The sequence below is a fragment of the Eschrichtius robustus genome, chromosome 11 (assembly GCF_028021215.1).
Source record: "Eschrichtius robustus isolate mEscRob2 chromosome 11, mEscRob2.pri, whole genome shotgun sequence".
In the NCBI taxonomy this organism is placed as follows: domain Eukaryota; kingdom Metazoa; phylum Chordata; class Mammalia; order Artiodactyla; family Eschrichtiidae; genus Eschrichtius; species Eschrichtius robustus.
The window spans coordinates 68,250,021-68,512,880 of NC_090834.1; the positions used below are offsets into that span (position 1 = coordinate 68,250,021).

At 43.3% G+C, this 262,860-nt stretch overlaps 4 protein-coding genes and 1 non-coding gene across 13 annotated transcripts; 2 read left to right on the forward strand and 3 right to left on the reverse strand.

The window, feature by feature from the left end:
• Positions 1-299: 299 nt before the first annotated feature.
• On the reverse strand, positions 300-48,588 carry RNF141 (ring finger protein 141). 3 transcript variants are annotated; one of them, XM_068556643.1, is made up of 6 exons: positions 48,514-48,588; positions 30,346-30,539; positions 27,315-27,423; positions 13,121-13,302; positions 8,115-8,222; positions 300-3,391 (listed from the first exon to the last, which is right to left on the reverse strand). In XM_068556643.1, the coding sequence occupies exons 2-6, from the start codon at positions 30,486-30,488 to the stop codon at positions 3,241-3,243; spliced, it is 693 nt and encodes a 230-aa protein (XP_068412744.1). In that variant the 5' UTR covers positions 30,489-30,539; positions 48,514-48,588; the 3' UTR covers positions 300-3,240. The 3 variants fall into 3 exon arrangements, with proteins under 3 accessions (XP_068412744.1, XP_068412742.1, XP_068412743.1); XM_068556641.1 differs by lacking the exon at positions 48,514-48,588 and adding an exon at positions 48,333-48,437; XM_068556642.1 differs by lacking the exon at positions 48,514-48,588 and adding an exon at positions 47,953-48,311.
• Positions 19,488-19,594, forward strand: LOC137772760 (U6 spliceosomal RNA). The gene has a single exon (XR_011075563.1). It is a non-coding gene; the product is annotated as a U6 spliceosomal RNA (small nuclear RNA).
• A 17,963-nt stretch (positions 48,589-66,551) lies between the features above and the next one.
• LYVE1 (lymphatic vessel endothelial hyaluronan receptor 1) lies at positions 66,552-80,265 on the reverse strand. Of its 2 annotated transcripts, XM_068556339.1 has the most exons (7): positions 80,249-80,265; positions 79,795-79,966; positions 75,828-75,999; positions 75,579-75,718; positions 68,917-69,222; positions 68,175-68,253; positions 66,552-67,634 (listed from the first exon to the last, which is right to left on the reverse strand). In XM_068556339.1, the coding sequence occupies exons 2-7, from the start codon at positions 79,877-79,879 to the stop codon at positions 67,448-67,450; spliced, it is 969 nt and encodes a 322-aa protein (XP_068412440.1). In that variant the 5' UTR covers positions 79,880-79,966; positions 80,249-80,265; the 3' UTR covers positions 66,552-67,447. The 2 variants fall into 2 exon arrangements, with proteins under 2 accessions (XP_068412440.1, XP_068412439.1); XM_068556338.1 differs by lacking the exon at positions 80,249-80,265 and having other exon boundaries at positions 79,795-80,025.
• A 3,179-nt stretch (positions 80,266-83,444) lies between these two features.
• On the reverse strand, positions 83,445-204,065 carry IRAG1 (inositol 1,4,5-triphosphate receptor associated 1). 6 transcript variants are annotated; one of them, XM_068555468.1, is made up of 21 exons: positions 203,680-204,065; positions 161,609-161,766; positions 145,999-146,099; positions 144,461-144,531; positions 142,591-142,764; positions 141,433-141,510; positions 140,629-140,681; positions 140,377-140,421; positions 138,483-139,100; positions 136,230-136,308; positions 121,554-121,677; positions 118,031-118,061; positions 115,513-115,653; positions 114,890-115,021; positions 112,729-112,870; positions 104,915-104,961; positions 104,272-104,379; positions 102,300-102,364; positions 93,161-93,280; positions 91,691-91,822; positions 83,445-86,742 (listed from the first exon to the last, which is right to left on the reverse strand). In XM_068555468.1, exons 1-21 carry the CDS (start codon positions 203,744-203,746, stop codon positions 86,499-86,501), a joined length of 2,730 nt encoding a protein of 909 aa, XP_068411569.1. In that variant the 5' UTR covers positions 203,747-204,065; the 3' UTR covers positions 83,445-86,498. The 6 variants fall into 6 exon arrangements, with proteins under 6 accessions (XP_068411569.1, XP_068411568.1, XP_068411572.1 ...); XM_068555467.1 differs by having other exon boundaries at positions 104,915-104,964; XM_068555471.1 differs by lacking the exon at positions 203,680-204,065 and adding an exon at positions 203,607-203,676 and having other exon boundaries at positions 104,915-104,964.
• On the forward strand, positions 133,576-134,658 carry LOC137771605 (ras-related protein Rap-1b-like). Its single transcript, XM_068555138.1, has one exon. The coding sequence runs from the start codon at positions 133,659-133,661 to the stop codon at positions 134,247-134,249; it is 591 nt and encodes a 196-aa protein (XP_068411239.1). The 5' UTR covers positions 133,576-133,658; the 3' UTR covers positions 134,250-134,658.
• Positions 204,066-262,860: the final 58,795 nt, after the last annotated feature.

Genomic DNA, 262,860 nt, shown 5'->3' on the forward strand with positions numbered 1-262,860 from the left:
CTCTTATCTTAGAAATGATCTTATAAGGTAAACATCAAAACCACCATAGGGTATTTTATCAATTATTTTTACTATTCAGTAGGGTAACAAAAGACCATGAAAACAAATGAAAGTCTGTTGCTAACTGTTTATATTATATTTTCATTGTGTTGCCCATTTTAAATGTGGGTGAATAGCTGATTTCCCTAATCTCCAAGTAGTTTTCTTATTCCTAGACAGACAAAGCAAGCTGGACTTAATGAAGAAAAAAAACCAGTGAAAAGTGCAAAAATTCTTTGGACTACCTTTTAATGAATCCAACTTTCCAGTGATAAAAATCACTGAACCAAAATATATTTTCAAGCAGCCTTATTACCCATACATATATTAGGTATAAGGAAATTGAGTCTAATTTGAAATGAGTTTTAAAACAGCACAAAAACATTACAATCCCCCAGAGCACAATACAAAATAGTCCTCTAAGGAATATAAACACAGTATATAAGAATGTGAAACTACATGATAAGAAAAAAAAAAATCTCTTCAATTAGCTAAAATTTACTTGCTAAAGATTATTTATTGCACAATATGTCAGTTTGCCCTAAGAATAAAACAGATACTATTATTTTCAACTTCTAAATTCAGTACATAGTCAAATCCACTTTCTCAAACTAAAGTTCTACAGTATTATGAGTAAACCCTTTGTTATTGGGTTAAGATAAGGAAACTTTATAACTTATAAAACAAATTTCTTAAGAGTTCATGAAACCACTTCATAAATCCTAGAAGGCACACATATTTCCTATCATAGTAAGTGCATTTAAGTACTTCATATTTAAAAAAGACAAGCTGTACAGAATACAAAAAGTATACATTTCATCCATTAAACAAATTTATAACTTCTACGATTAGCTATTACAGTAGAACCTACCTAACATTCACATCTAAAGAATTATCACCCAGTTTAATGGAGTGAGCAAAAAACTGTGCTCATTTATTTGATAAGGCTAGTAAAAACATTTAATTTCACAGTAGATCAGTTAGTATCTTGGAGCTCATATTGGAAAATAAAAGGTTTGGGCAATATCAAGTCACTGGGCTCACTGTTAAATAATTCCTTGAAAGGTGAAGGATTCTGGGGGATAAAAACATTGGCTATACCTGGACAGATCCAAAAATCAGTAAAGCCACTTTGTTCATTTTCAGAAACATTCTTAAATTGGGCAATCTGAATGAGACTCAGAAGATCTAATCCATAAAGACAATTTAAAATCTTAGAGCTGGAAAACACCTCAGAGGATTCTCTGTCTCGAGGTTTTCAAAATAGGTTCCATGGAGTACTAAGAATCCATGGAGGGGATTCAGAGTTCTGGAATTTGACTTGAATTTAATTCTTTTGAAAAAAAATTTTAAAAACAAGTCCCATCATACAACTGTATTACTCATCAAATTCCAATATACTGGTAATCACCAGTGCATTAATACATGTTTTCATTGGTTGACTTCATAAATATTTAGTTATTATGGTATATAAAGTTTATATAAGGAAATTTATAATGATAAAATGACATTTAGTGGGGTAGGGCGTGTGTGTGCATGCATGTGTAGCACGTGTGTGTAAGGGTTCTGAGTAAGATTTTTACTTGAAAAAAAAAGTTCTATTGCTGAAATAAAGTGTGAAAACCACAGATAAAGTCTGTTTCTAAAGTAAGAACCTACAAACCAGAGGAAGGGGCTTTCTCTAGGTCACACAGCCATCAGGTGCACTGCCAGGTTGATAGGCTACAGCCCCCAGTACTCTACTTGCATAAGCATCCATAGCAAGTGTTTAGCTATTTGGTACTGAGCTGCCCCCATCATGAATGTCAACCAATTAGTTATCAGTATTTTTGGGGTAAAATCAAGCTACCTTTTGTCAGACATTTTTCCTAAAAATGAATTACTTAATTTGCATGCCTATTAAAGTCCCTAGTATCCAAAAACTCTGCTGTCAATAAGCAGCAACTTAAATTGTATACTTTGGTACTTCAGAAAATAGTAACATTTGCAATTTACCAATAATAAATCAGAAAAGTTACATGGAATGTTAAAATACTTTTTAAAGACATCAGGCCCTAGTTTATTATATGCTGAAATGTTAGTGTTTGCATAAAATAAAAAATTTTACTTTATAAGCAAAATTTTTTAAAAATGGTTCAAATGCCACTGAACATTATACTCTTTCAGGGTATTTCAAATAAAATGCAGTGAAACAGTAAGAAAGTCAAATTAATCTCCTAACTTTCAGAGGTGTTTTAGGTACATTTGGTTAAAAGGCTACGCCCTATTTTCTTCTCTCTTAATCTAAGAAATTTGAAGACTTTGGGACCTCAGAAAGATGCCTTCAAATTAAGAAAATAAAAGCACCATAAACCAATATTGAATGATTTATCATAATTTGAACATAAAATTTAGGGTCTGTGATGAAGAAATATTTCCATCTGAAACGGCAAGATGCATACGTATTATCAAAAGCTATTTAGAACAGTTTCCCAGCTGTGGGAAAGCATTTCCAGAATAGCCAAGAAGATTCTCCAGCAGAAATCCATTACAAGGCAAAGTCCTGCCCAAATTTATAGTCCTCATCTAAATTATACAGCATGCGGGGGTGGGGGGGGGGGAGAAGACTTTTAAGTGAAAAACATGTAGTTCCAAAACACTTAAAGTTACGAAATAATTGTGGATTATTTCAAGTAAAAACTATAAAAGGAGCAATAGTTAACCACAAGGGGGCATACATACTCCTTAGATTCCAGCAGTAAGACTAATTTAAGTAGTAACATGCACTTTGATGTATTCTACATTTTCAGTCATTTAAGATTTTCTCTCAGATGGCTACAGCTTTTTAACATTCAAGGTTTATTTTAAACCTAACTAAATAGATTCCAGAATACTCTTGCCCTGAAAAATAATAGTATTTCAGAAGCCCCTGGAAATGTTGCTGTTACCTCAGCAAAGGATTCAAGAGCAATTAGTCCTAATATATATTAGAACAGATAAACAATAGGAAAATATGGTCTAAAACAGTAGCAAATTTTAGTTTACCATAAATGGAAGACATGGAAAGTTTATCAAAAGAAATGGACAAATTGTCAGAATAGCGAAAATAAGAGGGTGGGGAAAATTGATTTCTCTGTGTCTGTCCTACAACATCCCCACATTCTTCCGCCATGACCAAAGTGTTTGTAAGCCACATTAGCAACAGAACACTTCACCCCAAGGTCATGGCCTATGGGGCTGGCCTGCCTCATCAGCCATGTTAAGAATATAGTTAGCCATATCATCTTCAGTGGGTGCATCTGACACCACCCAAGATTCATTTGCTCCAGTCATCTGTAGGCGGCAAATTGGGCAATTCCTGTGTCGATCACTCCTATTAGAGAAGTCAAATAAAGAACAGTTTTTCTTTTTCTGTTTAAAAAATGGATCTGAAACAATACATGTACATGTTGTTTTTTTAAAAAGTAAACAGCATAAAAGTATATAGTGAAAAATACATCTCTTCCTCCTCTCCCAGTCTTTAATTATTATCCCCAGAGGCAACCACTGTTACCAGTTTCTTATACATTCTTCTAGAGATAGACCAGGCATGACCAAGCTTGTGTGTATCTATACATCACTGCTCTTTTTACAAGTATCAGCACATGTTAGAGCTGTCTATTCAAAATAAACATACACTGTTTGGATAGGCCATACTTCATTTAACTTATCTCCCATAGAAGGACATTTAGGTTTTTTTCCTATCTTTTGCTGCTATAAACAATGGAATGGAAGCATTCAAGGTTTAAAATAATAAATGAACTTTACATGCAGAATAATTTTGGGGGGAGGAAAGAGTTTATATATAATCACTTAAATAAGATTATGTTTTCCAAAGGGATTTTTTTGTCTTGTCAAACATTATTTTGGAAATTTCAAAAATAACATATTTGAGCCAGAAACATGTCATAGAGGGAAAATATTTTTCACTTCATCTCTAAGTGAAGTCTGAGACCAAAGTAATTAAATTATATCAATTGCTCCTTGGCTTTTGTGCAAAAATTTAGAAATCTGCTCCAAAAACTCAATGTGAAAGTAGAGCTGGCATATATAATTCAGATTCATTTCTGGTTCCTCAGAGGTATTTTTCAAGATAATTGTGTGCTTTTCTGTGCACAAAAGTCACAATTTTAAAACAGTCAATTTCTGTTTCTGGCCAATAGGGAGCAGATTTATCTTCCCACTTGAAACAACTAAAACACTGGACAAAATACATGAAATAATGGTTTTCAACACTAAGCATAAGATGACAAAAGATTATAACCCTGGAGAGATAGGAAGCAACAGAAGGTGAGCCCTATAATTGCCCAGCTTACTGCCCTTGAGAGTTTCCAGGCTACAGAGCAAGCAGGGGAGACTGAGATGGAGCCCGGTAGACTCCCTGAGTTGACAAGTCAGAGCTGAGGAGCTCGGGAAGCCAAGGCAGCTAGAGTTCATAGGGTGGAGTACTGCAAAGGAGAAAACTACACAAAGGGAGAATCCCAGTGTCTACTGAAGGTCCCTGTAGATATATTCAGTAGAGTAATGATCAGTGTGTGCATGTGAGGAAACTACTCGAGGCTGAGGAATCACCCAAAAGGATTTGAAGGAACAGTAACCAAAGCTCACACAGGGCCTGGGACATTGCCTGTTCCCACCAGCCAGAGTGGAAAACCTCATAATTCATGGAGCATTGGGTAGAGTACTCTGAAGTCTTGCCTCATTAGTGGGGCATAATTAGCTTCTAAACTAAACATCGTTCTGGTCCTGCCTAACAAACCATAAAAGCAAGACTCAAAAGGATCAAACTGTTTCCAAGTAACTATATTCCAGAACAAAGCTCAAGAATATTTATACGTATACAAAAATATCCAGTACCCCAAAAGGTAAAAAAATCACAATGTCTGGCACCCAGTTAAGAACTACCAGTCATACAAAGAAGTATAAAAATACAACCGAAAATGAAGAGGAAAAATCCATCAAAAGTAATCCAGAACTCACAACAGATATTAGAATTAGCAGCAAGAAAATGAAAGGTTATGATAACTATATTCCATATATTAAAAAAGTAGAGGAAAGACAAACATATTAAGCAGAGATTGGAAGATATTAAAAATTTAAACTTCTGGATGAAAACTAAGATATCTGAAGAAAAAAATACACTGGGTGGGATTAATGGCAAGTTAGACATTGCAGGAAAAAAAGATTAGTGAATTTGAAAAGATATAGCAATATTAACTATCCAAAATGAAATACAGAGAAAATGACTCAAAAAAGAAAGAAAATAGCATCAGTGAACTGTGGGACAACCTAAAGTGGTCTAGTACATGAGTAACTGGGGTCTCAAAAGGAGAGGGGACAAAAGAAAACAGAAAAAAATATTTGAGAAAATACTGGCTGAAAAATTTCCAAAACTGATGATACTATAAACCTACAAATCCAAGGAGCTCAATGAACCCTAAGTGCAAGGAACATGAGGAAAACTAACACACATCAATCAAATTGCTCAAAATCACTGATAAAGGGAAAAAACCTTAAAAGCAGCCAGAGAAAAAAAGGCACATTACCTACAGAGGAAAAAAGATGAGGATGAGAGCAGATTTCTCATAGGAAATGATGTAAGCAAGAAAGGGGGAAGCAACGTCATTAAAGTACTGAGAGAAAAAATATTATCAGTCTAGAATTCTATATCCAGAAAAAATATCTTTCAAAAGTGTTTTTCAGACACTTGATAAAATCCTATGGAACCTACAAAAAAGCTATCAGAGCTAATAAATAAATCAGTGAGGTTGCAGGATAGATTGATACACAAAATCTGTTTATTGCTAGTACACAGAAATACAATAATCAGAAACTGAAATTTAAAAATACCATTTAAAGTAGCATAAAAATTATAAAATACTTAGGGATCAATCTGTCAAGGATATGCAACACTGGAAACTACAAATATTGATGACAGAAATTAAAGAAGACCTAAATAAATGGAGAAATATACTGTGATGTGGGTTGGAAGACAATATTGTTTAGAAGTTAACACTCTCAAAATTATTTAATGCAATCCCAATCAAAATTCTTACAGCGTTTTTGTAGAAATTGACAAGTTGATTATAAAATTCACACTGAAATGCAAAAGATCTAGAAAAGCCAAAACAACTTTGAAAAAGAACAAAGTTGGAGGATTAACACTCCCTGATTTTAAGACTTACAAAGCTACACTAACCTATGTAGTGTGGTATTGGTGTGAAATAGACAATAGGTCAATGGAACAGAATAGAGTCCAGAAATAGACTCACCTGTGCTTTAACAACTGATTTTTAACAAAGGTGAAGAGGCAACTTAGTGAAGAAAAGGCAGTCTTTTCAACAAATTGTGCTGGAGCAACTGGAAAGCCATGTAAGCATAAAATAAAATTTTTTTGATCCACACGTCACAGCGTATACAAAAATTAACTCAAAATAGATCATAGACCAAAATGTAAAACCTAAAAACTATAAATCTTTTGGAAGAAAAAATGGAAGAAAACCTTTGTGACCTTGGGTTACACAAAGATTTCTTAGATATGACAGTAAAAAATCATTATCCATTAATCACAAACTGAGAAATTGGACTTCAACAAAATTAAAAACATCTACTCTTTGAAAGACATTCTTAAGAGAATGAAAAGATAAATCACAGAGTGGGAGAAAATATTTGAAAATCATATATCTGATAAAGGACATGTATCCATAATACATAAAGAACACTCAAAACTTAATACAAAACAACCCAATAAAGAAATGGGCAAAAGATCTGAATGAATACTTCACCAAAGATGAAATACATACGATGGAAAATTAGCACAAGAAAAGATGCACAGCATCATCAGTCAGGAGGGAAAGGCAAACTAAAACCACAGTGAGATACCACTACACATCTATTAGAATGGCTACAATTAAAAGGACTGACAAATACCAAGTACTGGCAAGGTTGTGTGGCAAGTGGAGCTCTCAGACACTGCTGGTGGGAGTGTAAAATGGCACAGCCACTTCTGAAAACAGTGGGCAGTTTCTTAAAAAGTTAAACATATACCTACCGTATGATCTAGCCATTCCACTTCTAGTTATTTATCCAAGAAAAAACCAAAATGTATGTCCATAAAAGCAGTTGTCCACAAATGTATATTTAAAGTATATAGAAAGGCAGCTTTATTTGTAATAGCCAAAAATTGAAAACAACCTAATGTCCATCAACGGGTGAATGGATAATAAATAAGCTGTGGTATATCCATACAATGAATACTACTCAGTAATAAAAAGGAAGGAGCTACTGATACATAATACAACATAAGTAAATCTTGAAATAATTATAATGAATGAAAAAAGCCAGACAAAAAAAGAGTACATACTGTATGACTCCATTTATAAAAATTATAGAAAACCCAAATGATTTTATAGTGATTGAAAGCATATTAGTGGTTGTCTGGGGACTAGGAGAAGGGGTGGGGGGAAGGAGACCTTACAGTGGGCCTGAGGTAACTTCTGGGAGTGACAGATTTGTTCATTACCTAGATTGTGATGATGATTTTTATGGGTATATACATATATCAAAATATATCAAATTGTACTTTAAATATATGTAGTTATAATTGACATATTGTATGTCAATTATAAATTCTCCTAAACGCTTGATTCTTATTTTGTAAAATAATGAGCTTGACTAGCTGTTCTCTAAAGTTCTCTCCAGGTCCAATATTCAATATTCAAGGATTCATATTATTCTTTCTAATCATATATGGAGGAAAAAAGTAGAAATGAGGAGGAAAATAGAAGAAAAGGGGGAATGTTTGATTCTAGACTCCAGTCAGGCACAAATCTCCTTACAGCAAAAGTAAATTGTCAAAACTAAGATACATCCCCACATTTTATAAACTTTAGGTATAAAAATATTTTAACCAGTAGGAAGCATGTCATAAAATCCAAAGTACTAAAGAACAAAATCTCTTATACTTAACTATAATATTTTTGCATTTTTTGAAGTTTATTCATATACACTCTCCCTCGTGATCTTGGCCTAACCCATGAAGGCAGCAGATTACTTACCACTTGTCAATGCACTTCTGACAAAAGCTGTGAGCACAAGGCAGGATGAGGTCAGCTCGACCATCCATACAGATACAGCACTCCTCCTCGTCAGTCAGCTGCTTTACCCTGCAATGTGAAAACTGAGCTGGAGCAATGATATTCTCTATTGTCACTGTGCAGTAAACTTTGTTTCCATTGCCTTAAAAAGCAGTATCAAGCATCTATGTGCCCTCAACATAAAGCACAATATGACTCATGCAGTATCAGAGTAAATTAACTTATCTTTTAGGGATAGCAAATGTATTAGGGAAGAAGTACTAGAGGGGCAAATTCCATAGAGAAACGACTGGATAAAAGATAAATCCTGAGATGGTTAAAAGGAAAATATGGACCAAAACTGGAAAATAACTTAGCCCATTTTAATCATATTGAAATTTTATAAATGAATTCAACCAATATATGATTTATTCACCATGCAGGATACAAAGCTTTCTAAAATAGGGACCCTGCCATCAGGGTCTTGTTATGCTACTGCTGATAATGGGCATGTAAGTGAAAGAATAGCTTAGTCTTAAGGATCAGGTGCTTGCTATATGAAATACAAAAGAGTTAGAAAGCAAAGTTATTTGTCCTCAAAGAGCTCTTTCATCTTGGGAAGAAAAGAGATGTTGAACCTTCTACTCCAGCCACAATTTAGAATGCCCCTGAATGAGCCAAGGACCTTTGTATGTGGTGTTTTCCTTTCCTGGCATACCCTTGTGAGTTTGGTAAACTCTAACCTCAGTTACTCAGCTCAAGATATCATCTTCTCTATGCTCTCAAAACCAACATTTTCCTCAATTAAAGGACTTAAATACTGTATTTTAATTGGTTATTTATTGGTTGGTCTATCCATAAACTGTAAGCTCTTTGAATACAAGGAGTTTGTCTTAGGTTCTCAATACATGTTTCTTGAAATGATTTTAATTTGCTTTTAATCTTTGTGCTATTCTGTAATTTTTAGGTTTACTTCATCAAGCATGTACTACTTTTATAATTATACAAAAATTAAATGTTTCAAAGTATAGCCACTAGACTATAAGCTTCTTGAGGGCAGGAACTATCTCTAACATGTTTTTATTCCCTTCTGTGCTTATACCACTGTATATAAGACATTATATAGTACTTTAAAATCTGTCAATTTGTATACAGAAGATAAGCAAATGTCAAATGTGCATTACATGTAGTAAGTGCTAAGTAAAGAATGAAGAAATGAGTACATTTCAAACTTGTTGGAAAGATGAGGTAGAAAAAATGATAGGATTTCGACAGACAGAGGACATTCTATGTGAATAAACAAAGCTATAGAGGTAGGAAAAAAAACCCTCAAAACTCTGTATATGTGTGTAACAAGGAGGCTAGCATCATGCTCCGGGGAGAAAAATAAGAGAAAAGATTGCTTAAGTATAGCAGAGATAATCTGATCCTCGTATGTCAAAATAATAAGTTTAAACTTGTTCTGACAGAGTTTAATCAAGGGGAAAGTGAACCCCCATTGGAAATAATGCTGTAGGAGATTAATTGGGAGAGCAGTATGAAGGACAGTCTAGAGGGAGGAACACCAATCAGATCCTTATTTCAGCAATTCACCTGGGAGATAATTAGGGTCTAAGTGGCATTAAAAAAGACAAATCATCAGGATGTGGTAATAGATTAAATGCTATGCTTTAGTAATGCATAAAAGAGGGCAGCCCCTGAATTGAAATGGGGAAACTGAATGAAACCCTAGATGGATGTGGATCTAATGTATTTGAATTTTTCTGTATCTATTCATTTAAATGTTTAAGTGCCTTTTAGGTGCCACGTATTGTGCCAGACCCAGAAGAACTAGGGTCTCTGCTCTTGAGGAGTTTACAATTTATGCCTAAGGATATGGACTTGGGTGTCAGTAACAGAGAATGTAATTGACTCCATAAAGAGTGACAGAGTCCTGAAGGTTAGAGTTTAAAACTGAGGAGTAGAGGGTTACAAAGAACAGCATTCTGGATGTAGGTAAAAGAAAGAACAGGAGACACAGAAGCAGCCAGTGGAAGCTGTACTATGTTCACTTGATTTTCTTGCTACCTTCCTAGCAATACAGTGACCAGAAGAAGGAAGGAGGAAGAGTCTTGCTCTGTTTGTCCTTATTAGACCACTTGTAAAGTGGAGAATTCAGTTCCCTGCCCCCTACCCTGAAAGACAAATTGACAAATAAAAGATCATCCAGGAAAGCCTCTGGGATATAGAAGAGGCCTATACAAACAAAGGCCGAAGGAACTGGGGAGGCTTATCCTGGAGAACAGAGGCTCAGTGAGAATTTGATTACTGTTTTCAAGTATTTGAAGGGCTGAAAGAGAGAACAGACTTGTTTGGTGGATTTCCAGAGGGCACTGCCACTGAAATAAGTAGAATACAGTAATAATTTAAGAATAATGATAGTTAACTTTTACAGACTTTTTTTTTTTATGGGCCAGGCACTGTTCCAAGCATTTTATTTATTTTACTTATTTATTTTTGGCTGCGTTGGGTCTTCATTGCTGTGCGCGGGCTTTCTCTAGTTGAGGCGAGCGGGGGCTACTCTTAGTTGTGGTGCGCGGGCTTCTCATTGCAGTGGCTTCCCTTGTTGTGGAGCACGGGCTCAAGGCGCGCGGGCTTCAGTTGTGGCTCATGGGCTCTAGAGCGCAGGCTCAGTAGTTGTGGCACATGGGCTTAGTTGCTCCGTGGCATGTGGGATCTTCCTGGACCAGGGCTCCAACCGTGTCCCCTGCATTGGCAGGTGGAATCTTAACCACCGTGCCACCAGGGAAGCCCCCAAGCATTTTACATATATTAACTCACTTAACTCTCCCAAGAGTCCTATGAAGTAGATCTTATCATTGTCATCCTCTTTTAAAAGATGAGGAAACTGAGGAAAGAGAGTTTAATAACTTGTCCAGAGTGACATAGTAAGGAGTAGAGCCAGGATTTGAACACAGGCAATTTGGTTCTAGAATCTGTGCTGTGCTGCCTCAGGAGAGCCAGATTTTGGCTCTGAGGAAAATAATGCAAAAGGGAAAATTATATTGTGATTAAAGCTATTTGTGAATCAAAAGGCTTGCCTTTCTGAGGCAGTGAGTCCCTTACAGCTGCAGGTGTTCATGTACAAGCTGGACCACCACTTGGCTAAATGTGGTAAGTCTCACTATGCAAAGTGCTATCCATGGATGAGCAGTAGTGACAACACCTGGGAACCTGATAGAATCTCAAGCTCCTTCTCAAAACCAGTGAATATTAAAGTTTAAGAAGCACTCTAGTACAGGATCTTCCTGCACCAGAGAGTACTAATGCAGAGGTTGCAAGCATGGCTGTATTGCCAGACAGGTCAGAATGTGAATCTCAGCTAGGCCAATTTCTAGCCGTGTCATTTATTTGTGTAAACCTCAGTTTCTGCATCTGTAATGAACCAATAATTGTATTCCTATGGGGTTGTTGTGATTTAATGAGTTTATACATGTAAAGCACTCATCACGATGCCTAATAGCCTAATACCCTACAAGTATTTAATAAATATAAACCACTAATAGAAATAGGCACCAGATGTAAGCCTGACCAAATAAATACCTCTTAAGATCCCTCTCAACTTGAAAAGTCTGTTTTTCTATGAACTAAGTATATCAAGGTGTAACAAAAAAACCCCCAAAACATACAAAGGCAAGAAGCAGCCCTAACCTACCAATCAGGCATTGAGTTTCCCAGTCTCAAGGGCACATGAAAAGGAATAACACTCTTACCTCCTTCATTACAATGACGGCAATAAGAAAAAAGTATTACTTTCAATTAATTTGCTACCATCGAGCTTAGTAAATACCATTTACTAGTAAATACTATTCTCAACTTTCAAAATACTCAAAAAAAAAAAAAATCACCATTCTGAAGAGGGAGAGGGAAAAAAGCAGAAAATCAGATGCCTGTCTTTGAAAGATTAACTTTACAAAATACAGGAAAGATAAGCCAGAATCCTGCCTATAATACTCTAAAACTCATTTGGCATTTCATCAGCATCACCTGTATAGCCCAAACGTAGAAAACCAAGCAATCCTATTAAAGATAAAAACGAAATGATAAGTTAAAATACAATCTTACTACAACATAGTATTTGGAAACCAGTTGGTTAAGAATGGATCGGAAAATGCAACTGTAAATGGAGCAATAAAAAAGAAGTTCCTGTTAACCATATTCTTAACTTCAAGTTAAAAGACACTGTCAATTCAGATTTGTGCTGTCTGCCCTGTATGACAATAAGACAGGATGTCAACATGTCTGGACCCACATAAACCTTTTTCCAATGAGGGATTTATAAAGTTAAATTATGGTCATGGTTGTCAAATGGCAACAGGTGGGAGCTTTCACATGCCAAAAGCATTATAGAGAAGGAAAAGAAAGTTTAGATAGAACAATAATATATTAGGCCTGAGTAAACAAGCACCATTACAGAAAACGCTGTCTGACTTCATTTCCTTCTGGTAACTCAGTACATGCAATATGTGCACCAACTACTTGTTCATTCCTGAATGGACTGCCAAGTCCTGGAGACAGTATTTACAATGTTAATGCTCCAATTAGTCAGATACCTTTAAGAAAAACTGGAATGGTTTTGCCAGATTCTTGGACCTAATTCCCTGAAGAGCTTTGATTGTCTAAGAACCTAAATGCCTATTATAAGAGGGGTATTAACTATATCCTTTGTCACTAAATGCAAGCAGGTAGAGCAGAGAGTGGATTCATGGAAACTAGATTGACAGAAACATTACCTCGTGTGAGCCACTTTAGTTTTCCTTTAATTTGGCACTCTAACAATGTCCTGAAACACAGAATAATCCAAAAGCAGATCTGGGATATAATATCAACTGAGACAAAAAGTAATGTGATTTAAGATGTCACGGAGAACACCGGCAAAAACATTAATGCGATTTCAGTAGTTTGCATGTTGGAAAATAAGAGAAACATGGTATTTATGCACTGTATACCTTCCCATCCAAAGACTAGCCTGACAAGATGTTACAGATGATGAGTTTTCATCAGGGTCTTCAGAGGTGGAGCTCTGTGCCAATACTCCTGCTGCTTGACTTGTAATGTCTTTATAAAGCTGAATAAACTGGTACAAATTCATGATCCGTGATGCTTCCACAATGCCACTGCTTTTGTTAATCTAAAAATACAAAGAAAATGAAAAACAAAGTTGATAATTTTTCTGATCGATTTTTCCCAAAAAAGGGGAACAAATATTTAGTCAAACATCCTAGGAAACAGAAGTTTTCAAAGTTTGCAAATTACCTAACAAGAGAGCAAGAGTCTGAGCAAATGAATAATATCATGTCCCCTACATCTGTGGGGTTCAAAATACACAATATTATCTCATGTGATACTCAAAATAACCTGTAGGGTTGATTAGCCATCATCCTGTTTAGTTGTTGAGGTCAGGCAACTTTCCCAGAATTAAGAAATTAATTTTAGAGATCAGTATTGACAATCCTTTTCATTTTAATTTATTTAAAGAATTTCTTTTCTTTTAAATTAAGGTTCAGTTTTAAAAAATATTTATTTATTTATTCATTTATCATTTATTTTGGCTGTGCCGGGTCTTAGTTGCGGTATGCAGGATCTTCGTTGTGGCACATGGGATCTTTAGTTGCAGCATGCATGTGGGATATAGTTCCCCGACCAGGGATCGAACCCAGGCCCCCTGCATTGGGAGTGCGGAGTCTTACCCACTGGACCACCAGGGAAGCCCCTCAAGAATTTTTTATTTAAAGGTTTATTTGAATCCAACAACCACATGCCATTCTACTATAACTGAAACAACAGATTTCCTTGAATATCTTAAGTTGTATTATATACCAAAACTTACAATCTGGAGACATGAGAAAGTGAAGTACAATAGTTAGGTTATATTAAAAAAACATGATTATAGCAACATTTCAATATTTTGAATAAAATAATAATATTTGTAACTAGCATTTATTTTTTTAAATTTTTTAATTTTTTAAAATGCAACAATGAAGCTTTCTTTTTTTTTTTTTTTAAATGAGATTCTTGTCTGCTTACATTCTTTTTATTTTATGTATGTATGTATGTATGTATGGCTGTGTTGGGTCTTCATTTCTGTGCGAGGGCTTTCTCTAGTTGCGGCAAGCGGGGGCCACTCTTCATCGCGGTGGTGCACGGGCCTCTCACTATCGCGGCCTCTCGTTGCGGAGCACAGGCTCCAGACGCGCAGGCTCAGCAATTGTGGCTCACGGGCTGAGTTGCCCTGCGGCATGTGGGATCCTCCCAGACCAGGGCTCGAACCCACGTCCCCTGCATTGGCAGGCAGATTCTCAACCACTGTGCCACCAGGGAAGCCCTAGCATTTATTATTACTTGAGAAGGCAGTAAGAGAAAAAACAGAATCAAGTATGAATCAGATTCCATACTGTGAAAATGGTAGAACCATCTCTAATAATCAGAAAATTGATTAAATTTGGGGAAGGTAAGGTCTCTATGGAGACGCAAATATGTAAGATTCTTTGTAATAAAAGACTATACATGGGGTAGAGAACAAATAAATAGAATTAAAGGTGACAGGAATTTATACAGGCTTACAAAATAAGACTTTCAGGGCTGAGGAAACTGGGCCAGTCTTCCTTTGGAACTGCACAGTTCAGAAGAAATTAGGGAATAATTCATATAAACTTAGTATTTAATAGCAAAGCTTATCAAACTGCAATTTTTAAAATTGAAGTATAGTTGAAGTACAATATAAGTTACAGGTATACAATATAGTGATTCACAATTTTTAAAGGTTATACTCCATTTATAGTTATTATATTAGCTATATTCCCTGTGTTGTACAATATATTCTTGTAGCTTATTTTATACCTCATAGTTTGTACCTCTTAATCCCCTCCCCTTATATTGCCCCTACCCACCCACCTCTGCCACTGGTAACCACTAGTTTGTTCTCTATATCCGTTGAGTCTTCTTTTTTGTTATATTCGCTACAAACTGTAATTATTATAATCATACGATTCACACAACAAATATTTATCGAGTACCCATTATGTGGGTGTTACAGGTACTATGTGCATTGCTCTAGGCACTGGTGACATAGTGTGTAAAAACCAGACAAAAATCCCTGTCTTCATGGAGGTTACACTATAGGTAGGAGAGACAGACAAATAAAATACAGATTAATAAGATGGAAGTAAGTGCTATGGAGAATATTAAACAGAGGAGAGAAAATGCTGAAAGGCTACAGGGAAGGCCTCACAGAGTAGGTGACATTTAGGAACTAAAGAGGTGCACGAATCAGTCTTATGGATATCTGGGGGAAAGAGCATTCCAGGATGACAGTCAAGTGCAAAGGCAGAAGTGAACCTGAAGGAGCCAAGGGTGGCTGGAACAGAATGAGAGAGAGAGGAGTGGTTGAAGATAGGGTTAGGGAGTGAGGTGGGGACAGAATGTATAGAACTTTGCTGTTCATAGTAATGACTTTGGTTTTTACTCCAAGGGCATGGCAAGTCACTGGAGGGTTTTGAGCCAAGGAGTAATAAGATCTAACTTCATTTCAGATTATGAGTGGAATAGACTGGTTATTGTGCTGAGACTAGACAGAATGGGGACAAGGGCAGAAGCAGGGAGACAAGTTAGAAGGCTATTGGAATAATCCCAGTGAGAGATGACGGTTGCTAGGAATAAAGTGATAGTAGTGACAATGGTAAGAGCTGGTCACATTCTGAATATATTTTGAAGAGAAACCTGACAGGATTCACTCATATACTGACTGTGGGGTGGGTATAAGAGAAAAAGAGAAGTCAATGATGACTCCAAGGTGTTGGTCTAAGTAAAAAGATGGATGAAAATAATATAATTCATGAAGCTTCTTAACAGCCACCTTAGTCCATAATTTTAATTAACCCATTAATTTTTCTAATATTATTCTCACAAAATATTCCATTTAAACATTATTTAGGGGCTTCCCTGGTGGCACAGTGGTTGAGAATCTGCCTGCTAATGCAGGGGACACGGGTTCAAGCCCTGGTCTGGGAAGATCCCGCATGCCGCGGAGCAACTAGGCCCGTGAGCCACAACTACTGAGCCTGCGCATCTGGAGCCTGTGCTCTGCAACAAGAGAGGCCACGATACTGAGAGGCCCGCGCATCGCGATGAAGAGTGGCCCCCGCTTGCCACAACTAGAGAAAGCCCTCGCACAGAAACGAAGACCCAACACAGCCAAATAAATAAATAAATAAATAAATAAAAATGCTATTTAAAAAAAAAAAGAGCAAAGCTCATGATTTAAACATTATTTAGATTATTTTTTATAATGTTTGAGTATAACCGCCACAGCAGATAGCAGATACTCAAGATAAGGTCTTACTGTAAATTGGCTTTTAGTTGCTTAAGATTAAGAAATATAAAATTTCAGTCTACTATCAGCTTTTTTTTTTTTTAAAGAAATTCACGTTATTTATTTATTTATTTATGACTGTGTTGGGTCTTCGTTTCTGTGCGAGGACTTTCTCTAGTTGTGGCAAGTGGGGACCACTCTTCATCGCGGTGCGCGGGCCTCTCACCATTGTGGCCTCTCTTGCTGCGGAGCACAGGCTCCAGACGCGCAGGCTCAGTAATTGTGGCTCACGGGCCCAGCCGCTCCGCGGCATGTGGGATCCTCCCAGACCAGGGCCCGAACCCGTGTCCCCTGCATTGGCAGGCAGATTCTCAACCACTGCGCCACCAGGGAAGCCCTACTATCAGCTTTTTATACTGGACTTTAATTCTTTTTTGCTAATGTTAACACTAACTTCTCATAGAGCCTTTCAAAAAGAAACTAAGAAATGCAAATAAAACAATTCTTTAGATCTAAAATCAAGAAAAATTATACAAATGAAAGGTCTGATTGCCTATGTTTTTAATACTTTTGTTTTTCTAACTTAGAATCTTATTTTAAGGATGATGTTTAATCACCATAAAGATATAATGGTTAGAGATACTGAGGCAAAAAAAAATTTTTTGACTAATAGTAAAATCAAACATTAATTCTGTGTTTGCCAAAGAAGAGCAACAGAAAACTAAGGGATCAGAAATCTGCTACATTCATATTCCTACAGTTTTCTACAATTTCTGCTGGCCCCTTCGACGTGAGCTGAGTAATTTATAAAACAAAGATGGAGAATGTAATTTAGGTACTATACTATATCAATACACAAGGAAAGCTTCAACCTATCCCAGTCATTTAAAATGAGAATATTTCTTCAACAGATTTTTGTTCACTCAACATATATTGAGTTCTTACCAGGTACTAAGCATTACAGGCTATAAGAGATACAAGGATGAATCTAGACAGAGTTCCTGCTCTCAGGAGCTTACTATCTACTAGGGAAACTGAGAACCTAAATAAATAATTTTATTCATAATGTAAAACTTAATCATGAAGTATAAATAAAGTGCTTTTGGAGTTTAGAAGAGCCAAAAGAATTTCTTTAGGTTAACTTTATGGATGAGATGGTATTGGAGGTGGACATTTAAGGAGACCTCAAATTTAGACATGCAGAAATAAAAGATGTGGCAGAAACTACTGGCTGATTATCCAAATGCTATTCCTACTTTTTACTATGCCAGTAGTGCCCTAATTTTGTTTTGGTGGCTACCACTCCCTGAAATGACTCAGGAGTCAATCCTGGTTAGTCTCATCTAAACCAATCACAGTAATCACATCCCCTCTGCCAGTGTAGGTGTAAGAAGGGGAATGTGAGCTAATATTGACCCAATGAGTTTGAAAGAGGGATCTGCTAGGTCTTTGAATTAACCAATCCAGGAGCTACTTTATATTAGGGTTTCTTGATAAGTGAGAAAATAAATACTGTTTTTGTTTAAACTGGTGGAATAGGGTTTTTTTGTGACTTGTATCTGATGGCAATTTAAATGACAGAGGAATGGACATTCTAGATGAGGGAACTCAATGAGCAGAGGCATCAAGATGGGAAAGTAACAGCTATACAGCCTTAAATTAGTTAAGCCTGGTGAGACTGTAGATTGCAAAAGGGGATAGTGGTAAAACAGAAAAGATAGCTTGGAGCCATATTGTAGAGAGCCTCAAATGCCAGGTTAAAGAGTTGGGACTATTTTGAAGCCAAGGAAGAACTGTTGAGGAATTTTGAACAGAAAAGTGATCTGATGAGAGCTGTGCTTTAGAAAAGTTATTCTCACAGCATCATAAATTAGAACTGAGGTGGAGTCAAGATGCCAGTGTGGGAAGACGTGGGGTTAGCATCTCCCCACAACTAGGGTGACTGCCGGCCACTGGTGGGAGACTCTGACACCCAAGGAGATGGGAGGAACCCCAGAGTGAATTGGTAGGATGTAGTGGGGACTGAGGCGGGAGGAGAAGTGGAGGCCAGACAGGATCGGTGCCCCTGAGGCCAGGGAGATCAGGAGAGGCAGGCGGGAGGGACTCTCTGGGAAGAGTGGGAGAGGAGTGGAGGGCAATTGCCCTGCCCATTCGGACCTGGGGAGCCTGATGGGCTCCCAGGCCAATGCCCTGCCCTCAAAATCCCCTCCAGGCCACGTGGGTCCTTGGAGGTATAGGAGGGAGGCCGAGGAGATCAGGAGAGGCAGGTGGGAGGGGCCCTCCCAGACCGGAGGAGAGGAGAGGAGGGCGTTTGCCCCACCCATTTGAGCCCAGGAAGCCTGCTGGGCTCCCAGGTGAGGTCTGCTGCCCTCTGAGACCAGGGGTGGGGGGCACGCCTGGGCCCCTTCTGTTCCTTGAGCCTAAGCTCCACCCCCCCAAAGCCCACAGGGCCTTTTCCAGCCCTGTGGGTCCGGAGCATTGTCCCTGCCCACCAACCAAACCTCACCAATGCTTAGGCCCCACCCTCCACAGCCAAGGCCTTCCCCCCACCCTTTTTTTTTCTTTTCCTTCCTCCTCTTTTTTACTATTGTGGTACTGATGTACCTTCTGGTTGCTGATTCATCTATATTTTCATTTTTATATTCTTCCTAACATATCTGTTAGTTTCCTAGTCTAATTTTATTTTTTACTTTGTTATTGTTCTTTTTTTATTTTGCCACCCTAGGCGGCTTGTGGGATCTTGGTTCACAAGCCTGGGGTCAGGCCGAAGCTCCTGTGGTGGGAACTCTGAGTCCGAACCACTGGCTAACAGAGAACCTCAGACCCCAGGGAATATTCATCAGAGCGAGGTCTCATGGAGTTCCTCATCTCAGCACCAAGACCCAGCTCTACCCAATAGCCTACAAACCCCAGTGTTGGAAGACTCAGGCCAAACAACCAGTAAGACAGGAACACAATCCCATTAAATAAAAAAAAAAAAAATGAGATGGCAAAAAAATGTCACAGTGCTCATTTTGGCAGCACGTATACTAAAATTGGAATGATACAGAGAAGATTAGCATGGCCCCTGCGCAAGGATGACATGCAAATTCGTAAAGCATTCCATATTTTTATATATGTATATGTATAGCTGATTCACGTTGTTATAAAGCAGAAACTAACACACCATTGTAAAGCAATTATACTCCAATAAAGATGTTAAAAAAAAAGTATGTCACAGATGAAGGAGCAAGGTAAAAAGCTACAAGACCAAATAAATGAACAGGAAATAGGTAATTTACCTGAAAAAGAATTCAGAGTAATGATAGTAAAGATGATCCAGAATCTCAGATATAGAATGGAGGCACGATTGAGAAAATACAAGAAATGTTTAACAAATATCTAGAAGAATTAAAGAACAAACAAACACAGATGAACAACACAATAACTGAAATGAAAAATACACTAGAAGGAATCAATAACAGAATAACTGAGGGAGAAGAACGAATAAGTGAGCTGGAAGACAAAATGGTGGAAATAACTACCAAGGAGCAAAATAAAGAAAAAAGAATGAAAAGAATTGAAGGCAATCTCAGAGACCTCTGGGACAACACTAAATGCACCAACATTCGAATTATAGGGGTCCCGGAAGAAGAATAGAAAAAGAAAGGGTCTGAGAAAATATTTGAAGAGATTATAGTTGAAAACTTCCCTAACATGGGAAAGGAAATAGTCATCCAAGTCCAGGAAGCACAAAGAGTCCCATACAGGATAAACCCTAGGAAAAACACACCAAGACACATATTAATCAAACTAACAAAAATTAAATTCAAAGAAAAAATATTAAGAGCAGTGAGGGAAAAACAAAAAATAACATACAAAGGAGTCCCCATAAGGTTATCAGCTGATTTTTCAGCAGAAACTCAGCAGGCCAGAAGGAAGTGGAAGGATATACTTAAAGTGATGAAAGAGAAACACCTACAACTAAGATTACTCTACCCAGAAGGATCTGATTCAGATTCGATGGAGAAATCAAAAGCTTTTTCAGACAAGCAAAAGCTAAAGAGAATTCAGCATCACCAAACCAGCTTTACAACAAATGCTAAAGAAACTTCTCCTGGAGGGAAACACAAGAGAAGAAAAAGACTCACAAAAACAAACCCAAAACAATTAAGAAAATGGTAATAGGAACATGCGTATTGATAATAATCTTTAATGTAAATGGATTAAATGCCCCAACCAAAAGACACAGACTGGCTGAATGGATACAAACACAAGACCCATATATATGCTGTCTACAAGAGACCCACTTTAGACCTAGGGATACATACAGACTGAAAGTGAAGGGATAGAAAAAGATATTCCATACAAATGGAAATCAAAAGAAAGCTGGAGTAGCAATACTCGTATCAGGTAAAAGAGACTTTAAAATAAAGACTGTTACAAGAGATAAGGACACTACATAATGATCAAGGGATCAATCCAAGGAAAATATATAACAATTATAAATATTTATGCACCCAACACAGGAGTACCTCAATACATAAGGCAAATGCTAAAACAACCATAAAAGGGGAAATCGACAGTAACACAATAACAGTAGGGGACTTTAACACCCCACTTACACCAATGGACAGATCATCTAAACAGAAAATAAATAAGGAAACACAAGCTTTAAATGACACAATAGACCAGATAGATTTAATTGATATTTATAGGACATTCCACCTGCAAGTGGCAGAATACACTTTCTACTCAAGTGCACATGGAACATTCTCCAGGGTAGATCACATCTTGGGCCACAAATCAAGCCTCAGAAAATTTAAGAAAACTGAAATCGTATCAAGCATCTTTTCTGACCACAACACTATGAGGCTGGAAATCAATTACAGGAAAAAAACTGTAAAAAACACAAATACATGGAGGCTAAACAGTGAGATACTAAATAACCAAGAGATTACTGAAGAAATCCAAGAAGAAATAAAAAAATACATAGAAACAAATGACAATGAAAACACTACGACCCAAAACCTATGGGATGCAGCAAAAGCAGGTCTAAGAAATTGCTAAGTTTATAGCAATTCAATCTCACCTCAAGAAACAAGAAAAATCTCAAATAAACGATCTAACCCTACACTTAAAACAACTAGAGAAAGAAGAACAAAGAAAAGCCAAAGTCAGTAGAAGGAAAGAAATCATAAAGATCAAAGCAGAAATAAATGAAATAAAAACGAAGAAAACAATAGCAAAGATCAACAAAACTAAAAGCTGGTTCTTTGAGAAGATAAACAAAATTGATAAACCCTTAGCCAGACTCATCAAGAAAAAAAGGGAGAGGACGCAAATCAATAAAATTAGAAATGAAAAAGGAGAAATCACAACTGACACTGCAGAAATACAAAGGATTATAAGAGTCTACTACAAACAACTATGTGCCAATAAAATGGACAACCATGAAGAAATGGACAAATTCTTGGAAAGGTACAATTTTCCAAGACTGAAGCAGGAAGAAATAGAAACTATAAACAGACCAATCACAAGCACTGAAATTGAAACTGTGATTAAAAATCTTCCAATAAACAAAAGCCCAGGACCAGATGGATTCACAGGTGAATTCTATCAGACACTTAGAGAAGAGCTAACACCTATCCTTTTCAAACTCTTCCAAAATACAGCAGAGGGAGGAACACTCCCAAACTCATTCTATGAGGCCACAATCACCCTAATACCAAAACTAGACAAAGATGTCACAAAAAAAGAAAACTACAGACCAATATCACTGATGAACATAGATGCAAAAATCCTCAACAAAATACTAGGAAACAGAATCCAACAACACATTAAAAGGATCCTACGCCATGATAAAGTGGTATTTATCCCAGGGATGCAAGGATTCTTCAATATATGCAAATCAATCAATGTGATACACCACATTAACAAATTAAGTAACAAAAACCATATGATAATCTCAATAGATGCAGGAAAAGCTTTCAACAAAATTCAACACCCATTTACGATAAAAACTCTCCAGAAAATGAGCATAGAGGGAACTTACCTCAACATAATAAAGGCCATATATGACAAACCCACAGCCAACATCGTTCCCAATAGTGAAAAACTGAGACCATTTCCTCGAAGATCAGGAACAAGACAAGGTTGCCCACTCTCACTGCTACTATTCAACATAATTTTGGAAGTCCTAGCCACAGCAATCAGAGAAGAGAAAGAAATAAAAAGAATACAAATTGGAAAAGAAGAAGTAAAACTGTCACTGTTTGCAGATGACATGATACTATACATAGAAAATCCTAAAGATGCCACCAGAAAACTACTAGAATTAATCAATGAATTTGGTAAGGTTGCAGGATACAAAATTAATGCACAGAAATCTCTGGCATTCTTATACACTGACAATGAAAAATCAGAAAGAGAAATTAAGGAGACACTCCCATTTACCATTGCAACAAAAATAAAATACCTAGGAATAAACCTGCCTAAGGAGGTGAAAGACTTGTACTCAGAAAACTATAAAACACTGATGAAAGACATCAAAGATAACATAAACAGATGGAGGAATACACCATGTTTTGGATTGGAAGAATCAATATTGTGAAAATGGCTATACTACCCAAAGCAATCTACAGATTCAATGCAATCCCTAACAAACTACCAATGGCATTCTTCACAGAATTAGAACAAAAAATTTTACAATTCGTATGGAAACACAAAAGACCCCAAATAGCCAAAGCAATCTTGAGAAAGAAAAACGGAGTTGGAGGAATCAGGCTTCCCGATTTCAAACTATACCACAAAGCTACGGTAACCAAGACAGTACGGTAGTGGCACAAAAACAGAAATATAGATCAATGGTACAAGATAGAATGCCCAGAGATAAACCCACACACATATGGGCACCTAATTTACAACAAGGAAGCAAGAACATACAGTGGAGAAAAGACAGCCTCTTCAATAAGTGGTGCTGGGAAAACTGGACAGCTACATGTAAAAGAATGAAATTAGAACACTCCCTAACACCATACACAAAAATAAACTCCAAATGGATTAAAGCCTTAAATGTAAGACCAGACACTATAAACCTCTTAGAGGAAAACATAGGAAAAACACTCTTTGACATAAGCCACAGCAAGGTCTTTTTTGACCCACCTCCTAGAGTAATGGAAATAAAAACAAAAATAAACAAATGGGACTTAATTAACCTTAAAGCTTTTGCACAGCAAAGGAAACCATAAACAAGACAAAAAGACAACCCTCAGAATGGGAGAAAATATTTGCCAATGAAACAACAGACAAAGGATTAATCTCCAAAATATACAAATAGCTCATGGAGCTCAATATCAAAAAAACGAACAATCCAGTTAAAAAATGGGTGGAAGACCTAAATAGACATTTCACCAAGGTAGACATACAGATAGCCAAGAGGCACATGAAAAGATGCTCAACATCACTAATTATTAGAGAAATGCAAATCAAAACTACAATGAGGTATCACCTCACGCCGGTCAGAATGGCCATTATCAAAAAATCTAGAAACAATAAATGCTGGAAAGGGTGTGGTGAAAAGGGAACCTTCCTGCACTGTTGGTGGGAATGTAAATTGATACAACCACTATGGAAAATGGTATGGAGGTTCCTTAAAAAGCTAAAAATAGAACTACCATATGACCCAGCAATAGCACTACTGAGCATGTACCCTGAGGAAACCATAATTCAAAAAGAGACATGTACCATAATGTTCATTGCAGCTCTATTTACAATAGCCAGGACATGGAATCAACCTAAATGTCCATTGATAGATGAATGGATAAAGAAGATGTGGCATATATATACAATGGAATATTACTCAGCAATAAAAGGAAATGAAATTGAGTTATTTGTAGTGAGGTGGATGGACCTAGAGTCTGTCATACAGAATGAAATAAGTCAGAAAGAGAAAAACAAATACCATATGCTAACGAATATATATGGAATCTAAAAAAAAAAAAGGTACTGAGGAACCTAGTTGCAGGGCAGGAATAAAGAGGTAGACACAGAAAATGGACTTGAGGAAATGGGGTGGGAGGGCGAAGCTGGGGTGAAGTGAGAGTAGCATCAACATATATACACTACTGAATGTAAAACAGTTGGCTGGTGAGAAGCAGCAGCATAGCACAGGGAGATCGGCTCGGTGCTTTGCAATGACCTACGGGGGTGGGATAGGGAGGATGGGAGGGAGGCTCAAGAGGAAGGCGATATGGAGACATGTGTATGCATATGGCTGATTCGCTTTGTTGTGCAACAGCAACTAACACAGTGTTGTGAAGCAATTATACTCCAATAAAGATCTATTAAAAAAATAATAATAAATAAATAAATTGGAAATAGGAGAAGAGTCTGAAGGCGTGGAGATCAATCACAGAATCTAAAGTAATCTGGATGAGAAGAAAGAGGGCCCTGAGCATTAGTTACAGTCTCCTTGAGAGTGTGAACTTTGTGTTACAAATAAACTCAAGTGAAACTTGGTAGAGGTAAAACTGAAAAGATCAGCTGGATGGTTACTGTGGAAGAGAGAGCAAGAAAAGGAGAAAGAATGCACAGTTTTCAGAAATGACCTTTGTCACTAGAGTTCTTATAAATTCACCCATGTGTCCTCTGAAGTTGACTTTCAAATAGTCCTGAAAGATTATGTGCAGTGTAAACTCGAAGATGATGGGAGTACTGTATGGGATTTACTTAGTCTATTTGAATGGTTTTGCATGTTTTAAGCACAGTTCTTCATTTCTTCTTTACCTTATTCCTTTGCAAATTCAAAAGTTGCAGATTCCCAAAGTTCTTTCGGGAGTATGCATATTTATAACACTGTAAAAAACTGCTAATGAACTTAATATGAATACAATATAAACCCCAAAACAAACAGAAAATGGAAAAATATGTGTTTGGTATACAGTTTTTAAAAAAAAATAAATTTATTTATTTGTTTGTTTTTTATTTTTGGCTGTGTTGGGTCTTCGTTGCTGCATGCGGGCTTTCTCTAGTTGCGGTGAGCAGGGGCTACTCTTCATTGTGGTGCGTGCGCTTCTCTTTGTTGTGGCTTCTCTTGTTGTGGAGCACAGGCTCTAGGTGTGCGGGCTTCAGCAGTTGTGGTGTACGGGCTGTAGAGCACAGGCTCAGTAGTTGTGGTGCACAGGCTTAGTTGCTCCGTGGCATGTGGGATCTTCCCAGACCAGGGCTCAAACCCATGTCCCCTGCACTGGCAGGTGGGTTCTTAAGCACTGCGCCACCAGGGAAGCCCTGGTATACAGTTTTTGAGCCCAGTAATCTAAGTATAAATAACAAAATGTGATCTTGGATCAAGCTGAATACAAGTGTGTATTCTGTTACTATGATTTGTGACATATTATACACTATATAAAGTTACACTGCTACCCACACCACACTAGTATCACATTAACTACCTCTGTGATGAATAATGCAAAAAGTTTTTGAATGATGGTTCTCTGGCAGCTATTAAGTGCTTTTTAACATCTGGACTTAAAAAAAATCAATAAGCAAATGTTCAATGTTGCTAGAGCCAGCTGAGTGGTATTAAACTATACTATATATTTTCTCTAAATCAACTGTAAACTTTAACAGGCGCCATTCAACTTCAGGCACTTAGCTAAGTCTGGAATTAAGATCTCTCTGTCTTTGTTCCTCGAATCCTTTTTAAAGTTCTTTTATTACTTAAATAATTAGATCTTCAAATTCGATCAACTAAACACAATCAATCCTACTCCACTTATAGCATAGTAGTGGCAATCAACCCACTGGGGAAATGTGGCATATTATTTGGGTAACATCCAGGGTCCATGATACAAAAGAAAAATATCTCCTTACCCAGGAGTTCTTCATGGATTGATCAGGAGTTGAAATAAAGGCATTCATGAATGCCCAACTTATTGTTTATATGCATATGGATGATTTTATTGTGTTTTAGAGCAGGGGTTGGGATAGGAGGAAGCTTAATAAAATTCATGCCTTCAATTTCACCAAAAGTTCTATGGCCTCAAAAAGGTTAAGAACCACATATTCTAATCCACCCATTAGTGGATGAGGCTTCCTAATACTCTATGACAGCTGCCATCATATTTTTTAGCACAGCTGATATACTCTATCATCTAAAATTTAAAGATGAACTAAGAGACACTTAATTTTTAAGAAGTCATCTTAGAGCTAAGTAGGGTGTTACTTTAGGATTCCACAGTCAGTTAAAATCCAAAAAGAGAGGTACAAGATAAGGATGAGCGTTTACTACCACTTTCCTTGATTATAAAAACCTCTGCTGGGACTTCCCTGGTGGCGCAATGGTTAAGAATACGCCTGCCAATGCAGGGGACACGGGTTCAATACCTGGTCCAGGAAGATCCCACATGCCGCGAAGCAACTGAGCCTGTGTGCCACAACTACTGAGCCCGCATGCTGCAACTGCTGAAGCCCGAGTGCCTAGAGCCGGTGCTCCACAACAGGAGAGGCCACTGCAGTTAGAAGCCCTTGCACTGCAACAAAGAGTGGCCCCTGCTCGCCACAACTAGAGAAAGCCCGCACGCAGCAACGAAGACCCAACACAGCCAAAAATAAATAAATTAAATTAAAAAATAAACCTCTGCTCTATGGCAATTATACAACCAACGAAATTCAAACAGTTAACCTGGAAGGCAAAAATAGTATCAAAACTGTTTTATATGGTTTTACAAATAAATGTTAATCACAACCAAATTATAAACATTTATTTCCACTATATTATATTATACTATTAAATGTGGTTCTAACCACCAAAATAGTTTAAGCTCAGAGTTGGAAATCTCTATCACTCTCACCTTGGTACAGACTACTCGTACAACCACTTTCCAAAAGGCAGAGGAATCAGACCCAGGTTGTACCTCAAAGAGAAGATGTTTTTCCTGGCCAGAAGCCACTTTAGCAGTTCTGAAAAGAGGTAAACACATTCGTTAATTTTATGAAAAGTCATGTAAAATAATGGAGCTACGAAACCAGATTCAAGAAAGTTTAAGACAGAGGAGGAAATGTGAAGAAAACACACAAAGACAAATAACAATAATGGTGATTGTAATAATTAGATTTTTAAAATATAGTGATAGAGAATGCTTTGACTATAAACATACAATTTAATTTTCAAGGTGGAAAGCATAGTGGAATGATATTTATAAATCTATTTTTTTCATATCTATATCTCAATGATCTTTAAATTTCTAACAAAGACAGCTAGGAAAAACATGTGCAAGGAATCAGGTACTTAAAGAAAAAATTTAGCTGGTTTCATTTATCCATATTTTGACTAGTACCTCAGATGTATATAAAGTGTGAAAAAATCTTGATCTTGGTTGAGTCCTTCCTTAAGCAACAACACTTATATACCTCTTTGAAGACAATTTTTACAGATAATTTGAAACTGGATGAAGCAAATGATTTTGAGACGCTTATGTAACTTTACTGTCCTCCCCTAGCAGAGTAATTCTGATTCAGAAAGCAACAGGATACTAACATAAAAATATAACACTTTTTAGGATAACTCAATATCGTGCATCAATGCCAATTTAAATCAGTTCAAAGACATAAGTATTGCAGCTCCCTTTTATCATTACTCACATTTCTCTCTGAGCACCAGTGGGGATATCACACTCAGAACTACGAAACTTACAGCTAAATAAATTGAGGCCATTGAAAATTAAGTAACTAGCCCTAGGTAACAGTCTGCCAGTGAAAGTAGTACTGCCAGTTCCCAGTTCTTTTTTCTAGCTATCAAGCCATGTGTCTTTTGCGTAGGTTTAACTTTATAGTTCTCAGACAGCACTGAACTTGTGAAATGCCCAACTCTGACCCAGGGGAATTGGTTTTAAGAAGCAAATCCAGTCAGAAACATTCTGTGCTAATAAATAAAAGGGAGATACTCTTTTACCATCACCTCTATATTACACAGTAAGCTTAGCTTGAGGATGTTTTCATAGGACACATTTTATCCAGTATCTTTAGGCCAAAAATCAAAATTTCATATAATAGACTAGGGTTTTTTGTATATAAGTTCTAAGACTCTAAAGGGATGGCAAATGTCATTGATTACTCTTCAAAAAAATTGACACAATAAACATAAAAATTCCACTCTTATGATACTATTAAATTCTCAATCCAATTTTATTCCTTAAGAATATGGTCTCAGAAGTAATGCCTCAAATGCTACCATTTGGATGATCTTTAAAAAAAAAAAAAAAAGAACAAAGTAAAATGCTAGAGTTTTAAAAACCCATGACTACATTTTTATTATAAAAGATCAGACAATACACAAATATACACAGTAAAATGTAAAATCTCCCTTCTCTGCTCCCCTTTTCCATCAGCTCCCCAGAGACCCAGTGTATATCCTTCCAGTTCATTTTCTATGCATTTATATATATATCTACACAGGATCCATCCATATATCCATACAGGGCTTTTTTTTTTTTTTTTTTTTTGGTCTGTTTTTAATGAGTGAAATCCAGTGTTCTTAAAAGAAATGATCTTCTAAAATAACTTTTAAGAGTTAAGAACGCTTTATTCTTCATGACTGGCTAATAACAGGACACTCCAGCCATGTCCATAAAAAGACTGCATTTCCTTCTCTTTATCTAATGTGTTCTAAATGGCCAAGTATAATATGTCTCTTATCCAATGTAGTTATCGCAAAGCTTAAGGAGTACATTCATGTATTTTACCCTAAACTATTAATAGTGACTATAATATAAATTTATATATACTAAGTGGTTCCAAACTGCTTGGTGATTTTGTTTGGCCTTTTGGGGGTTTAAGGAGAGGTAATATGGGATAGTGGAAAGATCTTCAGACTTGGCGAAAGCTGGATCTGCCATCGATACTTGGGTAATCACTTTAGGCCTCAGTTAAAATGTCTGACTGTCAGCAGAGTGCCTTGCACATACTATGTGTTCAGTGAACGTTAGCTAAGTTGAATAGACTAAAGAAAGAACCTTTAAGATCTCATTTAAAAGGCAATGCCAGTAAGTTATAACTATACTCCCAGGGAGACAGAAGATATATATACAAAGAGAGTCGGATATGGGTGCCGCTAGAGGAAGACTTAATAGAAAGAAGTGACATCTGCTCTCCTGTCACTAAGGGAGAACACACAAACAAAAATGGAATATTTTAAAAGTATAACAATCTGGGGTCATTCAGGTACAAAAAGCTCGGTATATTTTAATAGCTTCTATACAGATCAGTATAAAAATTGATTTAATAAAGAATAATTCACAAAGAGAAGGCTGTTCCATTGGATGTGCTAAGTAGGCAGAGAAGTTTATACCCCATCTTAGAAATCTATTCAAGAGTTAAGTAAAGATGTAAACATGATAGCTAATTAGAAAATATTTATATACAAAATATCTTATTCTTCAGTGATGACAAATGAATTATTACCATATATATATTTCTCTGGCAAAATAATGGTTCAATGAACAAACACAGAAGATTTATTTATTAACTAGATGAACTGGTTCATATTCAGAAACCTGAAGTGCCCTTTGACTATCCTAGGCGCCTTTCTCTAGATGACTAACTGGTATATTCTCTTCTGTTATGCACCTCCTTTAGTGCTTTCAAACAAGGGTCAATTTATATGCCTGTGCTCAAAATTCAGTTTTAAGTTCCTTCTATTCTTTTAGTCCTATGACATATTTTTAGATAGCTACATAGAAAGTCTTATAGTACTCAATAAATATTTGCTAACTGCTGCTGAAAACATTCTCTTACCAACCAATACGTGTGCTTATCTCTCAGACAGTCACAATACTGTGGCATATGTCAGGGGGAGAAAATAAAATGAAAAAGAGCAAGTCTTACACATCATTAAGTTCTGCTACTCTTCCAAGAAATTCTTCATAAGTTAAGGAGCCACTTTCTCGAACCAATGTGACATGTTTTGCTACTTTTTCTGGTAACTTGTTAAGAACCAGCTGCGTCTGATCCGAAATTTGCTGTCCCATGATGAAATGATGTCTTATGAAATCCAAAAAGAGTGTTGCTTCACATCGTTTCTGTCAAATATACATAGAAGTTACTTTTACATGTAATATAAAAATGGCAACATACTCATCCCTTCAAGAAAATAAAGAAAAACAGGAATACTTTTAAGTGAGATCTCAACAGACTTATGTGAGCCTAAGGTGGAATTTATTTAAAAAACTATATTTGAAAGTGAAGATTTACAGTTCGATTTTTTAAAGATCATACAGGTAAGTGAGAATACAGGATTCATTTATCTTATTGGGAGGGTGAATTCCTATAATTTTGCCAAGTTAAAAACCATTACACACACACACACACACACACACACACACACACACACACACACACACACAGAGGCATTTAAGTGACTGTATTTAATAGGAAGTTTGTTTACCTCATATAATTTTCCTAAGAACATTTCCTGACTGCTTACCATGTCAGGCTCCAAACTAAGGGCTTTCATATATTATCTCATTTATTTCTTCCAATAACCCTAAGAGGTAGGCATTATTATATTCCTAGTTGACAGATAAGGAAATAGAGTTGAGTGACTTATCTAAAGTTAAACAGCTGGGGACTTCCCTGGTGGTGCAGTGGTTAAGAATCCGCCTGCCAATGCAGGGGACATGGGTTCGATCCCTGGTCCAGGAAGATCCCACATGCCAAGGAGCAACTAAGCCTGTGCGCCACAACTACTGAGCCTGCACGCCAGAACTACTGGGCCCATGCACCGCAACTACTGAAGCTTGCGCACTCTAGGGGCCCGTGTGCTGCAACTACTGAAGTCTGCACGCCTAGAGCCCATACTGTGCAACAAGAGAAGCCACTGCGATGAGAAGCCCGCGCATCGCAACGAAGAGTAACCTCTGCTCGCCACAACTAGAGAAAGCCCACGCGCAGCAACGAAGACCCAACGCAGCCCAAAAAAAAAAGTTAAACAGTTGGTAGCACTTCCCTGGTGGCGCAGTGGTTAAGAATCCACTTGCCAATGCAGGGAGCCCTGGTCTGGGAAGATCCCATGTGCTGTGGAGCAACTAAGCCTGTGTGCCACAACTACTGAGCCTGTGCTCTAGAGCCTGCAAGCCACAACTACTGAGACCTGCGTGCCACAACTACTGAAGTCCGTGCACCTAGAGCCCGTGCTCCGCAACAAGAGAAGCCACCTCAGTGAGAAGCCTGTGCACCGCAACAAAGAGTAGCCCCCGCTCGCCGCAACTAGAAGGAAAGCCCATGCACAGCAATGAAGACCCAACATGGCCAAAAATAAATCATATATTTATATGAAAAAAAAACAGTTGGTAAATGGTTGAAGTGAAATTTGAACTCATGTTTTTTAGATTCTAGTGCTTATATTCTTTAACGCTATGATATACTGTGATGTATAATCATGATATAATAGATCAGCTAAAAAACTTATCGCAGAATTACTTTATTTATAAATGTACAACTTAATTTTAATTGTAAAATACATGTAAATTAAACAGACTTTTTAGCTAATTCAACTATGTTACATTTTCTGCTTAGAAAAAAAAAGTGCTTTTGCTTTTTAACTCCTCTAGGTATTTATTTTTTAATTAATTAATTAATTATTTATTTATTTTTGGCTGCATTGGGTCTTTGTTGCTGCATGCGGGCTTTCTCTAGTTGTGGCGAGCGGGGGCTACTCTTCATTGCAGTGCATGGATTTCTCATTGCGGTGGCTTCTCTTGTTGTGGAGCACAGGCTCTAGGCACACGGGCTTCAGTAGTTGTGGCACACAGGCTCAGTAGTTGTGGCTCATGGGCTCTAGAGCGCAGGTTCAAGAGCTGTGGCACATGGGCTTAGGTGCTCCAGGGCATGTGGGATCTTCCCGGGCGAGGGCTTGAACCCATGTCCCCTGCACTGGCAGGCGGATTCTTAACCACTGCGCCACCAGGGAAGTCCCTCCTCTAGGTATTTTTAATTTAGAATTTATGTAACTCGTTTTCTAAATATGAAGGTGATATTTTAGTTAAAAGGCTGGATCACTACTTTAATAATCTACTATCAATGTAGATCAATAAGTTACTGAATTGACTTAAAATTTAATCACAAAACATTTATTTAATAATCACTCTAAAGTCTTGAAGGATATAATTCTATGTATTGTGGCTAGAGAAGAGTTGGATGTGTTTATTCTAGGCAGTTTTTTCTCCTTTGGTAAATAATGATTTATCAAAATATTAAGCACTGAGATATGGTTAAAATAGAAAACAAGATAAATTTTTAGTATTTATCTATCCTGATATATTCTACAGCTGAATAAGGAAATCCCATTTCAATACGAATACCACTACTAATAATAGTAAAATCAACTAATATTCGTTCACCACTTCTACTGTGTAACACAATCTTCTAAGTACTTTATATGTATTCATGAATTTAGTCATTTAAATCCTCATGATAACCATTTCACAGATTAAGAAACAAGATAGTTAAGGAAACAAGCACAGAGAGGTTAAATTAACAAAGCCACAAAGCTAATATTAGAGTTTTTAAAAAAAAAATAAAGTTAGAAAAAGAGAAGAGCATTAAAATTAAAAAGAATCGGTGCTTCCCTGGTGGCGCAGTGGTTGAGAATCTGCCTGCTAATGCAGGGGACACGGGTTCGAGCCCTGGTCTGGGAAGATCCCACATGCCGCGGAGCAACTAGGCCCGTGAGCCACAATTACTGAGCCTGCGAGTCTGCAGCCTGTGCTCCGCAACAAGAGAGGCCGCGATAATGAGAGGCCTGCGCACCGCGATGAAGAGTGGCCCCCACTTGCCGCAACTAGAGAAAGCCCTCGCACAGAAACGAAGACCCAACACAGCCATAAATAAATAAATAAATAAATAAATAAATAAACCCAAAGTTAAAAAAGAAAAAATTAAAAAGAATCTGATCCCCCCCTCCAAGAAATTCCATTTTATTTACACGTCAAAGACTATCATTTTACCTCACCTGAATTAACACTCATATCATATAAAGCAGGTGAAATAGTAACAATTTATAGTCAAAATTTTGTCAGGAAACCTGCTTTATCATTTAATCAAAAAAATTAAAAGTTATAACTCTAAAATATAAAATATATAACTTTAAAATATAAAATCATTTACAATAAGATTTCTCAGTAACCATAAATATGCAAATTTTGCTTTGTATTCAAATTTAATGTGTTATATTTGAGGTTTATTCTTTTAGTCATATTAAATATAGGAAAAGTACAACTGTTCTAAAGAGAAAAACTCAACAATTACTGTTTTGAATCTGAGCCTACTTGGCAATGATAAATATGTATTACAGAGATAAATGAAAGGAAGTTGTTGAGGAAGATCCAGGCCACTAAAAAACCATCTCTGAAGGCAAAATTATGTACTTTAAATATAGCCAAGTGGATTCATAGCAATCGTATTCAAAGAAAAACAAAGCTTTTAGCTTAGAGGAGGTCTCTAGAGTACTCAACACTAGTAATTTCTGGATTTCATAGTCTAGTAAAGTCTCAAAGCACCATGGTGTTGCACATTTATTTCTATTCTAAGTAAGGATAGTTTCCAAAAATAAATGAAAAAATCCCTAAAGCGTAACAAGAATTTAAAGAATAACTTATAACCTAGGAAACAGAAGGATATAATACTAGAATAAAAGTCCTTCCCAAGAAGGCAGTAATTTCACACTGACGTATACTACATACAGTAACACTATGGTCCTTATTTTTCTTGTTCTAATCCAGATGTGTGAAAACATCATCAGGAGCCAAAGGCTGTACACTGGTGTTAGGGAGCCACTGTTACATGGCCTTTTAAAAAATTAAATTCAACAAGCACCATATGCCCGGCACTGTGCTGTGTTCTGGGGATACAATAGTGAGTGTAAGAAACAGGGTTCTTGCCACCATGGAGCATCTGATTCAGTGGGGAAGAGACAACAATCACACCAATAAATACATAATTTCAAAATAATAAGCGCTAAGCCAAACAAGTATAGGGTACTGAAAGCCTATAAAAGGGGGACTTGACCTAGTCTTGTGACAGGGAAGACGTCCTTGGGCAAACATTTGATTTGCTACCAGTCAGAGTTAGCCAGTGAAGAGAGGGATAGAGGCATGGCAAGGGGAGGACATTCCAGGCAGAGGTTATAGAAAGTGCCTAACATAGGAAGGAGTATGGTGACTTTGAGGTTAAAAAAAAAAAAAGCCAGAGTGACTAAAGCCTAGGCAGAAGGAGAGGGAGATTAGCACCAAGAGATGGGATGTTTACCATTTTTGTTTATGACACAAAGACAAGACTGCATGCCTGCCCAATCTGTGGATGACTGAAACTGGAATGAACAAATAATGTCCACAGAATACCAGAATCAAGACTGAAAATGGATACTTATTTTCTGAAATCGAATAAATTATGTCAAATATGACTAAAAGTTAAATCCTGAATATGTTTTGAAAGGCACATAAAGCACATAGGTAAGTTATGTTTAAAAGCAAATAAAATACAAAAGGTCTGAGGGTTCCAGTCAAAATAAGTAAACCGTAAATAGCGATAAGAAAGATGCTAAAATAATCCTAAACTCTTGCTAGAAGCAGATGTCCAGAGCAAGAGCCTAGTTCCACTGTGCTCTATAATGGTTCCAACACACCAAAGTTCTCTAATCAGCTCTAAGCAGTGACACTTTTAAAGGGCACTAATCATTTGAATATATTTGGGAAAGCACACAAGATGTTATGGATCTAGAAGAGGAAGCAAAGCAATTTATTCTAGATAATCATAGTTCCGTAACAACATGGAGCATGATGATAGGTTTGTTCAAACACCTGAAGAGCTTTCATGTGGAAGAGGAAGTAATATTTACTTTATATAATTACAGAGACCAGAATGGTCAGTATAAATTAGGCTGATTTCAGGTCAATATAAGAATTTCCTATCATCCATAATTATCCAGAAGGGTTAAGGGCTGTCTTGCAAAGCATGTGAGCTTGCATTCATTGGAAAGGTGGAGGTGTTTAAGCAAAAATAAGAAGTTCATCTAATTAGTGTTTTAGAGAAAATTTTTGCTTGAATGAGAAGTGGAGAAGGTGACCTCTAACCTAATATTTCACTCCCAAAGTGAAACTTAAATTCCCTCTAGCATTCCTGTACTGATTTAATAAAAATGCAATAAAATATTCTAATCAACCAGACTGAAAACTTTAAATTATACCTACAATTCTTAACAAAGAAAAAATTAAACTTTTGAAATATATGGTTTTAAGATTTCATGTAAAATATTAATGATAACTTAATCAATATGCCCACCAAACAGATATTAAAGAGATTTAGGTGTTTGTTTATTGAGTTACAAAATGGTCCCTTTTAAGAGTAAAATTGTAATTATATGCAGATGACATGATAATATATATAGAAAACCCTAACGACTCCACACAAAAACTACTAGTACTGGTAAATAAATTCAGCAAGGTATCAGGATACAAGATTAACATACAGAAATCTGTTGCATTTCTTTACACTAAAAATGAAATACCAGAAAGGGAAAGTAAAAAAAAAATCCCTTTTAAAATTGCACACCCCCCCACCCTGAAAAAATACTTAGGAATAAACCCGACCAAGGAGGTGAAAAACTTATATGCTGAGAACTATAAAGCATTGATAAAGGAAACTGAAGATGATTTAAAGAAATGTTAAAATATTCTATGCTCTTGGATTGGAAGAATTAATATTGTTAAAATGACCATACTACCCAAAGCAATCTACAGATTTAATGCAATCCCTATCAAATTACCCATGACATTTTTCACAAAACTAGAACAAATAATCCTAAAATTTATATGGAACCATAAAAGACCCAGAATTGCCAAAGCAATTCTGAGGAGAAAGAACAAAGATGGAGGCATAACCCTCCCAGACTCAGGCAATACTACAAAGCTACAGTAATCAAAACAGTGTGGTATTGTTACAAAAACAGACATATGGATCAATGGAACAGAATAGAGAGCCTAGAAATAAATCCACACACCTACAGTAAATTAACCTTTGAAAAAAGAGGCAAGAACATACAATGGAGAAAAGACAGTCTCTTCAGCAAGTGGTGGTGGGAAAGCAGGACAGCCACATGTAAATCAATGAAGTTAGAACACTCCTTCACACCATATACAAAAATAAACTCAAGGGGGCTTCCCTGGTGGCACAGTGGTTGAGAATCTGCCTGCCAATGCAGGGGACACAGGTTCGAGCCCTGGTCTGGGAAGATCCCACATCCGCAGAGCGACTAGGCCCGTGAGCCACAATTGCTGAGCCTGTGTGTCTGGAGCCTGTGCTCCGCAACAAGAGAGGCCACGATAGTGAGAGGCCCGCGCACCGCGATGAAGAGTGGCCCCCACTTGCCGCAACTAGAGAAAGCCCTCGCACAGAAACAAAGACCCAACACAGCCATAAATAAATAAATAAATAAATAAATAAATAAATAAAATTTAAAAAGAAAACAAAAAACTCAAGATGGCTTAAAGACTTAAATATAAGATATGACAACATAAAACTCCTAGAAGAGACCATAGGCAAAACATTCTCTGACAGAAACTGTAGTAATGTTTTCTTAGGTCAGTCTCCCAAGGCAATATAAATAAAGGCAAAAATAAACAAATGGGACCTAATCAAAATTATAAGCTTTTGCAAGGCAAAGGAAACCATAAACAAAACAAAAAGACAACCTACGGACTGGGAGAAAATATTTGCAAACGATGCAACTGACAAGGGCTTAATTTCCAAAATATACAAACAACTCATACAACTCAATAATAAAAAAAAAAAAAAAACCCAATAAAAAAATGGTCAGAAGACCTAAATAGACACTTCTCCAAAGAAGACATACAAATGGCCAATAGGCACATGAAAAAATGCTCAACATCACTAATTATTAGAGAAACGCAAATCAAAACTACAATGAGGGAGAGGAATCAAGATGGCGGATGAGTAAGACATGGAGCTCACCTCTTCCTACAAATACGTCAAAAACACATCTACAAGTGGAACGATTTGCACAAAACATCTACCGAACACTGGCAGAAGACCTCAGACTTCCTAAAGGGCAAGAAAACCTCCATGTAACCAGGAAGGACAAAAGAAAAAGAAAAAAAGAAAAGAGAAAGAGAAAAGAATTGGGATGGGACCTACACCCTAGGGAGGGAGCTGTGAAGGAGGTAAGGTTCCCGTACCCTGGGAAGTCCCCTCACTGGCGGGGAGATCAGCCTGGATGGAAGGGGAGCCTTGAAGCCTTGAACAGAGTGCAGAAACCGGATTGCAGAAGGCAAAATGGAGAGTGACCTGCACAGACGTTGGTACCATCACCTTGTACTCCCCAGGCTGAGATGCTTGTCCACCGGTGTGGGCGGAGGCTGGGTGCTGAAGCTCAGGTTTCGGAGGTCAGACCCAGGGAGAGGACCAGGGTTGGCTGTGTGGAGACAGCCTGAAGAGGCTAGAGTGTGGCAACTGAGGGTGTGCTCAGAAGAAGCCTGGGCCAACCAGAGAGGCAAGGCGCCACTGCTGGGGGGCGCGCAAGGAGAGGGGTGGGACTGCTATAGGAGCTTCTTTCCCTGCACGCATGGTCTCAGGCAACAGGACACCACCTACACAAGCTCTGGGGGCAGGTGTGAGCTGCCACTGCCACTGTGGGCTCCAGAGACAGGCACAGGCCACCACCACTGTCATTATGGGCTCCAGAGGTGGGCACAGGTAGCCGCCACCACTAAGAGACCTGCAAGCAGGATCCAGTTGCTGCCCCTGCTGTCCTGGGAGTGCGAGGGCCGCCGCTGCAAGACCTGTGAATGGGCGCCAAGTGTTGCCCCCACTGTTCCAGGGGGGCGTGGGCCACCGCTACTGTTGGAAAACCTGTGAGCAGGCAGCAATCGCTGCCCCCACCATCTGGGGAGTGTGCACAGGCAGCGAGCAGGTGTCAAGCACTGCCCCTGCTGTCCAGGGAGTATGTGGGCTGTGGTTGCCACTGGGATCCACGGGAGGAGGAGCCAGTTACTGTCCCTGCTGTATCAGGTGTGCGCATGGCCTGCTGCACCTACACACTCATATCAAAGGAATAACAGCCAACACACGCTGAGGAAAGAGGGAGCAAGCATCCAAACCAAAAGCAACCTCTCGATTCCCGACAAGACGGCAGAGTAAAAGGACTAGAGCTCACCTCCTCACATGAAAACACCAAAATCACAACTAACTGCTGAACAACCATGGACAAGAAAGACTGGAACCTACAAAAAAAGATATTTTACATCCAAAGACAAAGAAAAGCCACAACTAGATGGTAGGAGGGGCGCTTTTGCAATATAATCAAATCCGTACCAGTAGGATGGGTGACCCACAAACTGGAAAATAATTGTATTACAGAGATTCTCCCACAAGAGTGAGAGTTCTGGGCCCCATGTCAGGCTCCCCAGCCTGAGCTGGAATTGGAGCCCCCCGAGCATTTGGCTTAGAAAGCCAGTGGGCCTTGAGTGCAGGAGCTCCACAGGACTGAGGGAAACAGAGACTCCACTCTTGAGGGCATACACAAGATTTCATGTGTACTGGGACCCAGCACAAAGAAGTGACTTCACAGGAGCCTGGGCTAGACCTACCTGTGGGTTTGGAGGGTCTCCTATGGAGGCAGGGGTTGTCTGTGGCTCACTGTGGGGGCAAGGTCACTGGTGGCAGAGGCCCCAGGGAATACTGATCATCATGAGCTCTCCTGGAGGCCCCCATTTTGGCACAAAGACCTGGCCCTACACAACAGCCTACAGGCTCCAGTGCTGGACGCCTCAGGCTAAACAACCAGCAAGACAGGAACACAGCGCCACCCATCAGCAGACAGGCTGCCTAAAGCTGTACTGAGCTCACAGCCACCCCTAAACACACCCCTTGACACGGCCCTGCCCACCAGAGGGACAAAACCCAGCTCCACCCACCAGTGGGCAGGCACCAGTCCCTCCCACCAGGAAGCCTGAACAAGTCTCAGGACCAACCTCACACACCAGGGGCCAGACACCAGAAGCAAGAGGAGCTATGATCCTGCAGCCTGTGGAAAGGAGTCCATCCACACAGAAAGTTTCATAAAATGAGACGACAGAGAAATATGCTCCAGATGAAGGAACAAGATGAAAACCCAAAAGAATAACTAAGTGAAGTGGAGATAGGCAATCTACCTGAAAAATAATTTAGAGTAATGATAGTAAAGATGATCCAAGATCTGAGAAAAAGAATGGAGGCACTGATCGAGAAGATACAAGAAATGTTTAACAAAGATTTAAAGAACAAACAAACAAAGATGAACAATACAATAACTGAAGTGAAAAATACACTAGAAGGAATCAACAGCAGAATAAATGAGGCAGAAGAACAAATAAGTAAGCTGGAAGACAGAGTGGTGGAGATCACTGCTGCAGAACAGAATAAAGAAAAAACAATGAAAAGAAATGAGGACAGTCTCAGAGACCTCTGGGACGACATTAAACGCACCAACATTTGCATTATAGGGGTCCCAGAAGAAGAAGAGAGACAGAAAGGGCCTGAGAAAATATTTGAAGAGATTATAGCCGGAAACTTCCCTAACATGAGAAGGGAAACACTCACTCAAGTCCAGGAAGTGCAGAAAGTCCCATATAAGATAAACTCAAGGAGGAACACACCAAGACTTATATTAATCAAACTGACAAAAATTAAAGACAAAGAAGAAATATTAAAAGCAACAAGGGAAAAGCAACAAATAACATACAAGGGAATCCCAGAAACTCAGAGTTTCAGCAGAAACTCTGAGGCCAGAAGGGAGTGGCATGATATATTTAAAATGATGAAAAGAAAAAACCTACAACCAAGAATACTCTACCCAGCAAGCGCCTCATTCAGATTTGACAGATAAATCAAAAGCTTTACAGACAAGCAAAACCTAAAAGAATTCAGCACCACCAAACCAGCTTTACAACAATCCTAAAGGAACTTCTCTAGGCAGAAAAGAAAAGGCCACAACTAGAAACAAGAAAATTACAAATGGGAAAGCTCACTGGTAAAGGCAAATATAAAGTAAAGGTAGGAAATCATCCACACACAAATATGATATCAAAGCCAGCAACAGTGAGGAGAGTACAAATGCAGGATATTGGAAATGCATTAGAAATTAAGAGACCAGAAACTTAAACAATCATATATATATAGACTGCTATATCAAAACCTCATGGGAACTGCAAACCAATAATCTACAGTAGATACATACACAAAAAAGAGAAAGCTATCCAGACACAACACTAAAGATAGTTACCAAATCACAAGACAAGAGAACAAAAGAGAAGGAAGAAAAAAGACCTACAAAAACAAATCCAAAACAATTAACAAAATGGCATTAAGAACATACATATCAATAATTACCTTAAATGTAAATGGATTAAATACTCCAACCAAAAGACATAGACTAGCTGCATGGATACAAAACCAAGACCCGTATGTATGCTGTCTACAAGAGACCCACTTCAGATCTAGGGACACATACAGACTGAAAGTGAGGGGATGGAAAAAGGTATCCTATGCAAATGGAAATCAAAAGAAAGCTGGAGTAGCAATACTCATATCAGACAAAATAGACTTCAAAATAAAGACTGTTACAAGAGACAAAGAAAGACATTACATAATGATCAAGGGATCAATCCAAGAAGAAGATATAACAATCGTAAATATATATGCACCCAGCACAGGAGCACCTCACTATATAAGGCAAATGCTAAGAACCATAAAAGGAGAAACTGACAGTAACACAATAATAGTGGGGGACTTTAACAACCCACTTTCATCGATGGAGAGGTGATCCAGACAGAAAATCAATAAGGAAACACAGGCCTTAAATGACGTATTATATCAGATGGACTTAATTTATATTTATAGAACATTCCATCTGAAAGCAGCAGAATACAGTTTCTTCTCAAGTGCCCATGAAACATTCTCCAGGATAGATCACCTCTTGGGCCACACATCAAGCCTCAGCAAATTTAAGAAAATTGAAATCATATCAAGCATCTTTTCTGACCACAACGTTATGAGACTAGAAGTCAATTACAGGAAAAAACTGTAAAAAACACAAATATATGGAGGCTAAACAATATGTTCCTAAACAACCAATGGATCACTGAAGAAATCGAAGAGGAAATCAAAAAAATACCTAGAGACAACTGCAATGAAAGACAAAGATCCAAAACCCATGGGACACAGCAAAAGCAGTTCTAAGAGGGACGTTTATAGCAATATAATCTTACCTCAGGAAACAAGAAAAATCTCAAATAAACAACCTAACCTTACACCTAAAGCAACCAGAGAAAGAAGAACAAACAAAACCCAAAGTTAGTAGACGGAAAGAAATCATAAAAATCAGAGCAGAAATATATGAAATAGATGAAGAAAATAGAAAAAAATCAATGAGCCTAAAAGCTGCTTCTTTGAAAGGATAAACAAAATTGATAAACCTTTAGCCAGACTCATCAAGAAAAAAAGGGAGAGGGTTCAAAACAATAAAATTAGAAATGAAATAGAAGTTACAAATGACACAACAGAAATACAAAGGATCATAAGAGACTATTACAAACAACTACATGCCAATAAAATGGACAACCTAGAAGAAATGGACAAATTCTTAGAAAGGTACAAACTTCTAAGACTGAACCAGAAAGAAACAGAAAATATGAACAAACCAATCACAAGTACTGAAAATGAAACAGTAATTTAAAAACTTCCAACAAAGAAAAGTCCAGGACCAGATGGCTTCACAGGCAAATTCTATTAAACATTAGAGAAGAGTTAACACCTATCCTTCTGAAACTCCTCCTAAAAATTGCAGAGGAAGGAACACTCCCAAGCTCATTCTATGAGGCCACAATCATCCTGATACCAAAATCAGACAAGGATGCCACAAAAAAAGAAAATTACAGGCCAATATCATTGATGAACATGGACACAAAAATCCTCAACAAAATACTAGCAATTCGAATCCAACAATACATTAAAAGGATAATACACCATGATCAAGTGGGATTTATCCCAGGGATGCAAGGATTCTTCAATATCCACAAATCAGTCAGTGTGATACACCACACTAACAAACTGAAGAATAAAACCCATATGATCATCTCAATAGATGCAGAAAAAACTTTTGACAAAATTCAACACCCATTTATGATAAAAACTCTCCAACAAGTGGGCATAGAGGGAACTTACCTCAACATAATAAAGGCCATATATGACAAACCCACAGCTAACATCTTTCTCAATGGTGAAAGGCTTAAAGCATTCCCTCTAAGATCAGGAACAAGACAAGGATGTCCACTGTCACCACTTTCACTCAACGTAGTTTTGGAAGTCCTAGCCATGGCAATCAGAGAAGAAAAAGAAATAAAAGGAATCCAAACTGGAAAAGAAGAAGTAAAACTGTCACTGAAGATGACAAGATACTATACATAGAAAATCCTACAGATGCTACTAGAAAACTACTAGAGCTCATCAATGAATTTGGTAAAGTTTCAGGATAAAAAATCAATACACAGAAATCTCTTGCATTCCTATACACTAACAACAAAAGATCAGAAAGAGAAATTAAGGGAACAATTCCATTTACCACTGCATCAAAAAGAATAAAATACATAGAAATAAACCTACCTAAGGAGGCAAAAGACCTGTACTCTGAAAACTATAAAATGCTGATGAAAGAAACTGAAGATGACACAGATGGAAAGATATACCATGTTCTTGGATTGGAAGAATCAATATTGTCAAAATGACTATACTACCAAAGGCAATCTATAGAGTCAATGCAATTCCTATCAAATTATCAATGGCATTTTTCACAAAACTAGAACAAAACAATTTTTAAATTTGTACGGAAACACAAAGACCCCGAATAGTGAAAACAATCTTGAGAAAGAAAAACGGAGTTGGACGAATCAGGCTCCCTGACTTCAGACTAAACTACAAAGCTACAGTAATCAACACAGTATGGTATTGGTGCAAAAACAGAAATATAGATCAATGGAACAGGATAGAAAACCCAGAGATAAACCCATGCACCTATGGTCAATTAATCTATGACAAAGGAGACAAGAATACATAATGGAGAAAAGACAGTCTCTTCAATAAATGGTGCTGGGAAAACTGGACAGCTACATGTAAAAGAATGAAATTAGAACATTCTCTAACACCATGCACAAAAATAAACTCAAAATGGATTAAAGACCTAAATGTAAGGTCAGACACTATAAAACTCTTAGAGGAAAACACAGGCAAAACACTCTTTGATGTAAATTGCAGCAAGATCTTTTTTGATCCACCTCCTAGAGTAATGAAAAGAAAAACAAAAATAAACAAATGGGACCTAATTAAACTTAAAAGGTTTTGCACAGCAAAGGAAACCATAAACACAAAAAGACAACCCACAGAATGGGATAAAATATTTGCAAAGGAAGCAACTGTCAAGGGATTAATCTCCAAAATATACAAACAGTTCATGCAGCTCTATTTCAAAAAAACAAACAACCCAATCAAAAAATGTGCAGACCTAAACAGACATTTCTCCAAAGAAGACATACAGATGGCCAAACAAGCACAAGAAAAGATGCTCAACGTCACTAATTATTAGAGAAATGCAAATCAAACCTCCACCTCACACCGGTCAGAATGGCCATGATCAAAAAATCTACAACAATAAATGCAGGAGAGGGTGTGGAGAAAAGGGAACCCTCCTACACTCTTGGCGGGAATGTAAATTGGTATAGCCACTGTGGAGAACAAAATGAAGGTTCCTTAAAAAACTAAAAATAGAGCTACCATATGATCCAACAATCCCACTCCTGGGCATATATGCAGAGAAAACCATAATCTGAAAACATACATGCACCCCAATATCCATTGCAGTGCTATTTACAATAGCCAGGACATGGAAGCAACCTAAATCTCCATCAATGGATGAATGGATAAAGAAAATGTGGTACATATATATACAATGGAATATTGCTCAGCCATAAAAAAGAACGAAATATAATGCCATTTGCAGCAACATGGATGGACCTAGAGTTTGTCATACTGACTGAATTAAGTCAGAGAAAGACAAATATCATATGATATTGCTTATATGTGAAATCTAAAAAAATGGTACAAATGAACTTATTTACAAAATAGAAATAGAGTCACAGATGTAGGAAACAAACTTATGGTTACCAAGGGGGAAAGCGGGAGAGGGATAAATTGGGAGATTGGGATTGACATATACACACTACTATATATAAAATAGTTAACTAATATTGACCTACTGTATAGCACAGGGAACACTACTCAGTACACTGTAATGGCCTATATGGGAAAATAATCTAAAAAAGAGTGGATATATGTATATGTATAACTGATTCACTTTGCTGTACACCTCAAATTGAAGTAATGAAGTAAGTCAGACAGAGAAAAACAAACACCATATGCATCACTAATATATGGAATCTAAAAAAATAAACTAGTGAATATAACAAAAAAGAAACAGACTCACAGATATAACAGAGAACAAACTGGTGGTTACCAGTGGGGAGGGGGAAAAGGGGAGGGGAAAGATAGGGATAGGGGATTAAGATATACAAACTATTGTGTATAAAATAGGTAAGCTACGAGGATATATTGTACAACAAAGGGAATATAGCCAATATTTTATAGTAACTATAAATGGAGTATAACCTTTAAAAATTATAATTCACTATGTTGTACACCTGAAACTTATATAATATTGTACATCAATTATACCTCAATGAAAAGTAGTCCCCCCAGAAAAAAAGAAAATGGTCCCTTTTGTTTCTGCATTGTTTTGAACTGGTGTCCTAACTTTGAATAAAATCTATAATTTGAGGCAGCATATTAACTTGTTATCTTGTAATTCCACTTGGTATCAGGTATCTGGGAAACCTAATTATTAACTCCTTAGATTAAAAGGGAACACTATCTAGAGACTACTGAAAGAGCATGGAAAAGTGGTTCTCAACCTGGTTCAGTGGAGAGAGCCCGGGATTTACAGTTCATTTTGAATACCATAAAATGATAAATGTCAACATCCATCATGGGCATAAAAATATGACTCTGTGATCTAGATGCAATAAAACCACAATCAAGGGTGCATGCATGTTCATGAAACAATCTGCTGAGGCCACCCTCTAGTCACCCGCCACAGGTTTTTCAATGTTCCTCTTTGGTGACTCGGCACATTCTTCTATCATAGCACATATCATCAGTTAGGTCACTTGACCATCCCCCTCTGTGAGCTTCTTGAGGGTAGTAGCTGTGTTCTCTCTTCTGGCAGATACATAAGCACACAATAAATGTTTATGAATGGATACAGTAAATATTACTGACAGTTTCTGGTTTTTTATTATTAACTTAGTATTCTTTTGAGTTTTGTTAACTTGTTCAGTCATCTACTAGTTGCAGAGAAGCTGAAGTTAAAAAAAAATACATGGAAGAAAAAATATAAAATTGTAAAAATGTATCATTAATGTTTATGTAAATTGAGAAATTTTCATTATTTGGTATGAGCAAAATACTTCCCTCTAGATTATGAAACAGCAGTATTGAACAGGAACTTAATTTGCAAACCACTGGCATAGAATTCAGCAAAAGATAAATCTCTGGTCAAGACTTCTCAAAGAACTGGCAGCTCTCATACTATTGTGCCCCTATAATTTAGTCCTTTCAAGCAGGATAACAATGTGCTTTCAAAAAAACATTTGAAGGATTTTCTAAATAAAGAATAATTGTTATTTTGAAACTCATAAGAATATCAAGGATTCCAAAAATGCCACATTCCCTAGTGGGTGGTAACATACACTTGATCACTGCTTTTTCTAACAAAATGAATTGCTGTAGTTCAAATATGCTTTGTAAAGCTATAAAAATCACATCATGGGTAACTGGAAAAAAAAAAACCTTCAGGAAAATTTAAACCATATCCATTCATAAAAGGATTAAAGCAAAGATGAAAAGCCTGGAAATACAAGATGACTAGCTCACAAATACTGTAGTATTTAGAAAACCTCTCTGAGACCTCCATGAAATTTTGTATCAACTTCTTTACTTACAGAAGAGATATTTATAGTTGAAATAATCATCAACTATTTTCACTGTTAAGTCCGTTTTAGCATCAGTAAAAAAACTAAGTACTAAAAACTAGGTCCCTATTTTATTACTCATTGTTTACTCAAACTCTAGATCTGTAAACAGATTATCAGCTGTCCTGCAAGACAAGAAAGTAACAGCAGTTATTACAGACCATATTGAAACTATCAGACTAGTCAGAGCCACTTATAGAGTCTAGAATGCCTGTTCTGGGCTCAAAGACCTTAATCAGACAAAAATTTTATGCAAAGAAAAACTACAAAAGGATAGTACTTGGAGACTGAAAACATGGGTTTCTGATATCACCAGGGTGTTTACTAAATACATTTCATATCTGGAAAAATGCACTAACTAGATTTGTAAGAATTCTCTCTGGACATTCTCTGCCTTTTGGGGAAGAGAAAGGGAAAGGAAGTGTGCCAAGTGCTTAAATGTGAACTAAGAAGGATCAGACAACACACACCAAATATAAAACTCACTTTTATCAAATGACAAAGAACACATTTTGGAAACACACAACCATATCCTGGAGGGAAATATTTAGAAACTGCAGCCAGGCAGCATCAGAGGAAAGGAGAAATATTCATACTATTTTTGAGTTCTGAATTCAGAAAGCATCACTTCTTAGAGGGCTTTCCAATATAGAGGCGACTAATTTAGGATCGTTGGTCCGGGGCACCTCACGTTCCAGATGAAATTCAGAACGGATGGAGCTCATATTATAGCAGGAAGAATGGGCGCGCGGGGTGGGGGGAGGTGGAAAAGAATCACTTCATGCATAAGATCTAAGAGTTGTAAGCCATAGGAAGTGTCACGGCCGCTTTAGAAATACGCCAGAGATGAGAACTGCATCACCTGGCACGGTGAAATAGGACAGGGTCAGAACACGGACGTACACTGCAATTTTAAAGGGGCTGGGGATAAATTTGAACAATAATAGTAAACTCACATTCTGTAACACGATAAAAATAACAAAAAAATCATTTCAAAAGCGACACAGAAAGTTTCCTTTCCAAGAATGAATACTACAATTAGTAGCCAGAAAACTTCTGGTCTCTGCCGGGTCTCACGGTGGCTGGTTCGACAAGGCCAGGCCTTTGGCAAGGGGAGCAGCCTAAGCTAATTTAGAACGGGAGGACGGGTTAAGTAGACGGACTTGGCCATTTCTGAGCCATCACCCAGGCAAGGGTTTCTAACTGGGGTGTCCCGGGCGGCGGGCGCGCACAGGTTTCTAGCCTCACTCGCGCGTTAACTCAACACACCCACCACCCTTCCGCCACCGCCCCGCCTCAAGCGCACCTGCACTCGGAACCAACAGCTACGTCCGCTGGCCGACTGACTGCGCCGGCGGCAACATTCAAAAGCGGATCCGCGCTCGAGGAGGAAAAGCTGTCTCCTGATCCCCCAGAACCACTCCCCCCCGCAAAACGGGACAAGCCACTTCCACGCTCTGTCACTGGAAACCACTGGCTTAGAGACAGTGCGACCACGGAAGGGCCTCCCAAGCCAGCTCCACACCCTAAGCCGAGGCCTAGAAACGGCGGCGGCGGGTCGGGGCTTGTCTCCCCACGGAAGCCCGGCGCGGCAGTCGAGGCCTGGCCGGCGTTTCTCCTCCCTGTCCGAGGGCTGTGGAGCAGCGGGCAGGGGAAGCGGCGACAGACCAGCGCTACGGAGCTCACCCCAGGTTCAAGGCATCGCGCTTCCGGCAGCAGCGGCGCCGCCTCAGCCAGCCTCCCAGACCCGCAGGCGGCGGCGGCGGCAGCGGCGGCGGCTCTAACCGCCGCCTGGTCGCACCTCAGTGACGTACAGGGCGTGCCCCCTCCCCCCGCCCCAGCGCGTTGCTTAGAGACGGTGCCCAACCTTCCTCCCCAGGGCTTCGGCTAGCTGGCTCAGCTTCTCCTGAGGACCTGCGAGGCCCCGACCCCGGAGGCCATCCGATAGGGAAGTGTGGCGGCGGAGGCCAAGGAGGGGGCCGTGCCCTAGTGGCGGCGGAAGAGGCCTCGCCTGGCAGGCTCCTCGAGGCTAAGGCTGCGTGGGGCCGCAGTGGGTGCGGCCTGGCGGGTGCCGGCTCTCCTGGCCCCATCCCCTGATCGAGAGCCCAGCGGGTGGCAAAGGCACTGCGAGCCCCGGTTTGGTCAAGGGTTGGATTCCAAGCCACTACTTATTAGGCCTTCAACCTCCCACTGGTTATAGCTACACAAAGATCATCTCGTTTCTTTATCATGAAGGGGGCCCATTACGCTCACCTAGCTAGATTAAGAAGCATAAAAGGGAATATATAGAAAGTAACCAGCACAGGGTCCAAAATGGTAAGCCCTAGTAAATGGCAACTATTATTATTATGAGCACATGTTGGCGAGATCATGGCTTTTCAGAACGTCCGTAGTGGATAATTGCTGTGTATTAAGCATCTGTTGTGTGCCAAATACTATACTAGGCACTTTATAGGCATTGCTCTTGTTTAAATAGTTGGCTTCAAGTTGCGCAGCCAATAAACAGCAGAGCAAGGGTTTAGACCCAGGTATGACTCTCACTATCGCCTTTAGGCTTAGCAGCTAAATTAAACTATTTCTTATGCTTGGGCATGTTGCCACACTCATCCTTCCCCAGTCATTTGTAGATTTACCTTGCAAGAACTAATCTTGCCCTCTAATAATAGATAATATTTGTTGACAATTTACTATGTGCCAAGCCCTGTTCTGAGTACTTTGAAGGTATTAATTCATTTAATCCGCACAGCAGTCCTATGAGGTAGGTATTATTAATAGTCTCATTTTACAGTTGAAGAAACAGGCTTAAGAAAGTCAAGTTTTCCAAGGTCAACCAATCAGTAAGGAGCAGAGGCAGATTCAAACCCAAGCTGACTGAACCCTGAGCCTGTGCTTTTTTTAAAAAAATATATTTTTAAATTTATTTATTTAATTTATTTATTTTTGGCTGCATTGGGTCTTCGTTGCTGCGCATGGGCTTTCTCTAGTTGCAGTGAGCGGGGGCTACTCTTCGTTGCAGCATGCGAGCTTCTCATTGCCATGGCTTCGTTTGTTGTGGAGCACGGGCTCTAGGCGTGTGGGCTTCAGTAGTTGTGGCATGCAGGCTCAGTAGTTGTGGCTCGTGGGCTCTAGAGCGCAGGCTCAGTAGTTGTGGCACACAGGTTTAGTTGCTCTGCAGCATGTGGGATCTTCCCAGACCAGGGCTCGAACCCATGTCTGCTGAATTGGCAGGGGGATTCTTAACCGCTGTGCCACCAGGGAAGCCCTGAGCCTGTGCTTTTTAACTCTTGTTCTAAACTGCCTCAGTAAGGTGGTGAGACTTCATTAGGGCCAGATCCATGTGTCTGTGTATCCCTTAAAAAAATTTTTTTATTGAAGTATAGTTGATTTACAGTGTTGTATTATGTGTACTCCTTTTATATACCTTATGGAGAGTGTACTGAGGATTGTCTCCCTGACAACCAGCACAAAGCCTGGCATGCAGTAATTGTTCAACATTTGAACATTTGATGAATATTTGAATGTGGTAAAAACTAACAGCCTAATAATGAACCATACATAATGATTTTTAAAAATCTAATTAAATTCAACAAAGTCCTATAGTTGAGCCTAATCTGGGCCAGGAGTCAGGACTATTTCTTTGAAAAAATTGCTTTCAGTTAAATGTAGTGTTGGAGGTTCTAGTCAGTGCAATAAAACCAGACAAAGAGGGCTTCCCTGGTGGCGCAGTGGTTGAGAATCTGCCTGCCAATGCAGGGGACACCGGTTCGAGCCCTGGTCTGGGAAGATCCCGCATGCCGCGGAGCGACTAGGCCCGTGAGCCACAACTACTGAGCCTGCGCGTCTGGAGCCTGTGCTCCGCAACAAGAGAGGCCGCAATAGTGAGAGGCCCGCGCACCGCGATGAAGAGGGGCCCCCACTCGCTGCAACTAGAGAAAGCCCTTGCTCAGAAACGAAGACCCAACACAGCCATAAATAAATAAATAAATAAAATTTAAAAAAAAAAAAAAAAAACCAGATAAAGAAGTTTTTTAAAAGGCATTACATTGGAAAGAAAGAAAGAACACTGTATTTGCAGACAAAAATACTTTAGAATACTACAAAAAAAATCTACTAGAACTAGAAGTGAGTTCCGAAGGATACCAAGTCAGTATATAAAAATCAGTTTAGGGCTTCCCTGGTGGTGCAGTGGTTGAGAATCTGCCTGCCAATGCGGGGGACACAGGTTCGAGCCCTGGTGTGGGAAGATCCCACGTGCCGCGGAGCAACTGGGCCCGTGAGCCACAACTGCTGAGCCTGTGCGTCTGGAGCCTGTGCTCTGCAACGGGAGAGGCCGTAACAGTGAGAGGCCCCCGCACCGCGATGAAGAGTGGCCCCCGCTCGCCACAACGAGAAAGCCCTCGCACAGAAACGAAGACCCAACACAGCCAAAAATAAATAAATTAATTAATTAAAAAAAAAATCCGTTTATTTCTCTATAGTAACAATGAAAAATTAGACTTTGGAATGTTTTAAATACCATTTAGCAGCAAAAAAACCCCAAAACAAACACACACATACACAAACTTAGGGATACATTGGACCAAAATGTGAAAGACATATAAATTGAAAACTCTGAAATATTGTGAGAGAAATTAATGATCTAAATACAGAGATATATCATGTTCATGGATCAGAAGATTCAATCGTTTTAAAATGTCATTTTTCTCTGAATTGATCTATAGACTTAGGGCAAGTCCAATAAAAATCATAGCAGGTTCATTTTGTGGGAATTACAAAGCTGATTCTAAAATTTCTATGAAAATGCTACCTAGAGTAGCCAAAACTTTGATCAAGAAAAACAAAGTTGAGGGACTTAGACTACCTGACTTCAAGACTTTATAAGAGACACAGTAATTAACACAGTGTGTTACTGGTGTAAAGACAGGCAAATAGAGCAATGTAACAGAATAGAGTGCAGAGACAGACCTACACAAATATGGTCAATTGATTTTCAAGAAATATGCCAAAGCAGTTCAATGGGGGAAGGATAATCTTTTCAACAAATGATGCTGGAACAACTGGATAGCATATGCTAAAAATAAAAATAAAGAAAAGAATCTTGATCCTGTCCTCATATCATATGCAAAAATTAACTAAAAATGGATCATAAATCTAAATTTAAGTGCTAAAATTATAAACCTTATAGAAGAGAACATAGGAGAAAAATCTTAGTCACCTTGGATTTGGCAAAGATTAAGAAAACGGCACAAAAAGCACAATCCATAAAAGGAAAAAAATTACATGTGATAAATTTCACTTCCTCAAAATTAAAACTTCTGCTTTTCAAAACACACTTTAGAAAACAAAAAGGTGAGGCCCAGACTGGGAGAAAGTACTTGCAAAACGTATATTTGACAAAGGACTTCTAACTAGAATATATAAAGAAATGTTACAATTCAATAAGAAGACAACCAATTTTTTTAAGTGGACAAAAAATTTAAATAAGCACTTCACCAAAGAAAATATATGGATGACAAGATAAGCACACGAAAAGATGCTCAACATCATTATCATTAGGGAAATGCAAATTAGAAGTACAATGAGGTATCACTGCACACCCTAGTTATTAGAATGGCTAAAATTAAAAAGACTGATCATATAACGTGTTGACAAGGATGTGGAACAACTGGAATTCTTATATACTGCATGTTGGGAATGTAAAATGATACAACTTTTTTGGGAAAAAGTTTGACCATTTTTAAAAGAGCTACATACATACACCTACCATATGATCCAGCCATTCCACTCCTAGGTATTTACCCACAAAGACTTATACATGAATTCATAGCAGCATTATTTGTAATAGGCCCAAACTGGAAACAACCCAAATGTCCATCAACAGGTGAATGGAAAACACACTGTGGTTTATCCACACAATGGCATACTCGTCAGGAATAACAAGCAATGAGCAGCTGACATACTCAACAACATGGATGAATCTCAAAGTAATTATTCTGAGTGAAAGAAACCAGACTAAAAAACAATTCATGCTGTGTGATTCCATTGATATAAAATTCTAGATAATCCAAACTATAGTGACACAAAGGTCAGTGGTTACTTGGGCTGGGGGATGAAAAGGTGCCAGGGTAGAGATGAGTGGGAGGGTGGTATTACTTAGGGGCAGGAGGAAATTTTTGGGGTGATAGATATGTTCATTTTCTTAATTATAGTGATAGTTTCATAGGTGTATACCTGTGTCAAAACTTCTCAAATTGTACACTTCTATCATGTGCAGTTTATTAGATGCCAATTATACCTTAATGATATTGGGGAAAAAGATATATCTATTAAAATTTTAAGAGGCTTTATATTTCAGCCTGATCTGAGCCTGGGAATCAGGAAAATCACTCTGCAAATTGCCTTCAATTTTATAAACTGGGGGGACTTCCCTTGGTGGTGCAGTGGTTAAGAATCCACTTCCCAATGCAGGCGACATGGGTTTGATCCCTGGTCAGGGAACTAGATCCCACACTCATGCCACAACTAAGTAGCCCCCGAGCCGCAACTAAGGAGCCCATCAGCCTCAACTAAGGAGCACGTGTGCCACCACTAAGGAGCCCACAAGCCACAACTAAGGAGCCCGTGAGCCGCAACTAAGGAGCCTGCCTGCTGCAACTGAGACCTGGTGCAACTGAAAATAAAATTTTTTGTTTATTTAATTTTATTAAAAAATTTTTTTTTTCTTTTTGGCTGCGTTGGGTCTTCATTGCTGTGTGTGGGCTTTCTCTAGTTGCGGCAAGTGGGGGCTACTCTTCATTGTGGTGCACAGGCTTCTCATTGCAGTGGCTTCTCTTGTTGTGGAGCACGGGCTCTAGGAGCGTGGCCTTCAGTAGTTGGAGCACACGGGCTCAGTAGTTGCGGCACGTGGACCCTAGAGCTCGTGGGCTTCAGTAGTTGTGGTGCGCAGGCTCAGTTGTTGTGGCTTGCAGGCTCTAGAGTGCAAACTCAGTAGTTGTTGCGCACGGGCTTAGTTGCTCTGTGGCATGTGGGACCTTCCCACACCAGGGATCAAACCCGGATCAGGGATCGTCCCTGCACTGGCAGGTGGATTCTTAACCACTGTGCCACCAGGGAAGTCCAAAAAGAGAAAAATGTTGTAAAACAGAGTACTCTTATATACCTCATGGAGAGTATAGTGAGGATTAGACTATAGGCAAGACTACAAGACTAAAATATTTAAAAATTAGTGTTAAATTAGTGTTATTATTGACATCTCTAGATAGTTCTTTCTTATCACTACAGCTTTTTTCTTAACTTTGCACAAGCATAATGAATTAGCTAGAATGTAAAACAATAGGACAGTAATAAGGATTATCTTAAAAACCATAATAGAAGAGGTTAGAATTCTCTCTGGAATAGGACTTATGAAGTTGTTTTGTAGCAAGATAAGGAAGCCTTTATTTTTCTTTCATATATAGAAAAAGTGTAGGAAAAATGTTTGTAGGAAACCATAAATATAAATATTAACACTTATGGGGGGAGGGATAAATTAGGAGTTTGGGATTAACAGATACTACTATTTATAAAATAGATAAACAACAATGTCCAACTGTATTCAATATCTTGTCATAACCTATAGTGGAAAAGAATCTGAATATATATATCACTGAATCACTATGCTGTACACCTGAAACTAACACAACCTTGTAAATCAACTATAATTTTAAGAAAAACTTTAAAGAAGAGTTATGGGAGAAGAAACCTCTAAGAGAATCCTTTTATAAGAAGGATCCTTTTATAATGAATCTTGCAATTTGTAATGTGTATTCAGATTGTCATAGTTTATATAGGTATTTTCCAGTTAAAACACAGAGGCTTCAATAAAATTGTAGTAAACACAGTCCTGTAGTGAAGACCAGGAAGATTTGAGAGACTTTTGAAATGCTTTTCTAGGAAAGTATGTCCAATGTCTCCTGCTTTTTGTAAGGTCACTAAACATCTGTGACAGGACTGTGGGAATATATGAGGAAGGCTTTCAGTGGCTATGGATTGTAAACATTTTTAACTTCCTGTATGTAATTCATAAAATCATAAAGTCAAGAGAACTGTCTAATAAATCATCTGGTCCAACATTTTTCTTTTATAGATGAGGAAACTGAGATCCAAAGGTGGGAAATGATTCAACTAAGGACTACAGAGCAAGTTAACTAAGCTGGGTTAGAATCCAGATTTTCTGGCCACTAGTCTAGTGCTTTTCCCTCACAATGTACTGCTTTCGCTCTAATTACTGCTTTTAATTATATCAGTGTAGAATACGGAGGAACAACAAGTCACCTACAGTTGAGATGAAAGCATCATCTTCCAGGATGCTGCACTTTGAGGTTTTTACATCTGATTGATCCCTCCTCTCAGGCTGCTGTTTCTCAAGCTCTGGCCTCAGCCCTCTGCCTTTATTTTTTAAACATTTGGAGAGCTCATGCACTCCTAGCTTCAATTATCACCTGTATACAGATGATTCCCAAATCAACATTGCCAATTGTTAACTTTCATTGGTGTATCAATCCTGTACTTCCCTAATTACATAGGGTATCTCCCATAGGAATGAATACCACAGTAATGGCACCTGAACCCAACAATTTCTATATCAAAGTGGTCTCAATATTCCTTCTGGTCTCCGAGGCTCAATCATAAAAAGAGATTTCTTTCTGTCTCCTAAAGCATTCTGTCATGGTATCCTGTATATTCTTTAAAATTTCTTCTCATTTTTTTAATCCTTTTTTTTTTTTGAGTTCTTAGTGTTCTATATATATTATCTCCTGTAAGCCTCACAATGGTCCTAAAAGACAGATTTTAAAGCTACTAAGATCATCTCAATTTTACAGAAGAGAAAAGAGTCCTAGAGAGGTGAAATAACTTGCCCAATTTCATGTAGTGCATACATGGCAGAGCAGGGATTCAAACCCACTGTCTGATTTCAGAACCTCATGTTTTAGCTACTGTATTTTACTATTGGGTTTAACCCATTCTTGTTTATTCCTATCATCTCAGTCTAAGTTCCATGTTAGATCTACATCCACAGATAGATTAGTATACCTTAGCCAATCAACCTATCCTGAAACATATTTATTCAGTCTATCTTGTATCTTGCTGCCAGACCAACCAACTTAAAGTATTATCTTTTAAGTCTACACCATTAAGGTGCTGGTACTCAATATTAAGCCAGAGCAGGTCAACAAAATGGGCCTTAGTGTTTGGGAACTGTTTTAAATGGATGAATTTACCACCCCATTGCCCCAAAGATCTATCTGGATCTTGGGGAGAGTCAGCTCTGTATACTATCTACCCCCAGCGTTACCCTGTCTATCCAAGCCACCTCCGAGCACCCTCCGCAACAATCCTTCATCACGATGTTCTGTGATCACTGATCTTAACACAACTCTTCACGGCCCACCTACTTTTGTCATAACTCATCCCTCACCTTAAGCAAGCTTCTTCTCTGCCTCAGCCATCTCAGTTTGACCCTAGGAATTCCCGTTTTCCTGCCAACAACTCCTCTGCCATTTTCTGCTTTTTCTGTGAACACTTTCTACCTTACTGAAGCCAGAGGAATCCACTTCCCTGACAACCTTTTTTGGCTAAGGGACAAGTTAACATTCTCTCCCCTAGCTGTCAGATCCTTTCACAGCAATGTTTTACTTCCAGCAATTAGCCGTCTCTGTTCCTTTAAGCTCTTCCCTCTTGAAGTCTGTTTTTTCCTAAACCAGCTGGGCCTAATGATGCTACAGATGAAAGAAGTCATGTTTCTCCTTGTGCAAATATGAGCCTCAAACCTTACCATTATCACGTATAGTCCAAGGAAGGATCAATCCAATGCATACAGACCTGGTGGGGGGAAATGAAGGGAGGAAGTTTAAGAACAACATAGAGATTACTTACTCCAATCCTGGAAGCTCTTCACCTTGGGTTTTTTGGGTCCTTGTTGTCAGAGAGACAGACTAATGGGAAATGACAAAGTCTATCCCAGGAGAGCAAAACCCAGGTCAGTTTATCACTCTGCTATGTGGAAAAACAAGGACCAGAAGCAGCTCGTCCATAATTACATTTCCCAGATTATGTAAAAAAAGTCTTTTTACAGATAGTAAATTTGTACTGATTTGTTTTGGATTAGGATCCAAACAATCCTTCCTCACTACGTCCTGTGATCACTGATCTCAGCGTAGCCCTTTATGGCCTCTCATTGCATTTGATCGTTAAATTTTAAGGTTTTTAAAATTTAGAACAGTCTGTCTCTCCTGCTTTTTTCATACTATCAACTTGTTACAAAAACTGGGTGTGTTAGGGTTCAACTGGAGAAACAGAGCAAGTAGAAAGTATAAACTAAGAAGTTTATTGCAAGGAATTGATTTAGTGGTCGGGGCTATTGGGCTTAGCTGGAAATCCATAGAGCAAGCTGTCAGAAAGGGCAGGCTGGAGCTCTTGGGCGTGAGTGGAAACCACCACACTCAGAATTTCTTCTTCTGGGAAGCCTCAGTTTTGCCCTTAAATTCTTTCAGCTGATTGAATCAGACCTACCCAGATTATCTAGGATAATCTCCCTTACCTAAAGTCAACTGATTACAGACTTTAATTATATTTACAAAATACCTTCACAGCAACACTTAGGTGAGTGTTTGATTGAATAACTAGGGATCAAGGTTTAGCTACCTAAACGCATAAGGACTATCACTCTGGGTCAGTGGTTGTATAGACTCTCCCTACATTCTGGATTTATCTGTTTTCTTCCATTTACCTTGTTCCCTTTTCTTGCCGTATTTCCCATATAAGCAGTTTGGCTTTAGAGGCTTGATTTGTTTCATGTTCAACTGTTTTGGCAGGAATACTTCATAGGTTGTGCTGTGTGCTTCATGCTGCATCACATCAGGAGGCCCACGGTATCTGCTTTATTAAGACTGATCACTGGGGTTCCCATCAACATTTCATCTAATGCCTTTATCCATTATGGTGGTAGTCTGAATCCATTTTATTAGGGATTACAAAACTAGGGTGATTTTCTAATTATCAGAACTTAGCAACATCACTTCTGTAAAAAACGTTTCCTTACGAACCAAGGCTATTTGGTTACACTGAAATACTTCCATACAGGAAAGACAGGAGAAATACCAAATTCTTTCCTCTTAAGGAGTTGGTACCTAGTTACTTGCAATTCTGTCCAATGTGTGGAATTTTAACTTTTTTAGTATAATTATGAATTCATGGGTTTTATATATTTGATCAATTGCATTTATTATTACTTTTGGTATTTATATTGTCCCATATTTAGCCATATGTAGTCACAGTATATGGTCTTTTTGACAAGACTTTTATAGCTTGCTTGCATTCTGGTCCCTGGCTTATCTTCTATATTTCCTGCTCCAGATCTGGAACTACCATTCCTCCAAGGAATTCTGGATCCTTTTACTGGGGAATGGTATGTAGAGGTCCAATCTGGTCGCTAGATAGATCCATAGCTATTGGATTGTCATTACTTCTAGTCCTTTTCAGTAGACAGAACTAGGGAAATTGAAAAGAAAATAACAATCTAGAGTTCATACTGATATTCCTAATTTAAATTTAATATTACAAGATTTTAAATCTTGATCAGTCTTTTCATGTACTAGTACTGCATTGTTTTAATTATAGGGGCTTTATAATATGTTTTAATATCTGGTTGGGATAACCTCCTCCTCTGTTGCTCTTTTTTTCCTCTATGGAGAGAACTCATCTGAAGGGAAAAGGAAGCCAGGCCATTATGAATGATTGCCTAATAAAGTCTTTGTCATGGGATGGAGAGTAGGCTGGAATGAGGTGATTTTAAGTAGATTTTATCCATGAACCAATTCCCATGGAATCAAGTCCATGTCATAGATTTATAGAGGGATGTTAATAAAAACTGCAACAGCTGTCTGCACTAAAAAGTCAGTATATTAGGTTATGGTAAGTACTGCTTTGGTCCATTTCAAATGGAGTTAATCACAAATGGAGAGAGAAGCACTAATCATCCACTTGTTTCACACTAGGGTTACTAGATAAAACACAGGATGCCCAGTTAAATTTGAATTTCAGGTATACAACAGATTTTTTTTGTGTGTAAGTATGTCCCAAATGTTACTTCACACAAATAACTGGGACTAAAATATTATTTATTGTTTACCAGAAATTCAAATTTAACTGGGCATCCTGGTGTTTGTTTTGCTAAATCCAGCAAGCCTATCCAGCACATTCCTTAGCTTTGGTACATCAGGGATTCCAGTGCATCAGCATTGGTGTCAGGCAACTGCAATAATAGCTGGTAGAGATGGCAGTGCCTGCAGAATTTTGTGGTGACTAGAGGAAAAAGCAGCAGTCTCTAGTAGACAAGGTGTCATCAAGAGAAGTAGCATTGCTGGTAGATGCCACGGAGGATATTACCAGGGAAGCAGCAGCAGAGTCTGGCAAAGTCAGCAGTGTCTTGTTGGTGTGGCAGTTCCCCGAGGAAATAGAAGCAGTACTCAGTAGAGACTGTAGTGCCTGGTAGATTTATTGATACCTAGAGGAAATAGTCATGGGGCTTGGTGGGAAAAGGAAGAAACAAGCAGAAGTGGCCAGAGTGCCTAATGGAAGATGTGATAGCACTTACTGGAGTGGAATTAGACCAAGAGCAGTGGGAAAAAACTTAGTGCCAGGTGGAAGGTGACCATACTTGCTCGTGAACACATCTGAGTTGCCTGCTTCTGGATAAACATGGAGGGTTACTTTTTTTTTTTTTTCAAGGAGTAGGATTCTGCTTCAACAGAGCCAGATAAATGCAGATTACATTGGTGCTTCCCAAGCCATCATTCTAGAAAAGGAGAATAAAGGAAGTATAGATAGTGTAACAAGGATAATGATCTCTGCCTCTACCCACACTTTATTTATATCAGCCAATAAACCCCAATGCAGGGCTCTCTGTGGAAGCTGCTTTGGGCATAGGGCTTAAAGCTAGAGGCCTAAATACTATCCAAAAAAGGATGCAACGGGAGCCACAAGTCCACTTATCTAACCACATATATAGTGTGGAAGGGGTGGATGAGGATGGCTACCGTGCCTCTAGAGACCAGGCCGTGCCAGGATCTGAAGCAGAAAGCCAACAGTTGAGTGCCATGAATAAGTCCTGAGCTTAAATGCAGAATAACTCCACTCACCAGTAAAATAAGGCCTACTAGAGGTCCTGGCCTTTATCAATCAGGTTAGCAGTGACTCTTCCCATGAGGGGTATTAAAAAGGGGACATACAGAGGTGGGAGCAAGGATGGGAATATTCTCTTGCTCCCGGTAAAGTTTGAAGTGTTCCCCAGCTCTGGTTGGCACCACATGACATTTCTCCCCATGCAGATGCAGGCTACCCAGCTTACTCACTGAAGTATCATTGTGTCATTTTCACTGAGCATCTTAGTGCTTTGATCTACCTGCACTGGGATTTCAGACAGAGGTCAAGATCTCCCACAGACAAAGCCATATTTCTGTCCACACTGGCATCAGGTTTGCCTCTTGCCTCTGCCTAGACACTAGTCAATACCCATGGTGAGTTCACATCATCTCTGATGTCTAACAGTGGCATATGCCTCATCCCACCCCCCTTTCCAGATTTGTAACCCAAGCATAGTTTCCATGCTGGATCTTCAGATTTAGACATCTCCTCCCCATACCTCTACTAAATAGAAGTTCCTCTTGATAGTACACCTTTAATAGAATCTTTTAAGAAATCTACTAGTGGAGAAAACATGATGTGATTTTAAGATATTTTGCTATGATACTGTAGCTTTATGCAGTTTTGTAACATCCAAGTCTTTGTTATTACTATTATTTAAAATTTTAGCTTTTGATGAAATGATAATCTTCATAGGTAAAAGAATATGCACAACATAGTATTCTATTAGGTCTTTTGATATTCATAGAGATTTTACTTTTAACTGATTTTGTCTTTTTTTTTTTTTTTTTTTGATCACAGAAGAATGTCTTCAACTTACCTGAAGACAAAAACCCAAACAAAATAACAATAATGATTGGAGTAGTTAAAAAAAAAGTCTGGAAACGCCCCCAAATGGTCCTAATTTCTAGAAAATCTTAGAATTTAGTATGCAGAATTTCAGGTTGCCAAGAAAGCACCCTAGACTTCAAAGACTAAAGTAAAAGTCTAGAGACCGAGGAGCCAAATTTTGCCTATATTTATTGGTTTTGTGGTTGCTGAGGGAGCTCAACTTTCTTTAACTTGACCACAGTCCAAAACACTGCAGTTTCCTTGTTAAAATAAATATTAATATGAGATTACTCATAGAGGTGAGTCAATGGCCAACTCATAGAGTAAAGTTCAAGTACAATAGCCTTTATGTATTCTTCTGGCTTGTTCACAACTGCATTCTAAACCAAGAAAAAAGTCATCAGGAAGAACAATATTTGGATGGTCAGGAACAATTGGCCCTGTATTGAATGATCTTAACACTCAATACAGAGAGCTGGATAAAGGTATTGACTTGGAGCTCATGAAATCCGAACAAGTGTATGCATTCATTCATTCAGCATTTACTGAGAGCCAGCTATGTGTGTGCTAATACATACATATAGTACCCTCAGGTCCAGGCACAGAATGCCTAAAACCCTTGTAATTTCCTAAGTGATAAAAGCACTAGGAACATCTTTTGATCTGATATTTTGTTTTTGACTGTGGTTCCTGACACAGAGTTCCTAAATCCCTTGGAATTTTCTCCTGGGTGATAGCCGTGTCTTTTGTTCTAATGAGGTGACTTTTGGTAGGCTTCTAGATGGTGGCTGGTCATCAGAAAGACTAAGTCATGATCAGAAGTTTGGAAATTTCAGCCACACCCTCATTCTCCAGAGAGGGACTGGAAATGGACCTAATGAGTGATCATGCCTATGTGATGAAGCCTCTATAAAAATCCCCAAAGTGCAGAGTTCAGAGAGCTTCTAGGTTGGTGACACCTGTAGGTGCTGGTAGCGTGGTGCATCTGGGGATGGCATAGAAGCTCTGTACCCCTTCCCACATACCTTGTCCTGTGCATCCCTTCCATCTGGATGTGCATCTGTATCCTTTATCACATCCCTTTAGATAAACTGGTAAACAGCAAACTGTTTTCCTGAGTTCCGTGAGCCATCCTAGTAAATTGATCACCTGAGCAAGGGGTCGTGGGAACCTCTGCTTTATAGCCAGTGGTTTAGAAGCATGGGTAACAACTTGGAATTTGATTGGTGTCTGAAGTAGGAGGGAGGGGCAGGCTCATAGAACTGAACCCTTAACCTGTGGCCTCTGACGCTATCTCCAGGTGGACTGCGTCAGAATTCTGTTAACTTGTAGGATACCCAGCTGGTGTCCCAGAGAAATGCTTGTTGTGGAGAAAACCCCACACATATCTGGTGTCAGAAGTGCTGTGAGTGTGGCAATAGTGTGAGAGTAAAGGAAAGACACACAGGAAGAAGACTGAGTTTTTCTAACACAAGTAACAGTAATACCATGTGGCATATGCTAACATAGATATACAAGTTGCAAGAGAAGGAGAGAAGAATCATTAACGTCGTGGGGGGCAGCCTTCTAAAATGACTCCCAGTGATCCCCCACCTCCTGGTATTTATTCATTCCCTCGTATAATCCCCTCCTCTTAAGTGTGAGCTGGGCATAGTAGTTTGCTTATAATGAATAGAATATGGCAAAAGTCATAGGGTATAACTTCCAAGATTAGGTGTAAAAGATGATTTCCATCTTACTAGCACACTCTCTGACTCTTCAGCCTTGCTGGCTCTGATGAAGCAAGTTGCCATTCTGTGAGCTGCCCCAATAGCGAGTTCCACATGGGAAAGTACTGAGGGCAGCCTTTGGCCAATAGCAAACAGGGAACTAAACCCTGCCAACAACCATGTGAATGAACTCGAAAGTAATTCCTCCCGTAGAAGAGCCTTGAGAATACAGCCCTGGCTGACACTTTGACTGCAGCTCTGTGAGAGCCCTGAAGCAGAGGGCCTGGTTGGCCACGCCCAGATTCCTGACCCACAACAACTCCAGATAATAAGTGTTATTATAAGCCATTAAGGTTAGGGGTAATTTGTTATGCAGCAACAGATAACGAATACAATAAGGAAGAAAAGCAAAGGTCATTGAAACAGAAGGAACAGCACTTGCAAAGATGAGAGGGCATAACATTACATTCTGATTACATTCTGGAATGGCAAATATTCTTGTGTAGTTGCACCATGAAGTATCTTTGCAGGAATGACTGGAGATAAGATTTGAGATAAGGATTTGAGGCCAAATTGTAAAATGTGTTCAAGAATCATTTGTATTTGTCAGTGTTCCCTCGCAGCAAACAGAAACCTCTCCAACTATTTTAAACAGAAAAACCTTAACAAGGGGAATTAGGTATTTACAATATTGTTGGAAGGGCTTAGAAACTAAGTCTGAAAGCTACTATGACTGTAGTTGCCTCTCACCACCCATGAAGCTAGGCCAGCTTCTGGAACTTTGCCACAGAAAAGCCCAGTATCTCCATGATCATGCTTGCCTGTAGCAATAGCTGAAGTAGTGTAAAGCTGGTCTCTCCTTCCTTCTGCCGTCTAACTCCTGGATCATTGCATAGTACCAGAAAGTAAGGAAGTGCCCAATAAAAACACAATGATAGGGGTAGGTCAAAGGGACAAAGGAGCAAATGGAAAGAGCTCCCAATGGTCAAAGCTGGAGCAATTTGAGCAAAAAAAAAAAAAGAAAAACTTACATAATGTTAGATTATACTAAAGTAGAAAATAAATATTTATGAGTCCACACTGATAGAAATAAGTGATTGAATATATTAATGGAGATTAATAAATCAATATCTTGTGCAAGAGAATGCCAAATAACTTATGTAGACATTCCACTTTCAAGGAGGCAGAACGTAACTCCCCTACTTAAGTATGGGCTATGCATTGTGACTTCTTTCCAAAGAGTACAGTGTGGAAAGAGGGAAAAAAGAGTGCTCCCAGCTGACTTCAGTATTATTAAAATGCTCTGAGCTCAAACCTGACCTTGCATGTAGACTATTATAGGGTAAACAACAAAATTTTATTTATATTTAACTAGGAGATTGAACTGACAAATAATTGCTTTTCTTCCTGTTTGGAGACTTAAATGTTTTCTTTTTTAGTGTGTGAGTGACCCTCCTGTTCCTTAGGAAGAATTTATTTACTTGCATATTATTATTATTGTCTTTAGAAACCTGTTCTTCCCCAGAGCAACTGATTTTGCTTTGGACACTAGCTAAAGGTCTAGAGAAGGGCAATAAAATGTAAAATTCTTTGGCTTGAAAGTCAATATGATTCAATTCTGTTCGAGCCAATGGACATTTAGAAACTCCCACTATATGCAAGCATGTGCTGGGTCTCAAGCCATCTGCTTTAATCCTGCTTTCTACCCTTGGAAATCAGCTTGTCTTTACTGGACCTGCATTGGCATGCTAATATCTGACAGTTGGCCTGGACTTTATAAAAAGCATGCAATTTTACAAGGGACTCCTTCCCAACACAGAGTACCTTTGTCCAAAGGAGTGGATCTGTAATGTTTGAGCCAGAGAGACAGGCATAGAGAAGAGTAATTTCTGGGCAGGGAAATCCTTTGCACCACCTGCAAATATAATCACATGGCTGTCTACCTGCCTTGTTTGAAGACTGGCTTTGGTAGGCTGCACTGTAGGTCTGACCTGGGATGGCCCCCCATATTCTTCCAATTTCTCTTTGTTCAATGGAGAGTAAAGAGAATCTGACTAGGAAGAAGGAAACTTCTAGAACAGGCTCTACTTCTAGCTGTCTGTGACACTGGGCTCCATTTTTTTTAGCTAAGAAAAGAGAGTTTAGAGGAGCTTATCTTGGGTCCTTCTGAGCCTTACATTTTCTGATCATATGAGCTGGATCAGGTAAGTCTTTGCTGAGGTTGGTGTCTGCCTCAGGGAGGGAGTAGTTCTCAAAGTTTTTTAGTGGTTCTCTTTTTCCCTTGTTATTGCAATGGATTTGAAGAAAAATTCCCTGAAGTTGGGACAAGAGTCCTGAGTTGTCTTTCTTATTTTGCCTCTGTGGTTTTTGGCAAGTGACTGATTTCAAGCTTGCATATTGGAATGGTTTACATCCCTACATTGTCATTTGCAAGGAAAGCCTGGTGTTGTAGGGAAAGGAGTGTGGGCTCTGCGGTCATTCTGACCTGGGATTGAATCCTACCTTTATCACTTAACTAGACATGTGGCCTCAGAAAAGTGACTTAACTCCTCTAAAAATCCAACTTTCTAATTAATAAAAAATGACAGTAATAATCCTTCTCAAGGAAGATGTGGCAGTTAAACAGAACAACATGTGAAAATGACTGTCACTTAGTAGGTGCTCAATAAGTGATAGTTTCCTCCCTCCCTCCCCCCCTTCCTTCCTTCCTTCCTTTCTTATTTCCTTTTTTCCATAATGATGGAAGTTTTACATTTTTATCAGTATTTTTGCAATTGACATTTGGTCTATCTAGAGATTATATGTGGCTAGGTAGGGTTTTTCTCTTTCCTCCTTTCTCCTCCTGAGTAGGGTATATTCTTGTCTAAATTAACAGAAGTTGATAGTATCCTAATATACGGTAGATGCTCACGGATGGGAGACCTAGTGTGGAAGATCTGATTATTTTCCAGTTAGCAAACACAGAAGACCACCATTTAGGCTCTTTCCCTTTCTTTCTTCTTCACTCCCTGAGAACTGGTTGAGGCTGATAAAGCTTAAGGACTGACAAATCAGAGTTTTAAACTCATAGACCTCAGAGCCAGGTAGGTTGTAAATGAGTGAAATGGGCTTGGTGTGGAAAAAAAAGGCAATAGTACTATAAAATCCATAGGAAATGACACCTTTACTTTGGTGTGAGGTTGCAATAGAGAGTGGTGAGGACTGTGGTGAGGTGGAGAAAGCATCTCCCATTTAAAGGGGCAGCCACTGCTCAGTATTAGTAATTATGGCTATGAGGGAATATGGGTTCTTTAGTTCCAGATCTTGCCAGTTTTCAAGGGAACAGAAATACAAATACGTGAAATCTCTTGATGTTTAATTCTTGGCAATTAAACCAAATTTTAATATTTGTGGGACAACCATAAAAGACTATGCCAACAGGTTATGGCCTCTGAGCTGAAAGGATCATGGAATTGTGGGGTTACTGGTGAGGGGAAGAAGATATTAGCAGTCTCAGAGAGAAAGACTAGAGAGAGGGGGAGAGAAAGTTAGAGAAACAGAACAAAGGAGCTATCTGAATCTCCAGCTTCCTGTGAACTCTGGAACAGATTGGAATGTAGGACCTGAATCCAAAGTAAAGGACGAATTTATGTGTGTATACTTGACCTACTTAAAATAAGACCATCTGAAGCAAGATGATATATGTACTATTGGGTTTACAAATGTATTTCAGCTACCAAAATTGTCTCTCTTACTTTTGCAAACAACAGATTACTTCAGTTTTGCATGAAAGGTATAATGCATCTATGTAAATAAGAGAGCAAAGAAATTTTCTAAATGCTTTTATTTTTTCAGCACAAATATTTCTGCACCTCTCAGACTCCTTTTGCTGGAAAAAGGAAAGCTAGTGATACATTTGGTAATGACATCTAAAAAATGTACTTTGGTGTATAGAGGTAATGATGTACTTTTTAGGTATGTTAATAATAAATTAAGGCTATAATTGTTGCCATATTCATGAGAAAATAATGAGTAGATTAGTCTCAGCAAAAAAAAAAAAAATTGGTTTTGGAAGTGGATAAGCTGGGGATATCAACACTGAAAAAAATTAGCTTCATACATTCTACTATATGCGATTTTTTATTAATAATATTCAATTATAGAATGTAATAACTTGCACAGCACCTGACATATAGTAGGCATTCAGCAAATGTTTATTAAATTTTACTGCTTTTTAACACAGTAATTTTATTCAGTAATAATTTCTATAACTTGGATAAAAATAGAAATTTTTAAGAGATTTTTTTGGGGGGGGAGAAAAGAATATACTTTCTTTTCCCTAGAAAGTATATTCTTCTAGAGAAAATAGCAGCAGCAGGAGAGAGAAAAGTAAGTATGTATAAGTTCTAAAAAGTGATTCCAACTAGAATTATTCAGAGATGAACACTTTGACCATGTCTGTATTTACAGTCCCTACTGACAAATGCTGTCAATATCCTCAGCCTTATTCTTTTTCTCTATTCTGGTCTTACAGAGATTAGGTCTCAAGTCACGGGAATCTCCATGTCCTTAAGTTGCTAAACTTTTCCTTCCTTCTTTTGCTCTTGCCTGGCTCAGAAGGACATGCCAGATGGTATAAGTGTTTCCTTTCCAGAGCTGAAGACAGGATCTGGGCTGTAGAGTCAATCAACAGACAAAGCCTTGATCTCAATGGTTTCTTGGCTCTCAGCTCACCTATTCTCAGGCAGCCTAAAGGCCTCTTGACAAACATGTTCTGATTAGCTGTTTGAGGTCCAGGTGCTTTGCACAAGCTCCTTTCTCCCACTGGGATATTATTAGGACATAACCAGGCTAGAAAGGTTGTGGGAAGCTTTGGAGGTAGGAGGGTAGGATCCAGAAAGGATTGCAATAAGGAAAAGGGAATTCCCTTTGGTGAACTCCAGAGTCCAAAGGTAGCCCTGAGCTGACTCTAGTTAGGAACCAAGGGTAGACTTGCTTGTTTGGTTCTTTGGCCCTTTTAGGCTCCCCATCTGGGACCAGGATGTGTATCAGGAAGGAAAACAACCTCAGGTGTGTCCTCTTATTTCTTTCAGCTTCCATCTAAACTTCAGCTTCCAGGCATCGCACTGTGGTTTTGGGTTGACTCTTGGGCTCCTCGGGTTTTTTATCCGTATTCTTTGATTCCTCATTAGGGTTGCTATCGTCGGCCTTCTCCTCCTTCACTACTTTAGTTTCTATCATTTCCTTCTGCTGGTTCTTGTTTGTAAAAGGGAAGGCCTTCACATACCTGTAGGCATAAACACAAAATTAAAGTGAGAGACTTCTATGTAACACATAGAACAACAGATAATGTTTTGTGACGGCCCATATTGGCATAGTACACTGGGTACTTTTATTTCAGAGAGATGCTAACACATGCACCCTCAAATACTTCAACCCATCCCCACCTGGATGGTTTCATTTAGATGGGACAGTAAGTTTACAGGCAAAACTTTAGGCTGGCTTAACACCCTCTCATCAAAATCAAAGAATTGAAAATCAAATAAAGCATATCCATTTTTCCCTAGATGTCAATCTTTTCTTTTTATTTCTTGATATTCAAAGGGACAGCCATTGACCTATATCTAAAGGCCGGATAACATACAAGGGCTGAAATAATAGGAAAGGTTGTGTGGTAGGGAGGACAGGTGCGGTGAGGGAGAACATTTACAGTATAAGAGGATTGCCATCTCCATTTGGACGAAGGAAATGTCGATAAAACCTTGGATAAACCCAAGATGTGGATGTGACAAAGATGACGAGACTAACCATGCGCCAACAACCCCACCTTTTGACGTAGCAAACGGCGAGGCCAGCTGCAGCAGCAAAGAAGAGGAGCGCAAGCACCAGCAGGGTCGTGGGAACACCTGGGGGAGACAGAGACCGCGCCTTGTTCCTCCATGTAGACATGACTGTGCACCGCTCTTCTAACGACCCATCCTTACACGTGATGGAGACCTCAGACAGAGCAGAAGAGCTTCTCTGTGACCACACAGGGGCCACTTAGGGCGTTGGGCCCACATGAGCTTCTTTGCTTCCTGCCTATAGAATCCTTGGCCTTGCCTCACGCTCTCTCTACTCTATAAGTTGCAATATGGCAGAGTCCATTTCCTCTCTGTGGCCTTGAGATGACAAGTTTGGAGCAAATCAAGTGTAAGACCCTTTAAATAGGAAAACCAACTTGCTAATCATAGGCATTTAAGGTGTGTATATGTACTTTAAAAACTTCTGCATATGAATAGATAGTAGTTTATTCTGAAAGGTCTTTGCGTTTTAAAAGTGAACCTATTTTAGACTCATGATTTTTAGTTTAATCATTAAGGTTCTTTAGAGACCTCAAGTTCTAGGACTTTATGAAATTTGAATTTGCATTAAGCTTTTATTTGTATTTGTCAGGTCCTGAGTGCCCAATCTGGATACAGGCTAGTTTCTATGTATTGTCTGCTACACACACACACACACACACACACTCTCTCTCTCTCTCTCTCTCTCTCAAACACACACACATAATGCAGACAGAAAGTTTTTACCTCCAAACCCAACAGGTTCATTCTTGAATGCCGTTTTATTTTCAATATACGATTCAGTTTCTGTAGATATGGTGCTCGTTTCCATAAAAGCTTCCGTTATGCAAATTAATTTTCTTTTCCGTGGAATAGAAGTGGAAGCCAGAGCAGGAGCCACAGTGGGTGTAGTAGAGTCAGGTCCCTCAGTAGACAACGCTGAGTGTGTACTCTCACTGGCAATCATTTCTGTTGTGTATGTTGCAGTTTCCGTGTCGAATATGGGATCATCGGTGGTGATAATTTCTGGAAAGCATGAGTTAACCCAGGTATCTGTCCGGGGAGGGAAAAGTGAAATAAGAAGGAAGAATTGCAATAGCCTCCTAATGGGTCTGCCTGTCTCTAGTCTTACTCTCCTCCAATCCCTTTATACAGCAGCTGGAATGGTCTTACAAAAATGTAAATATAATCATATCACTTCTTCCTTTAGAATCCTTCCCTGACTGCCTGTACTGCACAGCCGATAAGGCCTTCCATGATCTGGTCCCTGCTGACATGGCCAGCCTCACCTGATCGGTCTTTCTCTCGTTCCCCCTGCCATGCTAGAATTCCTTCAGCTCTTTGATATGCTTTCTCTAACATCCAAACCTTTGACCTGGATGCTTTCTTCACCTGTAAGACTCTTTGCCCCTCTTTATTTAGCTCTTCCTTGTCCCTCAGGTCTCAGACTGAATATCTCTTTCTTAGGCAGACTTGAAGACCAGATTGGATCCCTAGACATACATTCTTGTACCTCCTTGTACTTCCCTTGTCATGATTCTCGCTACACTGCTCCCCACTGGACTGTGAGCTCCCTGGAAGTAGGATTCCTGTCTGTCTTGGTCATCATGGTATGTGCAATGTGGCTGGCACATAATACATGCTCAATATTTGATGTCTAAAGGAAGGAAGGAGGGGACTTTCCTGGTGGCACAGTGGTTGGGAATCCACCTGCCAATGCAGGGGACACGGGTTCCATCCCCGGTCCGGGAAGATCCCACACGCCATGGAGCAACTAAGCCCGTGCGCCACAACTACTGAGCCTGTGCTATAGAGCCCGTGAGCCACAACTGCTGAGCCCGTGTGCCACAACTACTGAAGCCGGCGTGCCTGGAGTCTGTGCTCCGCAATAAGAGAAGCCACTGCAATGAGAAACCCGTTCATGGCAATGAGGAGTGGCCCCCGCTTGCCGCATCTAGGGAAAGCCAGTGCACAGCAACGAAGACCCGAAGCAGCCAAATATAAATAAATAAAATAAATAAATTTATAAAAAAAAAAAAGAAAAAAATAAACGAAGGAAGGAAAAGTGAAATGAAGAAAGGAGTAGATGGGGAGACCAAATATACACACATGACACCACTTGAGGACAAAGATCTACTAAAACCAGATTTCTCTGTGCTCATCAAAAAAAAAATTTTTTTTTAAAGGAGGTGGGAGACAGGGGAGGGATGTAGGTTTGCTCTCCAATCTGTTGAATGTGGTAGAGAGGAAACTAGTATTTGTTGAACATCTTGCTCTGAGCCAACCATGGCACTTCATTAAACAATTTTATGAAACTCTCATTTATACAGGAAGAAACTGAAATTCAGAGAAATTGAATAACTTGCCTAAAATCACGTAGCCAGTAAATGGCAGAGCCATGCAATATATTACAATATGCATTTGCATCTCTTTTAAATCTCTAGTTATTTGTGATGGGGGTAGCAGCAGCTGGAATGTTAGCCATGAAGAAAAAGTTATTCTATTATTTTTGAAAATTAAGTAAAAGTTACCAACCAAGGTCATGGTAAACATGATAAAACATTTTGACCCCACATGCATTCAGTCAATATTTTACACTATTCATTTCATTTTGAAAAGACCTCTATTCAAATAGGCATCATCCTTGACCTCTGCCCTGGACTTTGGAAGGCAGCTATGCTCACCACTATACCACAAATGCCGCCCTGGATTCTTACCTACATTTCCCGTTCTAAAGCATGTGCTATATACTTCCTTCAAAAAAATGAACATTTTTTAATATCAGGGGCAAAGTATACTGAACACGATATACTGCGCTGGGAACTGAGAATACAGAGACAAATAAGGGATGATTCCTGTTTCCAAGAGGACAGAAGTATTTTGATGAGGCTAGGGGGCGATAACTGGGGATTCACAGAGCAGACGGCATGAGCAGGATGTGGAGGGTTAATGCGCTCATTCAACAAATATTTATTGAGCTCCAACTCTGTGCCAGGTGCTGTGCTAGATGCTAGGGATGTGATGCAAATAAGACCAAGTCCTTGCTCATAAGGGTTTATATGTTATTGGAAAGAAGGATAGAGATAATAAAATAAAAAAAAATAAGCCAGAAATTTCAGAGGATGATAAATGTTAAGAAGATAATTAAACAGGATAAGGATCAAACTGGAAGGGGCAGGAATGGGGACAGATACTTTGGATAAGGTGGTAAGAGTAAGTCTCTTTGGGGAGGTGATACTTAAGCTGAAACCTGAATGATGAAAAGTCAAGTCATTGAAGATCTAGGGCAAAAGCATTCCAAGTAAAGAGAACAGGAAGTTCAAGAGCCTGAAGTTGAATAATCTCAGCATGTTTGATGACTAGAAGGCTGGTACGGCTGGAATAGAGCTCCAGGTCATCTAGTATGGAAGAGGGAATAGGATACCCCAGTCAATAAGAACAGCGTGACCCAAGAATCCAGAAGTTTGAAAGTGTAGGTATGTCAGAAAATGACAAGGAGCACAATGTGGCTGGCGTGTAGGGTGTGTGTATGACGGGGAGCATGAAAAACTGCAAGTAGGAGATGAGACTGGGAAGATAGGTTGGAGCCAGTATATCAAGAGTCATAATTGCCATGGTAAAGAATTTGGAATTTATTCTGTAGGAGAAGGAATTTTCAACTGGGGGCAGCAAACCTTCCAACTGATATACAGAAGTTCTCATATGTGCCCAGTTTTACGTGCAAAAGTCTTCAGAGTTCACATCAGATTCTCTCATAGGAAGCCACCCAAGGCTGTGGAGAAGAGGAGGGACGTAATCATCAGAGGAGGTGTGTGGAGGATGAAATAGAGATGGGAGAAAGGGCAACCAGGAGCCAAGAAGGAGATTATTGCAATTGCACAAAAATAGGAGAACATGAAAGTATCTGGAATTCTAAAACTTATATCTTAGAGATCTTCTAGAGAAAAGTGGTTCTCAACTCTGGCTGCGGGTTAGAATCATCTGGGGAACTTTTAAAAAATACTCATGCGAAGGACCCACCCTGGGCCTGGTATATTACTGACGTGTGGTCATCACCAGGGAAGGTGACGTGGAAGTGGCAGGGCTCAAGGTTTAAATCCTGGCTCTGTCCCTTATTGACTGTTGCCACAGCAAATCACACTCTAAGCATCAGCTACTTCTCCTGGAAAGTAGAAGTGGTACACTTGTATCATTTCACTGAGGATCAGTGAGACAGTAAATGTGTAGGGCTTAGCAGAATCTGTGGCATAATCTATCTGTAAGAATTAGTTTCCTTTGCCTCTCTGTTCATTAAGTGTAGCCAGGAAGGCCACCACGTGAGGGAGCAACAGCAATCTGATCCTGTGGTCCCTTACTGGTCGGGGGCACAATGTGTCTCACCTGGAAGTGTTAGGACCTGGCTCTCCTTCCCTCCAAACTACAAATATAATTTCTCTAGGATGTGCCAAATGCTTTGATGGATATTAAACACAGTGTGGTTGGTGTCCAAGAGGAAAGATAGGAGGCAGGGGTATAGAAAGGATGCCTGAAGAAGACGGTACTTGAGACTTGAATAAAGAATACAAGTTAGCCAGGTGATGAAGAGGACGGGCATTGTGGCAGAGGGAACAGCATGAAACAGGTGGTGCACGCCGAGCACAAGAAGCACTTTGGTCTGATTCCCAAAGCTCACAAAGACAGCAGTTAAGAAAGACAATTAGGATAAGGTTTGGGGTCAGGTTTAGGGTTACTGTGATCCTCAGAGCTCACAAGATAGCAATAAAAAAGAAAGTTACAAAAACAAAGAAGCATATGGTAAGTTTAGGTTAGTGTGAAGATGAGGGCTAGGGTAACTCTGTTCCTCACAAAGATGGCAAACAGAAGCAGGTGAACCTGATTTATTCCAAAATGATAACATAACCACACAGGGTAGCAAATTTTCTCAGGTCACTTTTGTACACAATTCTCTGACAGTACATCCTTAGAGGGATGTCTTCTGAGGATTAAAAGAAATGCAAAGGAATTGCAAATTCCATTCAGTAGGTTTATTATTCCTAATAATGCTGTTTTTATAATTTTGAAATTATTGTAGGATAAGAAAATATATTATTTATTGGGAACAAGAATTTTCCATATAAGAGAAAAAACATGCAAGTATAGAACAAAGTAAACAAAGAAAAAACTTGAATTGTTAAATTTGAGTTGGAAATATCAATGCAAATGCAATATATATATGTATATTTTTTCCTAGCTGCCCACTAAAAAGGACTGAGAAGCAATGAAAATGAGAGCAGTAATGGTAACAACTTGCATGCAGATCTTGGTTTCGAATCAACATTCTCTATTAAAAAGAACCAAGGCCCCTTGGAGAAATAAATGGCTGATTCCATGTGTGGGATAAAGAAAGTACAAAGTGAGCCTGGGACATGTTATCAAGCCAGAAAGCAATGACTTGCTCAAATACTAATGGGATGAAAACAAAAGTCAACTAGAAGGGGCTCCCACTCGCCAAATTTGGGACAATTTGAGCATCAAAAAGAATAATAATTGTAAAATTGATGATAACATATTGAACACAGAGTAAGTAAAATGCTACCATGTCCATAGTAGTATAAAGGGGAGGGAGGAGATATGTGTGTGTGTGTGTGTGTGTGTGTGTGTGTGTGTGTGTGTGTGTGTGTGAGAGAGAGAGAGAGAGACAGAGAGGGAGAAAGAGAGAGAGAGATTCTTCTTTATCAAAGAATGCCAGCTAACAAATGTAGAAGGAAGAATAGATTTAGAAAATTATCATTTTGCAGTCCTGCATATAATAATTGATTCCAGCTAGGATCATCAATGTCTGCTTGAACTATTAGGTAAAAGATGATTGGGGGGGTCAGACTATTAGCGTGGTGCCAAAATATCACACTATAGGTTACCTCCTCATTGCAAAGGGAAAACATACCTGAGTTCATTAGAGGTCTGGCAGTCACCGTCTTATTCAAATGATCAAAGTTAGCATGTAATAGTGGGACATACTTACATTAAGGGCCTTTTGTTGGGATATGATCTAAAGTACACAATATCATCTATCAAGTATTTTTGCCAAACCTAGTGAACATGAATCTAATCAAGCCTCTACACCTAACTTTAAGTATATAGGAAGCGCAGGGAATGGAAACACAAGTTAAATGAAACCACGAGGAAACATGTAAATTCAAGTCATCTCCCCTGACTCCTTTTCATTTAGTCCATAGGGCTGGGTGTCCTATCATTGCACTGACAGCTGGCAGGAAGGCCAGGAAGTTAAAAGCAGGCCATTTGACCGTCAGGGACTGGCCGTCAGATGAGCAAGCATGCAAACCACCAATTCCGCAGCCAAAAGTGATAGGCGGCAGAGGTGAGGGGAGGAGGATGGTGAAAAAAATATGGGAAGAAGCTTATGGTCCAGTCTTGACTCGGCCTCTAGCTGACTATAAGACTTTGAATAAGGCAAACCTCCATTCTGAGCTACAGTCGTTTCATCCATGAAGTGAGGGAAGTGGACAAAGTCTCTTTCACGGCCCTTCCTGGGCCAAGGCTCCCTGGTTCACAGAACCGCTTGGACCTTATGCTGCTTTTGGGCAACAGAACACTGCTGGTGCACTTTTATCTCTTGGATCTTAGAGAATGACCACTGAGCCATCTGACCTTTAGAAGGTCAGATTTATGAGTATGTGTGAAGAGTAATAAATCAGACAGAGGTTCTTATGATAAAGTGAGAACAAGTGTTTAGTCAAAGAAAAACTTTCTGAGAAGTTACTTAGGTAAAGCACTTGGGCTAAGGCCGCCAAGGTCTCCCAACAAGGTTAAAGGGATGACCGTGAGCAAATCAGTTCTATTTTCTAGCTTTAATTCCTTCCTTCATAAAATGAAAATTGGGTCTTGTTCTTAAAAACATCTAATGTAGCATCTGAATTTCCACTCCTGTAAAGGAATGTGGGATAAAGGAAAGAGTTAGATCTGTGTGTGAATCTTCATAGTAAGGAGACCTTAGATGAATGTACTTATGTCCTCTGAAGCTAAGCTTTTTCATCTGCAAAATATGGATGATAAAGCATACCTCCTATGGAGATTGTCAAGGTTCAGCGAGATAACTTAGTACCTTGCTTTGTCCATAGTGGATGTTTCCTTCCCTTCGTCCTGTTTATCTTGTAGGATGAAGGCGGGGTGGGTAATGGAGCCTCCAGGGATGCCCTCTCCCTATGTTGCCGATCTGTCATATTTTCTCTAACTTTTTGCTCTGAGAGGGACACCTCTACCCTGGTCAAAGAGGCAGTCTTGGGAGGATTCAGTGGCCATCACCATGATTGCTTCTGCTGCTGCTGAGGGTTACTCTTCTCAGAATGGTTATAGAGCTATTGAAATCCAGACAAAACATGACACATGGAGAGGCTGCAGATCTGACTCACCAGATGAGTTGTGACAATACGCCCTGTGCTGTTGGTTGAGTGAACTTCTCCAAATCAGGACGCCCACCCCATTCTTCCCACACTTGGGGTTCTGGATAATCCGAGGGATGACCACGAACTGATTTTTAACCCATCCATAGCTGTAACAGAATACACATGAACTGAGTGGATGCATTGATCTCTGTTGCTGAACAAGAACACAGGGCCAAAAGAGCTCCCACAGTGTTTGTGAATCCAGCTGTTTCTCACCTGCAAGTCTCAAAGCCAAATTTCCATGCTGCTTCAACCTGTTCCTTGCTGGCCAGAGTTAGTCCTACGAGCCTACAGGCCTCCTGGGCTTCTGTGAAATTCAGCTGCCGGTGTGTCCTTTTGTTCACAAGAGTGACCCCCATGATTCTGCATGGTCCTGAGATGGAAAGCTCTGCAAAGGAATCACATAGGCCCTCAGTGTGCTGCTGTCCTTGCCCCTAGCCCTCAGGCTCTCCTTCCTAGTAGAGCATCATTGTCTCAAAGCAGCAGCTGGGATTGAAGTTTAGAAATAATAGGACACAGACCAGACATTTTCCACAAGGACACCCTGCTGGGTTAGGTAGGTGCTTGCCCGGATCCAGGCTGTACCTCTCACCAGGTCCGAGTCCATCGTCCCTCACTGCACTCAGGTTCCTTGTTCATTACATGGAGGCTTTGGCTACCAGTTCCTGGGGTGCGGTCTAGGGGATGCAGCTTCTGCAAACATTTTTGGAGTCTATAAAATGAAGGGTCTGAGACTTTGAGAAAGATAGAATCCAGGGCTCTGGTTAACAGAATAGTGAACAAGACTCCAATGTCTGTTGGGGACAGCACTATTTCTGAGATGGGCTGAAAAATGTTGCACTTGGTATAATAGAAAGTGAACCTTCTCTGACCATTGGGGGGCAGGCTTACTCAGAAGTTCCTAGAGGAGTCAGATAGTAAAGCTTGCGTGGCAGAGAAACTAAATAAAGGAAGTAGACTTTTAAAGTCAGACCTGGATTTGAATCTAGTCTGTGTCGCTTGCTGGCTCTGTGAATTTAGGCTGGTTACTTCATCTCTTCGAGCCTCAGTTTCCATATTTAGAAAATTGAAAGAATAACAGTATCTATTGTATAGGGTGGTGAAAGTTAAATGAGTTAATTCAAATAAAAATGCGGGCTTCCCTGGTGGCGCAGTGGGCTTCCCTGGTAGCGCAGTGGTTGAGAGTCTGCCCGCCAATGCAGGGGACACCGGTTCGAGCCCTGGTCTGGGAAGATCCCACGTGCTGCGGAGCAACTAGGCCCGTGAGCCACAATTACTGGGCCTGCGCGTCTGGAGCCTGTGCTCCCCAACAAGAGAGGCCGTGATGGTGAGAGGCCCGCGCACCGCGATGAAGGGTGGCCCCCACACCGCGATGAAGAGTGGCCCCCGCTTGCCACAACTAGAGAAAGCCCTCGCACAGAAACGAAGACCCAACACAGCCATAAAAAAAAAAAAAAAAAAAATTGCTTAGCATAGTGCCGGCTACATAGTAGGCACTCAATAAATCATAACATAGTATCATTATGTTACCTTCAAAGCACTTTGGTTTTAGTCTGCTAATGACTGATCTCCCTAGGGAAGCTGAGGCAGTTGAACAGTTAAGATGTGAATAATATCTTACTCAAAATCTAACAAATCTGAGAGTTCTTTTGATCCCTTCTCTCTGGGTTCTGGGATTTATAGACCTGTACGAAATTGCAAAGTTGCATTGCATTTTGGTACTTTGTTCCAACTGGGCTTCATCCACAAAAGTCCATAAAAGGGCATTTCAATCTCCCAAGTAATTGCTTGAACACAGATCTGTGCACTGGATTCCTAGTCAAATGCTTTGACCACTGTCTAAGGTGGTATTTAAATTTAAAGGAAGTTTCTTCTTGCAAACATGGAAGGAGCATTTCTAAGTCCCCCATGTGACCTTGCTGTGGAGCAGGGGGCTGGGGGAAGGGAAATGAATATGATGTATGGTATTTGTGGATAGCCTTGTTTGCTTCCAGACCCTGCTCTCACCAAAAGAGAGACCAGAGAGCCAACACCCAATATGAGTGTTTGTGACAGAACAGCCTCTTATGACTGTGTGCACTAATACCTACACCAACACTGATATTAATACTAATGTCAATGTTAATTCCAACTTCTATCACCTGTAGATGCCACTCTGTGCCAAACCCTGTCTCTTTTGACAGAAAATTGAGGTTCAGGGAGATTAAGTAACTTTCCCGAGCCCAAGGATATACAGCAACTAAGTGGCAGTCTGGGGGCACAAACCCAATTATGATTGATACTAAAACCTCAGTTCTTAACTAGGACACTGTTCTGCTTCCCACTGTGCAATGGTGGGGGGTGGGGGAGATGAACACACACACAAACAAACATATACACACACACACCACTAGAGCTGAACTCTCGGAACACAGCATTTGTCCTGGAATTTGGCCCATTTCACTCATAAGCTTGCTTATGGCTGCTTCTTTGGGAATACCTGTAGAGAAGGTGTATTAATTACACTGTAATGTGGTCTTGATACTCTCATCATGCATCATTTTTACTCTAAATATTATTGTTATGAGTAATGATAGACCTATTCTTGGCAATAGACCTATTCTTGGCAATAGACCTAGCTTTGAATATTTCTTCTACTGTTAATTGGCTGTGGGACCTTGGGCAAGTTAGCATTCTCAGCTGTAAAAGGGGGATGGTTATATCTTCTTTACAGAATTTTTGTCAGAATTTTAAGATTATATAACTTGTACCTAGTGGAGCCTGGGTCCACAGTAGGCAGTCAACAAATATTCATAGATTTTATGCTTTCCTATTTAAGGACAAAAACAGGGAGCTGGAATCCAAGTGATATTCGAGTAACCCCTTCCTCAAGCTTTCTTAGGAAACAACAAGCATAGCAGAAACAGTGTATACCTAGGAATCAGAGCTGAATTCAAACCCAAGCTTTATTATTTACTGCCTTCATGACATTAGGCAAGTTGCTTGGCCTCACTGAGCCTGTTCCTTCATCTATATAGTGTCTTCTTAAGAAATATATATATATATTTCTTATATATATTTTATATACTATATATAGTACATAAAAATAGGCCCTCAAAAATACTAGGGCCCATCCTCATCCACTCACCTTCATCAACCACCTTTTCCCTAATTATGGCTCTGTATAACTTTCAGTTGTTTCCAAAATTTCAATTCCCTTAGGAAAATTTTGCCATTATTGAGGATGGTCCAAAGACTGTGCTGAGTCAATGTCAAAGAACAATTTCCATAATAGTTTGAGGATTAATGGCAGTATTTGGGGGAAAAGTGAATAGTCTCCCCAGGGAGATGTCAAAGAGGGCCAAACTTATCTGAAAGTAACAGTTCTGGTATTTGAAAAAAAAATCAACCATATTAACTCTAACCTCCCTCATAAAATGGAATATGACAATATCGGAATCAACTCTGGATGCCTGTTCCCGACATATTTTATACCTCAGGGCATCTTCCAACAGAGGAACACATAATTTTCCTTTTAAAGTGCTCATATTTTCATTTGCCCAGAGCGGCCATGAGTGATTTGTGGTTACAATTTTGTATTGCCTACAGTGCAGAATGAGGTTACCATTTAGGCAGCTCAAAAGCCCAGGAATCATTTCAAGTCATTCCTTTGGTAGGGAGCTGATGACTAATTTTCAAACCTACATTTTCACAGATTTTTTTCAGTTAATTTGCTATTTACTGCATATTAAAAACGTAAGCATTCCATGATAGTATAGTAAAACTAAAAATAATGATACTGACACTTCCAAAAATATAAAACAGGCCAATATTCTGTGAAAGTTAACCATTTTCCCCAGGCTAGGTGATTGCTTAAAATTTTTCACAATCATGCCTTTGCTTCTTCAATGAAACATTTTTTAAAACAAGTGATTTCTCCTCAATGTTTTGTTTCAAAATATTCTCATAAAAATATCCCATAACCAAAAATAAAAGTCAAGATGACATAAAGGTAAATGAGAATCATTTTGGTAAGGTTGACAACATGGTGAAAACATTTCTGGCAGAGCAGTACTACCAATGAGATCTTCTGTCAACACTGAGCGCCATCCCACCCCAGAAATTCAGTCAAGAACTTAGTAGTCTTAGGACAATTTGCAAGATCTTGCCTTGCCTCAGGTTGGCAATCTGGTAAGAAACCTACCTTCTGTGCGGAGAGAGCCTTGGACCAGGAGGCTTGTGGTCCAGATGGAGGCAAGAAGCAACACCAGGCTGAAGTACTTGGCCATTGTGCCAGCCCCTTCAGAGCAGAGGAGCACCTCGGATGGGCACCAGCAGTATCAGAGGCAGACGATCACCAGTCTGGATGGAGACTTCTGGAAGTAAGTAGGGGCCCACACGGCTCCACTTCATAACTGAGACATCCGGATTTCCCTGCTTTCAAGCTTCTGACTTGTCAAGGTCACTAGGGGAAATGAGTGACGTCCCTTGAATGCCCAGGCTGTACTTTGTGGATGGCTTTCTGGAAAATTTAGCTAATGCTGACTCAGAAAACACACAAACGAGGAAGGCAGATAGCACAGGGTGAACTGCTGAAGGTTTCCCCAATTCCCATATTCCCTGCCACCACCTACCTCCCCCGCCAGCTCGGTTCTTACCCGGTTCATTGTTGACTGTGGAGCCCGCTCATTTATATACTCTTAGGAATGCCTCTGTCTCTAAAGGAGACTGAGCATGGATTGTGCTGCTTTTCCTCCCACTATCAGTGGGTTTTTTTTTTCCCAACTGCATATCCTTGTGATCTGTGGGGGAATGAGGCTGAGGCTCATGAAAATGAATGATTATTTAAATACCAAGGACAGAGTCCTCATGCTTCCCTTCAGGATTTCTTTATATGTTTGCAATTTCTACCCCGCTACAGGTGATTCCTGCTTCAAAGAAACCAGACACATTAAAATTCATGCAAAACATGACTAGGGGGGCAATTTACAAAATCAGTCATTTAATACTTTACAATAGTGGTCACCACAGGGGTCCTTTATATAATAACTCTCTCTTTGATAACTTCTCATATTCTGGTAGGTGAAAATTCAATTTAGACTTCCTCTTTTTTGTTTGATGAATGTGAGATTTATCTGCACTGTGTACAAGCTGTCTGCACTCTCTGTTTCCCCTGCTAGAGTTTCAGTGGTTTATCTTCCATGGCAATTATGGAAATCTGGCTTGAGAGTAATGCCTTGGGCAAAGGGTTATTAGTTTTCTCCAAAAGGAATGTCATTTATAGGAATAGTGTATGGATAACTAGTTCTTTCCCGTACAAAAGTTATTGGTTATAAAGTTAGATGTTGGTGTGGAAGATACCAATAATGAAAGGAGAATCTGCTCTGCACAAACATAGAGAGCTTCTAAGGGACCAGGGGAATATCCCTGAAATAGCTGTAGTTTAGGGCTTCCCTGGTGGCGCAGTGGTTGAGAATCTGCCTGCCAATGCAGGGCACACGGGTTCGAACCCTGGTCTGGGAAGATCCCACATGCCACGGAGCAGCTAGGCCCGTGAGCCACAACTACTGAGCCTGCGCGTCTGGAGCCCGTGCTCTGCAACAAGAGAGGCCGCGATAGTGAGAGGCCCACGCACCGCGATGAAGAATGGCCCCCGCTTGCCGCAACTGGAGAAAGCCCTCGCACAGAAACGAAGACCCAACACAGCTAAAAATAAATAAATAAATTTATAAAAAAAAAACCAAATAGCTGTAGTTTAGACCTCATTACTTGGGTGAGCACAAGACCTAGGCTACAGGGACCTCAGAAATATACATGACTCCTCTATCACCATGGAGCCAGACAGACAGGAAAGCAGAAATTGTGTTCTCTTCATCATTATCCTTAAAGCTAGCATCACACCTGAAAGACAGTTAGCCTTCAAGCATTTGCTAAAGTATTACAAAAAGGAAGAAGGAAGGAAGACAGGAAGGGAAAAAAAGAACCAGAAAGGGTCTCCCTACTGAAAGTCAACCGCACCATGTAACATAACAGGAGTGATGTCTCACGTTCAAAAGTTCCAGGGATTGGGGTAGTGGGTACATCTTGAGGGGAGGCATTTTAGAAATTTTGCCAACCACAGTTACCTACCTTTGATTAGATCCCGATTCTGCTTTCTAGGAGAAACTCCCACGTCCCATGTCCACCTTCATTGGATAGAATCTTCCTTGGCCACATTTGTAGTGGGAATTAGGGAGTACGGGCTCCTTGGGGGTAGCACAGCTTGTACAATCTGCTTTCTGCTGATATAAGCTTAGGATCCCAGAAGTTGTTTTCTAACTTAACAGTCAAAGGAGTTTTTAGTCCTGGCTTGTATCTCTGTACAATAAATACAATTCCCTCACAAACTTAGGTTTCTGATCTATTTGCTTCCATTTGATTCCATGTGCAATGATCACACCCCAAATCCTTTGACAGTCACGATTCTCAAGATGTATTTCTTTTTCTCAGCCCTATGCTCCCCCCTCTCTAATTCAGTGGTGGCTACCCTGAGTTCATTAGAAACCACAGATGGAAGGGCCATATTCTTAACCTGGCCTTTACCACAGGGCTGCTCTGATCTGAATTCAGCTGAAAAGTTTTATTGCTTCTTTTTCACTCAAGCGCTTTTCAGTCTGTTTGGGGTTTAGAAGCAGTCAGGTTTTCTAAGCCTCAATCTAAGAACTCTATATCCTTTTTCCTTTCTGTTTCCAAATAGCCATTTCTTTCCCAAGTACTTCTTTTTCTTGCAATACCTCTCAAAAGGCAGCCAATAAAGGTTCACACACTCCAACGCTCTGATTCTTTCCAGCTACTTCTCCTAGAGCTATAGGCTGCCCATGGACTGTCTTTCAAGTTACCATGGGTACGATTTTACCAAATATTTTTGTTTTCTTCACAACATAGGTCACCATATTTCTAGTCCCTGATATCAGTGTTCTGGTTTCCTGCCACTTGACTGCTAAGCCAGGGTCTCATATTTTGAAAATTTGTTGTTGAAGTACCCTGTTTCTGGTTCTGTATGCATTAGTTGGGGTAGGCTAATGGCTATAACAAACATTCCTGAATTTCAGTGGCTTAATATACTACAATTTTATTTCTTGCTCATGTCACAGTTGAATTCTGTGAGCACCCATTCAAAGACTTAGCTTCCACCTGGTGGTCCCACCAACTTCTCGGGCCTCAGGTCCTCAACTGAATGCTCTGAATTTGGCAGGCAGAAGGGGGAATATAGAGGATATAAAGTACTGGGCAGGAGAGTCTATGTAGGAAATTGGATCTGGAAGGTCCGCATTCCCTTGCTCCTAGCTGCAAGAAAAGACTAAAACATATAACTAGGGACTTCCCTGGTGGTCCAGTGGTTAAGACTTCGCCTTCCAATGCAGAGGGTGCAGGTTCGATCCCTGGTCGGGGAGCTAGGATCCCACGTGCCTCGTGGCCAAAAAACCAAATCATGAAACAGAAGCAATATTGTAACAAATTCAACAAAGACTTTAAAAATGGTCCACACTGAAAAAAAATCTTAAAAAAAAATAGATATGGAAATCAGACTGGTGAAAACTTAACACTCTCTATCACAGCAAAATGTATGAATTAAAACAAAAAACAAGAAACAACAACAACAAAAAAAACGTAGGCCAGGAAGATACAGGAAACTAGGATCAGGAATGAGGACGAGGAGAGGAACTGACCCAGCCCCTGGGAGGGAGCCCATAGTGACCCGAGGGCTGAGGACTTCTGGGAGGCACTGTTATCCGAAAGTAGATTCTAATTCAGGGTTGGGCAAGGTTGTGGCCCAGCTCCACAAAATGAGGAGGCATTCAGCTGCTGCCAAAGGTTTGGAAATGTGCTTTTATTTTCAAACTCAGGTATGTGACACTCTATATTTCAAGGCTAGCACACCTGTGTGAGGTTTAACAACATTAGGAGGCTGACAGCCAGTGATACACAAATCCAGCATCTCCCTCTCCACTTACTCGGCCAGGCTGTACACAGGGAGCAATACAGAGAGTCCTAGGGCCAAGCAGAAATGTCAGACCTCAGAGGCATTTTGGAGGGAACTTTTATTTCAGATCAATATCACTGTTGGAAATACAGGGCCTGTTTCTGTCCATTTCACTGCTGCTTTGGCAACAGTTCCAATTGCCTCAGGTCATCTTTGCTTTTCTTGAAGAAATACCTAGGAGTCTGTTTTCAGGAATACCTGTGGTTACTCTTTTGCTCCTTCTCCTTCTCAACCTCCCTTTACTCACAGAGTCGTTTGGCTGAGGGCCTGGTCTGGAAGCATTCTTGCAGGCCTTTCTGTGGAGCAGCTGGAGGGTCAAGAGGTCACCGCAGCTCCTCTCCTGGCCTTTGTCTCAACAGGAAACAAAGGTGGGAACCCTGTGACCAAGTGGGCGATGGGCCAGCTCAGCCTGGTCCTTCTTCACGGGAGGCTGAGACTGGATGTTGCCAGCCTAGAGTCCTGCCCCACAGCCAGCCTCTCTGGAGCTTCATTTGTATCCTGTCTTTGGCTTTGAGGGCCTAAACATCCTCCAGTGTATCCAGTCCCCCTGGAAGAGGCAGGGCAAACCACCCATCCATGCAGCCAAAGTCCATCTGCTGTGATCTGCACCTCTTTACCTTAATGGCACATCCTTGGTCAACCCTGGCTTGGGCTTCTCTCACAGTGGTTTTCTAGCCACTGGAAAGGATGCCCCCCCTTAAAACAACAGGTGGTTTTTACAGTGGGGCCTAACCTAGGTGGGTCTTTCTGAAAGGAGTGGGTGCATCAAGCCTGGCCCTTGAGCTTGGAAATGTTGTTGCTAATCAGGTCACAGAGTAGACTGAAAAATACTGGAATAAGTCGAGGCTAATAAAGATGTTATTTTTTTCATTGAGTTGGTGGTGGTGATGATGCTGGTGTCGGGAAGTATGCAGAACGTCAGCTGTTCCCAGACTGCTCTCCACCCCCCTGAATGCTCACTTGTTCGTTTGACCAGCATTTAATGATACCCTCCCAAGCATCAGCCACCATGCTAGGCGCTTACCCAGAGAATGGGTAAGACATGGTTCTTGTCTTTGAGGAAAAATGCTAGGAAAGGCAGACCCATAAATAAGTTATTCTGATACACTATAGTCATGGTCATTAGTAGAAGTAATGAAAATGTTTAAAAAGTGCCAGAAAGCACAGAGAAGGGTGTGACCTATTATGTAGGGTATGGTGGGGAGTTGGAGGGAGGCCATTAAAGGTGTATGGAGGGGATGATTTTTGCACTTGGTCCTGAGGAGTGATCAGAAGAAAAGAGGAGAGCAGCAGAAGAAAAACTAGTGAGAGAAAACAATTTAGTCTGGGAACCAGAAATGGCTTGGAGTGGCTGAAGGGCCACTCAGGGGAGTGGGACTGGAATGTAAGATGTCCAGTTAGGAGACTTCTGGAAGATGCAATTTAGTGCAGGGGTTGAGAGCACAGCCCCTGGGGCCAGCCTGGCTGGGTTTGACTTCCAGCCCCATGATTTACTAACTGGGTATCCTCGGCAAGTTACTTTGCGTTTTTTGTGCTTCAGTTTCCTTATCTGAAAATGGGAAGAGTCATAGGTTTTTCTTTTTCTTGAGGACTCAATGAATGAATCCCTATATAATATACCTAAGACAGTGTTTGGCTCATAGTAAGTTCTATATGAGTGTCAGAAACAAAAACAAATGTCAACAGCAAAACAAAAACAACAGCAAAGCCACCACCATAAAACCCACACAGAAACCAGCACCCCCCCAGAACTGATGAGGCAAGAAGGCAGGCAGCGGCTGTCAAGGTGGAGCGAGAAGTCCAGCTGGAGGTGGGATGCACTCTCAGTTTTCTGCTAAACAATGGGAATGCTCTGAGACCTACACTTTGGTTGGAAATCCCATCGAAACTGGGACACTGCAGTGGAGATGCACACTTGCATGTGGGCACAGCAAAGCTGAGAGTGCATCGTGTCTCCTCTTTCCTCCTGAGAGGCGGGTTAACTGCTCTCAACCAGAGACAACAAAGAGGGGATAGACTGTGCTCTACAGCAGCTCAGAATTAGCCCTGGAAATGGAGACCAGCAAGTTTGCCATGGAAGCCATGAGTTTTCAGTGTTTCTCAAACATCTTAAGTCCACGTGGAAAGCTCACTGAACAGGTGCCTAGTGGCTGCCCCACACCTAGGGAAAATCTGTGGGTTGGCTTTCACCCGAACACACACCCAGAGCACATGTTTGGAGGGTAGTTGGCTTCGTGCATGCGTGTGCTGTGTGTGTGTGCGCTCTGTGTATGTGTACAGAGGAATATATGTTAATTTACATCTTCCCATTTCATTTCAAGCACTGAGCTAAAAATCAGCCTAAATGTTTTTCTGAGAAACCTTTCTGACTTCTGTAAAGAGAAACTCTGATTGCAAAGGGGAGAAGGGAAGGCTGAAGGATAGTCAGTAAGAATGAGATGGGAAATGGGAAGGTATTCACGTGCGACTCCAAATTCCAGGTCTGATCCTTGGGGGCAGAGTTAGCCTTTAGACACAATCCTTCCTGATTTCCGATCGATGGCAGAGAGGAAAATGGGGAGAGGGAGTGGGCTTCGCACTGTCGCCTATAAGGAAGGTGTTTTGTTTCTCCCCAGCCATCTGAGCTGGTGCAGGCAACTGTCCCTTCCGTTGGAGTTCCCTGGTGAAGGCCACTTCTTTGTCCACTGATGCTTTTTGTTGATCATCCAAGAACATCAGTTACTGTGTGTGAATAGCTCCCATAGGGGTGCCGAGTGTGAAAGAGCCCCTGCTTGTTCCCCTGATGGCAGCAGTGGTGTGCCCACGCCCGGGCCTGACACATCATGCTTGGGGAAAGGGCAGCAGGCTGTGTGCTGGAGCAGGGCACTGGCTGGGTGTCGGGTTTCCTACTGCTCTGTAGGCTGCTCATGCTGGAGTCCTGAGCTCCACCATGAGTCCCTTTGGGCTGCCGAGCAAGTGGATTTCCCAAGGGGCCCGTCGGCCTGCTCCACACAAGAGTTATAGGAACCGTAGAGCCCCAGCACAACAGTCAAGACCAGCATTGCTGCGGCCATCATCCAGACGACTTGCCAGTGCCGACAGAGTTTGGGATACATGACTTGTAGGAAATGAACCAATTCTTCAAGTTTGCTGTCAAATGGAAAACAGAGGTGGAGGGTTTAGTATACTGGGCACATATACGATGCCCAGAACTTCCATCTGGAATACTCTCCGTGTTGTCTTGAGCCGTGGTTCTCAAACTCAGCTGTGCATAGAGTTATTTGGCAGCAATTATTCAAAATACCCCAGGTCTACTGAATAAGAATCTCCAAAGGTATGGTCTAAGAATCTATAGTTTAAAATTTTTCCCCAGGTGATTTTGATGCCACCAGTCTATAGCCTTTATATTGGGAGAGTCTAGGCTAGAACACTCTACTTATCTGTGTGATCATTTATCCATTCGCACATGCCCTCATCTACTCATGAGATGGTCATTGATATCTGAACTCTCCCAAGCCCCAAGATACCAGGTTGGCTGACCCATTCTCCCATGCATCCAGACAGGACCAACAGCTTTTCTGCACTTAGTGGTATCAGTGATCAGTTCCGAGTTCTAACCTGTCCCCCGCCTCTGTGTTCAGATGCATAATTTGTTGTCCTCAGTTCCACATCTGACTGTATCTAGAGTGGAAGGACTGTGATAAACTCCTAGAAGACTCTCAATGTCGAGTAATAAATTACTCGACAAGTAATTCAAGGAACCAGATCAACCTCAAGAGCTCACTTCAAACTGTCCCAGGGGCCTCCAGAGGACCCGTAGCCTCCAGCAACCTCTGGGTGACTTATTCAAGATGTTTTCTCAGCCCTATTAATCTTCATTCCCAAATAACCCCTCCTCCACTTTCTCTGCCCTCTCCACACTTTTCTCTTCCCTCTCAACTCTCTCTTTTCTCTCTTCCCTCCTTCCCTTTCATCCATCTCTCTCTGTTTTTTGCCTGCTTCACTCCACTTTTCCCTCTTCCTCTTTTCCCAACTGCCTTTCAATTTTTCCACTCTTTTTTGTGGCCCCTTGAAAAGACATTTGGTCAGATGGTCTGCTTTGAAGAGTCCATTCTTAGAGCTCTCTGGAGAAGCCTTGGACACATTCATTAAGCTAGAATTTCTTCCTGTTTCTAATCCCGGATCTGTTTTAAAAAATAACAATGAGAATACTGAGGATCACCAAATGGAAGAGGTGAGAAAAGGGACATGAGGGCTTTCTGAAGATCCTGAGGCTCACACAGACACTGAAATATGCAGACCATTTGCTGAGAAGCAGAGAGCGCTAATTCAGAGCTAGCTGCCTGACAGTGGTACAGAGACTCAACACATAGAGTGCCTGCCTTGGATGCTAAAGCACTGGTTGGTTTCTCTTCCATGTGGGACCCACTGATGATTGTTTCAGGAACAATTAAGCAAAGCAAAATAGTGAATACATGAGCTGAGGTGAAAATCATTGGCTACTTTCACTACTGTTGGGGAGAGAGAATTTGGAAATGGAAGCTTAGTTTCTTTCAGCCCCATTTAGTTTCTTTAATTTCTATTCAGATACAACTGGATGCTAAGACACAGTCTTTCTTTTGGGCTGTATTTCTGTGCTCCAAAACAAGCTGCTGGAGCAGGGAGAATCCCACTCTCACCCCATCCTTAAGTGGGCTGGCAAAGGAGGAGGGCAAGATCTGGCTTCATGACCCTTAGCTGGTTACCCATTTCCAGACTACAAAAGCTGTTATAAATGGAATTAGATTAGAAATAGAATTCCTTTGGAAATCAATTTTTGGTTGCTCTGAGTTCTACCTACTCCTCCATTGGGAAGGGTGAGGTTGCTGCCCCCTCACCTGGGCCTGGAGAGAGGGGCTTTGGAGATGCTGCTTGGCGAGCTCGATATGTTGCAATTTGGGGGCACAGTGAGTAGATTGTGCGCAACTCCCACCTGAGAGATGTGAAGAGTGAGAATCTTGCTGGACTGCTTGGTGGCATCAGAGCAGGGGGCCACGATACGGAAAACCATCCTCCCACCACTAGTGGGTCAAAGGTGCATATTTCACCTTAACTGGATGTAGTCAGGAGAAGGAGGGCTGGCATGGGATGTCATAGACCCTGCCCGGAAATGTTACCTAGAAGCTGAGCATGGAAGGTGTACTTCCAGCTGCCCAAGGACTGAGAGAGGGATTTTAAGTAGCTGGCCAGAAGAGCTGCATTCGACCTCATAAAGGGACCTGCAGTTGAGAGATCCTCAGAAATGGTGTGAACATGTGTGCGCTGGGGGGTAGGAGGGGTGGTTTTCTCTGAAGGTCCCATAAAACACCACACTGAACAAAATCAGAAGGTCAACCTTAAATCCCTGCTAAGGCCTGGAACCCGCTCACAATAAGACCAGTCAGGTAATACCTTTCCTGCCCTTAATCTCCACCCCATTTCCCAACGTTAGCTCTGGAGAGGTCAGGCGCTGCATTAGCAAAGCTGGGGTGGAGGGCAGGAGTGACAGAGAGCAAGAAGTCAGCTCTGTCTCCACTATAGGCTTCCTTCCTGAAGCAGAGTGGAGTTGGAGGCGAGGGGGTATGGGGAGAAGTTCAGGCTTTTGACTCTTTCAGGGAACTGGCCATTTTCATTACTGAAATGAGGTTATTCTTGGGACTTAAACTTGACCAGAGGACTTCTATTTTCCGAGAGTTATTGGAATAGGAGTCTGCCTAATATCATCTTAACCCCAAAAAGCCAGTGTGAACAGACAGTGGGAGAAAAGACAACAGTTCCCTGTTGCATCTTATGACTCTCACTTGTTCCATGCATTACCTAAATGTCAGAAGACTGTGTTCTGTGTTTTAATATGGTTAAGATATTGGGTTGATTCACCCAAAATTCATTTAAGCTGATCCTCCAGAAAGTAATATTGACAACAGATTATATTATTACATATTATTATAATAGAGGAGAGACTCAGATAAAAAGACTCTAGTGTTTGTTGTTGAATCTCTTAAATAAGGGGTCAGCTGCTGGCGTTAGCCCAGTGCTTTTAAAATGCACTAAGTAGGACATGGAACTTTTAATAACCTTAGACCTTGCTTGTTAGTGAGATGTCAAAATTTCATGGGGGGAATCATGCTTGAGTACAGGTGCCTATAGGCAACTGTGTATGTAAGGGATTTGAGAATGTATGGATTGCCTGGCACTGAACGCAACAGCTCTCGGGGCTAGTCTGGCTTTGGTGACAGGTGAGGAAGGGACCCTGTAACTGTGGGTGGGCGGTTTCTATGATAGCAGTGTCTGTCGTTATGGAGAAGATGATGCCACACTGCTGGGCCTGAACAGGTGAAGCTACACGATGTGCTGAAGGCTGAGGACCCATCTCAGGACTCTGCTGATGCCTGGTATCCACCACCTGAGGTACAGGCATGTTCATAAGACCAAGAAGTGAATCTGAGAGGGAGCAGAAGTTGGGAAAGAGAACAAGGCCTTTCCGGATCAGCAGGACCAAGAGGATACTCTTGGACGATGGATGCAAAGGGCGGCCATTGCCATGTGCTGCTGACCAGGAGCTGGACAGAGGGGAAGCCAGGCACAGGCTCACTTCCTCTGGGATTTCATGAAATGGGAGGGACAATCTCCCAAGATCAAATTAGCTAGATAAGGATTCCAGCCCTGTGCTTTGTAAACCAGACTGTTTATGTTCCATGTACTCTCTCTGTTGAGTTCTCTTTTGTTCTTTCTCAGTGTTTGGAAGGGTTAGAAGTCCCAGCCTGTGTTTCTGTTTTGAAGGGAGCCAAAGAAAGGGCTGAAGTCCAGGCCTGGGCTTGACTGCATGAAAGGAGAGAAGACAGTCTGGTGGCCTGGAAAACAAGAGCAGAGGACACCCAGGAGGGACAGAAGTCCAAGAAGGATAGGAACCAGCTGCTTGGAGTAGGGACTGTGCTTTCATTGTGATAACTGGGCTTCTCTCCTTGGGGGAGGTGGTGTGCCCTTGCACAGGTTTGTTTCCAGCAGTGAAGCCCTTTCTCCAGCTCTCCCCTTGAACACTGGGTTTGACTCATGCAGGCTGACACCTCTCACTCTGGTTGAATCTTCCACCAACTAGGCTCTACTGGTCATTCCTATGTGTTTTGAAGCACATCCATCTCACTTCTAATCCGCATTTTATTACCTTATTCATTGGGTGCATGTGATTTCCAGAGTCTGCCAGCAATGAGGCACAGACACATACCCTGTCCCAAAGGTAGCAGCTGATTAGATTAATTGATCATTGTTGGCTGAAGCCATCCTGTACCCCAAGGTAACCTGGGAGTCTAAAAACAATGATTTTGGTGAAGTGTTCCAAGTTTGCGGTAACTACATTTTAAAAAATCAAAATTCAAGACTTCTGGTTTGAATGTACTAACAGAGATAATAGGGCCAGATATAAGAAATTGGGGCCTTCCGTTAAAACCCAGGACGTCGCTATGTCGCTAAATCCATAGGGCACAGGTAGGGCAAGATGCAGGATCTACATTACCTTTATCTACTGTTACATATATCTTTCATGATTTAGTGGAAAATGCACTTGAAATATAAAGTATATTAAAAAGGAAAAATCCAAGTTTTCCAAACCAAAGTGAAAACAACGTCCAGACGACCAAACTTGTTTGATCACCATGGAAGGAACCTGTTGGACACTACCTTTGGCACAAAGTTGAGTTCATCCCCTACCTCCCTGTGTTCTCTCTGTCCCAGCTCCCCTCTAGGGCTTCAGGCCAACTTCCTTGACCTTGGCTCTTTCATGGGAATGGTTGGGCAATGAGCTAACTGTGGTCCCTTGCATTTTCTCAGCTCCTGAGAGCTGCTGGTTGCTGCCGGCCCAGCCCTTGACAACCCCTGACCCCTCAGCTCTTGCAAACGTCCTCTTATTAACTATTTGGGCTCTTTGGGATTTCCTTTGCCTCCTCCTCCAACATGAGTGCCCTCTTGGTTTCTGTTGGCTGTTCACTTGGGCCCTAGACCCACAACTGCCCTAGACTGGCGCCTCCAGGGATGTTGTGCAATGAAATGAATTGGGACCCATTTCAGCAATGGCGAGGGCTCCAACCTGCTTCTCTGCTCCTTTTCCTCTTCCTCAGTTTCTTCTGCCTCTTCAGCTTCCTCAGGGCTCTCGGTCTTCTGTTCTTCTTCCTCCTTCAGGTCTTGAAGCTCCTTGGTCTTCTTTAGACCTTCCTGGTATCTGGGAGGCAACAACGAACAATTGAGTCTGGAAAGGCCAGGGGCGGAGCATCCTTTCCTGAGTTGCTAGAGGAGGCACTGAGCACCTCTGATGATTACGCACTCACTTCCTGTGGTTCCACACAATAGGAAAAAGCTGGGAAGCTCCACCGCATCCCACGGTGGCTCCTGTCAGGATGATTTCCCCTCACCCCTCGGCCATTCTTCCTGTTTATGTGAAAGTGTGACAAAAGAGACAGGGAAAAAACATGGGTGCAGAGTCTCCTGGCTGGATTCTTCTACAAACCATTTGGGAGGGCTAAGGACTGCATGCTAAGGACCGTGTGGCCTTGGAGCCTCAGCTCCTCCCCTGTAAAAAGGAGAGGCTGGCACCCATTGCACGGATGTTGGAACATTTTGAGGAAGTGCCAGGCATATGGCTTGACCTAGGGAAGGTGACACCTGTCACACAGGCTTGTTGGGAAGCTTTGTGAAAGTGAGAGGCACACAGGTTCACAGTAAATGTTCACAAAGCTGCTGGAAGCATTCACTCCCCTGCATTCTAAGTACAGAGGACAGGTGTGGGTGAAAAGACAGGCTTTCCAAGAGAAACCCTCTGACTTCCTTCTCCCAGGTTTAATATTACCCTGAACATACTTTTTGCTTGTCCTACAGCTGAGTGTTTAAGGCTAGCACAGTTGGGTTGGGGCAACCCCACCACGGTGCAGGTGGCCACCACACCGAAGCCCACAGGTCCCATGTCAGAGGGAAGCTGTATCTCCCTCAGGAGCTACCGGGAAAGAAGCTCAGGATGTGGTACCTGGTCAGAGGTACTTCTCTACCTGGCTCAGCTGGGGCCTTGCTCAGTATTCTGCCTGATCAGTGACTGACAACGAGCCAAAAGTGCTACTGAAGCTCAATTAGAGAAGGGGGCAGTTGGAAGTTGAGGGAACTCCTTTGACAGGAAGAAGGGATGGCTGAGGCAGGTCCAGGATGTGGGGCTGCAGCTGCTCCTGGGCACTGCTGGCAGTGGCGTGACTGCTCTGGGCATGTGTCAGGAAGCCTCAGGCACCACCAAGAGGAACCCACCCAGGGCCCCTGATTTCCAGATCATTCTGGTGGCTTTCTGCCTAAAAAAGAAGGCAGCCTAGTCATTATCTAACCACACCCTCTTGCCTCGTTTCCTCCTGTCTTTCCTGTGGAACAGTACTGCTCTTTCCTATGTAGTTCCTTACTCAGGCAAGGAGGTCCCAGGGCCACGGGTTGCTTCCCTAAATCCTCTAAGAGACAGGAAAGGCCCGTGGGAAGGTATCTTTAGAGCAATGCCAGGTGACCTCAGGGCTGCTGAAGGCTGACTCACCCTTTCTTGTATGCTTCTTCCTCCATCCTGGCCTTGGTCTCCTGGCTAATCCCCTCCAGGCAGCTTGGAGTCAGCACGGAAGCAGAGGCCTCACAATCCAGGTCCCCGTTCGTCTTCCCACTAGCAAGAAGAAGGAAGTACAGGGCGTCCTTTCAGGGACAGATGGGACTTCTGAAAACCAAACCATGTCTTTGGCCTGTTCCTGGCCGGAAGTGAGGAAACTCATTCTGGATTGAATTTATTTCAATCTTGCTACCTTAAGATTTTATAAAGGCCTTAGTCCATGAATCCTCCTTAGGCCCCCAGACATCAAGTACTGCACCAGCTTGCCTTTTTCCTCCTGCTCTCAAATCCACTTTTATTCTTATTCCAGGAGATGCTCTGAGTGGACAGACAGATATTGGGAGCTCCAGGGCACTAGGAGGAGGAAGATGGAGGTGGACCAAACGTTCAGAGTCATCCCATCTCTGTAGTCCATCTTCTGCTTCATTCATGTAAATATCTACCCAGTGCTAAGTCACAGGCACCTTGTAATGTGCTGGGGATACATTAGAAAACAAAAGAAAAGGTCTTTGCCAACATGGAGCACAGCAGGAGAGAATGCCCAAAAAAGGAAAGAAAAAAATATGAAATTAATTACTAATTGTGATAACTTTTATGAGAGAAACAAACTCTGTGCAATGACAGAAAATAATGAGGAGAGAATCTGCTTAGATTGAGTGGCCAGAAAAGGCCTCTCAGAGATGGAGTAACTGAAGCACAGACCTGAAAGATGAGAAGTCAGCCACATCTATAGCAGAGGGAAGATCCTCCCAGGTAGAGGATGCAGGATGTGTGAAGACCTCGGGATACAAAAGATGTGGAGATGTTTGAGGAACTGAAGAGGAACGATGAGGTAAGGGTTAACTTCTGGACAAGATTTTTGATGCCTGTGAGGTATCCAGGTGGAGATGTCAAGTTGGTAGTTGGATATACCAAAGTGAGTGAGAGAAGAGCCCTAGGCTGCAGATATTCAGAATATAGATGGTATTTAAAGCCAGGGGAATGGATAAGACTGTCTGGGGACATCGTATGAGGAAAGATGGGAAGAGGACCCAGGACCAAGCCACAGACATCTCTGTCCTTAGCTCAGGTGGAGAAGGAGGAGCCTGTGCAGGAGCTGAGAAGTAGCAGCCACAGAGGTAAGAGGAGAACCCGGAGCGCATGGAGTCCTGGGAGCTGAGAGAGTGTAAGCAGCTCTTTGCAGGAAACCGCCCTCAGCAGGAAGCCCATTTTCTTGTCACTTTAGCAAAGCTATATTTTAACTAACTTTTTTTTTCCCTTGTGACGATTTTTTTTTTTTGAATAACATTTTTTACAATGTTGTGTTCGTTTCCGCTGTAGAGCAAAGTGAATCAGCTATATGTATACATATATCCCCTCTTTTATGGATTTCCTTCCCATTTAGGTCACCACAGAGCACTGAGTAGAGTTCCTTGTGCTATACAGTAGGTTCTCATTACTTATCTATTTTATACATAGTAGCGTATATATGTCAATCCCAATCTCCCAGTTCATCCCACACCCCCCCCCCTTTCCCCCCTTGGCGTCCATACATTTGTTCTCTCAAATAGGTTCATCTGTACCATTTTTCTAGATTCCACATATGTGCATTAATATATGATATTTGTTTTTCTCTTTCGGACTTACTTCACTCTGTATGACAGTCTCTAGGTCCATCCACGTCTCTGCAAATGGCACAGTTTCATTCCTTCTTATGGCTCAGTAATATTCCATCGTATATATGTACCACATCTTCTTTATCCATTCCTCTGTTGATGGACATTTAGGTTGTTTCCATGTCCTGTCTATTGCAAATAGCGCTGCAATGAACACTGGGGTGCATGTATCTTTTGGAATTATGGTTTTCTCTGGGTATATGCCCAGGAGTGGGATTCCTGGGTAATATGGTAGTTCTATTTTCAGTTTTTTAAGGCACCTCCATACTGTTCTCCATAGTGGCTGTATCAATTTACATGCTCACCTAGAATGTAGGAGGGTTCCCTTTTCTTCACATCCTCTCCAGCATTTATTGTTTGTACACTTTTTGATGATGGCCATCCTGACTGGTCTGAGGTGATACCTCATTGTAGTTTTGATTTGCATTTCTCTAATAATTAGTGATGTTGAGCATCTTTTCATGTGCCTCTTGGCCATCTGTGTGTCTTCTTTGGGGAAATGTCTATTTAGGTCTTCTGCACATTTTTTGGTTGGGTTGTTTGTTCTTTGATATTGAGCTGCATGAGCTGCTGGTATATTTTGGAGATTAATCCCTTGCCAGTTGCTTCCTTTGCAAATATTTTCTCCCATTCTGAGGATTGCCTTTTCATCTTGTTTGTGGTTTCCTTTGCTGTGCAAAAGCTTTTAAGTTTCATTAGGTCCCATTTGTTTATTTTTATTTTCATTACTCTAGGAGGTGGGTCAAAAAAGATCTTGCTGCGATTTATGTCAAAGAGTGTTTTGCCTATGTTTTCCTCTAAGAGTTTTATAGTGTCCAGCCTTACATTTAGGTCTTTAATCCATTTTGAGTTTATTTTTGTGTATGGTGTTAGGGAGTGTTCTAATTTCATTCTTTTACATGTAGCTGTCCAGTTTTCCCAGCGCCACTTATTGAAGAGACTGTCTTTTCTCCATTGTTTATTGTTGCCTCCTTTGTCATTGATTAGGTGACCATAGGTGCATGGGTTTATCTCTGGACTTTCTATCCTGTTCCATTGATCTATATTTCTGTTTTTGTGCCAGTACCATATTGTCTTGATTACTGTAGCTTTGTAGTATAGTCTGAAGTCAGGGAACCTGATTCCTCCAGCTTCGTTTTTCTTTCTCAAGATTGTTTTCACTATTCGGGGTCTTTTGTGTTTCCATACAAAAGGTAAAATTTTTTGTTCTAATTCTGTGAAAAATATCCTTGGTAATTTGATAGGGATTGCATTGAATCTGTAGATTGCTTTGGGTAGTATAGTCATTTTCACAATATTGATTCTTCCGATCCAAGGACATGGTATATCTCTCCATCTGTTTGTGTCGTCTTTGATTTCTTTCATCAGTAACTTATAGTTTTCTGAGTACAGGTCTCTTACCCCTTTTAAGCCAGGCACCCCCATGCTCTACTCATCTCCAGCTCAAGCACACCTTTCAAATCTTTTAATTACACGATACCTTGCCTAACTTGTTGGTTCTTTCCGTAGATCAAAGAGGTAGAAATGAAGAATAAGTACTTAACAGATGACCAGATCTCTTCCCTAGCTTCCCCTTCAGTAATCTCCCAAACAAACCGTGTGACCAAACTGTGTGAACAAGATAACATCTAGAGTGAACGAGCCTGCATACGGTGGGGGGATGGTGACCACTCTGACCCCCATCCCAATGATTAACTGAGATTACTTCCCTCCTTCCCTTTAAAAGTTTCATGGCTGAGCAGAATCTTTGGAGGTGGTTTTGGGGACACTGAGTCCACCATCTCCCCAGATTGCCAGCATTCTGATTAAAGGCACCTTTCCTTTCTACCATTTGTGAGTAGTGATTTTGTAAGCAGCGCGCAGTGGGACCCCCATTTGATAACAAAAGGAGAGCGTGTCAAGGAGGGAGCATTAAGTGTGTCACACACACTTTTGAGAGCCCAAGTCAGGTGAGTACAGAAAAGGCAACTACTGGATTGGATAACATGGAGGTCAAGAGGAACTTTGGTTACACGGTAGGAGTAAAGACAGATTGGAATGGGGTGAGGGAAGAATGGGAGGTGAGGAGGGGGAAGACGTAGACAGGAATTTGACAAGGACAGGGAATAGAAGACTGTGTCAGGGGAACACGTAGCTGAAAAAGTGGGTCAAGGGATGAAAGCACATTTGAATGTGGATAGAAATGATCCAGTAGAGGGGATGAGAGAAAAGGGAGGACCAAAGGAATAAATTCTTTGAAAAAAGAGAGTAGGGACATACCTTAGAAAGGTGGAGAAACTTCTCCTTGGTCATAACAAAGGGAGGAAGGAAATGAAGATGGTGGGCTGGGAGTTTGGCAAAGGAAGATGAGAGGGATCCTCCTATCTGATAGCTTAAATTTTCTCTATAAAATGGAAGACAAGGTCATCTGCTAAAAGTGAGAGGTAGGGAGGTCTAGGAAGGCTTGAGGAGGGAAGAGAAGGTGTAAGAATCATGGGGTGGAGGTGGGGGGACAAACGTGCTAGAAGATCATAGTAGTATGGCTGATGGAGCTGGGAGCCCATTTGAGGTATGAAATCATGAGTTTAAAGGAAATATCCTGATGGCCATGCCTTCTCTATAAATCCTGCAGCTCACCTAGGTGTCTGGAATCCCAGTGGGAGTCTTGTCATGGAGGAGCCCTTGAACAAGACAGAACAGCGAGCGGAGCTTTTCAGCCAGGACTCTGAAAGATCACAGCTGCCACCCTCCCCGACCTCTCAGACAGGCTTTATGAGTGAGTCTCCTCATTCTTGGCATCAGTTTCACATGTCTTAGTTTCCCTCAGACCTTGTAAAATTTACATTTCATCAGGCTGGAAACCAAAACCCATTGTGAACAAGAAAGATAACGCTCTAAAAATATCAGCTATTCATAACATTTCTCCTTCTTAAAATTACATTATCCACTCCCTTCCATGCGATCTTTGCCTAATGTGCAGTTTCCTATTAGTCCTAACGACTGGAACAAGAGCAGAAAAACACAGCTACAGCCAAGGGTAGGGAAAGCAATTATTTTATGAAATATGGTAGAGTGTAAAATGTTTACTATTATTTCCTGACCCTTAGACTGAGCTTATAGTTCCTTAAATATCTTCTCCAACTATCTGGAATTTTCTCCCTATGCATTTTAAAGACTCTCCATATGACTGTGATTGCAGGGAGACAGACTGTGTTTCAGTTTGAATGGTGCTTGGCACATAATAAGTGACTTTAATTGTTTGCTGAGTTGTATTGACTTCACCATGGCTCATCTCATCCCTGCCCGTTAATCTTACAAAATGGGCAGGTCCTCTATGTAAATGACTATTTCCTGAGAACTCAGTGCTTGGGTTGAGCTGAAGGAATCCCTATGCATGCCTATAAACATGGAGCTGAGTACAGCTTGTGCCCACCTAAGGACTTCTGGGCCAGACACTCATGGATCTTGGCATCGATTCCTAGCCCATAATCTTGCATGCTTTCTTTTGGGGATGATTAATTAGGATGAGGCTTGTTGTTCTCTCATGTCCACTGGGTCAAAAACGTTTGTCATTGTGCTCAGCTCTCAGTAACATGAGGGGCTGTTTAATCAAAATGTGTTGTGTGACCTGCAGATATAGTAGAGTCTATTTTTTCCACATCTTTAACAATATTTGAAAGTGACTCCAGTCCTTTCCAATGGACAGATCTTACCTTGTCGGGCTCATCTAGGTCTCTAAGCCACCCCCACTGCCAAGGCTCCCTCAGACAAGCCCAGCCCTGGGGGACCTGAACTACAATAGCTTCCTTAATCTCTGTTACTCAATCCCAGGTTTCTGGGGTCCACTACTAGTTGATTGAGGGCTAATCCATTCCAGAATACTATCAGCAAAGGGGAGTTGTTTACTGTATATATTTAATGTCATATAAAACCTTTAAGCAATTTATCTTGAGAGCTCCAAAAGTGTACAGAATGGTTATTTTACAGATTATAGTGAAAAGTTGCTCTGTGATATAGCAGTATAATGGCCCCCCTTATGAAACCAGCCCTGTGCACCGTCCACATCTACGATGGTGCTGATCCCTCAGTGAATGGCTCTGTGTACACCCTCTGCTCCCACCCACTCTGCCCTCCACTCCACACCCAGGCAGTCACCAGGTTCTTTCACAATAGTTCACAGGAGCTTTTGCAAAAATTGCTCTTAAATCCACTCTCTTCTCACCAGTCACACTGAACTTCTTTCTGTTCTTCCAATTGAGGGTCTATTAAGAGGTTAAGCACAAGAATTCTGCTATCTACTAGCTGTGTAACTTCAGGCAAGTGATGATTTCACTGAGTTTCAGTTTCCTCATCTATAAAATAAAGATATTAGTAATATACCTGCCTCATGGTATTATTGTAAGGATTAAATGAGATCATTAATGTAAAGCAATTAGAACATCATTTGGCAAAAAGTAAGCATGTAATAAATAATAAGTATTGTAAGTATGTGATAAATCATCAGTAGTGTTCCTTGACTACTCCATACTTTCTTGCCTTAGAGCATGGAATGTTGTTAACCTCCTATTCACCTGGTTAACTATATAACCTTCATGTTTCACTTTTAAAGTAAATTCCTAGAGGAAACATTTTCTAAGCCTCCGTCCCCTCACCCCCCATACCAAAACTGGGTTGAGTGCTCATTTTCTTGTGTCTTATTCCCTTGGTAACCTGTACTTCCTTCTGATATCACCCATCACATTGTATTACAATAGGCTGTTCCCCATCTATCTTTCCCATTATACCATGAGCTCCTTGAGTGCATTCTAGGTGCCTGGCTCTTGGTTATTAATTGTTGAAGGAATGAAAAATGAAAGACCATGAATAAATAGCTTTTTCTACTTATGAAACTGTTCTTGAAACTTGTTCTATTTTAATCTTTAATACTAATTTTAAATATCACTCTCTATATTTTTCTCTAAATCTACAGGTTCCTAGACCCTTGTTGAGGTGAAGAACAGGTTATTATGAAGTGACCTGCAAGAACAAGGTTCAGAATTCTCTCAAGTTATGTTGGGAGTGCAGTCTGCAGTTAGGTATTTGCTTGTGAAGTATCCACAGGCAGTATGATCTTCTCATCATCTTTCATGTGCTTAGCCAATTCCCTACGTGCTTAGTCACTGTATGCTTAGGGAAATGTGAGATCATTTAAATACAGCAATTTAGAAAGCAATGCATATTAACACATAATGCATTATTTCTCTTTAACGGTATGGTAAATGTGGCTAGGATCAACTGTATTTCTGTTAGAATGGAAGATACGAATTCATTTTCACGCACAGATTGTCTCATTGTCAGCCTCTTGGCAATCGATATTTCCAGTTCCATAAATTTAGATGAAAATTACTTAGCATCTTTTAGAAATCCAGAGGGGGAAGCTGTTGTTAGTCTGAATCCCTCCTCCTTTGAACATCCCCTCCCCTTTTTGTAGCCATCTTTATAGGCTGGGTGTATTCCCAACAGGAAAGTCAACTACAGCATGGGTAATGTATCATGGTGGTCTCTCTGAATAGCCCATAAGAATGAGCAGCAGACAGCTTCTTGCTTGACTTGCCTCAATCCTCACTCTGTCCCTATCTCTCCTGGTTCTAAACCCCTGGAATGGTGCTGCCACCATTGATCCTCATTCGTTGCCACTCCTGATTCAGGGCTGCTGTCAGCTGTCCCCAGTTTTGCACCTCGCTTGCTCCTACCAAGGATAGTTCAGGTTCTTGATGACCTCCACTGCCTCAGATGGAAGCTCTCAGCAGGCCTGAGCATTCGTTCTACAGAGTCCAGGTCCTGCCCCATCATGAGAGTCTGCTGGGGAGAGAGGGGACATAGATTTTCTGCCTTGACTTGCTCTGCAGGTCGACAGTTAGGAATGGAGCCTTGTTGGGAAGAAGGGGTTGGTGCGTCCAAAGGCAGGACTGGAAGGGAGAATTTCAGTGTGCTTCTCTCTCAGGGCATCAGATGACCATTTCTGGAGAAACTCAGAGACCATGGACTAGACACTATGACTTTAGGGACTTGGTAAGATTCTGTAGCCTCAGTTACTTCCACGTGGTTATTAGTTTGTCACCCTTTTACAATGTCCCTGTAGTGATCAAGAAAACAAGGAAACAAAGAAACAAACAAAAGCACCCTACACAACATGAAGAACTTGTTAGCTTTCTCGGGGTGAGGTGGCAAAGTGAGGAATTGCCTCGCAAACGTCAAGATTAATGGGGGGAGAGTCACTGAACGATAGGTTGGTGGTTGCATCTTCTGAGAGGTGAGGAAAACAGGCTGAGTCTGGGGGTGGGGAGCTGGGAGTTTGTCTGTACTAAAAAAGGGGCCCAACACAGACATTCCTTTCCAGGTCAAGCAAAACTATTCTAACATCAATGAAAAATGAAGGACTAAAGCTGTCTCAAGGCAAGGAAGAAGGAAGAATAGAGGTGTACGTTTTGCCAAATGAGGAAAGACACACGGGGAAAGTTCTGAGAGGTGGCAGCTGTGATCCAGATGTTTTCCAGCAAGCAAATGAAAGAACTGGAAAAGCAAGCTGTAAATTCCTCTGAGTACGTAGAAATAGCCTGCTTTGCTTTGGCTGAGGTTAAAAAGACCTGCAAATTGTATAGGTGCCTAGAAAAGTTAGGCGTAGCAGACACTGTTTGTTGCGAATCCAATACTCACTCTCCCTCTTACTTCCTAAAAGCAACGTGATTTTGCTCATGAATTTACTCTTCTTCATGGAGCCATTTTGGTCAATGGGGAGCTGACGCGCTCTTCCCATCTCTAGGGCATAGTTTAAGCCCATGATGACAATCTCATTCCTAAAGCCTGTGATTGGTTTAGAAAGGGAGCGTGTTCCAAATTTGCTAACAAGATAAGAAGAGAGACTGAAAAAAGATTTCTGAGTTCATTCCTAAGAAAGAAACATGGAAAGAGACGGTCCCTTTCTTCCTCTAGATGTTGTCATGTCTGGATGAAATACCTGGAACTAGTAGCCATTTGCCACAAACCTGCTGATGAAGTCAACATACAAAGTGGGCAGAGAAAAGGAAATTGTAGAGGTTGAGCTGGGACCTTGCTGTACCACATCTGGAAAAGCCTCATCTGTGGACCTACTATTTAAACCCCTTTGAGTTGGGGCTTCCTTGTATCTGTAGCCCAAAGGATCCCATTGAATAAAGAAGGCTTCTGTCCCCTCTGGGCACTTCTGGGATTGAGGCACACTTGGACTCAGCTGCAGCATCTACCTGGTCCAGGAATTTTGCAAACTGGGTCTGAAACCTTTGTGGGTCTCAGAGTCCCATTCATTTCCCCTAGAACCTAATTTGCTTTCCATCGCATTTTGGGAGTGAGGTCGGGGGGAAAGGTGAGTTGGGGAAATTTTCCTCAGAGATCCCCAAAGTTAGGAGGAAAAGGGACATACTTACTTTTCCAAAAGTGCAGGCAGTGCTGAGGTGACAGGTGGGTTGCCTTTCCCATTGGGTGATTCTGACTGAATGGAAAACAGGAGACAGAGAATCGAGGATCAGCTAGGAAGGAAGAAGCCAGGGCCGACAGGTCTCCGATGATGCCGGGGAGGGGTTGCCGCTGCTCCTCTTTCCCCTTCCCCCTCCCCAAGCTTTCCAATCTGCATCTGAGCCCAGGCACTGGCCCTTCCTCAGGCCTTCTCTGCCCTCCTTTCCTGGGTGTTCTTTCCCTCTGGGGCACAGGCAATGTGCACATTTTCCTTCTCCTCTTCCAAGTGTCCTTGAGTGAGGAAAAGAGTTTACATCTTGAGCCTCCATTCTGGAGCGGAGCCATCGGTTTCTCTCTATTCCCTGTTTACTGACTTGGACTAAATACCAGGGAGGCTCCTACCAAATGCAAGTCCCAAGGCCCCTGGGATGGATTCACACAAGCCCATCACTGCCCTTGAGATACAGTTCCAAGCACAACTCTCAGGAGATACCTGCCATTACTAAAAGCTCAAGGCATCAGAAATTTCTTTATAATAAATTCCCCAGGAACACCACGTTGTTTCGCTGCAATGGGTTTGGTTTAAGCAATGGCTTTCAACTCTGCCTGCATGTTAAAATCGCCTGGGGGATATTTTCTTAAAGTACCGATCCAATCCACAATCTTGGGTTGGGGCCTAGGCACTGAATGCTTTAGAAGTACCCTATGTGATTTTAATGGATAGCCCTGATTGCTAACCCCTAGTCTAAAGGAATATATATATTTGGAAGCCACATTATACATTTAGTATAGAATGGGAAATAGTCCCTGTTAAAACCACTAACTAGCTCTCCTGAAGCTCCTTTTCAAAAAAAATTTTTTCAGATTGCTTTATTTTAGTGAGTCACTTGGGAGTTTATGTTGATTTCATAGATGATTGAAATGCTCAAGGCAGGAAGAGGTGAAAGAAGTTTAAGAGTTATTGCTACCTATTAGTACTATGGTAGAGCTTGAATCCACTTTATTGCTTACACAGTCAGATTGGTTCCTTATAGAATAGTGCTGGTCAGGGACAGGGCATATAGAAACAATTGGAGAAATAATTAAAGAGTTTTAGGTAGGATTAACCAGATTCACAAAGTTCTGGGATCTAGAAAATATTTTGTTTATAGGAATAGTCTTTGTTTTAAAAAAAATTGAAGTGGATCTTTTTTTCTGATTATAAGTAATACATTCTTACTCTAGAAATATAAAGAGGCATCAAGAAAATTAAAATCACCTGTGATTTTGCCATTGCCCAGAGATAACCATTATTAGTAGTTTTACTTACATTCTTTCAGAATTTTCTGTTTACACATAGAAAAACTCTTTCTTAAACTACAAAACAGAGTTACGCTGTATATACTGGGGTTTTGCTTTTTGTTAATAATAAATTATGGACTTTTTTCATGTCGATAAATAAAATTTTATATTTTAATCATATATTTAGCAGCTGCATAGAAACCCCTTATTGGGCTTTACATAATTTATTAAACCAATCTCTTATTAATGGGAATTCTGGTTATTTCCAGCTTTTCAATGTTGTAAACAATGCTGTAATGAATCAAAGCAGGGTAACATTGGGTTTAAGAACTCAGGCTCTGGAATCAGAGGGCCTAGGGTTAAAAGCTCAGCTTACCAAGTACTCCATAATGCAATCTTCAGCTGCTTAAACCCACTGCAGAGTGAAGCATGAAAAGAGATACGCTTTGCAAGGAACACTCTCTGAGCTGCCAGCACTTTGCTCAAGGACACTGAGTCTTCTCAGGGCAGTAAAAGACCTGGGGCCTGGTCTATACTGAGGCTTCTGAACCCATAGCCCAGAATCTGTGCTGGGAATTTCCTCTCCTTGTTGACCCTACCCCATCCAGGTCACCCCCATAGTTGTGAGCCTGGGGCCCAGGAGGCAAGCATTATCATACTCACCAGGGCTGGTAAGGAGGGGATGGGGGATGAGCTGGGTGACTGGCCAGGCAGGTTCAGGATATTAAACTTGGGCACCACGGCAACACTGACCCTCCGGCGGGGCATGTTCTGTGGGAAGAGAAGGGATCAGGCCCAGTGTCATGGAGGGGGCAGCACCCAAAGTTCAGAAAGGCCTGGGAAATGCCTACTAATTCCTAATGCTGTGTTCACTGGCTATCCTGGTTTTAGGGTAGTGATGGTGCTGGGGGTTGGTGTAGAGAGAGTGGCCAAAATTAACAAATTTTTTTTATTAGTGATGAGTGATTTCTCAACATGTTCTGATTTTAATTTATCAGATCCTGAAGAGATGGATCAGAAATGACGCCCAGTCATTGGCCAGTGTATGAAACCCTGGATAGTGTATGAAAATGATCTATGGCAATACCAAAGTTTGTGCATCATTTCATGTTCATTAAAGAGATGGTGCAGTCCTGGAAGCCACGAGCAAGGGAAGGTTGGAGGACGAGCTAGCAAGGTTCGGAAGCTGAATAAGAGACTCTGCCCAGAGGTTCTTTTGCACCTGTGGATCCAAGAATGACTGATTTCCTGGCTGACTGTGGAAACTTCTGTCTTTCTTTCCCCAGTATTCCTTGAACATGCATACCTTTCCCAGCGAGAGGGACATGGACCGCGCTGTGCGAGGGACCCCATCTTCTGCGGCAGGAGGGAACAGAGAAGAACCCAGGTTAGTTTTCAGAGTAGGCTCCAGCAGGAAGCAGATGGCAGAAACTAAGCCAAGGTATCTATGGGCCAGAACTGACCCTCAAGGGATGTCCCAAGGGCCTAGGTGCAGAGGTCACTGAATTTGACACTTGACCTTTTGAGACAATCATCTGCAAGGTGGGGTTTTTTTGGGACAGAGGCTTCATCCTAACTCCTCTGGGCACTATGAGAATCCCTAGTCTTGCACCTCCGGTCTCCACCTCACACCACCACACGGTCTCTGGGTTATGCCGTGGAGAGTATGTGAAGATTCCTCGTAGCAATACTAGGGCTTATTGGGTCATTTCTTGCTCATTCAAGGAATGTACAGTCACGGAAATTATGAGTAAGGAAGCTGTGGTGTCAATAAAAAATGGAAACTTGTTGACAACAGTAATTTCAATATGTCATCTGCAAAATAATTCAGAACAAAAGAAACTAACACCCCTGGATTTTCTTCTCCTTAGTACATATATTAAGTGATAAGATTCATGTAAAATATTTAGCACCACACCTGGATAATACTACCACTAGAAAACACCAGTATGTGTAGAGAAAGGTTTTTGACAGCTCAGTTCAGTTTGATTCAGTTTGACCAATACCATCTAGTCTGTATAGCTGTCTATTCCTCATATTCATGTATTTTAGGTGTTCCTCTTGAAAAGCACATAACTAACACTTTTTCTTAATCTAATCTGAGGTTTTCTATTAACCAACAAGTCTAAGTTGTTTATATTTCTTGTGATTGATATACTTCTACCATCTCATTTTGTAGTTTATATTTGCTTCATTAATTGGATTTTTTCTAACCTTCCCTCCCTGCAGATTGGTTTGGAATTTATATATTTTAGTTGTAATCTTTAGTGTGCCCCCTTAAACTTTTAACATGTTACATGACTTTAGATTTTAAATGAATCAGATCTCTATCCTTTTCCTGAATCAACCTTAAAACAATGATTACCCCTTTGAACTTAAATTATATTGTTTTTCAGTATTTTTTAAATTAATTAAATTTTATTTTTGGCTGCCTTGGGTCTTCGTTGCTGCGCACGGGCTTTCTCTAGTTGGGGCGAGCGGGGGCTTCTCTTCGTTGTGGTGCGCGGGCTTCTCATCGCAGTGGCTTCCCTTGTTGCAGAGCACGGGTTCTAGGTGCGCGGGCTTCAGTAGCTGTGGCACACGGGCTCAGTAGTTGTGACTCATGGGCTCTAGAGCGCAGGCTCAGTAGTTGTGGCGCACAGGCTTAGTTGCTCCGTGGCATGGGGGATCTTCCCGGACCAGAGTTTGAACCTGTGTCCCCTGCATTGGCAGGTGGATTCTTTTTTTTTTTTAAATAGAGCTTTTTTAACATTTATTTATTTATTTTTTGGCTGTGCTGGGTCTTCATTGCTGCACCAGGCTTTGTCTAGTTGCGGTGAGCCAGGGCTACTCTTTGTCGTGGTGCGCGGGCTTCTCATTGCGGTGGCTTCTCTTGTTGCGGAGCACGGGCTCTAGGCATGGGGGCTTCAGTAGTTGTGGCTCGTGGGATCTAGAGCGCAGGCTCAGTAGTTGTGGCGCACGGGCTTAGTTGCTCCGCGGCATGTAGGATCTTCCCAGACCAGGGATCGAATCCGTGTCCCCTGCATTGGCAGGCGGATTCTTAACCACTGTGCCACCAGGGAAGCCCCGGCAGGTGGATTCTTAACCACTGTGCCACGAGGAAAGTCCCTGTTTTTCAGTATTTTTATTTCATTTTGTTTTTGAAATCCCAAATTATGATGACCGTTGTTTTACACAGTGAATGCTTATGTAGACTTACCCACATGTTTACAAATGTCTTTGATCACCATCCCTTCTTGCATCCGACTTTCTTTTGATCTCAATTTTATTTTTCCCTAAGTACATCCTTTAGTTGTTCTTTTGGCAAGGATCTGTGAGAGGTAACCTTTCTCAGTTGTTGCCATAAAATGTCTTTACAAAGCCCTCAAGCTTGCATGATAGTTTAGTTGGTAGTATTATCTCCAGGTTGACAGTTATTTTCTCTCAGCTCTTTGGACACTACTTCATTGTCTCCTGGTACTATTACTGGTCTTGGAAATTGCCATTCCTTTGTGAATAATCTGTCTTCTCTCTCTGGTTATTTTTAAGAACTTCACTTTGTCCTTGGGGTTCTAAAGTTTCTCTCTGATGTGTTTTTATTTCTTTTGCTTGGGAGTCTCTGTACTTTCTAAATGCAAGGATTCATGTCTTTCTTTAGTTCTGGAAAATTCTCAGATCCTGGGAAATTCCTTTGAATATTTTCTCTCCCTTATTCTCTCATTATGGATCTCCTAATAAAAGTATTTAGAAGTTTCTCATTCTATATCCCGTGTCACATTTCTTTCATATTTAAATTAATTTATCTCTCTGATCTGCATTTTGGGTGACTTCTTCAAATCTGTCTTCTGGTTGACAAATTTTTTCCTCAACTGTTCCTAATCTGATGTAAATGTTGTACCAATCAGGATAAGCTAGGCTATGCTACAATAATAAACAACCCTAAAGCCTTAGTGGGTTATAACAACTAAGATTTATTTCTTGCTTTTGCTACATGTCCATTTGCTTATGAGTTGGCAGCAGGCTCTGCTCTGCATCCCCTCACTCAAGACTCAGGCTGATGGAGCTTCTACTATTTTGGAGCAGTGATGGTTGTCATGTCTGGAGAAAGAAACATACGGCAAATGGCACACTAGCTCTTATGGGCCTCAGCTCAAATGCGACACATGTCCCTCCACTGACATTTAATGCCAAATCACATGGCCTCACCTAACTTCGAGGGGATGGAGAAGTGTGCCCATCTGAATGGGCACATTCAGGAGGAGGAGATCTGAATATTGAGGAACAGCTTCAACTCTAATAACTACCACTCCTAAACAACTGAGTTTTTAATTTCCACGCCTCTATTCCTCATTTCTAGGATTCTATTTTATTCTTTTTTTGATGGTTGTATTCTTCTATTCTCATATTTCTGATTTGTTCTTTTATGCCTCTAATAATTTTACACATATCTTTAAAAAATGTATCAGATTGTTTTATTATCTGCTATCTTTAGCATATCATCCTGTTGTTTGGGTGTCTGATGATTCTTGCTTGTGGTAGATTGTTTTCCTATTTTATAATTCTATATTGTAAACTCATCTTCTGTGAAGCTTTACTTAGAGGATCCTGTGTCTCCTGGGCGCAGGGTGTGTCTCTCCAGAGTGATTTATGTTTGTTTCCGGCAGTGTTCCTAGCAGCACCATTGTGATGTTCTTTTCGGAATCTCTGCATATTGCATCAACACTTTTGTTATGGCATGTACTTTGTGGGTATGCACTTTTCCTATGAGGAAGGAGAAAGTGTTTTTTTCTTACTAGAGCTCAGGGTAAAACAGACAAACTTCCTTGATTTGTTCCATTGTGAATTGGTGAGTTCCACAAACGCAGTCCTTGGAAAGTCTTAACTTTCTGTGGGAGGCTCAGAGTCAACTCTCTGCCTTGGGTGTCCGAGGCCTCATCTCAGATTGCATGCGAGTGCAAAAGCCCAGAGCCCAGATAGCTGAGGCTGACTCTTATCCTCAAGGAAGCTGCAGGGTCAGCTTGGTTTCAGTTCTCTTTTCTTTTCTTGTATCTGAGTATTTCAATTTCTTTTCTTGTGGATTCAGCTATTCTTTTAGACGAATGTTTGCTTCACTTTATCCAGCAGAAATTTCTAAGTATTTGTAGTCAAAGGATTTTCAAGTTTTCCAGTCAGCCAAAACAGCAGAACCGGAAAATATTCTATGTATATGAAGAGTTCATACAGTTAATAAAATACCAATCTCACAAGTGGGCAAAAAATTAGAGAATTTACACAAGTAGAAATACAAATGCCCAATAAACATTTGAAAAGGTCAAGAAATACAAATTAAAACTATGGGAAGAGATAAGATATTGGCCCATCAAAGTCAAAAATATCTTCAAAAAGAAAAGCCAAGAATGTCCATGGCACAATGAATTGAGCATCACTGTTACCCATTAAATGGAAATATCAATGGGTTATTTGGAAATAATTTGCTTTAAGAGCCTTATATGACATATATGCACTAATATGTATAAAATAGATAACTAATAAGAACCTGCTGTATAAAGAAAAAAAAAAAGATTAGTGACATAAACTCTGAATCTCTCTGTCATCAGAATTCCCTGTTAAAATGCAAATCCATCTGATAGAGGGAATGACTGTTCTTTATTAATCACAGAAAACTGAGCATATATTAGTTTGTCACCATTAAATATAGAGAGCAAATATACAAGGAATTGAACACAAAACTGGGGCATTTTTTACAGTAGAATGGACAAAGGTAAGATTTCAGGGATATATTTCAGTCAAGGGACAGCATGAAGGTCTCAAAGTGGGAAAAGATGCCTTGAGAACAAACCTCACTTGTTTCCCATTTTTTAAAGGTAAACCTGGAGTGCTATGACTAGAGAGAATCTATGAGATATTTATATTGACTCTTGATTAATTTCTTCTAAAAGCTAGGCATTGCAGTGACACTACTTTATTGATGATTCTGGTCACAACTCCTGTCAACTGAAGTTTGTGTTTTTTTCCCTCTCTGGATATTTGGTAAAAGTGACTTTTCCCCTGAAGCTCCCTAGTGACTATTCAATTCTCTGTTTCGATTTGTTTAATAAAGATTTTATTTATACAGAAAAAAAGAGCCTTATAAATATTCCTTTCCCCTGAGTTAGTATTTACACTTCTGGAAATCTACCTTAAGGAAATAATCCAAAATGCAGGCAATCAGCATGTTTCATATTCAGAAAAAAAAATAGATGTTTTTTTTTTTCTTCTGAATGTGTATCACCTTTCTTGAAATCAGAGATATTTTCTTTCACTGTAGTCTTCAGGCACAGACAAAGATTGCATATATGACAAAGAAGTCATATAAAAGCTTAAAGAACAACCACCATCAGGGAATGGTCACAGAGTATCTGATGGGCACATCTGGCCCCTCTGCACCAGCCCAAGCTGAGGTGTAGCTTGGAAAAACAGTGGAGTGGGAACAGATGTGTGAAAACTACCCATTCACCGTTCAACACTCAACTACCGGCTCCCGTCTGATTGTAAGCACTTTCTCATGCCCCCAGACGGAATGTGGGACTCTGCCATGTGCGCCCATAAAGTCTGCTTACATCTGTCACAGCACTGCTTACACTGCCCTGCCCTCACCACAGGTTGAGAACTCCTTTGGGTCAGGGGCTGGGTACACTTCACCTCTGTATTCCAGTATCACGTGGGCACACCAGAGATGCTCAATAAATGTCTGTAGAATGAATGGATGAGACTCACGGGCAACTGTGCTCATTCCATAAATCGAGGGTAAGGTGGTTCACAGGAGACCCTGCACCTTGCAGGACAATACTGTAAGAGCACACATGTTAGGATTTCTTTGGTGGCAGCTTCTCCAACTTCCAACACTGACAGAGAGAGGTTTCTTAGAGGCCCAGCTGCATGTGGGTCAGGAGCCTTGCTGCCAAGACCAAAGCAGACGGTCTGGAGCACGTGTACACCGCCTTCGGACCCTGGGAAGCGTCACTGATATTCCCCAGGAAACTTGTGAAACCTCCTGTTTATAAAGGTTCCTCCATCTGTTATACTTGCTGTACTTTCCCTCCCTCTGCTCTTGGTAACACGGATGTTTGCATTCCACAGGGATTCCTGTTGCTAAAAGGTCTGTTTTCTCCTGCTAACACCACACCTCATCAGCCAGCGCCCAAACCCTGGCAAGCTCCCAAGGAGAGATACTGGTCCACAGCACCGTCCTCCTTCTCCTGGACTGTGGCAAAGCCTCCTAACTCGTCTCTCCATCCCTCAATGTCCACACTCTCCTAATGCATCGCCCACTCTGAAGTCAGCAATCTTCTAAAAATAAAATCTGACTATGTCGGCTGGTGTACACCCACCTGTGTCTCCTCACTGCCTGGAGGACAAAGACCCAGATTGTTCGCAGGGCCTGGCATGTGGCCCTGGTCTAACAAGTCTTACCTTCAACGTGTCATTGTCACACTCCAACACCCCAAACCACATCAGACTGTTTGTTTCGTAGTCTTCTCAGCCCAACCTCCACGCCTTTGCACAAGCTGTTTCCTCCACTTGAGGTGTATTTCCCCCTTTAGCCTGGAGAACTCCTACTTTTACTTTAAAACACTGCAACTCTCCTACTGTATAGCACAGGGAACTATATTCAATAGTCTGTGATACAGTGTTCACTGCAGCACTATTTACAATAGCCAGGACATGAAAGCAACCTAAGTGTCCATCGACAGATGAATGGATAAAGAAGATGTGGCACATATATACAATGGAATATTACTCGGCCATAAAAAGGAATGAAATTGAGTTATTTGTAGTGAGGTGGATGGACCTAGAGTCTGTCATACAGAGTGAAGTGAGTCAGAAAGAGAAAAACAAATACTGTATGCTAACACATATATATGGAATCTAAAAAAAAAAAAATGGTCATGAAGAACCTAGGGGCAGGACAGGAATAAAGACACAGACGTAGAGAATGGACTTGAGGACACAGGTAGGGGGAAGGGTAAGCTGGGATGAAGTGAGAGAGTGGCATGGACATATATACACTACCAAATGTAAAATAGATAGCTAGTGGGAAGCAGCCGCATAGCACAGGGAGATCAGCTCGGTGCTTTCTGACCACCTAGAGGGGTGGGATAGGGAAGGTGGGAGGGAGACACAAGAGGGAAGAGATATGGGGATATATGTATATGTATAGCTGATTCACTTTGTTATAAAGCAGAAACTAACACACCATTGTAAAGCAATTATACTCCAATAAAGATGTTAATAAATAAATAAATAAATAAATAAATAACAATGATATTCTCCTGAAAAAAAAAAAGTCTGTGATAGACCATAACAGAAAAGAATATGAAAAAGAATGTATATATATGTATAACTGAGTCACTTTGCTGTACAGCAGTAATTAACACAACATTGTAAATCAACTATACTTCAATAAAAAACAAAAAACAAAACAAAACAAAACAAAAACCACAGCAACTCAATATCAAGTGGAATCAGATGGCCCTTCCTCTGTGCTTCTATAGCAACCTGTATAGAACTTCTTTAAAAGAGAGTATTTCTTTAAAGCATTTGTCTTGCCCACGAGTCTAATAGTTATCTCAGCAGTATCTCCTTTACCCAGGCTCTCACTCCACCCCTCTGCCCAGACTCCATCTCTCACCTGGATTACTGTAATGGTCGCTTTGTGGGTTTCCCTGTCTCTGGCTTTACCCCAGTAATGTAATTGCCACATCATTGCCAGAGGGAATCTTCTAACTATATATTTCCTTAGCATGTGCTGCCCAAAGGGGGGACCCCAAAGCACAAAGGTTGAAAGGTTTGGGGTGTGCCACTCTCACAAAGGAGGTTGAATTCTTGCAGCCTATGGGCTTTGCATCAGTGATCAGCTTCTCTGGTTACTTTTATCAGGAGTTGCTTGGGGGCCATTCATGCTTTCTGGTTCCAGGCCCCCAAGCTCACAGGAACAGTGACTGTGAGGCCCCTGTGGGCGGCATTGGGCCAGGCAGCAAGCTTTGCTCACCCTAACACAGGCCCTGGGGCTGTCCCATAGGCATGATCCTAGCCTGGATCCATCAGGGACCCAATATCACAGGGCCAAGGTCGGGGGTGGGCAGGAACCCAGTTCCTTACCAGAGGGGCCACAGCTGCGGCTTGAATTCTGATTTGCAAGTTTTTTAAACTCCATGAGCTCTGCATGGTCCTTCTCATACGTCCTCTTCAGGTTCTCCACATACTGCATCATCACTTCTGTTGCTTTCGACATGCGCTTTTCCTGCAGGGAAGAAGAGTGTGAACACACAGGGCATTTGGATGAAAAGCTCATCAGCACTGTTTGCTCTGAGCCAAGCTCTGGGCTGGGGGACTCGAAAGGATACAAGGACCAATCAGACGTGACTCTGCCCTCTAAGAGTTTGCTGTCTGGGATGTGAGTTGAGACGGGGGCTCAGGCACCTGCACTCAAGGATAACAAGGACGAGCCCAGCCACAAAGCCTCAGGAGATGAGAGGGTGCAGAGTCATCTCCGCTTGCAGAGAATGGGTCAGGGGAGGCTTCTTGAGACGGAGTGAAGTGCTGTAGGGTCTGGGCACATAGCTATGGGCAGGAGAGACAAAGAGCATTAGCCAGGGAACTCCAAGAGCCAAGGTCCAGAGGCAGGACATCACAAGGCTTGTATCGAGGTGAGGATTTCCCCTCCAGACAGGATCCTTTGGAGAGTGAAAGGGGGTGCCATCAAGAATTATGCTGGGACAATAAGCATATACCAGAATTGTCTGGAAAGCCAGGAAAGTACAGGTCAGCCTACTCATGTAGGAATCAGCAAATGGTTGGGTTTGTTCACAAGAAGAAAAGGTGAGTTAGGGCCGGGTTGTGAAGGACCTTGAATGCTATACTAAGGAATTGGGACTTACTCTGAAGGAAGGGGGGAGCCATCGAATGTCTTAAAGTAAGGGAGTGTCATAATCAGGTCACCAGTGGAGACTGGACTGAAGGGTGTGAGACTGGTGGCAGCAAGGGCAACAGGAGAAGAGAGGATGAGTGCCTGAACCAGTCCAGTGGAACCAGAGAAGACGGTGAGGACAGAGACACGGAAGCCACTTGCAGAAGGGTGAAGGCTGGAGTGAGCCGTGCGTGGGCTGAGAAACGCTTTCACGAGGGCTGTGCAAAATGAGGAGGAGTCTTCTCTACTGACACCCCGTGGATCCCTCAGAGATCCTTGCCCGCAGCCTGCCTGTCCCCAGAGGGACACGCTCAGTGACTGTCCCCTGGACAAAGTCCCCACAGCCCTGAGCTGAGACCAGCCACTTCCCTAAAGCCCTCCCTTTGTTGCTGCTCCCAGCTGGAGTGGCTTCCTGGGTGCTGCTGCTGAGTTGGGTGCCCTTTCCCCGGAAGCACACGGGTGGGACAGCCCCGTGGCTTGTCCTTCCTTTATTCTATGAGAACTGCCCAGGGCTGGGCCCCAGGAACACCCCTGTCATGCAAACCATGCAGCAGGACACGGGTCCACAGTAACAGCAACAGTGATAACGACATCCAGGTGCTTTACAAGTGTCACAGTGCCCTGTATGGCAGATACTGTCAGCATCCGCATTTTATGGTTGGAGAAGCTGGAGCACAGAGGCCCGAGGCCACACAGTGAATCCTTGTGGAGCCAGGATGAGAAATCAGGCAGTCTGACCCCACAACACCATGCTGGATCAGGGTGGCACCCTGAGTGCCTCACGACTTCAAAGTGGCTGCGAGGGAGCCAGACTTGGGCCTGCACCCCAGCTTTGCCCCACGCTAGTGCTATTACCTTTCCGAGACTTCATGTCTTCATCAGGGGATAAGATTATTTACTTTACAGAGTTGCTGGGAGGATTAATGAAACAAAGCAGTTTTTCCTAAAGCACATTTTGCCAAATACTAGTTCCCTGGGAGTTGAATAGGTATTTTGTGGGAACAAGAAGTGGCGGGGTGGGTGATTCTTTACTCAAATACATTTGAGAAATACGTCGGTAATGTTAAACAGACTTTTTCATTACAGGACTTCTCAAAGCCTTGCTTATGCCAACATGCCTCAGAAATCTCCAAGAAAGGAAGGTAGTATGCAGCAGTTCTCTAATGTAGGTATCCATAGAAAGCTTTTTCTGGGGAGCGCCTCAAGAATTTAGTGGTCCATCAAAAATACACTGAGACGACCACAATTACGGACGTAGGATGTCTGGCACAGAGGAAGCCATCAACAAGCAGTATCTGTAGTTGCCACTGCTTACATCGCTGCTCCAGTTACTGCAGACAGAGCAGAGCTCACCTGGCGGACGGCCCCCACCATCTCGGCTCGGCTGGAGAGGCGGGCAGCCAGGCGGTGCAGGACCGCGATGTCCTCCAGCAGCTTCTGGTAGGTCTCCCGGTGCTCACAGTGGTGCCAGAGTGAAGCTGAGGACTGAGCAGGGAGAAGGAACGTCACGTGGGGCCCTCACAGACCAAGACTTGACCAGGGCTGTCACAAGACGAGCCCTGGCCCCATCCTGGCCGAGAGGAGGCACCTCTGCAGGGCCCAGGCGATGGCTACTTCTGGGATTGGAGAAGCCCAGTGTGGACACTCTATAGCTGGCTGGCCTGAAGGAAGGGAATCACAGCCGGGTCTCTGGTCCCCAGGGGGCTCCCTTTGCCATCCCAGGTCATCCAGCCCCCCCCCGCCCCGAGAAGCTGCCAAGGGCTCAGAGGCCTTAACTACAGCCCTGAGGTAACCAAGCCTTCGGGATCTCTGCCTCAGCTCCTCTCAGCTCTGAGGAAGGCTGCCTGGCTCAGGGCCTTGGCCCCATTTCTCACTTCAGGAGACTCTACTTGGTGACTGAGAAAAGCAGGAGACCCGGCACAGCCCTTGGGGACAGTGTCTCCTGCAAGGATTCCCCAATCAGGCTCCACAATTACCGTAATGGAAGCTTTGAAGTGTTCCAGTTCCTTCTCTGTGTTCTCCTCTGTCAGGTTGCGTTCCCTTTCCGCCTGGTTAATTCTAGATTCTAGGGTGTAGCTGTCATTTCTAAAGGCCAAGGACAGTTGTACAAACACGTTCTGTTGGGAACAAGAGTGTTGGAGAGGTGCTAGGAGGAGTTACTGCAGGGAGCAAGGCTGCCGGTGTATTGTTTTGCTCAAGGATTTTATATCAGCTCCTGGAACCAGCCCCCACAGCAGCCAAGAACAAGTGAAACTCTCCCTTAATGAAGTAAACTGCACAAAAGATGGCGAAATAGTAACCTGAGGTCCATGCTAGGTCCTTCCCAGAACCAGAAGACCAAACACATTTTACTGAAAAAGAATAAGAGAATAACACTTTGCTTTTTCCTGAATGTCAAGAAGATAACATCCTGTATTTGGGTTTAGATAAACTCAGGCCAACACAGCTGATTGTGTAAGCAGTTTGGATTCACGCTAGGATTTATGGCATGCGGGTTTTGGAGATTTCACATGAAACTACTGTATTTAAAGAAACCCCACTTGAGATGTAAGCCTGTTGACTCAAAGCAAACTTCAACCAGCATCTTATCTGAATATTCCAAATCCTATGCTGAAAGCAGCTTTTACAAGCTGACAGGAGATTAAATAAAGCCAGGTATGATTCTGTTAGGAGAAGCTTTCTGGAACAAATATTCCATGCCAAAAATGCAGCCTGCATGATTGAACTTTGAAAGGTGGTGTTAATCAGACATGGAATTCCTGGTCTAATAGGAAACTACCGGGGAGGAGAAATACACAGATGGACTCTACACAGGAAGGAAGCAATGGCCTTCATTTTTACAGCCTTCATTTGCCTTGCCTGTGTCAAGTGGTAGAAGATTTACACCCTTAGGGTGAGTTGATTCTGCCTGAGCATCTGAAGTTCATGTAACATGGCCCACGGTGGGCAGACATCTCCAGACGGAGAACTGAAGACCCTGAACTGCTCGATGACGATGATGATGAGGGCCACATTGAAAGCTACTCCCTATTGAGCATCTGCTATACACCAGAACTGCCAGGAGTTTTACGCACCTTAGCTTGTTTAATCCCTCAACAATCCTCTGCCATAGGAACTGTTATGTCCACTTTATGGGTAAAGAGACCGAGAGCAGAGAGGTCATTAACTTGTTCAAGGTGTCACAAGGGAGTAGCAGAGCCAGAATTCAGCCTCAGACCATCTGATTCCAAAGCCTGTGCTCCTCTCACCATGCTGAGCACAGATTGTGTCAGCACACACCTGAGGACAGGAGCGCACCCTTAACCAAAGTGCCCACGGCCATCACCACCAGCGGCAGTGGGTGGGGATTCTCTGTCTTGCCCAAGCCTCAGTCAAATTTATCAACAATGCTCAATATTTAGTTCTCTATAACTGGGTTATCCCCTTAATGGCAGTGTGATATAAAGAGCCCTGAAGTCAGTCAGAACACTTGGCTCCAGATGCTGATTCTGCTAAGCACGGGGTCTGGGATCTCAGATAACTTATTTAATCCCTCAGTTTCCTCCTTTGTTCTGCTTCCTGCTCTACCTGTTTCTCAGAGCTGATGGGGGGGTCAGCTGAAAGGATGGATATGTGTGTGCCAGGTAACTGTTACTATCTGTGCCAGATATTTTACACAGCCCATCTCCCTTTGCTTATGTGGTCCACTGGGTCTCAGTAAGTGTATGTTCGTTTTCTTGTTATCAAGCGTAAACCATGTTTTAAGACTGTAAAATCTTCCATCCTCCCAACCTGGAGTGAAGTATTCTGGAATCATCCATGTTCTTGCTCCTTTCCTTCTATCAATTCCAATGTAATCGTCATGGAAACAAACTACTGCTGGTGTCGGAGGTCCTCACTGTCTCACCTCCGATGCATTCTCTTTGTCCATCTACCCCTTCGCCAGAATGAAATGCAAATTCCTCTCAGCGCACTCACCAGCCCCATTGGGACAGCTTCTCTACAGAGACAAGGAGGCCCCGAGGAGAATCATGGGAGAATCAGGGAAGGTGGGAGACCTGACAGCATAGCCACCCGCCTTGGCTGAGCTGGCTTCCTTATGTCTGAAACCCTCAGAAAGAAAGCACCTTTTTCCTCCAGACCAAAGTTTGAAACGTGAAATCTGATCGTCTTTTAATAATTTTGAAATAAATCTGATTCAGTTCTGCAGCCTCCCAGCTGCTTTGTGTATCTAAGTCATACTTTTAAAGAAAACAAATAATCGTTGATGAAATGTGGAACTTCCAGCTACCTTCTCATCCCTGACGAAATTTGTCAAAATCTTCCATTAACTGGAGTGGTGGTCGGGGGCTTGGTGGCTCAATAGGGCTGATCACGATGCCCATATTCCCCCCATGGCCACTCATCCTCATGTTTGTGTAAAAATGTCAGGAGCAGAGGCTGGAGAAGGAAATGTTTTGAATGAACCCACTCAAGCTCAAGTACTCAATTTCATAGAACACTGGAGTTACTTACCTCAACTTCCTTTTCAGTGAGTGGAGGGGCACTGTGAAAAAGAAAAGACATGCAAATGAACTTTATCCAACCTTTGAAATAAACCAAAAGGTGTCTCTGAACAGTAGGCAGACCAGGTGTTTCCAGGAATTAGAGTAAGCAGGGCTGGCGAGATGGAAAAGATGCAGGGTACCCTTTGTGTGAGTTCTGTAACCCGTGACGTATTCGCCAAGATAGTGACTCCTGCAGAGGAAGTATGGTGGAAACTATTAGATCCTGGGGTCAGTGCTCCACCAGTGCCTCCACTAAGTGTGACTTTGGATGAGTTATTTAATCTAAGTTTGCTCATCTGTAAAATGGGAATAATATCTACCTTGCAGGAGTCTTATAAGGAATATATATATGTATGTATCAATGTGTATATATATATGTGTCTATATTCACCTATATATGACATCCACACATGTATGTATGTGTATATATATGTATATACATGTATATGTACATATGTGTATATTCATATGACATCCACAATCAGCGGGCACTCAGGAGATGTTTATTATTATGACTAACTCACAGGCATGCTGTGAGGACTTAATAAAAGACTATACAAGCTATACACTTTATAAGTAGTATACATCTGAACAGTCATTATAATTTTTCTGGGGCTGCCCAGGTCTGCAAAGCCTGACCCTCCTCCTGCCTCCAAGGGGTGTGACAAGTGTGCACGTGAGCCAGAGAATAAATGGTAGGAAAGAGTGGCCAGAGCTCTTCTCCACAGCAAGAGCCTCTTCTGATGGCTGGAATCAGAGATTGGGCAAGAGAGCCCCAGCTGGTGCAGAGGGTGCGGTTCCCACAGCAAGCATCCTCCACTCTGCACCCTTACTCGGCTGCTGCTCTGGCTGGTGACTAAAGCTAGCCCTGCTCTGAAACCCGGACGACGTAAATAATGCACGGGCCCTTTCCTGTGCTGGGGTGGGAGAACGGGGAGGAGTCCTACTGGTGTCACAGGACTTGGCAACACAGCATGCCATCGATAAGGTTCTCAGGAAACACAGCTTCCTCCCTTTGACGGGTGTGGAGGGACCCCGAGAGCAAAGGTAGGGGTCAGCAATCTCTGCAAGGGGCTGGTTCTCACCCCTGACGAGGGACTATGGAACCTTCCTGTCAGGATGAGGTAACAAGACCCCACGGCCATCAAGTCAGCAGAGTACAGAGCACGAGATAAACAAGTGCAAAGCTGTTTGAGCCTTGCAGTTCTGGCCACAGGCCCACCCGTCAGGCCCTTTCCTCTGGGGGCCAGCCAACACAATCTCAGCTGTCATATAGGACATGCACATCTTGCTTAAATGGGTTATCAAACTCACTGAGCTTGCGTTTGATTCCTGGCTTTGTTTGGGTATTATGTGAAAATTACGTTTTCATCAATTATTTACCAAACTTACTTTACTACCTTGATTACTCACGTTCTGCTTTTTTGCTATAGAACACATTTTTGAAAAATGTACAAGGCCCTGAGGACCCAGGGAGGTGTGGTTTACGTAAAGAAGCCACATGACAAGGTCAGCTCCTGAAGCAGAGAGCTATGCCTCATGAACTGGCACAGGCAGGGAGGGGCAGAGCCATTACCCTCCAAAAAGGCGGAGGCCTAGCAGGTGACGTACAAGGAGACCACTCTGGATGTGCCTCAGAATTCAAACTGCCTTAATAGGCCTTAGAATGAAATCAAAGGCCTCTGTGAACTGGCCCCTACCGGACTCTTCCCACTCTTCAGCCACATTCGCCATTCTGCTCTTCAAACACACTTACGTCCTTGTGGCCCCAGGGCCTTTGCATTTACTGTTCTTTCCTTTTTTTTCATGCTCTTACATTTGCAATTCAGTAGTTTTTAGTATATTCATAGAATTGTACAACCATCATTACAGTCAATCTTAGAACTTTTTAATCCTCCCAAAAAGGAACACTATACCAATTAGTGGTCACTCCCCCAATCCCCAGCCCTATACAACAACTAATCTACTTTGTCTCTGTGGATTTCCCTATTCTGGGTATTTCATATAAATGGAATCATACAACACATGACTGATTTCTTTCACTTAGCATAATGTTTTTGAGGTTCATCCATCTGGTAGCATATATAAGTATTTCATTTTTATGGCTGAATAGTGTTCCATTCTATGGATATGTCAGATTTTATTTATCTATTTATTAGCTGATGGACATTTGGTTTGTCTCCATTTTTAGCTATCATGAAAAATGCTTGTTATTGAACATTCACGTACAAGTTTTTGTGTGGACATATATTTTCATTTCTCTTTGTTATATACCTAGGAGTGGAATTGCTGGGCCATACAATAACTGTATGTTTAACTTTTTGATGAACTGTTGTTCCAAAGTGGCTGCACCATTTTCCTGAGAATTTCATTTCCTCCACATCCTCACCAACATTTGTTATTGCCCATCTTTTTTATTAAAACCATTCTAGGGATATAAAATTATATCTCATTTTAATCATTTATGATAAATGATAAATCATTCATTTAATGAATTTATCATTTATTATTCATGATACATCATTCATTTAATGAATTTATCATTTATTATTCATGATAAACCATTTGAATTTGCATTTCCCTAATTACTACTGATGCTGAGCATCCTTTCACGTGCTCATTGACCCCTCATATATACTCTTTGAAGAAATGTCTATTTAAATCTTTTGCCCACTTAAAAAAATTAGTTGTCAACACTACTCAGCCATAAAGAAGAATTGAAATTTTGCCATTTGCAGCATCATGGGTGGACGTGGAGGGTATTATGCTAAGTGAAATAAGTCAGACAGAGAAAGAAAAATACTGTATGATACCACTTATGTGGAATCTAAAAAAATACAACAAACTAGTAAATATAACAAAAGAAGAAGCAGTCTCACAGATATGGAGAAGAAACTAGTGGTTACCAGTGGGGAGAGGGAAGGGGGGGAGGGGCAAGATAGGAGTAGGGGATTAAGAGGTACAAACTATTATGTATAAAATAATCTATAAGGATATATTGTACAACACAGGGAATATAGCCAATATTTTATGATAACTATAAATGGAGTATAATCTTTAAAAATTGTGAATCACTCTATTGTATACCTGTAACATATAATACTGTACATCAACTACACTTCAGTTAAAAAATTTAAAAATTAGTTGTTTTTTTTATTGAGTTATAAGAGTTCTTCAAAGATATATTATAGAAACAAGTCCCTTATCATATACATGCTTTGCAAATATTTCCTCCCATTCTGTGGGTTGTCTTTTCACTTTCTTGGTGGTCTTGTTCACCTATGAGCCCCACCTGCTCCTCTTTGAGTTGGAACCACCTCACCTGGCCCTTTATTATTCTTTTTGTTCTGGGTACATTAGTCCTGTCTGAACTATTGGACTTTGACCCTTCTGGCGTCAAAAATCAAGTCTGGTGCTCCTGTGTCCTATCTACAATTGAATACAGGGGCCACCCAATGTGGGGTCTTGTGCAACCCATGCCCCAATTTTACCTTCCAGGGAGAGACTTGTGGACCCGCAGTTTGCGAAGCAGCACATCAGAAATATTGGGCATGACATCCAGGCCACTCTTTGACTCTTCTTCCTCAATAGCTGGGGAGAGTTCAGAAGGGGGCCCTGAAAAAAAAAAGTGTTTAATTTATAAAATGTAATACTCTTGGCAATTTGCTTCAGGGGATAAGGAATAGCTTTAACATTTATTGGAACCTGGTTATATGCCAGGGGCTTTATAATTGTTATTTTATCCTCACAACGACCCAATGAGCTAGACCTTAATCATCCCATTTTTCAGGTGGGTAAACTAAGACTCAGCAAGATTAATAACTTGCTTAAGGTCACAGAACTGGTAAATGGCATAGGCTTCAAATAATTCTATCTGCTCTAAGTTCTATGTTCTTCCCATTGCTCTCCATAGTACCAAGCAGGCTCTTGTGTCTGGGGTCCAGGTTGGTTTTTGTCAACTGGAAAATTGTTGGCTCTTTGGCTATAAAGTTTGGAAAAGTCCCCTCTCTTTGGCAGGCTTCTCAAGAGGCCTGCTGCCCAACTATTCTTCCTCAGATGAATTCAGCAGTTCTATCATCTGTGTCCTAATTAGAAATCAGCATCTGGTTCCATATCCCCATAGATAGGAGTAGAAACAGGGTTTTTCCAGAGTAAAGCTAAGGTCATTAGATCTTTTACAGATCTCAGAAATAGATGTCTCCTCGTCAACAGAACCAATAAATAGCCTTTTTTTTAAATCTCCTAAACCTGTCCTGGGTTTGTGCTCTGAAGGCAGAAAGAACAAACCAAGTATTCTCTTTCCCACAAATTTTTCTCCTGCTTGAAGACAGCTCTTGTACCTCTCCAAAGCTTCCCTTCTCCAGGTTGTAGCCCGATTTTCCCAGCTGTTCACTGTGGCCTCTAGATACCATCCCCTGACTGCACACATTCTGGTTGTTGCTGTCCCAGAAGCCCAGATGTGCTCTAACAAGCTCTTAGCTCAGGAGCACAGTGGCAAATGGCCTTGGCATTGACATGAGTTATTCATTTAGCACAGACTTGCTGTGCCCTACACTATGGGCTCACAGCACATTTAGGATTAAAAGCCTTGAATCTCTTTTACTTGAACCAAATCAGGTATCTTCGTCCCATACAGTGGTTATTTTCCATTTGCACGCAGGACTTTTAGTTATCCACGTTTTGCCGTCTTTCATGGGTTTGACCCAACAGATTTCCAGAACTGTAGTCTAGGCCAGAGATCAGGACTACGTAACCATCTAAATGGAGCTAAGATTGGGAGTCATGTGAATTAGAAGCCTCACCAAGGGAGACCATGCAGAGAAAAGAGGAGGTATAGTTTGGCCCCAGGTAAACAATGTTTAAATACTTTGAGCTTCCCGATAACTGAACAGTGTTCACGAGTTTCCTGGTACTCAAGGAATCCAGCAAAGTCCGGAGGACCATCTGTCAGAGTCAGGGCAGTCAGTGATCCTTCTTTGGATATGAGATTCGGCTCATATCAGGTAGCTAGTTCTCTTAGTTACCTGTCACCTCTTGGGTTCTGTCTTGGCACTTACTGCTGTCTGACATTTCCATGTGACAGATGGCAAACCTTGTGGTGCCTCTGGTCACACTCTACCTTTATGTATTCCCTGCTGCACCCAGCAGAGAGATAATGAAGCAGTGGGCTCCTGAGAAGTCTGTATGATTGACAGAACTGTATGAGGTCTAATAATCACAGGGAAGTCATATGAGGAGCTTTTGCCTAGAAAAGTCCCCTAGGTAGAACCCCACTCCCCAAAAAGGGATGGGTTTCTAGCCCTGCTAAAATGGCTGTCTTAAGCGTGATCCCAGAATTTCCCTGGTGGTGCAGTGGTTAAGAGTCCACCTGCCAATGCAGGGGACATTGGTTCGATCCCTGGTCTGGGAAGATCCCACATGTCGCAGAGCAACTAACCCCATGTGCCACAACTACTGAGCCTGCGCTCTACAGCCGGCAAGCCACAACTACTGAGCCCTCATGCCACAACTACTGAAGCCCACACGCCTACAGCCCATGCTCTGCAACAAGAGAAGCCACGGCAATGAGAAGCCCACACACCGCAACGAAGAGGAGCCCCTGCTCGCCGCAACCAGAGAGAGCCCGCGCACAGCAACAAAGACCCAACGCAGCCAAAAATAAATAAGTAAATAAAAATTATAAATAAATAAATAAATAAATAAATAAATAAATAGAGTGATCCCAGAACCTGCCACCCTCCTGATCTCAACCAAATTAACAACAACAAAAAATTTATTATAGTCAACTAAAAATAGATCAGCAACTCTCAAGTACAGGAAAAGGCAATAATCTTTAAAAATAATGGCCAGAGAAAAACAGAACTTACTAGAAATAAATGTAGAACTCCCACCCTTGATAACCCTTTCTTCCTCCCTCAAAGAATCAGTACTGAGAGGAAGATATGAGAGGAAAAGTTGTGACAAACTTTTGTAGTCACTTTTGTGACTACAGAGCCGGAAGAGAAGTGGACCAAGGGGTGGGCAGGCAGCTGCAGAGGCGGTTCAGAAAGTTTCTCTAGAGTAGAAGGATATCCATCCCACCATAAGAACACTCCAACAAGACAAAAAACTGCCTGTGCTGCTATTTGCTTTTCGTACTGAGGAGGAGGGGAGAGGAAAAGCAGAATGACAGCATAGTATTCTACCAGAGCTGATGATCTCAAACAACATAGAGGGACTTACCAGAAAGGAAAGTAAGAGAAAATAAATAAAACAATCCCTTCTGATAGAGTTAGTGGCAGGAGACACATAGAAAGCCCCAACTGAAGCTGTCACAACCCCTACCCCCATCCTGCACTTCTGAGAAATAGCAGAGTGGCCAAACTCTTTGGATTTTGTCTATCTTTTCCTTCCTTTATCTGGCAGGGGAGTGAGAGTGCTTGCTGGGAATAGTTGGGTTAAGTGTGGAAAATAAACAGCTGGGCAGATTGTCCCTATAATTCTACCCTGAACTGGTGAAATAATCCATGCCCCACTACTGCCCACCCAAGGGAATAGGATATGCCCCCACTTCAGTGGAATAAATTCAAGTGTTAGACTATTAACAAAGTTATAGAAAAAGAGCAGAAACCAACCCACAACCACCACTACCCACAGCTCCAGCTGAACTTCCTCTTTTCCCCACCACCCAAGTAGTGACAAAGCAGACACAAAATACCCAGTCCTCAACTAAGCGCTGCCAGGAGGACAGAGATCTCAGAAAAGGTAGGAAAAAGTCAGTGAAAATTGACTTACACAATATATCTAGGTCAAGAGAAAATCCAGGTAGAAATGTCCATATCAAAAAAAAAATTAAATGAAAACAAATGGCGTGGCAACTACACAAAAATAGTATAGTCAAAAGAGGAAGGAAAGAGGAGAGGAAGGTATAAAGGAAAGAAGAAAAGAAACATGCTGGAGACAGATGTCAGAATAGAAACATAGATGCAAGAAACACATAAAATGCATTTTTGTGCAAAATGTATACCGCAAATGTTTTGACTCAAGGAGAAATTAGAACCTGAAAAAATGAAAATAGGAATCAGAGGTGAGATGAGAGGACTGCACAAAATGGAAGAAGATTACAATTTAAGGAAATAAACTGAAGACCAAAATGACAAAATGAAGCAAAAAATTCTAAAAATATAGAACTAACCAATATGTTGGAAATATGAAGGAATAAAACAGGTAGAGCCTCAAGCTGAATTAGTGGGGGAGATTGAGATGAGCACAAGGAAGTAAAGAAGGAAAGAAAGATTAAAGTATTGAGAGGTAGAGTAATGGACCTACAGTGGAGACACTGATGAGAAATTTACAGATTATGGTGTCTCTGAAGTAGTGAAAAAACAAAAGGAACAAAGAACACATTCAAAGACATAAGAGAAGAAAAAATTTCCTCCACTGAGAGAAAAGCTGAACTCGCAGACTGAAAAACCACACCAAGAAAAAAATATATATATATATAACCTTACTCTTTTCTATGTATGTATATATATCTTATATAGATCCATAGCTATATATGAACATAAAAATGCTTCTCCAACTACTCTCATAGAAAGAGTAAGTAACCTACAGGGAAAGGTGAGGGTTGAAAGGTGCTGGAAATAAGTTGGTCTCAGACTTCTCTACAACACTGAATACAGTGTAGCATCTACAAAGCTCTGGGGAAAAGAGTGATCCAGAATTTATAACCATCTAAGCTGTCCTTCAAGAAGAAGAACAACATTTTCAAACATGCTAGAACTCAAGGAACATACACCTCTAAGCCCTTCTAGAAAAACTATTGGATGATGAAATCCAGCTAAACAAGACATAAATCAAAATCATAAGCTTGGGAATTGTGAGCCACAGTAAAGGGACTGGTGGTGAACATTAAATTCGTTTACATATAAGTTTAAAGCTAAACAACTATGGAAATTATGGTTACAGAATGGAATGCAAATGTTACAACCTTGAGAGTATAAAAAGAATAACTTATCATTTGTATAGGTGGAGATGGAAAGGTTAGGAAGAAATATGAAAGAGGGAAGAAATACTGCCCTTCTCATCTTTCCCTGCAATAATCCAAACTTCAAATATGTAATATAAAAACGAACCTCAATGACTCCAAACCCTTAATGCATTTCATAATATATATTTTAAAACTTTTAAAAACTAACCTCTTTTTTTTTTTTTTTGGAGGAAGCAATTACCAAAATTCAGCAAGCCCTACAGTTTCACTTCACTTTAATTCAAGTTCAATTAAATTTTCATACTTTTTATTAAAAAAAAGTATATGGAGCAATCTATAATCTCCCTCACTCCTTCTGTATTTGTGGGAAAGTGGATGTTTGATGTAAGCGATTTTTACTTTCTTCTTTGTATTTTTCACTGTTAGTTGAATTTTTTGATAATCAATGAGCTATTTTTAATAAAAACAGTAAAATTATTTTAAAAATATCTGCCTATACCACCTCATTCCAATGAAAGCTTTTGTTTCTGGCAAACTCCAGGACTTGGAAAAGTAACTTTGAGGGCTTCTGGTTAAAGATGTGCTGGGGCCCAGGATGATCCCCCAAAAGGTCAAAGATACTTGACCTGGGGATCAACTTTCTTCTGATCTGTTTTCTCAGGGAGGCCTTCTCCTTGACTGAGACCTGAGGGCCCTGAGCCCAGACTGGGGTGTCTGGAAGGACTGCCTCAGCCCACACCTCTCCCAGCGTCCAGGTCCAGATATCCAACCACCTCCTAGACATTACCCCCTGGATCAGGATAATAAAAACCACTTCAACAGCCACCATTTATCAAACATAAGCTTGCATTAGATGCACTTTCTCATTTACTCCTTAGAATAGCCTTGCAGAGCAAATATTGCTAAGCTCATTTTCTGGGGACACTGCAAACTAGGAAACTGAAGCTCAGCAAAGTTAAGTAGATTCCCCAGGATCCCAGCTAGTTACTGGTAGTGCCAGGATGCAAAGCCAGTTCTGTCAGACTGCGACATCCAGGCTTCTTCCCACAGGCATTCAGATGTCCAAACCCAAACTCGTTGTCTTTCTCCTTAAGGGAGCTCCTTCTCCTGTGCTCCCCACCCTGATTAATAGCACCATCACCCCCTTGGCCATGCAGATGCACGCCTGTTGGTCTTTCTGGTCTCCCCCTCCACCCCATTCCCTCATCAAGTCCTGCCAAGCTGACCTCCAAATGTCTCTCAAACCTATCCTCCCCACGTTCCCTCCTATCCATCTCAGTCTACAGTCCCATCACCTCTCACCAGGCTGCTTCCATACCCTCTTACCTAGTCTCCCCACCTCTAGCCTCAGCTTTCATAAACTGTCCAGAAGAATTATTCTCAAACTCAGCTTTGATCCTCATGCTTCCTTACCTACAGGCTTCTCTGGCTTTGCAAGGGGTGCTAAAGGAAGTTCAAACTCATTAATTAGACCTCAAAGACTTTAGCTTCTCTGATTCCCACCTCCATTCCACCCTTGCTGCCCATCTCTTTGGGACACATGGCTCACACTTGGTTCACATGGGATTCCTTATGTTCCTGGAACACGCCAAGTGCTAGAAGATGCCTGAGTGCCTTTGCTCCTGCTATTCCCTCTGCCTGGGATGCCCTTCTCTTCCTCAGCTCAAAGCTGCTCCTCTAAGGATCCTGCCCTGACTCATTCACCCCTACTGAGCTGGCTGCTTCTTCCTCTGTGTTCCTAGGTACTTTATGGTCTTAAAGTCTTAACAGAATGTATTGTAATGACATTGTCTACCCTTGTATTTCCTCTCCTACAAGGTGAGAGTGAGCTCATTAATTTATTCAATATTTATTTAGTGCTTAACTATGCTCCAGGCAATGAGCATGGAGCTAGGCATATAATGCTGAGCAAAACAGATGTGTCACTGTCCTCTGGGAGCTTGTTACCTGGCAGGACAGATTAATTAGAGAAATACCCAAATGTTACTTTTCATGCTGTGATAGATTTTATAAGGGAGAAGCATCTGGAGCGTGCTGGAAAAGTCTTCCCTGGGAAGGTGACATTTGAGCAGATATCTAGAGACTGAATGGGAGTTCGTTAGGCAAAGAGGAAGAGAGGAGGAACATTGCAGGTAGAGGGAACAGCATGTGCCAAGCCTAAGAAGGAGGAGGAATGAGTTGCTGAAGGAAGGCCAAGACGTTGAGAGGGAGGAGGAGAGTGGTCCTAGAAGATGCTGGGGGGGTGAGCAGGGTTAATCGCACAGGGCCTCTTAAGCTCTACTAAGGATTCTAGTGCTCATTTTGAGAGCAGAATGAAGCCTCTGAAGAGGCTGAACCAGATTTGCATTTCAGAGATTCCTCTCGCTGCCTGTGGACGGTGGATTGAACTGGGTGAGGAGGTCAGGAGTGCAAGCAGAGGGATGGGATAGGAGGTTGCTGAGGGAGCCAAGGGACTGGTAATGACGGCAGGGCCTGAGCCTCCTTCACCTCTGCACCCCCAACATGCAGCCCAGGAACGGGTCCACAGTCAGCCTCATGTCTTTGGCTTGAAATGACCTGCAAATGATCAAGACCCAAACATCCTTCAAATGGTCCCTGTGAAGAGAACTGGTTGGCTTGTTGGAAAGACCAGATGCAACAGGGAAGAGAGTCTCTAAGTCCTCAGAAACCAAAGGAGAGCCAAAGTTCTTAAGACTCCAAAATGCTCTAGATTTTCCCCATCTCCCAAAGGAACAGCCAACAATCATCAGGAGATTTGAGTTTTTCCCAATGAGCTCATATGCACTGTTGTATTTAGAACCTGTTAAGGGGGCCAGACTCTCCAGCTCCCGGGGGGAGTTTACAATACCTTTGGTCCCAGGTACAGGCGGGGATGAGGCTCTTTGATGGGGCTTTCAGAATGTAGGAATAGGAAGTCACAACTCTGCTGATCAAGCACATGTGGTTGCCCGCCACATCTCCAGACTGCCCTATATACTGTGGAGCACAGAGTACAATGTCCCACTTAGCTGGCAAGAAAGAATTCTACAACCTTGATGACAGGAATTAAAATGTATGACAGGTTCCTGCTGTCCAGTATCACATAAAAACATTACATCAGCTCAGTGAAGTAGGTACTATTCTTACCCCCATTTTATAGATGAGCAAACAAGGCATCTAGAGCATAAGAAACTTGCCTGAGGCTATGCAGCTGGTAAGTGGGGAAGCTTGAGCTTTTAACCACTCCGATTCTAGAAATGAGAGAAAAGTGGGAGGGAGGGTACCTTTACTGAACACCTTCCATTGTTAATTTTTTAAAATTTAGTGTTTTTAGGAATCCAACTCATTTACCTGGTAATTTAATTTCTAAGATCCATCTTGTTCCCTGTTGGTATTAGATAGTGAGGTGTTGCTGTAGTAGTGGATGTCTACATTGTTATAATTTTTTGTAAGTTAACTTGGCAGTATGCATATATATTTAAATATAAATACCTTTTGATCAAGCAATTCTACTTCTAAGATACTATCCCATGGAAAACCTCATGCATTTCTATAAAGATACATCATGGAGAATGTTCATTATAACATCGTTTATAGTAGAGAAAGAATACAAACAACCTAAATAGTAATCAATAAGAAAAAGGTCAAACAATTTATATAGTTCCTCATACCACAGGATGCTACAAAGCAGTATTAAATTTTATTAAAAAACTAAAAGCTCCATATGCACTAAATGAGAAACTTTCTAATATTGTTATGTAAAAAAGACAATGTGACAGAGACAACTGGTCATCCACCAAAATCTGCCCTCCTCTGCTTCCATGTGAAAGGAGTTTAATATGGGCATATGGCCAGCAGCCCAGCTAGTGACAACATTCCCCAGTATCCCTTGCTGCTAGGTATTGCCATGCCACATCATCACCAATGAACTGGGAGCTAAAAAGAGATATGCAACTCCCAGTTTACTTTAAAAAAAAAAAAAAAGCCTGCTCTGAACTTCCATTCTTTCCCCTTCCTACAAACTGGAACACAGATTTACCCATGATCCTGCTTCAACAATGTAGACAAGTGTAATACCTCAGGGGATGATGGCAAAATGACAACAGAGAAGAAACCAGGGTCTCCGAATGATCACATGGAGCAGAGCCACCTGTAACCCGACAGCTCACCTTAGAATTGTTACTTGAGTATGAAACAATCTTCTCTCTCCTATAGGTTAGCATACTTTGGGGCCTCATGTCAAAGCAACTTAGATTTTATCTTAATTAAAGCAGGAAGGTTGCAGAATACCTTAAAAGAGTTACTTACATAGAAAATTTGGTAGTAAATATAAAAGAAAGTACACCATGACCACATGCATTTTATTGCAGGGCCATAAGCGTTTATTTCTATATATGGAAAATTATTAATTAATATATTAAATGATATAATTTGTATGATTCTTTCAATAGATATGCAAAACAAATTGACAAAATTCAACATGAATCTTAAAACTCGGAAGAGAAGAATCTATTTCCTTAAAATAATGAAAAATAAAAATATAAAGTAATACATGAAATAATATATTTTTATATTTTATATATTTTATCTTTCTACATATTATATTTTTCTATTTAGTGATAATATAAATATGAAATAATAATAAAAAGTTAAAATAGTGCATCTATTTAATAATTAGGTACAACATGGTCCTTGAAAGAAAAACACACAAAAAATTCAATTAAAAACAGAAAAAAGGCAAGAGTTCTCCTTATCACCATTGTCATATTAGAGAATGTTGCCAAAATAATAAAACATATACAGATATACAAGAGAAAGACACATACACATGCACAAGCACACAACTAAGACAAATAGTGAATCTGATAAAACAAAATAACAGATTGTGAATGTGAAAAAATGAGGTATTTTGCAAAGTGGTCAAGAGCCTTTGGATTTAGACACATCTGGGTTCCAATCTTGGCTTTAGCAATTAATTACCATGTGAACTTAATCTCCCTGAATCAATTTCCTCATCTGCAAAATGGGTATAATAAGACCCACCCCTCAGGGTTGTTGTAAGCATTAAGCGAAATACTGTCAAATGCTTAGCATGGGTCCTGGTACATGGTAATCACCATAGTTATAATAATAATGCTAGTTAACCACTATTGTAATCACTCTACCATTTGTTAACAGTAATATTTGTTATATAAGAAACATGTATAATACCAAGCAGCATTCATCTATGACACTAATTATCAGTTAGGGAAATCTAATGAAAAAAGTCTTCTTCATAAATAAGCAAGAATATAAATCATGTAGAATTTGTCTCAATAAGAGATATGGAAGACCTGTACAAAGATCCTTAAATCTAATAGAGGAAAAAGAAAGGAATACTTAAATTAATAGAGGGACAAACCACGTGCCTGAATGAGAACTAAATGTTTGCAAACTAAATAACTGAAAAATCTATGAACTGCAAAACAAACAAAACTAGGACAGTTCTGAATCCAGTGTGTAGCCCTAAAGCAATCACAATTAAAATGTTGTATAAGATGACATAAATTTCACTTAGAGAATAGGTAGGTGAGAGGCAAAACTGGAAAAGACCCAGAATCCATAAATCTTAGGTTAGAGTTAAGAGCTTTCTGAAGTGTCCTAGTCCAATAGGGAACAGAGGCCCACAGAGGCTGAGGAACATATTTAAAGATACCAGACACCGTTAAGTGGTGTCTGGCCATGAGCTCCAATCTCCTGAATTCTTGTCCAGTTGCTCTATTAATTTGCACTGAATCTTTGTATCTAGAATACAATGAATACTCTGAAAAAGAAGAGCAATGGGGGAGAAGTAACCCACTGTACACTAGAACATATTATAAGGCAGCAGTAATTAAAATGGTACAGTACTGATCAGAATAAAACAGAATCAAGGGCCCAGAACCAGTCTTTGCTATACATTAAAAAAAGATGCAGTGTATGATTATCTAAGCCACAATGTAATAAGAAATATAAACACTATTAAAATATTATTGAGGTAACAGAATCTTAAGTCTTCAAATACCTATATCTTAAAACAAATTTCAGAGGTATTAGCAAAATAAATATAAATAAATCAAACTGTAGATAAACTACCAGAAAATAGATTTGCTATCCCAATTAAGGAGAAGTAATATTTTTATAATGATTTAAATAATAGAAGACTTTCAAAGGAAAAGATAGGCTAAAATTACTGTATAAAAACTTTATGATCTCTCTAAAATAATACAAAATTTGTTCAAAGGCAAAAAAAAAAAAAAGAAAAATGAAAAAGTATTGACAAAAAATACAGCCAAAGAACGGTTACTATCTATAACATCTACATGTATGACCAACAAAAAACCCAAGACCCAAACGAACACATGAGTAAAGAAATGAATAGTTAATTCACCCATTAAGAAAAAAATATTTTAAAATTTTAAGTTTGGGAAAATTAATTGAACTAATAATGGAATGGTATTTCACAATACTACTACTAATAGTAGTAATTGTTGTTATTTTGGATCATCTTGTTCTCATTACATTCTGGCCAATAAGGAGCAAAAGCAAAGCAAAGCAAAGTCTAGTGCAGGTAGTGTTTAGTGAGAAGACCCTTCACTCAGTCTACAGGGAGCATCACCCATTGGAGGCAATTTGGTAAATGCAAATATTCCTACAAATATTCCTACACTTTGACCCCGTGACTCTCAAGCCTGAGAATTTATCCCAAGGGAGTAACTTAAAGGAAAAAAGAAAAAAAACCTACAAGTACAAAGTTGTTTATAGTAGTGTTGTTAATCATAGTTAAAAGAACTGTAAACATCTGAAATACCCAACAATAGATACATCAATACAAAAGGAAACTATGAACCCATTAAATGATAAGTATGAGGACAAGTCAGACTATAATGGAATTAGTCGTGAAATAAGTATTTTAAAAGTAGAAACAGGGGACTTCCCTGGTGGCACAGTGGATAAGAATCCGCCTGCCAATGCAAGGGACACGGGTTCGATTCTTGGACTGGGAAGACCCCACACGTCACAGAGCAACTAAGCCTGTGCGCCACAACTACCGAGCCTGCGAGCCACAACTACTGAAGCCTGCGCGCCCAGAGCCTGTGCTCCGCAGCCACCGCACTGAGAAGCCCGCGCACCGCAACAAAGAGTAGCCCCTGCTCGCCACAACTAGAAAAAGCCCACACGCAGCAAACAAAAACCCAACATAGCCAAAAATTAAATCTTAAAAAAAAAAAAAGGCAGAAACAGGAAGTTACATCTACACCACCAAATCAATTGTGAAAAAATTATAAATAAGGGTAAATACTGGAAAGAATAGAAACTGTTGCTTTTTCAGAATTTATGGGGCTGCGGGTGAAATTTTAAGATAAATCTTTCCCTAGGGTTTTAAATCTGCTTTAATAAACAAGTTCGAAATTAAAAGTAGAGAAGTATATCATATTTTTCCAAAGATTTCATCTAAAGATGATTAATTTTTTTTAATTAGTACTTTAAAAAATTGTTGGAGAGTCAGGCATGTAAGCCAGCCGGAGTGGCGGCGCTGGTAGCAGCGACCCGGAGGGAGCGCGAGGCGACGCTGGCTGCGGGGACCCGGTGACAGCGCGAGAAGTACTAGATTTTACGAGTTTGCACCATGCGTGAGTATAAGCTAGTCGTTCTTGGCTCAGGAGGAGCTGGAAAATCTGCTCTGACTGTACAACTTGTTCAAGGAATTTTTGTTGAAAAATATGATCCTACGATAGAAGATTCTTATAGAAAGCAAGCTGAAGTAGATGCACAACAGTGTATGCTTGAAATCTTGGATACTGCAGGAACGGAACAATTTACAGCAATGAGGGATTTGTACATGAAAAACGGACAAGGCTTTGCATTAGTTTATCCCATCACAGCGCAGTCCACATTTAATGATTTGCAAGGTCTGAGAGAACAGATTCTTCGAGTTAAAGACACTGATGATACTCCAATGATTCCGGTTGGTAATAAGTGTGACTTGGAGGATGAAAGAGTTGTAGGAAAGGAACAAGGTCAAAATTTAGCAAGACAATGGAACAACTGTGCATTCTTAGAATCCTCTGTAAAATCAAAAACAAATGTTAATGAGATCTTTTATGACCTAGTGTGGCAAATTAACAGAAAAACTCCAGCGCCTGGGAAGGCCCGCAAAAAGTCGTCATGTCAGCTGCTTTCATATACTAAATGCATTGTAGCTCTGAGCCAGGTCTGAAGAACTGTTGCCCAATTCAACAGTGCCAGCATTCCAACTTTGTTAAACCTACCAACATCTTAAATGGACTTCCTGTGGTGGTACCCTTTAAAAGGCGGACGAAAGCTACTACATCAGTTTGCACATTCTAATCACTTTCCAGTATCACAAGAGAGATTTTTACTTCTATAATCGTCCTAGAGTATGCAGCTGGTAAAACCAGAGGCTACAATCCAGTATTACTGCTAAGAGACATTTTTCATCCACCAATGTTGTACATGTATGAAAATGGTGTACTGTATACCTTAACACGCCCCATACTTTGTATTGGAGAGTACAATAATGTAAATCCTAAAAGCACCACTATTTTAGCATAATAGAAGAAAGTCCAAAGAGCTCCTATATAGACTACTCCAGATAACTTCACTTCTTTGATACTTGTAGCTTACTGTAATTTTTTAAAAATAAATTCAAGGTCATTATCATTGTATTGTACAAATAAGCGCTTTAACACAGCTATATAGTTTTTTAATTTTTAAAAATCTGTGGAGACAGTGATCTTGTCTTTAAAATATGATAGTCCTTTCAGTATAGTGTCTTAAAGACGTTGCCTTTAATATCTGTTGGGAAGGAAATATCCAGACTTTTCAAATCTTGTATTATACGTTTCCTTTTTTGTTTACATAGGGAACAATGTTTATAGTTGTGTGTACAGTGGGGGTCTACAACAAGAAGTGTATATTTTCAAACAATCTTTTAATGATTTAACAATTTTTGTAAATCATTTTCAGGCTTCTGCAGCTGTAGATTCTCACTGTGAATCCCCTGCTTGCTCATGCATAAGTGTATTTGCAATACCAAATATACAGGTTTAGAATTTTTACCTGTTAGTGATTGTTTCACATGTGTAACGTTTTGGTTGAGACGTTAAATGGTGGACGAGTACTGTGGATGTGAATGTGGGAAGTAATTTTAATCATGCGTAATTGGTCACAAGGCCTAAGTTGCAGTAAAACGGAATTGCTGTTTTATTTAACAATGCCTTGTTGCTTTGTATGCATTAACATTTGGGTGTAAACATTGTGTGTCTATCCAACAGGGAGCCACAGTATTTAAATTGACCAACCTAATGTTACAACTCCTTTTGAGGTGGCCAAACGTAAACTAAAAGCCTTAATTAAAGTAGTGCAATTTTGCATAACTTAGCATCAGTAGTTCAATAAAATTGGATTGCCAAAAAAAAAAAAAATTGTTGGATGTTTTACTTCTGGGAATCTTCTTGTCAATGTTGAATAGGTAGGTGTTAGTTCATGTATTTCAGACTAGGGGCTTCCAACATGGTTGGTGGCACCCTGGACACAGCCACAGAACAATCCTTAAGCAGAAGGTTTCTATGCTGAGAACGACCAGGAGTAGCGTGAGCCATCAGGAGAAGTGAGTCAGGAGATGGGAGTTGGGGTGGAGGTGAGGCAAGAGACCCCAAGTCTTACTTTCTGAAGGTGAGTCTGGCAAGTGGGTGGGTGGGGCCTTGCAGCCACCAGGAGGGAAGGGCTGGGGTCTGGACTTTGTAGTGACAGCAGATTAGAAAGCAAGAGATGACTCTGATGTCTCAAAAAGAGGAACTGTTCTATCTGGGTGGCTTCCTGGGTGTGAGAGGAAAAGGAAAAGGAAAAGGAAGCATCAGAAGTTCAGGCCTGGGTCACCCTTCCAGACCCACTAGGTGCTAACAAGGCTCAGGGAGGGCTGGAGGGGTCCAGAAGGGGGGCTGGTTGGAAGAAGACAAGTTTAGAGGTTTTCTGAGTGGGCAGGAAATGCCATCTGATTCACTTATTCATCCATCTGCAAATATTTACTGAGGGCCTGCTCTGCGTCCGGCCCACACTCGCCACTGGGATGGACAAAGGCCCTGACAGGATGTGCAGTGTTTACACGTTCACCTTTGATCTGGAGAAAATGAATCTAGCCCCAGCCTGAGGAGAGCATCTCCCCGATCCCACCTACCTTTTTCCTGCTCAGCCGCTTCACTAAGGTCTGGAAGCTTGAGCCCCACTAAGTTCTGATTTCTTAGCAGGATGTGCTCCTTTTTAGGAAAAGAAAGACAACATTTCAGATGGTGACCTCAGGCTGGACTCTTCCCTCGGTTCTACGGCTGTGACCCCTCAGTCTCACGGGGCAGCACTCGGGGCGGGGAAAGTCACAACATCTGAGGGCCACCAGGAAGACTGCTCCTCTCCCAGCCTGTAAAGGTGCTGGAAACCCCACCATCAGCGCCCCATTCCTTGGGTCAGGAATGGTCCTTCGCATGGCTGGCTTTTTGAACAAGCCTGTGAGCCCCAGGGCAAGGGAGCTGCCAGCCACATGGTGGCTGAAGGCTGGAGGACAAACAGAAGCAGAGCCCAGGGCTCTGGGGATAGGAGGGTCCCCTGGGTGTGTATGGAGCCGCCAAAGATGGAAACAATCTTTGTGATCTCATGGCTGTGCTCTGAGCAGCCTGGAGCTTCCTGCCTTGTTATTTTGGGCAGTGAGTGCCCACTTTCAGGACTTGTGACCTCCCCTGCCCCTAGTTCCTCAGTGGCCTGTGATGGCACCTCTTGAGCTGTTAAACTCTCCAGACGAACGAGGCCTGCAGATTGCTGTCCCAAGGCAGCAGGCCAATAGCCACTGCTGCCTGGGGCTTCGGCCAGCAGAGCCGAGGAGAGATGGGGATGCTGACGGCAGGTACGTGGCACAGGTAGGCTCACACCTGTTCCAAGTCCAAGACCAGTGCTCCCAAGGGGAAATGCCACACAGAGCTCCTTGGGCCTGTGACTGGTGCTTCTAAGGGGATTTTCAGTGTCCCGGTAGCAAAGGCCACTTGGACGGTTTTCCTCCTGGGTGAAGGAGAGGAAGGGGCCAGCAGAGGGAGCTCTGGCCCAGATGGAAGTCATGGGCCAGGGCCCTTGACCTGTTTCCTTAACCAGAGGCCCACAACCAAGCAGCTCTCGGCACCCTGGCTTGGGCTGGAGGTGCGGTCAGACGCAGGGCAGTGGTTAGTGGCATGGGGCCTCCAGGTTCTCTGTGGTTTTCTTTGCTGCAGAGAGGAACTGGCAGGGGTCTGGGGGTGGCCTGTCGCCTGGGCCTGGCCTCTGCTGCCAGAGGCACGTGAAGGCAAATACCTGTCTGGCCTCCTTGGCGTCACCTTCCCCAGGGGTCTGGGGCTGCGGCCCACCAGGGGCGGCCCTTGCAGGCCTGTGCTGACCCACTAGTTAGTGATGTCTTCCTGGCTGGGTGGGCTTTTCCGTATATAATGTTTTTAACCTCAGCAGCCAGGCCCCAGCTCCCCCGGAGCCTCCAACACAGAAGGCTTCTGTGCAGGACAGTGGCCACGGTTGGAACGCGTTCCTGCTAGTACAGACCCCCAACCCCGCACTTGCTCTTGACTGCTGTCAAGTGCCTCTTTTCCTTCCCTGTCCCACGCCCCCTTGGTAGGGGAGCCAGGAGGGCCTCGTCCAACTCCAGCTCCACCCCATGGAGTCCCGGCTGCCTTGGCCTGTGGCCTGGGTTGGCCCTCTGGGGAAGTGGGCCTTGGGTAAGGATTTCTTTGTCCTGTTAAACTCTTCTTTTCTTCACACCCTGGGCTCTCTCCCCCTACATCTCTGGATGCCCCCCAGTCATTCCATGAATAGGGCAGTAGCCCCATGAGAGACAGCTGTGCCTGGTTTGACGGCCAATGACAGTTAGGGACATCAGGGGTGTTAGAAGAAATTCACCACAGAGGGAGCAGCCCCTCACGGCCATGTTTGGATGGATTTGAGGCCCTTTGTTAACAGGCATCAGGAAGGAAAGCTTGGGGGGCAAGACGGAGGGAAAAGCCATTCCATCCCTGCCCCATCCTAGGCATGACAAGGCGCTCCATCAAAGGCTTCTTGTACATGAGCCACCAGCTCCAGTTAGAGAGGAAAACACAGCCCAGGACTCAGGGCCCATGTGTCCTTCCATATACCCACCTTCCCCTTGAAATGTGGCTTTGTGTGGCAGCTCTACACCAGCTGACCTCACCCAAGTGAGCAGGATAAAAGCACGAAAGGTGATATTTATGAAGGACATGCTGCCCAGTGGGCTGGTTATCGGGGTGGGGAAGTTCAGGGCTCCACAAGGCCCACGTCTGGGCCACAGCTGCCCCACCCCAGGCCCAGGTCAGCCCGGCCCAGAGACCCTCAGCCCAGGTTGGGGATCTGGACACACACCCTGCCCAGCAGGCCCCCAGGAACCCACCTCACGGAGTTTGGTCAGTTTCTGCATCCGCACTGGCTGCACTTGTATCTGAAAGTCTTTAAGTCCAGGAGCCTTGGCCAGCTTGCTGCCAGCTTTGCCTGAAAGACGCTTCTCTTCCTCTGCCAGCGGCACCTTGGCAAGCACTTTCTGCAGCCGGGGGCCGGGTTCTTCGGGACTGCTGTCCCAGGAGACATCCCGCAGCAGGGGTGGCCGGGACGCAGGGGGCCACAGCTCAGCTTTGGAGCCAACCTTGGACCCTGTGGGCTCTCCAACTGTACTTTTCCCCTGGGGGGACTGGGAAGCCGCCCCTCCAGAGCCCTGGGTTGGGCTTCTGGGCAGAGGGTTGCCCTCCTTGGCTGTCTTCAGAAGCGGCTTCCCTAGCTCGCTCTCAACAGGGCCAGGCTGGGGGCTGTTCAGGGCCATTCTCCCACCACTGCCTGTGCCAGAAGCTGGGCCCTTGGGTATGGCCTCTGGGCGATGGAGGGGATCAAAGTTCTCCTTTTGTTCTATTGCAATTTCTTTGGACTTCTCAACTGTGGGAGAGCGAGGAGTCAGCCTGCCCTGAGACACTTTCCTCTGGTCATTCTGCTTCCGGTCAGCTAGCCCTTTGAGGACATTCTGAAAGAGACAAGGTAGAGCTGGGACCCCGGGGGCAGGTTGGAGGGGAGAAGGGTGGATTCACCTCTGCTGTGGGGTCTCTATCCCCATGGACCCTGCTAAGGGACCCGCATGTGTGTGTGTGCGGGCGCATGTGTATGCGTGTATGCATGCGTGCGTGCGTGCGTGTGTGTGTAGGGGTGGGGAGGTTTGGGGAGGTTTGGAGAGGTGTGGGCTAGGTAGAAAGGGAGGACTTCTCAGTCACATCTGAGCCGGTAAAGGGGACCTACAAACAAGCCTGAGGTTTGTAAAACAGACAGGATAAGGGGACCTGCCATTCAAAACCTGCCAAGAACTTCCCAAGGGCTAGGCGCTGCAGAGGACAGTGGAATGGAGGGCAGCCACAAGTTTTGGCTTTGACTCTGTTGCCCCAGATTCTAGTCCTGGCTCTGCCTGGCAAGGCCCTTAACTCTTAGGGATTCAGATTTCCCATCAGGTTTGTGAACTCCCTGAAATTATATACAAATGTATATGTGTGTTTGTGTGTTGTATGTATTTTTCTGGGAAGTGAGTCCATAGCTTTCAACAATCTCTCAGAGCGTTCTATGATCCAGAAGAGGTTACAGATCCCTGAATAAGGGGATTCTTGCAAAGCTGATAGCTTGCTGTTCAGAAGTTCTCAGATTCTGTACTCTTCTTTCATTTCCCAAGGGAAACCTGCTTTGTGAGGTGCAGGTTTGTGGGTCTGTCTGGGTATTTGTGTGGCTGTCTTGTGTGTGTGCTGAAACTCTACCAGAGGACTCTAGCCCAGACCCAGTTCTAGATGAGATTATACTCTATGCTGCCCTTGACACCACCTTGAGCAGGTGGTTCTAAGCAGGTGTGGGGCTCTTCTTCTGCTCATCAGTAAAGACGAGGCTTTCCAGGCTGCCCCCAGGAAGAGTCTCAGCCAGGGGCTGGAGCTTTCCTGCAATTTTCACTAGAGCTGACGGGCACAGCAGTTTCGCATGGCTGTTGCTGGGCCCGGTGGTCCCCCTGGTCTCTGGCAGCAGCCTGACTGGGAATGTAGGACTATGGGCAGGACCACCATGGAGGTCATCCCCACTGAATCCCACCACCTCACCCCCTCCACCACAGACTTCCAGTCACCATAGGGCAGAGGAACCTTCTAGCTTCCTCAGCCTTGACCTTTCACTCACGCACACCCACTGGCAGGCTGCCCAGGGCCAGCCTAGGCTTCTGGGACACCGTGTCTCCCACACTCAAATCATCCAAACTGGGCAGACCTCAAACTCACAGGCTCGCCAAGGGGAGGTGAAGAGACTTCGGCCTCATCCCCCTTCTGCGGGAGAAAGTAAACACGAGTCAGTCAGCAACGTGAAGAGACCGAATCTCCTCTTGAAACGCCCTCAAGGAGACCCCTACAGTGGTGTCGATGTCTCCCCCACCCAGCACCCTCGCCTCCAGCGGGTCATGGAGGGCCGCTCAGGTGTTAAGGGGTAAGAGGAGAGACTAGTTGACATAGGAACCCCAAACGGTGCCCCGTTACCTGTGGTGGTGTTCCGGGCAGAGGGGACACTGGGCCACTGCACGCATCCAAACCTAAAATGGTCCAGACACTGGCGAGTGATGTCCAGCACCCCAGACCCTCAGCTGTCCCTTTAGCAAAAACGCATCTACCTCCCCAGAATGTCCTCCCTTGGGTCCCTCGGGCCCAGGAGCCAGTAATGCCCGTGCTTGTTGAGTACCTCTCACAATGCCAGGCTCTGTGGGGAGCCCCCATCTAATCATCACAGAAACCACATGAGGAGGCCGGGGCAGAGGGAAATCAAGGCCACACAGCCGGAGTGTCAGCGCTGGGATCTGAACCCGGGCTGCCTGGCCCGAGCCTGAGCTTGCCCCGCAGCTCTGACAAGGGTAGGCTGCTCTCCCTGGCACCCCACCCCTACCCTGGCTGAGCTGAGGGTGTGGCCCTGAACGCAGCCTAATGAAAGGGAAGCAGTCAAAACACAAAGAGTGGCCCAAATAGAGGCCTTTGCAAATAAGCTCTGAGGTGACCTCTCTCCAGGTCTTCTCTGGGCAGAGGGCCCAAGCCATAGCCCCCTTCCCTCCATCCTCTTCCTGGGCTAGGCCTACCTCCCCACGCTAGCTTGAAACCCCAAAAGAAAGCACATCTTCCTCCTCTGAGGTAGCCCAGCCAGGCCCCTGGGGAGGGGGCCAAACGGGGGTCCTGACTGGGAAGGCTGCAGGACAGGAGTCCTGGGGCCCAGGGGAGGGACTGAGCTGCCACCCAAGGCGGGAAGCCAGAGTGGGCAATGCTGTGGGGTTTGGCGGGGGGGGAGGTGGACCTCACCAGGCCGCTTGGGGACGGTGAGAGAGTTGCTCTGAGAGGACCCAGGAGAAGCTCCGGGGCTGAGGTTTGGGGAAACAGCTGTGGAGACAGACACAAATTGGCCAGCATTCATGAAGGCTCAGGACTTCAGCCTAACAAAGACATCCTTTCAGGTATTTCTCGCCTCTGGGGACTGGGTGTGCCTCGTCAGGTTCAGGGGCTGATTCTGGACTCCATATAAGGCTGCTACCACAGCCCAATGCCTCCCTGCTGCCAGCCCAACGCGGGGGGGGGGGGGTGGTGGTGTGCTGGAGTCATTTGGGGGAGAGGGAGGGTGATTGGGGTCACACTCCTCAGTCTGCCTGGCCTCACCCCAAAGCACCTTCTAGAAACAGAGGACCTGGCGTTGCTTGGCAGGTACAGCTTCAAAGGCTATACCTCCTAGACTTGCCAGGATGGCTCTGATTTCAAATGTGCCCCTTCCCTCCTAAGTACATTCTGACTTGTTTAACTGCCCCAAATTTTTGCTCAAGAAAAAGAGTGACTTTAGCCAAAGGGATAGCAGGAGAATTTCAGAAAACCTTTCTTCTAATCCAGAAATTCCAGAGAGACACCAAAGACCACACTTCCCTTCCCTAGGGTCCTTCCCGGGGCACAGCTGGAGATCAGGGAGAGGGAGCCCAGGGCCGGCCTCTCCTGACCTTTGCAGAGGAGGTGCCCACAGAGCAGGGCCTCCTGGGGATGGTGGGAGACCACACAGACTCCAACCCTGCAGGGTGGCCCGGGAGTCTGTGCACTCGGGCATCACACAGAGGGTTTCTCTCCAGGCAGGGTTCAGGGACTGGGGAGCCCAGGTCAAGTTCACGGGTGTCATATGGGCTAGCACTTCTTGGCAAAGCAAGAAGACACAATGGTCACACATAGGCCCCCAAAAAATGGAAGGCAGAGTTTTCTGGGCTAGAGTTGGGTCAGTATTTCGGAGCTTCTGATACGGGGCGAGATGCCCTCTCCGCACAGGATCCTCTCCACAAGGCTCAGTCCTCCTGGGCCCAAGAGGCCTGGGGGCAGGCGCGTCGAGGGCCGCCCCTCGGAAGCAGGGCTCCTGCTGCAGCTGGGGCTGGGCCCTCCCCAACGCCCGCCCCCGTCGGAGGGGCTCAGGGCGGCCACCTGTCGTCCTACCTGACGGGCAGTCGCCGGGGCTGCTCCTGGACTTCCTCCCGCGGCGGGTCAGGAAGCGCTCACTCACCGACTTGGCTTCCTCCAGCAGCGCCAGGTTTTTCTTCTTGTCCTCCTCGGAGATGCTGATGTCCGGCAGCTGGCCGTTTACCAGGTCAATGATGTGCCCCGCAGGGTCTGCAGAGGGAGGGTGAGCACGGCGTGAGAGCCACGGAATCCTTGGTCCCCAACCTCAGCCCTGCCCCCAGCCCCTACCCCTCAGCCCAGGGACACTGCCCACAGGGGACTCGGCCAGCCAAACCTCAGCCCGATGCCGGGTCCTGGAGAGGGCTGCGTGGGGACAGACAGGGCTCCCCCAGCAGGCCTGGCCCCTTCAGCTTGTAGCCAGTGGATGTGGCAGGTCCTCTGTCACAAATGGCCATGAAGCCACCTAGGTTCCCAGTACTGTCCTCAACTCTGCCATGAGGGAAGGCCATCAGGAACCCCACCTGTTCTATCTGCTCCCCTAGTGTTCTTCCTTCGGGTCTCTGTTTCTTTAACAAGATAGTGAGCTTAACATATGTGGATAAAGAAAGCACTCCAAAGATCATGGGCCAAAGACACAATCCCATGGCCACCTTCCCCCCTTTTTCCCTCTACTCACATGGTTTACCCCCATCCTTCTCCATAACTGCCCCTTCTCCAGGACGCATTCCCTGGGTGAGTGACACCACCTCTCACCCAGCTGCTCGGAAACATAGGAGTCACTCCACACTCCTCCCTCTTCCTCAGCTCCCCCCAGGTCCAACCAACTCAGCATCAAGTAAGTATCTCTGGAACCTGTGCCTCATCGCCACTCTTGCTCATCAGCTGTAACTTACCTGCACAATTACATCAGCCACCTCATAGGTCCTCCACCTCCAGGCTATCTGCTCCATCCCATCCTCCACTGCCTATCAGAGTGACCTTCCTCAGGGCCATATCTGACCATGTAATTCTCCTGCCTCAGCTCATCAGGATTCCTCCTGGTCCCCAGTGTGACGTCCAGATGCCAAACTGCGCCCAGCCACTTTTCCTGATCCCACATACTCCTCTCCTCCGGCGCCTTGGTAGTGAATGGCTCCCGTTGTGCCTCTCCAGCCTCCTTTCCTCCTCCTTCTGGTCATAGCTCCCCGGTTTGCACTGGGTGAAACTCGTCTGAGTCTCAATCATGTTAGGAAGGAGCTAAACCATACTGCCCGTCTCATCCCAAGTGCCAGCAACGGAACCATGTTCCATCCTCAGCCAGCCAATGAGTTCAATCCCCCTGGGTGACTGGTTCAGGGATGGCCATGGAGGCCAGTGAGAGGCAACTCTGAGAAGGGTGGTGGGTATATGGGGAAGAGGAGCTCTCTTTTCACTGAAGGGATGTAAGTTGCTGGTAGCCATTTGCCCAGAAGGAAGCCAACACACAAGAGAGGAAACTTGGGAGATGGGATGGGATGATTACTAATGACCCAACATGAGCATCTGGGTTCAGCACTCCCTGAAAACACAGACCCTGGCTTTTATTTATTTTTATGTGTTTTGGCATAAGCTGGTTTAAATGGAGTTTCTATCATTTGAAAGAGTCCTGACACACAGCCAAGCATTCATTTGTTCTGTTATGGCTCCTGCTCATCTACAAAATTGCTTCCTCCACCCAAATGACGTTTCCTCCCTCTTGTCTATCTGTCCGACTCTCTAAGGCACAACTCAGATACTCTCCCCTCTGGACTACTAATCTGAGAAGCAGAAGAGGGGAAGGGGCCAAGCCCGGCCAAGCTGCCAGACCTCAGTCTTCCTACTCAAACACACCTTCAGTTGGACCCCTATCTCCGGTGGCAGAAATAAGACAAACCGGCCTAGCCCTTACCCACAGAAGTCAGGGGAGCAGTGGAAACCTTCAGGTGTCGGTGAGAAAGCCTCCTGTGGGGACTGTGAGCTCTGAAAGACCAAACAGAGTCATCTCGTTAGGACAATTTGTCCACAGCTGGTAAATAGGTGACCAGATGCTTGCATATTCTTTCAAAGTCATCCTAGAGCATCATCTTACAAGCCTGTTATTTTTTCAAGGGCAAAAAAATATGGGAATTTGTTAGAAATGCAAATTCTCAGGCTTCGCCCACCGACAGGATCAGAAACTCTGGGGATGGGGCCCAACTCTCTGTGACTGAACAAGCCCCGGCCCCAACCCCAGGTGATCCTGATGCTCTCGAAAGTTTTCGAACCACTGCCCTTTGTGACTTTGACGATTTAGTATTTATTAGGGCTCAGGCTCTGAGTGAATATCTAACTTGCAGAAAACTCATAAACTGTGAATAATTGCCTGGTAGAGATGCAGATGATTTCTGTTGGGGAGAAAAGATAAAAATAAGGTTTCATTGCCCTGTGAAACATTAACCTATCTTGTATCTAACTTAGCAATCTTTTTTTTTTCTTTTTTTAAAGATGTATTTATTTATTTATTTTTTGGGGCTGCATTGGGTCTTTGTTGCTGCGTGCGGGCTTTCTCTAGTTACAGCGAGCGGGGGCTACTCTTCGTTGCCTTGCGCGGGCTTCTCGTTGCGGTGGCTTCTCTTGTTGCAGAGCACGGGCTCTAGGCGCGTGGGCTTCAGTAGTTGCAGCACGCAAGCTCAGTAGTTGTGGCGCACGGTGCTCCGCGGCATGTGGGATCTTCTCGGACCAGGGATTGAACCCATGTCCCCTGCATTGACAGGCGGATTCTTAACCACTGCACCACCAGGGAAGTCTCTAACTTAGCAATCTTATTCCAGCTTTCTTTTCCTCCTCACTGATTATACTACGTATATCCATTTCTCGTATCCTCCTTTGAACTGGCTTTGTTATCCTGATGGTCCCCTCGTTAATGAGTTAAGTAAATCTTTGACACATGCTCACTATATATCTGTATTAGAATTATCTTTGTAACTTTTTGGAAATTAAACTTAGAAAATCTCATTCCAGCTAGACCAATGCATGGGCTAGGGCTGTGTAAAACCGAGGCAGGGACATCCCTATGCATGTGAGCCAGTGTCCCTTCCAAGAGATCACCTTCCACACAGGACCCACTTTGGCCAGAAGCAGGATTCTAGTAAAAAATTCACATCTTTTAGGTCTGTTTGAAAATATCTGGGCAGTTATTGTAGAAAACTCCCCTGCTATGAGCTGTGCTTTTCTTAAAGGTTAACAAAGTGCAAAGAGCCAAATCTAGGAGAGAAGAAATAATTTGTGGGGAAAAGATAATGGAAGAATCCCAAGCTCTCGCTCCCATTTTGAAAAACTGCTTGATTGTATTTCATCAATAAAATGATCAAGAACGAAGAAAAGATTTGTAAAAAATAGAGCTGTCTAATCCGCACACGCTAAGAAATATTGCTCTTTACAGCACAGATTAGGCAAATAGGATGTTACCTGGTGACCAGGTTTTTGTCAGTTTCTTCTTCCGGTGAACTGGCATCCCCAGTCAGGATGATGGTGGGCGGACTGCAAGATATTCCTGCGGTGGGAGGGCCCTGGGGGTTTAGAACAGAAACACAAATGGAGTTAAGCTCCCAGGAGCTGGAGCCTTTATTCAAGTATCATGACACTCAGAGACTTCCTGACAAGGGTCAACTGCTGTTTATTTGGATCATTCAGGGGGAAAAAAAAAACAGGCAGTTTCTCCTTCATTTACCGAGCTTAACTTGGTCTATTTTCATGCACTAAGATTAGGGAAATCCTAAGTCATCCCTGGTTAATTCTCACTAACAAAGTAGGAAAAGAATGGTGCAGGGTCCTCAGGCTGCAACCAGCCTGGCTGGGGAAGGATGGAGGCCAGCAGAAAAGGCAGTGACACCACACATTCCCAATACTCAGTGACGCCCTACATTTGGCTAATTGTGACCTTTCAATAAAGGTGATTTGTTCCATGGATAATGGAACACGCTTTAACTTTTGTAACTTTGTAAAAATGTTTATCTACATAAATACACGTTTCTGAAATGAGAACAAAAGTTAGGAGCCAATCCTTAGATTTTTGAGATAGTTTGCAACCACTAAAGAAAATAGAACAAAATTACTAACCATCAAAATGAAAGAGTTATTACATCCTAGGATGGAGAAGTCGTAGTGAAATTTGTATACTGTTATGCTGCTAATGGCTGTGTGAGTTGTAAAACCCTGTCTGGAGTAGAAAAAATACTTGTTGAGTGAGTAAATGAAAGAATGAAATAAAAGCAATACTGTGTAGGATATACAATAAGATCCGTGAAGATGCATATCAACCTGTGTTTTCCTACACCTAAGGGTACTGGGGGTAAAAATAGGACCAGTTAACAGTAACACACAGTAACTCTCTGGTTCTTCTGCCACGTGCTATTGCGGTATTTCCATCTCAGAGTTGTTCCCAGCTATGTCTGGGAGACTCTCCAGAGGTCCTGTCATATGACCCTTCATCATTTGCCTTCTCCTCTGCCCTGCCCGCTTACTGGTGGGTATAGCCCGGGCCCTCTGTGAATGCCCTACTCTCCCTGCCAAAGTCCTGTCTCCCTGGGCTCCCGAGCATGTCACACCACCTGCACTATTGGTGTGGCCTCCTGAAGCTTCAGAGCAGCAGGTGCCCATGGCCACTGTCTCTGGAGGTCGTGTCCTTCTGGAGTCCCTGGGCATTAAGTGCTCTTACCTCTGCTGGCCCCACTGAAGCCATGGCCTGGGGGCTGCCCTCGCAGAGCCAGGCTGAGCTGTGTTCTTGAGCCCTTGGTATGCAGGTGTTGGTTCCTTGCAAGGTGAGGAGGAGGCTCTCTCTCCTTTTCACATCATTCTTTGTTGCCAGGTGGGTACTGTACAGTACTATCTGGACTTCTCAAATCCCACAACTTTTACTGAAACCAGCTCTTCCCACTTTCATTTGCATCTCTTCCCTCCCTTGGCCTCAAACATGAGGCCGGGTGAGCTGGAGAAGAGTCTCTGAGTCTAGCCAGGGAACGCTGGACCCCTGTGTTCCAGGACCTTTCAGCAGGAGGGAGCTGCAGCGATGGGAGGAGGGGGAAGCCCTCAGAATCCCCGAGCACATGGAAGGGAAGTTTGGGCAGGGACTTCGGCTGGGTAGGAGGAGCAGGAAGCAGCACTGCCTTTTGGAAGAATCACACTGCACTCAAATTTCTGCTCATTATCTACTAGCTGTGTGTCCTTGGGCAAGTTATCTAACCACTCTGTGCCCCATGATCATAAAATCTAACTCACAAGGTTGATGTGAGGATTAAAAATAATGTTGACACAGCACTTAGCACATGACTGATGTTTTCAATAAATGGTAATATTACTGTCAGATTACTTTTCTCTCTTATTCCACAAATACAGTTTAGTTATCCATCATGTGCCAGGGGCAGTTTGAGATACAAAGACCCTCAAGAGCTCACAGCTAAGCAAGGGATACAGAGAAGTAATTAATACTTATAATAAGTATAAGATGATAAGGGATGAAGCACATTCTGTGAAAGCTCAAAGAAAAGGAAAGAAAACTCTCTCATGAGGGGAGCTGGAGAAGACTCTCAAGAGGAGGGGACATTTGAGCTAGGTCTTGAGGGATGAATAGGAGCTTGCAAGACAAAGATATTAGGGGAGAGGTTTTTGGGCAAAGGGAACAGCATAAGTAAAAGGCATAACTGGGCATTTGGGATTCATAATGTAGCTAGAGCATAGACTATAGAGTATGTGAAATAGGAGGGCCCAGGGATGCAATATTGTGATTTATAAGAAATGTATATATTTGGTCATTCAGATGACAAAAATATATTCCTCATATATATTTGGTCTTCATCCACAGTTCCTGGCTTACAGCTCCCCAAACACTTGGAACTTCCTGAGTGATAAAAGCTTGGGGCAACATCTTTTGTTATAGTATTTGGTCTCTTTTTCTCAGTTCCTGAAAATGCTTCAGAGAATTGCTTGACATGTTATAATGAGGTCCAAGAAGCTAATTTTAGGGCAAAATATGGAATCAGAATAAGAGGTTGAGCCAGCTTCTGAAGGACCTTGGGTGCTACTCCAGTGAGTTTGGTCTTTGTGGTTTTGGAGCTGGGGAACACTGAGGATTACGCCTGGGAATAACTTGACTGCCCAAAGGAAAAACAGAAATGTTGACAGCAGATCCATCCATGGATCCCTGTGATTCCCGTTGGTTGAGTTGCTGGAAGAGGCCCTATTACTGAAGCATCCTTCTGCCCCATAGGAATTTTGAGGAGCTCCCTAGTAAATTGGAGCCGTGTCACTCTCCAGTTGGATATGCACGGTTGGCCAAGGTAGAGTGACAGGGAGTCAGCATGATGCTTGTGGCTGAAGCCAGGACTGGCCAACCTCTCCTCATGACCCCAGAGCTCCAGTGCCTCCAAGAACGCAGATATACATCCTTCTGTCAAAGACTCCTCCTGGAAGAGACACTCAGGAAGGTTCCCCAAAAGCAACAACTCCTTCTGTGGATCGTTTCACCCTGATGGGCTGGTGATAAGCTGGTCACCTGCTTTGTCCTCTTGTTGCACTGTCCCTCAGTTCCCAGAACTATAAAGTAGTCAAAGGCCTGCGGTCTCAGAAGACGTTTGTGTGAATAAAATGAAGTGATGAATGTGTATGCCCTTTTATAACTGTCATCTGATCTACAAATACCCATTAATCATGGTTATCACTCAGATGAACAGCAGCTCCACTCAGTTCTCCCCGCCTTTTGTCCACCAGGCTTCACTGGTGTGAGACCAGCAAGCAGCAGAGGGGCTGGCGCCTTCCAAGGGGCCAGGAGGGAAGCAGAGGATCCTGGGTCATGGTGTGGGGCCTGAGGACACACAGTGGAACAGCACCCACGGGAGCTGCTGAGGTCAAGAAGGGGAAGCAGAGTGTCAAAATGGCAGGTGATGATGGAGTTGGGGCAGGCAGGGCCCAGGCAGTGCCAAGCTCAAAGGGAGAGCCAGTGAAGTGGAAGGAATGTGGGGCAGAGGGAAGGTGTTTCTCCTGGGTAGATTCTCTGGGGAGCAGAAAGGGCTGAAGTTTTCCCAGGGGCTTCTCTTCACATCACTAAAAGGGTTTCCTGCTAACATGGCCTCTTGGATCTCAGTTAGAGAATTAGCCTCCTCTGAATCCTATCCTCTGAGCTCAGAGGTGCAAATTGGAGACCTGGGAGCCTGTTTGCCGTGAGTAGCGTTTACAAGTTTTTATATTAGTTACCAACATTTCATAATTAGAAGAATTCCCATAAAGGTCTGGATTTCCTGCTTTTCCTAAAAAACCAGGAGATCAAGCCATCTTGATTCCACGGTTCTGCCGAGTAACCCTTGGTTGGAGTCAGCTCACGCTGGCTTGTTTCAGTCATTCACACTCCCCGCCTGGCCCCAAAAGCATCTGAGTTACTGCTCCTGTGACCCATGATTCTTAGCCTGTCTTGGTTTTCTGGAGCGCAGGAGGTTTGTGCTTAAAGCCTCCTCCACCCACGTCATCTTTTTTTATTCAAACCACTTCGTTAAGGTGTGATTGACATATGAAAAGCTATACATATTTCATGTACACAACTTGATGAGTTTAGAGATAAGTATATACTGTGAAACCCTCACCACAATCCCTATCCATCACTTCCAAAAGTTTCCTCCTGCCTTCTTTTTTTATAATGATGATGATGAAGATAAGAACACTTATAAGATCTACCCTCTTAGCAAATTTTTGGGTACACAATACAGTAGCGTTAATTCTGGGCACTCTGCTGTACAATAGATCTCTAGAAGTTATTCGTGGCCGTGTAACTTCCACAACATCCTAATGGAGCTTCTTTCCATAGGGCCTCATGGGTGACTGTTACCATGGCAATGCCAATCAAAACACTGACTATGCCTATAGTATGTGTGAGGTTCCTTCCCTGGGTGGAATTTATTTCTACAGTGAAAATTTGGCCTCTGAAAATCACCTTTTTCATGTTTATCACATTTAGAGAATTTCTTTCTTGTATGAATCCTCTGGTAAACAGGAAGAAATGCACTTTGGCTAAAATACCATTTTCACATTTGGCTTCTGACATCCCTTGGAGGGGCTTTTACAAAGTCCCGGCATGCACTGGTGAGGATGGGCTAGGTCTACATAAGGGGGCAGAAGGGGCCAAACATTAATTTCTGCATGTTGTATTCTAGAAATAAAATTGTGGTGGTGGTGCTCGGGTTATACTATATACCCGTTTCCAAGAGTCTCATATAGTCCAGCTGCTAAGTAAGTAGAACGCAGTTTATTTATTTAATTTTGTTGACACACTACCTATTTCCCAAAGCAATCTGAAGTCACCAACAATAAACTATAAGATATAAAAAGATGAAACTATAAAAAGGAGGGAACAATTTGACAAATACAGACATCCCTAGCAGATAAAGAGAAATATATGCTTCTTCTAGCATCCATGGTTTGACCCAGAAGTTAAACTATTTGATCTGAAAGCCAATGAAGCTGTGATCCATGTGGGCGAGTCTCTGAGACAGTCTGCCTTAGAGAATCGTTCAGCAGATAAAAAGCAAATGTTTCTGGGGAGAAATTGGGAGATTGGGATAAACTGGGAGATTGAGATTGATATATACACACTACTAAATATAAAAGTTAACGAATAAGGACCTACTGTATAGCACAGGGAAGTCTACTCAGTACTCTGTAATGGCCTATATGGGAAAAGAATCTAAAAAAGAGTGGATATATATGTATATGTACAACTGAGTCACTTTGCTGTACACCAGAAACTAACACAACATTGTAAGTCAACTATATTCCAATAAAAATTATTTTTAAAAAAAGAGAGAGAGAGAGAGAAGTCCACTCTTCATTCTCACCTCAAAGGAGAACAAGTCTTAACTCCCACCCTCACCTCTCCTCTCCCCTTTGACTCTTCACTTGCTTACCCCCCGGCCCAGTCTCCTCTCTCTCTCTCTTTCTTCCTCCCTCTCTCCCTCTCTCCTTCCCTTCCCACCTTCTTCCTTCCCTCCCCCCTCGGCTTATTCCTCCAGCTCCATTGAATTCTTTCTTGTGCACATTGTCTTACCCTTGCTTTTTATGATTGACACAAAGGTTTTCAAAAGTCTTAGAGTCTAAGAGAGGGGGCCAGCCTGTAAACATCTGCACATTATTATGCTTTGTTCTGTCCATTCATACAGCGAACGTTTCTTGAATGCCTAGTGCTTGCTGTGGTCTACGCTAGGGCCTGGAGGCAAAGGTGAACTAGGCAGCCTCTGAAATGCGTCCCAGTTAGCACAATGGGATGGGGAGTCGGGTGGAAGTACCCTCTTCCTCACCCCTACCCCATCCCAGGTGGCGCCCAGGCCTGATGCCCTTAATGCTGACACTGTGAGGTAATGGTCTGCAAGGCACTGCTTTCTGGTAGGCGTTTTCTGTGCCTCCTGGTGAAAGGCCACTTGCAGCAAAGCTCTCCTGAGGTGACTGTCACGCATGGGGCTGCAGGCACCCTCACTCAGAGGAAGGTCAGGGGCAGAGGTCCCCACACAGAAAGGCAGACACAAGCCATGGTGGCAAGCGCCAAGCATGTAACCATGGACGCACACAATCTGAAGCTGCTTAAAAATCAGGAGACACAAAGCAATCAGGGAGAAATCCTCTAATACACTGATGGAATGTCCTGGAATGTCCTCACTCTCTCCTTCCAATGTGTGCAAAATACATGATAATAAAATCAAATTGTTCTCTCCCTAATCAGCTCACAGAAAGCTCTGGGCAACTTCTAATTTTCTGCAAAACTGATTTTGTGGGGAACATTCAGTCTTGTGCTGGCTGGGTTTCACTTTAGCAGGTATTGGAGAGACAGTGATCAGGAGAGAGTGTGGGAAGATTCCAGCGGCCCTCTGGGTGAATTCTGCCAGGTTTTAATGCAGTGTAAATACCCATCCCTGCTCCCACTCTGAACTGCCGAGAAACAGAAAGCAGGGCCTCAAGAAAGCTTGTGGGTCAGCGGGTTCAAACAGAGTTCGCCAGGCAAGTTCCTGGCTTCCGGACTTCAGTGGCCTCAGGCTCCGGAGCAACACTAGTTCATCATACAGCTTTTCGCATTAGCTGTGTGACCTTGGGCAAGTGACCTCGCCTCTCTGTGCCTCAGTTACCTCATCTGTAAAATAACTATCTCACAGGGTAGTTACAAGAATTCCACAGATTAATGTAGAAATAGGATTGCCAGACAAAATACAGGCTATCCAGTTATATTTGAGCTTCAAATAAACAACAAATAATTTTTTTAGTGTAAGTATATCCCAAATAGTGCATCGACATAACTGTATTTTCATTTGCTAAATCTGGCAGCTCCAGATGGAAAGCTCGCAGAAGGGTACCTGGCAGCTAGTAAATGCTCAATGAGGGTCAGATGTTGTATTCTGTTATTGGTAACTTTGGGGCTAAATTAATGACTTTGGAATTTGGTTTTGAGGAGACTGTTGTTCTTCGTTTTGTGTCTGAACAACCTTTTGGAGTTAAATTAGGAGGGTCTCACCCTTCTGGTCACAGAGCCACAGAGCATCTTCGCTGGGGCATCTGGCCACACAAGCCCAAGTAATCAATGACCCAGGGAAGCCCACCTCCAAGGCCACCTTCACCTGGCTCCACTCACTCTCTCACCATCTGCATCTCAAACAAAGTGGAGATGCCTTTTACATATAGCAGAGGCAAAGACACAAACGTGGACAGAGGGAAGTGACATTTACTCAGACCTACTGCATGTGGGGCTCTGTCCCAGACACTTCCCGTGTGTTTTCTCATAATCCTCCCAGCAACTCTGCGAATGAACCTCAGGACACCCATGAACAACTTGGGGTGATAACACCTCCTGACCTCACAGAATTGTGCAGAGGAAACGAGAAGATGAAAGCAAAAGCCCTGAGCACGGAATTAGGGAATTAATACATTTCTTTTCTCTCCCCTCTTTTCCCACTTCAATCCCCACTTTACCAACAAAAAAACAGACATGTTATGTCCAGGGCCGCACAGCTGGTAAATAGGGGAAGAGACCAACACCAGGCCTTTTGGCCTTCCCGTTACACATACTGCCCTTACAAGTCGTCTCCAGGTCTTGGGTCTCACTTCCCCTGGTTCCTGGTGCTCTGCAGGCCTCTGACACGCCTCTCTTATTCTTCCCAGCTGCACCCTCCTTCATGAGCCACTTCCTCCAGGAAGCCCTCCAGGCTGAACACACAGCTACAGGAAAGACAGCAGGGGCACCCCTCTCACCTTCCAGGGGCCCAGCCTTCCCAGGGATCCATTCTCCTTCCCTGGAGTCAGCCGAGCACTGCGGGAGCTGGGCCATCTCCCGGAAAGCTCACCCTTTAATAACCCAGCAGGTCACATTTTGTTCTCCTTAAATAAACCTTATAGAAACATTTAAATGTTTATTTCGCTCATAAATTCCCAGGAATGCACAACAGTTTCCTAACTGCCTGGGTGCAGGGATAAATATAGGCCAGTGGCACAGACGGGAATATGAGCTTCCTTTCCCCAATGTCATGTGACTAGGCCTGGCTCAGAAGCTCTGGGCAACAGACCAGCCCCAGTCCAGGCAGGAGTGGGGAGTTTAGCTCCTGCGCTTGGACGCTGGCAGACAGCCTGGAAGAGGACTGTGCAGGAAGGCAGTGTGGGGTGCTGAAGTCGGGAGGTCTACACTGGAATCTCACCTGGGTGACCTCAGGCAAGTCACTTAACTTCTGTGAGTTTCAAGTTCTCAAACATTATGTGGAGCTAATAATCCCCCCTTTCCAGGCTTGTTTTAAGGGTGACAGTGACAGTGAGGATGGTGATAGAGGGTAGGCACTGTTGCAGCTGTATCCCCAGGTCCCTCTCTCACAGCCTGGAGGGCAAACAGGGACTGCCTCTGGATAGGGGGCCCTGGCCGCAAAGAGGACTTAGCACTCTCGTGACAGGATAAAAGGACCCTCTGCGGACTTGCGAAAAAAATGATTATTCCAGCGGCGAGTGCGAAGAGCATGGGAGAGAGCAGAAGTGCCTCTGTCGAGCTCGGCTGGACCTGGGGCTCCTCCCTGCCAAGCACTGAGGACCAGAACGCAGTCTCCTGAAGGCTCCCAACGCCCACTGTGTGGATCCCCCCATGCACCCATGGCCTGCCCTGCCTCCGTGGACCCTCTTTCCTGCCACTGTCCAGTCGATTCCTAGCAGTCAGGGGTCAACCCCCCCCAGATTATCCTGCCTTCTTCATCACTGTTTTTACTCTCATGTCACAGACTTCAGAGTGTAACAGTGCGCACAGTGTCTATTATAGCCTTACGCTGCGGGTTGGGGCGGTATCACTCAGCCAGCCAGCCATTCATCCGTCATCGTCTATCCTCTCCTCCTCCCTCCTGTCCATCTCCTCCTCCTTTAAGTCTAGGCATTTAATCATCCATACAGCCAGTTATCTACACAACCATCCATCCCTCCATCCCTCCCTCCCTCCCTCCCTCCCTCCCTCCATCCATCCCTCCCTCCCTCGCTAAGCTCCTACCACATGCTAGAGCTTATGCTGAGGGATGGAGACACACACATAGCCCCTGACCCTAAGTAGCTGGCATGCAATCTGACAGGGGACTCAGAGAGACAAAAAATGACAAGCTACTCCATTGCTCACAATAGGAACAAAGGACAAATAATTGTAATGTACATTCCTGACCATCTGTAATAACCAACATTTCTAAAGCACTTTCTGCTCTGTCCTAGGCACTTCCACAGCTACAATCTCATAGCTCTTACTCCCTGACCAGAACCGCTAGAAGCCATCCTGGTGGAACAGTCCTCTTGACCCTTTCCAAGCTTCTTTTCCATAGAGGATGGGGCATCAAGCACCTGCCTCCCATACCTGGGGCTTCTGGTGTCCAGGACACTGGCTTTACTGCTGGGTGGAGCCAGGGAAGGAGACAAAGGCGGCGGGAACAACTCAGCAGAAATGGGTTTGGATCTCCACTCAACCACAACACAACCATATGACCTTCAACAATAATACAACCTCCCAAAGACTCAGGTTCTTCTTCTATAAAATAGAGATAATAATAATATCTACCTTGGGAGATGAGACCACATAGCAGGTGCCCAATAGATGTCTCCAATATCTTGTACATCAGACTCTAATGCTTTACTGATAATTTACTTGAATATATTTCACTGAAGATCTGAATGGAGGCTGTTTTTGCAAAGGGTGGGATGAGATAAGTATGAATTCAAAATCCTCAAGTGGAGTATTCAAGGTACTGCCCAGTTTCTAGGGATTAGAGTGTACTTCCTTGCCTCAGTTTTCTCACCTGGAAAATGGGATAATAATCATACCAACCTCTTAGTGTTGTCGTATGTAAAGCGCTTAGAGCAGTGCCTGTCACACAGGAAACACAGTATGAGGGTTCTCACTGGGTTAGTCGGGAGGGTGCGGGCTATTACTGTAACACAGGGGTGTGAAGCCTAGGTCATTTCCACTCTGCCACATAGCTTATATCTCATGTTCCTATGGAACGGAAGCATTTGCTGCACCTTCCGGAACCCCCTGGCTGCTTGGGGAACACTGCTTGGAAATCTCCTTAAAGGACAGCCATGCAGGATGATGGTGGTAAGCCTGAATGGGTCTCTCTTACTACGCTAAGCAGGAAGAGAGTTCCAGGTTTGTTATGGTGGCAGCTACCATGCTCTCCAGTTCTGGGCCAAAAGAAGGGGAGACCCCGCAGCTTCGTGGTCGGAGCTTCTAGGAGCTCCACAAACAGATCCCTTCCTGTTAGGGCCGCATGCAGAGGGCTGCTTCTCCCCAAAACACTCCAACCTCATTTTTAGTTAACTAACATTTAGGGATAGGGGTTGGGTTGAGAGCAGGGATGCCACTGGTTAGTTGAGCGCTGCAGTGATCTTGTCAACCAGACACTGCTGTACATGAGGGTTAAGCATCAACTTCTGTCTAGAGGATCAGAAAGTGCAGTACCAAGTAGGTGCTCAGGGAGGCCTGGGGTGAGAGTAACGGGTGTTTGTGGCCTGAAGCAGGAACAGCACAGTGGCCTGGGTTTCTAGGGGTCAATACCCATCCAACTGGGCTGTTTCATCAATCGACTGAAGGAGAATGAGGAAGGGGGTTGCACAGGATGGGGCAAGGGCAGCTTGGGTTTTGGGCAAGATGTGTGACATGGAACTTCGTCCCCTAGCTGCACGGGCTCACACACCTGAGAGGACGGCAGGCAGAAGGCATTTGGTGAGACCCAGTGCCACAAGCTGCGGTGCTTCGGGGTTTACGTGGTGGTGAGTTCTGCAGGGCCCAGGTCGGCCCTCTCAGACAAGTGGTTTTGGGAGCAGAGGACAGTATTGCCTTGGTCCAGGCACCTCTCACAGAGGCCCCAGAGCAGGGCAGAGACTAAGAGTGTGGGCTCTAGGGTTCAAATCCTGGGCCTGTCACTTACGAGCTGTGTGACATTGGAGGAAGGTACTTAACTTCTCTGTGCGTCAGTCTCCTCAGCTATGAAATGGGGCTGATGATACCTACCTCATAAGGTGGCTTGGAAGTTAAATGAGTTAATAGTGTAGTACCTGTTGGCACGGGGTTAGCTGTTATTAGCGGTTTTGCGGATAATGGAGAACAGGGTGAGGGGATGGTCAGGGAGTGGTGGGCAGAGGGATGCTGGAGCAGATGATGTGAAAGATGTGAGGTCAGCTTATGAGCTCGCACTGACCTGTCCCTGGGGGCTTCCTGAAACCCTTGGAGGAGGGTGGGGGGTTTTCCAGGTGGAAGTGAGAGCCAGTGAAAATTGGGCTCTTACAGCTAATATGAACTTCCCCTCACCTTCAGGTTTGTAAGGCCCCTCTGAGGAGGCCATGTGGTCCCAGTGAGTGGCGTTTCTGACATGGCTGCTGGCCACAGGCCTGGAAAGAGCTGGTGTCCTGGTCACACTGCCTCTGGGGCCTGGGGCCAAGTTTGGTGCCCCACGGTGAGGCAGAGGCAGGCTGGTACGGGTGCAGGGGAGGGGCGGGAGGAGCCTCTGAAGGCGGTCATGGCAGCAAAGTCTGGAGGAACCGGAGGCTGAGAGGCTCTGGGAAGATGCAAAAACTGCCGTCCTGCATCTGTGGGTCTTCACCCCACGACAGGCCATTGTGAGGGCAGAACTGAGGGAGAGTCGGGCTCCAGCTTGACCAGGAAACAGAGCTGCCAACCACGGCACAGACCCACCCCAGGGGACTCTGGCTCAGCCAGTCTAGGTCGGCAGAGGAATCTGGGGTTAAAAAGCTCCCAGGTGACTTACACTCTGCAGAATTTTGCCTGCCTTTGGAGAAAGGGACTTCCTGTGACCTGAGATCCCTTCTAGCTCTGATGGCCTGTCATTCTGGGGTCCCCTAAGGTCCTAGGCTCCTGTCCTGACAGCTTCTATTCCTGCAAGAACCTCTTGGCTACAAGCTCACGCCGTTAAGCTCCTCCCTGTTCAAGGGCCAACCCAGGAAACACTGCTCAGGATGCAGTCTCACACAGTGCATGGTCAGGAGGCTTTATTTCTTTGTGGGTTTTGATTACAGCTTCTGATTAGGGTCCTAAAGGGTCTGCCTTTCTGTCTGCGTCTGTCTGTGTGAGTCTGTGTGTGTGTGAAAGTGCGTTTAGCATCCATGTGTGTGTGCGTGTGTGTGTATGCATGTGTATGTGCAGAAAGAAAAACAGGATCTAGGCCTACAGCTTTTGTGTTTTTGTGTGAGAAGGCCTCAGCTAGTGCTCGTGTCAGTGATGGGAAATGAGGGCTGGGGCCTGAGGAACCAGAAGTAGGGCTGGACCCCGGGGAGCTGTAAAGTCAGAAGGATGCTCTGTTCTTTGCCTGCTTCACAGAGTGGGAATTCACACAGTACTGGGAGTTCCAGCCCAGCCCTCCTGGCCAACCCTGCTTGCATGGCCTCTGCTGCTCCCAGGGACTCAGGCTTCAGCCCCCGGAGGCTCTGGCCCAACTCACAAGGCCTGACCCTCCTGTGAGGCTGTGGCTGCCTGAGAAGCCCAACGTGGGTTGTCTGATAGGTGCAGTAGAGGGAGATCCTCTTCACTGATGATGCCCATGGGCTTCTGGAGAACTCAGGGAGGCCCAGTGCCTGTCAGTCAGGGCAGAGAATAAAATAATACTGAATCTGATGTGGCCTTCAGTCTGGGGTCTAACCTGTCCCAGCTCCATGGTCCCTCAGGCCAAAGAAGGCCCTCAAGGGCTGGGCTGAACAGACAAGAGTCCAGGAGGCAGCCGCTAACACCTGCCCGGGGAAGAGACGAGGAACCAGAGGCACAGGAACGTTAACAGACTCAGCATCACGTCTCTTGACCAGGATGTGGAGGAGCTGTGACTTGAGCCCAGTCTGGGCTCACTCCAGAGTCCACATTCTTAAATCCTGTGCTAATGGTCCTCTCTTATAGGATCTGGGCATGCTGGCTCCAGCTCACCTGAGTTCCTCATGGGTCCTCCTCCAGCTGGATGCTGGCAATGCAGAGGCTATCGGGACCTGCAAACAGTCTCTTTATTGTCTTGTCTTCCTTGAGCATTTGATGGACCTTCAGAGACCACGAGGGCCCATGGTCTGTAGTATAGAAGTCTGGTTCTGGTTCAAGGTCACATGGAAAGTGAGCTTGTGGGGGCCCAGAATCTGGACTTTCTGCTACTCAACTAGGGGTCTCTAACCCTCAGCTGTGTGGTGAGCTCATGGGGCCCTCCCCCTGCTTGGCCACCCCTAGAAACTCACCCTCACCTCTGACCCAGTGAAGCTACATCTACGTGTGGCTTGAAGCCATGATGGTCAGAAAGGCCAGCGGGCTTATTGTGCTGTCTGGTTTTGTGTCTGTTGAGGAGAAGGTTTGAAGTGTCTTTTATTTTTTTATTTTTTTATTTTTTAATTAATTTATTTATTTATTTATGGCTGTGTTGGGTCTTCGTTTCTGTGCGAGGGCTTTCTCTAGTTGCGGCAAGTGGGGGCCACTCTTCATCGCGGTGCGCGGGCCTCTCACTGTCGCGGCCTCTCTTGTTGCAGAGCACAGGCTCCAGACGCGCAGGCTCAGTAATTGTGGCTCACGGGCCTAGTTGCTCCGCGGCATGCGGGATCTTCCCAGACCAGGGCTCGACCCGGGGTCTCCTGCATTGGCAGGCAGACTCTCAACCACTGCGCCACCAGGGAAGCCCTTGAAGTATCTTTTAATTAGAGAGGTTTGGAACCAAGAGGAACTGAACTCATTGTGAAAGGATCTCTTCACTGAGGGTGGAGTTGCATCTTTGCCCATCTTTCATTTATTTATTTTTTAGGAACACTTATATTCTTGGGGAGCAGGGCATGGCAGCTGTTTGGGGGAGTTGCCCAGGATTCGGGAGCTAGATCTTGCATCAGAGTCCGGCTTAAGGGCACTATCCTTGTGAGTAAGGTGGAAGGGGCCAGGGATGACCACAGCAAGAAGTGGTCCCGGGCTGGGAGGTGGGGATGCTAAGGGGACAGAACCTGGGAAAGTTGTGACCTGAGGATAGGGAGCCGTGACATTTGAATCCAGATGTATTTTACTCTGTGCTGTCCTTCCCTTCTTTAAACTCCAAGCTTTCAGTAGACTAGGACATCTTTTGTTGGTTAAACCTTACGGTCCACTATTAGCAACTCTTTGGGGGAATTGTCCACACGTGGTAAGCAGCAGCAGCAGGAAGGGGGCAATAGCAGAGCACACAGTTTGGGGAAGACTAGATGTCACCCGTGGAGGAGCAGAGGAACAGCTCAGAGCCACTGAAAGCAACTGGCGAGCAGCACCTACCGCAGCCCAGGACATTTCTGGGAGCCGGGGCTCAATAAAGACCTGAGCTGCTGCCTGCAGCCAAAGGCACGGGGGCTTGGCTCACTGTCGTTTAGAAATTCAAGGGCTCTCCAAGGCTGCCAAGTTCTGCAACATCTCAATCCCATGAGCTTGGGATGTGGGGATACAAGAGGCCATTCTTTTCTAAGTGTTTATTATCTTAGTTCCCACAGTTATGATGTGTAAGGAAAACAAATGTCATCATAACATGAAACTATTCACTAAGAATCTGCCCACTTGTCAAATTAATGCTCACTCATACAATCTTCCCTCACTTAACAAGTGTCTATCCCTCTAGCTCAGGGCAGTTTGGAGAAGTGTCAGATATAACAGGATGATATAAGTTCAGTGCAAACCAACTGCAAAGTTCACGAAGTTCACAAAACCATGTCTGAGAACTTCACGTACAAGGTCTTAGACCAATGAGAAGCAGATGGAGTTGGACCAGTTAACAAATGAAGTCAAAATTATGAGGATGATGGCAAGATAGGTTCTTCATGAGAGAACGATTTGAATATTGAGGGATTGAAAGAGGTCCTTAGGAAAATGAATGAACCCCTTAAATATTAAACAAACAGAATCTCTTAATGAAGGTGCTATAAAGTAAAATGTGAAGGTTGTGATAACACATGAAAAGCTCATTTTGTTGGCATAAAAAATATACCAATACCAAAGTCAACGCACTTGATTAAAATTCTTTGTTCATTCTAAAAATTAGCGTGCAAGCTATGTTTTGTAATATGTACGGCTAAAAATAACTTGTCTTCACCATTTCATTTGTACAATATAACCTCAATGAGCCCCTTTAATTGACTTTCATCATTTCCTTTTTTATAATAAAACCTCACTGAAACCCTTTTTCACTATTTACTGAGCAATTTTGACCTTCATTTCAAGTGGATTCACTTTAAGTGACCTTGTGCTTGTGCCCACGACCCTGATATACGAGGCCTTCCGTGCTGACGGTCCTCCTCCGAGTCTCTCTCCATCCTAGGAGGGTGGTGTGACTTCCCAGGGGGCCTCAGTCAGACACAGCCTAGAAGGTACCACTCTCAGGATGTGTGGGGACCTTGGTCAATTCAAACGACCTTTGGGTATTTATTCCTCGGCGTGGAAGCCTCACACCTTCCCCAGGTCCACTGCAGCCTGCACAGGCTGTCAGCAAACCATGTGGCCTCAGCCCAGGGCGCTTGGCGTGGCCCGGGCCGGGAGGGCTGCAGGCAGGGGGGAGGCACTTACTTGGCCGGCCGGGCTCTGGGCTGCCTGCGGCTCTCCGGGGGGCTCCTCGTCCTCGGGAATGTGGGGCATGGCAGCCTCCTGGTGGGAGTGGCTGCGCGTGCCCGGAACCTCCGCTGCGTCAGCCCCAAAGATGCTCCAGGAGGCCTGGGCTCCACAGGCTGAGGAGACGCCAAAAGGACAAGTCAAATCCACTCCCATCCCTGACCCGTGCTGGGTCCCGTTTCCAGGTGCCACAAGCCGCGGAGAGAGCCTGCTTGAGTTTGCATCAACAAGGCCTAAAATAGGCGAGCAGAGGGCATTCGGAATTGCATTTCCTCCTGTTCTCTGGCTCTGTTTACAAAGTCAGAGGTGACCCAGAGATTTTGCATCTAATTTGGGCCATAGAGTAAACACAGCCATCTCAGAGGGGAGAAGAGTGCTTCGAGCTCCTCAAAGCCATAGCCGATGGAGGACACTCCATTGGGAGCCAGACCTGTATTTGTCAAAGATGTGTTGAGCAGCTACTGGGTGCCAGGCACTATCCTAGGAGCATTGCCAACATCACCTAAATTAATCCTCACGATGACCTTTGATGCAGGCATTACTATTCACATTTTATAGATGAGAGAACTGCTTCAGAGAGTAGAAGTCACTTGCCCAAATCACACAAAGAACGAAGCATTTGAATCCGGATCTTCCTGATTTGGAGGCCACTATACCACACAGCCTTGCTTGGCCAGGTGGGGGAAGAGGAAAGGATGGTGTCTCCCAACTTCCTGCCCCATGGCTCACCTCATGCCCTTCAGCAGCTCTTCTAACCCTCAGTACGGGGCTCTCTCACTTGAGGACAGCTCTCATTGGACCTGTCAGGCCTGCTAAATTCATGAGTCTAGAGGCTCAGCCAGGGTGGATCTCCTGTGCCTTGTGCAGTGCTCGCCCTCAGCAACCTGGGGTTGCTTCCCCAAAGCTACACTTAACCCTCCCCATGGGGTAAGGCCTGGCTGGGGTTGACTCCAGTCAGCATAATCTCACCCATCTTGCCACAGTGATTGGCTCAGGGATAGACAATGGATCCAGCCTAAGCCAATGAACATGTGGCAATGCTCTGGGACCCAGATGCTTTCTCTTGCTCCGGGTGGTGGAGTGTGCAGATGTGAGACCTGGTGCTGCAGGTGCCATTTTGCTTTCATGATGAAGGTCAGACTGAGGAGAAATCTGACACACCCAGAGGAGAGCAGACCCAGGAGACCTGCAGAGAAACGGAGCTGGAGCCCTGATCAAAGCTCACCTGCAGCTGGAACTCTTTCTGAACTAGCCAGTTACAGAAACAATTAAGTCTCTTAGTGTTTAAGTCAGTTTGAACTGGGTTTACTTGTAACTACTAACTTGTAATTATTTGTACTAACTTGTAACTACTAACGACTGTTACTTGTAAGTACTAACTGCGCTTTCACACTTTCATGTTTCTTGCCAGTCAAGAGGTGTAAGACAAAAACCTCTCCAATAAACCTGAGCCAATGGGTCTGGCTCCTCTGCTTCCTCTTAGAAAAGGGGACCAGTCATGCCAGGTCTCCATCTGGAGAGGCAGGAGAGCAGAAATAGTAGATAGAGCACAGGCTTTGGAACCAGATACCTAGATCTGAGTCTTCACTCTGCCACTCACTGGCTGTGTAGCCTTGAACCTTTGCTTCACCTCTGAGCCTTGGTTTCCTCGTCAGGGGAACAGAGATAAGAATGCCTCCCATGTGGGACTGTCCCTAGGACGAAAAGAGACAGAGCACCCAGCATGGAGTAGGTGCTCACAGAGGCTACCTGCGTGCTGTTTGGCAGCCCAGAAGCTTGGCCAGAGTCCAGAGGGCTCTGCCTGGGCTCTTCCCACCCCTAAACTCCTTTAGTTCCCCTGCCCTAGGGGGATGGATGACACCTCCAGGGACCTGAAAAAGCAACAACCGGCCTGGTTCTGCAACTTCAGAGGTTCCTTGGAGGAGCTGCTCTGGGAGACAGCAGATGAAAGGCACCAGAGGCAGATGTCATCCTCAGACCCTGCTCTCAGCTGCAGTCAGGGGGCTGCTGGGACACACACAGGGCAAACGGAGGACATTGCCATTTACTGAGTATCCACTATACCCTGGGTCCTATGCAAGATGCTGTCTGCTGGAGGCTGCAGGAGGAGAAGCCAGGAAGCCCTGCCATCGCCCAGGACACCAGGTAGGTGTTCTTCCTGGACCACAGAAAGGGCTTGCGAAGGCCCTAGAGCCAGAGTGCTGTGGTGCAGCTCAGATGTGGCATCAGTCACAGCTCTGACAGACGCCCCCAGCTAACACACACCTCTTGACTGAGCTCCCTGAGGCAGGCAAGGGGTCTGACTGATCACGGATACCCAGAAGGTTCATCCAGAAATGCTTGTTGACTTGTATTTAAAGAACTGGAGAACTTTAGCCCCGGGGTTTTAGTCATTGTGACCACCATCTTGACTTTTGTCATTCTCTGCGGTGGACAGGGAGCCCTATTCAGCTCTGAAACAGTTGGGGTGACCCCTGCTGGTCGGCTCAAGAAATCTCATCTCAAGAAGATAATCCGTGAGCAGAGTCATTCATTCCTTCACCACCAACACTCACACCTACTCTACCATAAAGATGATGAAAATGTGGTCTTGGCCCTCAAGGAACACGGAGTCCAGTGGTGGGAGGAAGTTGGAAAACAAGATAAGGAGGTAAACACTTTGGAAGTGAGAAGCTGCAGGATCCCAGAAAAAGGTCCCTAACTCCAGAAATTGAGACGAGTGGAATACAGTTTTAGGGAAGAGTCCACGCTAGAATGGTATTTAGACTGAATCATGAACACTGAAATGCTGACTGAATTTCTCTGAACAGCATAGCTGGAGGCCTGGTGGAGGAGGTGAGATAGGAAGGTGGGTCATGGTCAAGAGGACAGATTTAACCTGGCTCTTGGGAATGAGAGCTCTGGGGCCAGGGCATGCTGTGCCTCCCAGCTCAGATTGTTTCTGTATGAGTAAACTCAGCATCAGGTTTGCCCAAAGGTGAGAGCTCTGTAATTGATTACTATCACCTTGACTTGGATTTCAGCAGCAGTGACAACAGTGGTGCTGGGCAAAGTATATGGTAACAGGGTTTGAGGGTAGCAAAAGAATACCCACAAACCCCAATTCTACCAGAAAAGTGCACTACACATCCCAAGAAAACTCTTAAAATGATGTGTAATGTGTGTGCAGGTCTCCAGGCTGTCTTTTTTTTTGAATACTGTTTTATTTTATTTTAATTTATTTATTTTATTTATTTACTTTTGGCTTCATTGGGTTTTCGTTGCTGCACGTGGGCTTTCTCCAGTTGCGGCAAGCGGGGGCTACTCTTCATTGCGGTGTGCGTGCTTCTCATTGCGGTGGCTTCTCCTGTTGCGGAGCACGGGCTTTAGGTGCGCAGGCTTCAGTTGTTGTAGCACGAGGGCTCAGTAGTTGTGGCTTGCGGGCTCTAGAGCGCAGGCTCAGTAGTTGTGGCGCACGGGCTTAGTTGCTCCACGGCATATGGGATCTTCCCGGACCAGGGCTTGAACCCGTGTCCCCTGCATTGGCAGGTGGATTCTTAACCTCCGCACCACCAGGGAAGTCCATCCAGGCTGTCTTAATAGGAGTATGGTTTCCAAAACAGGGAAGCTGACAGTTCTACTTTTCTTTTATATCTTAATCTACATGAAGTGTATTGTGCCCTGCAAGCTAAGAGGGATTCAGACAATCTGGGGCATGTTGAAAAAAGGGGAAGCAGGACAAGAATTTGTGTTTAAAGAACTAAAGACCTTTAGCCTGGAAAAGAGAAGGTACAGGAAGAAATAAAATCTCTTTGCAGATATTTGAAAGCCATTCATGTAATTCTATTGTCCCCAAAGGGTAGATGCATGGCCAATGACGGAAAGGTGAGATCAAGGCAAGGGAAAGCTTTCTAGTGGTTGGAACAGTCGGAAAATGAAATGGGCTGCTCTTTAAGGTAATGAGCTCCCCATTCCTGGGAGAGTTTCATCCAAGGCTGGGGCAAGGGTCATAGGATTCCTAACCCACCTCAGGGGGCTTTTCCAACCCTGGAAGTCCCTGAAATCCTGAACTCCTCCTAATCACAACAAGCCACAGATTTGAGGGCCCCATCCCATAGGATTCTAGGACCACGGAATTCCAAAGTTGCATCAGAAATACCTCCACTTCCTTTCCTTCACCTCCTGCTCCTCAAGAAAGACCTGAAGTCAGTCCCTGGGTCAGAAAGCAAAGTAAAACAGAAACGAATGAAGTCAGACAAGCACTAAGAGGTGTCAGCTGCTGCAGGATAAAGCAGAGTGGAGGCTGGCTGAGGTCCCACCCTTGACAGGATGGAACCCCAAGATCCTCAGTGGGGGTCCCAGCAGCCCCACCCTCCCAGGCCATTCCCACGCTGCTCCTGCCCCGTCGCTTTCTCTCCCATCCATTATTGTAAACTCGTTGCTTAAAATAGCAAGGTAAAAGCAGAGTCCCTCCCCCAGGGTGACACCTGGCTTCCTCTGGAGCTCGTGGGCATGTGGACCTTGCGGGCATGTGGACCTTGCATCCATCACAGCAAAGTTTAGAATATAGTCTCCAGGAAGTGGCGATCTAGAGCAACGACCCAAAAAAGGAGAAAATATTTAGTGATGTTTGGTCTCTGAGCCGCTCCTTCTTTAACCCATTTTCAGGGCCCTTCTTGCTGCCTCTCCAGCTTGGTCAGCAAAGGGTTAGGTGGGTCATTGCCAAGAGCCATCAGCCCTTTGGACTCTACTCTTTCTGTCCCCAGCCAGTGCTTAACGATACAGCTCGGCCTATTTTACAGGAAGGAAAACTGAGGTGCAGAGAAGTGAAGCAACTTGACTGGTCCAGCTACCTTTGTTCCTGGCACAAATTATCTAAGCCTCTGCTGGAATAACTATCCAATGATTTGTGTCACCGAAAAGGCCAAAAGCCTCTAAACCACATTTAAATATTTTTATCTGCCCCTGGCTATTCATTAAAGAAAGTAAACTAATATACTTTTATTCCTTTTTATTCATCAGATATTTCTAGGTCACCTACTGAATATCGGACACTATGCGAGGTGCATTTCAGATGCTATCTTGTTTATTATTTCCATTTTATATATTAAGGAACTAAGGATCAGAGAGCTGCAACAACTTGCTCAAGATCACACAGCTAATAAGTGGCAGGCCAAGGATTATAACCCAGGCTAGTTTGATTCCAAGGCCCCTCATCTTTCCCCTCTTCTACTCCGTCTCCTGCACCAGGAGTTCTGCTAGTGTGTAGCAGCTGAACGCCGCATGGGTTCTCCCTGTCCTGCAGGGGAGAGTTGGAGTGTGCATTCCCAGAGGGGATAAGATAGTGGTGGGACAAGGGAGAGGAAGCAGCAGGTTGTGAGGCTAGGGGTTTTACAGGGACAAAAGAGTGGGCCCACTGTCAGAGGCTGCATGATCCCCACTATGTAGGGTGGCAAGCGCACCCGTTCATCCATCCATCGGTCTGTGGGTCCATGTGTTCAACCACTCAACTTCTTAATCTTCTATTTATACAACTGTCCATTAGTTTGTCCATCCAACCTTTCACCCCAGAAAGGCCCACACTTGTTAGGTGAGTAGCAGAGACTCTGCCCCTGGGAATAGCTGCTGTAGGACCCTGTGGGCCGTGGGGAGAGGGCAGGAGGGGGCTGCTCTGACAGAGCAGCCGTAAAGCACAGGCATGCCCATCCACAACTGGCAGAACACCTCCATCCTGCACATCTCAGTCATGGGATGGGGGTGGCTTCCTGTGGGGCTGCCTATGTGCCAGCAGGCACAGGGGCCAACATTAAGAGTCATGATTTCTCAAGGGCCTTTACATCCCCTTCGGTGCTCTCAGCAACCCTTGAGGTGGATAGTGTAAGTACTATTATTATTAACATTATGATTAGTCTCATTTTACAGATGAGGAAACAGAGGCTCAAAGACTTGCCCTAAGTCGCATCACCCGTGAGTGGCAATGCTGGAAGTCAACCACAGGTCAGTCTGACTCCCCAGCTCCCTGCAGGGCCAAGTCCGCTAGCTCATGGGTGGCATTCTTGGTAAGCAGTGGCCTCTTACAATGGCCCCTGGGATGCCTCTCCCAGAGCCTTGTGACCAGTCCAGAAGAGACCAAACCCCGCTCTGAAACCACAGTGTCCCAGGAGCACAGCCTGCAAACTGAGTGGCTCTCATATTCCCTCTGTTAAGCTTTGGGTGTCGGGAAGAGCCAGAGGCCCTTCTGGGAAATAATGAGTTAACCTAGACTCCACTGACCTTTCTGGAGTGACTCAGAATTCTCAGAAGGGAGTTTTTTTTTTTGTTCTTCCAGCTTTGAATTTTTGCTTTCATTTTAGCAGCACAAAGAATTTGAAAGAGATTAAGTTGCTATTAATACCACTGGTCTATCTCTAGATGAAGAATTCGATGGAGGGAATTGTTTGGGGTGACTGCACACACATCCCTCTCAGTCCCTCTGCAAACTCAGAGGATGACAAGGAGGCCACTGGAGAAGGGCCAGTCCTACCCCTGCTCCCATCCGACAAGCCCAGACAGGGGCAGGGACTTGACCAAAGCCACACCTGTGAGTGAGGAGCAGCCAGAGAAGGTCCCAGAACCCTGCCCCCCAGCCCCACTACACATGTCAGCCTTCTGGCCTCTTATTTTGAAAGGTTTGCTTTTAGTAAATAATAAGCTGATGTGTCCATGCTGTGAAAGCAGGCATCCCTTGGCAGTGCCTCTGATCTTGGGTGAGTGAAGATGTTCCCAACTCCCTGTGTTCGCCCCAGGCAGCACTGGATACACTTGGAAAATCTCCTTGGGCATCAGAGATCAGCTCAAAGTGCTAAGAGGTGCCTCTGTGGGTTCCTAGACCTGGCCACCTGTGGAGCTGAGTCCTGTACCCCACAAGTGAGCCCAAGTTGGGGTCTCCCTCACAATAGCCCTATCTTGCTTCCTAACCTTGAGATGCTGTGAGAGGGCTCTGGACCTTGGCAGACTGAGTTCTAATTCTCCCTCTGCCTCTTTCTTGCTGGATTAGTCTCCTCTTGGCCTCAGTTTCCTCATCTGTAAAATGGAGGCAATAGTACCTACATTTTAAAGTCGTTGTAAGGATTAAATTAGGAAATACACACAGGGTGCCGCACAGACTATACCCTCAATGAGTTCCTTTCCCATTCTCTGAATCGGGCAGCTGAGTTCTCTGAGCCACGGCATCACCAAAGCCCAACCAAGGCCCAGGGAGTTTGGTGTTCATCCTGGGTGGCAGAGTTCTTGGCTTTGTTTCTGGCACGTTAAGGAGACAGATTCCTGGCCTGGCCAGGGCTTCTCCTCTCTACCGACAATCAGATAAAAGACCATCAGACATAATTGGAATTAAACCCGCCAGGGGCCATTCACTCTGCTGTTGGGCAACCAGTGGCTGCAGTGGTGGGTTTACAGAGACAGCATGCAGTACTGTGGTCAGCCCCAGGTCTGCACTGTGGTCATCCAAGCTCTGTGCGGTGGTCAGCCCCGGGTCTACGCTCAGCTCTATGATGCGGCCTGTCCCAGATCTGTGCTGTGGTCCGTCCTGAGTCTATCTGGTTCCAAAGACCCTGACCTTTCTGCCACCCCTGTGCTGACTCCCAAAGCACAGAGGCTGTCATTCTGCAAGGGAGAGATGAAACCTAGCTTGAGACCTGGTGCAAGTGCTCAGGCTGCACAGGATAAATGAGAGAATGGATGACTGAAGGGGGCACAGTCCTCGGCATGTCAGTGGGAGCCCCAAGTTTCCATCCTGAAAGCAGATTTGGGTTGAAAGGAGGAGTGGAGAGCAAGGGTGGGGTGTAGAACGGTAGAAGGAAGAGGCCTCGGGGGCAACAGAGAGGGGAGGATGAGGGACCGGAAGGGACCCCCTCAATGACCTCTCACTGTCACCACAATCCTTCTGGCCCAGCGGCTGGGAGTACAGGGGCTGCGGCCCAGCGGTGCTTCGGCGAGGAGTCCCTGAGCACTCCCGACGCTCCCTGGGGTCTGCACACTCTGGCCGTGCTCTCCAGTCCCAAGGATCTCTCATGGGCTCTTTTGGCTGGGGGTGCCTTTCTCCCCTGATCCAGAACCCATTCGAGCCCTGAGGGTGAGCCAGCATCTGCTGAGACCTGTACCAGGGCCACATCCAAGAGGGGAGGCCGGGTCAGCCCCCAGAGGAAGAGTACAGGAGTGTGCACGACGCTCGGCGGGTGGGGGACGTGCAGGGGCTGCTCAAGATAGGTGGCACGTCTGGAGTCCTAACAGGCTCCTTGCTTCCCCTCGCATCTCCTTTCCCCCATTGCCCTTCCCCTCGGGCAAACAGGGAGGCCATTCTGTGCTCACTTCCCCGGGAGGGGCGCTGGGGGCAGTTGTAGCAGCAGGAGATAGAGGAAAGGGAGTCTATCTCTGCCGTATATGTCACAAAGAGCTAGCCCTTAGGGAAACAGGAAGGGCTCAGGGCACAGCAAAAAGGATTTGGGCAAAAACACCCTAAGTAATGGTAAATCTCCCCCCAACCCAAGACTAGTAAAGATTATGGGACAAAGGAAAGACAGGAAAAGTGGAGTGGAAGCAGTGAGAGGGTAGACTCTGGTGAGTCCCTGAGAACGGGGCCTGTGCCCTGCTTCCCTGGGGAAGTGGGAAAAGATCCCCAAATCTGAGAGCAGACAGGTCTTGGGCCCCATTTCCCAGACAGAACCCAGAGGAGAAGACCCCAGAGAGAGGAAACGGCTATTCGATATGACTTGATAGATGAGGCCTTTAGACATCCTCACAGGGGGTAGGGTGGGGAGCACGGGGCGGAGAACACAATCATTTCTGTGCACCTAGGAGCAGACAGTTGCTAGACCTGAAGGTGCCTTGAAAAGGTAGGTTCAGAAGTTATCTACTAAGCAAGGACTGACAGAAACAGGAGAATCACCTTGTCAAATGATGGGCGCCCTCCTCACCCCGACTCTCTGCACTCAGGAAGCCCCTTGGTCCTTAGATGCCACTCTGGAAGAAGGGGAGGGTTGGAGAAACCCTGAAATGCCTGGGATCCATGTTCTACACCCCCTGAAAAGTGGTCACGTCACAGCGAGACCTCTATCCACCCCCAGCCCCGGCCTCGGCCAGGACAGGAGGTAAGCCAGAACATCTCCCCAGCTTTCCTCTCCAGCTTGTTCACTTTAGCAATTCTTTTTTTAAAAACTAGGTCCACTTGAAAAAATTTTTCTTTCTTCTTGGAAATATGTGCAATTGCTTAATCGGAGGCAGTTCAAAGGCACAGGGAACAGCAGAAAAGTATCTAAGTCCCCCTTTGAGCTCCCAGGAGAAATAAACCTCTCCCAGTTCTCTTTGTTCCAGGTCGCCCAGCAGCCTCTTCCCTGAGTCACTCACTCCAGAGTGACATGAGTCATTGTCCTGGGGTCAAGGACCACACAGTATTCCCGGGTCTGCAAAACTGACCAGGGCACCAAGGGGCCATCAGCAGGGCTTGATGCTGCCTCTAATCAATGGAGGACCAGAAGCTGCCTCCTAGATCCTGGGCCTGGTTCTACCTTCCCCAGGTGTGTGGCCTCAGTGAGTCACTGAGCCTGTCTTGGGAAGGAGGTGGATTTTTAGGCCCTTCCTTCTTGTACTTTGTGGGAACTTCTCCAGTGGTATGCTGGTGCCTGACTGTGTACTTCTTCCTAACTCCACATTTAGTGATGTTGAGTTAGTAACTTAAAATTGGTCATGATGGAAGTATTTATACCGCAGGAGTCAGCAAATGCTATATATCAAAGTCTTTTTCTTCCCAGAGAGCCGGCTGTTGAACATTTACCAGCACACTACTGAGCCCCTCAGTCGCAGGTCCCCTGCTCCTCACCTCTGCCAGGGAAGAGAAGGAATGCAGATGACTTGAACATCACCCCAGAGAGCAGGGTTATGGAGATGTGATTACCAACTGCCTTTGGGCAACTCTTCCCGTGTGCACTATGGTCCCCTCACACTCACCATGTCCCAAACAGAACCCATCATTTCTCCCTGCCCCCAGCCCTGCTCTCCCACAAGCCCACTCCTGTGTGCTAGTGAACGCACTCAAGCTAAAAACCCAGCAGTCATCACTCCTCCCTCTCCATCACTCCCCACATTCAGTTAGATTCCGAATCTTGTCAATCCTAGTTCAGGTGTCTTTGATCACTTCCCTTTTTCTCGTAGCCACCATCCCAGCCATGGCTCTGTGTGACCTGGGTCACTGCAACAGTCTCATTGGTCTCCTTACCTCTGGTCTGGTCTCTTCCAACCACCATCCACAAGATGCCAGGGCAGTCTCTCTAAAACATAAATTGGATCACCCTTCCCTTTTTTATAATCTTTGAGATTATAAGAAATTCTGACTTAGAACTGGTCCCTTTTCCCATGCAACCAGTTCTAAGTCAAGATTCCAGCCCCTCTCCCTGGCCTCATCTCTTATCTCAGCCATGGTACACCTTATGGTCCAGCCACAATGAACCAATAGCCAACCTTCAAACATGCCCTGCTTTTTTATACCTTTTGCATAATCCTCTTCCTTATGCCTGGGATGCCTTCCATCCCCTTTCTATACCTGATGAACTCCTATTCATCCAACTCAAATATTCTTTCCTTCATTCACCCCAGAAAAAATTTCTCCCTTCCTGTTTTAGTTTCCTATGGCTGCTGTGACAAATTACCACAAACTTGGTCTCTGAAAACGACACAGATTTATTATCTTACTGTTCTGGGGGTCAGAAGTCCAAAATCAGTGTCAGTGAGCTAAAATCAGTATCAGCAGGCTGTGTTCCTTCTGCAGGGTCTAGGGGAGAATCCATCTCCTTGCTTTTCCAGTTTCTAGAGGCTGCCTACACTCCTTGGCTGGTGGCCCTTTCTCCATCTTCAAAGCCAGCAGTGTAGCATCTTTTCTCTTCTCTGACCTCTGCTTCCATCCTCACATTTCCTTTTTGTCTGACTTTGTTGTGCCTCCTTCTTATAAGGACCCTTGGAGTTACACTGGGCCCACACAGCTAATGCAGGATGATCTCCAAATCTAAGGAACCTTAATCTAATCATATCTGCAAAGGTCCTTTTTCCATTTAAGGTAACATATTCACAGGTTCCAGGGATTAGGACACAGACATCTTGGCGGGGAGCAGGGGAGGATTATTCGGTTTACCACACTTCTCTGTTCTCCCAGAGCAATTTGCACAGATCTCATCTCAGCTAGAATTTGAGCACCTCAACAGCGGGGACTATACCTTATTCACATTTTTATGACTGTTTTAATAAATATTCATATTTTTATGACCCACATCCAGTACAGGGTGAAACACATAATGGCCACTCACTAGATGTTGGTTGAATTAATGAATGAATGAAACCATATCACTAATAAACAGATTAAGAAGGCTTTGCTTTAATTGGCAACTAGCTTCTGTAAAAATAGGATTCGTGTAAAGGCGACAAATTCAGATCCTTCATGGGCCAGGCAGGTGAGACGAATGACAGCCATTATGGGGTGCGGCTGACCACAGAGCAAAGGTGCCATCTAACTGGGGCAGTTACTGTTCAACTGGGAGGGGGTGGTGGGGGGCGGGTCATGAAAAATATACCCATCTTTGTTGGCTAGATCTCCCAATTTTTCAAGAAAAGCCCAAATCCCAGATGTTTAAATATGAAATCTCCCAATTTATAAATGCTAAATGTAATTCAAAAAGTCAGAGAAATACCATGCGGGCCAGACAAACACATCCCTGGTCAAGATTCGGTCTGCAGCCACCAATTGCCACCCCTGATTTATACCGTGAGAAAAATGTTCCTCTGGGCTTTTCCTGCTAATTAATCTAATTCAAATCAAGTCCAATAAGCAGTGCCAACTATGAGCACTAGCTGAGAAGGCCAGTCAGCTAAGCAGAGACTGGCCCTCTCTACAGACTGATGAGGCCCCCTCCCATGGGTTCTCTGGGTGATGTGTGATTCTACAGGCCTCTCCTTGCTGTCCAGGCCCCGGAGCTGCTGCCTGAGGAGACGGATCTTTGCCTGGCCTCAGACCTTCGTGGGAGCCAAGCCCTGCTCCATGCAGAAGCGTCTCCCCAGTCCAGTGGCCCTGCCCCTGGCAATGATATCAAACCAAACCCAGCCCAGAATTGGCGGCAAGCATGAGTCGTGGTGCAAGGAGGAAAGCAGGGATTTGGGAGTGAAACGGACCAGGTCCCATCACAGCTCCGGCACTTACAGCTCAGTGGCCCTTGACAAAGCAATGAACTTCTATGGGACCAGTCTGCTGTTTGTAAGACGGGGTTAAGCTACTTCTCTCAAAGTGTTGTTACGAGATTTAAATAAAATAGGCATGGAAAGTATCCAGAACATAGTACATACTTAAGAAGTGTTCCTTTACTCACATCTGAGAAAGAAAATACTGATAACACAAATCACCTGTGCCTCATGCAACAGAGGACTTGACTTAAAACCTAGATATGCTCCTCTCTGGGCTTGGTTTTCTGGTTTTCCAGCCCACAGCAGATTAAAAACAGTGAGAAGACACAACTGACCACAAGGAAGGAAGCAGCCACACTCCGAAGAGCAGACACAAGCACTCTGTGTGGCCCAGACCCTGGGGCCATTGGGTCCGGGCCATTCTTAGACAGGCTCCCAGGCCCTGCATTCATCCCTGCTATACAGCCAGCATGTCCACGGTGAGCATGGATGAAGCAGAGTTCCCATGCTGGCTCCTTGGGAAAGACTGGAGAGCGAGTTCCATTTTAGAACATTTCCATCCAAAATGCTTCAAAGGCGTAAAGGTTTGATGCTTTAGACATAGTCATTTTTGTTTGCAATATATTGGTTGAGGGGGAAGAAAAACAGCTGGCATGATTCTACTTTCATTTAAAAATCATCTATATTTATATATATATATATATATATATATACACCTCATGTGAAATATATGTAGATTGATATATGGCTCTATCTATTCATGAGGGTGGGGGACAGAAGTCAAGATGGTTAAAACCCAAATGTTAAAAATGGTTATCTTCAAATGGAATTATGAATAAATTCAGTCTAATATCTTTTGAATATTTATGTCTAGATTTTCCCATTTTTTTCTACAATGAGCCTGACTTACTTGCATAATAAATAATGGAATTGTTAAAAGAAAAAAAAAAAAAGATAGTCTCTTTGGTGTCCTGAGAAATTAAAGGGAACGACCAGAAGCAGCCAATCTGAAAAGCCAGGAACAGCGCGCTACCACCTTGGGAAATTTGTTCCAAGCAAAAAGAAAATTTCTTGGGAATTCCCTGGCGGTCCAGTGGTTAGGACTCTGCGCTTTCACTACCGAGGGCCCAGGTTCGATCCCTGGTGGGGGAACTAAGATCCCACAAGTCACGTAGCACAGCCAAAAAAATGGTAATAATAAAGTAAAATAAAATAAAATTTCTTCCTTGATTCGGTAACACCCCATCCCCAAACAAACAAACAAACAAAAATAACAAATGAATGTCCAATTCCCAGCGTGCCTTTCTTTGCCATTCTTCCCTCCATGACCCCTCCTTCTCCCTCTCCCTTCCCAGCTTTGTTCTGGGGAGTAATCATCAGGGTCTACATGCAGGAACTGGTTTGGGAAAGTCAGAAGGAAAAGATGGTCTGCACAGTGCCTGCCTAAATCATTCATTCAAGAAACACATGTGAGTGGCTGCTCAGTGTCAGTGTCGTGCTGGGCACTGGGGCTCCAAGTGTGTCCTTTAAGGCTGCCTCCCCAGGAAGCCTTCCCTGACCTCTCCGGGATGCTGTGTGCTCTCTGGTCCATGATAGCACCTTGCAGCTGGCCCCATCTGCCACGCAGTGGTTTCCTGTACAAAATCACATCTGCCAAGCCTGAAGGCGGAGAGCTTTCATCTGTGCCCCGGCTGTGGAAACGTAGCGCGGGTCCAGGGCTCAATCCCTGGTGGATCCTCCTTTTGAAGGAAAGGACTCTAGGAATCAAACCACACCTTTCATCTGGCCTACTCCACACACAGCACAGTATGCATGATACTATTTATTAGCTTTTGAACCCTCTCAGCTCTGTGAGGGAGGTATTATACTTCCATTCCACGGATGAGGAAATTGAGTCTCAGAGGGGTAAAGTGACTTGTGCCGGGTCACACAGTCAGCTAACAGAGTCAGGACTAAGATCTGGGTCTTCTGTGCCTAAAATGGGATCTTTGTTCTTTCTCAAGAGCAGAGTCACTCCTGTTCCTATCTAACCTCCGCAGAGACAGAACAAGAGTCATCGGCAGAGGTTTCCGGACAGGGGTTCTGGATTGTTCCACAACACAGTCCTACCTCAGGGCCAGCAAGGGCAACCCTAGCTGAGGTACAGACCTGCAAGTCCTTCTCACAGCATCCCCCGGGGGCAGATAGGAAGCAGCTGCTCTATCTAAGGCAAACAGAGTAGATGGCTCTTCCCTGCTGGGACGGAGCACCCAGCTCAAGTCTCACCCCCTACTTATCTCCACGCTGGGAATCCTAGTTCTCAGAAGCTGTGGAAATAGGCCCGATAACCTGGGCGGGGCTGCAGGGCAGAGTCAGGCCCAATATGTGCTTCAGGAGGCCAAAGGATGGATTATAACGGGTTGGTGACAGGAGCCTTCTGGGGGAGTGAAGAGCAGACCGTGACATCAGCGGCCTGTGTGGGGATGGGTTCCTTCACCACTCTGCCCCCAGTCTCCCCATCTCAGTACCGGGTTGGCTAAGTTGCCAGACTGTGCCCCACTTCCTGCCCCATGAGTTTGAGGTCCATGGAGCCTATTGAGAGCAGTCATATAATCAGTGGCGAGGGGTCTAACTGGCAACCCCAGGGCTGGAGGCAGTCTGAGGCCATCTTTGTATCACTTTCCCCACTACAGTGATTGGTTCAAGGGTGAGCATGTGACCAGCCAGAGCCAATGAGATACAGTAAGACTTTGCTGGGCATCCTGGGAATGAGATTCTTCTTCTTCTTCTTCTTCTTTCTTTATATATTTATTTATTTATTTGGTTGCACCGGGTCTTTAGTTGTGGCATGCGGGATCTAGTTTCCTGACCAGAGATCAAACCCAGGCCCCCTGCAGTGGGACCACCAGGGAAGTCCCTGGGAATGAGATTCTTACTCTTAACTGCAGACCTTGAATCTAAGAAGGTGAAAACAGAATCCTTGTTGTGATGATAAAGAATTTGTCTAAGAATGGAATCAATGTGAAAGAGAATACAGCAAAGAGCCAAAAGAAACTAGGTTCTGAGGCTATCATCTAAGGCCCTGATCAAGCCGTGCCTGATATCCCTGGCCTTTTATGTTTCAAGAACCAATGAATACCCCTTTCTGCTTAACCTGGCTTATGTTGGCTTTTTTGGCTCTTGCAATAAAGATTTCCAGCTGGGACAAACAGCTTATCCTTTGTAAAACTGGCTTTACAGGGTCTTTCTCAACACCAAAGGCTTCGCTTCCCTCATCGCTCTGCTGCCTACATGAGAGTTTGATCTGAAAAACTCAGATCTGGAGCAAATGCTCTTGCCCTAAGTTATTCCCTGACTAAACTTATCACCACGCCCCTGTCCTCAGAACCTTCTCCTCATTCTGCATTCCCTGCCCCTGTTGATGGGCTCAGCATCCTCCCAGAAGCCCCGCCCAAACCCACCCCCCACAACGATGCCTGTCTCTCACCCCTCCCCCTACTACACACACACTCTTTTAAACTCAGTCTCCAGAGGCGGAACTAGGTTTGAGCAGCCTGCATGTTCCTGCCTAAAAGATAGCACGGTGAACACAAAGACGTGTTTGTTGAGTCAAATTTCAACCTTTAAATGATTTTCAAATGTCGTTGCCTCCTGAAGATGACCACCAGGAACTCATGCCATCTACTGCTCAGCTCAGAGTCAGATGGCGTCTGTTAACCCTCCCCAGGAGAGCAGACCCTGAGACCCCGGCAACGGGAGGCTGTGTGAACATGACCGCCGCCCTCTGCCCTGGACCCCAGCCCCACAGTTTGGGGTGAGGACCTCAGTTTGCAGGACAAGGAGGAAGCTCACACCTCACCCACCGAGGCCTGTGGAGGGGACAGGAGCAGTTGTGGATCTCGGTCGGGGTCTTTTCTTCACCAGGAGAATCTGAATTGAACTGCATTTGCAGTTTGGTCAACTCAAAAGATGCTCCTTGGACGGAGGCTGTGGCCACAAGAAACCATGTGCTTAAGTAACACGGAGCAATTCCCTTGGTGTCCAGATTCATGCAAATAGCTGCAGGATTTGAGTCTTCAAGCACAGCTTGAGAGCAGGCTATGGTAAACAGTGATGTGCAGTGGCCTGGGAGGCTGGGGGCAGGGAGGGCAAAGGCAGGAGCCTGGGAATGACTGTCCCAACAGCAAATTTTGGTGGCCTGAGGCACGTGAATTTCAGTATGCTGCTACTTGAACAGGCATGAGCAATTTCGGCTGCTTAATGATCTGAGACAGGAAGGAACCACAGAGGATTTCTCTCCGGGGGAGCTGTCATCTTCCCACAATGAAAGATGGTGAGTGCATGGAAACAATTCCGAGGCATCAGCAGAAGAAAACCCATATTTATTGCACTAGGTGCTCTACCTGGCTCTTTACATCCTTTTTATCATATTCAGTCCTTACAACAGCCCTGCATGATATTATTATTCCCATTTTACAGATGAGACGCTCAGAAAGGCTAAGTAATTTGCTCCAGGCGTTACAGTTACCAAGCACTGTAAACAGGGTTTGAGCTCAGGGTATAGTCTGTCTCCAAGCCCAGGGTTCGGTCCAGCACACCACGATGAGGGCAATACAGAACCCGGCAGCAGAGGTGGTACAACAGAAACACCAGCACAGGACCAGAAGAGGTTTTTCTGGCTAAGGATTCACCAATTCATCATGGAGAAGTTATTATCCTTAACATCAGATTCCTGTATATTCTGTCTGTTAAATTGCAGTTTGTTATATGTATAATACCTCTCCTTAAGTTAACTGTTTGGTAAACAGCAGAGTTCAATCCAGGGTTTAAGCTGAGTCATTCTTAAGAAGCTTCTGGAAATGCTGAAGCTTCTGGAAATTTCTCACTTGCACTTCCAGGTGAGAGAGGCTGATAACAAACCAGAAAATGGACCCTCGGAAGGGTTGGTTCCCATATTATGATGACATTCCTCAGACAAAGGGTTCAGCAAATTATTTGGCCTGTGGGCCAAATATGACCCACTGACTCTATTTGTAAATAAAATTTGATTGAAACACAGCCACAACCATTCATGTATGTATTGTTTATGGCTGTTTTTACACTCCGAGGGCAGAGTAGAGTAGGTGAGACATACACTATCTGACTTACGAAGCCTAAAATATTTACTATTTGGCTTTTTACATAAAAAGTTGGCCAAACCTGCTCTAACACAATTCCAATTATTTGTTTTCAGGTTGGTCTCCCCCACTTGGCTGACAGCAACTCAGTGGGCTTCACGGCAGACTCCTATTCATCCTTCAAAACCCAGTCTTTTAATCTTTGTATCCCCAGCACCAGATACATAATTAGGGTTTGGCAAATGTTGAACTGAATCAAATAATTCTTTAACCCAGATTACATGCATACGTCTTCTGAAAACACCTAAGGGGAGAGGGGACAAGACTTCCTGGAGGGTCAGAGATGTTCAACTTGAGGAAACCAGGGCCACCTGGGGAGTAAAATCAGGCATTCTGAGTGTTACCTTGCAGTCCTGCTTGTGAGCCTGATTCTCCCTCCTGGGGCAGGGGAGGCCCTGCTCTCAGGGCACCACAGAGGATCTCACTGACTCCCACCAACTCCAGCACCTTGGGCCTTGCAGTTAGAATATTCTCGTGGGGTGGGATAGGAAGAGTGGGAGGGAGATGCAAGAGGGAGGGGATATGGGGATATATGTATACATATAGCTGATTCACTTTGTTATACAGCAGAAACTAACACAACATTGTAAAGCAATTATACTCCAGTAAAGATGCTTTAAAAAAAAAAAAATAGAATATTCTCCTTGACGGAGAAGAGAGGAAAACCCCCTTCTAGGAAATTCTCTTTTCAAAGATTAGTATGCTCCCCTTACCCAAGAGGGCATAAATGGTTGGTCCAAACTGTTAGGTGCCCCTTACAGTAGGCAATTTGATGTACTCCTCTTTAATAAATGAACTAGCTGATTGATGTTTTTTCTCTGGAGCCTTACTTTTTTTTAGTTCTGACTACCCATGAATTTGCACTTCCTGAGCAAAGTTCCTTTTGGGAAGAAAACTAGGATTTCAAAGCAGTGAGGCCATTTCTTTGTGACCTCATTATGAAACCACTCTGTGACTTTGGGCCAGTCATGCCTTTCTCTGGGCCTAGCTTTCACCTTCTGTACAGTAAAGTTCTGACATTTGACCCCTGGAGGGGACAGAAAGCAGTGGCCTGACAACAGACAGCTTGACAGAGCTTCTCTCCTCTTCCACGCCTCTGTGCTACAGTAACTTACTCTGCTACCTTCCCCCTCCCCAGCAAATCCAGCAGTTCATTCCTGCTGCCCCGTCTAGAGGCTTAAAGAAGATACTTTAGCTCTGAAGCAGATTCTTGGAAGATAAGAAAATGCCACTGATGTGGTTGGAAAAATCTGAGCTGGATGAAATGGAAACACAGAGCTTTCCCTAGAGGCCAGATGAGAAAAGCATGGACATAGGCCAAAGTCCACCCCTTCCTTGAGCTTCTGGGAGCTGGCTGCCCACCTCCTGTTTCAGAACACAATGCCCCCCTTACCCTTCACCCTCCTTGCAGATCTCCCCATGGGCATAACTTCTGAGGCTGCAGGATCCTGGTTATCTGGGAGCAAATCAGTATTAACTATGAATTGAACTGGTTTTTATTGATTTCCCTATGGGTGATTTACAACGCCTGCTAAAAGGGTTTGTGGCCAGATGTCAATAAAAACACTCAGAAGGCAAGAGAGTTAAAAACAAAAGACTGAAAAAGGGAGCAGAGACTGTGCAGAGGAAAGAGGGAGATAATTTCACCAGCTGAAGTGAGATGTATCCTCAGCTCAGAATACCTGGAGAGAAAGCTTGATTTTTGGTTTCTATAGACGTAACTAATTTTGCTTTTGGCTATTGTAAGAATTAAAGAGCAAAGAATAGTTAGCATCTTGAACGTCCACAACTGACTCTTTGCTCAAAAAAGAACAAAATTAGAGTGAGCTTTTGCATTTCAGAACTCTAAAGTTCATTTCACGGGAATCTTTCCATTTAGGAACTTCACATTTCACTTCACAGAAGGACTCCTCGTGCAAGTATGTCACCATACTGTTTACCCAGCAGAATCTGGAATTACTTTCTCTCAAGCAGGCAGTATAAATAGAGGTTCTAGGTGTTACATGCATGTCTGAGTCTGATGGCTGGACCCTCTTTGATGTGGCTCTAGGGTAGGTTGACAAAAATGAGCTCAAGGAACATGCAAGACCGCAAGCGAGGATCCTTTAGCTCAGGACTAGAGGCAGTGCCTTTTAATTCTGGCTGCAGGTCACTGTCATTTGGTGGTCTTGTGAATGGGTTATTTAAATAAATTCTGGCTTCACTAGTTGCAACTAACCAGAGACCAGATCTCTCAGAGGAAAACCAATAAGGCTATTGCTATGGGCTGAACTGTGTTCTCCAAGAATTCACATATTGAAGCCCTAGCCCCCAGCACCTCAGAATGTGACTGTATCTGGAGATGGGGTCTTAAAAGAGGTGATTACACTAAAATGAAGCCACTAGGCCTTAATTCAACCTGACACATGTCCTTATAAGAAGAGGAAATTTGGACACACAGAAAGACACCAGGGATGTGTGTGCACAGGGAAAGACCATGTAAGGACACAGCAAGAAAGTGGCCATCTGCAAGCCAAGGAGAGAGACCACAGGAGAAAACAAACTTACTGACACTTTGATCTTGGACTTTCCCAGAAATGTAAGAAAATAAATTTCTCTTATTTAAGCCACCCAGTCTGTGGTAGTTTGTTATGGGAACCCTAGCAAATGAGTACAGCTACTGACAGAATTTCTTAGCCATATCGGGTTTAAATTCAATTCTTTTTCAAACAGCTAATCTTTGGAATTGGGATCAATGAATTTGGGGGAATAACCGCTTTAGTATTTCTCTAGGCCAGCCACAAAGCTCCTTTCAGGACCCTCTAATGAAATAAAAATGCTCTGGAGTAGGCCCCAAGAATTCTGGTTTTGAAGAAGTAAAACTATCACTATTTGCAGATGACATAATCTTATACAGAGAAAATCCTGAGGAATCCACTGAAAATCTATTAGAACTAATACACAAAGTTGTATCTTGCAACCTTGTGTAAGGTTGCAGGATACAAGATTTTGTATACAAGGTTGTATACAAGATACAAGGTTGCAGGATACAAGATTGATATACAAAAATCAACTATATTTCTATACACTATCAGTGAAAAATCCAAAAATGAAATTAAGAAAACAGTTCCAGGGACTTCCCTTGTGGTCCAGTGGGTAAGACTCTGCACTCCCAATGCAGGGGGCCCGGGTTCGATCCCCGGTCGGGGAACTAGACCCCGCATGCATGCTGCAACCAAAAGTTCGCATGCCACAACTAAGAGTCTGCATGCTGCAACTAAGAAGTCTGCATGCTACAACTAAATATCCCGCATGCTGCAACGAAGATCCCGTGTGAAGCAACTAAGGCCTGGCGCAGCCTAAATCAATAAATAAATATTAAAAAAATAAAAGAAAACAGTTCCATTCATAATAGCATCAAAAAGCATAAAATAATTAGGAATACACTTAATAAAAGAAACGAAAAACTTATACTCTCAAAATAACAAAACATTGTTGAAGGAAATTAAAGAAGACCTAAATAGATAGAATGCCATCCCATGTTCATAGATCAGAAGACTTAATATTAAGATGATATATTCCCCAAATTGATCTATATATCCAACACAATCCCTATCAAAATTCTAGTAGCCTTTTTTCAAAAGTTGACAAGCAGATCCTAAATTTTATATGGAAATGCAAGGGACCAAGAATAACCAAAACAAATCTGGAGAAAGAAGGGGAAAAAAGGGTAATTCACAAGTCTCAATTTCAAAACTTAACAGATAAAACTACAGTAAGATAGCATGATACTGGGTAGTATATGAGGATAGACATATAGATCAATGGAACAGAACTGAGAGTCCATAAATAAACCCTTACATTTATAGTCAATTGATTTCAACAAGGGTGCCAAGATAATTCAATGGAGGAAAGAACAGTCTTTTCAACAAATAGTTCTGAAACAACTGGATATCCACATTCAAAAGAATAAAGTAGGACCCCTTCCTTATACCATATACAAAAATTAACTCCAAATAGATCAAATACCTAAATGGAAGAGCTAAAACTATAAAACTCTTAGAGGAAAACACTGGAGTAAACCTTTGTGCCCTTGGGTTAGGCAGCGCCTTCTTAGATACAATACCAAAAGCACAGGCAACAAAAGAAAAAATAAATAAATTGGACAGCATCAAAATTAAAAACTTTTGAACTGCAAATGATACAATTGAGAAAGTGAAAATACAACCAATAGGAGGGGAAAAATATTTGCCAATAATATTTCTAATAAGGCACTTGTATCCAGAATGTATAAAAACTCTAACAAATCAGTAATAAAAAGACAAAAAACAATTTTAAAATGGACAAAAGATTTGAAAAGACCTTTCCCCAAAGAAGATATACAAATGGCCAATAAACATGTGAAAAGATGTTCAACATCATTAGCCATCAGGGAGTACAAATCAAAATGAGATACCACTTCACACCCATTAGGATGGCTAAAAGAAAAACGACAGATAAGAACAAGAATTGGCAAGGATGTGGAGAAATTGGAACCCTTATACATTGCTGGTGGAAATGTAAAATGATACAGCCACTTTGGAAAACACATTAGCAGTTCCTCAGAAGAGTAAACACAGATTTGCCATATGATCTGCCAAGTCCAATCCTAGGTATATACCCAAGAGAAATGAAAACATATGTCCACACAAACACATGTACACAATGTTCATAGCAGCATTATTAATAATAGCCAAAAAGTGGACACAAGTCATATGTCCAACTAATTAATAGATTAATAAAATATGGTATATCCATACAATGGAATATTATTCAGCTATAAAGAGGAATGAAGTGCTGACACATGCTGAAATATGGTTGAACCCTGAAAACTTTATGCTCAGTGAAAGAAGCCAGTCACAAATGACCATGTATTGTATAACTGCACTCATACAAAACGTCAAGAATAGAGAGATCTATAGAGACAGAAAGTAGATTAGTGGTTGCCTAGGGCTAGAGGAATGCGGGGGAATGGGGAGTAACTATTAATAGATACAGGTTTCTTTTTGGGTGATGAAAATGTTCTGGAATTAAATAGTGGTGATGGCTGCACAGTTCTCTGTACTAAAAACCACTGAATTGTATATTTTTAAATTGTATATTTTAATTGGGTGAATTATATGGTATATGAATCATATCTTAATAAAGCTGTTAAAAAATGAAACTTTTGCCCCAAAAAAAGAGAAAAGAAAACCAAGAAAACAACAAGAAATTTAGGGAAACAGGTTGAGGAAAAGAGATGGAGTATATGTGTGTGTATGGGGTTATGAGAGGAGAAATGAAGGAGAAAGAGACAACAAAAAGAAGAAAAGAAATAGGAAGAGATGAAGGGACCAGGGACATGAGCTCAGAGAGACAGACACATAGAGACGTGGAGACAAGACTACGCCCAAAAGAAAGAGAAACTTGCCAAGATGCACGTGCAGATCGCTCGTCTGTTCTTCCATTTAGCAGACATTTACTGGGTATTTTCAAAGCCAAGCTCTGTGTACAGCAGTAAACCAGGTAGAGCGAGCCACTGAGCTCCACAGGAAGAGACAGAGCTCTCATCAGGCACTCAAGGCACGGATGGTGAGAGCTGGGATGCAGTACGCGTGCCCACGTATGCACACCGCACATCCACATCCACACACTCACTCCAGACCACACTCAACACATGCAACATTCCCAAAAGTCAAATCATCTTTGCAGGGTACATCATTTCTCACCTGAGGCATTTAGAATTCTGCTAGCAAAGACCTTCAAATATATATTGTGCTTTTACAGGTATGGGCACAAATGGGAATGACGTCTTTTATTCTCACCCTGAAGTCTCTATGAAACGAGGCTCAAGGACAGGATTCATCGCAGTCTGGAGATCCCCTGTACTCTTCCCCTTCATCAGTAGGGACTAGCTTTGGAAACAGAAAGGAATGTGACCTGTGACAAGCACACCAGCACTGCTCCTCTGGGCTTTCAGCTGGAAAGTTCCCAGAACACATTCTTATATATTCCTTTCGTCCATTCAGAGCTAGCCCAATAAAGGCATCCTGTGTTGCCTGTTCCCCTGTCTTGTGGCCCCTCTACCACTGAAAAGCACGTGAGAGGAAATCTCAGCTCAACAGGAAAAGTGACTCTGTTCCCTGCACAGAATCTGCTCCCTGCCCGATTCAGCCAACTCTGAGAAGGGAAGTTTCTGGATGTCTCTGGCTCTGATCCCTTTTCTCCTAAGTTAGCCAGAGTCCAAGCTGCACAGTATCCCTGACATAGTCTTGAGTCATATCCTAAGATGGTGGTTGATCCCTTTGTATTAGTGTGTGATGAATTCTCTTTGCAGGAGTTAGTATTGGGTGCTGTTTACCAGCATATAACTAGGAAATGCACAAAACCCAGAGCATGGGGGGAGTGGGCACTGGTCTGCAGACTCTGGGCAGGCTGAATCAGAGCTGTGCTGGGAAACAGTGCTCGGGTTCCCTGAAGGCCTCCGCGGCTGCCCACCATTTGGAGAAGTAGTGAATCCGAAAATAGTAGTCGAGCATCTAAAATTGCCTTCCACCCTGGGCCAGGCCAGTCCCCTGGGGATGTCAGTATTTCTAGAACGTCCCCATTCACCCAGAGTGCCTTGTGTCAGACCCCAGTGGGGATCTGGGCAACCGTTAAGCTCTGCTGGTTGTGTTCACTCTTGCCCAGACCCTCTTGACACTGCATCACTTGCCCTGCTTCCCAAACAGGAAATGCTCTAGATTTATGCTGCTTGCTGTTACCAAGTCAAAGGCCTTTAACCTGGCACATGGCTTGGAAGGGCAGAGAGTGACCTGGGTGACTCTCTGTCATTAGTTGTAAATTAATTCCTAAAAATGAAGACCAGGGAAGCAGAATCACCTGGGGAAGCCTGAGCTTCTAGCTTGGTGCTGATGCCACAGGAAGCCATTTCCATGGCAGCCTGTCTCTCCCTGATAAAATTATTCTGGGTTCCCAGGGAATTTTATCATCATGAACACTTGTCACGCCAAGCATGCCTCAGTGCCTTTGTACATCCTGTGCTCTATGCGTGAATGCCCTTTACTCCCTCTTCCCTGACAAATGCCCCATCACCCTCTTCTGCGATGTCTTGCTAAGGGCAGGGAAGCTATGGTGTTCGTGAAGTTGTCTGCAGTGAATGCTTTTGCATCACCACTGGGCTGTACTCCATGTCTAGAGATGCACACACCCCCACTCTCCCACCTCCGGATCAACAGTGATTCCCAGCTGCCTTGCTAACGGGACAGGAGTGACGCAGAGAAGGAGCGTCTCCAACAACCAGACTGACCTCCAATCTTCCAACAGCTAAGTGGTCAGGATCTCCAACCCCTGCATGAGCTGTCTGACTGAATGCAGCTTGAGTGTCTCTCAGCTTAAAGATCATGCACTTTAGTTCTCATTTCCTTAGCTGTCACCCTCCTTAGTGGCTGTACTTGGCCTCCCTAAGAGATGCCATGCAGCACAGAACAGAGAAAGCGCTGGGGGTGGGGCTGGGGTGGGGAGGGAGGACAAGTTAGCTTACGTGTCAGTTTCCTCCTCTGTAAAAGGGAGGTAACCAATTCCACCTCAGGATGGCTGAGAGGATGAAGTGAGATGTGTAAATGGCTTGGCACAGGGTTGATGCTTTGGGGAGACAGCTGCAATTTATGCCCCTTTGGCAGCAAGTCCCCCCTCTTCTGGTAACAGCAGCATCTCCTCATCCCCGTGCTTGGGGTGGGTGGGGTCAGGCCTGGCCAATCAGAACACCCCTGGCCCTGGTGATTCACCAAGGGATGAACACGAGACTAAGAATGGGCCAATAAATTCAATTTGGCGACTTTCGTTGGAATGACTGGGGGAGTTCTTGCTGCTGGGGGTTCTGAGAGGAGGCTGTAAGCCGGGACCTGTGTGTGCCACAGTGCCGCCGAGAGGCAAAGGCTGCCTAAGGAGAGATCTGAAACCAAGGACAGTTGAGAGATAGAGGGAACAAGCCCCATGGATCCAGCTATTTCTGGAAATTCCCTAGACCTCTCAGTTATGAGACCCAGAAAATTCTGGTTCTTGCCTAATCTAATTTGAATGAGTTTCCGTTCCATGCAAACAAGAATCTTGGCTAATGCAAAGCTCACCAGGTTTGGTTTACCCTTCCCGCTGTCATTGCTTGGGGCGGGGGTGGGGGGGAGGGGGGAGGAAGGGGGCCTCCTTGAGCCCTGCAGAGATGAGGCCACAGCCCACCTTCCCGTCCTCAGCCTCCTTGTCTTCAGGCCATCTTCCTCCACACTGATCATTCTCGAACACGGGCTTAGTCATGTCACTCCTCACTTAGAGGACTCCTTGGCTCCCCCCGGCCTGGAGAGCAAGTCCCCACTTCCCCAGCTCCACCTTCAAAGCCCTCCACAAGCTGACCTAATTGCCTTTGGAGCGTATCTCTCTCGGGACCCTCTCTCCCACCCGCCAACTCCGCAGATACTGTGCCTGATTCACAGCAACGCGTTCCCCACTCAGAAACATCCCACCACCCCGTACCCACCATGTGCCTTTCCCTGGAAACCCTTCCCCTCCTTACCAACCTGCCAAAACTCCACCTCCTCAACTATCTTCTCTTCCGAGAAGCCTGCACAGATGGCCAAGGCAGAATGAATGTCCCACTGCCCTGAACTTAATCCCTTGTCATATATAGTACTTGTCAAGTCTGTCCTTAAGTGAGAATAATGTATGTACATTTTGAGAGCAGGAAGCATGTCGTCCTCGATTCTGGAGCCCCCTGGGGCCCTCACACAAGGATTGCCTGCCACAGGCCCTTGGTAAATTTGTTGACACGAGACCTCAGCTTCCAGCCGACAAGCTCTGAAGCCCCTACCCCTCCCCTCAACTGAACTCTAGGAGAGGGGAATCTAGCCTTGGGGTCACATTTCCTCTTCACCAGGAACTTTTTTTAAATTGTGGTAAAATACACATAGCATAAATTGTACAGTTTAAACCATTTTAAAGTGTACAGTTCAGTGGCATTAAGTGCCTTCACAATGCTGTGTGCCTATCATCACGACATAGTTCCAGAACTTTTTCACCACCCCAAATGGAAACATACCCGTTAGGCACTCACTTCCCATTCCTTCCCTCCCCCCAGGCCCTGTCAAGCACTAATCTGCTTTCTGTCTGTACGGATTTGCCTATTCTTGGTATCTTATATAAATGGAGTCATACAGTATGTGGCCTTTGTGTCTGGCTTCTTTCACTTAGCCTCATGTCTTCAAGATTCATCCAGGTTGTAGCATGTATTAGTACTTCATTCTTTCTAATGACTGAATAATACTCCATTGCATGGATATATCACATTTTCTTTACCTATTCATCAGTTGATGGATATTAGGTTGTTTCCACCTTTTGGCTATTGTGAACAGTACTGCTATAAACATTATTGCACAAGTTTTTGTTTGAACACCTGTTTTCAAGTCTCTTAGGTATATACCTCGGAGTGAAACTGCTGGGTCATATAGTAATTCTGCATCTACTGGGAAGCCTCTTACATTTGTCATCTTTAACCTTCACCAGCATCCTAAGCCTAGGTCCACTGATGGACTTCACCTTGGAAGAGTCCATCAGCTTTTTAGAAGGAAGCTATTTCATCTTGATGGTTGTCTGCTGATGGCAATCCTTAAAGGGTGTTCCTTGTTTTTAATATTAACCTCTTGCTATTTAGAGCTTTCTATCATCTAAGCTACTTAAGATCTACTATTTAATTTGTCCCTCACAGAAATACTACAGGGTAGATACTATTATGTCTGTTTTTCAGATGAAGAGGCTGAGTTCCCGTGGGGTGGCGTGACTTGACAAGGTCACAGCCATCAGGGGCCCAGCTGAGGTTGACTCCCAGCCCAGCGCCCTTTCCTCACAACCACAGTGGCCCTCTCTGTCCAAGGTCTTTTTAAAAATAATCACCTTCTGAAATGTATTCTCAGGTCCCTCATTGTCTAGAAATGCGCCTTGCTAGGTGACTTGTCAGTGCTGGCGCCGACTTCACACGCTCTGCCAGTTGGCACCTCATTTAGAATCAGAACGTTTTTCCTGGGGCGGATTCTGCCTATAGCAGGGAGATCAACTTTTGCCTTTTCTGGATCTTCTGGGACCTGCTGGAGTCCTGGGTTAATGCTCCCTTTTGATGTTGATCTGAAGCTAAATCTGAGTGTGTCCCACAGCGCAGCCTCAGCTCTTGACATTTCCTCCTTATTCTTTCGTCCAACCCGAGAGCATCCCCTTCCCCTTCTCAGGAGGAAACTCTCTCTTGGACGGGGGAGTCCCCTGACCTCTTTGGAGCAGAAAAGGGGCACCACGACCTCCAGCCTTACAGGGTGGAATTGGCCCAGCCTGCTCCTTGGAAGCTTCCAACCCTCATATCCTAGTTCCACATGGAACCACCTAGAAGACTGTAAAGAATAAGGCAAGCAAAATAGACAACAGAATGACAACATTCACCATTCATCAGAGCATACCATTGTCCCTGACGCTTTAGGTACATCTGCTCACTCAATCCCCCGACTGCACTAGAAGGAAGGTGTTATTTTGCAGATGAGGAGACTGAGACTCAGTGCCCTGTGGCGACTCCTCCAGAGCAACAGAGCTGAGGGTGACCAGGCAGGACTGGGAACCAGCAGAGCCCGTGCTGTCCCCACTCTGGCCACCGTCTGCCTCCCAGCTTTTGGAGCTGACCTGGCCCCCTTAGAGCCTGCCTTGGCAGTCCTGCAAGTGGTGAGGGCTTTCTAGATGCCGCATCCACTCAAGCACAAATGTCCCTAGCCAGCTTCTCTCAAAGTATGTCCTCTGCAACCCTCATTCTGGGTGCTGCTATGAGCTCTGAAAATAAGGTTCCACATTTTGATACACTTGCGGATGACAGCATGAGGCAGGTTTCTGTCCTGCAGGCCTTCTCAGCCCTTAAGAAGCAGAGATGCAGGATAAATCTCCGAGAGGGAGAGAAAGTATAGATAGTTTCCCAGACTTATTTGACTATGGAAGGTCAAATGGAATGACTATGGAATGACTCCTTTTTCAAGGAGTAGCTCAATGTGTCCTCCTTAAAGTACTGGTCAGAGATGCCCTCAAGCCCTCTAATTAGTGGGTATCCAGAGCTCAGGGAGCATGGTGGTTGTGACGTGGGCTCTGGAGCCAAGCTGCCTGGGATCACATCTCAGCCCTGCCGTGTGGTAGCTGCGTGACCTCGGGCAAGTTATTTTATCTATCTGTGCCTCAGTTTCCTCATTTGTAAAACATGGATGATGATATCAATGTAAATCATATTCTACACATAAGCTTCTTAGAACAATGTTCAGCACATAGTCAGCGTTCATTAGATGTTAGCTGGCATTTTCAATCCTTCTCGAGCCTCAGCCCCAGGCCAACAGTGGCCTCTGATATTATAAAACCTCTTAATGAAGATGGTGCAAAGCCAATTAAAAGACAGCCGTGGCTCCCTAGGAGCAACCCTTCCTATCCTTGATGCCTGTGAAAGCCTCCTTTTATTTCTACTTCATTTTTTCTCCCTCACAGACAGGCACGTAATAGTCAGAAGACCAAGATTCTGCACTCTCCTTACTTATTTTCCAGTGGGATCTCAAGTTTCCTTCCCTATAACATAGAATGTAGTAAGCCTCTAATCCAGGGGCAAGGCACAGAGCAGGTGGGGTTAGAGCACTAAGCAGGCAGAGGCTGGATGGCCAAGCCACAAGGAGAGGACAGCACGAGTGACAGGTTGTCACTTTCCTTTTGGGGAAGTGGGAGAGGGGTCTATGACAAGGGTGCTTGGGTAGTGAATTAGGGTAATTTACAGTAGCTGCTGCAACCGACCTAAAATCTTAGCGGCTTTAAGTGTGCATCTTGGGGACTAAGTCTCCATCTTGTAGCAACAAGTTCTAGGAGAGACCATCCTATATGGAATATATAGCCAGCAGTAAGTGGGTATATGGATGCCAAGAACTCCTGGATGACCTTGGCTGCCAAAACCATTCTCTGTTGCCCAGTTGATTCTCCCCTCCCCCTTACTGGAAGAGTAAGTCCTTGGGGGAGGGCAGGCATTTGTCTCTGTGTTAATTCTCTCAGCTTTTAAAAGACTTCTCTGCAAGCTCTGAGTCTCTAGTTGTCCACATCCCAGTTTCTTAATGTCTTGCCTCTGGGAGGCCTCAGGCCCTGCAGTAGCTGTTACTTGTCTCACTGATTCTCCACTTGGGGCAGAGATGGTTAGTGCTCCCTGAATACTCCTGTGTTCCCCTGCATTTCCCAGCCTCCCTTGCAGTTGGCTGGGGCCGTATAACTAGCTCTGCCCAAGAGACTTGGTGTCACCTCTGAGTAGAGGAACTTAGGGCTGTGCCTCCTGCATCTGCCTCTGCCTCTGTTGAGATGGCTCTGGAGGCCAGGTGCTTCATAGAAAAACTGGAAGAACCAACTCAGAAGCAAAAGAGGTCAGACCCCTCCGCCTGGGACTGACTTCTCCACTGAGTGTGTGTGTGTGTGTGTGTGTGTGTGTGTGTGTGTGTGTGTGTATGGGGGCGGGGGAGGGGGAAGAGGAGGGAGAACGTCAGTTGGGTAACAGAGGAGAACACTTTTGGCACACAGGGCCGTCCAGGAATTCTTGGCATTTACACAGCCATTTAACACTGGATGTTATCTTCCACATAGGATTTTCTGTTACTGAACTTCTTGCTGTAATTTGGGGTAACGGTGTGACCTATGATTCAGATATCCCCAGCGGTGCCATGGGACAGTGTGGTAGACGTCATGTCTCAGGCTATAATATACACACAAATTACCTGCGGGTCTTGTTAAGCTGCAGACTCTGGTTCCGCAGTTCTGAGGCGGCACTTGAGAGTCTGCATTTCTAACAAGCTCCCAGCAGATGCTGATGCCCTTCGTCCCTAGACCAGGCTCTGAACAGGAAGGTGAGGGGGCAGGGCTGACTCAGCCATTACAGCCGGTAGGAACAGCGCCTAGTGCCCATTAAAATGTTTTAATTGCTTTTAAAAGTCAGAAGGAAAAAAAATGAACTTTTAGGTAAAAAAATGTTTTAATAGATAACATTAATATATTTATCTTTACACCAACAGAGTTATAAATTTCATAAGCAAGAAGGGGCTCATGAAGGCAAAAATGCCTAGGGGCCAGGGACTTCCCTGGCAGTCCAGCGGTTGAGACTCCGCGCTTCCACTGCAGGGGGTGTGGGTTCGATCCCTAGTCAGGGAACTAAGATCCCGCATGCCGTGTGGCACAGCCAAAAAGTAAAAAAAAAAAAAAAAAAATGCCTAGAGCCCACCAAAATCCTACTGTGGCCCTGGGGGCAGGGGTGGGGGCAATGGAAGGAGCTATGCCATCTATAGTGCATAAGACTGTGAAATCTGAAGAATTCATGAAAGGTGACACAGATCACGTGGCTCCACGGTCCTCTGGGAGGATCACATGAGATACAGAATGAGAATGTGCTACTGGGCAACAGAGAACGGCTTTGGCAGCCAAGGCCATCCAGGAGTTCTTGGCATTCATATACTCACTTAGTGCTGGCTATATATTCCATATAGGATGGTCTCTTCTAGAATTTCTGGCTATAGGATGGAGGTGGGCATTTCAACTTGCATTAGACTTAGTCCCCAAGATGTAGTTAGCTGCTTATACCATTTTTCTGAGTCTCCTCAGTTCTCCAGATCTCCACTTAGGGAGCTCTGAGGGGTACCCAATGCCTCTTGGAGGCCCCCAAATTCTGGTGCCCCAAATCCCTTCCAAAGGACTTCCAGTCTTTTTGTCCCCACTCCCCACCCCATAGGACACACTCATGTGCTTCTAGAGCTGGAGGGCTGGAAGCAGCTGGCCCTGCAGTGTAAGGGAAGAGGGACTAGGCTCCAGAGGCTGCTTTTGTTAGTGACGAACACAAGACCATCATCTCTGATCGGAGCAGCAACTGTCCAAAGCATGAGTCAAATGCCTTGTTAACAAAAACAGAATGAATAAGCAGTCCCTTCAGCAGTAAATGTTTTCTTAAAAACACAGCCGTCCATTTACTTTGGACCTGATGCCAGTTCTGACTTTCCCCAAAAGCACTGCATGGGCTTTTAGAGAACGCTAAAACAGCTGACCCTTTTAACACATCTGAGATCCTCCTTTGTCACAGATGCAGTGTCTGACACAATTATTGCTCTGGGTTGGCCTCAATCATGCAATCACTGGGGTAAACCATTGGGCCTTGGAGGGTGAACTGTTCACAGATGAGGAAACCAAGGTCTCAGAAGGGAGAAGTGATCTGCTCAAGGGCACAAAATGAGTTGGAAGCAGAGCCAAGCCTAGGACCTGGGACCACTGCTTATATGCTGTCTTCATTTCAGCACCAGGGGTGGATATCGGAAAGCTTTTACTGTTTTCAGACCTGGGAGGGTTCATTCTTTTATTCACTCACTATCTACCAAGAACCACCTTAAACCTGCCACGGTTCTAGCTTCCCTTAATACGTCTCAATAAACCCGTAATGATCTAACCTTTTGAAAAATCTTACTGGCCCAGCGTCTATCTCCTCCTGGCCTGATAGTTCCAAGTGTGAGATTCTATCTGTTGATGGGCTGTGTGTGTTTTGCATCAAGGGCAACCTAGCCTTGACCTTGCCACTTTCCACTGTGTAAACCCGAGTGAACTAGTGAACCTCAGAAAGCCTCGATTTCTCATCAGTAAAATGTAGATATTATTATTACCGATCTTACAAGGCATTGCAAAAATATGCGATAATGTATGTAAAGCATTTAACAGACTATGTAGCTGGTGCTCAGTAAATGATAGCTGTGATAGAAATAACTACATTATTATTACTCTTGTCACTGTCAAGTGAAACAAGCTCCTGGGGATTTCAGCAAGTTGAACCTCCCCGTCCAGGACTCTGAAAAGTCAGGCTTTCTTTGTTCCCGTGCCTACACAACTTCTGTGGTTTACAGACTGTAGGAGTCACGATAGAGGGACAACTTGCAAGTGTTTCTGGATCTAAATGTGCCAGATCCTTGAGGTAATCCCCACACCCATCTTTCTCTGCTGAACCCAGCTAACCAGAGAAACAGTCTGCCCCAACCAGTGTAAGGTCCTGTGAACCCCAGAATTGTTGGGAATGTTGGCCGTACATGGGGACAACAGCAGGGAAACAAGGCTGCCGTCTGATGTACAACCATGTGAAAAACCACATGCAAGGGATATGATTAGTCATCTATGGAAGTAACCCAAGAAATTGTCCGTAAATGTGGCTGAAGAGATGGGAGGCTTGACCAGGATCTCCAGAAGGCAGGACAGGAAGACAATTATAAGCATGTGATGAGATCTTTTGGAGAGACTTTTGCTTTCAGCAATTTCCCCTTCTCTAAGAGGAACCCCTATATACAAGGGATGGCTCCCCATGGCCACATCGATACCCCATGTTCCTGTCACCTGACCATGGCTGATTGGTACTGACCCAACCAAGCTGGGCCCATCGGGGTCTCTCCCCCGAGACCTTGGACAGAAACTAGGAACCACTGGAACCTGGTCAAGATAGGAGCTGAGCCCTAGTGCAGTGGTCTTCAGGGTGGCGTATGCATGCCCAGGGAATATGCAAGATGATCCAGTGGAATATGGGAAGACAGTTGGAAACTGTTATTTATTTTCACTTCCTTAGTATTAAATAAGCAGACTGGCAATGGTGCCTTCATTCAACGTTGAAAGGTCACTGTCACAGCCAGTTTGTGAGATGTCCTGAGCGAACAGGGGAAATTCTCCAACGCTAAGGGACTGACATCGCACTCATGTAGTCATTTGCTTTCAGCAAAGTATGATACATCTTGAATGTGCCCAAGTGGATTCATGAAATATATTTATCTAGTTTTAACCAAGCCAACTACCATACAATGTGCAAGTGCCTTAAAAGCCTCCTGCAAAAAATGTGGAGTGAAGATATTACTACCACTAACACCACAAGCAACTCTCAAAAAAGTTTTTACAAACTGGTGGATCAAATTGAAAATTTCACTTAGAATTCAGTAAGTAAGGATACCCTTCTTCCACATCAGCTATCTGAGCTGGCTATCCTCTGCCTGCCTTCCCTCTCCCTGCCCTGCCCCAGGATCCATTCTCTGCTCTGTGCTCCCAGATGACAACTATAGGATGCATCACTTGGGTTTCCATGCTTGCTGGCTGAGTTTGGCCAATGGGCCAGCAGGAGGTGGGGGGAGAGAGAGGTTGGGCATTTCCTTCCCTGCCCCCTCCTTTCTTCCATGCTACATCTGTGGCAGTGGCTGTATCCCTCCCTAATTACGGCTCATCCTGGATGGTCCCTCTTCCCCAGCTCTTCACTGGCTTCCAATCACACTATTTTCTTCTCTCGCCCCTGCTGGCTAGGGCAGCTAACGGCTCCCTGCTGCTGCTAGTTTTGGGGCGTACCTGGGCCTCATCCCTTGTGGTTTCCAAACCTCTATAAATAGTCTTTTTGTTAAAGTCTCTTGAGCCAATTGAGTTGGATTTGGTTCCTTACTGGGAGACTGATTGGTACAGTGGCTGGTTTAACCATGACAGTCATTAAAGCCAGGGTTCATCCAAAGTGCTGAGATCTTAAAATATAATGAGGCATAAATAATCACATTTCTTTTACTAAAGAATACTCTTTTAAGGAAAGCAAAAAAAAAAAACATAGCTGCTGGCACTGTTAAAAACATAAAGCAAGATTTTCAAATAGTATTTTCTCTTTTTCAGCCTTTAAAATTTCTAATTTTACATGTTTTATAAAATAACATTAATATGGTAGCTCATGAATATAATTTAAAATAAATACACATAAATTAGAGATGCATACTAAAAATTTTTTTTTAATTGATGAGATGAACCGTCAAAAACCCTTTGCCTTAGAGAACCCCTCAGCTCTAGAGAAAACACTGGCAAGTTCCTACTGCCAGGTCCCTAGCACTGCCCTGGGGGCTGTCTTCCTGGAGCCTAACGGTCTACTCCTTCCTTTTGATTCTCTGAACTACCTTCCAACAAATCCCATCTTTCTACAGAAGACAAAGCGAACTCCAAAGAGAAATGCTTATCTAAAGTTCCCAGGGGAGAGACCCCTCTGTTGTAGGCAGAGATGGCTATCAGGCCACTTTATGGCCTACATGAAATACCCCTCAGAACTCTCCACCTTCTGAGCAAAATCTCCGTCTCCCAGGCATTGTGGTCACTGGAAAGGGTAATTCCTCCCCATACATTAGCACACAGACATTCAGAATTACATACTTCAGTCTCTTGTGAGTTTGATTATCATGAGTCAGTCTCCATGTACATAATCAACTCCAGACCAATGACCAGGCTTAGAGATGGGTCCAGGACCCTGAATATCCCCAAGATCATGCTCCGCAGGGAGTCCTCTTGGCATCCACCATCTAGATTCCTCCTAACAATACTCAGCCTCATCAGCGTCGCCTTCCATCAGGGACCAGTTTCCTGTTTCAGCTGGGAAACAGGAAATATGTCTTAGCTAAGAAGTCCAGAAGGACATTACAGTCTTTCTACCAGGGAACTAATCCCCAAACAAGTTGAAAATATCATGGCAAGACAGCCCGTAGGGAAACCTGACCATTTGGAGCCACAAAATAGAGGAGTTACCTGTGCTTGATGTTAATCTGAGCTTAAATATGGTTATTATTTATTGAGTACTTATACACATACAAGTACTGTAGATACATCAATCCATTCATCTTCACAACAACTAGTTGATCAAGTTATATCATTATCACCATCAGCCTCATTTTACGGTTAAGAAAAGTAAGACAGAAGTTAGATCATTTCCCCCAAAGTCACACGGTAAGTTGCAGAGCTGGGACTTGAATTCAGGTCATTTGATTTGAGAACCTGAGGTCCCAACCACTACTCCATGCTGCCTCTGTGGCAGATTGGGTGACCATGGCCATATCTATGAACTTTTCCAACACAAGCCTTGGTGAGTCAGAGAGAGAGACTCAAGACTCACAATGTAGGACATGGCATTTCCTGCCAATAAAAAGCTCATGGTTCTAGACTTGTTTTTTCCAACTAAACAGAAGAAGGGCCTTGTTCATGGACAAGGTTATGAGACCTGATAAAGACAGTCACAGGCTAAAAGGAGACAAAAGAGAGATGCAAAGTAGAGCCGGCCTAGTGGAACAGCTGCCCCAGACTCCTGCCCCCAAAGCTCAGGGCCTCTGCTCTAAGCAGCAGTGTGGGGGCCTCCTGGGCTCAAACTATAGGAGCAGGGACAAGGGCTGGACATTCTCACTCTGCACTGTGGCCTGGTGTATAAGCCACAGAGTGATGGAAATTGCTACAGATTGGGGGTCTGATAGTTTTGGATTTGACATCCCATTCTTCACTTACTGGTTACTAGTTAATGGTCTTCGATAAGTGGCCTAACCTCCTTGAATCAGTTGCTCATAAATATCTCCCTTATATGGCCAAAGTATGGATTTAATGAGCTATCATACACAAGATGCCTGGCATGTACAGCATGTTCAAACAAAGGTAGTTTCCTTCCCTCTCTTCTCTTGTCTATATGAAGTATCCCAGAGGAGAGAACGGTCATTTGCTCCCTCGCTAGAGCTGCCTAAATGGAACTTCCATTAAAAAAAAGAAAAAAATCACACCAGATACTTCTAGTTGGATGCTTATCTTGTCCAGGGAAGCACTTGTCCTCAAACAGGTGCCTCCCAGGCATCTCAGGAGGAGAAAGGGTGACGTTCCATCAGGCAGAAAGCAGAGGAGCTGGGGTGCCTGCCCTCCTGGGACCACATGGCAGCCCTGCAGCTTAGCAACATGACTTGGGCCAGACCATCACTGCAGTTCTGTTAGAAGCATAATGCTTCTTCTCCGTACGTGAGTGTTCCCTCCGTGTGGAAGGAGCCTCAAAAATGTAAGACTCCTGGCTCTGCCCCAGGGGAATGGCTGTCTGACGGTGAGTTCAAGAAGTGTTAACATCAATAGTCAGCCCTTTCCTCTTCCCTTCCTCCTGGGACACACGTTCTGCTCTGCTCCTCCAGGCTCTAAGATTTAAAGGGGCCTGCCTCCCCTGGAGGGCACTACATAGGGCTGGGGGGTAAGTCTGCTCAATTCAATATTAGAAAGCCTGCTTGCCTGCCATGGAAACCACATTCTCCTGTTAACTTTATCAGTCATAAGGGTGCTATTAGGCTGACTTCTCAACGAGCCTTAGAACTTAAGTGGAGGAAGGAGATGTTTATACTGAGCCTCCTTAAAGACCCCACCAGGTACCAATGGCCAGTCATCTAGAGCGTAAGTCTGCCACTGCCCTTGGCGCATTAATGGAGGTGAGACTGGGACCCAGAATTATGGCCAGTCAGAGCCTCACAACCAGTCCAGAAGTGTCCTTGATGGAATCTCTGAGGGGGGATGGACAGAGGCTAGAAATAATAATACCTGATGTTTACTGGGTGCTAAGAGCAGACACCAGGCTGAGAGATTTAATCCTACAAAGTGGACACCATCATTATCTCTGTTTTACAGGAGAGGAAACTGAGGCTTGGAGAGGTTAGATATGGCTCAAGGTATATAGCTGGTCAGTAGTGGAGTCACATGGTCACTCCAGGGCCTGCGCTCTCCAGCAGGGCAAGATGCTGCCTCAAGCTCCAGGCACCAGCTCCCACTGTGATCACAAGGGAAGAGTTGGTCAAGGCCAAGCCCTCCTCCCAACTTGGAGCCAGCGCTCTTTTGACCACACCTGTATGAGCAAAGGCAAGGGTATCTTCAAACTTTCTTCTCCTGATGAACTGGGAACCTTGGGCTCTCTGGAAACACCCTCCAGAGAGGGTGTCTGTCTGGCAGAATGTCCTGTAGCCTCTGTGTGTCCCTTCACGGGGTGACCACCATGCCCTCTGCACCACGTCCCAGCCATGCAGCCCTGCTGTGATCATTGGATGGCCCCATCCCTTTCGGCCTCTCCCACAGGCCCACAGGTTCCTAACTTTCCCTTGGTTTTGCTGGGGTGGCTCAGTTTCCCCCCACCCCATCCTGTACCCACTGATACCCCTGCTCACAGAACCCCAGTTTCCTCCAAGCCAATGTTTCCTAAACTTGAGTCATCTGCACACCACCCTCACATTTTCTCCCATGTCTGTGCCACCTATATATTTATTGGTTTAATCTTCTTTCATTTGACTGGCAATGAGCCAGAAAGCCAGGGTTGCAGTCCTGCCTGGGCCATTTACCAGCTCTCTGTTGTTGGCCAAGTTCTTTACGTTCTCTGTGCCTCAGTTTCCTCATCTGTACAATAGGGATAACAGTAGTAACTACTTCAGAGGCTGCTGTGAGGATGAAATGAGGAACTGCAGGGAAAGCATTAGAACAGCACCTAGCACACAATAAGCGCTCAGCAGGTGTTAGCTTCCCCTGTCATCACATTTATTTTAAAGGGAAACTTTATACCCCTACCATCCGTGGAAAAGTCAGTACCACTTATACCACAAATTTGTAAAAACAAATTTAGTGAAAACAGTTATTAAATTCTAGCTATTCCTGACGAAGCCTCCAAGCCCACGACTTGCTCTCATTTTGTCAAGAAGAGAGACAAGCAAGCATGTGAAAGATGTTGAAGGCACACTAGGTTCAAACCCGGGAGAACAACTTGCCCTGATTTGCCTGGTTTTGCCTGACGTCTGGTTTTAGTACTGAAAGTCCTGCAGCACCCGTACTGCTGGGCTAACTCAGATGGACAGGAAAGAACTTAAAAGGCAATTCCGACGTGAGTCCATGTGTTTTGAGTTGAGTCAGTATCCCACTTACTATCGTCTTGCAGAACAAGCCCACACCCTAGGGCGTACTGCACAAGCCCACCTGGGAGCGCAGAGTTTCCAAACTCCACAAAAGGGATGGAAAAGCCATCATGTGTGTGCCACTGAGACAGGCCCCAAAGAAAAACCACATTTGTAAATGCCCAACGAGAGGAATCATGATTAAATTTTGCACAGCTAAAATTATTTGGTAGTATACAACCCCTTAAAAATCATGTTTTGGGCTTCCCTGGTGGCGCAGTGGTTGAGAATCTGCCTGCCGGTGCAGGGGACGCGTGTTCGAGCCCTGGTCTGGGAAGATCCCACATGCCGCGGAGCAACTAGGCCCGTGAGCCACAATTACTGAGCCTGCGCGTCTGGAGCCTGTGCTCCGCAACAAGAGAGGCCGCGATAGTGAGAGGCCCGCGCACCGCGATGAAGAGTGGCCCCCCGCTTGCCACAATTAGAGAAAGCCCTCGCACAGAAACGAAGACCCAACACAGCCATAAATAAATAAATTAATTAATTTTAAAAAAATCCCACTCTTTAAAAAAAAAAAAATCATGTTTTGAAGTATCTTTGATGACATGAGAAAATAATCATGATAGAATGTTCAGTTAAAAAAAAGCAGACTACTGCTCAGCCATAAAGAAGAACAAAATTTTGCCATTTGCCGCAACATGGATGGACTTGGAGAGCATTATGCTAAGTGAAATAAGTCAGACAGAGAAAGACAAATACTGCATGATATCACATATATGTGAAATCTAAAAAATAAAACAAACTAGTGAATATAACAAAAAAGAAACAGACTCACAGATATAGAAAACAAACTAGTGGTTACCAGCGGAGAGAGGGAAGTAGGAGGGGCAAGATAAGAGTAGGAGATTAAGAGGTACAAACTATTATGTATAAAATAAATACGCTGCGAGGATATAATGTACAACATAGGGAATACAGCAATATTTTATAACTATACATGGAGTACAACCTTTAAAAATTGTGAATCACTATGTTGTATACCTGTAACTTACATAATATTGCACATCAACTATACTTCGGTGTTTAAAAAATTGAAAAAAAAGACTAACTAAGATGTCCTTCAGTGGGTGAATGATTAAATAAACTGTGGTGCATCTAGATAATGGAATATTATTCAGCACTAAAAAGAAATGAGCTATCAACCCATGAAAAGACATGGAAGAATCTTAAATGCATATTACTAAGTGAAAGAAGCCAGTCTGAAAAGGCTACATAGTGTTTGATTGCAACTGTATGACATTCCGGAAAAGGCAAAACTACGGAGACAGTAAAAAGAACTGTGATTGTTAGGGGTTGGTGGGGAAGGATGAATAGATGGAGCACAGAAGATTTTTTAAGGAAGTGAAAATACTCTGTATGATACTATAATGGTGGATACATGTCACTATACAATTTGTCCAAACCCATGGAATGTACAACACCAAGAGTGAACCCTAAGGTAAACCACGGACTTTGGGTGATTATGATGTGTCAGTGTAGGTTCATCAGTTGTAACAAATGTGCCACCCCGGTCGGGCTGTTATGTTGGGGGAGGCTCTGCATGTGTGGGAGCCAGGGGGATCTGGGAAATCTCTATGCAGACCTTCCTCTCAACTTTGCTGTGACTTAAAACTGCTCTAAAAAAACAGTCTTTAAAAAAAAAATTTTTTTTTTTTTTGGCTGCACCTCGTGGCTTGCAGGATCTTAGTTCCCCTACCAGGGATTGAACCCAGGCCACCACAGTGAGAGTGTCGAGTCCTAACCACTGGACTGCCAGGGAATTCCCTTTAAAAAAATTTTTTTTAAATCAGACTACAAAACCACACATGGTGAGGCCCTAGTTTTATAAAATATAGAGACATATAAAGAAAGAAACACACCATAATATTAACAATATTTATCTCTGAGTGATAGGATTCCAGAGGGAACTTTTATTTCTTTATGTTTATTTCTGAATTTCTTACTTATACTTATTTCTATATTTTCCAAGAAAGTTTAGCAAAGAATACACATTACTTTTATTACCAGGGAAAAACTCTGAATAAGAATTATAAATTTAAAAGTACTGGGAAGAAAGTAATGAGAGGTGATTAAGCCCAGCTTTCTCTAACTCTGTTTTACATCTGTAGCCGATTAGCAGAGAGGTTTTCTGTCTGTCTGGCTGACCTGTTTTCCTTCTCCCATGGGGAAGGCCCTCGCAGAGAAGGCAGGGTGTGTCCAAGGTCACGGACTTGTGTCGCCTCTGCATCTCAACCAGTGAGGCTGCCCTGGGCTGTCACCTGAATTCAGGGTCTGGCCTCCAAGGTTCATGGGGCAAATGCGATCCCCCTGATTCTCCCATCATTTGGACTGCGATGCTCAATAACTGCCCGAGACCCTGGTTACTACCTAGAGGCAGGGTGGCACCTAACCCTGGAAGTGCCCACTTTGGACCAAGCTGGCCTGAGCTGGAATCCCTGCTCACCACCTACAGACTGTGCTCCCTTAAGCATATTGCTTTACCTCTTTCAACCACGATGTCCTCATCTCTACCACCAGGATTAAATTCAATAACAGTTCTAGCACAGACCCTGGCACGAAGTCAATTCATATCCATTTTCTCTCCTGCTTCCTTTTGCTTTTACTACAAGAGAACTGAGTTCTCTATCTCCGTCCCCCTGCCTCGGAGAGCTCAAAGAGCAGAGTCTGGGGACTCCTAAATCTCTCCTCCCCACCCACCTGGGCCTCTGTTCCTCCTCGTCAAACTGTCCCTCTGCTGACTGCCAAGCCACAGAGAGGACGGCTGAGGGGCAGTCCAGAGTCCACCTGTCTCACCAGCACGTCACTGCCCCCTGGTGGGGCCAACAGAACCCTTGGCACGTCTGGCTCCCTAGTGCTCCCAGCCTAACAGCCCTGGGAAGCGGCTTCCTTTTTCCTGTAGGAGACGCATGGGCTGCTTTACTTCCCCCGAGACCCTCAAAGAGCAGCCTGAAGCGTGAGTGTTAAAAAAGCAGCAGCTGCCAAGCTCTGGGAGGTGGGAGCGCCAGCCAGGGGTCCCAGATCCCGCACTGTATTTATTCAATCTGCAGAGCATCTCCAGGCTTTTACAGCCGTTTACTGGGCAGGAGGCAGCGGACAACTGGGCCCCTCTCTGGCCTCTGGCTTCCACTGGCCTTTCCTTTGGAGAAAGGCAGCCCGGGTGCCGCTCACTCTAGGAATAGCTCTGACTCCGAGCTCCTGGAGGTGTGCAGGCTAGGGGCCACAGACAAGGCACAGGCAACCCCTTGAGGGTGCAGGGAAGGAGCACGGGGGCAAAGCTGGAGACAGGAGAGATGGGGACAGGGATAAAAACAGGGGCTGTGACCAGAACACAGGATGGGAAGTGCAGGGACAGAAGCAGGGGCAGGTCAGGGAGGGAGACAGGGCTGGGCCAGCACAAGGTCCCAGGTGGACACGGGGCGGGTGGCACAGGGTGGGAGTGGGGGGCAGAGAGAGGCATAAGGAAGCACAGAGCAGGGCTGGGGAAGGGGTAGCAGGCGGTGTGGGGAAAGCCCTGACCAGCCGGCTTATGTAATCTGGGGACCCTCTATTGCTCCAAAGGGGCCCACAGGAAACCTGGGGTTGTGGATCCCCACTCAGAACCCACATTTTCACCCTAACCTGTGCATGCTTTCCAACAGCAAGCAAAAGGAGCACAATTTAGTTAAGTTAGGACGGGCAAGATTCACTTCTTATTTGAAAATTATGACAGCAACAATAAAAATACTCAGCTGAAACGCCATCCGACCAAGCCAACTCCCCTGGAAAGTTAAAGTCAGGCGCCCCCATCCCAGCACCCTGTACCTTTAAGGAGGAGAAGTGTTCCCTTGCTCCCAGCTGAAGAGGCAGGTTATTCTTGGAGAGAGCAACGACTTACCTAAAACTGAGTTATTCCCCTTTCCTCCTCCGGCCAGCCTCTCTTCACTCTGGGGAGCTTTTACCATTTAAGGTCAATGTTACATCTGGCTCCAGAGCTCAGAGCTGAGAAGCCTCTGGCTGCCGAGCCCCGCTGCCCGCCTCCTCGGAGAGGGGCTGGGACTTAGAGCCCAGAGCTCCTCAGGGACCCCTCTGGCCTGGCTCAGGGGGCTAACGGTAGGGAAGCTGGCCAGGCCACCCGGGGCTCAGCGCAGGCTGGGCCTGAGAGGCAGCAGCTGGCCCTGGGGCCCTCCCACGGGCACCGGCACAGCGGAGGGCAGGGCCCACGGGCAGCTCATGCCTCTGGGCATGTTCCGGCCAGACGGGGACCAGGGGAACTCGGCAGATCTGTCTCCCAGCCTGGAGTCTCCAGCAAGCATGTGAGCCTGGACAAGACCCTGGCCCAGTGCCAGGGAAACTGGGAACATTTCCTGTCCCAGGGATTCGGAGGTGGAGGCCGCTCCCCACCTTAAACCCTTGGGATTAACAGAGAGAAGGGCCTGGAAGATGAGCTAATCCCAGACCTGGCTCCAGCCCCGGGGCTCCAATTCCTGCTCTTCCACTTGACAGTCCTGTGCTCTTGACCTCGTGGAGACTCAGCAGTCTCCTCATCTCTAAAGTGGGAATCATAGTGATCACACGTGCTAACTCCTAGGGTTGCAGGAGGATTCAATGAGATAATATTGAAGGGCTTAGCAGAGTGCCAGCACCTCACACTTGCTGATCAACAGAAATTAGTTTCCTGCCTGGACACAGGTGAGGAAGTGCTGCCTCTCTCCTGGAAGTCCACACCCTGCCCTGACTCACTCCTCATCACCTTGGGTGCAGTACACTCTCGAGAAAGATCGTGGCGCTGCGGGCCCTGAGCCAGTCACATATGGGCTCCAGCCCTCTTCTGCAGTTAGAGGCAGCTCAGAGAAGCCCTGAGTAGGGTTGTCAGATAAAATACAGGACACCTACACAAATCTGAATTTCAGATAAACAACACTTATCTTTTAGTATAAGTATGTCCCAAATATTGCACAAGACATAGTTATTTTTATTTATTTATTTATTTTTGGCTGCGTTGGGTCTTCATTGCTGCGTGTGGGCTTTCTCTAGTCGTGGCAAGCAGGGGCTACTCTTCATTGCAGGGCACGGGCTTCTTATTCCGGTGGCTTCCCTTGTTGCGGAGCACGGGCTCTAGGCATGCGGGCTTCAGTAGTTGTGGCTCACGGGCTCTAGAGCACAGGCTCAGTAGTTGTGGCACACAGGCTCAAATGCTCCGTGGCATGTGGGATCTTCCCGGACCAGGGCTTGAACCCTTGTCCCCTGCATTGGCAGGCGGATTCCCAACCACTGTGCCACCAGGGAAGTCCACGAGACATACTTATATTAAAAAATATGTTTTTTATTTTTATTATTTTTTTAACATCTTTATTGGAGTATAATTGCTTTACAATGGTGTGTTAGTTTCTGCTTTATAACAAAGTGAATCAGCTATACGTATACATATATCCCCATATCCTCTCCCTCTTGCGTCTCCCTCCCACCCTCCCTATCCCACCCCTCTAGGTGGACACAAAGCACCGAACTGATCTCCCTGTGCTGTGCAGCTGCTTCCCACTAGCTATCTATTTTACATTTGGTAGTGTATATATGTCAATGTCACTCTCTAATTTTGTCCCAGCTTACCCTTCCCTCTCCCCGTGTCCTCAAGTCCATTCTCTACGCCTGCGTCTTTATTCCTGTCCTGACCTAGTTTCTTCAGAACCTTTTTTTTTTTTTCTTTTTAGATTCCATATATATGTGTTAGCCTACGGTATTTGTTTTTCTCTTTCTGACTTACTTCACTCTGTATGACAGTCTCTAGGTCCATCCGCCTCACTACAAATAACTCAATTTCATTTCTTTTTATGGCTGAGTAATATGCCATTGTATATATGTGCCACATCGTCTTTATCCATTCATCTGTCGATGGACACTTAGGTTGCTTCCACGTCCTGGCTATTGTAAATAGAGCTGCAATGAACATTGTGGTACATGACTCTTTTTGAATTATAGTTTTCTCAGGGTATATGCCCAGTAGTAGGATTGCTGGGTCATATGGTAGTTCTATTTTTAGTTTTTTAAGGAACCTCCATACTGTTCTCCATAGTGGCTGTACCAACTTACATTCCCACCAACAGTGCAAGAGGGTTCTCTTTTCTCCACACCCTCTCCAGCATTTATTGTTCGTAGATTTTTTGATGATGGCCATTCTGACCGGTGTGAGGTGATACCTCATTGTAGTTTTGACTTGCATTTCTCTAAGATTACTGATGTTGAGCATCTTGTCATGTGTTTGTGGGCAATCTGTGTATCTAAAAGAAAATATGTTTTTTAATCTGAAATTCTAATTTAACTGCTCATCCTGTAGTTTTATTTGCTAAATCTGGCAATTCTAGCCATAGGCCATCACTTGCCACTTCAGAAAGCATTCACCTGTCATGCTGAGAGCTCTAGGGGTTGGTGCTTCAAGGCTTGTGGCCTCAAGGCCTCCCGGTGACAGCTGGCTGTACACAGTCCTTATCCCCAGCTCCTGCCCATGGGTCAGTCACCCCAGCCATGGCAGGCTTTCTCCGCCAAACCTGGCCCACTGGGCTTCCATCCCAGCCCCTTCCATGGGCATCCAGTCCTGGACTGTCTCTCCTCCCTACTTGTTATGAGAGAGGTTCCTGATGAGACTGCAGTGCATGCCGTCTGTCACACCCATAAATAACTGTATTTTTGCAGATGGAACCAGAGGCGACTCTCCTGGTTACTAGTCATGCTTTCTCTCAGGCGTCTACCCTATACACCTGCGGGGAACAGGCCCCCCTGGTAAAGCCACATGGTGGTAACTACTAGAATTGCAGGTATAGGGAATAGAAGGAATTTACCAAACTCTTTAGTGCTGTGTCTCCAACTTCATTGTGCAATAGAACCCCCAAGTGTGAAGTTCTCTGGACCCCTCTTCCAGAAATTCTAATCCTGTGAACCTAAAGTGGGACCCAGGAGTCTATATTTTAATTAAGGCCCTCAGGTGATTCTTATGTAATTAGTCCAAAGACCTCACTTTAGGGAATGACGCTCCAAAAGTTGATTTTGTGAATCTAGCAGCAAATACTACAAAGACAACTAGAAGCAGGTTGAAATGGAACTGAAGGGACTTCCCTGGTGGTGCAGTGCTTAAGAATCTGCCTGACAATGCAGGGGACACAGGTTCGATCCCTGGCCTGGGAAGATCCCACATGCCGCGGAGCAACTAAGCCCGTGCACCACAGCTACTGAAGCCCGCGTGCCTAAAGCCCGTGCTCCACAACAAGAGAAGCCACTGCAATGAGAAGCCCGCACACCGCAAGGAAGAGTAGCCCCTGCTCGCTGCAACTGGAGAAAGCCCATGCGCAGCAATGAGGACCCAACACAGCCAAAAAACCCCCAAAAAACAAAGAAATGGAACTGAAGGCTTCGTGTGCGTGTGAGGGAGGGTGTGTGTGTGTCTGTGTCTGTGTGTGTGTTTCTATGTGTCTGTATGTGTGTATACAGACTGTATGTTGAGCACCTACTATATTCCAACCACTATATTAGATGCTCTACATAAAAGCGTGTACCCTCATAAATGCCCTATGAAATAGGATTATTATACCATTCTTTTGGAGAGGAAACTGAGACTTGAAGAGGCAAAATGACTTCTCTGATGTTCCACAGCCAGTAAGTGGTAGAGCTAAGAGGTGAACTTACATGGTTTGGCCCTAAAGCTCTCCCCTCCGTACCATACTTCCTCCTTTTCAGCCAGGGCTTCTTAAATTAGGGTTTATGGGTAGCCTTCAGGGGTTTCTGAGCCAACTGAAATTGTATGCAAAACACTGTGTGGGGACTTCCCTGGTGGCACAGTGGTTAAGAATCCGCCTGCCAATGCAAGGGACATGAGTTCGATCCCTGGTCCAGGAAGATCCCACATGCCGCGGTGCAACTAAGTCCGTGCGCCACAACTACTGAGCCTGCGCTCTAGAGCCTGCGAGCCACAACCACGGGAGCCCACGTGCCTAGAGCCCGTGCTCCGCAGCAAGAGAAGCCACCACAATGAGAAGCCTGTGCACCACAATGAAGAGTAGCCCCTGCTCGCCTCAACCAGAGGAAGCTCGCGTACAGCGACGAAGATCCAACGCAGCCAAACAATTTTAAAAAAACAAAACAAACCCCACACTGTGTGATTTCTGTTTTTCTTGGGTACAGGCCCATAGCTTTCACAAAGGGGTCACCAAATAACTTTTAAAATCATTGCATTAACACAAGCATTTCATAAAACACATTACTGATGGGCGTGTGAAATGGAGCACGCTCTATAGGAGACAATTTAGCATGATCAAAATGATAAGGCTCGTATCCTTTGACCCAATTCCACATCTAGGAATTTATTCCACAGACACACTCTCACACTTGGGAAATGACAAACGAACACGATTATTCATTGCAGCTTCGTCTATAGAAGCAAAAGGACTGGAAACAACAGAAATGTCCACCAACTGGGGGCCATAAAAGGTGACGGGCATAGCCACAACAAAGGATGAGAAAGCTCTTTGTGTAGTGACACGGAAAGCCCCCAAGATCACATGGTTAAGTGGAAAAAGTAAGATAACGGGACAGTATAGATATATATACATGCACGCAAATATGCTCAGGTTCACACATACTCACAAGTACATATGTGTGTGTGTGCACACAATCTTGCTAAAATTAGCACAAGAAACAAATAACATTAACATTAGTTGCCCATGGGGAGGGAATCTAAGTGGCTGGGGCAAAGAGTATCCACTGTACCTCTTCTTTATACATTTAAAGTTTCGAATCATACGAATAAGTCATGTGTTTCCATTCAGAAATAGTAATGAAAAACAAGCATTGCTGGAAACAGGGATTTAATCAATTCATCTTCCAGCACTGCTTCCCCCAAATGTCAGAGTATTGGCATGAGCCTGATTAAAGGTTATTTTTGGTTTTTTACTTTCTATTTTGGAATACTTACAGACACACAGGAAGTTGCAAGAATAGTACAAAGAGTCTCATGTACCTTCACCCAGCTTCCCCCAGTGGTGAGATTGTATATGGCTGTTGTTTGATACGAAAACCAGGAAGTGAGCATTGGTACGTTATTGTTAACTGGACTACAGATCTTATTCTAAAGCTTATTTTAAAAATATAGCCTTCTCATAGCTCATATATTCATTTAAAATGTTTATTGAGTGTGCCACACTAGGGTTGGCTGATGGGATGTGGTAGGGACACTTCAGAGCCATCCCTGCCCTCATGGGGTGTAGACCAGTGGAGGTGACCCCTTACTTATATGGAAACAGCGTTTGGAGGCCTGCGACCCAGCAGTGCACAAGGAGTGCTGACCACAGCTCTAAAAAAGGCACTGAGTCCCTTGCTGTCCTGGTCATGGAACTTCACAGCTTGCCTGAAAGCTGACGTTTAATCCTTGAAAGAGCACGAGCAATTACTCGGGCTATATTTATCCTCGTTCCTGGAGCCACACAGGGATTTGGCCTCACTCTACCAAAATCTCCAGCTCATCACTCCGTCCCATCAGAGACAATCGTGTGTCCTCAGCATCAAAGAGGTGGGCCAGCTGAGGCGCCCTGGCGCACAGCTGGGGGAAGCTCTCCCCACAGGCCCTCTGACTCAAGGCCAGGGAAAAAGTTTAAAAATCCCAGGCCAAAAGCACGTCCTGGGGCTGAGGGAGACCAAGCCAGGAGAAGCAGCAGCTTGCCAAGAACACTGGCAGCTCAGGGACTGGCTGTTGGGATAACCGCCCTGGCAGTGTTGGCCTCCTCACCCCTTTTATACTCAGGGACTCTGCGCAATACTCAGCACTTAGGAGGCCCCAGATGAGGAAGCGAACAGATGAGTGGCCGAATCGGCAGGAATGGCATCCAGGTGTCAATGAAGGTGACAATGACAGGGGTTGTTTACTGAACATGGTGCCGGGCACTGTGTTGGCTACTTTACATATAAGGTCTAGTCAGTCCTCACCAAATCCAAGTGATGTAGGGCTTCTCGTCCCCGAGTCCTAGATGAGGGATCTGGGACATGGAGAGGTCAAGTAGCCTGTTAGTGCCTCACAATCTGTGAACCCAGATCTTTGTGACTCTAGAGTCCCTGGATGTCAAGTTCAAGAGTGCAGACTGGGAACATAAGGCGTCTCCTCTCCCTCCCAGGATCCCATTAAAATAATAACAAAGGAAGCCTTCAAAAGGAACAAATCCTTAGCCATAAAGGAGATGGGGCGGGGCATGAGTGCACACACTTCCGGCACTGGCAAGAGGATGGAGGAGGGCTGCCTAATGAAGCTGGGACCCTGGACAACCCCCAGGGAAGGGGGCTCAGCCGCTCTGGTGCCCCTGAGAGGCTCTGGACTTCAAAAGCCAAGTGTGACAAGGACAGAAATGAGATATGGAGTCAAGGGGGTGATTAAAATCTGTGGGCAGAAAGGGCTGGCAAGGAACTACCTCATGTAACTTTTGTACACAGCATTTGGACTAAATGCCTTCTTCCGGCTAAAGGGAAAAAAGAGCTGTAAACAAATACTGAGTAGACTTCTTTTTCATAGACATATGGATTAGCAATTCTTGAAATGCTTTCTGTGCCTTCTAGGATTAACTAAATTAGTAAATACATTGTAAATAATGAGAGTCAAGTTTCTCACTGTCAAAGGAGGGAATGACAAATATGGAAAGGCGAGAAAATAGAATAAACCATGCAGTGCTGTGTTGGAATTATAGTATTGGAATAAACTGGACGGATGGATGGATGGATGAATGGATGGGTAGATATGTATATGGGCATGTACATGTAAACATATTTATTTACATTTATATACATATATACAGATGTGTGTGTTCATGACATATATCTATTTTCTAGCTCTGTCCACTGAGAGGCCTGGAAATAACGATGCTCCAGTAGCAATGAACACACTTTGCACACAAATTTTGGTTTATAAATACCATTCGCCAGTAAAAGGATCCAGGGCTCCTTGGAGAAGTGGGTAATTCTAGGGCTGGGATGGGAAAGTTCAAGATGAGCCTGGAACATCTTACTGTGCCCAAAAGTAAGGAACTGCTTCAAGAATGATGGTGACATGTCAAAAGTACAGAGGACCACTTGAAGGGGCTCTCACTGGCGAAATCTGATGCAATATGAGCATCAAGGTAACTAATGATAATAAAGCTTTATAACCCATGAATAAAGTAAGCATTCACAAGTGGTCCCAGGGTGCGCTGGGGAGAGAAAAGATCTCGGCATCCTGACTGCATTAGGCCAGCCCTGGAGGGAACAACCACTGGAAAAATTGTCCTCCACTTTCTCCACTCTGCCTCCAGAGCATGACTTACCCATTTGCTTCAAGGACATGCACTGTGCACATACCCTGTGCGTGGGCCTCTGCTAGGCAGTGGAGGTTGCAGAGGTGAGCAAAACGGAGCTTATGGTATAAGAGTCAAGAAAGTAAGTAACATCTATGACTAAAGGGTGTGTAAAAGTGGTTTGCAAACTGTCTGTCGGTATGCTTACAGGAGGCGTTAGAGTAAAACTCTTCTCTAAGGAAGAACGTGGTGAGTACCATGGATGGGCTGGGCTGGGCTCACTGAACTTGAACCAAGGGCTGCAGGCATCCCAAGGAAGAAGACGTGGCGGCATTAAGGAAGGTTCGATTCTAGAGGAGTGGGCATTTGAGGCAGTCATGCACCCACACAGGTCAAGGTTTCAAGATGTGGAGAGTGGGTCTGGGATGGTATCCCTAGAGAAGTAAGTGGTGTGGGCCTAAGAGTGGCAGCGGGAAAGTGCTCAGGGCTGCCGTGGCAGGGGTTCTGTCATGGGGCTGGGCTGAGACAGTCAGACTACAAGGGAACCTTGAACCCTAGGCTTGAGTTTGGACTTAACTCCAAACTGGGGTTGGGAGCCCCAGGAGGTTTCTAAGCTGGACCAGTGCATGATGAGAGCTAGGCTTTGGGAAGATTATTCTAGGACAGGGGGACCAGTCAGGAGATTAGTGATAAAAGTCCTTTGGAGCCAGATGGATTCCAAGGAACTGTGGGGAAATAAATTAATCTCTCCAGTGTCAGTTTCCTCTTCTTCAAAACGGGTAACACTGGGGATTATCTTCAAAAGACCTGTCATGGCCCACAGGCTGGCCAATTAAAATAGGTACCAATGGCTGTCTTGCTGGAGTTGCTGGGTCCTAGAGGTCCCCTGCAGTTCCAGGCATGAACTCTTCTTTTGCCAGATCATGGGGAGATCCAGGGAATTCTGCGGGGGAGTCCAGGGCAACTGGGGTGGTGGGGGAGCAGTCAGGGGTCTCGGGGCAGGAGCTGTTTACCAACTGACAGGGAAGTACCTCAATATTTGAACAACACATGGCTATGGTGGGGTGGCTGGGGTAAACATTAATTAGCCTGGGTGCTCCTGAAACACCCCATAAAGATGTGGCTCGAAAGAGAGAGAAGAAGATGTCTAGGATGACCAGGTTGAGCAAATGGATATATAATAGAGTCATTTATAGAGATGGGAAAGTGAACTGGGGGACCGGAGTAATAGACTCAGGAGTCCCATTTTGGACATGTTAAGTTTTAGATGACTATGAAACATCCCAGTGGAGATGACACACGGACAGCTGGACATGTGAAGCTCGGCACAGAAGTGGTAACAGCAGTGATGAGGGTGGGCAGAAAGACATAGACTCAATAAATTTGTGACCTAACTGCATGTGGGGGGTTGAAAGAAGAGGTCGGGTGACTCCGGAGTTTTGCTCCTGGACAGGTAGAGAAATGCTAATGCCAAAGGGCAGCCAGAAGCAGGCGCTCACTGATTAAGAAAGATGAGTTCAGTGTGAGATGCTGCTGGGATGCCTGGATGCAGACAATCAAATGGAGATGCCCAAGTGGAGATGCCCAGAAGATGGTTAGAAATATGGGATTGCAAGGATTGTTGCTTGAGAGAGGTCCAGACGGGTGGCATAGATTTTAGAAATATGGATCTCTAGGAGACCTTTAAGTCAAAGGTGAAGATCGTGAACAAGCTACTGGACGTTTGGGAGGGCCATGTCAATAAGTGGAATCAGAAGTCAATTTGCAGGGGTTAATTATGGGGTTTGGTGAGGTCTTGGATGTGATGGCGATGAGGCTCATTTCATCATGCACTCAGCAAATATGTGCTGCCATGGGTGGGTGGAAAAGGGAAGGAGGATGTGGGTAAGAATGGACTATGATACCAGGGTGATCTTAGGTATCCCAAAAGGGGGTAGAGGACAGGGGAGGATTTCAGAGAAGGCGGTACTACTCTTTGGAGAAGTCTGGATGAGTCTGCCTCCTCCTCTGGGCTCCCCTGGACCCTGTGCTCACACACATCCATCAGAGCAGAGCTTTCATGGCTTACATACCTGTACACGGGTGTAAATGGACAAAGTTGTTCATGGCTGCTGGTGGTCATTTGGGGATTATGGTGGCCCCAGACCCCACCAACACACTCAAAGAGCTGAGAGGGATCAGTATCTCAGCCTTACTCTTTCCCATTCATAGCCCACGGGAATGCTGGAGCACACCAAAGAGAAACTCGATATTAGACATTTGTCAATTGTTGTTGGGACTTTTCTGCCTCCCCTACCTAATTCTGAGGTCCTCAAAGACAGGGGCCCTAGTGTAGGACTCTCTAAGTGGCAAAGAACAGAAACCCCCCCTGTCTGGCTCAAGCGTAAAGGGGGCTGTGCCAGTGATAACTGAACCCCCCCAAAACCTAAGGAAGCATACCCAGACCTCAAGGCAGCAGAAAGCTGTCGGGACCTGAGGTCCCTACTCTGTCTGTCTGTCTTAATGTCTCTATCCTTCTGTCTCCCTCAGGCCATGTAACCCTCTCTCTCTGCCTGTCTTGTCTCCCTCTCACCCCCCTCTCTCCTTCTCTCTCCTTCTCTCTGTGCCTCTGCTCCCTCCTCCTTCTCCTCTCTCTAGCCTTGCTTTTCCTGGACTTTTCCCTTGCTGTGGCTCACATGGCCTCTCAGCTCCAGCTGTTTCCTTCCCCCAACCACCTGACAAGTGTCTTGTTTCAGATTTTCAAGAACATCTGACTGGCCTAGCTTGTCTGTTTAAGCCAAGTCTCCTAAGTCATTAGCTACCTTTGGAGGAGGTATCTCTCTCTGGTCTAAGAGTCAGAGCTGGGGCCATGCGTTAAATACAGTGGCCCTTTTTTAGAGCCAGATACTGGCATCAACCAGCCAGCAGCCTCTTTATTCAGGGGATTCTCATTTCCCATGGCCAGGACCTCTTTGAATGCAACCTACAATTGTGTTGGCTCTTGTAACAACCAGGTCATTCTTGGCTCATCGAAAACCCACTGTCCACTGAGGCACCCAGATCTTTATCACAAAAATTGAGCTATCCCTACCTTGCCCTCCCCTAAACTATCCTGAGTAACTCTGTAGTCTCAGCGTGTTCTTCAAACACAGGATTTCTGTGCTGGTGCCATGATGCAACAGATTGTTTATCTCACCAAAGGAAGAGCCAAACTTTCTCAGATTGTCCTTTCTGGCTTCACATAGGTATGGGTTTTGTTTTTTTTTTTTTTTATGAAAAAGGGAAAGAGATGTGAAGCATAAAAGGATTTTTGAGGTTTGCAAGTTGACATTGCACCATTAAATTAATTCTAACAAAAGCTCGATTTCACTAATCCTGAGAGGAACTTGATCTCCAGATGCACTGACTTACTGGTTGGGTGCCTGCACCACGAGGCCTCTTCCACAGCCCAGAGTTGGGTGTTTTTCCTTTTTAAAAGACCTTGAAGTTGCGAAGAGCATATATCACTTTTTAAGAGCAAACCCAAAAGAACTCTTGCAAGTAGTTTTGTTCAAGTGAAGGCTAACTGAATTAAATAGAACAGTCCCCTTTCATAACAACAAAAGAAGAAGAAAGAGGAAGAGGAGAAGGAGGGGGAGGTTCATTTGTTCTTCCTCATCTCCCTGATAGGGAACGCTGGGCGGCTCCAGGGCTTGGTTCTCAGACCTAGATTCTTTTCTAACTGCACTCACTCCCAAGAGGATCTTATTCGAGCTCGTGATTTTAAATACCACCTATTTAAACTCTCTGAAGACTCTCAAATGCTCGTGTCCAGTCTGGACCTCTCCCCCAACTCCAAAGTCATATATCCAACTGCCCACTCAACACTCCTCTTGGGTGTCTCATAGGCAGCTCCAATTTAACCCATCCAACCCGCAGGACCTGCTTTGCCCTCAGCTTTCTCCATCTCAGTAAAATGCAAGTCCATCCTTCAAGCTGCTCAAACACAAAACATGGCTCATTCATGATTCCCCTTCTTGCTCCCCACACACCCTACAGGGAATCGATCAGAAAATCCTGTTGGCTCTATCTTCAAAATATGTCCAGAATCTGACCATTTCTTGCTACTTCTACCGCTGCTACTCTGGTCTAGGCCTCCATGATTTCTTGCCATTGTCATCAATGCAATTGCCTCCTAATTGTTCTTTTGCCCCCACAAAGCAGGCAGAGTGTTTCTTCTCCATCATGAGTTATATCATGACTTACAAGACTTACTTTCTATCAGGTACTATACATGGCAATTTATATCCATCGTTTATTCTCAGAATGTATTCCCCAAAAATGTTCAGTCTGCATTTTCCAGTTAAGGGAGTGAAATGAAATACCTTATCCAGAATCACACAGCCATTCTTTGAAAGAGCTGGACCTGAACACCTCAAGGCCCTGGCTCTTTCCTTAAATCCAGTTGCTGACAATAAATCTGATTTTCATCCCCAGGAAATCCCTTTCTCAAAGCTGCCTGCTGAAGTCAGTGCAATCTAAAGTCAAGTTCATAAAAAGAGATTTTAACAAAATCAGGTAGATAAAAATGGAAGAAAAGCAGGAAGAACATTTCTGTAGGTCAATCTTCTTGATGGCAGTTTACCTGCCCAATTTATTCTGTTCAATCAGTAAATCTACCCAACTTATGGTGTGATATATCAGAAAGAGGTTTTTCAACCAGGTACCCTGGGGCCATATGAGGATAATACCAACCAGGGCCATATTTACTCTCCTTCCCCTCCTTGGGATTCTGGGACCTGTAGCATCATTTATTTATTTTTCACATCATTCTGGGTGTAACGTTCCTCAGGCTCAGTACCTCTTTTATTTCAACAATGACAAAAACTGCACAAACAAATATCTGAGCACATCCTCCAAACATGGAGAAATGTCTATGCTTCAGAATTCACAAATGTCCAATCCAATCCATTTGTTTTTGTAAGCTTGAACTTTCACATTTAAAATAAACCATGTACTAGACAAAAGAATTCAGTTTGGATCTGAGCCTTCCTTTGTGATCATCCTTCCTTCTTCTGGATTAAAAGCAAAAGACATCTGCGTGTTTTGGATTCTCCAAAAGCTAGTTTTGAGGGGTGCTCGGGACCGCCCTCATTTTCTTGGATGGGGATGGTGCTCAGTTTTTGTTTTTGTCTTTTTTCCTGAATGTTGAAAGCATTCTGGGAATGGAAAACTGTAGGGCAGGACCCTGAGGGCAGGGCACCTGGGTGATGGGTTCCCTAAGAGCAGTAAGGGACTGAGTGGAGAAGTTACCCCCTGGAAGATGCACAGCTTTGGGCAGCAACCTTGGCTCTGCATGGAGGCTGTCACCCATGACCCACAGGAATCTGCTTGTGCTTCAAATGTGGATAGAGGGGGTGGGGTGGGGATTCTAATGGGCTAAAAATATCATGTGAACCAGAAAGGCTCTGAGAAAAGGTAGTGTCTGCTATTAAGCAAGACACATCTCAGAACTACGAGAGGTGAAGAAGGGGAGTATGCCAAAGCATAGAACCAGACTTAATACCAGCTGGTGATCAAGCTCCAGAAACAGCAATTTGCTCAAAGAAAAACAGGATAGAATCTCAGGGACTACAGCCAAAGGGACCTGCCAGGAAGGGAGAGAGTGGGGATCCATAGGGTCAGTGGAAGAGAGCAGTAAGGGAAGGGTTTTACTCTTCCAGAAGTCTGAAGACCCACCACAGTCCTTAGGGAACATGACACACACTGCAGAGAATGTCCTTTGGCTAGAGTAGGGACTCAAGCCATAGCTTAAAATCCACATCTTAATATTCATTTATTCATTCATTCATTCAATAAACTTGTATCTTTTCTACTTCCTGCTAATGAGTCTCCTTGTCTTTACTCTTGCCTTTGTCTAATCCAATCCAGTCCCCCCAGAGCAGCCAGAGACACACTTCTAAAATGCTATTTGGTTGCTTACACCCTCTGGCAGAGGGAGAACAGACACCAGTGACCGAAAGGACTCCACTCCCTGTATCAAGAGCTCCTCTCCCTGAGTCCGGCTAAGTCTGCCCTCCTCCTTCCTGCGTAAAAGATCCACTGCTGACCTTGGACCCTTCACATACCTTCACTAGTTGCGTTAACATGAAGACCTGAGTGATCTCTCCTTTCATTTTGCATTAGAGTAATTCTTTGAACTCTCGGAGTTTAATCTTATTTTTTGTAGTTTTTAGAAGGAGAAAAAGGAGAATGGGGTAGGACAAATGATGCTGCCTCATTGTGACTCATTTACGTCTTCCCTCTGCCCCCAGATCCTCTCAATAAGACCTCCATATAACACCTACATATAACAGAGGGACTGCTAATGTAAATTTCAAAAAAAAAGACCCTATAATTTTTGCTATGGTTAGAAGTGGGAATAGCAAACTACACTGGGGTAGATTGTACCTACTGTGGGGAAAAAATCAGCTGAGTGACCTCCCCTAACAAATATAAGGCAAATAAGTACTCGTGCACAGGAAAGAGATGTAACAAACTCTTGTAGCCTGACAAAGACTACCTCTCCCAAATATCTGTGATATATCTACTGTGGTAAATCTGCATAGGAGACAAGGGCATTGAGTCCCTGACCCTTTCCTTTTGCAGGAGCATTATTACAATCTCACTGACATATTGGGAGGGCCCCAAGTGGAATCTGTGAGCAGAAAGGGATACCAAGGGGCCCAGAGGGGAACACATCATGAGGGTGATAAGAGCTCGTGATAAGAGCCTAAGCTCGTGATAAGAGCCTAAGTGGTCACGGAGGAGGGAGGTGGGGGGTTTGGTGGAGCATGTAGCTGAGGCTGCAGGTCCCTCTCAACCAAGCCATCCTGACGTGGTGGTGTGCTTTGGGTGTAATGCCTGAGTCAAATGTATGAACTAAAAGAGCTGTAACTTTAGAACCTAAATAAGAGACACTCCTGTGACCCAAGAGGTTATATCAGTCAGCTAGAGAAGGTTACACTACAGTAACAAAAATCTCCGAAGTCTCAGTGGCTTACAACAGTAAAGGTTTATGTCTTAGTCATATTACATGCTGGCTATGGTTTGGCTGTAGCTCTGCTCCATAAACTCTTCACTCCAGGACTCAAAGTGAAGGAGCAACCCCACATTGCCATTTTTGTGGCAGAAGAAAAAGAGAGAGAGTGATGGCTCTTGAAGTTTCTGATTAGAAGCAGCACATGTTACTTCCATCTCACTGGCCAAAGCAAGTCATAGGGGCAAGCTGGACAGCAGTGGAGTGAGAAATACAATCCTTTCACAAGGAGGGTAGAGACAATCTACCACAGAGAATTCTAGACTAGTGAGGGCATTGTTATGGCAACAATCTACAACTACTTGAGACATGTTTTCAACTATGACACCATATGATGGCAACAAAAACAGGGGCAGCAACATCATCATTGGACCAATGAGATTCTAGGGTCCTCTCTCTGCCTAGCATTTGGAGGCAGGACTGTCCCCTTGGACTGAGTAAGCCTCTGAGGTTATTAGAAAATTCAAGGTAAAAAAAAATACCATACAGGACTTCCTGCTAAAAGACAGGCATGCAGGTGCTTAAAATTTTTAAGGAAGATGATTTTAGTTGTACTCCAAGCTGGGAAAGCAGTTCATAACAATTATATGCAAAATCAAGAAGATGGCTTATGGTTGTAACAGTTAGCAGTCAATCAATAGTAACCATATACCAGATAAGCTCTGTTAAGCACTTCATATGAATTACTTTAATCCACACAAGAATTTATAAGTAGGTAGTATTATTACCCCTATTTTACAGAAATTAAGATTTATAAAGGTGAAGTATCCTTTCCAAGTGTACAGAGTTAGCAGGTGTAGAGTTCTGATTCAAGCCCAAACCTCTCCAACCCCAGAATTTTCTCCCTAAACCACATTTGATTACCTCCCTCTGATACTCTTCCCTTTTCCTCCTCTAATTTGACCCCATTTCTTATTTTCTGTCTTTGCCTGTTTTCCTCTTGGACACTGCCTCTGCTACTGCAGCACCAGGAGCCTCTCCAAAGAAAGATTCCCATTCTCTGTCTCCACATCCTGAAAGTCAAAACTTAAACCTGCCCAGGTCCAGCCCTAAAGGTCAAGGTTGCTCTGCAGTGTCCTGGATTCCATACCCCTCCCTCATCTGCCAAGAATGGTCACCTCCCCGCCTCGAGTCCATCTCTGGCTGCAACTCTCTGCCACCATTCCCACACTGAGGAGGGCCCAGCTCTGCTAGAAAAGAGGCAAGAGGGGCAGAGCTCCAAAGCACACCCTGCAGCAAATGTACAGCAAGCAGACGGCTAACTTGTCCTAATTCACAAGGAGAGGTTCCCATTTCTAGAAACAAACCTATCCAGCGAAGAACAACTCAGGAATTTTAAAACACTGAAAATACTCCAAGTGCCAGAGTCTTTCTGTGGCAGGCCCAAACCGTTCAAGGCCTTAAGCAGCCCCACACTTGGCATTTGGAGAGTCAGCAATTACCATTTCATCCAAACAACTGGCATGCTAAAGTTTACCCTTAGAAGGGTGACCATATGCTTTGAACCAAAACCAGGAAAACACTCAGTGAGAGATTTCTTTTCTGATTTGTGAATGTATTTAAAAGAAAAGTCTCCTGATAACCTAAAAATCCTATTGCATTTGGTTTTGCATTCAACGAAATCCCTTGTATAAATAAAAATACAATTCTATGAAATTGGAATTGTATATCTTCCCCTAATTACTCTGTCAAGGCAGGCTTACATCTGGAAGTCTTCTCCTAAAGTAGTGTTTCTCAACATGTGATCACCTTCTGTGCATGCTTTAAATTGATATTCCTGGATTCTACCCCAGATTGGAGGTGGTAGAGCAGGGAAATCTGTCATTTCTAGCAAGGTTTCTAAGAAATTCTCACTGAAATTTGAGAACCACTGCCTTAAATAATGAAAGCCCCCCCCCCCAAAAAAGACTAATGAGTTCATGTGAAATAGAAGTTTTGGAATCCCCCAAATGCCTATAACTTCTCTCAAAAACCAGTCCATGCCATTACTTGCAAAAGATGGCTGGTATGTGGCCAAGATGGTGGAGTAGGAAGAGCCTGAGCCCACCTCCTCCCAAAGGCACACCAAAATCACAACTACTTACAGAAGGGAACTCACACAACTCAACATCAAACAAACAGCCCAATTAAAAAATGGGCAGAAGAGAGAGATTGGTTCAAGATGGCGGAGTAGAAGGACGTGTGCTCACTCCCTCTTGCGAGAGCACCGAAATCACAACTAACTGCAGAACAATCATCGACAGGAAGACACTGGAACTCACAAAAAAAGAGACCCCACATCCAAAGACAAAGGAGAAGCTGCAATGAGTTGGTAATAGGGGCGCAATCACAGTAAAATCAAATCCCATAACCACTGGGTGGGTGACTCACAAACTTGAGAACAATTATACCACAGAAGTCCACCCACTGGAGTGAAGGTTCTGAGCCCCATGTCAGGCTTCCCAAACTGGGGGTCCGGCAACGGGAGGAGGAATTCCCAGAGAATCAGACTCTGAAGGCTAGCGGGATTTGATTGCAGGACTTCAACAGGACTGGGAGAAACAGAGTCTCCACACTTGGAAGGCACACACAAAGTAGTGTGCACATCAGGACCCAGGGGGAAGGAGCAGTAACCCATAGGAGACTGAACCAGGCCTACCAGCTAGTGTTGGAGGGTCTCTTGCAGAGGCAGGAGGTGGCTGTGGCTCACTGCAGGGACAAGGAAGCTGGTAGCAGAAGTTCTGGGTAGTACTCCTTGGCATGAGCCCTCCTGGAGTCCGCTATTAGCCCCACCAAAGAGCCTGTAGCCTCCAGTGCTGGGTTGCCTCAGGCCAAACAACCAACAGGGAGGAAACTAAGCCCCACCATCAGCAGACAGGTGAATTAAAGTTTTACTGACCTCTGCCCACCAGAGCAACAGCCAGCTCTACCCACCACCAGTCCCTCCCATTAGGAAACTTACACAAGCCTCTTAGATAGCCTCATCCACCAGAGGGCAGACAGCAGAAGCAAGAAGAACTATAATCCTGCAGCCTGTGGACTGAAAACCACATTCACAGAAAGACAGACAAAATGAAAAGGCAGAGGACTATGTACCAGATGAAGGAACAAGATAAAACCCCAGAAAAACAACTAAAGGAAGTGGAGATAGGCAACCTTCCAGAAAAGAATTCAGAATAATGATAATGAAGATGATCCAGGACCTCGGAAAAAGAATGGAGGCAAAGATCAAGAAGATGCAAGAAATGTTTAACAAAGACCTGGAAGAATTAAAGAACAAACACCTAGAAGAATTAAAGAACAGAGGTGAACAATACAACAACTGAAATGAAAAATACACTAGAAGGAATCAATAGCAGAATAACTGAGGCGGAAAAATGGATAAGTGACCTGGAAGACAGAATGGTGGAATTCACTGCCACAGAACAGAATAAAGAAAAAAGAGTGAAAAGAAATTAGGACAGCTTAAGAGACCTCTGGGGCAACATTAAATGCACCAACATTTGCATTATAGGGGTCCCAGAAGGAGAAGAGAGAGAGAAAGGACTCAATAAAATATTTGAAGAGATTATAGTTGGAAAATTCCCTAACATGGGAAAGGAAATAGCCACCCAAGTCCAGGAAGCACAGAGAGTCCCAGGCAGGATAAACCCAAGGAGAAACACGCCGAGACACATAGTAATCAAACTAACAAAAATTAAAGACAAAGAAAAATTATTAAAAGCAACAAGGGAAAAACAACAAATAACATACAGGGGGAACTCCCATAAGGTTAACAGCTGATTTCTCAGCAGAAACTCTACAAGCCAGAAGGGAGTGGCATGACATATTTAAAGTGATGAAAGGGAAGAAACTACAACCAAGATTACTCTACCTAGCAAAGATCTCATTCAGATTTGACAGAGAAATACAAAGCTTTACAGACAAGCAAAAGCTAAGAGAATTCAGCACCAACAAACCAGCTCTACAACAAATGCTAAAGGAACTTCTCTAAGTGGGAAACACAAGAGGAGAAAAGGACCTACAAAAACAAACACAAAACAATTAAGAAAATGGTAATAGGAACATACATATTGATAATTACCTTAAATGTGAATGGATTAAATGCTCTAAGCAAAAGACACAGGCTCGCTGAATGGATTAAAAAAACAAGGCCCATAGATATGCTGTCTACAAGAGACCCACTTCAGACCTAGGGACACATACAGGCTGAAAGTGAGGGGATGGAAAAAGATATTCCATGCAAATGGAAATCAAAAGAAAGCTGGAGTAACAATATTCATATCAGATAAAATAGACTTTAAAATAAAGAATGTTACAAGAGACAAGGAAGGACACTACATAATGATCAAGGGATCAATCCAAGAAGAAGATATAACAATTATAAATATATATGCACCCAACATAGGAGCACCTCAATACATAAGGCTAAATGCTAACAGTTATAAAAGAGGAGATCAACAGTAACACAATAATAGTGGGGGACTTTAACACCTCAGTTACACCAATGGACAGATCATCCAGAGAGAAAATTAATAAGGAAACACAAGCTTTAAAAGACACAATAGACCAGATAGATTTAATTGATATTTATAGAACATTCCACCCCAAAACAGCAGATTACACTTTCTTCTCAAGTGCACACGGAACATTCTCCAGGATAGATCTCATCTTGGGTCACAAATCAAGCCTCAGTAAGTTTAGGAAAATTGAAATCATATCCAGTATCTTTTCCGACCACAACGCTATGAGATTAGAAATCAATACAGGGAAAAAACCGTAAAAAACACAAACACATGGAAGCTAAACAATATACTACTAAATAATCAAGAGATACTGAAGAAATCAAAGAGGAAATCAAAAATTATCTAGAGACAAATGACAATGAAAACACGACGATCCAAAACCTATGGGATGCAGCAAAAGCAGTTCTAACAGGGAAGTTTATAGCAATAAAATCCTAGCTCAAGAAACAAGAAAAATCTCAAATAAACAGTCTAACCTTACACCTAAAGGGACTAGAGAAAGAAGAACAAACAAAACCCCAAAGTTAGTAGAAGGAAAGAAATCATAAAGATCAGAGCAGAAATAAATGAAATAGAAACAAAGAAAACAATAGCAAAGATCAATGAAACTAAAAGCTGTTTTTTTGAGAAGATAAACAAAATTGATAAACCTTAGCCAGACTCATCAAGAAAAAGAGGGAGAGGACTCAAATCAATAAAATTAGAAATGAAAAAGGAGAAGTTACAACAGACACCGCTGAAATACAAAGCATCCTAAGAGACTACTACAAGTAACTCTATGCCAATAAAATGGACAACCTGGAAGAAATGGACAAATTCTTAGAAAAGCACACCTTCTGAGACTGAACCAGGAAGAAATCGAAAATATAAACAGACCAATCATAAGCACTGAAATTGAGACTGTGATTAAAAATCTTCCAATAAACAAAAGCCCAGGACCAGAGGGCTTCACACGTGAATTCTATCAAACATTTAGAGAAGAGCTAGCACCCATTCTTCTCAAACTCTTCAAAACAATTGCAGAGGGAGGAACACTCCCAAACTCATTCTACAAGGCCACCATCACCCTGATACCAAAACCAGAAAAAGATGTCACAAAAAAAGAAAATTACAGACCAATATCACTGATGAACATAGATGCAAAAATCCTCAACAAAATACTAGCAAACAGAATCCAGCAGCACATTGAAAGGATGATACACTATGATCAAGTGGGGTTTATCCCAGGAATGCAAGGATTCTTCAATATATGCAAATCAATCAATGTGATACACTGTATTAACAAACTGAGGGAGAAAAACCATATGATCATCTCAATGTATACAGAAAAAGCTTTTGACAAAATTCAACACCCATTTGTGATAAAAACCCTCCAGAAAGTAGGCATAGAGGGAACTTACCTCAACATAATAAAGGCCATATATGACAAACCCACAGCCAACATCGTTCTCAATGGTGGAAAACTGAAACCATTTCCTCTAAGATCAGGAACGAAACAAAGTGGTCCATTCTCACCATTATTATTCAACATAGTTTTGGAAGTTTTAGCCGCAGCAGTCAGAGAAGAAAAAGAAATAAAAGGAATCCAAATCAGAAAAGAAGAAGTAAAGCTGTCACTGTTTGCAGGTGACATGATATTATACAGAGAGAATCCTAAAGATGCTACCAGAAAACTACTGGAGCTAATCATTGAATTTGGTAGAGTAGCAGGATACAAAAGTAATGCACAGAAATCTCTTGCATTCCTATACACTAATGATGAAAAATCTGAAAGAGAAATTAAGGAAACAGTCCCGTTTACCATTGCAACAAAAAGAATAAAATACCTAGGAATAAACCTACCAAAGGAGACAAAAGACCTGTATGCAGAAAACTGTAAGACACTGATGAAAGAAATCAAAGATGACAGAAACAGATGGAGAGATATACTGTGTTCTTAGATTGGAAGAATCAATATTGTGAAAATGACTATACTACCCAAAGCAATCCACAGATTCAATGCAATCCCTATCAAACTACCAAAGGCATTTTTTACAGAACTAGAACAAAAAATCTTAAAATTTGTATGGAGACACAAAAGGCCCTGAATAGCCAAAGCAATCTTGAGGGAAAAAATGGAGCTGGAGGCATCAGACTCCCTGACTTCAGACTATACTACAAAGCTACAATAATCAAGACAGTATGGTATTGGCACAAAAACAGAAATAGAGATCAATTGAACAGGATAGAAAGCCCAGACATAAACCTATGCACCTATGGTCAACTAATCTATGACTAAGGAGGCAAGGATATACAATGGAGAAAAGACAGTCCCCTCAATAAGTGGTGCTGGGAAAACTGGACAGCTCCATGTAAAAGAATGAAATTAGAACACTCCCTAACACCATACACAAAAATAAACTCAAAATGGATTAAAGACCTAAATGTAAGATCAGACACTATAAAAGTCTTAGAGGAAAACAGAGGAAGAACACACTTTGACATAAATCACAGCAAGATCTTTTTTGACCCACCTCCTAAAGTAATGGGAATAAAAAAATAAATAAACAAATGGGACCTAATGAATCTTGAAAGCTTTGCATAGTGAAGGAAACTATAAACAAGACAAAAAGACAACCCTCAGAATGGGAGAAAATATTTGCAAACAAATCAGCAGACAAAGGATTAATCTCCAAAATATATAAACAGCTCACACAGCTCAATATTAAAAAAACAAACAACCCAATAAAAAAATGGGCAGAAGACCTAAATAGACATTTCTCCAAAGAAGACATACAGATGGCCAAGAGGCACATGAAATGCTGCTCAACATCACTAATTATTAGAGAAATGCAAACCAAAACTACGATGAGGGGACTTCCCTGGTGGCGCAGTGGTTAAGAGTCTGCCTGCCAATGCAGGGGACACGGGTTCGAGCCCTGGTCCGGGAAGATCCCACATGCAGCAGAGCAACTAAGTCCACGTGCCACAACTACTGAGCCTGCGCTCTAGAGCCCGCAAGCCACAACTACGGAGCCCGTGTGCCACAACTACTGAAGCCTGCACGCCTAGAGCCCATGCTCTGCAACAAGAGAAGCCACCACAATGAGAAGCTCATGCACTGCAACGAAGAGTAGCCCCTGCTCACCACAACTAGAAAAAGCCCACACGCAGCAATGAAGACCCCATGCAGCCAAAAATAAATAAATAAATAAAATTAAAAAAAAAAAAAAAACTGCAATGAGGTATCACCTCACACTGGTTAGAATGGGCAACATCAGAAAATCTACAAACAACAAATGCTGGAGAGGGTGTGGAGAAAAGGGAACCCTCTTGCACTGTTGGTGGGAATGTAAATTGATACAGCCACTATGGAGAACAGTATGGAGGTTCCTTTAAAACCTAAAAATAGAACTACCATACGACCCAGCAATCCCACTACTGGGCACTACTGAGGAAACCATAATTTGAAAAGAGTCATGTACCACAATGTTCACTGCAGCACTATTTACAATAGCCAGGACATGGAAACAACCTAAGTGTCCATCAACAGATGAATGGATAAAGAAGATGTGGTACGTATATACAATGGAATTACTCAGCCATAAAAAAGACTGAAATTGGGTCCTTTGTAGAGACGTGGATGGACCTAGAGTCTGTCATACAGAGTGAAGTAAGTCAGAAAAAGAAAAACAAATATCGTATATTAACGCATATATGTGGAACCTAGAAAAATGGTACAGATGAACCAGTTTGCAGGGCACAAATAGAGACACAGATGTAGAGAACAAACGTATGGACACCAAGGGGGGGAAAGCAGTGGGGGGTGGGGGGGATGAACTGGGAGATTGGGATTGACATGTATACACTAATATGTATAAAATAGATAACTAATAAGAACCTGCTCTGTTAAAAAAAATTTAATTTAATTAAAAAAAAAAGAAAGGAAAAAACATATCAAGGAAAGGATACATGAAGAATCCAGTTTGAAGGAAACTATGCCCCAAGAAACAAAAAAGTTTCCCGCAAGTGCTTCATGCTTTGGAATAAATGAATGAGAGCCAAAGTCTATAAACTGAGCATTCAAATAGTACACATTGATGGGGTTCAGGACACACTACCCCAAACTATGGCATCTTGGTGTACTGTATATTTTAAGAAGAAATTTGAGAAAATGACGGAAGCAAGAAGGTCACTCTGACCTTCCTCTGCCCTTCTCCCTTGAAAGAGTCATTAAAACCCTCAAGTGAGACGAACATCCTTGTCTCCAAAGACAAAGTGACACCTGGAAGAATCTGAACAAGCAGGCCTTGTTAGATTTACCCAAGTTTACTATAATTACCTCTTACTCCTTGACCTATCATATTCCCCCACAACTGTGTACTCTTGCTCAAACCTAGCATAAAAAGACTCAGGTCTAACTGTCAAAAAAAACCCAAACAAACCGTAATTCAAAAAGACACATGCACCCCAATGTTTATTACAGCACTATTTACAATAGCCAGGTCATGGAAGCAACCTAAATGCCCATAGACAGACGAATGGATAAAGATGATGTGGTACATATACACAACGGAATATTGCTCAGGCATAAAAAGGAACAAAATTGGGTCATTTGTAGAGATGTGGAGGGACCTAGAGACTGTCATACAGAGTGAAGTAAGTCAGAAAGAGAAAAACAAATATTGTACATTAACGCATATATGTGGAATCTAGAAAAATGGTACAGATAAACCAGTTTGCAAGGCAGAAATAGAGATGCAGATGTAGAGGACAAATGTATGGACACCAAGGGGGAAAGCAGGGTGGGGCGGGTGGTGGTGGGATGAATTGGGAGATTGGGATTGACATATATACACTGATATGTATAAAATAGATAACTAATAAGAACCTGCTGTATAAAAAAAAAATAAAATAAAATAAAATTTTTTTAAATGGGCAGAAGATTTGAATAGATATTTTTGCAAAGAAGACATACAAATGGCCAACAAACACATGAAAAGATGCCCAAAGGGCACAGGCCCAGCTGGTATTTTTATATATTTTTTACAGCTGAAGCTTGGGTTTTGGAAAACCTGGGAGGCTTTGGGGAAGAAGCTCAGGTTACAGGGATCAGGCCCGAGGATGGAATTCATGACTCTTGGACTCGGGCACCTGAATAAGGACAAACCTGAAAGACAGGCACTTGCTGATCTGACCAAGGGGCCTGAGTATGGAACAGAATGAAGAAAGTACCCAGTCAAAATGCACAACTAGGCAGGATCTATAACAGAACTCCTGGCTCCAGGCTACTTATCTGGAATTCCAGCTGTTGCCAACTTGGGCTTCCCTGTCCTCAGGTTCACTGCTAGAGATGCATCACCAACTTACTTTAGATCCATGCTGTTGAGGGACAATGAAACAATTGCTGCTTACCCCTTAGTCACCACACATGCCAATCAGAATCCACAGTGTGCACCTGCCATTGGGTCACTTCCTCCAGCACCTGCCCAGCTGGGGGCTTTGGGGAAGAAAACAGGTAATCCTGGTCTCCAGCCCTCCTGCTTATCCTGCTGTAAGTAATCATTCATCCACTCTGACTCCTGACCCACCCAGCCATCTGAGGCCCCACCTCATCCCTCTCCTAGACATTGCAGCAGCCTCCAGTTTGCCCTCCCTACCCCCAACTCCTACCACACAAATCCACTGCACAGAAAGCTACCCCATCAGTTTTCTTAAGGCTCAGTCAGGATCAGGTGCTCAAGCTGGTCTGAACCTCTTCAATGTCATCCTCACTGCTTAGAGAATAAAGTCTAAATCCCTCAACGGGACATCAAGACCTTACACAATCCAGGCGCAACTTTCCCTTCTCATTTCATTTCCCATTCTAGTTTCACATGGATCCCCTACCCTGTGCTTGAGCCATATTTAAATTCTTGTTCTCCTATAATGCTCTGCATGTTCCAACCTTCCTATCTTTTCAGTCTATTCTTTCCCCTCTGAAGCCCTCTTTTGTCTCTGCACTCATTGAAATCCTAGCCATTCTTTACAACTCATTCTTTTTTTTTTAACATCTCTATTGGAGTATGATTGCTTTACAATGGTGCGTTAGTTTCTGTTTTATAACAAAGTGAATCACTATACATATACATATATCCCCATATCTCCTCCCTCTTGCGTCTCCCTCCCACCCTCCCTATCCCACCCCTCTAGGTGGTCACAAAGCACCGAGCTGAAATCCTTGTGCTATGTGGCTGCTTCCCACTAGCTATCCATTTTACACTTGTTAGTATATATAAGTCCATGCCACTCTCTCACTTTGCCCCAGCTTACCCTTCCCCCTCCCCATGTCCTCAAGTCCATTCTGTGTCTTCACTCCTGTCCTGTCCCTAGGTTCCTCATAACCACATTTTTTTTTAAGATTCCACCTCCTCCATGAAGCCTTCCTAGTTGAAAGTAACTTCTCATTTCTCTCTGCCTCTAAGTACTTGTCATCATCTAAGTAGCCATCCTTGTCGCTCTCTGCCTGTGTTTCAGTTTAACCCTTATTTGAATGTAAACTCTTTGAGGGCAGTGCCGTGTATTAAATTGCTAGCATGGTGTGTATATTCAATAAATATTTGCTGAAGCTGAACTGATCTAGAAGATGAAATTAGACAGGGAGTTCTGGGGCAGTTAATAGAAGGAAGAAAGAATAGAGATCCTGGCCCTGTGTCCTCACAAAGCCAGCACGCCCTCAAGGATGAGGCTGGGGAGGAAGTTGCAGTGTTCCTAGGTGTGGCCACATCCCAAGGGCTCACTACTGTCTCCAGCCACATAAATCCTGCCGCAGTGTTCAGAGACAGAGCCTTGACCTGGTGAGAAGCAGACACAACAACTGTCCGAACCCAGGTCACCTGGGTGTTAAGATGCTGAGACGTTAATGCCAGAACCATGCAGCCCAGACTCAAGCACCCATGTTCGTGCGTCCTTCTCAGGGCAGAATATGGCTCTCTTGGAGGAGGGGCAGGGAGAGTCAGCCATGACATTGCGCTGCCGTGAACAGCATCAAGATGGCTTGAGGTGTGCAGAAGTGATAGAGGTCATGAAAGGGCTTCTGTTTCGCTCTGCTCACACCCTGACGTCTTTGGCTTTCAGCTTGCCCACTTCCTCTGGTCTGGCATAAAGAAGGTTGTCAGCTCTGGGCACTGCTTGCACTCCTGCCCTCCCATAGGGACCCAGGTTTCCTACAGAACAGGGGGAGTGGTGAGCTGTCATCCCCTGCACTTCTCAGGGAACGAATTCCCGGAGCTGTGGGAATTTGCCGTGAGGCAGGAAGCTTCTTCCTAGTGACTTGGGTTGGAGGTAGGAGGAAAAGGAGGTGAACAGAGGATCTGGCCTTGGCCCTAGCCCTAGGGTTCCAGCATGCACAGCAGGCTCGGGGATAGCCTGTGTGACCACTGGGAGTCCACCACCCCACCACCACTGCCACCGCTGCTCAGGGAAAAGGGAAAAATTAAAACGTCTGTAAGATGAGCTCCTACACACAAACCTGGAGGCTTATGGGGCCCCAGAAACCTGCCACTACCAGTGAGTGACTGATACAATAGGTATCTCAGTAGAACACAGTTCACTTAGAAGGTTGAATGGTTACCATTGAATTCCACTAAAATCCCATCAATTACCTGGGCTTTATAAGAGCTCCTGACAAATAATGATAACTTACTGTTATGGGTTGAAGTCTTAACCCCCAGTACCTCATAATGTGACCGTATTAGAAATAGGATCATTGCAGATGTAATTAGTTAAGATGAGGTCACTACGGTGGGCCAGATTCAATGACTGGTGTCTTATAATGAGGGAAATTTGGACAGATACACACACACACACACACACACACACACACACACGGAGAGCACCATGTGAAGAGACACAGAAGATGGCCACCTACAACCAAGGAAAGAGGCCTGGAATAGATTCTTGCCGAACAGCACTCAGTAGGAACCAACACCGCAGACATCTTGATTCAGACTTCTAGCCTCCAGATCTGTGAGACAACATATTTCTGTTGTTTAATCCACTCAGTTCATGGTACTTTGTTATGACATCCCTAACAAATGAACACTCTTACCATTGAAAAATTCTCACTATAAATCATGATCACTTATTTCAGTTAGCCCCACAACAACCCAATGAGTCAGGTATTTTATTTATCCTCATTTTTCCAAACGAGGGCTCTGAGGCTATGAAAGGTTAAGAAATTTGCCCAAAGTATTAAGTTGTGGAGCCAAGATTTGAACTCTGCTGCCTGACTGTGAAATCCGTGTCCTTTTCTGCACCACCCACCACTGCCCCAGAAAGAAGGGAAGTCCTGATGAATAATGCTGTCGTGGGAACCAGGCCCACATGAGCTCTGCGTGGTAGTCGTGCTCCCCATGTGGACACACTCGATTCATTGTTGTCAACACAATGGGCTTCCTGACATGCCACCGGGGTAGACAACACCTGGCAGCTCCCAGGTGGCCACACAGGAGCCAGGGTGGATGACAGGCCAGCAAGGGCCAACAGGTGAGGCCCAGCTGACAGGATTTGGCAAGAGGGTGAGGCCAGTATTCATGGACCTGACAGGTTCAGTCATGGTTCTACAGGGTGGGTGGCACTGGGCACTAAGAGAAGACAATGAGAATTCTGTGAAGGCAGGAAACAGATGGGCAGTTATTAGGAATTGAGCCTGAAAAGGAATAAGGACAAGACAGGGGCAGAAATGCAGGATCTGGGACCCATGGAGACCAAAGAGGCTGAAATTCAAGGCCAGAAGGTGGGGAGGGACCACAGCAGCCCCTCAGGGAAGATGCTGCCCAAGGTCAGAAGTAACTGGTCTCTGAGGCTGATGCCCGTGGGTTTGACTTTGGTGGGAACAAGGTAGAGTTGAGAAGAGGCTTCTTGTCTAACTACTGGAGAAATAACTTATCTTGTGCAAATGAAGCAAATGGGGGAAATCCCGTGTCAGGCAGTTGCCCCAACTGCAGGCTTAGAGCCATTCTGGCTTTCATTTGGGTTTTCTTTGCCCTACTCTGCCTGGTTCAAGTCCAAGGGTCATGAAAGGCCTTTAACAGCTCTGGACAGAACATGCCTTCCTCATTTCTCTCCTGATTCTGAGCCCTGACTTCCTACCAGATAGGGTCCTAACACTCCCAGCAGATGTGCCCCAGCCACTTCCCAAGTGTTTCCTAGCCACTATCAGCAAGCCACCATCGCTTCCCTGAGTGTCTGGGGTCTCAGATATGAGCTTATGGGCTTCGCCAGTTGGAACCAAGGCCAGCCTTCAGGAAGTTGGTGGCAGGGGACTTGTTTCCCTTCTGAGCTCTACTTACCCATCTTCACACCATTGCAGGACTTCCTCACCCTACCTTCTGTGGGACATGGATAAGCATTTTAAATGTCATTATTTGTATATTCTAATCTAATGTACATTTTGAAAAGGCAAAATTTTATAAGTAGCAGCATAATTCTTACAGCGCTTTGGGTTAAGTTTAACAAACGATGTCACAAGAACCGTAGAGAAATTCTGCTTTTTGACCCAGTAATAGCACCCTTGCAATGTCATTCTAAGGAAACATTCAAGAGATGAGGAATATACTCATTCATGAATTTAGTAAGCTTGCTAAAGATGTGAGGGCTGTGTGGAGGGATCACTATGCAGGGCACTCTATTCCATCTTGCCAGCAACCTCTGACTTCCTGCATTCCCCTTACCCCTTTTCATTTGTCCACCCAGATGACCTCTGAGGCTCCAAATCCTGCCCCCCCCCCATTATAAAGAGCAACTCAGCTCTCCATAACACCTTCCCCAACACTCCCCCACCCAAACCCCCCAAATGCTCCATTCAACACTCTCTCTCCCCACTCCAGAGAAGGCAGTGAAAAGTGGTTATGCTTAGCATAGTTTTCCTCTTCCTCTCACATATACTATGGAAATTAGAAAGCTAATTGAAAAGAGAGAGGGTTAGCTCTGTATGTGCTGACATGAACAAAAGATGTTGATGATTTATCATCAAATGAAACAAACAGACAAGTTACAGGGCCATATATACAGTGTGATACCTATGTATCCATGAGGTCTGGCAGGCTCTGTGTCAATCTGTTAGCTGTAGTTTCTTTCCTGTGGGGAGGAAATGGAATTGAGGTTATAATGGAGAATATTCGCTTTTTTTACTCCATATGAATATATTATTTGAACTTTGTTTATTTTACAATGAAAATGTATTGATTGTGCAAGTAAGAAAGAAAAGAAGATGTAGGATTTCAGCATGGGGAAAGCAGGCCAAGGATTGCCAAGGCCCTGCCCTCTTGGAGAAGCAAATTTTTACCCTCAGCTAGTTTGCTCATTTTTCCCCAACTGCCTCAGGAAGCTGAGAGAGAGTGGGCTCTCCTGTTGGAGGCATTGCTCAGAAAGCCAAGCTTAATGCTCTTCCATTACTGCTGGCTAACAACCCTTCTCCCTCAGCCTTTCCAGACCACTCACCCGCACGCAGCGCACCAGGGTTGTATGGGGCCTGGAAGACCCCTCCTTTATAGGTTCTCCTTCCTCTGGTGAGACCCCTGCCATAAAACCTGGGGTTCACCAGGACCACAAGCTCCTCTTCGACAAGGAGAGGTGAGGGGATTCTGAGTTGTTGATATCCCTTTTCACCTTTCTCGGCAGGATTAATCAGGCTTGGCCAAAACCAACCAGTAACCCTGAATGAAAACAGAGAAGACAGAGAGCCTCAGTTCTATCTTGTCCACTGTGCCTCAACTCATAGGAAACAAAGGTAAGTCAACAAGCTGTGGTTTGTAACCACTTTAATGGATCAGGGGAAGTAAGAGCCTTGAATGTCCTCCCAGGTAAGATGGAAGTTTCCCTCCTGGGAGAAGAAAATTCCTGGCAAGTTAGTGCTGGTTGTTGGCAGGCCACCTCAGGTCCTTGCCTTGTGGCCCTCTCCATGGGGCTGCTTGAGTGTCCTCACAACATGGCAGCTGGATTCCCCAAGAGCCGGTGATCCAGGGGTGATCAGGCCACATCTTTTATGACCTAGGCTCAGAAGTCACACATCATTTCTGCCACAGTCTATTCATTAGAAGCAAATTAGTAAGCCTAGCCCAGACTTAAGAGGAGGGGAATGAGGCTCCACTTTTTGAAGCGAGAAGAAAGAATTTGTGGTCATATTCTAAAACCACCACAGTCATTACCTATCAGCCCTTGTATAGCTTCAAGAGACACAAAAATGAGTCACACAAAATCCCTGCCGTCAACCGCAAATCAATCAATGTGATACACCACATTAACAAATTGAAGAATAAAAACCATATGATCATTGTAACAGATTCAGAAAAGCTTTTGACAAAATGCAATATCCAGTTATGATAAAAACTCTCCACAAAGTGGGTGTAGACAGAACATACCTCAACATAACAAAGGTCACATAAGATAAGCCCACAGTTAACATCATATTCAATGGTGAAAAGCTGAAAGCATTTCCACTAAGATCAGGAACCAGACAAGGATGCCCAGTCTCACCACTTTTATTCAACAAAGTATTGGAAGTCCTAGCCACAGCAATCAGACAAGAAAAAGAAATTTAAAAATCCAAATTGGAAAGGAAGAAGTAAAAGTGTCATTGTTTGCAGATGACATGATACTATACATAGAAAATCCTAAAGATGACACCAAAAAACTACTAGAGCTCATCAATGAATTCAGTAAGCTGGAGGATACAAAATTAATGTACAGAAATCTGCCACATTTACATGCATTAACAATGAACTATCAGAAGGAGAAATTAAGGAAACAATTCCATTTACAATTGCATTAAAAAGAATTAAATACCTAGGAATAGATCTAACTAAGGAGGTAAAAGACCTGTACTCAGAAAACTATAAGACACTGATGAAAGAAATTGAAGACTAACAAAAACAGATAGAAAGATATACTGTGTTCATGGATTGACAGAATTAATAGTGTTAAAATGACCATACTATCCTGGGCAATCTACAGATTCAATGCAATACCTATCAAAATACCAATGGCATTTTTCACAGAACTAGAATAAAAACTTTAAAATTTGTATGAAAACACAAAAGACCGAGAGTAGCCAAAACAATCTTGAGAAAGAAGAACAGAGCTGGAGATATCCCTCCAGCTCAACACCGCTAATCATCAGGGAAATGCAAATCAAAACCACAATGAGGTATCACCTCACACCTGTCAGAATGGCCATCAGCAAAAAGATCACAAATAACAAATGTTGGCCAGGATGTGGTGAAAGGGACCCCTTGTACACTGTTGGTGGGGACGTAAATTGGTACAGCCACTGTGCAAAACAGTATGGAGGTACGGAGGTTCCTCAAAAAACTAAAAATAGAACTACCATATCATCCAGCAATTCTACTCCTGGGTATATCTCTGAAGAAAACGAAAACACTAATTCGAAAAGATGCATGCCCCCCAATGTTCATAGCAGGATTATCTACGGCAGCCAAGATATGGAAGCAACCTAAGTGCCCATCAACAGATGACTGGATAGAGAAGATGTGGTATAAATATACATACAATGGAATATTACGCAGCCATAACAAAGAATAAAATTTTGACATTTGCCACAACATGGATGGACCTGGAGTCTATGCTAAGTGAAATAAGTCACACAGAGAAAGACAAATACTCTATTTTATCTCTTATACATGGAATCTAGAAAATAAAATGAATATAACAAAACAAAAGTTGACTTACAGATACAGAGAACAAACTAGTGATTACAAATGCGGAGAGGTGAGGGAGGGGAAAGACAGGGGTAGTGGATTAAGAGGTACAAACCACTCTGTATAAAATAAATGTTACAAGGATATATTGTACAGCACAAGTAATATAGCCAATATTTTACAATAACTTTAAATGGAGTATAATCTATAAAAATTTTGAATCACTATGTTGTACATCTGAAACTAATATAAGATTGTAAATCAACTATACCACAATTAAAAAAAAAAATTCCCTGCCCTCAAAAAACTTTTCAGCTTGACTTCCCTGGTGGTCCAGTGGGTAAGACTCCGTGCTCCCAATGCAGGGGGCCCGGGTTCAATCCCTAGTCGGGGAACTAGATCCCACACGCATGCTGCAACTAAAGATCCCGCATGCCACAACGAAGACCCAGAGAAGCCAAAATAAATAAATATTTAAAAAAAAAAAAAAAGAAAGAAAAACCTTTCAGCTTAACAAAGGAGACTGACAAGTCATACTGGATTATATAAGCTGTGGGAACACAGAGGACAAAGTTTTCTCCTGGGGGAGGGAGGACAGTGGGAGAGGAGTCTCTGAAAGGAGGTAGAATCTGATGTGGGCCTCGGAGTGTGAGTAGGAATGTGTTAGATCAGGTGAACTGATGCTCAGCCCCCATTCCAACCTCCTTCTGGTGTTCCCTACTCTGCAGGAGCTGCTAAGATAAAACTACATTTCCCAGACTTCCTTGCAGGCGACGCTCTGGAAAGGATTTAGGTTCTACTCAGTTAAGACGCACAAAAGCAAGATTTGGAGGGCAGGAATCAGGTGTGAGCCAAGCTCCCATCCCTTCTGCTATTTCTGCTGACGAGTCTGCCGTGGAGGTGTTTGCTTTTCCTACGGCACAGGTGGCAGCAGCCCCAGACCCTGGCTCACGGGGATATCCTTTTGCTGTTGAGACTGTGGCTAGTGTGGCATGGTTCTGGAGTGCCAGCTATGCACTTCCTGGGGGTAGACAATGCTCAGGCCTTCCAGAACCTCTTCTAGAGTTGGAGTGGAAGGACTCAGAGCACAGGGACAGCTTGCCTCAAACTCTCCCTCCTATGTCTACTTCTCCTGGCTCCCTTGACTTCAACCCTTTCATATCCTTAAATGAGTGAGAGGCCACCCCTTTGCAAGGACTCAGAGGTGATCTTACTTTGGCCAGTGCCAGGATCTTGGAGCCTTAACTACAGCTGGGAGTGAAGCCATTTCATTTTAACAACCAGTCGCTCCAAGTTAAAAACCATAAAATGCCAACAGAAACTTAAGCTGGCCCTCTCCAGTCTTTCACTGTCTCCCTCACTGAACCCATCCACACATGCAAAGTTGTCAGCCAAATGGAAGTGTCGCTGGATTCATTTAAGGGATAAATGTGGGACCTTTAGAAAGTCTATAAGCCTAGCAGATGTCAGGAAGCCAGCAACTGATGTTTGCCTGTGGTTTCTGGGCTGTGTACCTGGGATGTGCAGGTTAGAACAGAGCTCACCTCTCCCCAGTCCTGGGCTGCAGAGACACTGACTTGTGATGGGGTTTTTATTGCTCTTGTTTTCAATCATTAATGTACCAGCATCACATGCCAGCTTCCACAGGGCTCTCATTCTCCAGCAGGCTCCCCACCCCTGCGCCCACACACACATACACATACACAGTGCTTCAGATACTCGGGAGACTGACCTTCCCACATTCATTTGATAAATATTTATAGCTTAAGAAACAACAGGCTGGAAAGCCCACAACAGCCATCAATCCCACCCACAGTGGGACTTGCCTGGTGTCAGCTTGGCTTGTAAACCTCACTGAGTGCAGGGCAAGGCGTCCTGGGCAAGAGGCAATAAATACACACTGCTTGGTTGAGCCCCTAATTGACAGAATCTTGAAACCAGAAACCGAGTCTAGGTTTCCTGCGTAGCCCGTGAGCCTTAGATGGGAAACAAGCATGAGGACGAGATGGATTTGACTTCTGAAAGATGACTCTTTTTTGAATTGCAGTAAAGAGTCAGTGTCCAGATGTCCCCCAAAGACCTCCTTATGCAGCTTCTAAACATTTTCTAGATCCTGGACCCCTTTCAGAATGTGATTAAATTTCTGGGTATTCTCCCCAGAAAAATACACACAGGCACATACACACAACACTGTGCATGTAATAACTTCAGGGACAGGCCTTCCAGAAGCTAAGAGTCTCACAGAGAAGGTAAACAAATGAAAATGCACGTGAATATAGAGGACAACGTGACGGGCACTCTGAAGGATTGTGGCGCTTAAGTATTTTGAGAGTTCATGGGGGAGAGAGGTCAAGTTGTAACGTAAAGAGCCAAGCACAACAAGAAGGAACCAATCCTAAATGCATTCCCCGGTCCTCCAGACGTCCACCGAGGGCTTCTGTACCCTGATGTCCAAGTGAGGTGGCCTGGACTTCTGAATCCCGTGGACCAGAGAGTTCCACGTGCTCTCCAGCATTTCTGCTGGCTCCCTGTGGGGACCTCAGTCTCCTGGCCCTTCTACCTCTCGAAATTCTAGCTTCCTCACACACCACTTCTGTCCCCATACGACATCCCCCCCCCCAACACAAAATTCAGCCACTCCTTTGGCTTCCACAATAGAAAAATTCAATCCCACCAAGCATTTATACATACAGGTTTTACAAAATATGGGAGAATGGGTCCTGGGAAAGGGTCATATTATACAGCACCTGGCCTTCTGCCATCACTGAGTCCCTCTGCCTTCTCTCCACACTTTTGTCTCTTTCCCCTTTTTTTTCAGAAGCAGCTCAAAGAGTTCCTGAGCCTTAGTGCCCGTTGACACCTAGGCCCGGGGTGAGGGTGGGGTGAGGGTTGGTGGGGAAGGAGAAGAACCCTCTCTCCAAGGACGGATCAAGGCATCCTTCCAAAGCACACACGCAGTGACTTCTCTAAGAGGAATTCAGCAATAAAAGTCTCTCCATCCCATTTGTATTGGTGAGTTGAAGAGAACAAAATCCACTCCAGCTAGATTAGGCAAGAAGGGATTTATGACAGGATATTAAGTGTCTTACAGAACTACTAGGAGAAATGTACAAAAGACTTTAGGTTGAGCTTTCAGAAAAGCCTCCCAAAGAAGAACTGGGCCACCAAGGAAGCTGCTTGCTCCAAAACCACCACTGCTCCTGCCACAAGGTCACCAGCAAAATGCATGATCCTGGCCTCCCAACATCCATGAGGCTAGAGACAGGACACCAGGATGCCTGCTCACGCCACCAGAGAGAGCTCAGTCAGTCCCTCAACTGCAATGCCAGCAGAAAGAGCAGGGGCAGCAGAAGTATGGCCTCTGCCGGGCTTCCACCCAGATCTCTTTTGCCTCATACCTTGAGGTCTGATCATCCATCCAAGGAAAGACATCCGAGAGTCCATTACAGTCAGGATCCACAGGGCCTATCCACCAGGTGGGGACTCTGATCTGAGCACTCATCCTTGTAATGTGGGTCACACACACTTGTGTGCCCTTCTCCTTGCCCCCAGGCAGAGCCAGGACTGGAATGAGGCAACGGGGCTCCAGGGGCGCAAAGTAGAAGGAGGCACTCCCTCTATGGCTCATGCAAGTGCAAGGTCAGCACCTGGAGTGAGTGTCTCCTTAAATATTTGTGCACTTGGTGCCTTGCTTGCCTCATCTTAGTTCCAGCCAGCTCCCAGGGGAGACTAACCTGCACTCCTTCCCCAGCCTTGACAATCTGGAAACAGGTCCTGGCTGGATATCGTGGTGAGATTTCCTGCCACCTTCAGCTTGATTCCTAGGCCAGATGTCAGAGGGGGCACCAGGCTGTCTGAAAGCCAACATTTCTAGGCCCAGCTTCCTGAATTCAGGAGTCTTCAATAAACCGATGTATTTTGTACCTCTTAACCCCCACCCCTATCTTGCCCTTCCTACATATAAAATAAATAAACTATAATGACATATTGTACAACACAAGGAATATAGCCAATATTTTACAGTAACTATAAATGGAATATAACCTTTAAAAAGTGTGAATCAGGGACTTCTCTGGTGGTTCAGTGGTTAAGACTGCAAGCTCCCAATGCAGGGGGCCCAGGTTCGATCCCTGGTCTGGGAACTAGATCCCACATGCATGCCGCAACTAAGAAGTCCTCATGCCACAACTAAGAAGTCCACATGCCACAACTAAGAGTCTGCATGCTGCAACTAAGAAGCCTGCTTGCCACAATGAAGATCCTGTGTGCTGCAACTAAGACCCGGCACAGCCAAAATAAATAAAATAAATAAATAAATATTTTTAAAAATTGTGAATCACTATGTTGTATACCTGAAACTTACATAATACTGTACATCAACTATACCTCAGGACTTCCCTGGTGGTGCAGTGGTTAAGAATCCGTCTGCCAGTGCAGGGGACACGGGTTTGATCCCTGGTCCAGGAAGATCCTACATGCCGCGGAGCAACTAAGCCCGTGCGCCACAGCTACTGAGCCTGCGCTCTACAGCCCGTGAGCCACAACTACTGAGCCCGTGTGCCACAACTACCGAAGCCCGCACGCCTAGAGCCCGTGCTCCACAACAACAGAAGCCACCGCAATGAGAAGCCCACACACCACAACAAAGAGTAGTCCCTGCTCACCACACTAGAGAAAGCCTGCGCGCAGCAACGAAGACCCAACACAGCCAAATATACATAAATAAATAAATGTATTTAAAAAAACTGTATCTCAATTTTTAAAAAACTAAGTAGAAAATAAACAGCTGTATTTAAATCCCTCTGTGCTGATGTCTCATGAGGGATGCTGCTCTTTTGTCTTATTGAGTAAGGAGTTCCTTCTCCTTTTTCACACCAATAGGCAATGAAAGAGATAGAATATGGCTAAGCTCACCCCACTTTCCACCAACCTGCTCCCAAAGGGAGAAAAAGGAAGAAAAGCATTGTGGTAAAAATAAATAAATTAGACTACATTAAAACTTAAAACTTCTGTGCATCAAAGGACACAATCAACAGAGTGAAAAAGCAACCCACAGAATGGGAGAAAATATTTATAAAACATATACTATCTGATAAAGAGTTAATAACCAGAATATATAAAGAACTCATACAACTCAATGACAAAAAAATAAACAACCTGATTTTAAAATGGGCAAAGGACTTGAGTAGATATTTATGCAAAGAAGACACATAAATGGCCAACAATCACATGGAAAGAGGCTCAGTATCACTAATCATTAGGGAAATGCAAATCAAAACCACAATGAGACACCACCTCACACCCATTAGGATGGTTACCTTAAAAAAAAACAAATAACGGAGTCCCCCGGCAAGATGGCGGAAGAGTAAGACGCGGAGATCACCTTCCTTCCCACAGATACAGTAGAAATATATCTACACGTGGAACTGCTCCTACAGAACACCCACTGAACGCTGGCAGAAGACGTCAGACCTCCCAAAAGGCAAGAAAATCCCCACGTACCTGGGTAGGGCAAAAGAAAAAAGAAATAACAGAGACAAAAGAATAGGGACGGGACCTGCCCCTCTGGGAGGGAGCTGTGAAGGAGGAAAGGTTTCCACACACTAGGAAGCCCCTTCGCGGGCGGAGACTGCAGGTGGCGGAGGGGGGATGCTTCGGAGCCACGGAGGAGAGCGCAGCCACAGGGGTGCGGAGGGCAAAGCGGAGAGATTCCCGCACGGAGGCTCGGCGCCAAGCAGCACTCACCAGCCCGAGAGGCTTGTCTGCTCACCCGCCGGGGCGGGCGGAGGCTGGGAGGCGAGGCTCGGGCTTCAGTCGGATCACAGGGAGAGGACTGGGGCTGGCGGCGTGAACACAGTCTGAAGGGGTTAACGCACCACAGCTAGCCGGGAGGGAGCCCGAGAAAAAGTCTGCAGCCGCCAAAGAGGCAAGAGACTTTTTCTTGCCTCTTTGTTTCGCGGCGCGCAAGGAGAGGGGATTCAGAGCGCCGCCTAAACGAACTCCAGAGATGGGCGCGAGCCGCGGCTATCAGCGCAGACCCCAGAGGCGGGCGCGAGCCGCGGTTATCAGCGCCGAAACCCAGAGACGGGCAGGAGACGCTAAGGCTGCTGCTGCCGCCACCAAGAAGCCTGTGTGCGAGCACAGGTCACTCTCCACACCGCCCCTCCCGGGAGCCGGTGCAGCCCGCCACTGCCAGGCTCCCAGGATCCGGGGACAACTTCCCCAGGAGAACGCACGGCGCGCCTCAGGCTGCTGCAACGTCACGCCGGCCTCTGCCACCGCAGGCTCGCCCCGCCTCCTCCGTACCGCTCCCTCCCCCCGGCCTGAGTGAACCAGAGCCCCCGAAGCAGCTGCTCCTTTAACCCCATTCTGTCTGGGCGGGGAAAAGACGCCATCAGGCGACCTACATGCAGAGGCGGGTCCAAATCCAAAGCTGAACCCCGGGAGCTGTACGAACAAAGAAGAGACAGGGAAATCTCTCCCAGCAGCCTCAGAAGCAGCGGATTAAATCTCCACCAACAACTTGATGTGCCTGTATCTGTTGAATACCTGAATAGACAACGAATCATCCCAAATTCAAGAGGTGGACTTTGGGAGCAGGATACATTAATTTTTCCCCTTTTCCTTTTTTTGTGAGTGTATATGTGTATGCTTCTGGCTGAGATTTTGTCTGTATAGCTTTGCTTTCACCATTAGTCTTAGGGTTAGGTCCGTCCGTTTTTTTGTTTTTTTTTTTACTTAAAAAAAATTTTTTTTCCTAATAAATGTTTTCTTAATAATTTTTTCCTTATTTTCTATTTTTAGAAATTAAAAAAATTTTTTAATAAGTTTTTTCATATTTTTTATTTTAAAAAATTAAAAAATTTTTTTCTTAATAAATTTTTTTCTTAATAATTTTTTTATTTTTTATTTTAAAAAATTAAGAGATCTATTTTTAAAAATTAAAAAAAATTTTTTTCTGAATACATTTATTCTTAATAATTTTTTTCTTATTTTTTATTATAATAGCTTTATTTTACTTTATTTTATCCTCTTTCTTTCTTTCTATTTTTTTCTCCCTTTTATTCTGAGCCGTGTGGATGAAAGGCTCTTGGTGCTCCAGTCAGGCATCAGGGCTGTGCCTCTGAGGTGGGAGAGCCAACTTCAGGACACTGGTCCACAAGAGACCTCCCAGCTCCACGTAATACCAAATGGCAAAAATCTCTCAGAGATCTCCATCTCAACATCAAGACCCAGCTTCACTCAACGACCAGCAAGCTACAGTGCTGGACACCCTATGCCAAACAACTAGCAAGACAGAAACACAACCCCACCCATCAGCAGAGGCTGCCTAAAATCATAATAAGGTCACAGACACCCCAAAACACACCACTGGATGCGGTCCTGCCCACCAGAAAGACAAGATCCAGCCTCATCCACCAGAACACAGGCACCAGTCCCCTCCACCAGGAAGCCTACACAACCCACTGAACCAACCTTAGCCACTGGGGGCAGACACCAAAAACAATGGGAACTATGAACCTGCAGCCTGTAAAAAGGAGACCCCAAATGCAGTATGTTAAGCAAAATGAGAGGACAGAGAAACACAGGGCAGATGAAGGAGCAAGATAAAAAAACCCACCAGACCAAACAAATGAAGAGGAAATAGGCAGTCTACCTGAAAAAGAATTCAGAGTAATGATAGTAAAGATGATCTAAAATCTTGGAGATAGAATGGAGAAAATACAAGAAACGTTTAACAAGGATCTAGAAGAGCTAAAGAGCAAACAAACAATGATGAACAACACAATAAATGAAATCAAAAATTCTCTAGAAGGAATCAAAAGCAGAATAACTGAGGCAGAAGAACGGATAAGTGACCTGGAAGATAAAATGGTGGAAATAACTACTGCAGAGCAGAATAAAGAAAAAAGAATGAAAAGAACTGAGGACAGTCTCAGAGACCTCTGGGACAACATTAAATGCACCAACATTCGAATTATAGGGGTCCCAGAAGAAGAAGAGAAAAAGAAAGGGACTGAGAAAATATTTGAAGAGATTATAGTTGAAAACTTCCCTAATATGGGAAAGGAAATAGTTAATCAAGTCCTGGAAGCACAGAGAGTCCCATACAGGATAAATCCAAGGAGAAACATGCCAAGACACATATTAATCAAACTATCAAAAATTAAATATAAAGAAAACATATTAAAAGCAACAAGGGAAAAACAACAAATAACACACAAGGGAATCCCCATAAGGTTAACAGCTGATCTTTCAGCAGAAACTCTGCAAGCCAGAAGGGAGTGGCAGGATATACTTAAAGTCATGAAGGAGAAAAACCTACAACCAAGGTTACTCTACCCAGCAAGGATCTCATTCAGATTTGATGGAGAAATTAAAACCTTTACAGACAAGCAAAAGCTGAGAGAGTTCAGCACCACCAAACCAGCTTTACAACAAATGCTAAAGGAATTTCTCTAGGCAAGAAACACAAGAGAAGGAAAACACCTACAATAACAAACACAAAATATTTAAGAAAATGGGAATAGGAACATACATATCAATAATTACCTTAAATGTAAATGGATTAAATGCTCCCACCAAAAGACACAGACTGGCTGAATGGATACAAAAACAAGACCCATACATATGCTGTCTACAAGAGACCCACTTCAGACCTAGAGACACATACAGACTGAAAGTGAGGGGATGGAAAAAGATATTCCATGCAAATGGAAATCAAAAGAAAGCTGGAGTAGCAATTCTCATATCAGACAAAATAGACTTTAAAATAAAGACTATTACAAGAGACAAAGAAGGACACTATATAATGATCAAGGGATCGATCCAAGAGGAAGCTATAACAATTGTAAATATTTATGCACCCAACATAGGAGCACCTCAATACATAAGGCACATACTAACAGCCATAAAAGGGGAAATCGACAGTAACACAATCATAGTAGGGGACTTTAACACCCCACTTTCACCAATGGACAGATCATCCAAAATGAAAATAAATAAGGAAACACAAGCTTTAAATGATACATTAAACAAGATGGATTTAATTGTTATTTATAGGACATTCCACCCAAAAACAACAGAATACACATTTTTCTCAAGTGCTCATGGAACATTCTCCAGGACAGATCATATCTTGGGTCACAAATCAAGCCTTGGTAAATTTAAGAAAATTGAAATCGTATCAAGTATCTTTTCTGACCACAACGCTATGAGACTAGATATCAATTACAGGAAAAGATCTGTAAAAAATACAAACACATGGAGGCTACACAATACATTACTTAATAACGAAGTGATCACTGAAGAAATCAAAGGGGAAATCAAAAAATACCTAGAAACAAATGACAATGCAGACACGACGACCCAAAACCTATGGGATGCAGCAAAAGCAGTTCTAAGAGGGAAGTTTATAGCAATACAAGCCTGCATCAAGGAACAGGAAACATCTCGAATAAACAACCTAACCTTGCACCTAAAGCAATTAGAGAAAGAAGAGCAAAAAAAACCCCAAAGCTAGCAGAAGGAAAGAAATCATAAAGATCAGATCAGAAATAAATGAAAAAGAAATGAAGGAAACAATAGCAAAAATCAATGAAACTAAAAGCTGGTTCTTCGAGAAGATAAACAAAATTGATAAACCATTAGCCAGACTCATCAAGAGAAAAAGGGAGAAGACTCAAATCAATAGAATTAGAAATGAAAAAGGAGAAGTAACCACTGACACTGCAGAAATACAAACGACCATGAGAGATTACTACAAGCAACTCTATGCCAATAAAATGGACAACTTGGAAGAAATGGACAGATTCTTAGAAATGCACAACCTACCGAGACTGAACCAGGAAGAAATAGAAAATATGAACAGACCAATCACAAGCACTGAAATTGAAACTGTGATTAAAAATCTTCCAACAAACAAAAGCCCAGGACCAGATGGCTTCACTGGCGAATTCTATCAAACATTTAGAGAAGAGCTAACACCTATCCTTCTCAAACTCTTCCAAAATATTGCAGAGGGAGGAACACTCCCAAACTCATTCTACGAGGCCACCACCACCCTGATACCAAAACCAGACAAAGATGTCACAAAGAAAGAAAACTACAGGCCAATATCACTGATGAACATAGATGCAAAAATCCTCAACAAAATACTAGCAAACAGAATCCAACAGCACATTAAAAGGATTATACACCATGATCAAGTGGCGTTTATTCCAGGAATGCAAGGATTCTTCAATATACGCAAATCAATCAACGTGATACATCATATTAACAAATTGAAGGAGAAAAACCATATGATCATCTCAATAGATGCAGAGAAAGCTTTCGACAAAATTCAACACCCATTTATGATAAAAGCCCTGCAGAAAGTAGGCATAGAGGGAACTTTCCTCAACATAATAAAGGCCATATATGACAAACCCACAGCCAACATTGTCCTCAATGGTGAAAAACTGAAACCATTTCCACTAAGATCAGGAACAAGACAAGGTTGCCCACTCTCACCACTATTATTCAACATAGTTTTGGAAGTGTTAGCCACAGCAATCAGAGAAGAAAAAGAAATAAAAGGAATCCAAATCAGAAAAGAAGAAGTAAAGCTGTCACTGTTTGCAGATGACATGATACTATACATAGAGAATCCTAAAACTGCCACCAGAATACTACTAGAGCTAATCAATGAATTTGGTAAAGTAGCACGATACAAAATTAATGCACAGAAATCTCTTGCATTCCTATACACTAATGATGAAAAATCTGAAAGTGAAATTAAGAAAACACTCCCGTTTACCATTGCAACAAAAAGAATAAAATATCTAGGAATAAACCTACCTAAGGAGACAATAGACCTGTATGCAGAAAATTATAGGACACTGATGAAAGAAATTAAAGATGATACAAATAGATGGAGAGATATACCATGTTCTTGGATTGGAAGAATCAACATTGTGAAAATGACTCTACTACCCAAAGCAATCTACAGATTCAATGCAATCCCTATCAAACTACCACTGGCATTTTTCACAGAACTAGAACAAAAAATTTCACAATTTGTATGGAGACACAAAAGACCCCGAATAGCCAAAGCAATCTTGAGAACGAAAAATGGAGCTGGAGGAATCAGGCTCCCTGACTTCAGACTATATTACAAAGCTACAGTAATCAAGACAGTTTGGTATTGGCACAAAAACAGAAATATAGATCAATGGAACAGGATAGAAAGCCCAGAGATAAACCCACGCACATATGGTCACCTTATCTTTGATAAAGGAGGCAAGCATATACAGTGGAGAAAAGACAGCCTCTTCAATAAGTGGTGCTGGGAAAATTGGACAGGTACATGTAAAAGTATGAAATTAGAACACTCCCTGACACCATACACAAAAATAAACTCAAAATGGATTAAAGACCTAAGTGTAAGGCCAGACACTATCAAACTCTTAGAGGAAAACATAGGCAGAACACTCTATGACATAAATCGCAGCAAGATCCTTTTTGACCCAGCTCCTAGAAAAATGGAAATAAAAACACAAATAAACAAATGGGACCTAATGAAACTTAAAAGCTTTTGCACAGCAAAGGAAACCATAAGCAAGACCAAAAGACAACCCTCAGAATGGGAGAAAATATTTGCAAATGAAGCAACTGACAAAGGATTAATCTCCAAGATTTACAAGCAGCTCATGCAGCTCAATAACAAAAAAACAAACAACCCAATCCAAAAATGGGCAGAAGACCTAAATAGACATTTCTCCAAAGAAGATATACAGATGGCCAACAGACACATGAAAGAATGCTCAACATCCTTAATCATTAGAGAAATGCAAATCAAAACTACAATGAGGTATCATCTCACACCAGTCAGAATGGCCATCATCAAAAAATCTAGAAACGATAAATGCTGGAGTGGGTGTGGAGAAAAGGGAACACTCTTGCACTGTTGGTGGGAATGTAAATTGATACAGCCACTATGGAGAACAGTATGGAGGTTCCTTTAAAAACTAAAAATAGAACTACCATACGACCCAGCAATCCCACTACTGGGCATATACCCTGAGAAAACCACAATTCAAAAAGAGTCATGTACCAAAATGTTCATTGCAGCTCTATTTACAATAGCCAGGACATGGAAGCAACCTAAGTGTCCATCATCAGATGAATGGATAAAGAAGATGTGGCACATATATACAATGGAATATTACTCAGCCATAAAAAGAAATGAAATGGAGGTATTTGTAATGAGGTGGATGGAGTTAGAGTCTGTCGTACAGAGTGAAGTAAGTCAGAAAGAGAAAAACAAATACAGTATGCTAACACATATATATATGGAATCTAAGGAAAAAAAAAAAAAAAGGTCATGAAGAACCTAGTGGCAAGATGGGAATAAAGACACAGACCTACTAGAGATTGGACTTGAGGATATGGGGAGGGGGAGGAGTGAGATGTGACAGGGTGAGAGAGTGTCATGGACATATATACACTACCAAATGTAAAATAGATAACTAGTGGGAAGCAGCCGCATAGCACAGGGAGATCAGCTCGGTGCTTTGTGACCACCTAGAGGGGTGGGATAGGGAGGGTGGGAGGGAGGGAGATGCAAGAGAGAAGAGATATGGGAACATATGTATATGTATAACTGATTCACTTTGTTATAAAGCAGAAACTAACACACCATTGTAAAGCAATTATACTTCAATAAAGATGTTAAAAAAAAAAAAAAAACAAATAACAAAAAAGCCACCAGAAAATAACACATGTTGGCAAGGACGTAGAGAAATTGGAAGCCTTGTGCACTGCTGGTAGGAAGGTGAAATGCTGCAGCCACTATGGAAAACAATATCATGGTTCCTCAAAAAATTACAAATAGAATTCCGTATGATCCAGCAATTCCATTTCTGAGTATATACACAAAAGATTTGAAAGCAGGGTCTTGAGGAGATATTTATACTGCCATGTTCATAGCAGCATTACTCACAATAGCCCAAAGGTGGAAGCAACCCAAGTGTCCATTGATGGATAAACAAAATATATACATACAGTGGAATATTATTCAGCCTTTAAAAGGTAGGAAATTCTGAACATGCTGCAACATGGATGAACCTTGAGAACACTAGGTTAAGTGACATATGCCAGTCACAAAAAGACAAATTCTGTTTGATTCCACTTACCTAGAGTAATCAAATTCATAAAGACAGGAAGTAGAATGGTGATTCAGGGGCTAGGGGACGGGGAGAATGGGGAGTTTAATGGGTAGAGAGTTTCAGTTTTTCAAGATGAAAAGAATTCTGGAGTTTTTTTATACAATAATGTGAATGAGCTTACCACTACTAAACTGTACACTTAAAAAGAGTTAAGAAGGTAGATTTTATGTATATCTTACCACAATTAAAACATTTTTAATTAAAAAAAAAGAAAAGCATTATGCATGAGCTGCCTTTCTCTGCCCTCTCTATATAACAGTGTTTGAGGATTACCATTTGGATTAGAAAGGGCCTTTAGAATACCTGCCCAAATCTGCAGGAGCGCTATGTGTTTAATATAGTACATCTGCCATTGGTGGTGGAGGGGCTGGGGCACCAGGCATTGCGTTCAGTACTGTACTTTACTTGTGGTTCCTTTTTCTTTTTTTTTTTTAATTTTTATTTATTTACTTATTTATTTTTGGCTGTGTTGGGTCTTTGTTGCTGCTTGTGGGCTTTCCCTAGCTGCGGCGAGTGGGGGCTACTCTTCGTTGCGGTGCACGGGCTTCTCACTGCGGTGGCTTCTCTTGTTGTGGAGCACAGGCTCTAGGCACGCAAGCTTCAGTAGTCGTGGCACGCGGGCTTCAGTAGTTGTGGCTCGCGGGCTCTAGAGCACAGACTCAGTAGTTGTGGTGTGTGGCACACGGGCTTAGTTGCTCTGAGGCACGTGGGATCTTCCTGGACCAGGGCTTGAACCCGTGTCCCCTGCGTTGGCAGGCGGATGCATAACCACTGTGCCACCAGGGAAGCCCCATGGTTTCTTATTTAATCCACATGAAAACCCTAGGGGGTAGGTCTAATTATTAGGGATGAAACTGAGGCTTCAACGGGTTAAGTAACTTACCAAGTCACAGAGCTAACACATCAGTGACCCTGAGACCTGACCCCAGGTCCAGTAGGGCTCTGAGGCTGGGTGGCCAGCACCACACCACACTGCCTCCCTGACAGAGGCTGACTTTTCAAGGTCCATTTCAGGCTCCTTCCCAGCACGATCAGAACCCTGGTGTAAGAGGCTCTCTATCTTCCCCACTCCTACCACTGCCCCCATGAAATGTTAAATAAACGTACAAGGATAACTTTCCTTCTACCTCTTTGCAGCCGCCGCCCCAAGAGGCCCACCCAGACCAAATCGCACACAGGAGGCGGCCAGCGGTGCGGTAGGTGGTGTGCTGCCCTGGAAGGGAGACCGAGAGCTTTCCAGCCAAAGGGCCCTGGGTTGAAAGCCCAGTGCCACCCCTACGTAGCTGTTTGACACTGAGCACGTGACACCCTCTCTGAGCCTCATTCATTATCTGTAAAATGGGATAAGTGATCCTCACCTCGTAGGGTGGTTAAGGGGTTTAAATGAGTATGTATACAGTCCTTCCTCAGCGTCCGCAGAGAATCAGTTCCAGGAGCTTCCTCGGACGCCAAAATCCACGCATGCTCAAGTTGCTTATATAAAATGGGTACAGTAGGCCCTCCGTATCCACGGGTTTTTCATCCATGGATTCATCCAACCTAGTATTGAGTGGTTGGTTGAATCAGAAGCTGTGAAACCCATTTAGGTCTTTAATCCATTTTGAGTTTGTTTTTGTGTATGGTATTAGGGAGTGTTCTAATTTCATTTTTCACATGTAGCTGTCCAGTTTTCCCAGCACCACTTATTGAAGAGACTGTCTTTTCTCCATTGTATATTCTTGCATCCTTTGTCATAGATTAGGTGAACAAAGGTATAAGGCCAGACACTATAAAACTCTTAGAGGAAAACACAGGCAGAACACTCTTTGACATAAACCACAGCAAGATCTTTTTTGACCCACCTCCTAGAGTAATGAAAATAAAAACAAAAATAAACAAATGGGACCTAATTAAACTTAACAGCTTTCGCACAGCAAAGGAAACCATAAACAAGAAGAAAAGACAACCCTCAGAATGGGAGAAAATATTGGCAAATGAAGCAATTGACAAGGGATTAATCTCCAAAATATACAAACAGCTTATGCAGCTCAATATCAAAAAAGCAAACAACCCAACCCAAAAATGGGAGGAAGACCTAAATAGACATTTCTCCAAAGAAGACATAGAGATGGACAAGAGGCACATGAAAAGATGCTCACCATCATTAATTATTAGAGAAATGCAAATCAAAACTACAATGAGGTATCACCTCACACCGGTCAGAATGGCTGTCATCAAAAAATCTACAAACAATAAATGCTGGATAGGGTGTGGAGAAGAGGGAACCCTCTTGCACTGTTGGTGGGAATGTAAATTGATACAGCCACTATGGAGAACTGTACGGAGGTTTCTTAAAAAACTAAAAATAGAACTACCATTCAACCCAGCAATCCCACTACTGGGCATATACCCTGAGAAAACCACAATTCAAAAAGAGTCACGTACCACAACGTTCATTGCAGCTCTATTTACAATAGCCAGGACGTGGAAGCAACCTAAACGTCCATCAACAGAGGAGTGGAGAAAGAAGATGTGGTACATATATACAATGGAATATTAGCCATAAAAAGGAACGAAATTGGGTCATTTGCAGAGATGTGGATGGACCTAGAGACTGTCATACAGAGTGAAGTAAGTCAGAAAGAGAAAAACAAATATCGTACATGAACGCATACATGTGGAATCTAGAAAAATGGTATAGGTGATCTTATTTGCAAAACAGAAATAGAGACACAGACGTAGAGAACAGATGTATGGAAGGAAGGGGGAAGGGGTGGGATGAATTGGGAGATTGGGATTGACATATATACACTATTGATACTATGTATAAAATAGCTAACTAATGAGAAACTACTGTATAGCACAGGGAACTCTACTCAATTCTCTGTGGTGACCTAAACGGGAAGGAAATCCAAAAAAGAGGGGATATATGTATACATATAGCTGATTCACTTTGCTGTACAGCAGAAACTAACACAACATTGTAAAGCAACTATACTCTAATAAAAAAGTAATTAAAAAAAAGAAGAAGCTGCAAAACCCAGCAGATTCAGAGGGCAAACTGTGTATGCAAAATCTGTGTTGTCAGCCAAGGTTGCCTGTCCTTTGAAATTCAAAAACACTGGCTTGAATCTTATTTCAGCCTCTGCCAGGGACAAGATCCATCTAGAGATTTGTTCCTGCACAAATCGGAATTGTGTCACTTTCCTTCGAAGTCAAAGAGGCTTGGTTTTAAATACTATTTTCTTCTCTGTTATCCATGAAAATTTCCAAGAACTGTGCCAGGTCCATCATAATCACTTTGAGGACCAAGAGGTCAAAGGAGGGGTAGAAAGGAACAGTCCTCCTTCTTAAAGCAGAGGCTGGACCCCTCCACAGACGACTTCCAGGAGGAGTTGATCTGTTCTGAGGTTTTCTGATCTAAGAAACAGAAAACCCAACCTGAAGGCCTTAAATACCAGGCAACTTATTTGTTCCCAAAGTCTAAAGTTCAGAGGCAGGGTGAACTTCTAGCACCGGTTGTTCAGAGGCTACACCTCTGTTTGCCTGGGTCTCTCCCCTCCCCCTCCCACCCCCATCAGCTCTTTCCAAACTGGCCTCTTGGAGTAGCAGGATGGCTCCTGGCAGCTTCCAGGGTGACATGCCTCCTCGTTCACAGCTAATGGATCGATGTGGTCACATGTCCACTCCTATGCCAAGGGGGTTGGTATTATGTTGATGACTTAAGTCAGTTGGAACCTACCCCAAAACCAAAAGTTGACTTGCTCCTTGACTTAAACCACATTGTTGTTATACACGGTGGGATAGCTACTGGTGGGGCAACCGTATTACAAAACCCTTTATCAGTGTGGGTGTGTGTCAACCTGTATGTGTGATATGCCAGTGTGTGTAAAGTATGAGTGTGCTATGTGTGTGTCATGTGTCTGTGTGAGAATGTGTGTGAGATGTGTGTATATAAGTGTAGGTGTGCTTGGTAATCATTTTGCAATGTACACAGGTCAAATCATTACACTGTGCACCTTAAACTTATACAGTGCTGGATGTCAATCATATCTTAATAAAACTGGGAAAATTTAAAAACCATACGTACGCTATGTGATTGTGTGCATATGTGTGTATGTGAAGTGTGTGTGTGTGCTGAGAAGAACAAGTGTCCAAATTAAGTGTCACTTCTGTTTGGGGCCTTTCCCTCTGATCTCTGCTGCTACCACCTTGATGGCCACTAGGGGACACTGTGCTCCCCTTTTAACACTCTGGCCAATGTGTGTACAAAATCCTTTTCCCCTAAGCGCAGATGAGAGGTTGGAAATTTTGAAAACAACTATACTAACAAAAACGAACAGAAAGGAAATCAATTCAGAGAACATAAGAAACATTCAAAGTTGTTTCTTACAACGTACATTGCGGAGCCAATAATTACCTCCTGTTTTCCGCAAAGCGCTGTCTGCCTTTGAGTCTTCCCAGCTCCTGGCTGTGACTGAGGGACACCGTCTCACTCCCTGCTTTGCAGAACAGTCTCCAAGAAACCTGTTCCCTTGCAGCCAAGGCCAAAACTCCCATCTGTGCTCACCATTTCACCTCAGGGCCCTTCCTCCCCACCCCCTCTTCTCCCCCTCCTCCCATCACTGTTCCAGGAGACTGCCTTTCCCAGCAGCAAGGGGCCCACAGTAAAACAGCTTCATTATACTCTGCAAGCTAAGAAGCAGCACGATCTAAACACAGATAGAAAGGTGGCCTCATGCTCTCCATTAGCGCACTTTAGACTCCCACGAGAGACCAGAAGGTCACCTTCTCCCCAAGCCCTAGTCTGGTGCGGGTTCTAGCTGCCTGGCCTGCTGTCCAGCCCCTCCCCCTCCCCTTCCCTGCCCTCGCCCGGGTCCTGGCCAATCGAGCGGAACCACAGTCCTGTGCAGCCCTCTACTGCCCTCTACTGGGGTTTTGCTTACACAGCCCTGGAGTTCACCAGCACCCAGGGACTACGGGACTCTCTTCACCAACTCTTTCAGAGTTCCCCTTTGGTCTGGCCGCTGGAACATAACTCACCAATATTTTAACCCACCCGTCGCTTCTCAGATGCTTAATTAATCTTTTTAAAGCTCTAAGGGATTTAAAACTCTCACTCCCCAGGGCCAGGGTGAAAATTGAAAGAACTTACTTTTTCATTCATTCATGATTCAAATGTTTATTGCATGCTGTTTGCTAGACTCCGTGCTTGCACTAAGGACACAAAAAGGAATAAAAAAGAAACTATCCCAAAAAGGAATAAATAAGATGCTGAGATAAAATATAACAAGGAGAAGCTACTTGGATGAGGAGGAAGCAACTCTTCCTCACTGCAACTTTTGTTCTCCTGCCCATCTGCACATAACAGCCAGAGTGACAATGTTATACACCGAGAAATTGGAGCATGTCACTTTCCTACTTCAAATCCATTAAGTGCTTCCATTTGTATTTAGGACAAAACCAAGCTGTCCCTACAAAATCTGGCCTATCTTTCCAACTCCATCTTGTGTCCTTCTCTCCTGTGTTTGCTGTGCTCACCACACTGGTCTTTTTTTAGCTTCTGCAAATAAGCCAAGCTGTTTTCTGTCTCCCAACCTTTGGATATGCAGCTCCCTCTACCTCGAATGCTCCTACCTTCGTCTCCATGAAACTGGTTACTTCTTATTCTTCAAATGTCAGCTTATATGTCACCCATCAGCAAGACCTTCTCTGTCTTCCCCATCCAAAACATGTCCACTTCTAGTTCTATCTGATATCAAAACATATTTTGAAACTTCAATTAATAAAGCAGTTTGATATGAGAAGAAATTAATGAAACCAAAGAAAAATAAGAAATAGACTCTAACGCACAAGGGAATTTACTGTAAAGTGGAAAGGTGAGATTTCAAATCATTGGGGAAAAGAGGTTAGTAAATAAAATAAAAGTAAGTAGTGATAGCAAAACAAGTCAGTACCTATTGAGATAAGAACAAAGCTGGGTTCTTATCTCACTCCTTACACCCAAGTCAATTCCAAATAGATCAAATATGAACTGTAAAAAATAAATCATAAAATATCCTTAAAAAGGGGGTTAACTAAATACTAATTTAAGAAAGAGGCTTTTCTGAGAAGGCTATGAAATCCAGAAGCTAGAAGGGGAAAAGTTAGTCAACTTGTCTAGGTAGCAATGTAACTTTGGTATGAAAAAAAAGGAAAACAACAACAAAAACTGAAACTTAAATGAAAGGCTAGGTTCCAAAACAGGGAAAACAAATTAAAAACATATTTGTCAAAGAGCTCTTTTCCTTAACTTAAATAGAACTGATATAAATGAATATATATATATATATATATATATATATATATATATATATATATATATATATATATTTAAAAGCCCAACAGAAAAGTGTGCAAAGGGTAGAAAGAGATCATAGAAAAGCAAATTCAAAGGATGATAAACATGCAGAAAGATGCTCTAACTCATGTATACTTAAAGAAATGCAAATCAAAATGGTAAGAAAACATTTTTTTTTCACTTATCAAACTGGTACAAGGCTTCTCTGATGCTGGCAGGGATGTGAAGAAATTAATCCTCTCATCCACTTTTGATGGAAGGGGGGTACAAATTGATGCAATTTCTTACTGCAGGTAAATCTGATAAATACAAAAATTTAAAAGGCACATGTCTTTTTATATAGCAAAAAATTTAGATATGGTTATACCTACAAAAATTCAGTCACATATGTACAGTTATCTTTCTGGCAGAATTTTTATAAAAACAAAACTCAAAGTGTCCATTAAAAGTAAAATAAATTATCCATCATCTATGATTCCATACATAGAAAATCCCAAAGATGCCGTGGAAAAACTACTAGAGCTCATTGATGAATTCTGTGAAGTTGCAGGATACAAAATTATTATATATAGAAACCTGTTGCATTTCTATACTAACAATACACTATCAGAAAGAGAAATTAAGAAAACAGTCCCATTTACAATCCCATCAAAAAGAATAAAATACCTAGGAATAAATCTAACCAAGGAGGTAAAAGAACTGTATTCAGAAAGCTGTAAGACACTCATGAAAGAAATTGAAGATGACACCAACAGATGGAAAGATACACCATGTTCATGGATTGGAAGAATTAATATTGTTAAAATAACCACACTACCCAAGGCAATCTACAGATTCAGTGTAATCCACATCAAAATATCAATGGCATTTTTCACAAAACTAGAACAAATAATTTAAAAACTTGTATGGAAACACAAAAGAACCCAAATAGACAACAATCACCTTGACTTCAGACTATACTACACAGTTACAGTCATCAAAACTGTATAGTACTGGCACAAAAACAGACACAGAGATCAGTGGAACAGAATAAAAAGTCCAGAAATAAACCCATGCACTTATGGTCAATTAATCTACAACAAAGGAGGCAAGAATATACAATGAAGAAAAAACAGTCTCTTCAATAAGTGGTGCTGGGAAAACAGGACAGGTACATGGAAAAGAATGAAATTAGAACATTTTCTCACACCATATACAAAAATAAACTCAAAATAGATTAAAGACCTAGGTGTAAGACTAAATACCATAAAACTCCCAGAGGAAAATATAGGCAGAACATTCTTTGACATAAATCATAGCAATATTTTTTGAATCTCTCTCCTAAGGCAAAGGAAACAAAAGCAAAAATAAACAAATGGGACCTAATTAAACTTAAAAGCTTTTGCACAGCAAAGGAAACCATCAACAAAATGAAAAGACAACCTACTGAATGAGAAAATATTTGCAAATAATATGACAAATAAGGAGTTACTATCCAAAGTATATAAATAGCTCATGCAACTCAATATAAAATAAATAAACCTGATTAAAAAATGGGCAGAAGAACTGAATAGACATTTTTCTAAAGAAGACATACAGATGGCCAAAGGCACATGAAAAGACACTCAACATTGCTAATCATCAGGGAAATGCAAATCAAAACCACAATGAGATATTACCTCACACCTGTCAGAATGGCTATCATCAAAGACATGACAAGTAAATGTTGGTGAGGGTGCAGAGGAAAGGAAACCCTCTTGCACTGTTGGTGGGAATGCAAATTGGTACAGCCACTGTGGAAAACAGTATGGAGGTTCCTCAAAAAATTAAAAATAGAACTATCATATCATCCAGCAATTCTACTCCTGGGTATATCTCTGAAGCAAATGAAAACACTAATTCGAAAAGATACATGCACCCATATGTTAAAAGCAACATTATTTGCAATAGCCAAGACATGGAAGCAACCTAAGTGCCCATCAACAGATGAATGGATAACGAAGATGTGATATATATATATATATATATATATATATATATACACACACACACACATATACATACAATGGAATACTACTCAGCCATGAAAAATAATGAAATTCTGCCATTTGCAACAACATGGATGGACCTGGAGGGTATTAGTCTCAGTGAAATAAGTCACACAAAGACAAATACTGTATGTTATCACTTACATGTGAAATCTAAAAGATACAACAAAGGAATGAATATAACAAAACAGAAACAGATTTGCCAATATAGAGAACAAACTAGTGGTTATGAGTTGGGAGAGGGAAGGGGGGATGGGCAAGAAAGTTGTAGAAGATTAAGAGGTACAAAATCCTATGTATAAAGTAAGTAAGCTACAAAGATATATTGTACAGAACAGGAAATGTAGCTAATATTCTATAATAACTGTAAATGGAGTATAATCTATAAGAATTTTGAATCACTATGTTGTATACCTGAAACTAATATAATATTGTAAATCAACTGTACCTCAATAAAAAATAAATAAATAAATAAATAACATTTTAAAAAAATTATGGTACTGGCACAAAAACAGACACATAGACCAATGTAACAGAGTAAAGAGTCCAGAAATAAACCCACAACTTATGGTCCATTAACTACAACAAAGGAGGCAAGAATATACAACGGGCAAAAGATAGCCTCAATAAATGGTGCTGGGAAAACTGGACAACTACATGTAGAAGAATCAAACTGTGACTACTCTCTCACACCATGCACAAAAACAAACTCAAAATGAATTAAAGACTTAAATATAAGCCCTGGAGTCATAAAACTTCTAGAAGAAAACCTAGGCAGTATGCTCTTTGACATTGGTCTTTGTAATTTTTTTGGATACGTCTCCTCAGGCAAGGGAAACAAAAGCAAAAATAAACAAATGGAACTATATCAAACTAAACAGCTTTTGCACAGTGAAGAAAACTATCAACAAAAGGAAAAGGCCACCTACAGAATGGGAGAATATATTTGCAAACAATTTGTCCAATAAGGGGTTAATATCCAAAATAGACAAAGAACTCACACAACTCTACATCAAAAAAACAAACAGCCAGATTTTTAAAAATGGGCAGAAAACCTGAATAGATGTTTTTCCAAGAAAGACATAGAGATGGCCAACAGGCACATGAAAAGATGCTCAACATCACTAATCATCAGGGAAATCAAAGCAAAACCACAGTGAGATACTACCTCACACCTGTCAGAATGGCTATTATCAAAAAGATTACAAATAACAAATGTTGGTGAGGGTGTGGAGAAAAGTGAACCCTCTTGCACTGTTGGGAATGCAAATTGGTGCAGCTAATATGGAAAAGTGTATGGAAAAAATAGAACTACTATACGACCCAGCAGTTCCACTCCTGAGTATTTATCTGAAGAGAACAAAAACACTAATTCAAAAAAAAAAATACACCTGTATGTTCATTGCAGTATTATTTACAATAACCAAGATGTGGAAGCAACCTAAGTGCCCAGCAATAGATGACTGGATAAAGAAGATGTGGCACGTATATAATGGAATACTACTCAGGCATTAAAAAGAATGAAATTTTGCCATTTGCAACAACATGGACGGACATGGAGGGTATTATGCTAAGCGAAATAAGTCAGACAGAGACATATACTGTATGGTTCCACTTATATGTGGAATCTAACAAAATAAAACAAATACACAAATATAACAAGCAGAAACAGAGTTACAGATACAGAGAACAAACAGGTGGTTGCCAGAGGGGAGGAGTAGGAGAAGGAAAGAAATAGGTGAGAGAGATTAAGAGGTACAAACTTCCAGTTGCAAAATAAATGTCACAAGTATGAAATGTACACTGGCAGGAATATAGTCAATAACTATGTAATATCTTTGTATGGTGACATATTATAACTAGTTGTAACTAGATTTATTGTGGTGATCAGTGTGGAATATATAGAAATATTAAATATCTAAGTTGTGTAACAGGAAATAACATAGTGTAGAAGTCAATTATACTTCAAAAACAAACAAACAAATTTTAAAACTCATAGAAAAAGAGATCAGATCTGTGGTTACCAGAGGCAAGGGTTGGGGGGAGGGAGAATTGGATGAAGGCAGTCAAAAGGTACAAACCTCCAGTTATAAGGTAAGTAAGTACTAGGGATGTAATGTACAACATCGTAAATTTAGTTAATGCTGCTGTATGTTATATATGAAAGTTGTTAAGACAGTGAATCCTGAGTTCTCATCTCAAGAAAAAAAGTGGTTTTTTCTATTTCTTTAATTTTGTATCTATATGAGATGACAGATATTCCCTAAACTTATTGTGATAATCACTTCATGATGTATGTAAATCAAATGATTATGCTGTACACCTTAAACTTATATAGCGCTGTATGTCACATATCTCTATACAACTGGAAGAAAAAAATTATCTGTCATTTACATGATGCAATTATGTGCAGAGATTAAAGAGAATAAGGGTGATCTGGACATGCCAATGGGGAAAGACTTTTAATACATTATTGTTAATAATTTAATTTTAATTAATAATTAACTTTATTAAGTCTCTTTTATTCTTGAAAGCATGCTGTAGAGGAAAATGACCCCTTTTGTATAATTTATAGCATTGACACATATATGGGTAAGTGTATTTTTTTTTTCTGGAAGGAATCACAGGATTTTGCTTTTTACCTTTGGAGAGAGAAAATGAGATGGGAAGGGAAGGAGTGAGATTTTCCCTTTTCATTTTGTACTTCTCTGGAGTAAAGTTAAAGGACTTGAAAACTTTCACCTTGGATTTATATTATTTTTTAACTTTTTTTTTTTCTAATTTGCCACTCAGCTGTTTGTAATGAAATTACGGTCTCAGCTATGAATGCCCCTTTCAATATATGTTCTGTGATAAACAACAGAATTCCTTTAAGCGTGTCTCCTTTAGAGTGAGCAAGATGTGAACACTTTCTTAATCGAATGCACTGGAGGAATGTTGCAGGAGCAAGGGGCTTTCATGCCATTTTCCAGGGTTGGAGGGGTGAGTGTGAGGACATAGGCTAGAGCCTGTCCCAGCCATGGCCCAGAGTGCTGTCCCTCTGTAACCCTGCTGCCTCAGCCTTCGTAGGATAACCTTTCCACAAAACTCAAAAACTTGAGGGACTTCCCTTGTGGTGCAGTGGTTTAGAATCTGTCTGCCAATGCAGGGGACACGGGTTTGAGCCCTCATCTGGGAAGATCTCACATGCCACAGAGCGACTAAGCCCATGCGCCACAACTACTGAGCCTGCGCTCTAGAGCCCGCGTGCCACAACTACTGAAGCCCACATGCCTAGAGCCCGTGCTCCGCAACAAGAGAAGCCACCGCAGTGAAAAGCCCGCACACCACAACGAAGAGTAGCCCCTGCTCACCGCAAATAGAGAAAGCCCGCAAGCAGCAACAAAGACTCAAGCTAGCCAAAAATATAATTAATTAATTAATTAATTTAAAAAAAAACAAAAAAAAACCTTGAACCTCAGTGCAGCCTACATTCTCTAAAGGGCTCCTGCCCAAACCAGGGCCCCAGACCACCCACACTGATGGCCTGTGCCCTCTCCTGCATCCAAGAAGCTGGGCTATTGCTTGTCCAGTGACTCCAGAACAGCTCCAGTCTACCCAAATCAGCCAACTTCTCTGCTACCCCATGGTAGAACCACACTGCTATGGACTGACTTGTCTTACCCCTAAAAGTCATATATTAATTAAGTCCTAACCCCCAGTGCAATGGTATGTGGAGATGGGGCCTTTGGGAGGTAAATAGGGTTAGCTAAGATCATGGGGGTGGGTCCCTTATGGTGCAATTAGTGCCTTGTCAGAAAGCTTGCTTTCTTCTCCCTCAGTCATGTGAGGACACAGCCAGAACGTGGCAATCTGCAAGCAAGGAAGAAAGCCCTCACCAGGTAACCTAATCAGCAGGCACCTTGATCTTGGACTTACCAGCCTCCAGAACTGTGAGATAAATTCCTGTTGTTTAAGCCCCCAAGTCTTGGTATTTTGTTATGGCAGCCCAAGCTGACTAATATACACAATGACTAATATTCATTAGTCTGACTAATATTCTGACTAATATTCTCCAATGAAGGCTGAATCCCTCCTAAATTTGTCCTTCTTTGGGTATGCTCCCTCAGCCCTAGGGTACCGAAGTGTCTTTACATCATAGGGTTACTCATTTATCACAATTAATAATTCTTCATGTTATACTTCCTCTATTTAACCTCCTGTGTGGTTTCTGTCTCCTGATTGGACCCAAACTGCTTCACCAATATTTTCTATCTTAGCACTTACTTATTTCATAGCACTTATCCTAATTTGTAATTTTTTAAATTTAATTACTTGTTGCTCATGTGTCTCCCACTAGACCACACACTCCATGGTGACAAGGACCGTGTCTCTCTTCTGTATCTCTTTCAGTGCATAGTCGGTACTTGGTAGACCCTTACTGACTGAGTGGAAAGCAGTAAAGTGTAGTGATTAAGAGCGTGGATTCTGGAGCCATACTCTGTGGGTTAAAATCCTGGCTCAGCCTCTTAAAAACTGTGACCTGGAGCAGAGTACTTAACTATGCTTCAGTTTCCCCATCTGTAAAATAGGGATAATAATGGTACCTACCTCATAGGACTCTTGTGAAAATTAAATTGGTTAATATACATAAAACTTCTAGAAGAGTTCCTGACACATAGAAAGTGCTATATATACTATGTTATGTGAAGAAAAGTCAAAGGGCATGAAGGTAGTCTGTGACTGGTGGAAGGATCATCATCTTCAAATATATGAAGGACTATCATGTACAAGACCCAATTAGACAAAACTGCAACAGAAATGGAAAAGTATAGAAAAGAAGGTGGGCTAATAACAAAGCATTTGAAATGGCTTTAGCCGTCCTAAAGTGACCAGTCATTCCGGTTTGCCTGGCTCTGTGTAGGTTTTAAAACTGAAAGTCCTACCCTGGGAGACCACTCGGTCCCAGGCAAACCACATGGCTGATCACTCTAGCTGTCCCCAACAAGACTTTCTTCATGAAGTAGTGAGTGTCCCTTCCTGATAGATTTGAGAAAAAGCCAAAGAGCCATGGTTCAGGGATGTTAGAGAAATTATTCCCATGTGAGGAAGAAACTGGGACTAGAAGAACTTTAACCCAGATAAAAAAGCATATTTTAACAGAGAAGTAACACGCATCTGGAGACAGGAAAACCCCAGTTCAAATTCTGGCTCTGCCACTTACAAGCTGTGTGATCTTGGATAACTTAATTAACTTCCTGAGCCTCAGTTCCTCGATCTATAAAATAGATGTAATCGTTCCTAACTTGTAAGGTTGTCACCTGGATTAGATATAATGGATGTAAAATGATTTGCACAGTGTCTGACGTAATGTAAGTATTCGGAGGTCTGACTCTAGGATTCTCTAAGCCCAGGGTTTTTCAGCAGCGGTTCTCAAAGTGTGGTCCCTGGACCAAGAACACCAGCATCACCAGGGACTCATTAGAAATGCAAATTCTCCATCTCACCCCACACCTACTGAATCAGAAACTGGGATTGGGACCCAGAAATCTGAGTTTAACTAGCTCTCCAGGTGATGCTTGTTACACTAAAGAGATTGAAAAGCACTGCTGTAAGCAACAGTCCTGTCTCTGAAACAGAAGAATGGGAAATCTCTCCAAAACTTGAAAAGTTCTCCCTTTATCCCACCATAATATAAAATTATTTTAAAATAAGAATAGTGCTGAAATGTTGATCCAAATGCCTTTTAAAATTACATATATATGTAAACAGGCTTTGTAAACAGGCTTCACCGGCAGGAGTCATCTACACTCTGGGGTAAATATCGATATGTCAGTTTGACCGGGCCTTGGCATGCTCTCAGCCAAAAAGCACTGATAAATTGGCTTACTTTGGTTACACTGTGTAAACCACTAACTTGACCAATCATAAACTACACAGTTGAGTTGATTTCCCACACTCATAGAGGGGGTAATTCGGCAGGATAGCTGGAAAAGAATTTCTTAAGTTGTTATAACATACTTCTTTA

Excerpts from the sequence above, each read along its gene's own strand:
- RNF141 (XM_068556643.1), bottom strand. The coding sequence starts at position 30,488 with ATGGGACAGCAAATTTCGGATCAGACGCAGCTGGTTCTTAACAAGTTA. Across the intron at positions 13,303-27,314 it reads TACGAGTAGTCTGTACCAAG|ATTAACAAAAGCAGTGGCAT; the intron begins GTGAGAGTGATA and ends TTGTATTTTTAG. Across the intron at positions 8,223-13,120 it reads GCTAGTCTTTGGATGGGAAG|GGTAAAGCAGCTGACTGACG; the intron begins GTATACAGTGCA and ends TTCACATTGCAG.
- LYVE1 (XM_068556339.1), bottom strand. The coding sequence starts at position 79,879 with ATGGCCAAGTACTTCAGCCTGGTGTTGCTTCTTGCCTCCATCTGGACC. Across the intron at positions 69,223-75,578 it reads GTATTGTCACAACTCATCTG|ATACCTGGGTTAACTCATGC; the intron begins GTGAGTCAGATC and ends CTCCCCGGACAG. Across the intron at positions 68,254-68,916 it reads TGAACCTGTTGGGTTTGGAG|GTGTTCCCACGACCCTGCTG; the intron begins GTAAAAACTTTC and ends TGTCTCCCCCAG.
- LOC137771605 (XM_068555138.1), top strand. The coding sequence starts at position 133,659 with ATGCGTGAGTATAAGCTAGTCGTTCTTGGCTCAGGAGGAGCTGGAAAA.
- IRAG1 (XM_068555467.1), bottom strand. The coding sequence starts at position 203,746 with ATGGTAAAAGCTCCCCAGAGTGAAGAGAGGCTGGCCGGAGGAGGAAAG. Across the intron at positions 115,022-115,512 it reads ACTTCAAAGCTTCCATTACG|TCCTCAGCTTCACTCTGGCA; the intron begins GTAATTGTGGAG and ends CTCCCTGCTCAG. Across the intron at positions 91,823-93,160 it reads GAAGAAGCATACAAGAAAGG|ATACCAGGAAGGTCTAAAGA; the intron begins GTGAGTCAGCCT and ends GTTGCCTCCCAG.